Source organism: Tetrao urogallus, assembly GCF_951394365.1.
Source record: "Tetrao urogallus genome assembly, chromosome: 8".
NCBI classification, from domain to species: domain Eukaryota; kingdom Metazoa; phylum Chordata; class Aves; order Galliformes; family Phasianidae; genus Tetrao; species Tetrao urogallus.
In genome coordinates this window covers 22,229,999-22,518,356 of record NC_136821.1, presented here as the reverse complement: position 1 = coordinate 22,518,356, position 288,358 = coordinate 22,229,999, and the positions used below count along the sequence as shown (strand labels likewise).

Here is a 288,358-nt window from a genome sequence, read left to right as displayed (position 1 = left end):
TTGATGTTAATGGGGCTTCTTGAAATTCTTGCAAGAGGTAGATGAAGCTGATCCTCTGCCATTTCAGTAGAGAATCTGAAACTAATACAGCAGCTGCTGCTTTGACCTTGAGGCTTGTATCCCTTACAGGTTCTTGCCACACATGAGCTCAGTCCTGGACAGGTGCTAAATATCTCCCTGTATTTTGCAGCTAAATGCTTTTGTACTTTTTTCTTTGTCCATAACTGAAATAGCTGGGCGTTTTGGTTAACAAATCATAGATATAGTTCTAGTATCCACTTGAGTCTTTCTAATTCTTTTCTTTCCAAGTATATTTTTGAAGAAACAACGTCATTGTAAGTAATTTCATCAGTGACTAGGGATTCTCAAGCCATTCTCTGATTTCCAAAAATCATATTAAGTGTTGCCTCTTGTGTAATGAATAAGTGCTTATCTCTCCTGCCTCATATTCTTCCAAACCTGTGAACAGGCTCTGCTCTTTTGTCCCTTCTAATCTCAAGCTATCGAGAGAGCTTCTATTACTTCAAGGCTGATATCGCTTGAAGTACCTTGGCTTAATCCCACTTCCCTAAAGATTTAAAGGATTTTTTCTTCTTGGATCTGAAAAAATATCATTATTTAAAAATAATTTGGAATTAAAGCCCAGCTAAAAAGTCTGACCTATTTCTTTTCTTTAAAGCTGATGTGTAAGAAAGGCTCTCAGAGGAAAAAGGGGAAGAAAAAAAAAAAGCACAAAACCGTATGACCTAATTCACAATTTTATTAAGTTCATATCCCATTATTATTTTTATTAAATGTTAAGAAAGTTCAGAAGACTTATCAATAACTAGAAGAAAATTGCTGTATCTAGACCTATAATCCTTTCTGGTATTGGAAGCAGAGATTAATTAAAGACGCAAGACTGAAAAATCCATTGGCATCAACAAAATCCTGAAGGTCGAATAGGTCAATTCTAATAGATAATCAGAGATTGCTTTTATTAGCTATTACTATTAACTATTACATTATTAACTGAAAGGTCGTTTGCCATCTTTATGGAAGGAATTCCCTGTATGTGTAATTAGTCAATTTAGCTAGCTCTTGTTCCTGGTCAGTTTTTTCTGAAAAGTTTTTTCCTGCTCATAGAAGTTCCTTTTAAAATTTCGTGTGTGCATTTAAATAAGGTATCATTACTCTTCACCACTGAATAATATAACAAAAGCATTGTTTTTTATCAGTGGTTTTAAACACACTTTAACATCCTGTTCTGTGGTATAATTACCTATTAAATTCCACACGACAGCTGAGAACTACCATATGCTGTAAACTTTCCATGCAGGCCTCTCCACCTGCCCTATCTTTTCCTTTATTTCTAAGGAAGCAGACCCTAGACACACATCATAGGTTCATAGGATCATAGAATGGTTTGGGTTGGAAGGGAATTTAAAGCCCATTCAGTTTCAACTCCCTGCTGTGGACAGTGCTGCCCCCACCACCTCAGGCTGTCCAGGGCCCCATCCAACCTGGTCATGAGTTCCTCTAGGGATGGGGCACTCATAGCTTTATCCAAAAGGGCCCCCAAGCCCTTCTCTGCAGGGCTGCTCTTGAGGAGTTCTTCCCCCTAGTCTGTACATATATCTGAGATATTTCTTAGACTTAATAGGAGGCACATATTTTAACCTAGATCATATAGGATCTTTTTAAAGAGGAAGCAAACCAAGTGCACGATTCTTGTGATGTGCTCCATAGCCCAGTCAAAGTCAGTGAGATCTGGGTGAATTCTGTTTCTGATTAAAGCTGCAAACTTTGATACATACTAAATATAAATGGCACACACAGAGCACTTTGGAAGCAGCCAGCAGCTGCAGTGCCATGCTTCTGAAGAGCTGTATGACAGCAAAACAAGGCATGGATGCAGGAAAGGTGGCACGTCCATCACCCTGCAGACACTCAGCGTGTCATGGGCTTTGCTCACTCAAGCGGCTTCACTGAAGCTCTGTGAGGTTACTCGCATATTCATGTTTAATCACAGTTACCTTTTAGGCAGATGACTGACTGGGATTTCAAGTTTTCCAACACTAAAATGCTAGGGAAAAAAAAGCTGCTATCAAATCATTGTGACACTGTGGTGAAAGCTGAGTTTTTACGCTGCTTTTCTGGCCCTTAAGAATGGGTGTTGGGGAGAAAGTGCAGAATGGCCCTTCTGAAGCAGAGGCCTGTTTTTCTTGAAGATACTTTTCTATTTCAAAATTCTCAAAAATGAAGAAATGTACTGAAGAAGAATCTCCTAATAACAAGGATTTTGTTTGGCAAACTGAAATTTTGAAGTAAAATGTTTTCTCCTTTTCTGCAATCTACAGAGAGAAATTAAAAACAGGATTTTTATATGCCCAGAAAAAAAGCAGAATTAATTACTACTTCTGTGTCTGACAGTCATTTAGCAGCCTACATCTGAAGGCTTGTGATTTTGTTACAGGCCTGATATATACCCAAATACCTGGGAGAAAATGCATGTTTCCATAAGCAGAGTTTTAAAAGCAAAGAATAAAAATGCTCATGTTAACTTATCACTTCGTAAACAGCTATTTCCAATTTATGGTAACTGTATGGTCTCATTCAACGTTTTTAGCTGTTTTTGATCCAACACATAGGTGGACTTCTGAGGAGTCCATTCTATCAGGTTACTATGTACATCTCGATTATTTTGTAAATGCGTTTTATCTGTCCAGCAAGACCTTCCCATCAGCACAGCCACCAGTGTGTAAATTATTCTAGCTAAAAACAGCCTCCATGAAAGGTGCCTGCAGAGCTGAATGCCGTTACTCTGATGTTTAAGTCCTGCCTAGGAATGCTGCTGCCATTTCCCACCATTTCCGATGGTAGATAGTATCTGTTGTAGTTTTGTTGTTGTTTGTTTTGTTTTGTGGCTTGTTAGTTTTTTGGGGGGGGGGAGGGGTTGTGTTTTGTTTTGTTTTGTTTTTGTATATCTGGAGGAGAGCTACAGTTGGTGTTGAGAATGCATAAGGTTTTTGCTTTTGCTTTTTGGGTCTGTGATAGTGAATTCTCAGACAGTGGTGTGAACCAGTTATCATCTGAAGGAACCTGCTGGTATGTGAGTTCAATGTTCAAGTGAATCTATATTTTCTATACAACTCTTAGTTGCAGCAAAATGCTGCTAAGAGCACCACCAGCTGGCACTGGTGGCCAAGCACAGGGCATAGCTGAGCATCTCCAGCCACAAATCCAGGCCTGCTTCCAACTAGCTCATACAGCTCATTGACACAGCATGGCTTTATTCCCCATATTCAGACTTGGAAACTTTTCATTTCAGCCTTCTTCTGAGCACAGAAGGCATCTGGTATCATATCTCCATCCAGTGAGATGCAGAGCTCTTCAGCCAGTGGCTTAGACCTGTAAGTACTTTACTCTCACAAGTTCCATTGGGATCCATCACAGACGTTCTATCCCCTCCAGTCTTTCCAGGCACAAGCTGGCTTTGAACACAACTGCTTTCCCCTGTTACATAGATTTCTGTGCCTTAATGTTTCCTGGCAGCTGCTGTAACTCAGTCTCTCTTGGTGGCAACCAGAAGTGTCTGCAAAGAAATTGTTATTTGGCTAGAGAGCACAAGCAGGTGTCCTGCAGTATGAAGATACCCATATTCCTGCTGTCTTGTAGCCCTCCATGCACAGATAGAGCAGTGCTCTGCTAATCAGATCTGTTGTGATAGGACAAGGAGAAGAGATTCAGATTGGATACAGGGAAGAGGTTTTTACAATAAGGGTGGTGAGGCACTGGAACAAGTTAGTCAAAGAGATAGTGGTTGTTCTGTCCTTGTAGACATTCAAGGTTAGGCTGGAGGGGACTCTGAGCACCTGACTGAGCTGTACCGTGTCCCTGTTTACTGCAGGGATGTTGGATTAGATGGCCTTTAAGGGTCCTTCCAACTCAAATGATTCTATGCTTCTACAAAATGATCCTCAGATTGGGGAATAGGAATGCACAGGAGTTCAGGTAGTATTGCCAAGACTAGACAGCAAGTTTGGGAAATAACAAGAGATGATGCTTTATAGGTCTGGCTCACAAGGAGGCCTGCACTTCCTCAACTATAGTCAGGGAAGAGGCTACAGGAAATGTGAACAGAGCAGTTTTCCTATATGTGGTAGGGCAGTGCTGCATGAAACTCAGGACTGGCTCCCCTCCTCCTTTACAAGGCAGTGAACCTCCTTCAGGACTGAGTCCACACTTCTGGCTCTAGTTACAGTATTAGCTGCAGGGTGGCACAAGCAGGGAAATAGCAGGAAGGCCACAGATATGTCAATTTGTGATCCAGCTGGGGCATAATGCAGGTTGCATAAGCATCTGACAGTCAGGGCAGGAGATGATGATTCATATCTTGGAGGTATTCCTAGAATTATTGTGGGGAAGCTTAGTAGTATGGTCCTGTGACCCTCAGAACTCTAGAGAGGTCTTAGAACAAAGATCAGGAAATTTCATGGATGGGGAAAAAATAAAGTTGTTTTTGCAGGAAAGCATCTGTGTAAACAGGCAGGGCTCTAAAGGAAGTTTTTTCCTTTTTAATATTCTGTTTTGACAACATCCTATAAGAGATATTTAGTACCTTCACCTTAAACCAGATATGTGTTTTGGCAAGAGCTAATCCTGAGATTTCAGCAATGGAAACATTCCTGTGCGACCTCAGAATATGGGGTAGTAAGTCAGGAAAACATTCTGGTGCTCAACAGAAATATGTATTTACAACGCAAAACACCACAGGGACATTGAAGAAATACAGTTGTGGGAAAGTTAAAACAAGACTAAGAAAATCCTTGGTTATGTGTAATACTCAGTCTCTAGTAAATTGGAAGTGATAGGAAAAGAAAACATTGGGAAAGTTCAAAATGACTCTAAGTGTTTTCAGGGAATCACTGTATTGTCATCACAAATCCTGCATGGGTCCCACCTTAGACTGATGCTAAGAACACAGTCCAGAAGGATTAAACTTTATATGTGGCAAGAACATTAAAGACTGAAATATAAAATTTAGCAGAGATGACAAGTTATTGACAGAAAACCCTGGAGATCATTATTTGTTTAAGAACTACGATAGTTGGATTTCACTGCAGAACACCAGCAGCTAGATTCAATGCTGCAGACTAGACAAAAGCACTTGCAATCTGCCTTACTCTCTAAAATACAGGTGTCTCTGCATGTGCAGAGCATAATGTGGTTAATAGTTTCTGATGGGTACAACAGCATTAGAGGAAGAAACCAATGATTAGCAAGGTAATATTACCGTCATACCGGCCCCAATTAGAGCCATCATCTAGCCATGGGACAGCCAGCTCTGAGCAAGTGGTATTCTCATGCACCAGTGCTGGAGCTCCCCACGAGCACCTCCACACCAGCACACTGACCTTGCTGACACAAGGGCAGGCCCATGGGCTACCTGCAACCAGCTGCTGTTCTGCCTACAGCTCACTGCACAGATTGCTGCTGTGAGCACGTGGATAAAAGCTGGTATTTCTTAGCAAGAAGCAACAATTATTATGCTTTTTGATGTGTGTGTGTGTGTGTGTGTGTGTTCAAGAGCCTGCATCCACTGTCTAGCTTTTGCTGAGGATTAGAAATTAAGGGGAAAAAATTAAGCAGTCCCCTGTACTGTTTGCAGTATTTTATTTCCTCTCTGGCTGAAGTTGCAACACTGGTGCGTGAGCAGCACCTCCTGCAGATGCATGGCTACTCACAGGCTTTGTGAGTTGGTCCCTAACTCGTTACTGCCAGGCACCTGCACTCCTGGGCACAGGGCCAGCTGACTTCAGAGCAGGCACTGCTCCCTCCTGACAGATGGGGGGGGTTAATGGCCCTAGCCAAGAGACCATGCACTCTGTGCTATCAAGTATTCGGGACAGTGTTCCTAGCCAGTGTCATCCTAGCTGTGGTCTGTACTGAGTTTCTGCTGGTTCTTTTAGGACATTGTGCTGATCTGGTCCCAAACTGAATTCATTTCCAGAATACTGGGAGTTTCTGGACAAGCTTCTGATCTGAGGGTGGTCCTGTGGGCAGAGAAGTGTTACAACTAATGTGAGACACAGTGACAGAAATGCTGTGGCCAGTGGGAAAGGAAGGCATGTTGCAGTGTCCCCTCACAGAGGTCAAAGTTCTGGGGTTGCTTGGGGCATCCCCCTACCTGGTTGGCCTCAAGTTTACAAGATGGAATTAAGAAAAAAATCACTCCAGGAAATGCCATATACCAAATTAGCACTGGAATTCAGCGTGCTATTTTCAGTTTCAGCTGGCCTGCCCCAAGACAAAGGCTGCGCCACTGGTGTTTGCTGTGCACCTGAGCACCATTTTTGGGGAAGAAAAGAAAAAGAAAAAAAAAATTGTCATCTAGTATTATTTTCCTGAAAAAGATGCAGCCCAGTTCTTCAGTTTCATGCTCCTACAGGAGCAATAGCAGCTGTTTTTTCCTAACATCAATGCCTATACTGCAAGATCATCTCCAGTACTGGAACCGAAACTTCAGATTATTTGCTTGATTGTAAAATCTAATGCAGGCTTCTAGTTATCATGGGCATGCGTGCATGAATGCTACAGAAATATTGAAAGAGTTAAAGATTAAAAATTCTTGAAAGACTTTGGAGTGAAGTTATCACATCTCTTTTCTCTTGGATGCAGAGAGGAGAAAGGTATATGTTCTTCTGATGTAGCTCCTCAATCAATTGAATGTCACCAGGAAAAACAGAGAGACGCATTGTCCACACTGCACATGTTTATAGTTTGATAGCATTACAGGCATTCCTTCGTAATTTCAAAACAGTAATAAAATAAATTTAGGTCCACCTTTGAAAATGTCTGAAGCCAAATTTGATTTCTGCTAATACACGTCAGAATATCTGCATACTTATTCCCTGTAGAGCAACATCCATTTAGTAGTTTAAGATCCCACATTTTTCCTTTTTTCTTTTGCCAAATGAGGCATTTGTTTCCCTCATCAGTTTACACCAGTTATAAACTGTAAACATCAGACCCACAATTTTATCAAGAATGAAAATATAAGTATTCCCTCTCCAATGTGGATTTTGAACTGTTGACCCTAACAGTGGCATATTTCTCAAGTTGAAAACATATCCCTCCAAAAAATTTTAAGAGGAATTTTCAACATTCTTGACTCCAGTAGGGTTTTTCCAAGCAAAATAAGTGTTGGCTTGCTAACATTAGTAAATTGCCATTGATTTTCAAAAGGCAAGGATGGCTAGAGCACTGGCAGGGCACAGCTGGGACACAATTTCTTAGAGCAGGACCACACTAACAAGCAGTAGATAGCTTCTGACTCAGGAGTCAGGCCAATAGCACCCAGGCAGCTCCAGGCACAGTGGGCATGGCTAAAAGTGACATGTAAAAAAATCTTCCAACCACGTGATATTTTAATGGCAGGGACTGCTGAACTGAAGCAACCGATCTGCACTGCATCCTTGCCAGTTGGCTGTAGAAGCACAGCATGGCCCAGCAGGCTTATCATTCAGTGATCAATGTCAGAGCCCATGTGTGAGCAGCTCTCATGGAGCCTCCTTTTCCTTTCACTTTCCAACAGATGTTGATGTGCTGTATGGCAAGACCATGGCTCTTTGCAACACGATTTTGGAATGTGACTTGTGATAAGAAACTTTAGTTGCTGCCACATAGTTTTCAGAAAATTATTATTTTTTGTAATTGTTTTGTTTGCAGCTCCTTGGAAGGTTAAGGCTTTGCTGGAACAGGCACTCACTGAAAGGTGTTTTTGATGAAAGTTGGCTGCAGGAGTCTAAAAGGGCGTATTTTTCACCTTGATATTGAAAATGTATGAAGCTTACTTAGCAGTGAATACAGGTGATAAGAGCGCAGTTTTTGATATGATATGAGTATGGCTATAAAAAGATTTAAAACTGGTATTTGGCAGTGCTGCTTCCAGGAAATAAGAGGCTTGAAACCTAGCACTATTATTGCAGAACAGTTCTATGAATTTCTAAAATTTCTGTTTATCAACTCCCTCATTCTGAGAGAATAATGCATAACAGTTCCAAATTAAGAAAATTTAGATGCTAAGCAATCTAAGCGAATCTAATGCTAAGTGAGTTTATTTTTTTGTGTGTGTCTTTCTTTCAAGGAGATGAAATTGTATTTAATGTCTTGAAATGCTAAAGCATTGATGTTGAAATGAAAAAGTTAAGACATGCACTCATTGAATTTCCAAAAGCTACAGTTTCTCATTCTTTGTGTTCTATATTTTTATCACAACCAGCCTATTTTGATGGATATTCAATAAAATATAAATAGAAAATACATCTTTATATGTAGCACGAACAAAAAAAAAAGATGATAAGAATCTTAATATTGCCCTTTCATGAATTTCTTTGATATTGAGATTTGATTTAATGTTATTTCAAGGTTTTCTTCCACTCCATTAGAAAAGCTGAAGTTCTGTGAGGAGGAAAACTTAACACGGAAGTATGCGTGTGCTTCAGAGCACAAAGTGTCCTTGAAACGTTCCTGCTGTGTTTTGCTGATCCTGTAGTTCTATGCTGTATCTACCTAATTGGGATAAGGTCTCATTATCAATACTTTCCACCTAATTACACAGATTCCTACACTGGACACAGTGTCATGTTGTTGTTGCTAAAAATAGTAACTAATAGGAAGGAACAGTCAGTATGAGAAATAAAGCCTGTTTTGCAATGTTAGCATCTTTTAAAAACATGCTAGAGATCTTGTGGAGATTATAGAGTGGCTTTTATCCTCTTTTGTGGTCCTTTAGGAACATTTTAGTATATTGTAAAAGTTTGTTTCCTGAAGAAGTGGAAATGCTTCAGTATCTCAGAGGCTCATGCAGAGTCTTGCTATCTGGCTTCACCTTGAACAAAACTCAGAAGGCAAGTACAGGCTTGGCTTTATTCTTTTGAGTCCAGTCAGTAGTTTCTGTATTTGCAAATGGTGGCAAAAATCTTGGGTGAAAACCTAAACTGAATATACAGAAAAATATATTTACAGAGGTTGCTGCAAAGGAAGATCAATTCAGAACTGATATGAAATTCACTTTTTCCATAAGAGGGCTTTTTAAATATTAAGGAGTACTTTCCCATGGAAAAAGAAATGTTTAATTTTTGTTTTAATAATGCTTTAATACAATCTCAGTGCAAGATGCTATTGAAACACTAACAGTCACCAAAAAAACTAGATTTTGGCAAATAACTGAACACTGCATTACCATTTCAAAAAACGTAAGTGTCTGATGGCATTTTGGTTCTTGGGAGCCATGTCCAGAATTGAATAGAAGAGATGAGACTCCATCTTGAAGAGAATTTGATACCCTCTTATTGTCAGTATGTTCTTTATAGTTACATTCATCCTATAAAATTACTACCTTTGAGAAGAACCCAGCTATAGCTGGTATTTGCATTTTTTGTTCTTGTTGTTTCATGCTGCTATACTAATGATCAAATATACAAGTGATGCTCCAAAAGTAATGCTCCCTATGTTATTATGCTGGCCCGTGATGTCAGAGATGGATGTTGGTGGTACGGCAGTAGAGGTTGAACCCTCTCACCAATATTCCATTGCATGTTATTGCTGTGTGACAGATGGCAGCAGTGGGCAGTCTACAGAATGGTGTCTGAAGTGGAAGTGCAGATGAAGCAAAGTGTCACTGAATTCCTCCGTGCAGAAAAAAAGGCTCCTATTGATATTCATTGACACTTGCTGAATGTTTATGAAGACTAAACAGTGGATGTTTTTTTTAAACAGGTTTTTGCAGAAGCAGTAGATGTCAGGCTTTTGATAATAGAATGAAAAAACTAATTGATTAAAAAACATTGTGAATAGGTAATACTTACATCATCAAACAGTGTTTTGCTATGCCAAATTCCTAGACTATTAGCAAGGTTGTTACACTATTTGATTATCTTTCAAATTCAAAGATTATTAAGCAAATACGCTGCAAAGGTTACATCAGTCTGTCAGGACAGTGCTAATGCCCACAGAGTCTTATCAGTGCATGTTAAAAGTCTGTGAGAAATTTTCAGAAGGGACAAAGGTTTCCTGAGAAAATATAATGTTCCCTCTGTGAATATAGAAAACATGCAGTTAGTAAGAAAATGTCTTATAAAAAGAAACATGTTTACAATTTGCAGAAACACAATAGTGACATTAAGACTACTTCAATATGCTCCCTACGTCTTTGCAGCCTAATCAGAGTTGTCATTTAAAAAAAAGAAAAAAAAAGAAAAAAAAAGGAAAATTAAAAGCCCTCTTCTGCTGAGACCATATAAATAGATTTTACTGCAAGACTGTAATTCAAGATTTGTAGCCAAGTGAGAAAACCTTTGAAGGATTGAGATCAAAACGTCTTCTGTGGTCATACTGAATGCTTGTGGTCTTTAGTGGTAAAAGTAACCTATAGTAGAAAAGCATATGTAATTTATTATTCATGTATTTTTAATTTATTTTCTTTAGTGTAGGAAATGTGGGAAGAGGAAGCCTTAAAATTTCGTTCATCCTGGATCTTCTAATTAGAAATTACTTCCTTTAAAGTGTTTTATCACATCTTCCTTCAAGCAAAACATAAAACATCTTTGCTCGTGAGAGCTCTCCTGTGCAATGCTATTGAGAGACTGATCAAGCCAACATGGTTTTTGAAAACTAGGAGAGCTTGTAAGAGGGTGTACTTTATGGGACAGTGACCTCTGAATTTTTTATCAAGGATGTTTCTATAGTCCACGTAGGATTATTTTAGCTGAGATATCATGCTTGGCCCCCCAGTAATTATCTAATCCTGCGTCTAGATGGACAAATGGTGAATTAAAAAGTAAATTTGAAGGGTGCTACCACCATACTTCTGAACTAAGAGATTGAAAATAGTTCCTTTTTCATTTAAGCAAAGTGTTTGCAGATTGAAGACACCTCTTGAATACAGGTGGTCAAATGGTAACTGATGGCCTGAAAACAAAATAAGTGAGAATAGTGAAAAAAACAAGAACAGACTTTTGCCTGAGGGTATGGAGCTGGGGGCAGAAATGGTCAGCAGAGCAGAAGTGTCACTGTATTTTGATCTTAGCACTTTCCAGGGTCAGAAATCTCTGTATCTTCAAATTTGCCTCTGTCTCATATTTGCATGAATTACCAGACCGAATAAAGAGTAGACCAGAAAAAAATAAAAAAATAAAAAGGCATCAGTGATGACAGCAGATGTTAATCCCCTTTTCTTTGCAGCTGAACAGGCTGTTTCTAATGGAAGACAGGGTTCAGTGAAGTTTCTTTTAGTGACAGATTTGGCTCCCACATGCAAGGAGTTACACTTCCTTTTGTAAACCAGGAGACCAGTTAAAGTTCCCAAGATCACACTGTAATCTTCAAAATATATTTCTAATTGCAAGTTAAGCAAATTAACACAATACTGACTCATGAATATTCACTGGTTCTCAGGGGACTCTGAAGAAAGACTATCTACAGGCCAGTAGCAATGTATGTTTTTGTTAATTGAAAGAAAAAAATCATTCTATCTTTCTACTTCACTTGTGTTTCTTCTGAACAAGAGATTCAGGTCTATTTTCCTTTCTTTTCTGGAAAACAAAGACACAGTACAGTAATTTCAAAGTTCTACATAGTCAGGAATTTCTTTTTTTCTCTGAAGCCCATCTTGCACTGTAACTGCCTGATCAACATACCTACATTGAAAAAAGCAACAGAACAAAAACAGCAAAAAAAAAAAAAAAAAGGAGAAAATTTTATGTGTTAGCTTTTTAGGTTTTTTTTTTCTTTTATTTATTTTTGCAAATGCTTAAAAGTTCTAAAATACAGCTAATAACAGAAGTAACATTGTAGTCCTTAGGTGACGAGTAAAAAGCTGCTGCTTTTTATTGTTGTTAAAACTGGCATTCAAAACACTGCATAATCGCTTCTCTTCTTTGACTATTTTCCCCTTTCAGGAGTGTCTAGTTTTGCTTGAACTGAGTCAGTAGGAGGAGTAATAAAGCTTAAGTTAAGATGCACAGACAACTGTAATACTGAAGTAAACACCTGCCAAAACATGGAAAGATAATAACTATCTCTAGTGATATAACTAGTGATATTGTCAGCCAATACCAATTTAACTCACAAATGTGTGATTGATTAATTGATTGATTGATTTTAGGGGAAAGCAGGGAATAAAACAAGATGAATGGAAAAATCTAACATGAGTAGAGATGTTTTCACTGCCAGAGGTGTTTCTTCACTTTTTTTTGGTTGGAAGTTTAAGCAGTGTCCCAGAGTTTTGGAATCTCAGTAGCACTGTGCTAATGAATAGGAGCAAAAAATAAGGAAGAAAAGATTGGAAACAGAGGTGAAAAGGAAAAGTGGATGCTTCATGTTCAGTGCTCAAATTGAGTGCATGGAGGAAATGCTGAAAATGCAGAAATGCAAAACGCTTTCTGTTTCTCCTTGACAGTATCTCTTTTCTGTACACTAAAATTGTCTGAATTCTTGACTGAGTAGTTTCTAAAATGCATCACTCGACTGTTGAGAAAGTTTAATAAATTCAAGTATAAGCAAAGAACTGCAGAGTCTACCACAGAGAAGTTATGGATGATGCATTTTTCTGTCACTAATTCTTTACTCTCAGTGTTTCCTTACCGAATCTGCAGGAGGTATTTGTCTTACCATTCAAGAAAACTTGTTTTTATATCCATGAGAACCTGTATTTACAGACAGGTGTACAAGATTTCTTTGCCAATTTACCTTGCTCAAAACAAACATTCATAAATGTCACAATATCATAAATGTGAAAACTCCAAACTTGAAGTGTGAGGTTCACAATGCACTAGGATACATTTTAGTTCATAGAAGCACTAAGCAAATGATTACATGGAATAAATGCTTTTGATAATTGAATATAAGGAGAAAGCTAGTTGAAACTGTATATTTTCTTTTTATAGTTTTCTAAGCAGTGTCATCCTTAGCTGGTAGAAAATAGTACTTTAAAATCCCCATATCCTAACTGTTCCTGAGCCATGAGCATACTGCTGGCCTCTGTTACATTCTGTGCAGACCAATTGTCCTCAGCCAACAAGTGAAGAAATTAGGTCAGACTTTACCTAATTGAACTGATTGGTCGGCAGTGTTAGCAACAGTTTCAGAGCTAGCATGAACAAGTCTAGAATACAGCAATAAAGAGAGTCAATAAAGGATATAACTAGATCTATTCTTCCTTTTTTTCTTTTATATTCCTACAATTTTTCTTCCACTTCCCTTTTAAAATATCTAGATCTGCATGTGGTTCTATTTGTTCCTCCCTTCAGTGGATCAGAATGAAGCCCTGAGGTTTGGCTTGGTGATAGCTGTGTTTCAGTCAGTACAGGTTGGTTGGTAAGGAGTGCTAGTTGCTACTGTGAGGGGCAGAGCCTTAATTGGTAAAAAAAAAAAAAGCTCTGTTGGCTGCATTTTCAGTAGTCAGGACAACTCTGTGTTTCTAGGAATTGAACCTTGAGTGTGTCTGGGTGAAAGTATTAAAGAAGACATTTGGCAATTTTACTGGAATTATAAACTATGTATAAAACATTGATAACACTAATTGTTACTTGAGGGATTTATTAGCTAAAGTAGTTACACTTCTTGGGTATTCTGGATTAAAAACTTACTGACTTACTGACAAATGTTACTTGCACATAAACCTCAGGGGTTATGAAATCTTATTAATTGGGAAACTGTATGACACAGTTAAGCCATGAACATAACGAAGATGTTTCTAGCAAGACACTCCTGGGATACAGATCCCGTGCATTTCAATGAGTTGAAAACTTTCTCCAGCAAAGTCCTTTCTCTGAGCAATTACAGTTTAATTCATACTGTTGAACTTCTTCAATCAACAAATACAAGCATGATGAGATCATGGAGCAAATGAGTATATTAAAGATCAAGAAAAGACATAATTATTCAAATAACTGAATTTGAGAGAGATGGTGGAAAAGCTATTCCATATGTTAAGACTCAATGCATGAACCATTTTTTCAGCAGCTTAATGACTTAGTTTCAGAAATTTTCAAATATTCAAGTGGAACACCTGCCAACATACAGGTGTGATATTCTGCTATTTTGTAGTATAAGCTGTGATTCCCAGGTATAGCAATGCTGGCAGCCCTATCATCATTTCAATGTAATTGTGTGCTCTTCTCTGTTTGTGACAGATGAAGTCTGTGGTCACACTGAGACGCTACATATCTTGGCAGGTCTGCTGCTGGCTTTCTTCACACTGGGATTATTGTAGATTGGCTGCAATGAATGTGTTATTTTCCATTTGTTAACACATGGGGACTCCTAACTCAGACAACTGAGAAAAATACACTCATTTATGTGATGATTACTCTTGTTTTCTCAGATGTAATCTGAAAGCGCACTATCTTATCTTCACCTTCTCATGTGTGTTCATGCTTGGTCCTAAGATCAGCAACAACCTCAGTACTAATTATATAATGCTTTCTTTGGCAGCAAGCAGAAAAATTCACTGGGATTTTCTATTACAGTAAATTCCAGACATGAAAAATAAGATAATCCTTATTCCTTATAGTAACACAGAAAAAGAGCAGAATGACAGCAAAATATAGCACTTACAGTTTTTTCTTTGATCAGAAAACAATGATTTTCATAACTGTTTATGGCTTCAGTAGGTAGATCAAACAATTATGAGTAGGTAGGTTGATTTGTTACAATTGAGCCCTATCAGGATGGTGCTCATGAATGTAATGAGCTTCCCTAGAGAGCTGGTGCAGTGCCAGCTGAACTACTCAACTGAAAGTGAGTTTTACACATGTGATGATCTGTTACCTAATAAGTAACAGCCTCATGAGTAACAATAACAAAGTTCTGATAAAATGCAATTGTTTATTGGATCTGGCTCAACCAAAAGAGTGCAACAGATTTAAGATATTAAATGAAATTATAAAAAATGAACCCACATCTTAATCAATACCTCCTTGACTTCACAGTGCAATAACTCTGTTTAGTATCCCCAAGGCCACTTGATGGTGAGGTCATTAATAAGCTTTTTCTAAAGAGTTCCTAGGATTTTCCATCGGTTTATTTTGCTAGAGGTGGACCTGGTGACTATTACATATACCTTCATCACCGTGACATTCATCCAGTGCAAGGAGAGATCCAGCCCTAGCCTCAGCAGAGAAATGGCTGGCCACAGGACAATAATGGGAATGCAAGAGTGAATGTGTTACACCAGACAAGGGTGAATTGGAAAAATGAGGGTTACAGTCCCAGAGCTCTGTAATAGATTTGTTCCTGGCCTTCATTGTGCTTTTTTTCAGCAAACAATTTCAATCTGAATTTTCTGTTCTTGCAAGATGGGCTGGGTCAATTACAAGGCACATTACAGTGATGCCATTGAATATCTGGATGGAGCTGAAATTGCCTTTTCTGAGCTGCTAATGACTAAGTGTCTTGGGCTATGATTTCACTATAAAAGCTTTGCTTTCTATATGGCACCATAACAATTATAATCACTGCAGATATTCAGGCTAGTTCCTCTGATAAGAAGGGGGAGGGGAGAAAAGCCTTAATATGAGTGCCATAGTAGAGGCTTGCCTGGTTTTCCTTTAGTCTGAAAGCTTTAATTTGCTGACTCTTATCTCATGCTGAACTCTTCTTTTTGTCAGGCTCTGGGGGCAGGGGATGATGACAGTTCTGAGGGAGTTGCCTGAAGGCATCATTTCGCAGAGGTTCCTCTGGTTGCATTATTACCTGTTGTTTTAGTGCCTATAACCAGGAGTTAAAAGAAACCCATGCCTCTTTGAAAATGAAAAAAGTCTTGTCTCCCACCTCTTACAGGTTTTATTTTGCTTCTGTCTTCAGTGAGCCAAAAAGGTATCTGTGTGCACACTGGAGTCCCTGAGTACAGTTCCCTGACTGGTCTTACAGGTTTTCTTGGTGACTTCTACTGTAAATAGCCTCTGCAACCTCCACTTCAGTAGCTCTTCTATGCAGGCAAAATTGGATCCAATTATTTCAGGAGGTCTCCTGTTTTTCAGGTTTTTATGATCCCTTTAAGATTTGTGTTGTGCTGAGATATGGCATGTGCACCTCGAGAATCAGCTTGAAGTCACCAAACTTCAAGGGCAAGAACTGAGCATAAGTAGTGGAGAACCACTGAAGCTTTCTCACTCACCTTCTGTGTATTTAATTGAATTCCCTGTAAATCACACTTGATCATTACTCAGTAAGCCTCCAACAGCTACAATCTTTTGACTCATGTTGAACTTGCTGGGTTACTTGCATTGGCCCCTGGACTCAGTAGGCCTGGGAAAAGTTAATTTTAGTTGTGAAAGAAACAAATACATCACCTCATGATCACCCTTTCTTGTTGGTTTAAGAGATCAGTTCTCTGTCTGCTAGACTTCATAGGGAAAGGGTTCCTGTGGCTGTTTCTGAAAGGCCTTAAGTTCCTTTACTGCCTAGAAGACGACCTGACCCAGCTTGCCATCTCAGGGGTGGGGAAAGTAGGATAATTTTCTTAGCTCACTCTCATGTCATCAGTCATGTTAATTTTTCTTAGTATCTGCAGGGCTTCCTTTTTATTATAAACAGTTTTCTTTTCTCCTTCTTGTCTTTTCCCAGGATTTCAACTTATTCATACTCAATATTTGTACCTCATGTACACCATGAAACTAATGAACAAATACTGGAATAGGCTTCCTAGTGAGATGGTTCATGTGCCTGTCATTGTTCAAGAGCTATTTGGACAATGCTCTTATTAATATGCTTTACCTTTTGCTTAGCCCTAAAGTGATTGGGTGATTGGGCTTGATTTTTTTACACCTCTTCTAACTGAGTTATTCTATTCTAACTCACTGTGAAAACTTCACTGTCATTTTTTCTGAATAGTTACAGATCTGGAGTATGACATAGCAACTGAGTCTGATATGCTGTATTGCTCTCTAAGATAAACATGTGCGTCATAACCTACTGTAATTAGTTTGGAAGAGATTATGAGAAAATGAAATCTTTAGTATGATGCCTGTTAGAAATGTTGCAAAAGCTGCATGGTTCTGTGATTCCTGTGTTTGTAGTGAGATTTTTTTGTGCAGTCTGATGTGCTCATCTTCCTTCGCTTTAACGCATTTCATCCTTTTTCTTTTTTTTTTTTTTTTGCCTTGTATCTCTATGCCAAGACTCAGTGTTTGCTAAAGATCTGTATCTCACACTGAGCTCCAGGATTGATTTAAGGAGATTCAATTTGTTTCTTATCCTTGGAGTGGCTTGGATTTCCTTATGGTTTAAAAGCAAAGATTTTTTGTTACTATTCATTTTCCATCACAAGCTACACTTATCCTTGTAATCCATCCCTTGGCCAAAGTCTAATCAGTATACTTATACCATACTTGTTTTTATCTGGTATTGGAGAGTGTCCTCAGTAGGCCTCCAAATGCATCACTTCTTCCACCCCTGAGAGAGGTTTTCTCAAATACTAACTACAGTCATCCATGTTTCTAATTACTTCCACCATGCATCGAGACCTGATCATTTTCTTCTTTCCTTCAGCTAGCACTCATTGTCCACTGACTGTTATCACATCACTCTCCAGTACTCTCTCTGTCCCCAGCAGCTATGCTTGTTCTTTGCATTGTTCTTCTAGAGTTCAGGCAGTTAACTGTAACTGTAATTTTTCAGTCTATACTATTATGTTTCAGCATTAAACCTACACCAATGTATTTTCTAAGCAATTTTTCCTGGGTATAATATTAGAAGAAATGAGGCATTCTATTCAGAAGCACTGTTAACCACCTGTGGAGGGAAAATTGCTAGTGCACATGGATTAAGAGAAAATCTGAGACTATGCGATCAAACACCTGCTTCTTTCAAACGCATGTGTGGTCAGCAGCTCGGGTATCCCTGGAATAGAAAGTTTTTTTGTTCTTTTTTCCTCCCTCTTTTGAACAGTGTAACACAATCTGTACCAGGTCGAGTTTGAAAGCAGGCACTGAACCCATAAATAGGATCTTTGCAGCAGTGTTTGATGCTTGGGTAATTTAAGCAGAAGATAATAAGCACAGCCAATGCGATTTGGTTTCTTCATACATCTGCATCTCTGCTTCTGCAATACTGGAAAGTATGACTGTTTGGCTTTGGAGCTTTTTGTGTGCCCTCACCTCATCATCTGAATTTGATTCCATGCATGTTGATTTATCTGATATAAACTCTTGGTCTTTTTTTTTCATTTTGCAAGTTAAAACAACCACATCTTTATTTAATTGCACTCCACAGCTTTCACAAATAAGTGTAGCCATCTGTGGCTGTAGACCAAATACATGCCTTTTACGGATATTATCATCAATATTAACACAACTAGTCTTTAGCACAGCTTCATGCTCAATTCTAAATAAATTAAAGTAGTTGTTGTGAATAGCTATCAAAATCTTTTAGCAGTCCATTTAGTAAGAGAGGTCTTACTGTCCTGGAGAGAGGAGCACGAGAAGCCCCCCCCACACTAAGGTGTTAAGTAGATCCCCGCTGTAATCTGTTACATAATTCATACAGGCAATTGATAATAGCTTTCATTTCCATGGCAGAACAAGAGAGATGTCTTTAATAAAATTATTCTTGGATGATGCAGTCTAAACCTACGCTTATGTTAATCCATTGTGATCAGGGTAAATCACACTCTTCAGCGAAGTTGGAAGAATGCATTGGATCTGGTAAAATGGAACAGATTTTGAACATTGCTGTTGATGTTTGTTGATTCAGATAGGGCATTATTATAAGCAAATTCACCTTAACTGATATTTAATTAGGCAAGAGCTATTAATTTGCTGATGATATTTCTGGGCTTATTCTCATCCTTAAAATGTTTACCTATCTTAGAGGCTAAACCATTTCTTGCAGATGCTCAAACCCTGCTATGTATTTCTGGAAGAATATTAGGAATGCATTACATGAGATTTCTCCAGTTTTTCTCACCAGCATCCCAGAAATAGAACATAAAATGCAACTCCTCTGCCAGAAAGAGGTCTAAAGCTAACTCTGAAGGAGTACAACTAGCACTTAGAAACTCCCATAGTTTTGATCTTACCTGGTGTGTCTGCTTGTGTGACTTGTCACATCAAACAACAAGTTCTTGTCCAGAGCTCCATGGGACAAATAAGGTGAAGGTACCAGCTGTTGACTTGAAGTGAAATGGACTTTTGTACAGGAGAGTTTTAGTGCCCATTCTTTATAAGCACAGATCAGCAAAAATATGTTCAAGGCATTCATTTTGGCCAAGTGGTTCAGGCAAAATGAATGCACTGATTCAGAGATCAAAAATGGAGGGATAAAATATGGGCAGGACATTAGTATGCTTGTATCAAGAAAGTAGATACTATATATACAGTGGATGGGTATGTGATATTCCTGACTTGCAAGACCTGTAGGACCTAAAATGAGCTATCATATACTTAAAAGCAAGGAAACTGATGTGTAGAGGTGTTTCTGCTGAAATTTGAGAGTGCCACCATATATCACAGTCACAGCTCTAATAGGGAAAGACAGATAGATGACTTTCCTGTCATACAAAAGATAGCGTATGAATCTGCATGTTTGCAGCCTGAGAGCAGAAGTGTTTTATGAGGTTGTTCCCTTGTCTCCCTTTCAGCTATTTTCTGTTTCTGTCACTTTGTCCTTTAGTAAACTGTGAGTAAAGACTTTCCCTTGGTATCAGCTGGGCTGCTGCTGTGTTAACTGAGGATGTATCTAGCTGACCCTTCAGCAGGAATCTCTTTTCTCTCTTCCCTGGTACAGGTAAACAGAAGAGACCAGGAGAGCAAAGGGTAGAGGAGATTCCTGCTCTTCTCCAGGGCCTGACAACAAGCATGGCCCAGCTGAGAAGGCATCCTTAATGCATCCTTAATTAAGCAACTTACTGCATACCTGGAAAGTGCTGCAGCAATTCCAGATCTGATGGTGTGCATCAATAGCTTTTTGGCTATCTTAGAAAATTTGTGTATCACACATTGTACTGACCTACCAAATGGAAAGTCCCTTAGAGAAGCAGATAGCATTGTAACAGTCAAAATTTGGACAAACCAAATACCGACTGTTTCTTACTATAAAATGTAATTTAAAAGGGAAAAAAACAGCTATCTCCCATGAAATGCACTGAGGAACTTTTTAAAAACAGATTGCTTGCTTTTCCAAGGGCAACATATGACCTTCAGACTCTGTGTGAGAGTGGGAGCAATTTGATTTCCATCAAAGGGAATAGCAGGCATATATAATGGCTTTAAACAGTGTTTGGATGCAAGAAGCAATATCTAGGTCTTTTCTGAATTAAGTCTGTATGGATTGACTGACATTCAGAATTTGATGTCTGACAAGCTGATAGCTCTGAAGCTGCTCTCTCCATGTCAGCTGAAATGGGAGTGGAGACTGGAGTTTCAATCCAATAGCCTGCAAAAAGAGGTGCTGAATGCTGTTACCTCCCATCACCACACTGGCAATAAGTATATTAATAAAGGTAGAGTTTTGGATCAAAGCCTGTTGTGCAGATATTATGTCAGAGGTGATATTGTCTAGTATGAAATGAGCATTTTTGAGAAAATCAGTCTAAATGAGCTAAGTATTTCTTCAGCGTATAATTTTGAGCACTAGATTAGTGGTTGCTCTCACAAGTATTATCACAGTTAAATGCTGACCTGGTGTTATGATGACCATGGGATTCTCAGCACTTGAATGAATTCAGGTCTATAGTAGACAACTGTATCTTCCCTATATGAACACGCTGCTTTTATGTGGCATATCTGTACACAGCACACTGAAGTAGGTACTTCATCGATTAGTTTGGCTGGTTCTTAATTGAAAAAAGTTGAAAGTGATTTTTTTTTTTTTTTTAAATTTTATGAAGTTATGAGTGCATCTGGACCTAAGAGAGTTGCTCTGTGCGTTGCCAGGGAGGCTGTATTAAAGAAACACTAGTGAGAATATCTTCAGATGGTGAAACAGGATTGCAAGAGGTGTTAACAGGTGTTAACAATTTATCAGCACCACCTCTGATAATCTGGTAGCATCCAGCTGCACCACCTTTCTTTTGGTCTGTGTTAAGGGATATGAGGGATTTTATTTTCTTAGAGTTGGACTCCACTGGGCTGTTCTGCTGCCAAAAGCTGAAGGCTGTATTTGCAGAGGATATGTTAAGGTACGTATCTTTTGGAATAGATTTAGAATTGGAATTTGATGAACTGATCATTGTAATGTTTTTTGTTTTTAACGTCTGGACTGATACTAAGTTTGCAATTCAGTTCCTAAATACAAAACCTATTTCAGAGAGCTGCTGAAAGTCCGTAACTCCTGCTGATCTCAGTCTTTCACATTCTATCAGTTTCCTAAAATGTAACCTCTTTCATCTGGGAGCTTGACGCTTGGCTCTCAACTTTCCAGTGTCAGTCTGCACTTATTAGCATGTTAGAGTTTTTTATCAGTTCTTCCACTGACATGCAGTATTGTTTCCATAACTAGTAAGCAGAGTTTGGACACGTATTTTAAATCTGGGTATGCTTATAGTTGTTCTCTTTTTAGAGGCCAATGAATGCTTCCAAACATTCTCACCTGATGAAATCAAATCTTACTTGCAATGCACAGTCTATTGTAGACTACTGATTTTCTCACAATAATGGGAAAAAAAGCATGTTAACTTATTGAGAACCATTCAGCATGAGGAACTAGTGCAACTGGATACATGATATGATCTTCAATTTTTCTGGCACAAACAGTACCTTTTCCAGTTTTCAGCACCTGAGAAATCTTCCTGTTACCTGCCACCTTTCTTCTGACATAACTCTACACACTGTGCAGCAGCAGTTCTCTATGGAGGATGGAGATTGGATACCTTCCCCTTCTGCCTTGCAGTGAAAACACAGAGATCATTTCAAAGAGTTTCTTGAAGTGCTCTACTTTCAGCACAGCACAGCTGAGTCTGCACAGAATGGGCTGCTTCACTGACAAGGTGTGCTGTGATTTTACCTAAGTATTGCTCCGGAGAAATCAGATAGCTGCATTTGGAAAATCCATTTCTCCCCAGTCCTTGGCTTTGTGTTCCCTCAGGCAGTCCCAGTATAAACTTCTTACTCACTTCACCATTATGAAAACCATTTTTCAAAATATTCCCTTTTACTTACTGACTGAAAAAAGATTCGTGGTCTCCTTTTCATGAAGGACCATATGAGCTGACTTAAATCAGGCTTTGGTAGATCTCTGAACGGCATGAGTAATTAAATGCCTTTAGAGAAGTTTTGTAATAACCAGTAACATCAAAGGATAGTAATAAACCAGAAAATAAACTAATAATTAAACCAATAAATCTTTTAAACATCAGTGGATTAGAAACCCCTTTGAAATTAAGCATGTGCACTAGCCAACATCTTAATGGTGGACTTTGTCCAAGAAACTCTTATGATTCTGAACAGAAGATGTGCAAATGTCCATTGCACAGAGGGATTAGTCTTGGTGGTTTATGTGATAAGAAGTATATACTCAAGGAGGCAATAGCGCTGCTGAGCTGCTCTCAGAGGCTTCCTGATCAAACCCTTCCAGCAGCTGCACTGTGCATTGCTGATTTCTCCTTTGAAGCTGTCTTTACTTACAAGCAGCAACACGGTGGGTGCAGTGAGGGGGAGGCGCTGCAGCTCAGTGCGTGTGTTTGCCTGTCTCACACTGCTCTCTTTGGTCAGACCCAGAAGTTGACCTGGATTATGGTGGCCTACAGATATGAGCTTGATGAGAACAAAGTTAAGCCTGGATATATGACAGCATACTAAAATGTTTCAGAGACATATTCTCTAGAACTATAGTTACAGTGAATTTTACTGCCATTTGATGTGATGAGGGTGAAAGCCTGACAGAAGTTACCATACAGCGTTCAGCAAAAAATCTCAAACTCTGTAGTAGGACTTTCATTTGTTATACTTGATTTTTGCAGTGCATGTTTTATAGGTTTTATAAAAAGGATATTATGGTATTGGTATTTCAAAATTGACACTGTGTCTGAAAGTAAAATCTGTATGTTATGCAAGAATAGAAAGACAGGATAAATATTGCTAAGTGATGCTTAGAGAATGCAGTGCAGAACTGCAGTACACCCACGTGCAAATAAAAATATTATCTGCTGGGAGTTCTTTATTGTGTTGAGCAGAGAGCTATAAAGGCACATTTAAACAGCGATTTGTATCACTACTTTATCTTCTGTTTATACCTCAGAATGTAGTCAGAGCTTCACAAGCTCAGTTCTCTCTGATACTTGAATATACTGAAATAATTTTCCTGCAGTGTAATTTCAGAAATGAAATCAAAAGTCTTTTGACTTAGGATAACCCGTCAGGATTATGTAGTTTGTTGTTCATGAATGGCTGTAGATCTAAAAAAAAAAAAAAAAAGTGGTGCCAGATTAACAAGGTGTATGGGAACTGCTGAGTCACGGCCTGAACCTCTGATTAATCACCTGAGGCGAGCCATGAGTCAGCCAGAGGAGCACAGGTGAAGGCAATTCACCTGTGCTGCCGGAAGGGGTGGAGCCAGGCTCCACCCCTCCTAGACCTATTTAAGAGCTGGCTACCAGAGGGGAAGGATCTCTTCTGGAGATCCCTTCTCTTGGTGTCTTCTGGTGAGCTCAGCCGAAGGGTAAGCTCTTCCGCTTATTCTCTTTGTGATCATTGTCTACCTTGCTTGATTCTCTCGATTATATTGTGATTACAACATCTTGATATCTGTTGATTAAACAACTATATTGCAATTATAGCATCTTGATTATACACAAGGTATGCCACACTTGACACTTGCTGGAAGCCAGGAGTGATATTTTGGTATATTTTGTTGAAAGACATCTGGATAAATTCAGGACAAAATTTTTCCAATAAACGAGCTGTTCCAAGGTACAGATTTAGCATGTAGCCCGGCCAATTTGTTCTTGTGTCACTTATTATAGAGTTCCTCAAAGAGATTCTTTGGTTTCTTTATGAGCCAAATGTGCTTTCCAATCTCTTCTGTGGTATCTCTAGAGCTTGCAGGCTTTGAGAAGTAATTTTAGGATGGTCTAAGGAGTCTGGATGGAAATAAATCTGTCTGAAAACAATAAATGGAATTGTTCAGTTACATTTTCTGCTGTCTCTTTTTTGCTCCATCATTGAAAGACTGCAATCGCTTCCTATGTCTGTATTCTTTACACATCGTTTTGCAGTTTGTTGATTGTTTCTTCTCTTTGTGACTTCTCTATTTGCAGTATTTCTGCACCTTTTATGAAAGTCTGCAGGGTTTCGATATCAAGCTCAGGGAAGCAGCTTTTTGAACTGTAGGTTTTTCTCTCATTGTCTCCTTTCAAAATATGGCCAGAGCATCGAGATGAGTTTGCAGTTCTGGTTATCATTCTTTCAGTTCAAAGTTTAAAATTCTTTAAAATGTACGTGTTTACACTGACACTTGTCTTACAAAGTTTGTCTTTGATCAGCCAGTGCTAATATATTATGACAAAAATAATCATAATTTTATTCAGCAGCTAGAATTGGCAGTCTAGAGGAGAAAAGAGGGGGATTTATGCCTTGTAAAAATCTACATACTTATACTGCATTTTGAATTTCATAAAGTGAGTATACCTGTGGAACAATGAATGAAGAAAAATATTGATGACTGCTTGAAAGAATATAGCAAATCAAGCTGTAAAACATCTCAGAGGAAAATGTGCTAATACAAAATCGTCCTTTTTTAGCTATATCCATACTCTTGTGTGGTTTTGTGGCAGAAGGCTCAATTATCTTGTTCAGTTTTTGAAGGCTCAATTATCTTGTTCAGTTTTTGGTGGTTACATTCATGCAGGTTGAGGGTAGTGAATACAGATGATAACTAGAGCATAGTTATTAGAAAATATTACGAAACATACTTATAGAAAATATGTAATTTGTGACATACTCTTAATTTCATAAGTTATTTTAAAATAAGCTTCTGATAAATCTTTCAGATAAAAAGAGTAGATCCATTCACAATCCTTTCAAAAATTTAAAGCTCTTGAAAACTATGGAAAGTAGAACAAAGCTGTTGTCAAAACAGCAAAAGCCAATATCCTCTTATGGAATTTCTCAAGGAAGTGACTGGAAGCCAGAGTAGGAAAACAGTTCAGGGACAAAATGTCATTTGTGTGGTTGTATGAGGCCTTAAAACAGGAGAATGGTGAGCAGAAGGTTAGGTCCATAGCTGGGATGAGATCCCACTGCCACCAGCACTATGCAGCTCATCCTGCTAGGTGGGTGGCTGCTGCATATCGTCCCAGCTGGTTCCCAAATTGCTAACCTATGCTTCAGGCATGAGCAGCTTTCTAGAAAAATGATCATAGTTACACATGAGCAAAGTGTAATGTGCTCTCTGTACTTCTGCAGCTCCTAAAGGAGAGGAAAAGAATTGCATACCTGGCAGGGGAGGGATTTAAGTTGACAAGGTAAGCAGCTGTCTTTCAATATTTTTTGCAAGTTAAAATACATCTTCCATTAATTTTCCTATCCTGAGTCCTTCAGCACTGCTTTTAAGAAAATGTTTAATTTAGATTTGTTTTGCTAAAAAAAACCTGCTGTTTTCTTGATGTTTGCTGTCTTCCAATTGGGTGAGATGGGAGAGGCAGTGTGGCATGGCAGCTTGTGCAGCTTGTGCAGTAATCGTGTACTATCAGCTCTATCAGCAGTTTGTGCAGTAGTCGTGTACTATCAGCTCTATCAGCAGCTGCCTCAGTTTCTGTCAGTATTCAATGAAACATAACCTTTGCTCCTATAAAAGTTTGAAAACCCCGAAGTGCTAGAGTCAACAGCCGTAGTAATGGCAGATTGTATGTGGTTTGTCAACACAAATAAGTAGCAGATCCTGAAGGCTGTATTGCAAGTGTTGCCTGGGAAACCTATGTACAGCATAATGGGTTTCTAAACCCAGCACACAGGCAGGCTGTAGCATCTTAAATCTTAGATTTCATCCCAGTTCTCAGCCAAGGTAAGCAGAGGTGGCCATATACATCATCTTGACCTGGGAAACAGAGCTGCAGTGCATGTTCTGTGTATTTGCAGTGCCTCTTGAATTGCACACAGATTGTTAAATCCCTTTTATTACAGTCAATCACATATGGATTTTTTTCTTCATGAATACTTAATGCAACATATAATTAGACGTGGCAAGTGAGTGCCAGGTCTGGAATTAAGACTTGAGCTTTCCTGGCGCTGACTGCAGTGCTTCTATGAGCAGCACCACAGGAAGGTTTGCAGGAGCTCATGGAGCAGGCAGCTGATCTCCTTCAGCTGGAGGCTGGCCACAGAGGCAGGTCTTACTGGATACCCTGAGGTCAGTGTCCATGCTGGGATGGGAGCATTTGCTGCCAGAGTTCTACCCCTACTGTGTTACCACCAGGCAGGGCAGGTGTTAGTGATGTACCAGTGAAACTAAAGCTGTGATTTTAGGGCTTTCTTCATTTATTTTTTGCATCCATCATCCAGGCTATTCATTGCTCTGGAGAATTCCTGGGAAATCAAACTTCTAGTTGGAAGAAAGGAGAGTTGACTCTTGCTGGCGCTTCTACAGTGTTAGGAATTTTGTTTGCTAAGCAGTGAGAAGACCTCCTGCTCATGGCCAGCTGTCACACTCATCAGTTTGTACATAGCTGCAATTTCAGGTGTTTCAGCTTCAGGATGGCTGTATCTATCCTCAAATCCCTCAGAAGAAACATTGATGAGGAAAGCAAGAATACAAATCAGGAAAGGTTGGAGTGGGATTGTCCCCTACAAGATGGTGCTAATGCAATAATTTCTCCATTTTTATTTCTCTTTGGATACGTGAAGTTGTCACAAATACTAGAAACAAAGTCCATAGAAATATGCACATAATACAAGTCAAATTTTCTCAAGCAAATCTATGCTAAAACTAACTCAAGATATTGAGGTCTGTTTTTGTACTACCATTGCTGTAACTAGGGCACCCATTCACCCCACCAAAGCCAAGTCTACTGAGAACTGTGTTTCTGCACAATGCAGGTTGAGGTTTCCTTCTGCAGGAATATTATGCAGTTGTTCATCCATGTGTTTCTGAGTTTGTCGTGGGATAAAAGATGACTTCATTGTACTTAAATGCATAGAAATTTTTAAATAAATGCAGTTTTAGAATGGTAATTTACTTGACAAGCTATTTGAAAGGTATTGCTTAGTGGCCTAAAACATATTTTAAAAAATCAGGCTATTTAAATATTTCTTTAAAAAAATTATTATAGCAGTGCTTCCAAGGTTGTAACAAATAACAGTATTTCTGACCAATTTTATTCATCTAGCAAGCTGTAATTAATTGCTAGCCATACATTGCATTCAGTGGGAAGCACACTTTGACAGGAATCTTGGGCTTGTTAAAGAGAATGGAACTGGAGAAAGACATTCTTACAAATTACAGCTCCTTGCAAGTGGTGCTTCACTATGAAAAAATGCTTGTTAAATTCCAGCTGACTCAGAGTAACCTGTTTTGAGTCATGGCAATACATCATCAAGGTTTCAGGAGTGCTGAAATGGATTATTTAAACAATGAAAACAATAATGTTACAATGTGTTACTGTGCTCAAAATGTCATACTCTGCACACAGTTATGCTTAGAAGTACTTTCTGCAAGTGGGACATGTCAAAGCAAGGAAATTCCCAACCTTGTTTTTCTCTCTAAATTCAAGCCATTCTACACTTACAGAATGACCTGGAAAGTTAATCAGATTTATTAGCCATACACAATGCAGAAATACACAAAGAGTGGTTCTTCTGCAATTGCTTCTTCTCTAAAGGAAAAGATATTTTCACATTGCATTGTTGCTGTGACAATTTTGTTCTAATTATAACTGATCTGATTTGGATACCTGAATAGCTCTGCAACTACTAATTTTAATCAGATCTCTGCACACGGGGAATCGCAGACAAGATAGTCAGCCCTGCTTCTATGCACTGCTGCTCAGAGGAAAGAAGGGATGGTTAAATCAGGGGAATTACCCACAGGGCCAATTTGATCCACTGTTTTTACAGACAAAGCGAAGCACAGAATCAGTGCAGTAAATGCAGAGGTATACAGGCTGGCAACTGTCATAATTTGGGAGCCACAGCTGTTTAAAATTGTAGGTTTTCAGTAGTAAGCTTCAGACATCACTACAACTATTATTATTTTACTAAGCCTAATCCTAGGCTTAGGCTGATAAAATGCTTCTCTTTGTTTATTCATTGCACCTGTACAGCACCATGCATGCAGCTGAGTTAGGGTCCTTCTCTCTGCTTTTGAGTTTGAGCAAAAAAACAAAGGTGTTTGACAAAGAAAGGCAAGGGTCTTGGTTAGGAAAGCAGCATATCTTCAGGTCTAGCTGAAAGTGAGGCCATCTGAGCTCTGAGGGTCACTATGAAGTCACTATGGTGACTTCAAGGGGGGAAAAAACAATTTTACAATGTCTGAGCAAGATGTGGACAAAAGATCTGGAAGAGAATAATAATGGAGCTCATTACCACCTAGCATCAGGCCTTTTTCAAGGCTTGCCTTCTTTTGATAAAGGTCTCCTTAAAATTTTTGAGATTTTCCTTCTTAAACAATAAAAAAACCGAAATTGTTTTAACTATTTATTTTCCCCTGGTATTTGACAATGGTGATACTTTTATATGCAACATATCAGTGTGAAATTGCTACATACAGTTATTGTTCAATGAAGATAATGAGTAAAACCTGAGTATTTTAGTCATAGGTGGTTTATTTTTAAGCTGGAGAAAGAGTTGTGTTGTACAAATTTGTCAGCGTGAAAAAGCCAGTCAGACTGACTTGCTGGTTATACTGGAAGAAATAGTTGAGGTAGCTTCTTCTGAGCAAACACAGCTAAGGAGAGAGCCGGCTGGTCCTAAAACTTCTGCCATCTTTCCAAGTCTCTCTGCAGAGAAGATCAATGTGATGCAGGAATCTCATCCACCAAGGGATGCAAACCAGAAAAGAAAAACAAAAAAGTGTTTTTGCATTGTTACAGAATCTAGAACTGAAGAGGAATTGCTAGGTTGTCTTGCCCTTCTTTTCTAATATGGAACAATCTGTCTATTTTAAGAGAAATTTACCAGTCTCTGGTTCTTCCTTTAAGTACACTGTACTTAAATGACTTCCTATAAATAATGGAATTACAGGCATTGATTACTTTCACACTGCAGTAGCGTTGCGTGCCATGGCTGTGGCAGAGCGGCATGCTGAACCCCATCAGTGCTCCTGCCATCCAAGCAGATCTTTACAGGAGAAGTGGGCTTGCTAGAATGGAGATCTCACATACCTTGACCCTTTTGCAATTAGCTTATGGGAGATGTTTCTGCACCAGGCAAATTCAGAAGCGCTTTGATGCTGCAGGCTGGGAAGCATATAGGGGTGGCTGCATGGCCAAGGATAACATGCAGGACCTAGAAAGCAAGAGATGGAGGACTGAAGGACTGCTTTCACTAGCATATCCTTCCCTCAAAGTTACTTATAGGCTATTTGCAGTTCTTTGGTTTGGTTTGTTTTGGGTGGTGGTAAGTTGTTGTAATTTTTATTTATATTTTTTTGTTGTTTGTTTGTTGCCCAGATGAATCTCTGAATTTGAGCACAAGCCAGATTCACAATGTATCCATGAAAGAATTTTCTCCATGTACAGGAAAAAACTGCTTCTCCTTCTTTTCCAGAGTTTGAATGGAATTAATTCATTGCTAGAGGGATTTATTAGGCCATTAATTATCTCCTTACAAATATCATGGTTCATTTATATTTCTGATTATGACACTGCCCTGTGTGGCATTTGAACTTTAGTGGTTCTGTAATTGCTTGCCTAAGCAGTTCATGTTGAGAGCCCCATCACATGTTCCTTGTGAGTCCAAAACTCTCCTCACTATCAGACATAAGCACATAAGGCTAAAGAGCAAGCCTGTACATTGGAACTTTCCTTCCAAATACACATGGGTGAATGTTCCAATACGAAGAAGAAGTGGTCTTAGGTGTAGCAACTCTGCATTTTATTAAAAGGGAGGGAAGAAAAAAAAAAAAAAAAAGGGGGAAAAAAAAAAAAAAAGAGAGAGAAAATGAGTAAGAGGAAATAGAAGAGTAAATATGGCCACAAAATAATAAAGACACATCTATGCAACAACCTCTGAAAATACAAATCTGAGAATGCAATGCAGGAAACTTCTTTACTCATAGTGAGAGCAAACATTAAAAGTGAAACAAATGCATCAGACTGATTCAATGTTTAGTGATGATTCTTTTTCTGGAGAGACTAGATCTGAATTCTGCTCACAAATTAACACTTGTGTATCCCATGGCAGTGAAACTCTGAAGATGTGACATAAAAGTTGTACTTATGCTCAACTCTGAGCATGGTTTTCCTGTATTCACAGGCTTCCATCCCACCCTTTGCCTTTATTAAAGAGATGCTGAACGAGCTATTGTTAGGAAACAAAAATCCTGTGCTACAGAAGGATACAATGCACAGATTCAAAAATGCTCCTTTCTATCAAATCCATTCAGATTCTGTGGCATGTGCTGTCACCAATGGCAATCAGGGTTTTGATTACCCTATTAAGATGTCATGCTCTTCTCTCTGTGAGGGAAGAATGGGTAAAAAATGTTAGCTGTTCTTTCCATCAGACCGGACATTCTTTGTATTTCACAGATAGTTGCATTTGACAGGTCTTTAAATAAATGCAGTTGGTGTTCACTTCTAGTTATGAACTGCCAACTTGTGTTTCTGCAATTGTTTTTTGTGTCATTTTGTCACAACACCATACCAGTTTTCATACTATGGTTTACAGTCATTCCTTCTCTGTCTCCAAATACTTATTATTTTTAGGAGGGCATTCAAAAAATTTCTTCAGAAGCTATGCTTAGAGTCAGTAACTATCATCTTATTAACTGATGTGGTTATCAAAATTAGTATCATGAGTAATAGCAGCATAAGAAATATTCTGGAAAAAGTGTTTGATGTTTTTATGTATTCAGTGTAATTTATTGTAAATACAGAACTTCATAATATATTAATGAAAAACTTTCATGATGTCTATTAAGAAAAACAAGTTGGATGTATCTTGGGGAAAATAAAGGATGGATTACTGTACAGTGATTTTTTTTTTTTTTTTTTTTTTTTGGTTAAATATTCATGTCTTTGCTACCATCCTTGAGTGTCTGAGTGCATATGCACAGGATTTTTTTTTCACTTGCACGTAGGCAGTCGTGCTATAAAGCCGTATCAGAGTGATAGTCAAATAGCTGTGCTCTACCATTGCTTCATGGATGGGGTGCTAGGGCTGCTGAGGGACTGCTGTGCTGAGTGCAGCTCCCAGGCAACTGCTGGGATGCAGATGTGTACAGAGACTTGTGGTGTATCATGCTTGTAGCAAATCTGACACAGCTGTTTTGGGAGGAGGATGTAGTACTGCAGTGATTATTGGTTTAGCATTTTGTAGTGGTAAATGAACAGCACATATCTATCTTAAGGGTGTGGATGAAGGCATCGATTGGGACAGATAAAGTGTTTCCTTTCTATGGATCCAGCTATAGTAGTTAGTTCAATACAAGATATCTTGCCTAGTTGTTACAGGTATTCTTCATGTTCTAAGTGAGATATATTGCATCCTTGGTATTTGTTTCCATCATTAATATTTGTTCTAGATAAGGGTATTATTGACCTGCTACAGATTAGTCTCTATATTCCTTCTAATTATGATTTATGCAGTAGCAAACTTTTTTTTTTTTGTCATTTTTCTCTTTGAATATTGCTGTACACTGAGTTTTAAATTTTATTTTTTTAATATATGTATATTGAATTTTCTCCACCACACTTCCACCATCAAATCTGTTTTTAATCGGAAACACGTGTATACTGTACTGCTCAATGATGCTGGTGGTAGGTCTGAGGTCTTTCAAATAAGATTGGTAACCTTATTTCTGTTAGCAGTCTTAAAGGTTTGATTGAATGGGCAGTGATACCCAGAGCAAGACAAGTGCAGCACAGCCTGCCAGCAATTCAATGAGATCATTGGGTGATTTGAAAAAAAATCAATATGTCAGTTTATATGACTGAAAGTGTTAAGAAAAAGGCTGGATGCCACTGAATACTTTTAAAACACAATAACAGTAAAAATGTTAAAATCAAGATGGAGGTTTACCAAGTAAACTATCCTCAAGCCAACTATACTCAAGAATATTATTAGTACGTCTGACTGTCACAGCTTGATCTGCTAATGTTGGCTACTTTATGGGTGTATTTAGTATTAGTGTATAGGAAATTCTGCATAGCAACAATTTACTTGTATGTTCTATTGCTCACAACTAGAGCATTTTGCAGTCTTTGTTTAGGAGGTAGGGGGAATCAATGAAGGAGTTTATTAAGATGTGGAAGAGAGGTTAAATTCTTTCCTGAGATTTCCAAGACAATATTCTCCTAAGTTCAAAATCACTGCCACATGCCCAGCCCTCACCTCAGAGCTTTGCCACTCTGACACAGATGCTGTGCTAAAGGCCATAATTTGCCGACCAGCTGCAACTCTTGCTGAAGTCAATGGAGGCTGCAGTGGTTAGGCATCACTCAGATTCATAATCACTTGTGGCATTTAGAAAATAATGACCAGTGGAGAAATCATAAATTAGAAAACCTCCGCATTGTTGCTATTAATGGAGTTAATGATCCTTCAGATGAAATACTGTACAGTAAATATAGAATTGCTCTGCAACTGAGATAAAAGATGAGGATTGAATAAATGTTACTGTGGCCAGGAGACTGAATTCAATAAAATTAATATCCAGTGATTTGTTAAATGTAGATTCAAATGTGTTCCTTTTTATACAAAAGGCCAGCTTATGCTTTCAACAGTCTTCAAATATAGCTCTTAAGCTTCCCTCTTAGCAAATCAATTTGCAGATTTTGCAGTTCAAATTTACACTAAGAAGAAAAGGGCCAAATTGTGCTGTCATATATAGGTACAAATCTGTTTGATCCAAATCACTTCTCTTTGAATGGATTTCTTTGACTGAACAACTAACGCCGCAAATAATAAAGGAGTTTATAAATCTAGTTAATGATCATATTACCACCGTTTTACTTCCACATTGTGTTAGAGAGTTGCTGGCTCTGGCACACTGCAAGAAGAGTCCTGCTTTCTCAGATGTGCAGTTATCAGGCTAGAACTCAACCCTGCAGCTGACAACATCTTCAGCATGCATTCATTATTAATACAGGGAAACCAGTAATGATGTGAGCTTGCTGAATTAAAAGAAAAATCAAAGACATTTTACCTGTCAAGATGTTAGTTCTGAGCTCTCAGTTTATCTTGCAGTGGGTGACAATGAATCACTGACTTCTGACATAAGAGCATGAAGCTACCTTCATTATTCTTAACCAGTCTGACAGCATTAAATCTGTGCTCAGGGCAAATGGACCACTTCTTCAAACCCCATATGTGACTTCCTGTGATAGGCACACGGTTTTACACTGCTCTGTTGTGGAATTGTTCCTGCATTTATTAGCAGCATCTAGAAATGGTATAGGTATCCAATGGTCAGCATTAGGTGGAACACAAATAATGTTGCCCCCAAAGAATGAAAGGTCAGATATTGAGAGCCTTGCTGGCCAAACTTGTGTTGCAGTGGATGAGGCAGGGGCTGCCAGAACACTTCTGCTCCACCTGTATTGAGCCTCTTCCAGCAGCAAGGTACTGACTGTTGTTATTTTAAAATCACTTTGCTCATTGCAGTATCTAAGACGGACCAAAGCTTACTGAAAGCAGCATGAGCTTCTTCATAGCCCTTCAGGAAAATGTATCCATCTCTTCAATCGCCTTCCTTTCATATGTGCATAGAACATGAGAGGAGGTATCCTCTGCCTCAAAGGCTGAGAAATTGAGCTTCTGGCACACTGAGGAGATAGAATAGCCTTGTCCCACAGCAAGCTGATCTCTGCCTAATTTCCAGTGTTCTGACAGTTCTGAGCACTGTCTTTGGGAGACCTATGCTCGTCCTTCATCTTCATGCCAAGAGCTTCCTATAAGCTGGATGAAGGCTTCCAAAGATCTGTCTGACAGGGAGCACTGGGGGAAGGCACATTTTGGACTGAAGATGCTGAGACTGGTGCTGAGGAACTGGTCAGGTGATTATAGCCGGTGTATGTCCTGAATTCCAGTCCAGCCCTATGCATAAATTTAAAAATGCAGTTTTCTTGTCCCCAGTTCCCATAATTGCCTCTCATTTTATTTTGTTAGCTTCAATCAGGACTTGGAGGAAAAAAAAATAAAAGCTATTCAGGAGGGCTTCCAACTCTGCATGCATAATCTTCTGCTTTTCTATTCATCTGAGCTGTGCTTATACTATATTTCATCACAGAAGTGCGGGCAATTAAAAACACAATTAATTCCTTGCTAATTGAATATTTTCTGAGTAATTCACAAACCTGGATAAATACCAACAGCAAACAAATATTTAGAACTGTTAGCCAGCAACTAAATGCATCAGAAATAGTCATTTGAATTTGGCCCATCTGTGTAGAACAGCATGCCACTGTCTGCAGCCAGGGAGGTGTGAAGACCTGCACCTTCAGAGCAGTGTTACACATGTAGGATATGTTACCTAGACTTTTCTTTGATATCTTCTGTGACGGAGTTCTGTCCCAGATCTTCCTGTGAGGAGCTGCATGTGACACCCAGTGGATCAGCAGATCCCTCTCTGCACCATTGCTGGTGGGAAGCAAGGAAGGGAGCACAATGTTACACTGGTCTTTCTACTTAGAGAGCATCTGAGCAGCTTGGAAAAAATAAAGTGAAGTGTGGGTGCTGTTGGATGCTTGCCATCTGTACATCAGATACTAGGCTTGAAGAAGGGTCTGGATTCCTTGCGCTTTTTCACAAGGTTCAGGGTGAATCAAAGACAAGCACTGTCAGGAGAGTGGGAAATCTGGAAATGAACCTCAGAGTCTGGAAAGAGCTAGCCAAAAGCTGTTAGAAAATAGGGAAAACCTACCTGGACTATCTCCAAGGAGACTTGAGAGTAAGAAGAGCAAAGTTATCTCAGTACATTGCTGGAATGAACTTGCGGCCTGGCAGTATGCCCAGCTTAGAGATGGCATCAGAATACCACTATGATCCATCTGCAGTAAATTGAGTGTTCGCTCTGACACAAAAATATGATGTGTCCTCCAGAAGGAACCATTGTTCTTTACTTGAGGTCTGCATTGCACAGCGGATGCAGTAAAATGTCCTCACTGCATCAGTGTGCCCAAGCATGGGTCTCCTATGTGGCAGTACAAGACGGGAGATGTTTTCAGTTGCCCTGTCTGCTCTGAAACCAAGAGAAATATTGTGTGTTGACTGGTGATTTTTGTAGACAATGCTTTTTGTTACCTCCACATCTTGGTTAGCCCAGAAAAACAAGGTTCAGCTTAGTCCTTTGCCAAGAGCAAGAAAGGAGAAAATCCTTCTCTGCCTCTCTAGAAAAGCTAGCCTTTCCCATATCAATTGCTCAAGCCCTTATCTTCCTGACTGACAGCTCTAGCACAACCAGTCTTGCAAGACTTTTAGATGATAGCAAAACCTTCTGAGGAGGCCAGCAAGTAAAGCTTTCACCATTGCTTAAAAAGAAAATCTGTGTATGTCCCTGTGATGAAATTTGCCAGCATAGAGTCAAGAAGGAGAGCAAGAAGTTTATTGGAACATCCTATTTTATTTTGTATATAGTAAATGTTTAAGCAATTCAAAGAGCGTGTGATTTTAGGAATTGATCTCTATTGTATGCTTCAAATAAATCTCCAGCAGCATTGATAAAATCAGAAAATCATTTTTTTCCTTAAATTGTTTCAAAGCAAGGTAGTGGATTTTACTTTTGCCTATCGGTAACATGAAATTTCAATCATACTGCAGTGCTTGAAATCTAATATTCAGCTCTTTCACATCATTCGTTACCTCAGTGACCCTTACAAAACATTTTATGAAAAGACTTGCTTTTAAACCTTCCAAGGAGAAATATTTCTTTACTTGCATTTAATGAATTTAAAATATCCCAGAGAAAACACACTTGCTGGCTCTAGTAACTGCATTACTTCCTCTGGGACATTAAACAACCAATACCTCACAGTGGGTGGGATGGCAGATGTTTTCAGAAATTCTCCTTACTGTAAATATGACTTGCTCTGTCTCTTCTCTTTTGTTTTTATCCTTTGAGTGGCTGTAGCCTTTGTTACTCAAGTTTTGTATAGGGATTTGGGGTTGTTCTGAGACTTGGCCAGGAGGCCTGAGTATATAGTTAGCCTGAGGGACAATTCCTAATTACTCAGTGCCACTGCAAAAGAAGGAACAGATGGGAGATGCAATTCCCTGGTGCTGACACATCCAACAGTTTTGTCCTGCCCATCCCTACCTGTTTAACTTCTAATCCTCTCCCTTCCCTTCCCACCTTCTCTTTTCCCTATTTTCTATTCCCACAGGGGTATTTCATGTATAATTTTTTCCAACCATTTTCACTTACAACAAACTATCAGAAATCTTCAAGTTTTGTTTCCCAAAGGGATAAAATTCATGTGATGAATGCACATAGTACAATGTACATTCAATGTGTGGAGTAAATCTGCTACTTGAGGACCCCAGCTCCTGGCAGGGTTAGAACTGTTGCACATGTGATTTGTCCACAAGTTCCTACTGCATCCAAACCCATCCATGCGCACCCAAATGGGCAATGTCCTTCCTTTAAAACATCAGCATTGTGATAAATCATCACTGCCAAAAAAAGTAGTCATCAGAGATGTAAAGCAGGCTGCCTATAAGTATAGATCAGACTTTTTTCCCTCACAAGACTGGGATTTGACCTGGCAATATCTGAATCTGTGTGAGATTTGATAACTGAGTCAGATGGGCTATGTAGAAAGAAACTCTCTCACACTTATGCATGTCCAGACAATCTTCATTCTCAGAGGAGAAATAAATTTATGTTCACACTGACATTTTCCAGATGATCTAAGTCAATGTTTAGATGTAAAAATGATAAGAAGTTTCAGTGATTTTTTTTTTTTTTTTTTTTTTTTTTTTAAGAGGGTAAAGGGGTGGAGGAGAATATTTTCTAATATTTTCTTTCTCAACTCTTTAAACTCTACTGCTAGGAAAATCTCAGCGCTGCAAACTTGAATGGTTTTTTTTTTCTGTATTGAAAAAAAATGTTTTTCAGCAGTAGGCAAGACTTTTCTTGCTTATTCAGAGAGAAAAAACCCTTTGTAGGATCATCTGAAAACCACGTAACCATGTGTTAACCAAAATGAGTTAAACATTATACAGAGTATCAGCACCCCATTTCTCAGTTGAGATACCTATGCAAGGTCTTTTCCAGTCTTGCTCAACATCTTCATCAATGACCTGGAGGAAAGGGTAGACTACACCCTTAGCAAGTTTGCTGATGATGCAACACTGGGAAGAGTGTCTGACATACCAGAAGGCTGTGCTGCTATCTAGCAAGTCCTGGACGGATTGGAGAGTTGGGCAGAGAAGAACCTTTTTAGTTTCAATAAGGGCAAGTGCAGAGTCCTGTACCACATGCATCAGTGTAGATTAGGGGCTAACCTGGAAGAGAGACCTGCAGTGAAGAACCTCGCAGTTCTAGTGTACAGCAGGTTGGCCATGAGGCAGCAGTGTGCCTGGTGGATCAGAAAGCCAATTGTATCCTGGGGTGCATTAAAAAGTGTGTGCAGCGGGTTGAGGGCGAGGATCCTCCTCCTCTATTCTCCCCCAGTGAGGCCTCATCTGGAGTACTGTATCCAATTCTGGGCTCCTCAGTTGAAAAAAGATAGGGATCTCCCAGAAGGAGTCCAGTGGAGAGTCACAAAGATGATTGAGGGCTTGGAACATCTCTTGCACAAGGAAAAGCTGAGAAACTTGGAACCGTTCAGCCTGGGGAAAAGAAGATAGTTGGGGATATCTTACAAATGCTTATAAATATCTAACAGGCTGGAGTCAAGAGAATGGGGCCAGGCTTTATTCAGTGGTACTTAGTGACAGAGCAGGGATCAATGGTCACAAACTGGAACATGGGAAGTTTCATCCAAACATGAGGAAAAACTTGTTTACTTTGGGGGTGATGGAGCACTGGAACAGGCTGCCAAGAGAGGTTGTGGAGTCTCCTTCTCAGGAGACATTCAGAACCTGCCTGGACATTTTCCTATTTAACCTACTGTACAGAATCAGATGGACTAGGTAAAGTTCAGAGGTCACGTCCAACCCCTATGCTTGTGTGATTTTGTGAGATACTTAGTTATAAAAGAATAAATGGCATTCAAATACTGTGTTCAATAGTAACCTGTTTAAATTCACTCTAAATAATATATTGAAATCACTAGCTTGGAATTCCATTTGCCCAATTTTACAATCTAAAATTGCTCATCTTGCATCTAGTGCTGGAAATAGCTTTGCTTTTGAGATCATAGCTGCCACTTCTCCAACAGCTTTTACTGGATGTTCAAATTTTATTTCTTTAGTTAAATTTTCTGGTTGAACATTATGTATGGGCATACTTCATTTGATCAGTTATAGCCAAAGAGGTTAGCCAGTTTACGGCTAAATAACCCTCTCCTATCAAAGAAGAAATGAAATTTGCTGAATTAATATAAATTCCTTGAGGCACTGGCTGTATCTGAGAAATACTAAGAGGAACCGATCCTGTTATATTATGATAGTTCGGAGACCTACAAGTGTTACCCTTTTCAGTACAGGAAAATCTACATATGTACATTTTAAGGTAAATGGAATCTCTTTTTTTTTTTTTTTTTTTTTGATGGATAGATGATGGGAATTATTGATGTGTCTGCTTAACATGCTGTTCTCTTGGCAGACAGCCTAGCCTTTAGAAGGATAAATGAGAGCTCTCGTATGTTGTTAGTGTTTTTTGCAAGTGTTCTCAAATCACATACAAACAGACTGACTCTTGCTCTGCAAGATGCATGTAACAGCATTGATTTCAGTGGATGATGCTCATATCCAGCCAGGCGACCACCAGGCCCTTTGAACTCACTGCATGGTTAAGTAAGCTTTGCTCCTCAGAGGCTTTTTTCATCCGCAGTCTTGAAGGAGTGGCTTTTATAGAAGGCGTTTCTCTCTTGTTATGCTATTGGTTTTTGTGCTTAATTCTTAGATACTAAATATATATTCTTATGTCAAATGATGCATCTCTTCTACTAGACTCCTCTCCTTGCATCTTTTTTGACAAGATGTACCAGGATACAAAGGAATCTAGCATTTCAAGTAGATGTGGTCCTCGAATACACGCATCCTCCTTCTGGATAAAAGAAAAGTGTAATTTCAAATGCCATGGCTTGTGGAAAATAGAAAAGCCAAGGCTCCTGCTTCATCTGACCATGAATTTCTGCTATGAAAGGGAGGGAACACAGCTCCCCCTCAGCCTGTAAAAAGAAGTTGATTCCTTCTCTGTCCCTGAAAACAATGATTTGAGCTCCATTGCCCCAACCATCCTTCCTGGATGCCAAAGGCAACCCCTTTCAGATAAGTCAGTCTAAAATACTCATTGAAAATAATTTATCTTTTAAAAGTAGCCTTGCTTGGCATGGGATGGGGAAAAGACTAATTGTTGCGTGCTTTTGCTGTTTCTCTGCTCTTTGCCTGTAGACTAGAACCTCTAGCTCAGAGCTCTAAATTGTATTTTGACAACTCACAGCCTACTTCCCTCCAAAATGACATGTGGGTGATCAGATAGGCTCTGTGCTGCTGAAGGAAAACAGCAGGATGCTGATTGCTGGCAGCTCCAACAAAGCAGTGATTACTCAGAAAGGGGCAGGGGTGGAGGGGCATCCATATTGCAAGGAGAGCTGGAATGCTGTCTGTTTGGCTATGTAACATGACCGGTCACTACTTGGTACTAGAAGTACCCTTCAGAAGTGCACAGATTTTGTCTGAAGGTCAAACATAGATAAGACAACACACCAGGCAAGGGCTTTTGCAGGTTTGGGGTTTGTTTCTTCCTGGTATAGATGAGCATTCTTTTGCAGATTTTTGCTTTTCAGTGCTACCCTTCTCCTTTAATATTTTTGGGCTTTTTTTCATAATGAAATCTTCGCTTCAATTTCTGATTAACCAGTTAATTACCTAGCTGTAGTGCTTTGTTGGTTTAGACCATGTGCTGTAGGCGTTCATGGCAACTAAACTCTGCTGCTCAGTCTCATGTGTGGGTTTAATTAGAGATGCTTTGAGGGTTTTCTCAATGTTATTTGAGAACTCCGTGCATCATTTCCTACACAGCCTCCAGCATCATTTCTGGGCTCAGCAGGGCTGTAGGAGCAACAGTGCCCCATTTGCTTCTGTGGGAGGAAACTCGCATGCTCCGTATTCTGAAAATCATATTTAATGTTCTAGTACAGAAGTTAAGTAAAGCTATAGTTAATAAGAACCTCTCATGTATATATTAAGTTTTAAGGGGTATATTTTCCATTCATTTCACATGCGATTACTCCTCTTTGACATTAAATGGAATTTAATGTGAAGGCCAAAGAAATTGGTAAGTGGTGATGTAAATTGAAATAAATCTCTATTAAAATACTGCTTTTATAGAAAGAGTCATTCAAGCAGCACTATTGCAGCTTCCAACTATTCTGTGTCATTAAAGACTAAAGGATCCTCTGTACTGGTGTCACTATGTGTTAGAATAGTAGCATCTTCTGTTGCTACAAGAAGGCATGAAATAAATATCATCAGCTATGAGATTTACATATCAAATATCGAAATTGGCTACATAAAGTGGCCTGGGCCCTATCACAGAATTACAGCCCACTGTAACAAACTCAGACAAGGTAGCTTGAATGGAGTTGGCAGTACCTATGAAAGGTGATTGAAAAATTGATAGGAAAGATGTGCTAGCTCCTGCTTTGCAGTGAGCTGTGCTGGAAACAAGTTGTGAGAACAGCCAGGTCTGTCTGCTTCCTTACGCAACAGAAAAAAAAATCCCTTTCTATTGACAGACAGCTCAGTGCTCTGTCGCTGCAGCTCAGCTGGAGCAGGCAGAGACAAGGGATGCTGAAGCACAGCTCTCTCCTCTCTGTGACCACATCAAGCAGCCTCACCAGAACGTCCCATCTGTGAATCTGCAGGGCCACAGACAGCCTCAGCCCTCCCTCAAGGTAAGGCTTTGCAAGATCTGTCTCTGGGGAGAAAAGATATACTGTGTTTTATTATCTCCAAGTGATTCCTGCATTTACAAGGGTAGCTGTAGGATTTGTAGTTTATAAGAAATCTTCCTAAATAGGATTGGTGCTTCAGTTTCCTTTGCCATGCAGCCATCCCAGTGGTGGTTCAGCACCACAGAGGAATCAGAATGGGGTTAGAAAGTGCTCCAGCTGACCTCGATGCAGAGCCAAACACTGATTGCAGCTTCACTCATGCTCTCCTCTCTGAAAGTCCTGATTCTGCTCCTGCAAGACCTAAAGGGTCAGCCTTCTTTCATCTGCAGGATGCTGAAATAGAGGAAACCAGCAATGTCTGCCCTCAGAAGGGGCAACTAAGCAGCTGCTGCCTTTGGTGTGCCTTGCTCTGCCCTGGGGTAGTTCTCCAGGCAACTCTTTTCTTTCCTTCTGCCTCAGGAGTCACTTTCACAGAAGTTAATTTCAGGTTCTTCCTCCTGTCTTTGCTTATTCTAAGGTAAATCAGAGTGAGGTGCAAGCATTTGTGACTTGATGGAAATGAATGCAGCCTTGCATTTGTCATCATGTGAGAACTATTTCATGTTAAATAGCAACCAATTAAATAGATGTAGAGGAGTACCAAAACATCTGGCTTTCACTGAGCACTGGGAGAAATGTGTTTGAAGGAGAACAATTCCACATGTTGGAAAGCAACTGAGTAAGCATGAGGAGCTGGAGGAGGCAAAAGAAGGACTGTGGTATGCTATACTTTGAAATGTTTACAGCCATCAGATTGGGACTTCTTTTAACTGTTACAAGGTTTATGTTACTGCATAAAAGTAAGATACTGATTATTATCTAACTTTCTGAAGGAAAAAAAAAAAAAAAGGAAAGTGATCTGTTTCTTGGGATTATAATATGGCGTGGTTTGAGGTCTCTACAATACAGCTCATGCTCCGGTTATTGTCATGTTGTAGCATTCAGTACCTTTTTTTCTGGTATGGCTGAACAGCCACCCTCTGATAGAGGAAAAATTTGCACCTTGTCTTTGCAGTCAGTGTGGAACTGCACTGGGAGGCAGAAATAGGGGGAGCTGACTGTTTCCACTGCTCTGTGGGAAAGAGTAACTCATTAATCCACGAAAGCAGAGAAGAAATGTATTTTTATTTTCAGTGCAAGCGATTTCTGAAAGGACAAGTTATTTTTTGTTAGCTGTATGGAAAGGAGGAGAAGGGAAGTATAAGATCTCAGTGCAGCAGGACTGTGCCAGTCAGCTACAGCAGTGCTGATGTGAGGATCAGAGGAAGTAAATCTGGGGAAAGTAAAGAGATATCTTGGTTAAAAAAAATATTTTGGAAGAGAAATGTTCTGAATTGCCCTACAGACTCTTGAGGGTGAGTGAGAAGCAAGGAGGAAATGGTAAAATATTTTCCTGTTTGTCTGGTTTGTGTGGAGAGCAGCTGTGGCTCTGTATTCTTACTCCCTCACTTTGAATTTCCCAAAATAGAATAATATTTCCATTCTAAGTTCACACCTTTGCTGTGCTTCAGAAGTGCTGTGTATATTCTCATGTCATCAGTTACACCACTAACTGTTCCCATTTACTTCACCGGCTCCCCAGTAATATTTGCATTCACTTTACTTCATGGGCACCTCTACACAGGGCAATGTGTGCATCCTATGTGTTAAATCACAGTGCTGCAGAGCATGGTTTAGAGGGAAGTGTCCCTGCCTATAGCAGGGGGTTGGAATTAGATGATCTTAAAGCTCCCTTCCAACCCAAATTCTGTGTTTCTATGAAGAGCTCTGCGAAGCAGTGCCCACCGGCACAGAGCATCCCAGGATGAGGGGCTGAGCTCCAGCTGCCCATGAGCCTCAGCCCAGCATGGCCCCAGTGCCAGCAGCCTTCTGTCCCCAGGGAAAGGCACTGGAAAGCACTGAGCCCACAGAAAGAGATTTCCAGAGTCACTGAGGACTTTTTATCGCAAAAGCCAAGGGTAGTACAGATACATTGCTTGAAGAATAATAAGCTGACCTCTCCCAGGAAAGCAAATTTGTTATCTTACATGAATGTGGTAATTTATACAGTGTTTAAAAGACTGTAGCCTGGTGAATAATTCTTCAAATGAAGGATGAACTTTTTTCACCTGTTGTACTGGAGCTGAAGTCTTTCTGAGAATCCTGGTTCTTTATAATATGTATGTTTATTTTAAAAAAAGCTTACACTAGGACTCATTTTGACATACCTATTTTTCAACATTTACTGAGTAATTCCAAGCACGTGTCTCATTAAGGGTTCTTATGCAGTGCATGTATAGCTATGCATTGCTATTTCGTCAGTGCCATAGTATGCATGCAGAACACTACCTACTGGAAGCAGAAATGAAGTAAAATGCATTTTAGAAAACTTTCTGAAATTCAGATCTTTTATTTTTGCTTCCTGTAGCATTATCCATTCCATTCCTTGTGTTTAACTGATGCTTCTGCATTTCAGCTCAGTGGGATGATGCGGTGTTGCACACTGTTTCTTATTCAGCCATCACAAAGGATCAGGCAACTACAAAAGCACTTTCCATGGTTTTTTTCTGAGGTCGTTTTTTTGTTTGGTTGGTTGTTTTTTTGTGTGATTTTTGTTGTTGTTGTTGTTGTGGCAGCTTTGGAGTGCACAATGGTTCAGGTCTGGCAAGTCTTTCAGATAGAATTTAACTGTAGGTGAATCCAGGACTCCTCAACCTTGGTAGATCATGTTCTCATAATGTGATTTAGTGAATGTGCTCTAGGGTATGCATGCTCTGAGTGTGTATGTTTGCCTTCCTTCACTGCTATTTGTACAGCTTCTTTTACATTTTTTGCCAGGATGTCAGTGTTTGCATTTGGCCTACTTTGGTTATTATTAGATTCTTTCAGTGCCCAGTAATTGACTCTTTTCTGAGATGCTATGTAAGAGGCCTGGAGTCTTTTACATGTGTTATTTAAATATTTGATTTCTTTCATTGGTTTGTCTGCATGCCCTGTTTCCCTCTTCAGCAGCTTTTATAGAAATCCTCCAGTGTTTTCAAGCCCTGTGGCATTCTTGCTGACATGAAGCAGTAGGAGCTAGAGAGGAGATGACAAGGAAACACTGATGAGCTACTATGGTGCTAAAGTTGAAACAGAGAAGACAAGAAAAAAAAAAAAAGCATCTTTGATAGGGTTCAGACCTCCCAGCTCTTCAGTAACCTGGCAGGAAGGGGCAGGATGATGCACTGCAGCCGTGCTATCAGCTGGATGAAATGATGATGGATCAATATCTGAGCAGTGATGTCAGCTGAGTACTTGCATCTTACGCCAGTTACAGTCACTGGCGATCACAGGAATGCCTGTACTGATCCTAATAATGAATTTTGAAAGCTGTTCTCACGAAGTGAAGGGGCTTACACCAAGAAAGTAGATTAAGTGAAATGTCCTAAGTATTGTAGAAATGCTTGCATTTCATAATTGGGTTTGGAATACAACCTGAGTGTTATTTGAATATGAAGGTATTTTTGCCATTTGGAGGAAGGATAGCACTGGAGAAGAGAGAAGGAATCCAGAGTTATAGATTTCCTAATTACAAATAGGCATTGTCAGACACTGCAATCAATAAGATGCTCACTCACATTTCTGCATGACTGGAGCACAGTGTGAGTTATCATGGTGTATATTTTTATTTAAACAGCTGTGCAGATGACCTTACAGCAGGGTCAAAGCTGGTGAGTCAAAGCATGCTGCAAGTGAAATTTCAAGGGGATTCCTGACTAGCTAGTGAAATTATAGTTTCACGTGACTAAGCAACTCAAGATAAGTACTGTAGCTGAGAATCAAAATGGAATATTTTTCCCCCAAGTGATTAAGCACAAGTTCTTCACACTGTAAAAATATTTCTCTGGGTTCATTCAAGCATCTAATCATCTCACTGGATCGTAGCCAGAGGCTAACTGAACAAAGTTGTTCATGTGCAGGCTGGAAGCAATGGAAAAACTGTTGCTGGAATATTTTTTAGAACAGATTATTGGAGTAATTCTCTTTAAATTTTGGAACCAAACTCACATGGCAGCTCAACTACTGGGACACAAAACCATAAATACCCAGCGAGTACTTTAGGAAGCATTCTATGTGGGGGTGGGGGGAGAAATAAATTTTAAAAAATCTAGTTAGCAGGTTCTTGTACATTTATTAGGTGATGAAAAGACTAACACATGGCAATCAACCCCAGATTCTTCCTGGCCTGATTGGATACCATACAGGCACTGTGCTCACAGGGATACTGAAGTTCTCCCAGCTCCAGTGTACCCATCAGATGGCATGTGCTGAGAACCCAAAATTTCATTTTGGGGTGGATTTTGTTTAGTTTGATTTTGGAGGTATTTTTGACTTCTCATTAAAATCCTTGAGAATGTGAATGGGATGGGCACTAGCAATTCTGTGGAACAGGAATTGTATCATAGATCTGAAAAACTGAAGCTAAGATGATGATGCAAATATGAGTCAGCTGTTTTCAGTCCTCTAGATGTGTCCTACTCAGAAGTGATGCTGGTGATGATGGATAAACATCATCTTGGTCACTAGAAATAAAACCTTCTTCAGTTCACATGAAACTATTAGCATTAAAATGTTGCTGTACCTAGGCTAGTAGTAGATCCTACTTCAAAGGGTTTTTCTGATGAAGGGAAACATTTAAACCTATTCTGTTACATAGAACCTCAATACAGTGAACTCTCTGAAACACAGCAGTGCTGTGGGTTCTGTTCAGCCCAAAACTTTGCTTAACAAAAATAACTTGCTCTTTAACAAGTCTCCTAACTAAGGGAAGTGGTGAAAGCTAAGAAAAGAGCAGAGGGGAGAAAAAAAAAATAACAACAAAAAGCCACCGAGGATTTGTATGAAAGGGATAAGAATGCAAGATGTGAGTTGTTTCAAAAACCAAGCCTGCTATCCCCAAGTCAGCTAGCAGGGCACTTGTGATCATAGTGAGAATTCAGTTGGCTCCAGATTAATTTAAGTGGACAGCCAGTATGGAACTGAAGCACATCTGCCTCATTCACAGAGGAGAGCTGTTCAGGAAATTAACACTGTTGTGTAGTGTGTTTTAGGAATTAAGTAACTGTGATGGAGAAAACGTGGATGTAAAAAGACAATTGTAAAGTAGAGAGGTTGTGAGCTAAAAGGAAACAGGGTAGCTGGAACAAGCAGTTGCTGTTTGTTCTTTATGGTTTGATTTGCGTTATCTGACTGTCCAAGTTATTTTGTTCACCAGTTACATTGCTTGCAAATTTAGGAAAATAGAATTTAATTCTTCAAGGCACCAAGAACCATAGCTTGAATAAAAGATTTAACTCCTCTACTATTCTGTTGAGTTGGATACAGAACTGACAAATAACTGCACTGTGGCATGTGTCTGGAGGTTAGTTCTAGCTAGTCAGTGCCTGGGAGCCTTATTGCTGCCCCAGGTCTTGTAATGACCAAAAGGACCATGCTAAGAACTTAAACCCAGACATGTAAGGTAAAATTAGAGCCATCTTTCCATTCCCTTCAGTGATGTTGTCTAAATTATGACAGATTGTGTTGCTTTGAGATGCACAGCATTTGAGAGACTTGATCAAAGTTCATACTATTTAATTTTCAGATGTTTCATCTCAGCTATCACCAGTGGTTACAACCATCATATTATTCATATTTGAGATTTAAATGTTTTTAAAAGGATTACACTTATTTCACAATTTGTTGGTTGTTTTTTTTTTTTTCTCTCTTTTGAAGAAATATAAAATGAGCAAACATGATGATTAATAGAACTTCTGAACCATATGGGGAAGAAGAAAACAAAGAATCAAGAAGTGTGCTGTGCACTTGTTTACCAAGCTATTCAGCTGTTCGTTTTAACAGCTGAAAATGTAGTGTGTAATTTAATGCTGCTTACCTTCAGCTAATCCTCCTGCATACAAAGAATAACCAGAAAATAAGAATATTCTTCCTTCGAGATGTAGCTCGAGTGATACTTAGAAACAGTAGCTTAAGGTATATATCAGGCACTCCTAAGTTTTCTTTGCTCTGCTGTGCTAAAATCTTGTCTTCCAATTCAAGGTCTCAGTCTAAGATAGCATTAAAATTAACTTTGTTATTTATTGGCTGTTTTGTTTTAAAAATATTTCTTTAACAACTCTTCTAGCAATCTGAACATTTGATGCAAAAACTGGAGAAAAAGTTATGAAAGAGGTTATTCATTGAAGTTTCATTTTTAATAAAAAATAGAGATGGGATATAGGCGAAAAATAGTATTCACTAAAACACTGAATAGACACTGAAAATTCTGATGGTAAGGATGTAGGATGTCAGGGATGACAGGCACCCACAGCCTGGGCAGTGCAGCCTGGCACTGGCAGGAAGGTGGTTCACTCCTGAGGATGGATGGATCCCGTTTACAGCTACTCTTGATTTTCAAAAAGCATCACTAGCTGATGAAACTTGTGTCATGAATCAAGTGCCATCTCATCACATGTTTCATCAAAGACCAAAATGATTTTCTAAGAATTGCAGCATTTTTTGTGGTTATTAACCTGTAGAAGCTAGAATAGTGTTGCACCATGCTGTCCCTTCCCAAAAATTTGTAGGAAGGAAGCTGAAGCATTTAACATTTAGATTTTGGTCTGACAGTCTAAGATATCTGGAGGCATTTTAAATAATAATATGATTAAAATATTCATATTAATTGAATTACAATATGAAAATATTACTTCCATGTAGTGAGTTTTTGGTGCAGACATGCTGGAAAAACATCAGGGAATACATTGCTGTATGGTGACTATAGAATGGCACCTCCTAGCCTAGCATTAGCAGTACTCTCATCTCTATTTTTGTAGCTTTTATTCTGAAATTCTGAGGGAAGTTGTTCTCTGATGTTGCTGAATTGGAAGATGTTCAGACATCTAATGCTGGAGATAGACATCTGCTGTGTGGAGAGCCTGAGCAAGGAGATTTGCTCAGCAAAGCAGATCAGACAGTGGGCCAGAATCTCGGCCTTGATAAAGCTGTGGTTGTACTCATGACTGGCACCAAAGTGGTCATAAAACCAGCCTACAGCAGCCATGGAGAATGTGCAGTCTGGGTAAGCTGGATGGAGGCCAACCCCCCTTCTTTTTACGGTCTTCGTTCTTTCCACACCTCCTTTTATCCAGCTAATGGCTCTTGGTGAGAAGTTAGAAAGGGTGGGCACAGGGCCAGGATAATGTCCCTGTTTGCCCCAGCAACATTCAGGCTCCAAAGCAAGCCTCGGCATTGCATGCATAAATTGCAGAGACTTATCTGTAGCCAGGTCTGAGCAGAGCAGCTGGCCTCACGCTGCCCATTTGGCCTGTGCACACCAGTGTGCTTACAAACAAGGCCCAATGCTGGAGATTCTCTTGTGTTCTCAGTTCTTTTAACATTAAATTCACCAAGTTTTTGGTGTTTTTTGTTTTGTTTTGTTTTGTTTTGTTTGTTTGTTTGTTTTGTCAGACAACAGTTAAGGAAATATTTGCTGTTTCCTCCATGCAAAGTTTGCTCTGTCTCACCCTTCGTCTAGGCATAGTTATAATTTAAATCTGTCATGCTTCTGAGTCCCAGACTGTCTATTTAAAAAATGCTGAATGCATTCTTTAGCCAGGATTTCACAAACTGAAATTCCAAAAAAATAAATTCCATTTAGAAGCAAACAGAAAAAAAAAAAAACAACTTTTCCTAAAAGGTTATCTAATTGTTTTTCTACTTACTGTCTATTGATTATGCCTCTATATTTCAAGTAATTCTTCATCTCATTATCTCTAAGCACTGCAATTATGGCCAATTATAATAATACATATGTTGTATAATTACATTATGTCCACTGGTGACTGAAAATCTAAGCTGATATAACTGGATGCAGAGTCTGGATGAGGATATTTTGCTCTTCTGATGTAAGGCAGTCTCCCCAGTGTCATTGGAAAGAAAGTGGGCTTTTGCAGAACTGCTTTTCTTGTTGGAGATGAAAGATGTAGTGGGTAATACAGTAGCTAGAGCACTAGAGCAAACTTGAAAATCCTTGCTACCATCACAAAAGTAACTAAATGAATAAAGTTTTGTTGCTTGGCCATCAATAATGATATTAGATTGTACCACATTGAGACCTTATCCCTAAATGTAAGCCTTTTTGATAGTGGTTGAGAAAAGCTTAACTTCAGCTCCTTTGAGTGAGAATTCAGAGGATCTGCCTTCGCTGTCAGGAAGAGGATATTTGAGCTTTGTTAACCAGATGTCCCGGCAAAACTAGGTAACTGAATTAGAATGGAACCGACACTCTTTTTCTCTTCAGGATACAAAATTTCCTCAGGCAGGGCTTCCCTGAATTGAGGAGGCAATTGCTTCAATGACTTAAGTTTCTCTCTGTGGTGATTTTACCTAAACAAGATTCACTATGTTTCTACTTGTTCATGTGCAAGCATTACATTCTCTCACATTGCTATGTATCTGGACAGGTCCATAACTAACCTGCTTATGTCACTGTGTGTCCATCACAGGAAAAAAAAAAAAAAAAAAAAAAAAAGAGACTAATTTAGCAGAAAACTTCTGTTCAACTACCCTGTGACTGGAGAGGATTAATGTTATCTGCTTTGTAGAACAATTAATGGCACCCAATGCCATTTTAGATATTCAGGGTTTCCTATCAAGCCTTTGTCTGCAGCATGGGAGCATGATAGGTCTCCCCTGTGTGCTGCATCCCATTGCCAGTCCCCCATAGAAGTCACAAATACCCTTGGATGTCTCAAATGTCAGTGGACAAACACATTTGAGCATTTGAACATTACCTTCCCCTGTGTGAAATGTGAAATACTTTATTGCAACAATAAAAGCCGCTCCAAGGTACTGTCACTGATGTGTTCCATCCTTAAGAAAGTAACATCCAAGCCATTGTGAAGTCTGATGGTAACCTATAAGCAAATCTTATAAGCCATTTTGTGCAACCTGGAATTGGAAACTTGAATCCTTAGCAAATTTGCTCATTGCTCCAGGAAGCAAAGAAATGATATGGTTACAAAACAATACAATTTCTAAAGTAAAACTTTTTTTTTTATATATATATATAATTTAAAATAAGTAAAATCAAAAGCAGTTTCTTAGAAACCAAAATAATTTTGGTGCTGTTATGATGTGTTGTACTGTGCATCAAAGATTTTTGATGACACTGATAAAAATTAAGCTGAATCCTATGGAGCTGTGACAGTTTACAGCAAATGAGTTTCTGGTCAGCGATAAATTATCTTCAGGGGAATATTTTCTTATCTATAAAACTATCACATTCATGACTTCAGTAACGAAAGAGAATCTTTACATAAAATATCTCAAATTGAAAAGCAGAAGTTTTCAAGGTTAGCCAATGCAGTAAACTGAATTTGAGTATGCATAAAGAATAAGTTTTAAAAAAATTTGTGAAGTGCATATTTACAGCAGAAGAATAAGTAGCACACAGCATCCATATTTACACTTGTATCATTCATTTACAGTCATTTCAGTGGTACAGAACAAATTCAGTCAGCATCTGGCAAATTGTTGACAAGCTCAGAAGTCATGTTATTGTTGTTCAATAGGAAAGAGTGAGGGCAACTTTACAGTTAGTTACTTTACAATCAGCAGGTTTCAGCTGTTAATTTTCATGTTGGGTTCTGTTCTTTTTATATATAAAACACAACAAAATAGCTTTCTTCTCTCCAGAGGAGAGTAAGCTAGCTGTGTAATAATGCTCGTTAGATGTTTAGCTTTGAATATTTTAAAACGTTGACCTAGCACTGCCTGGAGAATGTGGTTGGAGTGTGAAAGTGAGGCTTCATGATAGAAAAGATGAGGATGTTTTTAGATAAAATTTTAAATTAAGAATGTCATAATCCGAAATCTTTAGAAGAAAAAAAATCTCCTGTAGAAGTTTTTGATTAATGAGTAAGGTTTCTACTTTTTTAATGGGAAATTTGCACTGATTTCTGTCTATGACACTCTGTTGTCTTAGCATCTCTGACACATTGCTCACACATCAATGCTTAGTTCTGTTGCAATCAGGTACAATAAATCATATTTGGAAAAGTATCTGCTAAGCAACTGTTCTTCCCAAGTAAAAAGTTGAACATCTAGCATTCATCTGCTAGTGGAGACATGTTTCTCATTACTTACTGCACCTGTAATGTAAACTGCAGGCTTCTTCAAAAGAAGCTCAGACCTGACACAGTGAAGGGTCTTTCACCCTTGTACTCTACTCTTTTAGAAATGTGGTCTCTAGAGAAGCGTTTATAGAATATACAAAAGATGTTAGAACTTTCTATGATAACTTGAATCACCAAAACCAAAATAAGCTGCTGTTTGAAGCAACAAGAGTTTTCTACTGCTCTCTATGAAGCCAGAACCAAGAGGCTGGGCTGAACTCAGCTGCCTCCTGCAAAGCGAGGCCTGGAGTTACTTTGCAGTTTGATCAGAATTGATTCTACAGCAAAATCTCTGGTTTGATGCATGTTATTGACAGGAAAATAGTATGAAACTTGAAGGACTAATTAAAAAAGCCCTAAAAAAAATATTTTAGAGAGGAGCTAGAATGTCAACAAGTCCATAATAAACATTTTTCCTATGGTGCTTGTTCTTTTCATATGACTTACTATGATGTTTCTGAGCTAACAGTTTAAAGCTTTTATAACTTTAAATGTATGTACCAAAGTTTTACAGTCTGCTTGGAATCTTTCTTCCTTTGGCATCCATTTTAAAAAGGAAACATCAATACAGAGACATGTAAAGTGTTTTTTAATCATTGTGAATATTCCTAGCCTAATCCAAAGGTTATTTTGCCTTGGTAAATGTCTGCTGCTGCTGCCAAGGGCCCTGAACCAGGTTCTGTTTCCCTACCTTGGCAAAACACTTAAACAAGTGGTTAACTTCAATCACAGAACTAGAGAACTGGCATCAAGGGGTTAACCCTGTTTGTAAATGATTTCTAAATTACCTACCAGCTCCTTAGAGAAGAGAAATTAGCTTCAAAATATACTTAAGCTTCTGTAGCTTCAGGGGCAGAAGTCACACAAATCGATAAGAATCAGTACTCAGTAGAAGAGAGGTCAAAGTTAAGATAAGAAAATAGAAATTTTGGAACAGAAAAGGTACAGTAGCTGTGACCTTGTACAACGTTATAAACAGAACAGATACTGTGGAAAATATTGCAAGTGTCAGATGCAATTACAGCAAGTAAATCCAGGTGGTAGTTGATATTTTTATTTCAGTTTAGATGTAGCATTTTTTTTTTCCCAGGAGTTGCAGTTTTTTTTTCTGAATCACATTATTTGAGTGAGCTGACATGTCTGAAGTCAGCCATGAGAGAACTGCTAAGACTACTTAGATCCTGCATTTTAGCAAGCAGCAGAGACAGGCTAAGCAAAGTTAAAATGCAACCAGGGAATAAGCCAGGAAGGTGCTGTGTTCTCTATAGCGAATACAACAGATAAATGGAGTATGTTTATACTCAGCAGCAGTTCATTGGTAAAAGTTGTTTTGAGAGCTATTGTTAGCCTGCAGAGGCAGGTGGTTAAAGTGTAATGCAGGCAGCTGGGAAGATTTGTGCCCAGAAGGCCTTGAAGCAAGAGATGACAGAATGTTAATGGAAATGGACAGATTTGATTCTTCTTGAGGTCATCTGCATCCTCAGCAATTCCACTTGTTTCCATTTTCCTTCACTAGGATTTAGCATCATCTTCTGGCAGCCTGAATTGACTTTCAGTCCAGTATTTGCAGCCTTGCAGAGCTTTAGCTGGATCTTGAACATCTTCATTCTATTGACTACAGCTCAACAAGATTTTATTTGGTGAGTTCTTGCACATTTGTATTTTTTTCTAGGAAAGCTATGTATATTTTCAACACTGTGGAAAATGTGTGTTTGTTAGATTTTACATGATTCTTTGGCATATCTATTTACTAAGCACAAACTCCATCCTAAAAAGATGGTGAATTCCTAATACAGTCAGAAAAATCAGTGTTGAAGAATGACAGCAGATAGACTCATAAGTAGTATGACTTTGCCATGTGCTCAAGTATTTTTGGAGCCCAGACAGTACATTAAGATGTGACAGATTCATGTAGTTTATCTGGTGATTTATAAAGTTTGCTGGCTGATTTAATAGACTGCTAGAAAGCGTTGTTGTTCGACCAAGTAAAGAGAATCATAAAATGGTAATGAATGTTATGAAAGTTCATGAATATTTCATTTGGGGTCTCTCTCAGATGCCTGCTAGTTTATCTCAAGATCTAGGAACGTATGGCATATAAATCTGATGGAGGGTAGAACTGCACAGTTCTCTGAGAGGCACATTTGGTGAGAGCAACATGTGTTTGAACAAGCATCTCAAAAACACTGTATCTTGGTTCTTCATAACCAGCCATGAATTCTAAAGTATATCTGGAATATTAAGCAACAGTCTTCTATTCATTCACTATTTGCACATTTAGAAACAGCAGTTAGTGTCTCTCAGCTTGTCATTTTTTCTAGCGACTTCTGAAAGTATTGGCTTCTTGTAGCCTTGGACCGTATTTGAAAAGGCCAGATGGATTCCCACCACATTGAATATTTCATCTCTGTACAGACCAGAGCAATATATAATGCAGACGGATAGTCATGGTAAAGAAATCTAGAACAAGGGCTTCATGTTTTCCGTCTTTAACATCCTCATGTGGGAGATGCATTCTCTATGCTACTTTAAATCCTTCTAGTTTATGTTCTAATCCAATATGTATTCTATTGTTTCTAGTAAACCCCGAACACTTTGGATTGAAATTGGTTTGTTTTGCCCATAGAAGCTGTATTTCACTGTCGTTCATTCACATCAGCAAAATGGATCTGCCTTTTCATAACAATGCTGTCCTCCATCAGATGGACACTCTTCTGTTTCCATTTTGTTGCTAGTTTGTTAGCAATAAAACCACTTAGAACAGCATGCTTATAGATTTATGGAGCCCAAAGAGTTGCACGGCACTAAGTAATGATATAACAGCTTCTTAGAGCAAGGTTAGCTGCAATAGCACCATACCAGAAGTTCTGTTTAATAGGAATTACTTGGAAAAGCTAAAAACAAATATGAAGGACTTGAGAGGGCTTACATAAGTAGTTCATAGGTTTTCTGACAGAGAAAGAATCTGTTAGGACATATTCTCTGCTGCTAACTGTATCATGGCACACATTCACCATCCGAGAAACAAGAACATGGGAGTGGTATTTCACAATAGCCACAGGGCCTCCGCAGGTTGTCACGCAGCTTGAATCATCATTTGTGAAGGAAGTCAATTAAATTAAAACCTTTGTAGTGTATATCCCCATTTTCAGTAAAATAAATGACAATAACCTACAAGTCTGTAAGCTACTCTGCTTTTATGAAATAAATTATTTGTGTAGTACAAAGAAAAATATATTTATCACAATTAGTTATAATCAGCACAGCTAAACTGAGGTACAGTTCTGTGTAGGTAAGCCCGAAAACTACTTTGGGGATTATCACATCTTGGAAAGTGATGCACTGAGTAAACAGCATTAGAAATTTTATAGTGAGTTCTGAGATGACTTGATCTATGTTTTCAAGATGGATGAGGAAGTCAGAAAATATTTCTAAATAATTGCTTGTTCAGTACTGGTTTGTGTCAAGAGCTGTTGTTTAAGCTAGAGGGAGAGGGATGCTGTCCTACAAGATTTGACTTATGTTTACAGTAATTTGTTTGGCCAGTACTTATTACTTAATAATCAATCTTTATTATTACATTAATTCTAATTGGGATATGTGAAACATGCAGTGCATTGACCACATGACATCAGTTTACTTGCTGAATAATTTAAGCTATTTCCTTCTAATACCTTAGGCTGCAATGTCATTACTCTCAGGCTGTCCTAATATTCTAGTTATACTGATGTTATTTCACTTGTTATTACTTTCTTGACGTGAAATTGTTTTTCAAATATGGAAATCATGCTCAGATATTTCTAGATGACAGAATTCGGCATTAGTTTATAATGTATAATAACAAAACAGTGTAACATAAAGCAAATGATTTGTTTTCTGCTGTGTACTAGCCTTCATAGAAAGGAGACGAAAGATGCCAGAAGGGGAATTTTGGTCTGTATATTTTTTGTATATTCTTATCTGTTTTCCCAGAATGTGGGGAATAATCTTTCTGATAATACAGTAGAAACAAATGCGCAACCATTAAATAGACAGTGTGATTTATCCGGCTTCACACTGCTTTAGAAGCAGTATGCATCACTCTTGTGAGTTTTCATCTGCTTAAAGAATTGTAAGAAATATGTCTTGCTATTACTTTTATTGATAAAACAGGCCAAACCACCTTAATTCATTTTTCATCCAGAGTCTTTTATCACAGCACGGTTGTGATTAGGATTCTGATCACCCAGTGTGCCACTCTGAGATTGAGAGGCTCTATCTGCTCATCTATTATTCTTCATGAAGCAAAGCTCTAGTGTACCATCTGTTTTCTTACTGAATCTTGCATGTAGCTGCAAAGAGCTGGTCACCAGAGATCGTGTCTGGCAAGCATGCTCTTGGTTCGCTTCAAGATAGCCAAGCATTCACTGCTATTGGCCTCTTTAAGTTCCAGCTTAAATTAAACTGCTGCTCTCTGGTGTATTTTAATTTACATATTTGAACTGGTAGCGTGATTGTGGGTTTTTTTGTTGCTTTTTTTTTGTTTTTCTAACAAAAAATCAAATGTGAAGAAACCCCAAAGCTACAAGGAAACATGCTGCAGAAATTTTGTTGAGGGTGGATTGATCTTGTTCTTTAAAGCTTGAATTACTAAAGGTTGTTAACATGTTGTTGATGCCTGCCCCTTATGATGCAAGAAGAGGTAGTTCCTGGTATGACCATGTGTAGGTAATTGGCATGGGCTAGCAGCAGTCAACAGAATGTGTCTGAATATTATCTCCATGCAATTGTTCTTGTTAACCAAGGCCATATAATCACCTTTATTTTTAGAAGAATGTAGGATTGGAAGGGGCCAGATGAATCCCCCAGACTGCACATTGTCATTGCAATATACAGTGTGGTGTGGCTGCCCATGGGGCAAGGTGCTGAGCCCCATCACCTGTCTGAGGTACCGCTGTCCCCTTCTGTACTGAGGTACAGCTCTACTCGCTACAACTGACTTTTCCCTGCCTTCCTCGAGGCTTTTCTTTCTTTTAACTTCGTGATACTATTGAAGCTTCACAACCTGCAGTATTTTATAATAGTCTTCGCTATTCCCCAAAGTACAATAAAAAGTAGCTTTTGAGGCTCCTCTTTTTGATCCATTATTTAGAGCCTGATTTGTGCTGTCTGCAATCCCCACATCAGTGCCAGTGGTCCTGCAGTTCTGCAAATTCCCTTCAGGACTAGACTAAAGTCATAAATCTTTTTTTAGGATGTATTTAGATATCATCATAGCACAATTTTTTACAATCTGCTCCTCTTACCTTGGATTTTGTTTCCATAGCAGAAAATGACTGTCCTAAGGAAACAACTTTATTTCTTACTGACTTTCAGTTTCCAGATTAAATTTTTGCTTGGCAACAAAACTTCCTTTCCCAAGATAATGGTTGCACAGCATTGGTCCTGGGCTCAGCTCAAGCAAACATTTGTGTTTGAACAAAACCTGGCTATTTTCCCCATATGTTCAGTAGGACTCTGGGAACAGAGCCCATACTGGGTCAGCAAGTCCTGAAGTCATTAGCTCTTTGCAGATTCCGCATCAAGGGTTGTAAGTTATTAGATAATGTCAGTAGTAAAAAGGGAGTTTATTTTCATTCCTGTAAATAACAGCTTTATAACATGTGCACACTAGTGCAAACAATCTTTTCTTTTTCCCCTTTCACAGCTGGGTGAGAAAACGCTTTTTACCTTAAATATGCCAAGGCCTTTTTTCACTTCCATTCAATTTATTTTGTGATGTAAAATGTTCTGCCCGACATGGTAGGTCAGTGATGTCACATGGCAATCTGCTCATGTAATTCATTCATAATGCCATTGCTGCACACATTAATTGATAACACAAGTCAATGACAGGGTCTTTGGTCTGGGCAACTTGCAGCCCAAGTGCCAATTATGTCATGTGATATGATGCAAATCCACGGAGTCACCTGTGTGCTGCTAGCTATTGGAGTGCAAAGAGGTTCTGCATGCTTTGTCTTTGCATCCCCAAGAAATCATGTTCTTCTTTAAAATATCCCAGAAGGGATATTCACTCAACTTTGCTGAGTGAGAGAGTGAAAATGCATGTGAGCATGCAAGTTACATAAGAGACAGTATAACTGCCCTTCCTGAAAACACTTTTCTGCAAGGCAGGTCTGGGTAGAAAGGGCATGAACATGAGCTTTCTGGGTGGCTGCTAACTTTCTGTTCACGAGGAGAATGGCATTACTGCATCCTTCTTTCCCCTCTTCAACTGCAGGTGCAGCTGCAACTGAGTCAGGAGCTCCATTCTCCCACTTGCATCTGTGAGCAGAGCCACAAGGCAGCCTCAGAGAGCACTGACTGCAAAGCCCTGCATCTCAATTAGCTGAGGGGTACTGGGGCTCATGTCTCTTCAAATTGCATTGATCTGAGGCACAAAAAGAAAAATTCTGGGTTCACATGCTTCCAGAGTATACGGGGGAGTGGATGTTTTTGCATGTGAGTGCTTCACTTCTTCCTAAATCCCTCTCGCTGAGTACGAAGTCCCTTGTTTTTAGCAAACACCTTCAACTTTCACAGCATTAGTTCCATCAGTTTATTTTGTTGATCACAAAATGTATATAACTGAAAGTTTTAGGGCCAGATTCAGAGAAGAGCTAAGCCTGTGCAAGCTCACTTGGGGATTTGGATGCAAGCAGTTCTAACAATAGGAAGCACCAGGTTTCTCCTAGAAACTCAAAGCCTTCAGGCAGGAGCCAGGAATCTGATTGCATAGCATACAAACTATGATGCAGAACAAAACCCTACAGGGGGCAAAGCCTGGACGCTAGAAATAGTGTGACAGAAATTAGTCAACAAAAAGTTGAGATTTATTCAGGTATTAAAACAGCCAGCTCCCTGGGAAATAAACCAGTGCAAGAGGGGCAGATGGAGCACAAGAAGCATGGTGATTGTCCCATCCAGTCATCTTCTACCCACAGCATTGTCCAGGGCCTTGCTGGAGTGAGGAAGTGTATGAAGGGAACCAAGTAACACTGCCTTACTGTCATGTCTGACTCTTGTCCCCGCTGTGAACTTGTAATCAAAGGAAGACATTTCAGCTTAAGATGAGAATTTGTTGCTGCATTTCAGAGGGACTGATAAGGCTATAGGAAGTGGCCACTTGCTCTGTCCTAAGGCCTATCAGTAAGCAAAAGTCTCAGAGGCATGAGCTGCTGTGTCTGCTTTTGCTGCTCTTCTCCTCTCTTTGTGGGTGTTTCTTTTTGTCATCACTCTAGCGGAACTGTTATCTTCCACACAGTATGAAAAAACTTAGCTTGATCTTATGTAACGGGCTATAACAATCGCTAGTGGAGGCTGTTTGCTTCGGAGATAGATAGACTGGTTTCTCTTTGCTCAGAACCTCAAATGTTGCTGAACTGCCTCATATCGCAGAACGACAGGACCATGCTAATACTTTGACTGTCTGAACCTATTTATGCCTCTGAAATTATCCACATTGCACTGCAGTAATTGAGTGGATTTTTCTGCTGGAGCTCTGGAAGCACGCTGAAACCCCTCAGGCTGCAAGATGCTGTAGGCAGGGAAGGTGGTACCTGTATTTCTGCACTCCCCCCCTTATCCTTACCCTAACCCCTACACACCAGTTCTGGCTCTTCCTACATTATTAATTGTTGGGTTTTATTTTTAAATTACTATTATTCAGATATCAGAATTGTCGTTTTGATAAGTAGCGACATATATTATCTAAATTGATAGAGCATGTTAGAAATAGTATGGGAGAAATCAATTGAAGCAGATACCTGCTGCTTTCAATTCAGATGCCAGAACTCATGTGTGACATAATGCCACTGGTCAGGGGAAGCAGACCGAGCTGCTAATGGCTATGTTATCTGTGAAGTACAGCTACTGCCTTTCTGAAGATTGCTTGGGGGAAAAGTAGAGAACAGTGAATTCTCACATTTCAGACTTTCTTTTGACAAAAATAAATATGTTTGATTATTCAAATATATGCTGATTGAAAAACAGAATTTAAAGTAGATATTAAAAATGAAATAGAAGGATATCTTCATGCTTGGAGCCTAGAGCATGAAAGGTTCAGATTCACGATCATTTCTGCACTAAAGACTTTGGCTATGAGGCTGGATAATTCTGTCAGGTCAGAGCCTTGAAGTGGCCAAGCTGCACTGCAATTGGCATGGCTGTATGAAGAGCTTTGAACAACTCTTCAGGATCTGGATTTGGTCTCTGAGGATCAGTTCCCTACCTCTAAAACAGCAAATAGCACTTTCCTGTTTCAAACCACATGCAACTGGTACATTGTCATCACAGTACTTCTGTGGTGAAGCCCACAGCAGAACAAAGCACCACTGTAGATTGGATGTGGTAGTTAGATTTCTAATGTTGCTGTGCTCAATATCTCTATTTCATTTGCAATGTCAGCATAAAGGAATAGAAATAGCATACAGGAAGTAGGAATTTCTTAATTTTCAAATTCAAAATAATTCGTACTCTAAATTGTATTCAACTTCTGTATGAATTTGAATTTGTTTATGGCTGTTTAATACCACAGGAAATACAAATATGCTGAGTTTATGCATGCTTCTTGCCTAATTTGAGCAACTGAGAGTGGCAGCAGCTTGAAGCTGTGTCTTTCCTCTCGAAGTAAAACAATAAGTCAGAAAAGCAAAGTTTTCCCCGGTTGCACCTCTGTGTACTGTGGTGGTGACAAATCAGCATCTCTTAACATCCAGCTTTTATCATTAAATGTGTATGAGAGGAATGAACGAATTTAAGGAAAATAATGCAGTGGGTGCATACTCCATTTTATTTATTTAATATCTTAAATTATTAAAAAGACAGGTGCTGCTTGGCAAGGTATCTACCTTGCATTATTGCATGAACTATCAACCAGCAAAAGGAGCAATGTGTTGACAGATATCTAGACCATGAATTGCAATTACAGAGACTGAACCATGAAGGATAGAAAAGAGTGAATTGTGTTGTACTTAGAGTTAGAGCAAGCAGAAGCCTGCAGATACATCATAGCAAATTAAACTGGCATTAATTATTTTAAAATTAATTCCTTTTTAGACAATAAATTTAGAAGATTACAAACTAGAGGACCTCTTTGCTAAATGGCACTTAACATTAGGGCAAACTACCCTGGTAGATGGTAATAGGCTGTAGTGCTTTTAATCCATAGGTCACTGACTTGATTCTGTCTCAAAATGCTAATGATTAGTGGAGGGCCAAGGATCTCTTCACTGATCTAGACACAAGTTCAGAAAATGGCAGGAAGAATGCAAGTGAAAAGCGAGAGACGAAAGAGGAAAACAAAGAAAATGTAGTGATTTTTTTTTAACACTGCACCAGAGAATATATTTAAGATACCTACAAAATCTTCCCTGAGCCAAGGAACTGTCCTTTCTTACACTGGTGCTTCTGCAAGAAATATGTTACACAGTTTTGTATTTGCTTTTCAAAGAATACATATGAATAGATTATTAAAAAAAAAAAAAAGCAAAAAAAAAAAAAGCATGATGTTGCATCTTATCCCTTAACTTATGAGCAAAGGACGATGATTTTAAGATCTATCTCAGTAGATTTAGGAACTGTGATTCAATTTTTTTCATCTAATGATGTTGTTATTTTTGTACATTTGTACATTTATTATTTTGCTGCTGTTGATTTTTTTTCCTGAGCATGGACTACTGAACTAGAACTAAGATGTGATTAAACAGCCTCTCTTCTAAGCTCCAGCTCTGACTGAATAGGATCAATTCCAACACAATTGCTTTGTGCAGACTTCCACAGCTGAAGAAAAGCAATCTTATTTCCTGCTGCTTCCTATTGTGCTCCACTTTCAAGTATTGACTATGAGGAGATGTTCATATGGGAATTTATGTGCGCTGTAAATTTCTACCATACATTTCTCTGCACGACATCCTCATGTAAATATTCCATGTGGAATCAGCCCTTTAAATCTCTCTATTGACAGGCTACTATTGCAAACCCTGGTGGCATCTCCCTACTAGCTGGTCACTGTGGCTATCAGTGCCACAGTCTTCTAACTCTTAGTAGAGAATCAAGACCAGTCACAGCCACAGAAGGGGTTTGTCACTTTTAGAGATGAGAACTGTCTCTGTTTTGTAATTCAACCTGTCACTAGCATCACCATTGCCCCATCTGGACTTTGAAAGCCTCATAGCTCTCATCAGACTCTCTTGTGAGCCATCTCTAAGTGTCTGTGTCACAGTCACCTGCACAGGGACTCCCTGCCTGCTTCTGCCCAGGGCCAGGCACTGATTCAGAAGAGCTTATCCTCTTTTCCCTGCTTGCAGCAAGCCAATTGAGCAGAGTTCCTATGTGAATGCTGCTTCTACAGAGCACACAGATGTTATCTTTTATCATAGAAAAAAAATATGGGGTTTTTTTTTCATTCTTCTACCTTTACAATGCTCTCTTTTCCCTACTCAGATTCTTCTGTTTCTGACAAAGAATGATTAAGAGTCAGTGTCATTATTTTTCTACAGCCCCTTTTCCTAACACATGGTTGGACCTGGTTCAGTTTTCCAGTTGCCTGTCCATTCCTGCTATAGAACTGATTTTGCTATCTATAGTGAATACTGCAGACTTAATAGCAGACAAATTGACATCCAGGCTCTGTCTACACCACCACAACTATGCTGTCAAATGTTATTCTGGCAGTTAAATTACCTACATGATACATTATTTTTCATTTTATTAACGGTGTTTTATGACATATAGAGTCCTGTGCAGCATGGTGGATTTGAGTATTGTCAAGAATCAAATTCCCACTGAAACTCCTGACTGTTTCATAAAATAAATTTCTCTTTAACAAGTTAAATACTGAGTACAAGTGTGGGAAGAGTCAAAGGTTTTCATTTAAATAGTATTTATTGATCTACTTGTGCTCCAACAAGTGAATCCAGCTGCACATAATGTTCAAAAATCCCATCTGCTTCTTTCTGCTAAGGTTTATAAACACTCTGTGCTTCTTTGTTACAATAGCTTAGAATGTCGTAGACCCACTAAAGGCTCAGCACTTTCAGATATGCTCTTGATTGACTGATCCTGACTTTCTTAATTAGTCTTAAATTCAGAATTTTTTGTTAATTAAGCACCTGGATGGGGGGCTCTTATTCAGCGAGGGGTTTCAGGACGCTGTTCTGTGCACCTCCTGGGACAATTAGATGATTATTGTACAGGAGAATATTGCTCGACCACTCTGCTTTCTAGCTCATCACCATTATCCCCCAGAGAATGGCACAGAGAACAAGAAAGGTTTTTTCTTACTCATTATATTCCAAACCAGCTAATTATTATAATAATTTATATATATATATATAATATAATAACCATATATTATATATATATGTATATATATATATATATGTATATATATATATATTATATAATATATAATATAATAATAACCAACTAATTATTATATTCCAAACTAGCTCCCTGGCAAGGATATCTGCAAATCCAAGTTGTTCATTGCAACTGCTAGATGAAACTGTGATCCAAAACCAGTGCCACACAAACAAAATAATAGATTTGGTTATAACAGTTACTGTTAGAGAGTGCTGAATTATTGAACTCCGTTAGTGAAAGTGATAAGGTCAGGGAAAGAGTTAGGCAAGTCACACAGTGAAAGGAATGAGAATGTACTAAAATTCTGTACATCTCATCTGAAAAAAAACCATTGGCTAGAAATCTCATTAGGCTGTATATTCTATTTTTAAAATAAGAGATATAACTTGAGTGTGCTGCTTTCAGACTATCATAAGACTAAATAAGCCATACCTAACTTTTTATGTTGCTATTCTGTTTAATACTGATATTGACAAAACCTTTCCTTATATACGGTAAGAACAGAAGGCACAGAATACCTTTTTCTGTGTAACATTGCACCTCAGTAGTGTGTGCTTGTAAAAGGAAAGCTGAAACAGGCAGGCTCAAAGTAAGTAATTCATGCCTCCTGTCTGAAGCACTTAATATTGGAAATCAGGAGCTGTCTGGGTCTATATGTCACAATACAAACGTCCACTTTGAGACTGAAGAGGCTAATCTGCACCCTCTAGTGATCCAAACTAGTTGAAACATTGGCAGCTACAAATTGCTGAATGACTTGGAGTGCTTCTCCCATAGTCAAGACCTTTATCGCTCTATTACTGTCTTAGGGCAAATAATCAAAAATGTCAGTAAAATTGAGAAGACTGTACTGCGTCTGGGTATATTGAAGCCTGCACAGACCAGTGGTGCTGACTGCTCCCAGCTGCAGCTGAGCAGTGAGCAGCTGGGTTGGGTGGAAGGCAGGTCTGTGCTGCTTGCTCTGTCTCTCCCCACCTGGAGCTCAGGTCGGAGGGACCCACACACCCTTTGGACACTGCTTTGCCCTGCAAGAGGGCTGTGCTGCCCAGGTTCCCTGTGGCTGTGCAGCAGAGCTGTAAGGATTAGCCCAGGGGAGCCTGGAGAGTGTGTTCCAAAAAAAAAGGCAGTAATCTGCTGTGGCAGGCATGCGTGTGTGTGATAGACATGTACTGCAAGGCTAGTGATTTAACAGGATTAAATTCTGATCAGCAGAGAGAAGTTTGATCATAGTAATGAGAAGATGGGTAGGATACATCTGGCTCTATGGCAAACCGGCTCGAGGAAGAAAGTGATACAGTTCAGTATGCATTATGAAGGAATCTTGTTGGACCTCGGGCTTATTCGCTGTATTAAGTGAGCAATACTGTAAGAAAATTGGATAGGCTAGCATCCCCTTTTTAGGTAAGCATCTAATGCTTTACTGTGATATTTTATTCCTTTTTCAGTACTAGGCATGAAATGAAGTGTTCAAAATAATATGGTCATAAAAGCAGATTTACAAACGGAGAGAAGAATCCCCAGCCCAGTAGCAAATGTTGTACCATGTAATGCAGCATTTGGTAAAGATTATCACGAAGCAATTTTCATGGCTGGATTCAAAATGTATGCTGTCAGTAGTCCTGCTCTCAATAGCAATGAACCTTATAGGGAAATCATCTGAGAAAGAATAGGCCCCCAGTCAAGCTACAGGGCAACTCTCCAAAAGGGACAGCTTGCAGCATATGGAGGGAGTAAAGGAAACTACAGGGGGTTGGACTCCTGCAAAGTATAGGATAGGTGCTCGTTACTTAGAATTAAAGCAAATGGAGAAAGTAAGCTCAAGTGGAGGGCTCTGGGGAATCGTGAGGGAGCATAATTAAATTTTAGAGGAATGTTAATGTGCCGAACTAAGAGAAAGAAAAAAATTAAAGATTGGGGAAAAAATAGGTCAAGGGAGTAGGGAAATTGGTGAGCCGGACTGCGCCAAAGTTCTTCCTGCCCTCTCGGCAGCTTTATGCTTGGTAAGGAGACATTGGTAGAAAGCAGGCAGCACAACCAGCTGCAGCTCACACACACTTCCAGTGAAAAACTTCAATTGGAAAATGGCATTTTCCAAACTACTTTTGTCAGTGTTCTTTTTTCTTTTCTTCTTCTTTTTCCTCTTCCTCCTCCTTTTTGTTTTACCTTTCCCTTTACCTCTTCATGTTTCTTTTCCTTTTCCTTCTTTTGCTGTGCTGTTCTGTATTTCTAGAACTTGACCATTCTGCTATGTTTGCACTGATGAACTTTAGTTTTGATTGGCTGCTGCTTTGACTGTATAATTATTATTATTTTTAACACAAAGAATGTGTACCTTTTAAACTTAGACAAAAATGCCATCAGGAAATCCATGCATGATTTCAGGAAGTCTGAAAAGTCATTTATTTAACAAAATGAAAGTTAGGATGTTCTTCAAAATTTGCAAACTTCTTCTCTCACTGTATTTTAGGTTTTGTCGTGTTTAGGAGCTATGCGGAGACCATCATTTTTTAGTTCAAGTCTTGAAACAGAAGCGGTAAGTAACAATTTATCTAATGTTCATTATCTGATTAAAGAAATTGAGTCATGTAACACTACAGAGGTTAAAAGATAGGGAGGATTAAAGGATGAGTGTAGCTAATTAAGGAACCAGCCCTGCAAGCAATTACATACATGGTTAACTTTAAGTACTTCAACATTAATAGGACTACTCACATGCTTAAGTTAAGCCCATGTGTTTGTGAGCTGGAGCCTGAAGACCATGTCCTGTGAGATGCTGAGGATGTGCTATATATTGAAAGGGGTTGCCCTGGTTCCAGTGGGAGCTGAGGATATTGTGCACTTTCCTATAGCAGAGTTCAGCACAGGATGGCACAAGCTACATGAGAAGAGGGTGTGGAAGGGGACAAAGATGCTTTTTACAGAGAACTTCCTAGATAGATAATCAACAGCATTTCTTTTCAGCAGAATTCAGAAGCAATCTATTCTTAATAAGCTTCACAAGACTCATTCTGAATTAATGTTTTTCACGCTGTCAGACAGTAATACAGGTAGAGTGACTACAAGCATGTGCCAAGAGCTGTTGCTTTGGGTCTGCCATACAGTCATTGCCTGTAGCCATGGCATGAGTGTTTTGACAGCTGAATAATTCGTGTCCCTAAGTATCTCATTAGAACAGGAAAAAAAAGCCCATAATAAAAAACTTCATACTTTCAAACTTACTTCAGGAAAAAAAAACTACAGTTTGTTTTTGCTTTGGTGCCCTAGCAAAATGAATTCCTGTTCAAAAATATATATTAAAAAAAAAAAAAAAAGGAGATGAGAGGGATTCAGTCCAGCAGGCCAGTGGAGTAAACTGTTACAGGGCATACCCACTTGTAACAAAAAGTGAAAGAGGAGATGAGACTTTACTTCCCAAGCTGCATTTGTGCAGCAGCATAAATTAAGCCATCTCATTCATACATGTGGTCCTTTTCAACCTAGGCCATTCTATAATTCTATGATTTGGCCTCATGTCAACACCACAGTACAGCCCTACACAACCACAGCAAACAGATCTTTCTGTGTATAAATGTGATCCAGACTCATTGCTTAAGTTAGTGAATTTATGAATTCCTGGGAGCTGTTAAAATCCTGGAAACACTAACAACTGCTTTTCAAATAAAAGTGCAGTGATAACATTTGTACTGACAAACATTTTTCATTTTTACATTTACATGTAAGAACTGCTACATGTTCTGTATCATTCTTCCTCCCTTACTAAAAGTAGGTTTAATTTGATTTCAGATTAAAGTTGTTACCCCTTGTCTCTCCTGTATTGGTGATGTATCTTGATTTGAGAAAAGTGCAGAATCATTCATCGAGTGGGATTTCTTGACTTGGCCAGTTCAATTTTAAAGCACTTCTATCTGTAGCTTCAACCAGCAGAGAGATCAAATGTAATTTGGTCACATTTTCTGACAGTCACAACTACCCACGCTAGCTGGGAAAATATCTCTCACATTGTGCTTGGTTTGCTGGTTCCTACAAAGGAGTGGCTGTGGAGATATTTTCTTCCCCTCTTTTTTTTTTTTTTTCTTCTTTTCTTGATGTGCCAAAAGAAAAGGGCTTGTTTGGCATAGTGCTCTACATCATTTATGGTCTTTCTGTATCATTTCCAGAGAAAGAAATAGCTGTTGACACTGATTTAGAAATTAGGATTAAACTGTCAGCATCATAAACTGCCAACCAGTTGAGCAGATAGTAAAATGATGGAAAGTGAGAAGACAGCCTTATCTTAGGCAGAGTATATCTCAGCATTGTATAGTTTCTTCAGATGGAATCCATTAAAATGATAGATTGTTGTGTTTGTGGGTTTGTTGAAAGAAAAAATTAAAGCTAAATTTTTTTAACTGAGTACTGTAAAAACTTCAGTACTTACATTTTCACAGCTGTTCTCTTCACCCGAGATGCTTCATTAGCAGTGGCAATTGTGATAATTTGTAAGACGTGGGAGAAAATGTATGGAGGAGAGACTGGCTTGACTGACTGGGCCAGTCAAGAAAATCCTCTCTGACATTTAAACAGCTAGTTACTGTCTGAGTCTCTGAAGAGACACTGGGAGCTACAGGAACAGCCCCTTCTGTTCTTCCACTCAGTGTTCCACACTGGGAGGATTCCATAGCCAACCAACTGGGAGAGCTGAGATGCCAGCAGCAGTGCATGGCTGCTCAGTGTAATTTCCTACTTACTTCTAAGGTCTGTCTTTTTCACAGAGAAGTTGTTCTCACATGAAGTAAGTGTTCCATATCCTGGCATGAGTAGACAGTCTTAGCTACAGAACTTCTCTAGGAAAATGTAAGGTGCCTTTCTCCTCAACTCTCATTAGCAAGATAACAGCTCGTTGTGGAAATGACTATTTTTCTTCCATTTTGAAGTGTTCATGAGTAAGTCCCAGCTCTCCCCATTGTGTTCTTCTGTCCCTTTCATGCACTCTCCTATAAAAGTTTTGACTGAAAAGTTTTCATAACAAGTAGAAACCAATTTCTTTTTTTTTTCAGCAGCACCTTTTTGTATTTAAAGCTGCTAGGGTCATCATCAGTATGAAAAGGGCCAACATACACCCTTCTTTTCTTCAGTCATCTTGTCATTGTACTTTCCTCTTCTCCAAGTAGCATAATAATGCACAATGTGTTCTGCAATTGTGAGTTCAATTTGAAAGAAAGTTAAGTTCAAAAGCACAATTTCAGTGTTCCTGAAAACAAGAAAGGATACTTTTTCCATTCCAAACTAAAGGTTGGTAAAAAGGATCATGTGTTTCCATATTTCATTCTTATATAATTCACTCTTAAACTTGAAAATGTCCATCTGTCATGGGGCTCCGTGAAAGGGTAATACCTCAGAGTCGATTTCCATGCATCTGAGAGGCCGTTGTGGCTTCCTTTATCTTTGTGGTCCATTTTGTTTAGACACCTGAGGATGGGTGAGTCCCAGAAACTGTGAGCATCCATGCAGAAATCTCTATCAGGCTCCTTTGGATCGGCCTCTACCAAAGCAATTTGCCAGCAATCTTGGGCTGTAAAGCAGAAAGAACAATTTGGCCCTCTCCCTGCCCCGGAGTTACCCCTCTGAATTTCCAATGACAACTTCTTCTGAAAGCCCTACATCTTCTTAAATGTCATATAATGAAACATCAAAGTTCATATCCAGCTGTGCTCACTATTTCTTTTTACACCCTTCAGATCCAAATCTGTTGCTAACTGCATTTTCAACTTTTCACAGTTCTTGGTGCTTTTGAAGTGCCACAATGCCTGTGCTCCCCACAGCCTATTCCCTAACCTGCTGGGCACTGACATCAGGGACTGAGAGCTTCTTTGTCCCAAATCCACAAAGGAATATATTGGTTCTTTCTTTATGCGTTTCTGAGAGAGCTCTGTCCCTTGGCCTGTGCATTTCTTAGTTTACTCTTAATATTCAGTGCATTTTTCTACAGGCACTTAAAATTCACTCTTAAGTTTCTTCATTGCAGTCAACATTCACACAGGGACATGTGCATGTGTCTTGAATTGTCATCTTATTAAAACCCTTTGCTCCTTCACCATTTCAATTACCATTTTGTATAGTATCATCTGCATTTGCATAGTACCTTCACCCCAAAAAAGGCAGAAGTTTTTATTTTCTTTTTATTAATGAGTAAAATAGAATCAGGGAGATTAGAAAGATATCTTTGCAGCTCAATGCAACAATATGGTGTCCAGGTCTTGAGCTTAATTTCATTGGGAAAAATGCTGTAAGCATGATGGATTGACATGTAAATCATAGTGATATAATTCACAGATCTGAATCATGGATTCTTGATTTGTATAACTGCTTTTAATCTTGTTTTGCATTTGTGCCTTTCATTGTTATTCTAAAAATGTTTGCTCTTGCTGGTGTGCATAATCAGTCAGACACATACATTCTCAACTGCACATGGCCTTTATTCCAGCTGGGTATTTCTTACTAAGTACTGGTCACATAAGTTTTTTAAGCACAAGATTTAATACCAAACTCTATGTTGGAAACTTACTTGCATTAGAAAATGATGAAGTACATTTTCAATTTTAGTAAGTGAGAGATTTTTTGTTTGAATTTGTAGCAAGCTGAATGTATACTTATATTGCAAAAATTGAGAATTAAAATTGTGAAACTGGTAAAACTTTTTATTTATGTATTTTTATTCATTTAGTTAAAACTTATTTATTTTTATTTTATGTCTCACAGTATAATGTATTAAAACCTAGAGAAGCATCGCATTAATATTAACTACACTTAGTGATTTGGAAGCTTGGTTCTTGTCACTACAAAATAGATTTTAGGATTTCAAATCTAGAGAAGAGGTTTAATGAGACTTTTCGAACAATCTGGTGCCTGCTTCCAAAGAAATCAATGGATGCAAGGTGACCTGCAGATTGTCTTGAAAATCCCCAGAGGCATCTGTTTACAAATATTCTTAAAAACTCAAGCTGGAGGCTTTCAAATTTCTGAAACGAGTTCATCCTCACTTGCTCTATTCGCAGATTTTGCAATACCAAAATAGGCTGTCCCTTTTAATTAAAAATTATTACTATAAATAAATATTATAAAATATTATTATATATTGATTATTCATTATTATGAATGAATTATTTGGAAAAGAAGCATGTGTTCTCTCTACTCTTGTCTAAATGCAACACAAAGTTAAATGGTCAAAAGTTTTTCTGCAGTCCTAAAAATACTTACAGCTAAAAAAAAAATCAGCTGTAGAAAATATCTTTTTTTTTCATTTTTTAATGAAAGTAAGTATACTGTTAGTACGCTTTTCATGGTGCTGGGACTTATCAATATGGTGCTGGGCCAGCAAGGAGAGAGGATATGGGTGGATACCCATATCCACTGCAGCTGGAAAAGGGAAAATGGATGTGATCCTCTGGAAGCCATGCCCAAAGTGACCATCTCCACTGTCATGTAGGCTCAGCATGTCTGTGTCCCCCAGTGTTTGTGCTGTAAGGCCTGGCTGCTGATCACAGCCAGTTGCAGCTTGCGTGCCGGTCCACGCGTGTGTCAGACCAGCACGCTGCTCCCACATACAGCAAGCCAGGGCCCTGACTTGGGGCTCAGCATGGAGTCAGTGCTACCTGTGTGCTTCTGATGAGTGATGGGGACATGCCAGTGGTGTGAGTGCCCTCTCACAAGTACTACTTTTGATAATTAGAAACGTGTTAAGTTAAAGCTGCATGGGATATTTATTTGCCCAACATCATGAGTTTTACCAGACTTCCTAACACATCCTTTTATGTACAGGAAGGTCACATTTCTGTGAAATGTTTCTCTTTTTGGGCTCTGTCTGGAGTTCTATAGTAAAAGAAAAGCGTGTTTAAACTGTATGCTATTTCTTCCATCAAAACAAAGGGCTGCAGGTCCTTGTAGCACTAATCTGTCTTTTTACAAATCAAAGTGAGTTTTCACCACAGCATGAGAAATTGTGTCTTCCTTCTAAGAGCTGCTAATTAGAGACCACTAGAGTGGCAAAGCCAAGCTCGGCCTCCTGCCTCCAGGCTCAGCTGCCTCCACAGAGCCTTGCTTCCAAAAAGATAGTTTTACCATGACAAGGAATGTCTCAAAAGCCCCATTCAACCCTTCATTGTACAGGTATTAGAAAGTGCTTGCTATTGAAGAACATTTTTATGATGCAAAAATTGTTATGTGATGTACAAAGAAAAGTTGACATTTCATGTTGACATACTAAGAATTATTATTTCAATTCTAACTGGTAATTTTCAATGACTTTCATTTTATTTTGAAGAATGATATTTTAAGCACTTTAAAATAATTCATTTTTAATCAAAAGAAATGTTTAATAATGTTCTTTTAGTATTTGGGTTTTTTTCCCACTCTACATTCTTCTCTTGTAGTGTTCTGCAAATGCAAACACTTGTTTTATTCCAGGTTAATCCATTACAACTTTTCATTTTGACAGATCTTTGGTCAAATCACAGTATCTGTTATTTATATAGCTTGTCTGTTAAAGCAGTAAGTGATATTCTCTGCTCATCACTCTAAGGACAAATTGAGGCCCTAATCCTGTAAAGACGTACCTATTTTTATGGGCAGAACTGCTTACTGAGCATAAAGTTAATCATTTTAAGCTTGTAAAGCACTAGAGATCTTTGAATGGAAAGCATTAGAGATGTGTAAAGTAGTATTTTGACATTCCAACATTTCTCCCCTGCTCTGCCTTTTCCTTCTGAAAAATGGAGGTCCATTCAAAATGATTTAAAAAAAAAAAAGAGTTAGAATCTTTACTCTGCTTTTTTCTTTTTTATTTTTTTTCATTTTATTGTAGCACTGTGTGTTTTTAATATTAGTTTTACTTCAGTTTGAAATAATGTCTGTCTGCACAATTCAATTCAATTATAAATACTTTATTCTAATCCTTAGTTTTAAAATACCAAATGCATAGAAAGGAGAAGAGCTGTGCAAACATGTAGAAAATTATTCCTTTAATTCAAAAGATACTCTGAGTAAGGCTCTTTCTATAGCTGTGATAATTCCAATTGCTCTCCTATCTGTTCTGTTCAGAACACAGCTCTGAGAATTACCAACCAAACTGAATGACACCATGCTCTTTGTTAGCTACTTCTTTGCACTCACCTGAAGTGACTAGGAGTGTGCTTCTGCTGTAGGCTTCGCTAAACATAGCTTAGGTGATGCTTTTCACTCACTTTGCATAAAGAAAAAGAAAATCATATACCACCCTGAGAGTTCTTTAAATTCAAACTAGTGAGATAGAATGAGGCTTTTGCTAAATCTCAGTTCTGCCTCAAACAGATCCTGAAAAAAATATATTTGAAATAAGAATGGGAAATGTTAGACTGAGCTTCCACAGTTCCATATAGCCGTACCCTTCATGTCTAGTTCTTTCTCTTTTGGCTCTATTTCTTTTGCTCTCCTTTGCCCACTCTATTTTGGCAGCACTTTCTCAGCATTCATTCAGGGAAAGATGCAGACATACCAGCACAGCGCTGCTTTGCTAGGAGCTGGCATGTGGCTTAAGGTGAGATAAAGCACGATACCTGATAGACGCATCATTGGTGGAGGTACAGAACAGTTGTTAACTAAATGTATTATTCCCATGCCGGACAAGGCAGAAATAGAAGTTAAGATAAAAAGCATTCATCCAATTGGGAATTCTGAGAGCCATCAGAAGCTGTGAGACAGCCAGCTCTAAATCCGTGTCATTGCGCTGTAAAATCAGCTGGACTTTGGCATAGGCAGAAATGGGCAGGTTCTGTAATCCCAGTGTTTCACTTGTGCAAAACAAATCTTGTAGGGAAGCTTTGGTACATCTCCGGGCAAAACTCTTCAATTTTGGCCACAAGGCAGGACTTTAGGTTTAAGTTTATGTTGGAATCGCTGAACGTTGTTGGGGCATTCAAAGGTTAAATTGAGCTCTATCAACTGAGATCCACAGCATGGCTCTGAAGGCTTGTCTTTATTTGCCTGTGCAGCTATGCCAGACTAGTGTGGCTGGCAGAAGCCCCAGTACAGATTCAAGACATGCTGACAGAAGGAATTTTTTGGCTAGAGCTGCACCACATTCCTGAATCGCATAAGCAAAGACAGTATTTTTCTGCTGACGTAGCTGAGCACGTAGAAGAGGTCTGCCAGCACAGCCAAGAGAATTAGAAATGAAAATTTATTTTTGTATTTAAAAAATAAGTACGTATCACAGTGATTCCAGAAATCTCAGAAATCTGAAGCCAAAAATGCTCTAGAACTATAAAATAAATCAAAAATTAAATATTGCAATTTAAATATCTCATTATTTGTAGTGATGGAGAAGCACAGGTCATGATTTATGATTTCTCACAGGTAGCAGCATTGCAATTTGATTCATGTGTGACCTTCCCTGTGCCCTGGAACCAATGAAGTCAGTATGGTTGTGTGGATACGTCTCCTTCCTTGGAATGGGTCAGGATGTGAACTGCATACGGTAGTCATATACAGGTACAAACAACTTACTCTTTTCTGGTAAATTTCAAGAACTAAAATAATTCAGAATTGTTTGTTAATCAACAAGGACTTTTTAAATTAAAAATTAATGGCATAAAAATTGCTTGTCATAGGCGAGCAAACAGAAAAAACATTTTTGTGTAAGTAAGTAACAAAACATCACTAGCAACTATACTATTAACATTATCTCATGTGAGAAGATCTGCTACTATTGGAGCTGTCATTGCCATTGCTACCTGATAAAGGTATATTCAGAGACTGATATAAATGTCTGCATGAAGTAATTTACCATAATTGACAAATTAAAATAAAAGTATCAATTAATAATCACATGCATTGAGGTTCTGCTGCAAATACCAGTCTTTCAGGTTAGGGCACACTTTAAATGTACTGTGTATGAATATGAAAATATCTATTTAAGCTAGTTTTGTCACTGATGTAAAACCAGGATATCTTCAAGTTAGTTAACACTGTGACTGAATTGTGTACCCACTTTAACCTCAAGGTTAAAAAATGTTTTTTTCCCACATAGATTGAATAGCATGCTTTGGTGCCAATAAGGCACTCAGAGTCAACTGTAGGTTAAAACAGTTGAGAGATTTTTAAGTCCAGCTTCACTTTCTCAGAATAGAAATGTTTTTATTTGAAACTTTGATTAAGAATTGTTTTATTTGTTTTGGATTTGTTGTTTTTTGCTCCATACTGTGTTTCAGCAGTAAGTATTTCTATCATTTTAAATGAGGAAAGATTGAAATACTGCTGCCATTTTATTAAGTAGTTCATATAAAATATAAACAATTGCAGCACTGATGTCATTGGATATAATAGATGCTGCAAACTTGAAATTCTCCTAGGCAGTTCCATATCTGTAACGTTGTTCTACATCTTGTATAAAGAATTGAACACAGAGGACACTTTATGAGGAAATTGTTGTCATAATGATAATTTTTCAATAGTACTTCACTATATTTTATATAAAGATATATTTGAGCAAAGTGTCAGGTGAATATAAAGATGTCTAATAGCCTATCTCTGTGGATTCCAGTTTGGAATGTCTGAGTGAATTTCTGAGTGTGTGTAATTGTATATAATACACGGTATATTTACCATCTAGGTAGATATTCAAATTAAGTTTCCTTACGGGAGTGGAGCGCAGTAGTTACTGGCATTTAGCATCATCATGCATCAGCTGCAAGCAAGTTTAAAACAAAAAAGCATTGTATCAGAAGAGAAAAAAGAAGCAGCAGAAGAGGCCCAAGCAGAGGGCAGTTTGCCCCAAGTTTTGCTTGCTGATGGTAGTTTTCAAGAAGTACCATCCATCTTTCCTAGCAGTATGTCAGGAAGCCCACTGTAACACATTGTGTCCCATGTGAACCAAACCATTAATACTTACATGATGCACTACAACTATAGGCATACTGGGGGAAACGTCGAGCCAACGAGTTTCAGAACTTTTGCCTAGTAAAACCACTTTTTTCTTTTTAATTTTACATAGGACTCTACATCTCCATATCATCAATATTGATGAATTCGTGAAAACTGTAAATTAATGAACATGTAATGTCTTCAAATAATTCAGACGTAAATTTATGAACATATTGAAATGTACTTAGAGCACCATCTACTGGGAAATCTGAATTAATGAATGTAGCTTTCCTATCTCCTAGAGCAAAAGTACACTTATGTAAAAAGAAAAATACTCTTGTGGAGATGGCTAATGTTAAGCAAAGCTTTCTTTGAAATTAAGTTCTGCATTGCTATCAAATGCAAAAGGCAAACTTAGACTGAAATTAAAATTGCGCCAACTTTTAGAAAATAATTACCCACAAATAGATATCATTAAATAAAGCAAATTCACATATCACATAATAAAACTTTACACTCACTGCTTTAAAACATTGTTAGCAATGTCATGGTAGCCCTAAGCTGGAAAAACTGTTATTCCCCAAGTGAAGGTCTAAATTTTATTCTTGACTGATGTTTGTACTACGTATAATGAAATAATATAGCAGCATTCTGACTTTTTTTGGGGGGGCAGCTTAGAGCTAGAATATGGCTTGGGACAAGAAAGCTTTTAGGAAAGGAATTCAATATGTCAGAAGATGGCAACATTCACAAAACATAAAATAAAATACTTTGGAACAGTAATATTATAATTCACAAAGAATAATTAGAAGGAGGTTACATGCTAATTGGTTTGGAGTTTATATCCCCTTGTTAATTGTGGGGTTTTTTTTGGTTGATTTTGATTTGTTTCGTTTTATTCTTTGCAGTTTCTGATTCCTAGTCTGCCATTCTCGTTCCAACAAAACACAGTGAACATCACAGCATACTTTGTTTAACTGAAGATCGTAGCCTGGCCTTTTCCAAATGGGTTATTTTAACACTTCTGATGTGGTGAAAAGGAACGTGGAATGATATTTATTTTTACTGTTGCATGCAACTAATTTTCCTTTACACAACCTTGTAACAAGAACATTCCTTGTAAAAGCAGGCATTTAAGCAAGAAAAGAGCCTGAATTTATATACAAGCTCCTAAACTGAGCAGGCCTATTTTTAACACAGACTAAGACCAGGTGCAGGTCAGTGCAAGCTGCAGATACATTTGAAAGCAAATCCAGTGTAAAATAATTGTGGATTTAGGCAGGCAAAGTTGTAAATTGTGGACTTCAGATTTCTTACCATGTATTACAATTAAAAATTGTCAAGGTACCAATGTTTTTAAAATAATCTTTGCATATGGAATGTAATATCTGCCTTCAGTATCCTGACGTGCTCTGGCACATAACAGATTCCCGCTGTAAAACAGCAGCACAGAAGTCAGAAGATGCCTACAGCCTACAACAAAATGAGCAAATCCTGCCATGTCTAACAATCAGTGTCAGATGTTACCATCCTCATCCTTCCTACACCCACCCAACTGAATTCAGGACGTCTGACACAGGCAGGAGCATTTGTATACTGGAAAATACGTTATAGGTCTCACAGCCATGAGCTTCAACAAATTGCCTCTCTCTGTGCTACTGGTGGTCTGCACAAAAGTATTTAACCAGCATGATGACACTGAAGGAGGGGGCACCAGACTAACAGTGTAGGCAGTTACTGGAAGAGAAGGAACAAATGAAACTACTGACATCCGAAGTTCTGTGACATCACAGAAATGTTTATTTTAAATTCAATGGGCTTTGGAGTAGATTCCTCAGATCAGGTTGGTTCTGAGTTGAAATACAGTAGATATTCTGGAGTTTGTTTTTTGAAGTAGTACCTACAAAATACCTGAACGTTGTGAGATGAATTTACTGCCTCTATGCCCAGCACTCCAGAAAACCAGAGAAGGGATGGGGGAAAAGGTAAGGAATTGAATCTATCATTGAGTTAATTCTGATCAGAAAGAAATGGAGGGGATGTAAAATATCTGACTTGGAAATACTTTCATGAATGACTGCACACTGTTTCCTGATTCAGGTTCTATGCAAACTTTCTCATGCTCCATACCAAAGATCACAAGTCTATTAATCAATGTTATCTTTGTAGAGGATGGGAGGAGGGTCAGTTGAATTTGAGACTGCAGTGGAAAACCCAGCACCAAGAATACTGGGAGGACTGCTACTGCCTGTGCACTTTGGGATGCAGAGATCAATTCTTCCTGTACCTGGAGGACTGCCTACAGGGAAAACTGTCCTATTGTATCTAAAATTAAAAGGTGTAGGAAGACATTAGGAAGGGAAGAGTTAGCAGGAGGTACAGAAACACAAACAAAAAGTTTGATAAATTGAATATATCATGAAAATTCATAAATAGACAGTGGGGGGGGGGAGGGGGGGGGGAGAAAGGAGTCTGTACAATGGGAGGACTGAGGAAAGTTCAAAGAAAACAGTAGCTTAACCTTGGTGACCCACTCACTTTGGAAGGGCAAAGAACATCATTTAACATTTCTTAGGTTTCAGAATTCATTGTACTTTGAAAGAATACTTGATAAATTATTTAGGCAGTTTCAACTGAGATTGGAAAAATCCCAGCCTGTCAGAAGCCAGGTTAAAAAAGGTTGGTGCTGTATAAATAATTTACTTCTTTGGGGAGGAAAATACCATACAAATGCTAGTGTCTAAAATAGAGAGGCACTAAACCTGCTGAAGCTCGCTAGCCAGACAGTGAATTTAAGCCAGTGCTACAAACTAAGTACTCTCATTTAAAAGCAGGGGCTTTGCCAAACCTATAGTTATCAAAAGAAGGTCAACATTAAAGAGTCTGCAACAATTGCTGCTTTTAAACATTCACCCTTTTAAAGCATTGAACATACCCAGTTCTAAAAAATATCTGGTGAAAGCTGCTTTTTATGATGATTTCTCATGGCAAATGACTAAAGCAAAGCAAGCTTGTCATATTAATGTTGGATGTTACTTAATTCATTGGCTTTATTTCTGTAAAGCGGGCACCTTCCAGCTTTGTCACTGCTCTCAGCAGATACTTTCTGTACCAGTCAGAATTACTTGACATTTCAAGGGAACTAGATTGTTTGGTTTTTTTTCCTTTATACAGTGAATAATTATTATTCAGCATGTTTATTATAGTACTTTCTCAGATTAATCACCGTAGTAACTGGAAAGTAATTTATATATAGTCTATTACATTTTTTATTTCTGTATGTACAAGTGCAGAATTTGGCAACAACAAAACCCTTCTGCATTGGCACACCTGCACTACGTAATTTGCTATGTAATTTCACTTGAGTAAAAGACATTGTTCGGTGAAGGGCTTCTGTCCCTATTCCTCGTGCATATCTACAGAAAGTGAGGTGACTGACAAGCTGGGAGGTCCCTAAATGCAACCTTTATTTTATTACTTATAGCTAGTACAAGAGCACTCAGACAAATTGCTTCTCTGCCTACCACTTAATTGTAGCTGATAAGGTCTTTGATAAAGCTAGCCAGATCTAGACTAGAAGTCAAAGACACCATGTTGGAAATCCAAAATAGGAATATATCAGTAATTTTCTGTGCAGTCAAAACTGTCAGCTGGAAAGGATAATGAGCAATAATCTGAGATGCCTGACTGACAGGTATCGAGCCCATCTCAGATTTGTGCCTAGCAGGAGAAAATAAATGCTGTAGATCTGCTGATGGAATAAAGGTGATGGAATAAAGTTTTGTGGAAGGGAGATTAGTTCACTCAAAATCTCCATAAAATTATTTATTGTGTCCCCATACATAACAGTGGAATTCCACTTGTTTGCCTCCAGTACAGTCCAATTAGCTCACTAGTCACAGCTTAATGCTATTTTCGGAAGGTGCTCCCAAGAATTTTCAGATATTTTTCCCTCGTGTACTGATTTGTGAAATCTGCTAGGATATTTGTATCTCAAAGCTGCTATGCAACATCTTACTTGATGCAAGTTGTTAGTTATTATGTGATCCCTATTAGAAATAGATGTCTTTGGACTTGATTTTCAAAGTATCACCACTGTGAGAGAGCATGCCAGAGCAGCACACTCCATGATTTGGCTGACCTGTGTGGGAGGCTGAGGGGGAGCAGAATCAAGAGTTTATTAATTCCTGAGAACTTGAAAGCAGATGGCCCACAGTGTGGCAACAACCCTTATGGGCATGGCTACGATGCAGCCTTTTGTATCCCAACACTAGAAACAATGATTTCTACTTACCTTCAGTGCCCTCGCAGACACTGTTCCACAGATTCACAGAGTTTCAGTTTGTAATATCGATGTGAAGAAATTTCCTCGGTTTTGACCCACGAGCCCCACTCATTCTTCAGAGGCTGTAGTAATGATCGTCCTTCTTGCAAACAGAGTTTATGACAGGAACATGGGCTAATCTCTTTTTAGCCATTGTCCAGTGACTCCTTTGGAATATTTCAGGGAATTCAGGTTATTGCAAAGGCAATCATTTGTTATCTTGATTCTTGTCAGCTATGAAATATTCAGCAAAGATACAAAATTATCACCTGAAATGAATGTCCCTGAAACATTGGCTTTGATTTGCTATCTTTATACTTCAAATCTATTAATTGGAAGAGTTTAATAAAGAGGTGATAAAGGAAATGGCAGCTTTCTCTTCAGCATTCAGAATTACAGTTTTAACATAACTAGTAAGTGGAACTTGTGTAACAGATACATTCTAGTTGTCACAGATGAAGAAAATCAGCAGTCTATTAGCAGCAGCATGATAATATGGCAGGCAGCATAACAGCCTGTAACGTCATACAGACTTTGTAGTAGGGAGTTAAACCAGTAAAAGGAAAGTTGTCCGGTTTGAGATATTCCACTCCCTCCCTGCCAAAAAAAAATAATAATGCAATTAAAAAAAAAAAAAAAAAACAGATAGAATTCGCCCATTTTCAAAGAATGGGCTGAGTTACTTCCAACATACTGCAAAGCTGAGCTGATACTTTGAAAACTTAGGAAAAAAACAACAAATAAAAGAAGTGAACTTCTGAAAAATAAACAAATTCTTAATATTTATTGTTGATCTCATCTGAATAAGCTTTTATTCTCAGCTTGTTGTAGATGAATGAGTTTATCAAGGTGCTTACAGCAGGGTAATAATTGATTTCAGGCTTGGGTAAGCCTATTGATCTCAACTAAGTTTTTCCAGATTTAGGCTGATTTAGCCAAGATCAGTCTGTGACCTGTGTGTAAGATGACACATAATTGTCTGAGTGTTCTTCCCTTTGCATTCAGGATCCAAAGGCACATTACTGACAGTCACATTCTAATAAGACAGGAGAATGAAAGGCAACCGAGGAAGGAAGAAATAATTTTGAGAACAAATCTTTCATAATTCTGGGATAAAAGTGAGTAGTATTTAGACAGAGATGGATCTGGCAGGCATACTCCATATAGACCTAAACTTTTATTCTCATGATTTCAATTCTTTTTTCAGAGTTAAAAAAAATGAGTTACCCAAATATCAATTCTTCTGTCTCCCATTGAACATTGCTTTTATGTAAATGTGCTCACCTTATTCAGAGTTATGCTTTGCTTTTTTTCTTTGAAAAACTTATTTGAAAAATGTTATTACAACCTTGAAAATGAATGGAAAATGTTTATATTTCTTGATTTGTTGCTATATGTTCTTTCGTAAACGTCTGAAATCTTTGAAATTTTATATAATCTCTTTGCAAACAAAAAATGCAGTTGCCACCTGCTGGCCAACCCTTACCTTGTGTGACATACAGATGATGGCAAGTGACTAACATGACCAATAAACACAGTGTGAAACAAGGGTAGACTATATATGCATAGCTGCTAAAGGGGTATCACGGAAGGAAGAACATTTCTTGGCGGAGTAAAATTAGAGAAAGCCCTACAGAGTTCAAGCCAATCCTACAAAGTTCTTCCTGCTGCCTTTCAATCCATTCCATCCTGTGTTCATTTGATTGTATTTTGCTTTGTCATAAAGCAGTAACATCATCACAGCAATCCCATCTCTCTGTGCACTAGTGACTAGGTGACGCCATGCATTTGATGTAAGGAGTGGGATCTGAATTACTTTATACTGTACTGAAGATTTTTTAAGGCACTGTAGTCTTTCTGCTTGTAAATAAATAGAGCTTTCTGTGCTTTTTAAAGTACAAATATTTTGCATACTCACAATGTTTCCTATTTGTTGACTGAAATATAATTGAGATAGCACTTGAGAAGACTTGACTTTCTGAAATCCCCACCATCCCTGCAGAAGGGCTTTGGTTTGATTTTAAGTAAATATTTCTGGTTTTGTTCAGTATTAGGATGCTACTCACTTTAATGCATCTTCTTTTACTAAAACTCAAAAAAAATGTTGCAAGTGTACAAGTCAATGCTGTTTGAAGAGAATGCATTGTAACATTAGCTCTGCATCCTTTGTATATTATAAAAGTGCTGACTGCACTTTGATGTGGAAAGAATTAGATACAGTAATCAGAGGGACTGCTATGAAAGGAGCATCGTAGTTTAAGCTGGAACTGTGCAGAGAAACACAGTGCAACGACAGCTTCACACAACATCTAATTTGATTTGTTCTTTGCACCATAGCAGAATCATTAAACTACAGCCATCTGTTAATAATCAGGCAGTCTTCTGAGCAGAGGTCACCTTTCTCCCGTATTTCATAAGATTCACTCCACACCAGTTATAAACCCAACCATTAACTCCTTTTCTTCCATAGCATTTTCTTTGGCAAGTTTACAGTCACACAGAAAAACAGGAGAAAAAGTATTGCCTTTTGCAATTGACCAGGAGAAATTTAATGGAGAAATTAGAATTATTCCCATGCACTATATACCTATACATCACAGATATCTCCCGTGTATAGAATACAGCTATGCATCAGAGAGTAATCTTCATTCCAGGAATGCTCCCAGGACTGAAAGCATGGTTCTACCCCTGAGAATCTGAAAGCACATGGGAATACTACGAGTCATTTATTGTATACATGTTTTATGGTACTTTCTCTGTCTTGTATTTATCTTCATTCACACTGATCTGTGTAATTCAGAAATAACCACGTCTGGCTGACTGCAGGCTCAATCCAAACAATATCATCTAGTTTACTGCTTTACTCCTTTGGCATAGATCTTGCAACAGAAACCTTTTATACTTATCTATCAATCTGTAGGGCTCTGTCTAGTGTCCTAATAGAGCTCCAAGCAGTGTTTCTGACCTCTGAAGCTCTCAGTGGTCTAGGACCTGGAAACAGCCCATAGTTTAAAAGGACAGGGAGAGTCTGTCTGGAAAACCAAGGAGTTCCTCCTTTCCATTTTATGGATTTTATTTTTTCACTGCTTTACAGGGTAGCTGCCGTGTAAGGCAGATGCTGCAATTCTCATTGTAAATTGAAATAGCTGACATTGGTCTGGAGCTCACTGATAGGAATTTTTTTATCTATTGTTTCTGTCCATGTATTTATATGTACTTGAAGTGATCTTTTGAGGTCAACCAGCCAATGTTTGGGGAACCAGAGATTTGCTTCTGCTACAGAAACAAATGTAGGTGTTGATGTCAAGTATTTGGTAATGCATTAAAATCAGCTCTTCACTGAAAAATTTGGATTTTTTTTTCAAGTGGCATAATCTGCTTTCGTGGTGTTAGCCACCTCCCCTTCCCCCCCTCCATACACACACCCCATGCTCTCTCTGAATGTAAAGGCTCAGTGACAAACTATCATTTTTTAATTTCCAAATTCTGCTTTAAAAACTCTGCCCTTGAGGATGTTGGATTTGTTAAATGCTATGAGGACAATTCCTCAATTTTTCAGCAGTTGTGGTGCCTTTCACAAATGTTTGTGTGTTATTTATAAAAAGCTGTGATAATTCACCAGGTTATAACTTCAAGTTATTACAATGATCTGACTCTGTAAGATTTTGAGGATATTCATGATTATTTCTATGTGTATTTCACGTATTTTAAGAAAGAGTGGCTAATAGGTTTGCTGTCTGTACTTTTACAATTTCACTGTAACTTAAGCTTTTCCTTGTTAATTCTTTTTGTTCTTCCCCTTTCACACCATCTTTCTTCTCTGATCATCCACAAACCAACAAACAAACATTGCTTCCTGCTGTATCCTGGACTGCTGCCAGCCATCCTGATGTCAACTGGCAAATGACAAAACCAGCCCAGCAATATGGAAACTTGCAAAGAAAAACAGCAAAGATGCAACCCTGGCAAACAGCGCACTCTTCGGTCCTCCAAAATGCCAGCAAAGCTGTTCTCATCACCAGAGATCTCCATATGGGAAATATTAGAAGAACTGTCATTTAGTAAACTCTCTATTATTGAACATAAAATAAGGAAAACAAAATAAACTGTGTTTCATCTGCCTTTCAAACCAACATCTCTAGAAACAATTCTATGAAGACTTTTTTACATTTAGAGATGATCAGTGAATAGCTAATTGACTTAATCATCTTAAATCGCCCTTCCCTCAATAAGAGCTCCTGGGGGCACTGTTTCCTCAAGAAAATAGGGAAGAAAAGCCAAGAAAAACCAGATGTTTCTGTTCTCAGAATTCAATTTCCAACAGTGATACGCAGTGATATGGTGGAGGATGACACACAAGTGATAGAAGGATTATCAGCAAGTTGTGAAGCTATGAAAACTACTCAGATTCAAAAATGAATGTTACCTAAAAAAAGCTGTTTGTAAGAGAAGCTGGGAAGCAGTGGAACAATGTATTTGGTAACTTATGAAAGGATTTCCAAAAGTAATCACTCATCATATCTGCTTGCACAAGGTGGAGAAAAAAATCCATCCTGTTGCTAACAAGTGCTGTGGTAGAAAATAACAGCTAGTCTGTTAGAGAGCACTAGGAAAAAAAGTGGGAATACATTTCAGTTCCTGAAGTGCCTGTGCCTAAAAGAAGGTTCTAACAAGAACTGCATAACAGGTCACCTATTAATTACTATGCAAGCGAATTAACTATGATCCAATGCTTCAAACAAACAAGCAAAAAACCATCCATGTACTATTGCATACTGACCAACAGAAGATCAAGTGGTTGTGTTTTTTTTTTTGGGGGGGGGGGTTTGGTGGGTTTTTTGTTTTTTGTTTGTTTTTTTTTTTAATGTCCATTTTCAAAGACAGACTACCTTCAAATTTTAGGATCATTTCAAGTGAGATTTTTTTTTTTCAATGACATCTGCAAAGTAAGCTCAACATAAAGCTGAGTGACAGCAGTCGTGTGCAGGACTCCTTCTCCAGGTAAGAATTAAAGAACATGTTTTCATAAAGCTGAATAATTTTATTCTTTTTGACCTATGCTCTTTTTCAGAACTGCTGAATTGTATGTGTGTTAAATGAAGTATTTGCATTTGTTTTCTGGGAGGCTAATTGAGGAGGCTGCCTGTCCTTGCTTTAACCTACTATCACTGTTGAAGTCATTTTGCCTCATAAACCCCATGGAGATATGAGACACAAGGCCAGTTTATTTCTACAGTGGCTCCACTTTGTTCAGAAATATTGCCAAGGCTTACTTGGAAGCCTTTATTAGAGGAAATATGAGCATTTGTACTCTGTGAAGATTGCAAGGACTCAATACAAAGTAGAAAGTATGGTTAATATAATGAATATGTTGTCTCCCTTCAAATTTAGATTGTTAGGAGAAATACCATTAGGATATCTATCTACATACATACATTAATCAGCTATTAAAATGTAGTGTGACTAGGCATTGATATAGTTATTGCTTAGTTGCTTCTTAGCTGTTCATTGTGACATTCCATTGAGTATTATGGGGTTCTGTCCATGTCTGTGCATATGTAGACACACAGCAAATCTGTTATGGTATTCCTATTCACAAATATTTTTGTTATTTGTATAAAGCCTTCATGAAAATAATAATGCTTTCAGTTTTGCATTACTCTCTGTCTTGTATATTTGCTCTGGTTCTCACAGACCTTCTAATCTGCAGGACACCGAGAGATGAAATCATGAAATAACAATGAAGAGCCATATGCCATAGGAATAGCAGTGCCCATGTTATGAACAAGCATTGCTGAAATACAAATCACATCACACAGAGCCTGAGTTAATTAAGTCAGGCACCCACTGTTTACCTATAGTTTCAATAGCTGTTAATTTGAAGGTCTGCTGGAGTGCTAAGAAAAGTTAATTAACAAACGTAACATTTTGTGACATGATGAAGATATTTCTAAGGGGGTTCCTATAGTGACTTTTTCTGAAGAACAGTTTTCTAAGTAAAATTTTAGAGCATCAACGTTTTGATGTTTGTTTACATTATTTTGAACACATAATTTTTCCATTTTCTGTGAAACAGTATTTCCAGATATGTTGCAATTTGCTTTACTATTTTAAATACTTTTTTTTTTTTTCTCTCTCTCAAAGAATTTGATTGCACTTTAATGAACCTTTGGTTAAAGGAAGCAGCTCACAATTCAACTGTATTAAATTTATAGTTGATATTTAATGGTAATAAGAACCTTACTTCTAAAAAGAATCTGAACAACTTAGTGGAGAACATATAGGACCTGTCTGGAAAATGTTTGTTCAAGTACATTACAAAGTGCTCTATGACAATAAAAATTCCTTAAAATAAATTTTCCTTCAGAATGTTTTTAAAATGGAACATATATTCTGATATTCAGAATACCCACAAGTACACTGTCCATAAAGATGTTGCCTCCTTCCAGGGAACTATGTTCTCTGTATAGGTGGTTATCTATTAAGCCTTTCCGACACTCTTCCTTCAAGGTCTACATTAACGTCTGCTGTCTTGTTGGGATTTCTTGGTTGTTTTGTTGTTGGGGCTTTTTTCTTTTCTGATGGTTTTTTGTTTGTTGTTTTTTGTTGGTTTTTTTGTGTGTTTTTTTTTGTTTGTTTGGTTTGGTTTGGTTTGGTTGGTTGTTTTCGCTTTCAGGGTTTTTTGTTTGTTTATTGGATTGGGTTTTTGTTGTTCTGTTGTTGCCATCTTCTTTTATTCTGAACACCCTGGGATCACTTCCACCCTGAACTGGTTGGTCTCTCATAGAGAAGAGCTACTTTTTATTGTAAATCAAATGTATCACTTCAAAGAAAAGATGTTGGCATCACATTTTGTACAGATCCTAGCACTTAATGCAACATTGGGTGGCTGTTAAGAGAAAAATTAAATACATTAACACAAAGACACCTCAGTTTAGAATGTCATTGCTTCTTTTCTTGTTACTGTACTTTTCCGGCTTCCTTTTTTTCTTTTCTTTTTTTCTTTTTTTTTTCCCCTCTTTTTTAGATTACTGCTCTTTATTTAACAAAGTTCTTTGTGAAATACTGCAGGTGGGCTTCCAGCATTGTTACTCTGTTTCAATTCAGAAAAGAATATCTTTCCAAACAACCTTCTAAAAGGAGCTCCTGTGGCTGGATGTGCTGCAAATCCCAGAGCTCCAAGGGGTGTGCAGTGTCCTGTCAAGATCTGACTGATCTGTCAGGACATCAGGACCAAAAAATTTATCAAAACAAGGAAGAAATTCTGAACTAATTAATGCACAGGTTTTTAATGCTTCAGGCCCACCAAACACAAGGTAAACTATATATTGCCAGGTCCTTCCCAGTGTATTATGATGATACTATCTGTGCTGAAGTATTTATGCTTCAGTATCACATGGGATTCCTTGCAAGCAGTCAGACAGTATCTCTCCTTCTCTATCACTGAGAAGATGAAAGATGAACACCACATTCAAATGTTCAGTAGCTGAGACATAGTTATGCTAACTTGTCTTTCACTGGCTTGAGTGGCTGCTGCATCTTGAAATAATCAGATAAAGTAGAGCAGGGAAGCAATAGAAGGGAGAATAACCTGCTTTCTTCTAGGTTTAATTTAACTGTTGAAAAAGATAAACTATGGGAAAATCATCTATTTCCATTTCAAGTTTGGAAAAGTTGAAGAAAGGTGTAGCTATCTAGCAAGTTTTAGGAGCATGCAGCAGATAGTTAATTTGTCCTTAACACAGGAAAATATTGCAACATACGTAGAATATTTTTGTTTTGGTATTTTTACATTCATATTCTATTTAAAGAGTAAAATTTGGATAAAGTTATACATCGAGAGCTAAGTCAAAGAAGCTTTGTATGCTTATTAGAGAACGTGGACAGAAAGCCCCAAAGCACTGAGCAGCAGGTTAAGTAACATAATGACCTAGTTAAGGAAGGGAGGGTAAAAGGAAGGTTTCATCGTGTCCTGTAGCTTTCAGGGCACAAATCCACCTCCGGGCACTGAGCCTGGTGTCCCCACGAGAGGGCTCTGCTGCCACAGCTCTGCGGAACAGCAGAGACTGCTTTCATTACAGGTCTGGAGATGGAAAAATACGTCAGAAGAGTTTAACTAAAGGAATCAAAACGTAACTGAATGAGTGTTGGGTACTAAAAATGGATTTTTGTTGCTAAAGAAGACAAAGTTGCCAAATGTTTACATACTTCAATTGATTGTATAGCCTCAACATTTTAAACAGATTTATTCCACCTGCAGGGGATTTGCTGTAATGTAACACCTTGGTTTGGTGAACACTCCTCACTGTGGAAAAGCACCGGTGTTCCTCTGAGGTATGTAAGTACCAAGTGAAAGTAAGGAAATGAAAACACCACACACCTGGGAGAGCTGTGCCTTCAGCACTCCTTCTGCCACCAGTCCACACCACTACATAGGAATGCACTTTTTTGACTAACATGAGAAACAGCTGAGAGAGCATCATTAAAAGTAACAGAAAACACATGTAACATATTTTCACACCATGGAAGCTGTGTGGAAGTTTGCGGTCTGCTCATCTCTTCCTGCTGAGACCATGGGAATAGCTGTGTTTTGGCAAGGATTCAAAACAAGCTGGGAATGTCTTGGTACCTTCATGGACAAAAGAGTATTTCTCTATGTTACCATTTTTATTACCAAAATGAGGTATCGTTCAGGAAATATTGTAAATCCATGACCCTAGAATGGCTGTGGATTGGAAGAGACCTTTAAGATCATCTAGTTGCAAACCCCCTGCTGTGGGCAGGATTATTAGCTAGTATGTATTGAAAAGTAATGGTGAGCAAAGACATTAGATCTCTCTGAAGCGGTTTTGTGGTGTCAGAGATTGTTTCTTTCTTTATCTTGCTCTTTCTCACATACAAATTTGTAACAACCAGCAATAATGCTGTCATCATCCCCTAACATCCCCTGCCAAAAAAAAAAAAAGAGAGAGAAAGAAAGGTAGCAGAAGGTCTTGCACAGCTACATCCTGCTCTGAACAAATTCATGTTTGCTTCTCATCCCCTCTTTATTGGCTTGGCTCAGTTAACTTATCTGACCTTGCGCTGAAACTGCAGAGGATGCAATTTCTTGTGTTACTGAGGTGTGAAGTAACAGTCTGGACCTGATGCATAGTAGCAGCTATCTGAAAGCACAGTCTGAGCCTTGCACAAAGTTGTAATTCTACAGCATGCTAAAGGTCACACTGATTATCTTTAATAGGAATTAGTTGTGTATAAATGTTGTATTCCAAATGAAGCTGGTAGGAAAGTCATTTTGTAATTAATTAATGAAGTACTATTAACTGCAAATAGTGTTTGTGCTAAAAATCAGATATTGGAGCTACTACAGTTGCTTTTTCAGTGAGCATCTACATGCAAACTTTTATTCCTTATGTGTAGAAGAGTAGGAACTGATAGAGTGCTCATCCCAGGTGAGGAGCCAACCCAGGGAGTGCAGCATGGGATAATTTTTAACTTGTATCATTTTGAGCACAATGACAAAAACTGCCGTGGGAAAACAACTTGACTATGTTTCCCGTGGCTTACTAAGGGAGTGTTCGTGCGCAACATTAAGCTGCTGAATATGAATTTGTTGGGTACATTATCCTTTTTCCCTTTGTGCAAGTTTCAAAGATACAATTATGTTTGGCTTAATTGCTATTAGTCTCAGTTGAATTATCACTGTTTTCTGTGTTTCTATATTTACCATATGTAGAAATTAATATTTTAACTTTGACTCATACAGTATTTAATTTTGTATTAATTGGGAGTTATTTTAAGGTCTGAGGTATTGTTTTGCTCAGATTTAAAAAATAAAAATAAAAAAGAGAGAGATGGACGGAGAGAGAGGGAGGAGCATTCTATATGTTCATTATAGCTGCCCCAAATATACATACAGCCACTTGACATCAGTTAATTCAGATATCAGAAGCAATACGGTATTGTTAGCCCATCCCCAGTGCTGCACTAGCTTGATGAAACAAGATAGCAGAACTAGCTAGTTTAGAACTAACTTCACCTTGTACATCTCTACTGCACTTGCACAAGGCAGTAGATACGTCTGAGATATCTCAGAAATGCATACTGTTTCTCTTGTGGTTTTGTTGTTCTTGTTGGGTTTTGCTTTGTTTTTTTTATTTGTTTGTTTGTTTACTTATTTATTTATTTTCTGAACGTGGGCAATCAGGGTTGTTATAGTTAGGTACGTGGTTTCATGCACCACAGTCATAGAGAACTGAGTGCTTTCCAAGCAATGAAGAGAACCACATGCAGAGTAAGGAGATGTGTAAGATACCAACAAAAAGCAGATGCCTAAAGCCTTACTCCTTTCCAGAACTCAGAAATATGAGTCTTGACTCTGCTTCAGACTCTGTGCATTTGGGATCCCAAGCACAGGAGCTTCAAAAAGACTGCCACACAGTGCCCAACCAGCACTGCTGTTTGCCCCTTCAAAACTTTCCTTGGAAACCGGAGGCTTTGGAAATAAATGTCTCTTCAGCTTCACGAAATTAATACCTACATCTTTTAAAATATGTCCCCAGATCAGAAATCTAGACACTCTATAAAACTGAAATTCTACATAACACATTGCAGAGAAGAGACTGCATGGTGAGGAGGCCAGAAAAGCAATGAACGGAAGAGGGCTCCACACTGTAATTCAAATGCAAAAGCCTTAATTTAGGAAAGGAAAAAGAGAAACATCACTTCACTGATTCTATTCAGAATTACACAGTCCTTTCCTTTCTTGTTCAATGAATCTCTCTCCTGGCCCTTACTCTGCATTCTGTGTTTAAGCAGAGAAGCTGGATAGTGTAATTCATGAGAGGATGTGGTCTCTCCATGTCACTCAGCTTTCAAACATAAGCTTATTCCTCAGGGGTAATCAGTTGTTTCCCGGTGGTTGCACCTCAAAGTAGACTGCTTATTTTCTGGTCTTGTCCTCAGACACCCTCTGAAGAGATGCTCAGCTCTCCCCATTTGCTCTCTCTCAGCACGTTCAGAGGGACAGCCAGAGTCGTGGTACATGTGCCATCAGCCACAGGAAACTCTTCTTGTGAGATGGTGCTGCCACATTGATGCCATATGCCTTTTTATTTGACGGCACCTGCTTACACAGCATGGGTCAGGAAAGAGATTGCCTTCCCAGCAGAATGGAAAACCATAGAGAGTTCATGGGCACAAGTCCCTGCCAGCAGGTGATGTTCTATTTGCAGTGGGTTCATGGTACATCTAGTGAGAACATTTAACAGTTCATATTGTCAGCATTGTTATAACATCCAGATAACATGCTGTTTTCAGTCTCCTGTGTAGGCACTGCCACTGCAAATTCAAAAGCTGAGGAAATAAAATTCTGTGATTAAAAGCTAGAGGTAAGCAGAAACATACTTCTGTACTTTTCCAATTATTTAAAACATCTTATCCCTGTGTTTGTTTTGATTAGGATTTTCTTAGATTGTTGATATCTTCTTAGGATCACAAAATGAGAGAGTTCACTTTTATGACTTTATAAGTAAAAACAGCTGTTCTCGCTGGAGGGCAGAGTATTTTTAACTGGCATGATGCACAATTTAAAGAAAGTACTCCTGACCTTTGGAAAAATGTGAGACCAAGCTTGTACTCACTTTGTAAATACTTCAAGTGTTTGAGAGCAAAGACTGCTGAATGCTGAATTATCTCAGGCATGGTCTGATACTCCCTTTCTTTGACTCTTCTGTGGGATCACAGTTTTTGGCAGGGCAGCTTAACTTTGAAACTGCTGCAGTAGATTAATCAAAATCGAACCACATCATGATGTTTGTATGTGTTTGTACATGTATATGTTACATATATATATTAACGTTTCCTATATATAAATGTATCCATATTATTGTACTCAGTGTGAGAATAAATACCAGGGAGGAATGGTTCTTCCAAATTAAAACCTTTTATATAGCATTTCAAATTGTTTAGTGATGTAATGTCCTAATACCACTGGAGATCATTTGACATGACAGAACCTGGTGGTAGAATTGAGCCCTATTTAAAGTGACACGTAATTATGGTTAATTAAGCTATAGAACTAAACATACTCTTCACTGTTAGAAAATATACAAGCAAAAAAGAAAAAAAGGCTATATGCAGTTAGGCAGCAAGGCCCCAGTCAAAGACATTGTGCTAAGTCCAGACTGTTCATAAGGTCACAGCTGTTAGGTTCCACCTCTGCAAACTCACCAGCTCCTCACTGCACTTCCAGCAGAACATTGCTGTCGGATGCAGAGCGTGTTGCAGTCATGATTTGTAAAGTGATCCTCAGGGCGCAATGAGTTCATTGTTTTCATCACCAGGATTTAGGAGGGGTTTTACTTTAGTACAAATAGCCCTGTCCCAAGAGAATTCTCACAAAATAAACACTGTATTTCCAGATTAATGAGAGTGAATAAAATGTGAAGTGTTCAACAAGTAAGCACAATTAATTTTTAATATTCTTCCTCACGAAGACTGCTTACTTCATCGCTGAGGGTCCTGAGACCCTCACTCAAAATGTGCAAGGAGGTGGGACCTTATGTTAACGATTTTGGGGGGATATTGAATATTCATGTACTGATCAGGGAAGCTTTTGCATACGTATCACAGGTAACGTATACAAGCTGAAGCTCTTTTGTTCCAGATACGCGCGGTTAGGATGGAGATACCCCCTCACAAATCTGACCTCGTAAATGCAGAATGCTTTTATTAAAGCGTTTATTCCCAAATTTCGGATGACAGCATCAACTTATTTCCTGTTGAAATAAGTGCTTGTGTTTGTTTGCTTGCTCAGTTTGTTTTTCCCGAACGCTCCGTACGACCACTTAAACCAAAACAGCTGACCGACGGGCACGGCACGGCACGGCACTCGCCCTCAGCCGCCCGCCACCGCCCGCCGCACAAGATGGCAGCCAAACACCGCCGCTACCGCACTGCGTTTCCCGTGGTGCAGCGCAGCCCGGCACCTCGCGCTGTGCGTTGCGCCGTCACTGTGCGGTGCCTGAGCGCGTCGCGTTCGTTGCGTATCGCGTTCCGCCGGAAGTGACGGCGTTGGCGGCGGTACAGTGGCGGCGGGCGGTAGGTGCGGAGCGGGGGTTGCGGCCGCTTGGTGAGGTCTAGGTGAGGCGGCGGGAGTTGTCCCTCCGTTCTCTGCCCTTTCTTTCCCCTGCGAGGAGGCGGAGCCGCTTCCCGAGCCCCGCGGGTCCGGCGTTCGCGGCCTGTGTGTCGGGCCGCGGCTCGGAGGGGGGGCGGGCGGAAGGGGCGGGAGCCGCGCGGCTGGGCCTGCGGCACGGCAATGTAACGTTTGTGTTGTGCAATGTAAAATCCTTGCTGTCTTCTCTGTATTGTAGATGAAACGTTCTGGGTGAACTGGTCACCGCTTTGGATTTTCTCGCTGCACGTTCAGAGTTTTGTATAAATAGCAGAAGTGGAGATGAAGAGCAGGGTGACACAAATAAACGTAAGTGCCCTGAAGCTTACGTCGTGTATTATTCTCTTCTTGCCAGTGGCTAGATTTCTGTTGATGTTGTATTAAATAGAACGCTTGTTGTAAGGCAGACAGTGGTGATGGCAGCCGTTGACAACAGAGGTGTTACTGTTAAGACAGTCAGTTATAGTGGCTGATGCATGCTGTCCTTGCAATGGAAGTTCTGAACATTATTGGCACTACATAATGGTAGTAAAACAAAAGTGGCTGAATGGTGGCTCAACTGAGAACATAAGGGCTGGGAAATGGGGAAAAAGGGTGCTGAAACTGTAATGATGATGTTAAGAAGAAAAGGAAGTATAAGTTACTGTGTCAGCTGCGTTTCTTAGCGTGGAAGTTGAACTTCAGCTTTAAAGGTTGTACAGCACAGTTCTGAGTGGCTGGGAGGGTGGGAGGGCTGATTTCTTGGCAAGCAATGAGAAAAAATGGGGTGTAGAAATACCACATTTGTTTTCACTAGAATTTTACTGAATTTGAGTGACATTTTCATCACTAGCTTTCTTGGGGTTTTTGTGTTCAACCCTGCCTGGGCTGTTTTGCTCTTAGTTACATTCCAGCCTTTCTTGCCAAAGTAGTTTTTGATAGGGATGCTCAAATATCCTTTGGTATTGAGCATGGGTATGTCCTCAAGTTTTCCTGACCAAGTGATTATAGTAGTGCTCTCTCACCTCTAGAAATGAGTGACTTAGTCAGGTAGGTTCTTTGGGTGCTTTGGGAATGGGCTGGGAGGGATACTGTAACCTGTGACAGGAAGCCTGGTCAGGAAAAGCTGAGGGAAATAAGTTATTCAGCAAAATAGTTGCTTTTGCAGGGATACCTGAGAACTCCCAGAGACAGACACATCAGTAACATTGTTTTACTCCTATGAACCCTTGTCTGTTAGTCTACTTGGGCCAAGGCAAATGCTGTGGAGCTCATGAGAACTCATTATCCCCCCAAAAAACCACCTTTTTCATGTTGTTACTATGCGTATTAAATTTACACATGTCAAATTTATGAAGCTAGGAATGATTCAGTGAGAAAACATACAATGGCTAGAAAAAAATGAGAGTTTTTTTAATTAAAAAGTAAAAAGAATCTTTAGAAGAGGGAAGATACACTTGCCGTTTGCTAAACAAGGACTGGTAGATGTCTGTAAACAGTGTTGCACATGATACAACAAAGTATAAAAGGATGTATGGATAAAGAAAACAGTAAAGGAACAAAGACTGAAGGTTGATTTTGCCTAGTCTCTGACTAATCCATAGCAAATGCCCTGTAGAAGCAGAGTAAACTGTGAAAATACTCAGTCTCATCCAGTTTGTAATTTCTTTTAGTAACCTGTATGATTTTTCATCTGTGTTCAGCCTCTTGAAATCATGGTAAAAACTTAGCATCTGGAGTATCCTGTAGCAGCTGCTTAAGTATGTGTTATTTAGAAGCAGCTCTCCTTGTGATAAGTCAGACTGCTATTAGCTTTATTTGATGAACATTGCTTCTTATAAATATGTAGCGGGCTAAAGCCATCATATGCCTTGATGTCTATACGTATATGTGTGCGTTCACACTAGTTGTTTTATGTCTTTGAAGTTGGATTTTTTTTCTCTTTTATTAAAGCATGGGTCCAGTCATGAAAAGAAAGAAAAATACAGTCCACGGCACAGAAGTTTGACTCCAGAGGACAGGTAGAAATGATTGATTTATGTTCCCTGTGATTGTGTGTGTGTGTGTGTGTATGTATGTATGTATGTATGTATGTATGTACACACCTTCTAGGGAGAGAAAAATTAAAACAAACAACAAAGGTGAAAACTGAATATAGTATGATTTTATACGCTACCATAACAGCTGTGAAAAATAATTGCAGGTTTAATAAAATACTTGCGTGTATAAAAAGCAGTAGTTAAATAGATTTGTAATTAAGACTAAATACTTTCAGTCTAAAATTCTCAGTTAAAATCTCAGGGATCTTGAAAATGGAAATTAGATAACACCTTCTTTTGTGGAACAGTACTGATGTTTATAGCAAGATTATGGAGTCCAGCAAGAGGTGTACAAGTATTGTTTGAAGCATAGTCTACTGATGCAGGAGATGAAGCACTAGCAGTTTACCTATATTTCATATTTGAATTGGAGTAAGGCATCTTGTACCAAAGGCAATCATTTTTAGTGGTGTCTGTTTCATGCACCACCTCAAAAGTAGCTGAAGTGAATACGTGAGTTTCAAGAAATGCGGTGTGGCACTTGCCTTTGGTGATTGATGTTACTGACATTTAGCGTTTATCCCACATGGTAGGAGGTGCTTCCTTTTAAGGTGATTCTATTGATTTCTTTCTTTTCTTTTTTTTTTTTTTTTTTTTTTTTTTTTTTTGCTGTCTGGCAACAATTTATAAAGGGAACATCTTGTTTTTGAGTGATGCACATACTAAGAGTGCAGTGCAGAATTGGAATTGTTGGTGTGTATGTAACAGATTGCATTGCAGGTAGTTATTAATAGTATAGTTTCTCTAATCCTTTTACTGAGAATTTTGTGTCTTGGTTTGTGAATAGGGATGTAGAGCGTGACAGGTCTCCATCTCCCAGAAGAAGAAGATATTCTGATGACAGCAGATACGATCAAGAATATTCAAGAAGGGAGTATTATGATGACAGATCTTCAGAAAGGTGAATACTAAGACCTGTTTTTCAATTCCTATGAAGGTACTCACTTTAAACAACAAAAGAGGAAAACAGCTTCTTTTTTTCTTTTTTTCTTTTTTTTTTTTTTTTTGTCTTTTTAGAAGGATGGAGAGAGGGAGAGACAGATACTATGAAAAGTGGGAAGAAAGAGATTATGATCGAAGGAGGAAGAGAAGACTCTCTTCCCCTGATCATAGGAGTCCAGAGAGGTCAACAGTTCAGGGCTCAAATACTCATGAAGAGGCTACTTCAAAGAAGAAGAAAGAAGAAGTGGATCCAATCCTTACTCGCACAGGTGGTGCATATATTCCACCTGCCAAGCTCAGGATGATGCAAGAACAAATTACTGATAAAAACAGGTGAGTTGAAGGTAACATTAGAATTCGTCCTGAAAAACAAAACTATGAAGGGTTTTAAGGAACGTTGATATAAGTGGGACACTTCTTGAGATACCTTTCTGATCAGAAAAAAAATGAGAGCCATTTTTCTTAAGTCATTTTCTCTTTCCAACCTGTCTCTGAGGAAAACAAAATGCTAGCCAAACAGACAACAACAAGAATAACAAATCAGACTATGACCCTCTCCACTTCTGCTCTTAATGGAAAAGTAGGATACAGAGCATAAACAGGCTTTTTTTTTCCTAATGCCGTTAAAAGACAAACATTCTGGGTTTTACCACATCTGTGGGGAATTACATTTTGGCATGCCATGTTGGTTTGGTGGGTTTGTAGTCATTTAATGTATAATTGTGAGCTAGTCTTTATATCTGTGAATATCTGGTGATATATCTTTATATCTGTGAATATTTTCTTAGTTTTTTTTATTTAATATATTGCATCTTCACATTTTTGTATATATAACAGCGCTGCCACAAATTTATGCTTTACTAATCTGTGATGCTTTTGAATAGCTTGGCATATCAGAGGATGAGTTGGGAAGCCTTGAAGAAGTCCATCAACGGTCTCGTCAATAAAGTAAACGTTTCTAATATAGAAAATATTATTCATGAGCTGCTTCAGGAGAATATTGTTCGAGGAAGGTAAATGTTGAAATATTTAAGTCAACTTTTTTTTTTTCTGTAAATATGTATATTGTACATTCTTGCATCACTGTATGTTTAGTGTATGGTGACTAATCTGACTTTAAAAGCTTATATTTTCCTATGGCTATATTTTCCTTTGCAGAGGACTACCCTGCTTGAGGAAAGGGGCTGGGAGCAGAGGGGTAGAGGAAGGAGTACGTGCTTGGAAGAATAAGACAGTAGAGCAGATAGCATGTTTCCTTTTTATTTTAGCTTATCTATTGATTTTACTTGAATGACTTGCAATTTACATGTGCCTGTCTATTTCTTTCTGTGTTCCTGGACTTTATCTGAAGTAAATATTTTTAGCCAAAACACTACTACAATTATCTGACTGATCTGTTTACCACCTTCATCTTTCCCATTGTAATGTGGAGAAAAGGCTATTTAGCTATTAGATATTTCTATGATTCTAGCAGTTATAAGTCATGGTGATTGTACAAGTAAATATGATCATAACCAGACTAATTTAATTTGCATTTGTAGCTAATAGTTTTAAAACCAAGTATTCCTTTATACACGTATCAAATGAGTTCTATTCCGTTTATTAACCCTGTAGTAAGTAGTACTTTAAAGAGTCACATTTTGAGGGTTTTTTTTTTTTTTTTTCCTCCTGGGCTTTGCAGTAAACAACTGTTAGAAAATGACCACATAGCACCTTTCTAACTATTCAAACAATGCAGTCCTATTTTGTGATACATAATGGGTGAAAACATTGTTTTATTATATGACAAATTTTATTCTTAAACTTGTGTATATTTGCAGGGGATTGCTGTCTAGATCCATTTTGCAAGCTCAGGGTGCCTCTCCAATTTTTACCCATGTTTATGCGGCTCTTGTGGCAATTATTAATTCAAAGTTTCCAAATATTGGTGAATTGATTCTCAAGAGGTTGATATTAAATTTTCGCAAAGGATATCGCAGAAATGATAAGGTATGTAAAAAATGTGAAGAAACAAAATGCTAAAACTTGCAACTCTGCTGAGTAATTTTGTACTGAGTGTATTCAAGTTAGGTATTTCAAAGGTGCACAGCCATGACCTGTGGTTTGTATTGTATCATTATGCTTCACCTACCATGAGTACATTAAATAAAGTAGCACTCGTGTATTGTGAAGGCTTGGCTACTGATTTCAGCTTGGAATTGTGATGCTATTTTTATATTTTACTTGGACGTATGCAGTCCTAATGGTAGAATAATTGCCAGTATACCAAAATAGTTATTTTCATGTCTTAATTTGACTGAGAAGCACAAATTGATAGTATAGAATGTCTCACTTGGAAGTGTTTCTTTCATGTAAGATGTTACAGTTTCCAGTCGTTTATTTCTTTTGCAGCAACTCTGTCTGACATCTTCAAAGTTTGTTGCGCATTTGATGAATCAGAATGTGGTATGTTACTTTGTTTTCACTTGCTCATTTTTTATATGGCTTTCTATTTATTTTAGCTTCAAGATAGTGGTAGCTCAAGTGAATTTACTTCTCCTTTTCCATAAATTATGGGAAAACTGAGTTCAGATTTCCTGTCAGTACTTGCTGTAAGTTGTTGGGACTTTCTAGAAAAGAGATTTAGTCTGATAATATGGCTGTGATGTTCTCATCTCTTGCCGCTGCACTTAATGTCTGAGAGCTTCCCAAAACTTTATGTATATGTTTGGGATACTGTTCTGATAGCTTGTGATAGAAAGCAAATGAATTCCTGCAGATACTAAATGGAATTTTCTTGCAGCACTGTAATCTCATACAAAGATGATTAAGTCTGTAGACAGGATCAGAATCAATTGAATCAAATTTGTATCTTTCCTTGTTTCACCATCTTCTGTGTTAGAAGTACCAGGGTTTCTATCCCTGGTGTATAAGATACTTCAGTTTGAAACATTACTTCTTGCGGTTATTTTGAAAGACTATGCAATACTAAAACTAGTTTTAGTAAGCTAAGTATTATTTTATTTGTTTGTATAAATGCATTCTGTTGGTTTTTTTTCAGTAATGGTGAAATGTTTATTAGAATGTACTCATATTTCAAAAGTATAGTCATGTTCACTGTGAAGATAGTGTAAATATAAATAGCTAAATTGTGTATGAAATGTTGACAACCTCTTAATTAGTTTTGTCCCGTGTTGCCTTCTTTGTGTGATTAAACAAATGGTGTGACATCCTCAAAGAAATATTGTAAATTCTGGTTCTTTACTGATATTCTTTCTAAAGGCTCATGAGGTTTTATGTTTGGAAATGCTCACCTTGCTTCTTGAAAGGCCTACTGATGACAGTATTGAAGTAGCAATTGGATTTCTTAAGGAGAGTGGGCTCAAGCTAACAGAAGTTTCTCCTAGAGGTATTAATGGTAAGTATAATGAGCCAATATATTAGCCTTTTCTTGTTTGTGTTATGTTCAGTCCTTGTCCATATTAAATATTTTGTTTTTTCCAAAGCAATCTTTGACCGTCTTCGACACATTCTCCACGAGTCTAAAATTGACATGCGTGTTCAGTACATGATAGAAGTTATGTTTGCTGTACGGAAGGATGGCTTCAAGGATCATCCAATCATTCCAGAGGGATTAGATCTAGTGGAAGAGGAAGATCAGTTTACTCATATGTTGCCTTTAGAAGATGAATACAACCCAGAGGATGTTCTTAGTAAGTTAGAAATAGAAATATTTTCCATGATTATATTTCACACAAAAACAGACTGAAGATTTGATATACAGCCTTATTTTCATTTCGTGTTTTAAAGACTCATTTTTATTTTAAAGATGTTTTCAAGATGGATCCCAACTTTATGGAAAATGAAGAGAAATACAAAGCGCTCAAGAAAGGTAGGTGTACATGTGTATGTGTACAGGTGTACATGTTTTATACATAATAGATGTATTCTATTATATGTGATATATGTGCATGCTATATGTAAAATATGTGTTGATGTACTTTGTGTATTTTGTATGCTATTTAGTTACCCAACTATCATTACAAGTCTTATTGTTTAACTTCAGGTGGCATTTGTTTTTCAGATAACTGCCTTTCAATTCATCGTACTCCTTTCTGACATACTCCTCTCCCTTTCCTCAGTATTGTCCCTACAGCTATGTTTTTAGCCAGTTGTGGCATACCTTCTTTGCCTGAGACATCCTTTCAATCTCAGATGTTAGATCAATTGTTTTGGTAACTGAATTATTATGTTCTGTACACCTTTAATCTGCTCTTTCAGAAATCCTTGATGAAGGTGACAGTGAGTCTGAACCAGATCAGGAGGCTGGAAGTAGTGATGAAGAGGAAGATGAAGATGAAGAGGAGGATGAAGATGGTAAGTGTGTGACTGGCAACTTACTGGTGATCGTTTTGGAGTTTTTTTTGTCTTATGTTTGATTGTTGGAATTGTTTTGTGTGCACGTTTTCTGTTTTTCTTTTTTGTAAGTTAAACTGTAAAGGAAAGCTTGAACTTCTGTTGCACATTTTATAAAATAAGAACACTGCTTTAATCTGCAATTATTTCCAGATCTAAGTGTTTAATACTAGCACATAGCATAAGAGTGAAAATTTAAAGGGAGGCTTTCTGTATCTCTGCTGTATCTCTAAATATTTACCTGTTAGTCATAGATAAAGTGAACATTGATTTTAAATTCTTTACTTTGGTAGAAATAAATATACAAACACAATACTGCCTAAATCTTAAGTATTTCTACAAAAGGTATTTTTACACAGATGTGTTGCAGACCTAATAAAAATAGATACGTTCTAAGAGATACATAGATATTAAGTCATATTTTTTATAATGTTTTGTTATTTCCAAACTGTGTTTCTTTCATAGGCCAGAAAGTTACTGTCCATGACAAAACAGAAATCAACCTGGTTTCCTTCCGTCGTACCATTTATCTTGCTATTCAGTCAAGGTAAACATGATATAATTTATACGCAATTGCATTTCTTTTGATGTGACCGAATTTGAATTCTCTTCTTTTTTTAAATCCTGCTTTAGCATCGTTTTTTTAAAAAATATCATATGGAACTTGATTTATAAGGTAGAAAATTAACTGTTATTTTGACAGTGGGTTCTTAAATCATCATTTCAAACAAAAATCTTTGTTCTACAATACAATAATACAAGTTACTGCACTAGGACTTTTCTATGAGTATTGCTGTAATCAAAATTTTCAAGTGAACAAAAGTCAGTGATTTTCAGGTGTTTTAGTACAGCTGTATATTGCTCAGATAAGAAGAATTTTTTTTTTTCTTATTGCAGCTTAGACTTTGAAGAATGTGCTCACAAATTGCTGAAGATGGATTTTCCTGAAAGTCAAACAGTAAGCTTATTTTGTGTTGTTGCTATTAATGTGAAGTAGTTGTGTGGTATTGAGAATCCTTACTTGTCCAGGGACCTAACTTGTGTGGCAAGTAAATGAATGACAGTGTCTCCTTATAGCTGTTTTTCCTCAATATGTCTTTAAACCTTTAGGGCATGTAGGCTGACATATTTCTTAACACGTTTCTTTTGTGTAATTGCTCCTTGCTGACAAGCAGTTTAAAATATTTGTTTAAAGCCTGAAAAGATTGGTTGGTAGGACTGTTGGAAAATGGTTATCCTATAACAAAAGTACCGTAACTTGGAAGACATTTTCAGAACTCTGACTCTGAAAGAGAATGGAGTTGGAGGTATTTTCGGGCAGCTGTGGAGTTTGTCAGTAGGACTTGAAATACAGATTGGTATTAAAAGAATGAATCATGTCATTGCTTTCAGTTTTTGGTGTTGTGTTGGTTTTTCTTCCTAGTAATATTGTGTATTGATTTAAAGCAATCTGTGTATGGATGCTTAGTTGCAGTCTTGGAGATCATCAGATGTGTTCTCAAGTAAGGGAAATTGTCCTTTAGCCAGCAAACAATTTACATAAAAGTAATTTAAAAGTTTCAGGTGACTGCTATGTTTTTGTCTTATTTGATTCTTTAATTTTGTGCATGAAATGATTCAACGCTGCCTAAATGCAATACAAAGCATTGATAGGATTCTGGGTTCCAGTGAAGCCATAACCTGAAGAATTCCTGAGTAGTTGGGGAAAAAATGCTGTGTTGCAGAAAATCAATTCAGCTATAAAGAGTAGAGAACAGTCAGGAATGCAGAAGCTATGTTATACAGTGTAGATATAACTTGAGCATCACTGCTTTAGTAATTGGTTTGATGACTGATTCTCAACTGCTGGTGTTTAATCCCACTGCTGTGTCTCAGCTATCATCTGTTCTATGGTCAAGAACTGCAAGGAAAAAATATATATTTAAAAGAAAAACCTGCATTAATCAGAATCTGAAGTGTGGAAAGAAATAGACTTTTCTACCACTTCAGTTCAGAAAACTAGGTATTTTGTGAGGTTTGACTCAGTATTGGGCATTAGGTTATTTTCTTCTGCTTTTGTGGGTTGCCTTACTCACAAATGAAAATAAGCAGATAAACAGAGATGAATTTAATGTGTTATTTCTCTCATACTTATGTGGTCCTTTTACCAAGTGTTAATCTTTTTTTATTACATAACCCTGTGAAGTGCTTTGTAGAAATATAAAAGTGTGAGCTTTGAGAAATTTTATATTTCTACTATCAATCACAATTTAAAAAATGTAAGAATATGACTGTATGCAAAAGAAATGGGTAAATACATGTTTTTCTGCTGCATTGCAAAAGCAGAAGTTATTATTCTTAATTTTGTAGGAAAGCTCTGAAAGGAACTTCCAGATCTAGTTTTGAGACTTATAAAATGATGGATAAATTAGATTTTCTAACAGTCTGTATATGGAACTACTAGTAATCAAACAAAATATAATGTTGACTACAGTATGGCAGCTTTTTACCATCAAGACTTAATCTCTGGAATGTTTCTACTTACTGATGTATTTTTAAAGAACAATTGATGGAGGGGTACAGAACATGATATCCTGTCAGCTGTCTGGTTATGTCTCTGGACAGCGCTACTCTGTTTTCCTAATGTTTCATTCCAGTATATTTTTTCCTGTCATTACTTAAGTGTTCAAATTTCTCTAATCGTCACAGATTTTAGTATCAACTTTTAACACTCTCTGTAAAGAATTACATGCAGACTAATACGAATTTTTGTATTTGAATATTAAAATTTGTGGTGCATAGATTATTGGCTGCAGTTAGCATAAGCATCCTATTAAAAAAAAAAAATGTTATGTGATCCATATAACTAGGGTTCTGTTCTAATTACTATTAATTAGATGCCTTTAGGTTAAATGCTGAAGAATTCTTGTTGGCGTTTTGTGTGTATGTACGCATTGTTTTATGAAAAGAGATAAACTGCTATCAACTGTATCAAACTGGTATCATTCATACTAGTTGCAGAAATTCCTGCAGTTCATGGCTGAGTACAACTGATGTAAATCTGCATCTTTTCATAAGATGCCACCTCCTCTTTGTGCTGTTTTCATTCCCTAATAGTAATCATTACTTTTTATTTTACCTTAATAAAAAATGTGAGAGCTTTGACTCGTATGGGCTTACAGCTCCTAAGCAGTGTTTTATAGTGGAGAAGGAAGATACAGTTTCCTGATCAGTGTGAGAGTGGAAAGGACAATCAGATGTAGATACTGAAGTTATAAAAGGATTTATGCACCTCAGATCTGTCCATGTGCTAAATGGATGGCAGGGCATTTCTGTCTGATTTGACCCTGTATTTCTAAACAAAAATTCTCTTATATCCCGTACCTTCTTAAATGAAGCCTTTTTGAAATTATTCTCACTACTTCCATAGTTGAAACAAGTCACAGGATGAATTTTTTTTAGCCATAAAGCTCCCTGTCCCTCTGCCCTTTCTTTTTTTTTGTTTGTTTGGTTTTCCCTTAAATGAAAGTTCCATGAACCTGTTTTTCAGGAAGATGCTGGATCTTGCCCAACATTTTTTTCACATCTTATGATTCGAAGCTTTAACCATTCTTGATACATTTCTGAAATGTTTGATAAACTCATGTTTGTTCATGTAAGGAAATTGCAGCTTCGTTTGCATGTAGGAGAGGTGGTGATGCCATGGTTAGTTGATTGCTCTTCCGTAAAACCTTTATGCTGGCCTCAGTTCTGATATAATGAAGACCCTGTAAAGCACATGCTCCGTGCCAGCCCCACTATGAGTGGCAATTATTACGAGATGGGCATATTAGAGTTAATTCTAATGTCATTCAGTATGGTTTTTACTTTTTAAAAATTGGAAAACTTAAAGTTTTCATTGCAAAATTTGTTTTCTAATTATGTTAAATGTCAATTTCTTCCTTCCAGAAGACTTTATCAAATAAAAACCAGCTTTCATTAATTTTGTCCGTAAGACTGTATTCCACAGTTTTGAGTAATGGATTGTGAAATGCTACCTAAAAACTACTAAGAGTATTTGAAACCTGAAGACAGACGTGAATGACAGTTTTGAGACTAATAAAGTCTTAATTAGTTTCAGGCATTTGTCTCAAATCTTTGTGTGCAGAGACTTCAGACATGATAGAGTAGGGCTGACTTCAGGTTTAAATTTAGCAGTTTTTGTCAGCGGTTGAATTACAGATTGTGTCACATCAACTGCTTTGTGACAGAAGTGCTTAATGCACTACCAGACCTGTCATGGGTCTACCACACTGATCTCACGTGCAGAAGAGCTTTAAGGTTCAAATGGATCATCTATGGAGCAGAACAACCTAATAAGGCCTTATGGCATTACAGTATAGGTGTGACTCGGTGTTGATGGGAATGCTGGCAATCTTATTTATTCTTTATTAAGTTGCTGTGCTGTGGCTTGAAATCAAGACGTTTTTCATTCTGCTATGAACTGAAATCCTTTTTCAGAAATAATGAATGCCTTTGAGCACAAACATCATCCATTTCTGTCTAATTTGCATAGTTAATTTTTAGTCTCCAGCTACATATCCCCTCTTCTAAGAATACTCATCTGCACCTTTTATTTCATGCCCTTTCTTTTCGACAGAGAAGTTTTTCTACCTCTGTGTTCTATTCTTCATTTAAAAATAACTGCACAGTTTTCTCTTGCAAGCTTACAAGCAGTTTTCTTGCCCAGCTTTCAACTTTTGATCTCGGGCCTCAGTTGGATTTACAAAAACGCTCAAGAAAAGCAGGCTTTTTTTTTTTTTTTTTTTTTTTTTTTTTTTTTACTGTAAATATATTTCAAATCTTCATTGTATTATTATTTTTTTTTTTACCTTAAAAGCAGAAAAATAATGAGAATAAAAGTTTGAATTTGATATTCCAAATAGTTAAGTACTACTTCTAATGCTAAGGATCAGAACAAACATACTGATGTGAGTCAAATCCACAGCAAAAAAAGCAATGAAAGCCATTGTTAAAGCTCAAGAAACCCTTTTATTTGAGTGCATTTTCTTGTTTTTCGGGGTTTTTTTGTTGTTGTTTTTTGCTTTTTTTTAGACCCAACTGAAGTGTGCAGATCAAAAGTTGAAGAGCTTTGTTGTAGTCTGTACTACAGCCTGTGACAAGCTGTTCTAAACAAGCTTTTCAGTTTCTGCTTTGGGCATATGTTTGATCTTGGCAGAGAGAACTACTTCTGTTCTTAAAGTGCTGTTATTATCTGTGTTAAAATGGTGTGAATCCAATGCACTGCCAAAGAAGAAAATTTAAGTTAAAACTGTAGTAGAGGAATGTGATATTACCAGTTCTTCTGGCTTCAAAACACTTACAGGAAAAAAAAGAAAAAGGGAAAAAAAAAAAACCAAGCCCAATGAAAAATGTCAGATATGGGCTTTTCACTTTTTTTCCCTTACCAGGTTTTGTTACCTCTGCTCTTGAAAGAGAGTGTGTTTCTGTTTCTGATGCTTTTAGTTGAAAGAAAATGATTTCTTCATGGTAGTTCAGATCTAGATAGGAGTGGCAAGTACTTACCTGGAGAATTGCTCCTTCTTTAGTGAAATGTGTATGTGGAATGAATCCATGTGTAATCCATGTGGAATGCATGAATGCATTTGGGGTTTGGATTCTCTTTTTTTTTTTTTTTTTTTTTTTTTTTTTTTTTTTTTTTTTTTTTTTTGAAAGATTTTACTGCTTACAGAATACTTAGTTAAAATGGACTGAAGCATCATTCAAGCTGAGCTCATAAAGGATTCTTACTTTATTCTTCAGTCTTTCTCAGGGAGAAAAAATATATTGTTCTTGCTCTTCAAGAATTTGGATAAAACAGAAAGGCTTGGTTTGTTCTTCCCAATGATTACGATGTAAATTGAATCTGTATACAGCAACACTTGGAACTTTGCTGAACTAAATTAGGGCCTCTTCTGTAACAATATCTGACCTTCAGTGTGGCTATACAAAAACAAAAATAATGGGTCATAGGATTTATTTCTTTTACTTGATATGAGAAGTTTTTTTAAGCACACCCTTGAAAGACTTATGCATGCATTTGACACATTTTCATTTTTACAGGATGGAGTCACACTTCCTCAAAGCAGTCCTACTTTGGGGTGGGGGGGGAGGGGGGGAGGGTGAGAGTGTCTTGCTTGTGCTATTTCTTAATTTAGTTTTGAAGAGAGCAGGAGTACTTATTTTGACTTGACATTCAGTGAAAACAGAGTCCAAGAAGCTGGTATGGAGAGGGATGATCTAAATCTGATAACTCCGTTCTGATCAAGTCAGTGATTTCAGAGATTCATTGGTTTACTTTTGTCAAATGTGGGGCATCCCAGCTGGTTGGTTTGGCAGCTGCACCTTGGTAATTCACAGCCTTGCTACTGTCTGTAATACATGATCATCCTTAAGTCTTTCCATGCCATTCCCTGTCTTTTGTAGCAGGACTATCATTTTATTTGTTTATTTCGTGGAGCCTTCAGTTTATTTCAGACTTGTGTTGAAATAGGACTTGGCTTGATGCAGTTTCCTTTGAGAGACAATAACTAATATAGGGCATAATGATGGGGGTTTTTTTGTTTGGCTGTCTTTTTACAATCTGTAGGATCCTAGGAATGCCTCTAACAGTCCTTTGATTTATAGTGTATTCTTTCAGTACGTAGGATGGATAGGTTAGGTTATGTGCCCTGTGAATTGATGTCTAGAGTATTCCATGGTGGGTAGATGATAAATTGTTTCTCGGATTCAGGTCTATTCCTTAGGCGACTTGAAAAGGTATTGAGGAGAGAAAGAACGATCAGTGTTACCAGTAGGCTTGTGTTTGTTTGAGATGGGTCCACACTTCCACTAGAAATTTGATTTTGTGATGTTTTTCAAGTAGAAGTTTTGATTTGAATGCTTGTTTATACTAGGTTACTATCTGACCATTTTACACTAATTTAAGTTCGTATGAGTTATGCTGTATTTTTGATCCGGTTTTTACACATGTAAGATCCTCAGAAGACTAAGTGCAAAAAAACCTGCTTCTAAACACTGTATTACATTTAAAATATAAAATTTTAATAGATGGGGTCTTGTTCTGTGGCTTTACTGTGTGCACCATGCAGTGCCATTGACATCAGTATAATCCCCCAAGTTACATCAGAAACGCACGTATAACTGCAGAATGTGGATCTTGAGATAAAATCTGAAAAATGCCCTTTATGGAACCAGTTTATCTACTTTCTTCCTTTCCCTCCAGTTAATATGTAGATTACATATTTAAAAATGCAAGCAGTTCCTAAACAGAGTTAAGTAGGTGGGAATGAACTAGGTGCTTTGTTTGACCTGAGGTTTCTGTCATGACCTGAACAGGGGTTACATGTTCAGGCTTCAGGATCATGGAGGAACTGAATTTGCAGAAGAAAATAACTAATTGTGTAGCTGGATTATTGAAAGTATCTCTTGGAAATAAATAGTAACAAATTAAGGGGAACTTCTAAGCCATGTATATTATGAATGAATTCCCAGAAACCTAACTTACATTTTAAAATGTGCTTTTTAAAATACATGAAATTTATTAGAAGGTGCCAGCATTTGACTCGTTTATCTTTTGAATGAGAAAATGCTAGCTTTTTTTAATTTTTTTTTGCAATTCTCTGAAGTGTCTAGACTTAAATTCTTTTTTTAATAGGATGCATGCATTTTGTAACTGTGGCAGGTGATGTTCTTATTAAAATGTTTCCAATAAATACAAAAAACATAGGTTTCCTCTAACTGCATATTTTTATCATTAATAAAAATGTTAATGATGTAAAAATAGCTGATTTCATTATCTAGGTGTGAAGCTCATTGCCCTTTCTGTGTTTATTTTGGTATACACGTCCATCTACAAAATAAAAATATAGAAGAGGAGGTGATATTCTGTATTACTAGTATCTGGTGCTAGCTAGAGTTCTGGCTAGGCTTTGATCTTGCAAACTTCTGTGTATGCATTTAAGCTGTGAAGATGGAATTGCCCACATCACCTCAGTGGCGTTACTTAATTTTTGCACGCGTACCTTTGAGGCTGAAAGGAAGCATATGCTGTGTGGCTTCAATGTATTGTTTTACTAGAGCCTTCCATGTGTGCTGCAGACTTGTAGCGGGAAGCAGATTTAAAGCAGCACAATTAAATACATGTGTGTCCTTATATGCAGTTTTTTCTTCCTACATAAAATCCTGTAGGTCTAATTGTCTTCTGATGAGTATGTTCAACTTTAATCATACAATTCTCCAATCATAAAACAAACTGAGGTTTTTTAAAAAAAAAAAAAAAAAAAAAAAGTAGGCAAAGGGATAATGGAAGTTGAAGAATAACTGTCAGCTGACCTAATAGAGGACAGACCTGGAACTGCCAAAAGCATTATGTGCAGTTTGCCAGACCACCTGCTACTGAAGCACCTTCTATCCCTTTGTCAGCCTTGGCTCTGTGCAATAATTCTGAGAACTGAGGGAAGGAAGAGAGAGATGCTGGAAAAAATAGGCATATGTAAGTTGCACTACATTTCCCTACCATTGTAGGGAAAACTTAAAGGTAGTAAAATAAACTTGAGCTGGAATAAAATAGAAAAGAATGAGGAACAGCATCTGTGAAAACACTGCAACAATGTACAAAAACAAGATGCTGATTTTAGGTAATTTCACACTGGTGTAAACCAGCCTATATCCCTTACTAATTTTGTTTCCAGCATATTGGTTCTTTTAGTTCATTACATGATCATAGAAACACATGTACTAGCATGGGAACTTGTATGTTTTAAAAAGAACTAGTAGTCTGTGGATAAGGGATATCTCACGGTTGCTTCAGATTGTATACAGCTTGTATAGTCAGTGCAGGAACAGAACTGCATGGCTGCAAGGAAGGAGAGGGGAAATGTCATCGCTTCCAGCTAGGGAAGGAGGAGCAAAGCGGCCTCCTTGGAGAACAGCTGTGGGTTAACTCTGAAATAGGAGGAGTGGCTCTTACAGAAAGAGATCACAGCAAGAAACAAAGGAGAATGAATGAAAGAAAAAAATATATAGTGTAAGAAGAAACACAGAATCAGAAAGGAGTGAGAAAACTGAGTTAACTTCTCTTTCTGAAGTTATTTAGCCCTTATGTGTGAAGCTAGTTTAATAGAGTAGAGTAGCAAGGGTATGCTTGTTCTTTAAAGCAGTAATGCTGGTTTAAAAAAGATAATCTCCCTGCAAGGCTGCACTTAAGTCCATCCAACCCATTATCCTGCTTGATCAGGAATTGTTCAAGTGAGAACTTGGGGAAATACAGTGTATGTAGAGAAGTCTTTCTCCTTATTTTCCATCTCAGCAGTTTTGGGAAGTGGCATTTTTCCATAATACAGTATTGAGGTAAAGATCTTCACAAAAGATATCGCTCGTTCTGTATTGGACATCAGGTATTTTTTTGAAGTATTTATTTACTTCATGACAAGATAGCTGTACTTAATATCTGACCAAATCTGGATGCTTGCTTGCTTGTCATTGTATGAAAGGCTTTGGACAGCACAGTACACAAAGTGTCTTCAAAACTGGGAAGCGCTTGTTACATTCTTTAAAGCAAATGCTGCAGTAAAACCCACAAGCTTTCCTCACCTTAATCATCTTTAGAAACGTTAGCACTGGAAGCAACAAAACAAGTTAACTAACCTTTTAAAGCTATAATTGAAGCTGGAATTGTTTTGTGAACTTGTTACATCTCTCAAAAAATAATTAAATCATTTTCAAGTTTGTTAATTTTTAATCTGAAAGACAGTTACTGTAGACCTAACCTTGAGTTGTTTTGATAACACTGGCAAGGATGTCTATGGGCAAAGCTATTTTCATGCATGTGGTTATTCAAGATACCCTCCTAGAAATCATTGTAATATTTAATTAAAATGTTAAAATATTTAATTACTGTAAACCACAGGGGATACCAGTATTGTAATTGCATTTAAGATGAGGAAAAGAAGTAATTTGTTTTTCAAATCTTGCTGACTTTATTAGCAATGGCATCAGCACTTTACCCCTTTTTATTGTTTAAAAACTGATTACCTGAAGCATTACTGTAAAGCAGGATAATATAAAAAGTTAATATGCATTTTAATATATCAAGCTAACCCAGTGTGACAGTGTTGAAAAGAATGCCTTTAAACAAACTTAGGTTTCTCTTTCATACGTTGCTGCCTCAGTATTTGGAAGGGATTATTTCTTCTTGTTAAATGTGGTTGGTTTGCTGTTTCTTCTGAGTACAGTTTGTGATGGGCAAAATGTTTCTTTTTGCATTGCAAGCTTAGTGGAAAGTTTAAAGTTTATTTTAAATAATCGTGAAAGATACATGACTGATACTCTAAAACCTATTTGGGAATGTCATAAATTGATTTACGCTGTGAAGTTGGTCATATGGAAAAGTATGCAATAATTGGGGGAAAACTGCAACACAGTATTTGATGGCTTTTAATGCATATATGAGAATATTTGATTTGGTTGTATTAGTGACTGTGCCATAAGCCATGCCACTGTCTGCTCAGTTTATGTAGTCAGGAAAACAACATTTATGTGTATCTATAGCTGGAGGGTGATACAATAATTAACTTGGAGTGATTATACTGGGAAATGAGCAGAAAGGAGGACAGATATCTTTTCTTCCAACAAGGCTGCCTTTTGTGGAGTGGGAGGGAACTGGTTGTTTTGGGTAGTTGGCAGCTAGTATCTTCTGCCATAGCTGATGTTTGCTTATGCTCACATGCATTCGGACTGGAGAGAGATGGAAGGCAGGCTGTCACTGGTGTGTGTGTGTTTAAAAAAAAAAAAAAAAAAAAAAAAAAAAAAAAGCTTTGGGAGACCAATCTGCCTCTACTTCCTGCGTTCTCTCCCAGCCAAGCTCACTTCCTTAGTAAGAAAAGAAGCCTACGTAGATCAGTTTGCCAAGGCTCAAGTTAGTCTTTTGAATTATTTTCGTTGCTTTTGAAAAAGGTTATTTAAAAATAAGATTTCAGAATGATAAAAGAGGTCTTCCTGGTTTTAAGCTTTTTTATGTTTATTTTGTGCAAAAACTCCTTAAAAAAAAAAAAAAGCAACTGCTTTTTTTGTTTATTTCATTCTTTCTAGCAGTAGGATTTAAAAATGTGTCTGAGCTTAAACTACTAGATGGTTATTTTGTGACTAAAAAAACCTGTAAAATTATACCCGCTACATAAAGAAATGTTACAGTTTAAAATTGAACTCATTATTTTAGGATCTTTGTAAAGATGTATACAGATTTCATTCATGAGTTGTCTGTTCCTACTCACAAAGGTAGGCATTTATGTGCATCTATCTAGTTTCCAAGTCTGGTGTTTTGTTATGAAGATAACCAGCACTTGCTAAGGTACCAGTTATTCTGGGGTCTCCTGTGATGTAATTAAATATGGATTTCTTTGTCTATGTTTTCTCCAGATGCAGGGATTTAGTGTTCTTTTCTGCTCTGTGGTAAAGACAGTTAATAAAGTAGTTTTGACTGTTGTTATTAAATTACACATTGAGTGAGCTCAGAATCATTAAAAGACATCAGCTTAAGCATAAGAGAAAATACAAATGCCAAAAGTGCAAATATAGACCCTGAGATAACTTCAGAAACACAAGAAATTTGGAAAACTACTGTTTTATCCAGTGAAGTTATGCAAATATCTTCACAGCTGGCATCCATGTGAGCGTTTCTTTAATATTTTGATACTTTGTGATGATGTTTGTACTGCTACAGCAAATTTACCTAGAGAAAATGTTGTTTTCTCTGAAATCAGAAAGAACTCTGCAACATGATACTTGACTGCTGCGCTCAGCAAAGAACATATGAGAAATTCTTTGGGTTACTGGCAGGGGTGAGTCCTGATTTCAGATTTTACACTCGATGGTAGATAATTTCTTTTGGTTTACTCTTGTCAAACCAATTTTAATAGAGAAGTAAAACTAATAGTCTTTATTATAGTGAAAATGATTATATTAATTGATTGAATTAGCATCTGGATTGTAATAAGCACAGTGAATGCCAAATGAGAACTCATTTTCTCCTTTTAATGCTTTTTGGCCTCCCATTTTTCCATTACAGTAGAGAAGTAAATGGGAGGCCAAGGCATTGATACTAAAAGAAGTTAAAAGTGTTGTGAGTTACTGGAAAGATCCTTTTCTTAATGCTAACAGTTTTGACTTTAGAGACTCTTCTTTCAGCTGCTTAGTAGATTTTATTTATAAGACAAAGCATTAGTTGCTGTCCTGGTTTTCCCTATTTGTTGTCTTTCAGTAAACATTTAGCATCTTGGGTCTTTGGTGTTGTTTTCATTTTTCTCAAAATAACTACAAATGTAGTCATGGTTAATTACCTAAGCTCTTCCTATCTCTTACATTGGCAGAGCTGACTCGCTAAGTCAAATAGAGTAAGCAGTTCTGATGAAAGGAAGTGTTTACTTCCATTTGTAGGTTTGTTTCTTTTTTAATTCAGTATTTGAGGAAATATTTCTGCTGATATTGTTATGAAGCACCAGCCATTTGAATGTGTATGTTAAAAAGCTGTAGGACATAACTGTTAATTTCTTTTTAATTTAATTTTTAATTAAAAAATAATAATAATTCTTAATTTAATTTTAAAAATTAATTTAATTTTTAAATTTTTTTAGTGTTCATTGCAGTGTTTATGTCCAAAGTGTCTTGCCTCTCACTGTGTTCCCTGCTGCCTCTCTGGTCTTAAATACCCTCTCAGTGACATCATGAAAAAAGTTGTATTTGAGGGGTTACGCCCAGTGAGAATACTGGATGTATAGAAGTAAAATAAATTGCTGAATCATTTGCTGTAGGTCAAAATTGTTAATTACTACTTTGCAATGCAGATGAGTTCCATGCTCTGACAAACTGCTGGAAGCAATCAATTGTGTCTGTTTGGAGATGTTTTCTATAAGTATTAGTTTTTAACAGAAGGTCTTGTGATAAATATTAGCAGCATTACATTTACATTGCGTAAGTCATTTATGCATATGTTATTTGCATGTTTAATATTTTGCTTAATCTGGTTGTTTAAATTGTAAAATACTGTTTCAGCGTTTCTGCATGTTAAAAAAAGAGTATATGGAATCCTTTGAAGCTATTTTCAAGGAACAGTATGATACCATTCATCGTTTGGAAACAAACAAATTAAGGAATGTTGCCAAGATGTTTGCTCATCTGCTGTACACTGATTCCATTCCCTGGAGTGTGAGTAGAACTGGCTATTGCCAAAGGTTTTTTATTTAATTATTAATCTGTAGTAATTCAGAAATAAGTAACAAATTGGTTTTAGTATTCATTCAACGTTTTGGAACTATTGGCACTTGTAGCAAACAGAATTATTTTAAATGTATTCTGAGATACACCATTGAACATCCTATCCTGTTTCTGTCTCCCACAGTTCTTCATTAGTGGCTCTGAGCTGTTATTTTACAGAGCTGAGCTGGAATTGGTTGATTAAAATATACACTTTTTTAGCTAATCAGCAGTGTAATTAGCTGTCTCTCAAAAAGTAAATGTAAAGAAATCATCTAAAATTAACTTCATACAGAAAATTTTCAAGCTTTTTATGTGAAACTTTAGAAGTAATTATAATTCTCTTTTCCTACAAATTAATACAAATATCTCACCTCTTTAGAACACCCTTTTCAAATCTTTAACTTTCCAGGAGTTCTCACACCTGTTTTTCTTCCACTGACTTTTCTTGGACAGGATAAACCCTGAAACAATTGCTAGTTTAAAAATGATCAGAAATTTCTTGTTAGAACGGACCTTTCAAGGAAGAAAAGGTCTTGACTGAGAATTAGTGTGCATTGGTGAACAAAAATAAATAAATAGTCTTTACTTGTTTTTTCAGGAGGCCAAAGGGTTTTAGGCTAAGTTTGAACATACTTTCTTTCATTTGTGTGTTTTTTTCCTAAACATTTTCAGGTTCTGGAGTGTATAATACTGAGTGAAGAAACAACCACGTCTTCCAGTAGGATTTTTGTCAAAATATTCTTTCAGGAGCTTAGTGAATATATGGGACTTCCAAATTTAAATGCAAGACTAAAGGACATGTAAGTTGAAGTTTTATTTTAAAAACAGTACGTTGAATTAATTCATCGGAAAGAGTACAGATAAAACCTCTGTTTTCAAATTCAACCACATCGATGGTTTTATAGCTGCAATTTTCAAGAATAAGTTAACGTATCACTTTACTCATTAGAGGCTTACAGTCCCTTTAAATTGAATGCTACCATTGACAAGTTCAGCTATGTGCAAGAGTATTTATTTGAAAGCTATATATTTTTTTTTTTTTCCAAAGACAGTACAACTTGTATAAGAATGTATGCTTGGCTGTTTGTTCTGACAAAGTTTAGAAGAAAAGGACCTGATTCTAGTTTTTCTAGGGTTAGTTGCTTGTCCTTGAGTACCGTGTCAATAACATTATTTTAAGCATTTCTGGTTTTTTAATACATTGCGTTCTGGCAGCGTTCATCTTGGTTGCTAGAGCTGCTTCCCATTAGTTGGGTTGACTGTTAAACAAACTTAACAGATGCTTTAGTTCATGTAAGCTTGAATTTAGACCATCTTAAGGCCCTGTTTAATTTGATCTTTGTCCTTCATGGTCATCAAGTAATATCCTTTACTTTCACTAGCTGCTGTGTTTTCACAAGTCTGCTCAGGGCTTTGCAAAATCAGGCTCCTCAAACTGTCAGGTTATGACAGTGCATTATTAGACTCTCAGAAGTATTTTGTTAATATACATCACAGATATAAACAAGGAAAGTGTTGAAAAATGCATGAAGAGAATTTTCACTGTGCTATGTAATGTAGTTCCTTTTTAAGTCTATTAATGTCAGTGAGAATTAGTGCTAAACTGGCATGCTGATTATTTTAGATGTTTGTTTTCAACAGAACACTGCAGCCTTTCTTTGAGGGATTACTGCCTCGGGATAACCCAAGAAACACTCGCTTTGCCATCAATTTCTTCACTTCTATTGGCCTTGGAGGACTTACGTGAGGAACATTTTTGTTTGATTTAATATTTGCTTTCCTTCCCTGCCTCTCTCACCCTTAGGAGGTGGGAGAGGGAAGCAGCTTTTTTTTTTTTTTTTTTTTTTTTTTTTTTGATGATATTGTCGTTGTTCCTTAGAGATGAATTACGGGAGCATCTGAAAAATGCACCAAAGATGATAATGACTCAGAAACAAGATGTTGAGTCATCAGATTCATCTTCATCTTCGGAAACAGACTCTTCTTCAGATTCTGATTCTGACAGCAGTAGCAGTAGCTCAGAGTCATCCAGCAGCAGTGACTCTTCATCTAGCAGTAGCGACAGCAGTGACTCAGGTATTCAAGCACTAGCTATAACTATTTATTTACCTTTTGTTTACTTCCATGCTTCTGCTTACTGTTATTGCTACAAACTAGCTCTAGACAGTGTTGCTGTGGTTTATAAATATATATTTTTTAAATTGCATGTTTTTAAAATACTTCTTTTTGCTCATATAAACTTCTTTCAGAAAATAGAAGATCTTAGTCCCGTTTTTAGAGATTTAAATACTTGAGGAACGCTGTTTTATAGAAGAGTTTCTTACACAGTTGATACTTGTTGCACAGAACTGTCTTTTCAGTCTAGTGGAGAACGGAGGGGCTAGTATTAATATCTCTGTGGGATGCTTAGTGGGTAACTGTGGTACTAACATCTGATTCTTTTTTCCACTGCTTAGTTGAGTGAGCTTGATGCTCCTAGTATCCTCTTCTGTAAATATGTACCCTGTTGTGGATCAGACACAACATTGGTCAGTTCTAGCAATGAGTTTTGTTTTATTCTATTTCTTATTCTTCGTTTCTAATTCTTCCTCTGGAAGACTTTCTGTGTTGATATAGTGAGGGTTCTTGCCTTAAGGGAAATCTTCAAGGATGAATCAGCTTTTGCTGATAACTTAGTATTATGTAGTTTCATGTTGTAATCATTATTTGTTGTAAACATTGCTTAATCTGTGAAGTACTTGCTAGTATGAATTACTGTGTACAGTCTCTCCTATAACATGAGCAGATGATAACACAGCATGACTTTCTGTAGTTCAGAACCTTGTTGATTCAAAATTAATTTGATTTATTATGTGACTCAGAAATGAAAATGCAGATTAATAAAATAAAAGCAGTGTGAACTGCTCGTGTCTGGAAATGCATTTCTGTCCTCTTGCAATGTTCCTCTACGAAATCTGATTTGCATTTCATCCTAAAGCTATCACATTAATGACAGCAAAGCGCTAGAGGAGGGCACAGTCAAATAGGGTCAAAGAAGGCGTTAGTTCAGCAAAGAGCCAGATGGTTCCTGCATAGACAGCTGCAGCTCTGCTGAGCTGCTTGATAGGAACCAGAGAGGTAAGTCCTTAGTGACAAACCAACCGAGTCTGCAGTCTGATAGTGTGAGCACTTGATTTTTGTAGTCTTAGGACCCTCTCTTTTACTATTTGTCCTTCCTTCATCAAGGCGTACAGTCATTAAACTTGTATTTTTATATCTTAGTAGCCCAGTTTCGCTTTTTCTCTGATTTTTGTGTACTTAAATGTCGTGTATGGGATACTAATTTGAGATAACTATGCACTTATGAATGTGGGTCAGGCTTGCTACAAAATGAAGGTATTTTACTGGTTATAGCTTGATTTTTAAAAAGCTGCAAACAGAGGGAAGGCTTCTTTACCTTGGTAGCGTTGGGGAAAAAAAAGAAAAGCTTACTGTTCTAAAATGTAGCCAAAGTGATCCGTCATTGCATGTAATCAGAGTGCCAGCAAGCCTTAGTTCAGACAGATTAGCCAGCTTCTGTAGGGCTCAGATATTTGATGTACTATTAAATCAATTTATGGCTACAGTATTTTCATAAGGTGGTTAGAAACAGTTAAATATGTGATACTGTAGCTCATATAATAAACATTGTTAACTGTAATTGACTGCAACTTTAGTGTTCACTGTTTGCTTATAATGCTTTGTCACATCTGCTGAGAGAAATCTGCAGATTGTTAATAAAGAGCAAACAGGAAGAGTAAAGTCTTCCTCTGAGATAAATACTGCTGCACATTCAGAAATACAGATATTGGTTCATATGGAGGCTGTTTCTGAGGTGGTTATACATTATTTTCAAAAGCCAAGTTTTATTAGACAAAAAAATATTTTCTGTAAATTAAAAGCAAATATTTACTGGTTTAAAGCAGCTACACTGCCTTTGCTTTGCTTTCACTCAGTACCTGTGGCATAACTAAAATATCTGTATATTTATGTATTTTGAAGGACCACTGGGCTTTTATCAAAACATCCTCTTAAACTTGTTAACTTTATATTGTTCTTTAGCATTCATGATGATTTCACTTTTCACTTGAAACAAGTATGTAGGCCCAGTTTAAACTGGGGACTTCTTAAAGCTCTGTAGATGTTAATGTAATGTTATTTCTTGTGGTTCCTAGAGTCAGTAGTCTATGGCCTTTCTTAGGGTTCTGAAGCTGATCTTAAATTGTTGACAAGCTAGCACTATCATTCCTGAAAACAAACCAGAGTCATTGTTATGTTGCTGCAGTACCACAAAGTTTCTGAAGCTATTTCATCTGGCTTTTCTTTCTTAGGATAGTGTTAAGAGTTTTTTCCCTCTCTGCTGTTTTTAAACTCCTTGCCTGATAAGCTCTTCCAGAAAGTAATTGGTGAAGTAAACAATTTGAAGATAATGGATGGTCTGGAAAAGATGACCTTTTGGAAAGAAATTTTCATAGTTTTGATGTATGGCTTTACATCCTGTGCCTGGTCCTTCTGTATCAAGTCAGTAAAAAGGTGATGATGTGTAGAGGCTCTCAGAATTCAGGCATTACTTCTGGATAGGTAAAGGATAAAAACCCTGCAGGTGTCAAAGCTACAAATGAGTAGAAGAGGGGGGAAGCTTGATTGTTGGAGTTTTGTCAGTATGTAGCACTTAAAATCTGAAGGCACGTCTTTCACGACCTACATGTTATGTCAGATTCCTGTTTAGCATGTTACTCTTTTGGTATGAGTTACTTCATTTATATGACTGGTTAGTAATGTTTTCCTTTTCAAGTGCAGGTTTGTTTGTATGTTCTGTAAGTTGAGGAAGAAGTTTGGTTTTGATGTTTGTTAGAGCTAAAGTGGAATGATGTCATGTTCTTGATAACTGTGTAGTCATGGTAAATAGGATGAAGTGTGGAAGATTATTCCATGAGGTCATATTTTCTTGTTTTTACTGTTTTGGATGTGGTGTAGCCTTGCCTGTTGTTCACGTGAGGTTTGTGGGTTTGTAACAGTGCAGATGCTGACAAATGCTGAAGCTTAGAGGAATAATGTAGCTCTGGGCTTCTTAGTCTGCTTGCTCTTCAAGGGAGAACTTTTCGTATTAAAATATGAGGCCTATAATACAGCCAGACACTTAAAAATAGTCGGAACCTGCTCAGTTAAAAGAATGGGTGGATTTTATCCCATTGCATGAAATCCTTGGTTGAGGGGAGGGATACAAGCAAAGCTGATATTTTTGTAACCTCTGGCCAGATACATAACAAAAGTTGGAATGTTTTTCCATAGAGGTATTTCTTTATAACTCTTGGTGTACCTTAATAGATCAAATAGTTGATTAAAATAGAACCTTATTCCCATAATTTGTTGTAATTTCAGATGCTTCCAAAGCTAAAAGAAGGAGAACACAAAAGAAAAACAGAGAATCTGAAAAAGCTTCCCGGAAAAAACAAGAAAGGAAAAGAAAATCGCTTGAGAAGAAAGTGGGAAGGAGGCGGCAAGAGGACAAAAGTGATAGTGAGAGCAAGTCAGAAAGGAATCACCGAAACATGAGAGAAGCACACAGGAGGGATGACACATCAAAATATCAGTACAGAGATGAGTCTAATGGCAGAGACGATTACGAAGCACATAGGAGAGATGACATATCAAAATACCATCACAGGGATGAGTCTAATGGCAGAGATGATTACCATAGTGGAAGAGATAGGAACTATGAGAGAAGTAAGGATCTAGAAAATAAACACAGCAATTCAAAACTGAAGAAAGCAGAAAGAAGAGCTTCTTTTTCTGATGATGAAAGTTATAGACATGGGAGCAGAGATAATGGACATCGGAGTAGAAAAAGAGAAAGATCTAGGTCTGGAGAGAGATCCTATAACAAGTCAAGTCCAAGGGAGGAAGAAGAAGACCACCGATATAGAAATGGCTCAGAAAGACTTAGAGAGAAGTACAACCATTCCTCTGACCAGTACAGGGAATCAAGAAAATATGAGGATAGACGAAGGGAGAATTCCCCACACAGACGAAAATAATACCTAAACAGTTTGAAATAAATGGGCGTTTCTGAGCTGTTGAAACTGTATTTTAAAAAATGACTAAACTTTCTTTAAAAAAGATTTTGTACAAAGTGGTAGTTTGCATTTGTAAATTTTATCAGACTTTTTCAAATTTTCAGTACTGCTTTTTTTATAACTGTTGCTTTAAGTCTTTCTGTTAAATTCATCCTCTGGGAAGATGAAGTTGTTTATTTTGTGAATAAAACAGTTAAGATCTCAGTGAAATGGGTGTTTCTGTCACTTACTTACAAGTATTCATAACTTTATAGTATAAAACCGTTGGATTTTAACTTTGGCTAATTACAGATCAAAGATACTGAAGCTAACGTAAGAATCTCAGATTATACTATAGATGATGCATGGGAAGGCTTTTTAAAAGGAATTACATCAGCATGAGCACTACATGCATTCTATAGTTACATATTCTTCCATCTTCGTAAATGTGGAAGTAAGTTTGACCAAAATTTTTCAGGAAAACCTTTGTTTATTTTTTTCAAGAGTTAAAAATTGGAAACGCAGTTTTGTTATTTTAAATGTCACTTTTGAAAGTGTGTCAACTTGTTCTGTGTTACTTTTCACAATGTTTTTTAATGTTATAACATCCTAAGCTTGTGATCTACGCTTGTGATCTTACAGAGAGGAAGAGATGTTTTTGACTGTGAATCTGATTTAAAGTCATGTGTAGACTTCAGGTGTAGTTCTGAGGGAAATGTTTAAGGAATGTCCTTACTGCTATACTTTAAAAAAAAGTGAAAGAAAAGATTTCAAATCTTCTTCGCTTTGAATTGTGTGGCTCGAAATGCTCAAGCTTACTGGAAGCAAAGTTTTACCAAAAACAAAAAAACCCCAGCAATTGAAGATATAGAAGTAGTTCTACCTAAGAGTAATTTGAAGCACTAGCTCAACATTCATTGTTTGACTTATAAATCAGAATCGTGGTTAAGATTAAATATCATCACTAAAAAAGACAAGTACAGAAAGTCTTTTGACATGAAATAGTAACGTGGCCATGGTCAGTAGAAAAGACAGGAATGACAGTAATGTATAATTCAACTCTTAGTGCCATAAAACCGTATGTTTTCACTTTGCAAAATGAGCATAATTTCTGGGCACATGAAAATATGCAGATTTCATTTATGCATTGTATTTCATTGCATGTAGAACGTTATAAAAATGCATTTGAGCTGTTTTGTAACAGAAAACAGAGCAATTCCTAAGGAACTAGACTAGTTTGGGGTAAATCTTGTCACAACATTTTTCTAAGAAAAATGATGCTTTGTATTTCTGTTCTGTGTTTAACAGAATTTATTTCTGCCAGTTTTCATGCACTTAAATGTTTTCAAAGATACTAACAGAGAAAATAAAGACACACTGCAGAGAAAGATGAAAGTTTAGTGGCACCATGAGGAATGTCTTATTTAAATTGTGATGTGGTTTTGTTTCTGTTCCCACTTCTCATTTTCCAAGGGAATCGTGCATTTTTGATAGCATTCTTTAATTCCTAGAAAAGTTAATTTGAAGTAATTCTTTTTAGAAAGATTAGTGCTAGTAATTATTGTCTGTTTCTTAGTTGTCTACTAACAGTATTAAAAATTACCTGTATTTCGTAATTGTTGTATTGTACAAGCTTAGCTAATTTATCAAGAGTAACCCTTTCTTTACTGTATTGTAGGTTTAATAGCATCAATTTTATGAAACTGTAGCTTTTGAGATATTCTGTACAAATTAAAAGGCTTGTTAATTACATCTGTAATAAATGGAGATGCCTTAAAACAAAGCATCGTTTGCTTAAAACAAACAAATTCATTTGATCTGAAACTGCTGGTCAAGAAATGCCAACGTAAACAGCACCTCCAAATTGTTGTGTCACTTTATACTAGCTAATAGAAATATTGTGCTCTCCAAGGGCAGGGAAAGGGAGAGAAGTGAGACTAGGACTTGAGCTGAGGTCTCGGCTGTGTGTACGGTTTCTTAGTGATTTTTATTCCCAGAAAGATTAACAGATGCTTAATAGAATTAACTATTAATAATAGACCTGATTTTTACGATTACTGCCGGCAGCCATTCAGCGTTAGCAAAGCAGTAACAGTCAGCAGTACTTGTAACACATGGCTGGAAGCAGGTGGGTGCCCAGATGCAGGGCTGCTCTGCAGCAGACCAGGAGTGTCCCCGGCCCTGACCTTGGTCAGCACATGGAGCAAGTTCCCAGTTACTAGCAGGCTCGCTGCTTCCTGAGCCGGAGGCTCTGTGTGCATCCCAACAAGGCCTCACCCCAATTTGGCCTCATTCTTTAATGCTTTTGCAGGGAGAACTGCAGCACCCTGTAACAGGAATTCCAGTATTTACCTGTACAGTATGTGTGAAAGTAGGTCTCTTTCATAGCTTCTGATTGATCACTTTTGTTTGATACCTTCTGATTTCTTCTATGAATAGCACTGTGCAATTGATTGCCATTTTGTTTGTGATTTTACAGACCTAATTCTGTATATTGTTCTTTCTTTTTCGGTAGTTTAAAATTTATCTGATTAATCTCTCTCCTTTTGAGAATGCTCCATAGTCACGATCATTTTTCCTGATATTTATTTTGTTTGTTTGTTTATTTATTTTAATTCTGTGTAGTATTCAAGATAAGGTGTTTTGGCAGTTGAGTAGTGATACAATAGCTTTGTTTTTTTGAGTGTAGGAGTGATCTCGTTTGATTTCAGTCTATCCTCTCAACTGCTGCAGAGTTGAATGATCCACTGTGGTGCTGGGGTTTCTTTAGCTAGCTGTAGCTATAGCATATGCACAGCAATGAATAAACTTGTGCCTGTAGCTGGTGCTGGAGCACTACATTGTGTTTTGAGCAGCAGTTCTGAAAAGACTGAAAGCTGAAAGACTTCAACAACAGATCCTGTTGTATTCTTAACTCTTGTGCTCAGTTATAATTTCTTGTTAGAAGCAGGATTGATTTAGTCTGTCCATAGCTTTCTGTGAGTGGGTCTGGTTATGGCTGTGCTATCAGCAGTCACCCAACGCCAGCACAGTGCCTGCTGGGCTGCCTGGGTAATGTGTGCAGAGCTGCTTCAGTCCTGCTGAGCTGCAGGGGAGGTCATAAGCACTCCTCACCCAGGGGAAGATGTTTTGTCAAAATATTTAGACAGTCTCATTATGTAAACTGCCACAGTACCATCTCTTAGTATGAGAGCAGTCAGATAAATTTAGGGCCAAAACCGTCTACTCATTTAGTTAATAGACATTTAAAAAATATTTTAACTGTAGTTACTGAAATGATTTTAATTGATATTTAAGAATATTGCATCTTCAAACTGTATATAGTTCATTGCAGGCCTGCATGGAAATGTGAATTTGACTTCAGAAACATTTGTCTTATGGCATTGCTCATGTTAAGTTCCCAAATAGATTGCATGCATATTGAGCGTTAGATTTAATTCTGAAAATTACTCATACTATTAATTAGATTTAGATGGTACATTATTTTTACTTATGAGTACGCTGTTAAATTACTGAAGCTTTAATGATGTGTCAACCTAACACAGTAAGTGAGCTAGAGTGGGTTGGTTTTTAAGCCCAATTTAAGAGCCTCTACATCTTAGAGTTTGCACCTTTTGATGACTATAAAGATGCTAGTTGATCTTCATTGATTGTTCTTAAACAGCTTTGAATTGGGAATGAATAAGGAAATGTGACCACCAGAAGGCACATTGTCTTGGATAATCTAAAAAAGCAAGAATCTATTATGTTAACAAAGAGAATTGACTCCAGGTACTTAAACAACACACACACAACGCAGACACTTGTCCTTCAATGTATTTTCAATTAGAGAAACTAGTATTTTTTTAAAAGGCTTTCTTAGTTAGTCAGCATGTATACATACATTTTAAAGAAATCATGAAATCAAAATGCAAAATCAGGGAGTATTTTAGTTGAGTGACACATGTATTTTCCAGGTTAAAAGTGGCATGGGCAAAATACTGCTTTATATATTGGAAAAACAAGGGCACTTGAGAGGTCCTTTGCTTTTTATATTTAGTTTTCTCTTGTGTGTTTTCCTACAGCCAGTCTATAATTTGGCTGTTAGTGGAGTCAGGGATTTTCTTTTCTTGTCTATTCCTTATGACTATCATCAAGCATTTTCTTCTTTAACAACAAAAAGGGGAGGAAGATGACAAATTAGAAACTTACAGTGTCCTGGTAAACTATTTCGTTAAGTCGTAAACACAGAAGTCCACTGAGGGGAAAAAAAAATATAACCTGCCACATACTGATGCTATTTTTAAAGTTTGTTCCTGGTATGCTCTCTTTTTTTCCATTATGGTGTATAACAATGCTTGCACTGACTCTGGTTTCGGATCCTGCAGACAGCCTGCTTGTTCTCAACCCAGTTGGATGTGGGATGTTCACCCCACCAGAGGCCCACAGGGGCCATGGCAGAGCATGAAGGCCACGGTCTGCCCAGTGTCACAGGGGGTCTTGACCACAGAGTGGATATATCCATGCAGCCTGCTCTCTGCCAGCTTGGGTGAGGACACAGTGGTGAGGACTTGGCTGGTGGGTGGTAACCTGCCTTCCAACTGGGAGCTTTCTGGATATTCTGCATCTTGTTTGGCAGGCGTGCAGACAAACTGAGGGGCTTCGTGGGAAGAAGGAGTGCTGAAGTAAGGACTACTTCAAGTGGGACCTGTGCTTTAATGACCGCTTCCTTCGTTCAAGCCAAAAGGCTGGATGTCAGATCTGCAGGCAAACGTGCTCTGAGGAGATTCACAGGGCATCTTCTGTTGCTGCACACGGTGCTGTGAGACACAGCAGTGCTTAAGAAATCGGAGTTGATCAGTAATTGGAATGAGAAACTGAAAGTTAACAACTATTCCCCCAACAACAGTTGGGGAAAAAATGCCACTTTGCAGCTTTGTTGCTTCCTGCAACAAAACCTTCTTCTCTTCCCCACACCAGAAAGACCTTTGTTCTACCTCTTTATGGAAGAGAGGTGGTGACCAGCCTGGTTTGATCCCTGTTCCATTTGAAATGGCAACTCTTTGAGATGCCATCCAGAAGCTCCACACAGCCCACTGTTTGCTCCTCCATTGGTGTGACTGTGGCTATGGAAGAAAGTGCAGTGATCGGTCAGAAGCTGTGCCTGCTGCAGGGAAGGCTGTGGTCATGGTATTCCTCGAGCTAAATCTAGCCCTGTGCACACCCAGTTGGTTTACTTCATTTTTGTAGAGCAATTCTTTCCTCTCAATTCATTTTTAGCGCTCTGTTTGCAGAGAGGCAGACACACTGGAAAACTGTTTTGGTTTTGTGCATATGCGTGAACGCACACACCTGCATACAAAGCCTTCTATTTTCATTCCCTCTACAAGAGACTAAGATTAGTTTCTTGTAAAGTTAAGACAGGTCAAAGCAATAAATTTCAGCTATTTATGCTCTGTGGAATAATCTTCACTACTCTATTGTCTGAATAGCTCCCAAATAGTTTGCTTTTTTTCCACCGATTCCCTGTTAAACAGTACAAAATATTGATATTCTTAATGTTACAAAGTCTAAAAAAGAAAAAGTATTAGTTGCATTTTGATGCATTAGTTAATGATTTGTAGTGATGTATGGTGCAGTGTAATGCTGCAAAAGTGGAAAATTGTGTGTTTTTATAATGATAGGCAATTTCAAAGGTGATACTACAGATATCAGCATTGTTGGTGTGTATTGTGGTGTCACATTCTGATATTTTATATACATACAATTATACTTTCCTTTCCAGGATTATTTAAGTCTCAGCTCAACCGGAGCAGCCAGGAGGAGGCCAGCGGGTGGTGGTCCTGTGGTCTGTGAGCTGGGGTAAAGCACCGCCTGCTCTCAGTGCTCAGAGCTCTAGGCATTTCTCACCGTGGGTGCGTGTATAATCAAAAGCTTTCTTCATTTCACAGCATTTATGGGAAGGCTTTATTTCCATAATTACAGTTTTACTGTAGTTTATGAAGAAAATGCAGCGTGAAGACCAATCATTTTGATGATCTGCAGATCAGTTGAAGGAGAGCAAGTTTCAAGGTTAGCTGCAGGGCAGCTGTCATCAGTCTGTGAAATTACCATTTTGAATGACAAGCTTAATTTGCACTTGAACCCTAGCGTTGGCTTTCACTCCATCTTCTTCCTAATGACTCCGGGCTCCTAGTTCTGTTAAAACCATTATACTTTTTGTTTTACAGAAAGGGATTAAAGGGGAAACGTAGGATGGCTCCCACTTCCAAAAGGCTCCTTCATTTTTTTATGGGGGTGTGCTACACACCAATATTATGAATTGGATGTGAAATCTTCAGTTCATTATCAGTTAACACTGATGCCACAAATCTTGCAGACTGTTATTATGGAATCATCTACATCATTAAGAGAAAAAAAAAGCTGCCCTCTATTTTAACTGTATTGTTTTCATTTTCTTGGAGGCTTGTTATGAGATAGGGTAAGAAGTGCTCGTTTTCTTCTCCATATAATATTCATTATTGCCAGTGTCCTGCGCTAAGTGCTGTTCTGTTATCTGTTCTGTAAACACTTTTTCATAGCTCCCCTTTGGAGGGACAGCCTTCACCACCTCCCACTGCTTTCATTCTTCTCTTTTTTTGCTGAGGCCTTTGTGATTCTGCAGACAACAACTGGGCATCTCACTTGTTGGGACCATACCACTTCCTTCCAAAACGGTGGTGTATTTTCAGTGTTACTTGTTGCTTTTCCTCGGAGCAACCTGCATGCTTGTTGTTGCTAGTCACTGTGCTGTTGGCGAGAGACATTCATTGTTCTGGGACTGTTTCACTGTTAATCTTTTGCCATACAGAATGCTGAGCACATCTTTATGTGTTTCACATTCTAGCAGCATGTTTGGAAGCCATGCTTCATCTCTTTCCTCCCAAATGATTAGTTTCTTCAAGAAGATTTTAGTTTTGTTAGGAATTGGTTAGTTCATCTGCTGCTGGGCTTGTTGAAGGCTTCTCTAAAGTCTAGATTAATGATATTATTATTTGCAGGTCCCCTCCTATATCTTCTGGAGATTCTTACAGCTTAATTACAGATGAAATAATGTTTCGTTTTTTTTTTAATTGTTAATGCATATTTATTGTGTTACTAAAAATTAGATTAATAATTCCTTTAAGATTTTTGGTACAATTTATACAACTGACAGCTTGAATTAGATGATTAAATAGTTTTGGAAAAGATGAAAACATTTATGAGGATTTGATTCAAGGATTTTAAACAAATTTTAGAAGACATTTAAAGGAAAAAGATTCTGCATGGAAGTTTTTTTGTCCTGGCTTCAGGTGGACGCACTGCTTTGTTTGGAACTGCTTCAGAAATAGCTGGAGTTTAATTTGTTTCATCCCAAAGATCAAAATAAGCAGTCAGAATATTTTATTTAATGATAATCTTCTTAAACCCTTGAGCTGACTAGTTCAATGGTGAGCAAACGTTTTAGAACCAATGTTCCTAAAGTAGGTGACAAAAGCAGGAGGAAGTGTGATCAATCCCTCTGAGTGTGTTAATTTGTTGCTATGCCTTGTGTTATTACACAAGCAGAGATGCAGTACAGGGAGCATATCACACCCAGAAGGACCAGAGCATGGCTAAAGGATAAATTTCTTCGGCTTGCTCACTACCTGCCTTTATTGGAAGGCACTTGATGGAGCCCTGCTCCATGCCCTCCAGCTGGATGGACAGACAGAAGGACAAGGCAAGAGGACAGGCAAACAGCTGAGGGAAGCAGGAAACACATTTAGAACCCCAAGATAAAGGTGTTCCCCTAAACTACAGCCTAATTTCAAGAGATAAGGGAGAAGATTAGCCAGAAGAGACTAGTTATTTCTTGCAGTAAGGCACAGAACAATGATTGATATCTTTCTCCAAACTTCTGCAGTTTAGGGAGGATGATGGGTGGGGAGATGTTAATAAATAGGAAGGGAGCACCTAGTGCTAGATTCACACACACACAGCCCACATGCTCATCAACTGGCAACAAGGGACAGACCCAGCCTCTGGCCACCCACCAGCCATGGCTGCCCATGGACGGGGCAAAGCAAGCAACCACAAAGGGCTCTTGAGAAAAATTATTTTTTCTTGCTCGTGTTAGCATTCATCATTCACTGCAAAGGCAGACAGAAGGCAGGCTTTTATGGCATGCTCTTCTCTGTACTGTCTGCTGTTGAGCAGATCTTAAGTTTCAAAAGGAATGAGTGAAGGTTCAGCAGTTTTGTGTCACGATAGGCTGTCAGTAGAGACAGCCATATCGTACATAGTCTCATTTGCTGACTTGAAACAGCCTGTCTGCTCTGTGCAGTTGCTAGATTGCCACGTGTTTCCAAAAGAGCCTATTTCCTGCACCTACTGGGAAAAGAAGTATGAAAAGTTGTCCCTAATGATCTAAAAATTGTAAGACAGAGGGACTTTGTGTAGGTGTAGCTCGGAGAACAGCATTTTATCTTCCTCTCAGTCTGAGCTGAGAATTCATTCATTTCTACAGTTTGTTTCAAATAGGAATTTGTTACAAGCAAATGAGTCTACCTTGTATATTGCTTCTTTCCTAGTTGCACATGCTGTACAAATGTCAGAAACCGTATGCTCTTCATATATCTGGACTGTTTGTACACAGAAGGTTGTTTTTCATTTCTGCTGAGCTCTGCTGCAACTTTGATTGCTGATGTCCTGATCAACTTAGTCATTCATTTCACTTTTACAATGAGAGGAAGAGGAGAAGTGCATGTGAACCATCTGATAAAATAGCCTGTGAGTTAATAGCTTGTTGACCTGGAGTCATTCACGTTCCATTCAATTTATTTCTTAGCATAATTATGAACGCTGATAAAATGTAATATATATTTGATAGTTGTGTAGGAAAAAAAACAATTGCCACTGTGCACTGAGGTATTCTCTTTACCTCATGGAAAGCAGAGTGTTAGTTTTCCCTTGGAGCTTCCTTCAAATGGGCAAGGCAGGAGCTCAGGGAAAATTATTCCCCCTTTCTGGGACAAGCAATAAATCCGGTACTAAAATCTGTAGATCCTCTGTAGTAGGTCTTGAAAAGCCACCAGAGATCCCTCTGCTCCATCACTGCTCCTGGGACTGCTGCTGTGGTTCCTTCCAGCCTGTCGCTGGCTCACACACCACCCAGGAGACAGATTTGTTCTGCAGCCCCAGAGGCTTCACGGCATAGAAACACCAGGATATTTTTTGCTGGCTGCGAGGCAGCGCAGTGCCTGGCACGTGCTACGTTCAATTCCCTGGGGCTGCCGTGTCCTGCAGAGATCCCTGGCCACGGAATGGCTCAGCCCTTAGGCTGGGGCAGCGATGGGAAATTTATATCCCCATGGGAAGTTTCCCGGAGCGCTCACTGCTCCAGCCGCTGTGCTGCACGGTGCTCAAGAGGCCCAGGACAAAACCAGGTGGAGCTTTTTTGCAACTGCAGTCCAAACGCTTCCTTTCTAAGAGCTTGGTGCCCATTCTGCTTTTTCTTCTGACAGTTCTGAAGCTATGCTTTTTTGGGACACGTGAAGCCTCCCTCTTAAAGAAAAGAGATCTCACAGTAGAGCAGATTGTGCTACACACATGAGGCTCAGGGTGCTCCTTTGAGGTTACAGCCGATGTCATTTGGTTTGGTGGATACTATTTTGGTGACTGCTCTTTTTTAGAACTGTGTAATCATATGGAGGCAGCTTTTGATCTTTTAGCATATAATTAAACTATCTATTGCTGTCTTTTTCTACAGAATGACTGAGTGAATGAATGAAAGAAAATATGCTGGGGAAAAAAAAAAAAAAGCCCACAAACAAAGAAAACCCTAACAACCCTATTTTCTCTGCTGGTTTACAAGCTCTGAGAAAATCAAATGTAGAACCAAATGTTGCTCGGATTTCAATTTTGTCAGAGTTAATCTCCTCCTAATGTCTTCATGTACAGGACCCATACAGACGTTCTAAGGAAAGATTCAGTATTTTAAAATTGTTATGGGACTTTCCAGGAAATAAAATATTGTAGGGGTATCATTTTATAAGTCTGTGTGGTTCTATGTTTAATAGGTAACTATTTAATTATACAGTGTATTTTTTAATGTACAATGTAATTACAAGGCTGTGTATTCAAATTAATTTTTAAAATGAAGAACTTGTCTGTTTTCCAAATTTATTGTATTGCAAAATTCAGCAATTGCAATATTAGTCTTTAATAAATAAGATAACGCAGTCTGAACACTGCATGAAATCCCTGTGCGTTTCCAAAATTCTATGTCCACATAATATCCATCCTTCCTACTGATTAATCAGAATTAACTTCCTGAGATTCAATTAAATACATGTACACAGACGGATAACCTATGAAAACGGTAAATCCAAATTATCTCTCCCTCCTTTTTAGCCATTTTCATGCTATTCTTATAGCACAGGCATTCTCTTGCAGGTGCTCAAGTACTGTGCCCTGCAGAGCGATCCGTGTGATTCATCCAGAGGCTCTGAAACATCCACTCCATTGATGCAATTTCCCATATTTCTGCTGAAATTAGCCAAGCACAGTTGCAGCTTGTCCTTTAAATGTTCTTATACCTGGTCTCCATTCACATTTTGTATAGATGAAACTATTTAACTTTTGGTCGAATACAATGAACTTATCTTTTGATAGAAAAAGCAGAAGTGAGAGGAGATGAAGAAACCATTTTAATATGGAAACAAATTTCCACATGAGAAAAAAGTCTCAATATGCACCCGCTTTGGTGGTGGGGGAGAAAAAAAGCAACTAACAAAACAGCCTTCAAATACAACTTTTCAGGCATAAGATAGTGGCAAACAGTGTCCGATAACGCAGGCAATGCTGGTTCAAATTTCTGATGTGGACCTTTGCATCATTAGATCTGATGGGTATGCATATAGGCTGGTATTGCAATATGTTGCACAGCCTTCCCATACTGTAGTAAAAATACCAGTGTAATGCACCAGATAGATATGTATTTTTCCATACACTGACTTTCATGGTGTGCTATACCAGTTTGGTTAGGTATTATTGCTGGTTAGTTATATCGTGTGTGCTGCCAAACGGGCACCTGTAGGGTTGCTTGAGATACAGATAGAACTGCAATTAGAGCCAAATCCTGTTTGTGACACTAGAGAAATTTTTCCCATGGCTTCATTAGGAGTATTTCTGGTCCTGATTGGCATACCAAGATTTCATATTGAATAATATTAGTTTAAATATTTGCAGTCAGAGATGCAAGGCATTCTCCTAATGCTTTCTTGTATTCTCATATTTCAGAGAATGGTCATCATAAAATCATAGAATGGCCTGGGTTGAAAAGGACCACAGTGATCATCTAGTTTCAACCCCCTGCTATGTGCAGGGTTGCCAACATCCAGACCAGGCTGTCCAGAGCCACATCCAGCTTAGCCTTGAATGTCTCCAGGGATGGGGCATCCCCAACCTCCTTGGTCAATCTGTTCCAGTGTGTCACCACCCCCTGTGTGAAAAACTTTCTCCTAATATCTAACTTAAACCTTTAAATCTCATTTTAAATCTCCCCTGTCTCAGTTTAAAAAATGGTTCTGAAGCTGTTGTACATAAGGATCCTGTCACTCACCACCACACTTATTTTATCCCAGACTAACTCTTCCAAAGAAAGCTCTGGCTATGTAGAGAATTAAAGATTACTCTTATCCTTGGTACGTATTTTTAATCCACAGCACAAGATAGAAGATAACTGGTTTCCCATGTGTTCTAAACCACCAGCATTTACAGCGGATTTTGTATCTCATAGTTTTCTATCCGGGGATAGTGACAAAATTATGCTACATGTGCTTGGCTTGTTGTCTGTCCTTGAAGAAGCAGATCTCTGAGAGATGAGACTGTACTTTAGCTGAAGAATGGTCTTTTCAGTTCAGTTCTTCTCAGAGTTATAGCTCACTGCATAATTTTTATATTAATAAAAAAATTCCAGAACATGACTATACGTGATGTATCCTCCTTGGTTGTGACAGTGACACCAAAGACAAACATAGTAACTCAAGTTCTTTTTCCACTATTATTCTCACAGTTCCTAATCTCCTACTTATATGCTGTGCAAATAGTATTCTTTTTAAAAACAGATGGGAGCTCAGGAGGTGTCTCCGATCTTTCACCTGTACTTCAAAAGAGAAAATGCAAAGCTCTTATTTGTAAATCCCTGGTGATTTTTAATGGAGGCTGCTTTAGGAACACTGAGGGAAAGAAATATTCTAATTGGTTTTGTTTTTCAGTTGAAGAACAGTTTGTTTCCATGTTAAATGAAGTAGTGAAAACAAATAGTATGCCATCTGGCTAGCCTACCTGGATACTTTACCAGGAGGTTTTCAGATGTTCCCTATGCTGGTTTTCAGCATCTTAAGTTCTATATTACTAATGTACTATATTATTAATGTACCTTCCTTATCTAGTTGTTCTTCCCCGTCTAGGAGTTAACTTATTCCCTGAACTGAATTACAATTTGAAGCATCTGAAACTCTTGAATATGTTTTTCCTGGGTATTGCTGGAGTTATTTATTTTCCAAATTACAAACTCCCCATTGTTTCCAGCATTCATAGTAAATTGCTTATGCAGAGGAATAGGCTTCCATGCTATCTGTGAAGCTGATATTCTCCAGGGATGGGATAACACTGAATAGTCTTTCTATGTATCAGTGAGACCTCATTCTCAGAACAGACTGTGACTGAAAGGAAGGCTTTAGCTGCTTTTACATTGCTATGGTAAGATGTCATATGCTTTTGTTTCGAACAGTTTTTTTTTCTGCTCCAGTTTCTCATAGGAAGCACACACTGGAAAAGGATTTAACATGGCTGGGAAAGTAATGAATTACAGATGTGAATATTTCATTAAAACAAAATATGTAATGCTGATTTGTGATTTTTATACTGTTTTTAACTTAGAAAAAAACACAAATACTTGTTCACAAGTTATTTTGAAAAGCACTGTGACTATGTAAATGAAACCAGAATGTTTTGTGAAGAAGTGTTTATGGTTATCCTGACAACAGTTTGTCATCTATTATTGATATGAATGTGCACAGCCAACCCTAAGGATAGCTCGCAGACGTGACTTCCAAGGCACTCTGTAGACAGATAACAAACAATTTCTGGTGCCAAAAACCTTATGGTCAAAATCAGTATAATTTTACTCAACTTGCAACCAGGAAATAAGAGCAATATCATGGGAATTAACCAACCTGTCACATAGTACTAATGGCACAGTTATGCATGACTGAATGGTTTGAAGGCAATTAATGGAGTAAAGTATAATCATATGCACAATTTCTCACATAAATTTAAATAATGCAGATAAGTTAGAATCACCTTCCCCAGGCTAAATTCATCAGCCACTGAGTACCCTAGTATAGAGGGAACAGACATGAGTTGGAAAAGAGAACATCTTTGAGCAGCTAAGTGGACAATTGGGACCCTTAAACACCAAGCATTTGGAAGTAGGTGGGGAAAATAAAGAGTTAATAGCAAGTTGCAGAAAGCATCTCAGGTAACAAGGGGTCCATCAGATTTAAATGCAAGGTAGAAAAGAACAACATTTATAATTACCTTACTTGAAAAATAAAAATAGATTGGTGAGGAAGTAGCAAGGTGGCTAACCAGCCATTTTATTTGTTTTCATAGGGGAGGCAGATGGAGATCTGACTAAATCTGGGATTGTATCCCCAGAGGCAGTAGCAGGGAAACTAGAAAATGTACAGGCATATAAGATATCTCATTATGAAACATCAGTGTCCCTTGGAGGAACCTAAACTCAATATATATACAACTGTGCTTTTTACAATTGAGTAAGAAAATCAATAAAGTTCCAAAAGTCTTAAATAAATACATACTTGATCAAGTGACTCAAAAGAGCTTCACTGAAAACCAAATGATAGGGAAGTAAAGAAGGACCTGCATGCCAATGGGAAAACTCTGTCTTTTGAAGCAAAGTTGTGAGAATTCAGTGGGGTCTTCCCAGGTACACAGAATCAGGTATTGCGGACTGTACTTCAGTTGTAAGAGGGGCTTTCTTGACCATATATTTTCCATGCAATGGTCATATTTTCACCTATGTTTTTATGAAACTTCAACTAAACATTACCTTTGAGGACCAAATAAATGAGGAAAATCTTCAGAAAAAAAATCAATTTTTTCACTATATGAAAGACATTGAGGCCCCAGAGATTATCCAGAGAAGGGCAGTGAAGCTGATGAGGGGTCTGCAGCACGAGTCTTATGGGGTGCATCTGAGGGAACTGGATTGTTTAGTCTGGAAGACACTCAGGAGAGACCCAATCACTCTTTACAATGACCTGAAAGGAACTTGTGGCGAGGTGGGTATTAGACTCTTCTTCCCAGGTAACTGGTGAAAAGACTAGAGGAAATGGCCTCCCTTGCATCAGGGGAGGTTCAGGTTGGATATTAGGAAAAACTTGTTTTCCAAAAGAGTGGTTAAGCATTGGAACAGACTGCCCATGGAGGTGGTTGAGTCACTGTCCCTGGAGGTGTTCAAGAAACATTCAGTGTGGTACTAAGGAACATGGTTTAATGGGGAACATCAGGGGTAGGTGGAGAGTTGGACTACATGATTTTAGAGATCTTTTCCAACCTTAATTCTATAATCTTAAGGTGAAAAGCAAACACTTTTCCTTTAAGTTTATAATCAGATCTATGTGGCAAGAATGCTACTGCTGCCTTTGAAGGGATAGAGCGCAAAGCAAATACCCACAGTCAGTTGCAGTCAGGACAGAATGAGTTTAGAGAGTCGAGGCCAATTACCCTGGGAAAGAAGACATGCTGAGGTAATCACTAAGAAACTTTTCCCATTATAAGAAGAGTTAGTAGTTAATGGAGGGGAAATACTGACCTGACTCTACCTGTGTTTCTCTGTTTCTACAGATGGTTTCCCAGTTTCTGAAGCCTCTTTAACTGAAATATTTCTCACATTGATAAGGTTATTGGAAGAGGCAGATAAAAGGAGCATTGGAAATGCTTGAATGTTTCTGCAGAAGAAGACCTATGGAATGTGCCTTGGAAGAATTTCTGCTTGATGTTTTTGCTCCTTTCACTTTATTATTATTTCCATGTTGGCCTTACGAGATGACCAAAGAGGCAAATCTCCATCTGCAGCATTAGGACACTAATTTCATATTTTGCAGAGACCATCAGTAATATAAAGTCTACATTCATACCTGTTGTGGTTAGATGCAGCTTTTCTTCTAAACAAATGAGAATAAAATTTTTTGCACCTTAATTCTCATAAAAAGTACAATGTTCAAGTGAAGGAAGGCTTTCTCACAAGGAAGGAAGGCTTCCTCACAATAAATAGGTTTTGACATATATAAAATAGATCAGTGTTTTGAGCTCACCTGTTGCCTTGTTTTTCCGGAAAAAAATTTCTTGGCCTATATCTCTTGCAGGGTAAGTCACACCACTGCACTATGAGGGTTGCTCTAAGTCTTCCAGTAGTGACCTGTCCCCATAATCTGACTCAGGACAGTGTTGGCCTTTAATATTGTTATCTAATATTTAATATAATAGTTAAGTTTGACAGGAGATTTTTCCCAGCTCTTGGGATTTCTCCACTGATTTTGGGTTGCAAGCCTCCCTCAGAGGTTTGCTTACATGCACCATCCTGCACGAATCTAGTCCTCTCAGTGACAAGCTCAAGTCAATTTGTTCTCAATAATTGATGTATTAAAAAAAAATAAATGGAGTAAAGAGCAATGGGTTGTACAGTGGAAGGCTTAGATGAAATACTCTGTAAAGGTCCTTACAATTATGGGTTAAACGTTGGTGTTTCTGACAAGAATAGTTCAAAGGCAGAGCCAAGATACACTTTCACACAAACCATTCCAAGCCATACACAATTATCTGTCTACTATTACATCTCCCTGTAGGAGGCTGATGGTTACCATTCATTGAAATGTCATTTAAAAAAAATCATAAGTCTACTAAATGGAAATGCATTTGCTCTGAAGAATGTTGCGGTATTCACACGGGTTCTTAAACATTTTCATCTTAACAGCTAGTATGATGGCCATTGTAGACCACCTTCCAATTTGAGATTGAATAACATCTCTATGGCAACCACCACCACTGCTTACATAGAAAAATAATATTTCATGAACATAATATTCCTTGTTCTTTACAATAGGACTTAACAGCTGGATACGAAGAGAAAAATTCTGATTTTTTTTTAAGCCTGATAGATTTGGAGCTTTTCAATTGTATTTTGGAAACTGTTACTCAAGACTACATCAAGTTTGTTTTGGAATGGACTAAAAGATAAACAAATATTGACATGCTGGATATTGCCAGTGTGCAGTCACACAGTACAGTCCTTTGGTGGATCATCCTTGATGGATACTTTGTGTCTGACTTACCTGCACCAGCCGGCCTTCATCATTTCCCTGAACAGAGTTACTGCAGGGGAGGGGTACACCAGCAGCTCCTCCACCAAAGTCCCAGTGTGACCAGTTTGAGCGCTGGGTTCTTCCCATTATGTCATCCATCCTTCCACGAGGGCCTCAGACAAACTCAGAATGTCTGGGCAAACACACAAACAAAAGAAGCTGTTCTCAGCTTCCCTTTCTCACTGTAGGATGCATCAGAAAATGTTTCAAGGCCACCAGCTGTTTCAGGTTAGAGTTCAGATCTCTGCTCTGCGAGGAGTTTGTGGGAGGTAACGGACCAGAGGAAGGGCTATTTACTTCAGATTTCATGTTCTAACAGGACGGCTACTTCAAACTCGGAAAAATTCTTGAATTATGAAAGAGCCCATTGAACACAGGAGCACAAACAAAGTATGAGGCAATTCGGAACGGTGTTAAGTGTTCTCCACGAGCTGAGAAAAGACCCAGCAAGCGGGTTTTCTCCAACCCACTCTCAACGTTTTTGTTTAGCAGAGGAATCAAGCACCGTGGATCCCCCCACCCTTTGGTCCGCCCGCACCTGAGCGGCTGAGGCGGGGCGGGCCGTCGGACGCATGCGCTGGGGCGGTGGCAGCGAGCGAACCGCCGGGGTCCGGCGGAGTTGGGACGCGTGCCCTCCCCTGAGGAAGAGCCGGACTGCCGCGCCCGCCGGCACCGCGCTGCTCGCCTAAAGCCGGCTGCTGAGGTAAGGGCTGGCGCGGCGGGGACCTTGCTCAATGTCACGGCGGGATGGGGACGGGGCTGCGCAGGTGAGGAGCGGCGGTGGGCCGGGCTTTCCCGCTCCTCCGCGGCGTCTCCCGCAACCGCGAGTCTGAGTGGGGAGAGCGCGAGGCGAGCCCTAAGTAGGTCAGCGCTGAGCGTGTGGCCGTTCCGCGTCTCGGGGTGCGGGCTGTGCCGTTCCCGGGGCGGGACGGAGATCCGCTATCCTCGCTCGCGTAGCTCAGCGGGCATCGCCCAGGTTTCGGGGCAGGTGGATTTCTTTAGGGAAGACGGAACTGACCTCTGTCAAGGAGCCGTCCCGGTGAGCTAGCGGCCGGCGCGGGCTCTGGGCAGCACAGGTGCCTCCGTCGCGAGCCCCGCGGTGCTGGTGGGCGCGCGCACAGCCGCGAGCGCCCTCGTGCCGGGGAAGCGGCAGAACTTTCCTGCCCACGCGGCAGTGCTGCGGGATGAGCGCCCCGCGGGGCTCGGTGTGGGCACGGGGTCTTCGCTTTGAGCACGAGCGGCGTGGGGAAGCTGGGATGGGAGGTGGGTCTAAAGCTCTGTGAAGTTGAAATACATCTTAAAAGTGAGCGTCTAACTGCAGCAAGCTGCTGCTTACTGGGAAAACTGTAGCAGAAATAGTATTGTTTGCATCCTCTTTGCTGCAGTATCAGTGATATCTTGCACAAGGTATAAAACCAGCCTTGTTACTGTCCAGAACCCGCACGTTCTCATGTCTGAATGCAACACGACACAGCAGTGCGGGAGCTGCATCTTAAGGCCACATGTAACGGTGCGAGCACGGACCTGAGGGCGGCTGGCACGCGGGGTGTGCGCTCCGTTGTGCGGGGCAGCGCCGTGCGCCTCAGCGGGCAGCAGCCCCACCAGCAGCCGGCCGGCCTGCCTGGTGCGCGGGGACCGGCGAGGGGAGAGCGCTGCCTGTGTGCAGAGCTCAGCCGGCCTGGGAGGGGTTTGCCTGGGTTATGTTGCTTCTCCTTTCTCAAATGAGTTCTGTTGCTGTTCTCTCCCACTCATCAGGTCAGTGCGCTGCTTAGAGGGAGGTGTTTTGGTTTTTTTTTCTGCTTTTTGAGTGCTAAGGTGTTTTTCCATGGCTGCAAATTCATTCTGAGCCCTTCTGGTGTTTGGGATCCTTACATGGCTTTTCCATAACTCATGCCTTCTACAGTGAGCAGGGTTTGGTGTGGTAGCTGCCAGGCAGACATGAAATGGAATTGTGAAATTGGTTACACAAACATTTTTTTTCCTATTATTTGTTTAAATAATCCATGAAGTGGTAAGAAATTAAAAAGGAAACGATCTTCTTACGTGGTATCTTCATAAAGGTACCAAATTCCTGTGCTTTTCCCTGATGAGTAATATGAAGGATGCTTGCTTAAACTCAGAAGTGTTAACTAAACTGAGGCAGTATCAGGGGATTCTGTGATCTCACCTCCTTATACCTCGGCTGGAGCCGTCCCAGCCCCTCTGTTCTGTGCTGGTCTCTGCCACCGGAGGCAATGGCTGTATCACACCAGCTCAGCCTGTCCTAAGTGACTTGTCTTAGCTGTTCCCATCTCATTCCCCTCTTGGATTTCTTCAGTGAAGTTTTAATTGAGAGGATGTCTTCCTACTTGACTACGTTTGTTCAGGGATAACATGGCATAAGAGCAGGAAAAAGCCCTGCAGAGGATAATAATATTTGAAAGGAGTGTATGCTTGTTAGCTAATTTGCTGGGAAGTCGTTAGATTTCAAACAGCAATGAGGGTTGCTGCATAAAACCTAACAGATGCTGAAGTGTCACTGCCGTCCTTGCTCTTCAGGTTATCACAAGGGACTGTGGTTCGTGAGTATTTGCTCTATGAATTTGAAAATCAATGAGATGAGGTGGTAGTATTGATTTAAAAATGAACATATGGAACAGCTGTGGCTGTCTCAAACCTTAAAACGTCTGTCAGGCTGTGCTGGGCTGTAACAAAAGTTGAGTGCAGTGTTTCTTCTAGTGTGCTGAGATATGCTGCAAAGCTTAAATCATTTGTAGTTAATAGGAAGAAAAGACAATCACAGTTTGGATAGCTTACATTCTGAAGTTCTGTTATCAGTTTGTTTTAAAACCATCAGCATTTCTTCAGTGTTAACTTGTAGCAGACCAGAAGTTACAGAACTGAAATGTTTCATTTCATTCAGAAAATGGTAGTACTTAATGTCTGTCAGCCATCGTGGTACAAAGAGGAAGCTCTTACCAGATGTGAGCCTGTATTGCCTCTGACACAGTGAAGGCAGAGGTAGGTGCCTAAATGCTACGATATCTCTGTGGTTTTAAGGGAAATACACCCAAATCCAGACCACACAGGCATTGTGTTCCCTCAGGTTGGCGAATTTGCAGCAAGCTGAAGGAATTACAGGAACTTCACTCCTGTGTGATCCTAACATCCCACTAGCTGCATAGCTTGGTGGGTTTGCCCCAGGAACTCTGCTTGCCTAGCTCTACAGAGGCACTGCAGGAATTAGTCAAAGGACTATTTTCTATTCCAGTTTTGCTCACAAGTGTAAAATGCACAGATTCTCTTCAGAGATAAAACTCCTCTTTGTACTGCAGCTCCAGAAAGTGCATTTAATCTTTCTATGGGAAGTTGGCTTTTGTATTTTCTTAACAAATGAAAATGTTTTTTAAAGCAAAATGCTTTTATATGCCTTCTTTTAAACACTTTGAAAAATTCTGTTGTAAAGATTTTAATTAATGTTTTTCATAAAACAATCTGTTTTCACTTTTTATGCAATGCGCAGGGCGAGTCAGGGAATTAAGTCAAAAATGAAGTCTGCATAGTGCAGTCATTTGACTGCATTCTACCTTGTTGGAGAAAGTGCTGAAAAACAGTATCTGGTGTTCCAGTACAATTCTTGGCATCAGTGGCATGTTGGTAAACTGCTGGATAACAGAGCACCAAGTGTTTTGTTTCAGTATAATGTGTTTTTAATGACAGGAGGTCAGGGTCTTACTGTGCCTCTCCCAATCCTTCCAAAACCACTAAGAAAAAACCCAACCCTTTTTTGTTTTGCAATTCATCTCATTTGTTGAAGATAAGCTGATGTATTTCCATAGTGATGATTCGTTCCCATTAACCTCCACAGCTTTATTGTGTTTCCTTTACAGATGAGTGTTCTCATCAGATTGTCTGCAGTAATTCTTTTGAATATCTCTACATTGTGAAGTGTAGAATCGTCACATATATGTTGTGCATTCTACATGCAACTGTGATTTTTCTCACATGTGAGCTAAAGCTGACATTGCTTTCTATAAACATATTAATTGATGTGTTAAAAATTCATTAGAGAACTTGATCTGCCAAGGCTTGTAAAAATAGAAGCCTTGTAAACCAATCTAATTGTATCAGTGCAGTTCCAATCCTTTTCTTATCGATACTGGCACCTTACTATTTTGCTACTGTTGCACTGCCAGGCAGATCTTTAAAGGGCAGGTGGTGCTACTGCACATCTAGTTCAATTACACTGTTTATGTTATTGATGATTGCTTGGGTATGAGTATGTTGGGCTGTAGGGGAACATCAGAAATGCCTAATTCCTTGGGATTGCTCTCTATCACTTTGTTTATTGGCAACAATGTTTTTAGTGTTAAAAATCTATAATGTGAGAATTTAAGGGGGAGAAGTAGCAAAAAACAAAAAACAAAACAAAAAAAACAAAAAACAAAAAAAACTTTTTCTTCCGCTTGTACACTCATTTAGACACCTGAAGTCCTTTTTGTCTTGTGTTTGTCTTTTCATTTACATAGCTTTCTTTGTTTAGGACTCATTTTATAGGCTTTAAAGTCGGTCTCAAACAGAGAGACTGCATAAGTAGTTTTCAATTTACAAATTGACATTGAATGCACATTCTTCTGTGGCAGAATGCAGGATATGCATAATTGCATCTCTTCATTCATGGCTCTCCAGACCTTTTCCAGGCTGTTTTGCTTGATGACAAGTGATGGGTTGTTGTGTTGGTGAAGATTTATTCTGGAGTACATTGGACAGTGTTTCATTACTCTTAGTTTCCTATTGGAGATTTACCTATTCGCTGCAGAGATGCCAAAATGAGAGGGCTTGGGGCATCCCGTTTGGATATAGTAGACTATCAGGTCTCTTTAGTTCTACTACAATTTGATAGAACTTCAAAGATTAATTAGTTTTTTTTCTTCTCCCCTCATTTTGAATCACGCTGTACTAATGCTGTTTGTCATACCGTTGATCCTTAAACTATAATGTGATTTTTATGCAACTTGGCTTGCTTTTTCAGTGTTTGTTTCTATTACAACTATCAGGTCTGAAAATGACTTTATTTTTCCAAGTCAGGGAAAGAAAATAACTTTGAGCATAGAAATTCATTACCAGGACTTATCCCTGAGAAGATGAGTTTGGTTAGGGTATAAAGTAAACGCTCTCAAACTGTGTGTACTCTGCCCTGGTCAGCAAGGCTTCTAAAGAAAGTATTAGAACCTCCTAATGGGATTTTATAATGGAAATGCTAATAGAAGTCAGCAGAAGAGTACCTGGTCTCTATCTTTGCATGACTGCATATGACAAAGAAAAAAATTGCTTAATCTTGCTTCCTTTGGCTACCAGCTAATAATTGGATGGTGAATCTTTGACTTGGAATTGCAAATGTGTGTGCCTACATGCATGTCATCTGTCTTCTAAAATGAAGTTATTTAATACATGTTACTAATTAAGAAAACCCCTTATAAATCAGTGTCAAAGCTTTACAGGTGAAGATTCTGCCTTTGTCTGTTTTTGCAGTCTCTTCTGCAGCGTGGGAGCACTCTGTGTCAGAGCTGGGTTTTGCTGAGGCTGGGGGCCTCTGCATTGTCAATGCCTTCTGATGTTTCACCTGCTTCCTTGCTAATCAGCAAAACAAGCATACCTTTATTGTACCTATAACAGACATCACTGGTGCAGCATAGAACTTGTAAAGTTAACTACTGGAAAATTAGGAAGCATGAGAAATGTTGTCTGTGTGCCTGTTGCATACAACCGTGAATCATTTTTGCTTTCTTTCTGTGGGACTTCCACCAGGCTGTGTTAACAGGATAAGTAATGCAGGATTAGTGATATTAAAAAATAAAAAATAAAAAAATTTGCAATGCTTCTGTGAGGGGGGCTTTCTCCCCGAGTAGATGAGAAGCTAACACAGGAAGGTCAGCAGCAGTGTCAGATGCTCAGCTGGGGAGTTATGAGAGCTGCTATGCCAATGCTCAGAGTGATGCAGTGTGTTTGTGGCAGTGCTTGTGTTGCCTTGCATTATAGTGTGAGTGCTCAGCATGTCTGTAAACTAGAGCTCTGTTATCAAGCTGGGCTCCCAGGAAAGGCATGCACAATTAGTGATAGAGGAAGGCTTGACTTCAGTGACTTGCTTAGCGTTGCTAGCAGCTCTGTGAAAGAGGTCTCTGTGTAAGAGAGTCTTGATTCCTCTCCAGTTTGTGAGAAGAGGAAATATGATGTTGTAACTTAAAGAGCTCAGTATTCTTTATGAAGATGTATTCTTTATTTTATTTTTCAAAAGTGAACTTTAAAACCTCTAAATTCAATTCTAAGGAATAATTTTGGTAAGTCTTGTGTCATTTCTAAGCACTTTCCAAATGTTTAGATACAGAGCATAGCTTCTGAAGGTTATGAAATGGCTGGAGCAAGGGAGAAATGAACTTCATACTACTGCATTAGAACATAAGAGGTGAGGCTTGATGAGCTTTATCTGATTCTTGGATTCTTGTATTTTTTTTTGCTGGTATTTACTCGGATGTGATCAGATCCTATTCTAGAGAACTTCAGCATGTTCTTATGTTCTTTTAGACACTATGTACCTTTCAAAAGCAATAGAATCATATTATAGATATAAGGTTTGGGGCAGCTGAAGTGGAATGATGGCCCTCCCAGTCCTATAAGTAATGCAGAAGAATATGAATTGCTTTAGTATGAGTAGGGATGTTTGGTGCTATTGTCCTGTTCTATATTGTACTCAGCTGCTCCAAATTAATGCTTTTGGAAACACATGATTTTTTTTTTTTTTTTCTTTTTTTTTTAGATAGAAATCTCTTCTCACAGAAGTACCTGAGACTACCATAGCTTTACTAGTCTGGCTGGAGCAAATCTGATGTGAGACCTCTTCACTGCAGGCAGGCGGCAGATTCTTTTGAGAAAGTGATATTCTTAAAAGGCTGTACAACAGCCACCCCCACTGGAAATTTCTTCCTCTTTCAACAAGATTTGAGGAAACATTTCAAATCAAATTCTGCTGTCTCTCCTCAGCATGTAGGTTAGTCTCTCCAAGCCAAGAGTAGTGCAAAAATAGCTTAAGAAACCAGAAAATGGAGCTTTAGGAACTTCAGCAAACATCAAAGACAGTTGTGCTGATGATCAGAAATAACAAACGTTGACAGAACTAATGTCATAATTTGATTATATTGTCAACGCTGTTGTAATACCATATGTTAACTCTGTAAATGTGATGGCTCCCAACTCTTTTGTAATTACAATTTATTGCCTAAGTCATACAGGATTGGGAGGAAGAGCAAGGCATGCAAAGCAGGAATGCTGTAATGCTTCTTTTAACCCTTTCAGTTCACACTTGCCAAAATTTCTGCACGTGACTTAGCGGAGCTTTGTTTTTGTAGCATAAAAGCATGAAAAACCTTTGCCCTTAGAGGAACCCTGTGGGTCTCTTCTGTTATTTCTAGTTCTTAATGGCTTTTCACCTTTCTTTCCTAACTCTAAATCAGAATATTGATCAAGTTTCTGTGCAGTAGTTCTGTGAGAAAAGATTTGAATTTCTTTACAATTCATATGGGCATCTAAGTCTTGACAAGGACAAGAAAACTTCCCCCTTGTTCAGAGGAAGAGCTTTATCCTAATCTGATTTAGTGAACGTTTTAAAAAAAAAAAAAAAAAAAAAAAAAAAAAGCCCATGCTTGTTTTAAGCACCAGATGACACAGAGGGCAGCAAGGAGTCTGTGGCCAACAGGAGCGCGTGGGGTTTGTAATCTCTGCGTGCAGCTCCTCAGTCTCTTCCCGCTCAGAGGCTTATTTAACCATGTGGTCATGATAACTGTAGGATCTGTAAAGGGGAATTTGGAGTCAACAGCTTGTTTCATGCTGAGTGTTGGGGGTCATGGCAAACTTGCTTTCATGCTGTATAAATACATTTATGACAATAACGTGGTTTTGTATGGAATTACTGTTTTTGTAGAGGTGGAGAGCACGTTCTGTGTGATGCTGCATCCAAGTTTTTGAATGCTTTTGATAATATATGTTCAACTATTCTAAGTGCCAAATCCACGGCTGTCACTGATTTTTGTGTTGCTCTTGTCATTCTTCCTCTTCCTTCTTGGCAGATTGTAAGAATCCTCAAATTATTTTCAAGTTGGTGACGTACTGTAATAAACAAATATACTTTTAATTTTCTATAAAGTTGCTGGCGTTGAACCTGAGGATTATCTTGTGCTGTTTAAACTGACGGTTTCAGCTTGCACTTGAGTGGAATCAAAGGAGCCTGCAAAGCAAGTTGGGCTTCATAGGTCTCTGCAAAGCTTCTGTCACTTGTTGCTACTGCTCCTGACCCTGGCATGTCTCCTGTCCTCCCATCAGGCAACCTGATGCCTTGGGCTCTGCCCTTTCCTTCAGGTAGTGGCACTTCTTGACTTTTCTAATTTCCTGCCCCTGCAGTGCCTTGCCTGCCCTTAGCATTTGACCATATCCCTCTCCCTCATTGCAGCCCATCTCTAAAAGTTAGAGTAGGCACGGACTCACTGGAATATCTGAGTAAAATATGAATACTTTGATGGATGCTTGCCATATCTTTAATAAAAATGTCTTTGAGCCCTTCTTCCATTCACTCAATCCTGAATTAAAACTATTTTAAGAACACTTTCCATACCCTTTTATTAAATTCAGCAGAATAATAATAATTTTTATAAAGCACTTTATTTTTAAGGTTTAGTTGTGAAATCTGTGTATGCTTCAGGATGGAAGAACATTTGATCTTTCTTATTTTAAGGTGCTGGTGGGAAACCAAATTCTTGAAAATAAGTTGTAAGTCTGCTATAGAAGCACTTGAATATGTCTTGCAGGAAGGCGTTAGTGTGATTGATGAATGTAATTATTTTAAAAAACTCCTAAATGAGTTTCTTTTGTAGCTTCAATCATTACATCATTAAAAAAAAAATGGAGAAGGAATAAAAGTAAAATGCATATCCATACCTACATATAAAAATCCCTTGGAGAAAATGCTTTTTGATTTAGAGGATCATCCTCATGCTCTATTTTTATGTGATCATGGGATAATAGGTTTCTTACTCCCTAACAGAGGCTCTAGGTACTACAGTAATATTACGTGTGCTTAAAAGGGCTGTAATCTTCTTTTATTTCAGTTAATATGTCTGTAACAGATTTCCCTCTAACCTTCAAAGAAAATGTTGTACCACGTAATTGCACCGAATGAGAGATCTGGTGCAAGGAATTTGTTTTTCTGAGGAAACCATAGCTTGTTGGCAAAGGAATCCTGTGAACACTCTGAAGGGTCCACAGGTAAAGTTAACTGCTAGATTTAGGTGTGTTTTTTAATGCTTTGCATTAGTGTATGTTTAGATTTCTTGGATTGTGTATTTTTTTAAAAAGCATAGGAGCTTGGTCTTATAGGAAAAAATGGACTACGCTCAAAGGCTGTAAACAAAGCTGCACCTCAACTGGTGTGCAAGACAGAGTTAAGTGTTATTAAAAAAGAAACAAAAGCCTTACTCAGAGTTTCATGGGGTTTCTATGCTAAGAAATTAAGTATTTTTCACATGGTAATGGCCATCTCTTAGGGGAGGGAACCCTATCAGCTTGAAGTGTCTTTCAATATTTGAGAATATTTTACAGAAAATATGGCTGGTTTTAAAGCTCTCTAATGTGCAACAATGCAAAATTATTTGCTTAGGTGATCTGTTAATTAGTTCTCATTCTGTCTCATATGATCATAGCTCTCTGACTCCTAGGTAAAAATGATGTATGACTTAATGGGGTGGGAATCTAGACTGGGTTCACACCTTCAGTTGTTTAATGCTTTCTCTAGCTGGGTGACTAGTGTGATGGGAGGAGAAGAAGGCAGCTGTAAGCATCTTCTCATTTATTATGACAAGGACAGAAAAGCCCATGTTCCTGTGACTTATGATTGTTTGCTTCCTTGTCACATATCCGATTCACTGGAGCGAGGAGGGAATGTGGCTCTTCCATAAAGCACAAACATAGCAGCTAAGAACAGAAATACATGTGATCTTTCATGTTCAAACTTACTTTAATGCAGCTATCCCATACATTCTCAATGTAGCTCTAACTTTTTCCTAGTATGAGAGAATTAGTATTCCAGTGATAAGGAGGAAAACCCTCTACAAGCCAGCAATTTTTGTTAGCTTAGGGGTTTTGAAGAAGCTTTTATTTATTGATTTCCCATTCCCAAATGGCTTTTTTTTTTTTTGTCTACTTCGGTATATTTTGTGTGCAAAGCAGTTATTGTGCATTATGTTACTCTTAGGCCTGAAGTTTCTCTAATGATGTTAATTTTTGAATATTTGTCTTTTCAACATCTTCTGTACTGTGAATGTGATTTTTTTAAGCGCAATACTGTAAATTCAGAATGGTTAATTCTGAATTTTTACTAGATTTGATGGTTGTGATAAGTCTAAAAATGAATACAGCCTTTTCCAGCACTTTTGAAGTTTGTTACTTCTCCTGGAATATTTCCAACAAGCTGTAATTTCTACTAGGCTTTTCTGGAGGTGTGTTGTGCCCAGGATAAGGAGTGTACGTGCTGTTCACAATGTAACCCTACCCGTGCTTGCTGTTAGCATAGAGAGTTTTTCAGTGCAATGCCTCTTATGATCTGTCTTGCTGAACTAGATGATCTGCATCACTTCTTTTAAAATCATTGGGGGTTTTTTAGAAAGTTATTGCATCAGGCTTGCTTCTTAACTGTAAAGTTTTGGCAGTAGTGGTGGTTCATAGGTCCCTTTGTGGGTGTTCATTCATTTGTCACTGCAAGGTAGGCTAAGGTCACAGCTGAGAGCTGCTCTGTGTGTGTGAGACACTGGGGGGGAAAAAAAAGGACTTTCTCTTTCTAGTTTAGTCCAGCAACTAGAAAAGAGGCTTTGCTGTTACGAAATACAGGCACTTGAGCTAATGTATTGTAAGTAAACATATTTAGATTTACGTAAGGTACTAGCTATGATGCTGCTAACATCTTCTAAATTAAAATCTTATTTTAAATTTTTCCTTAGGAATGATTTATCCAATTCTCAAGTATATTTCTCTCTCCTTAACTTGACATACAATCAATTATCTTTTTGAAGGGGATGTCTTATAGGAAATTGGAATGTTAGTTACCCGTTTTTCTAGGTAAAAAAATATATCACTTTTTTTGTGTATGTGAATACAATACACAGGGTTACACAGATAATACTCCTATGTAGTTAGATGTTTGTGTACCTGCTCTCACCCATTGATTATTACTGAACTTTGGGATTCTTCTTCCCAGCACTGGTGTTTGCAAGGTACAGACACTGATGTACCTGTAGTCATGCAGATGTTCTTGTGTCTGTGGGTCCCTCCTTTCTGAGGGAGTTTGTCACATGGGCACTGATCCACCTGTGTGAGATCAGAGCCTAAGCGTATTACTGGCAAATGTAATTGGATGTTGGACTTGTGTTGCAGTGCAATTTCTTTCAAGTGTCACCCAAGATTAACTGAAGAACACGAATGATAGAGGGCATTTTAACTGCTCAATCCTTGGAAAATTGTTCCAGAGAGAAGGGTGTTTTCAACCATGAGCTTGGGACAGTAGGCCATTACCACATGTAATACCTTGCTCAACATAAAGATCTAAAATATTCCTCATTGCTTAGTTTACTTTAAATATTATTTCCTGTGAAATAATTTGATTAAAAAGTAGTATATACACATTGATATGTTTACTAGCTGCTGGTTTTATCTGAGTAGTGTGTTTTTTTGCTGATGAATCTTGTCTACGTAACAATGTTAGAACAAGCATTTAAAAGGCAGGGTCTGAGTGATGAAATATTTCCCAGTTTGAATGAAATACTTCCATTAAAACTGCAGACACTGAATGCTGTACTAGCAGTGTTTAGGCTTACAGTGTTTTAGGAACCTTGGGATTAGTGTTTATCTGTCCCATAAAGGATACGAATCATTTAGATTAGAAGTAATCTGATTGTATTGAAGTACAAATTATAGCACAAATGCCATTCAAGTGGGTTAAGTGACCAGGGTTGGTAAACACCATATGACTGCTGATTGGTCAGTGAAAGAGTATTAACTGAAAGATAATGATGGATTTTAATCCAAATCTCTAAAGCACAACAGCTGTAGTTCCCAAATGAGTTCTCTCTCCGACAGAGTTTTAGGACACTGGTTTATTTGTTCCCAACTATATCTCTTGCACAAGAATTAATTTGGAATATAATTTGTTATTCCATTAGAGAATATAGCTATTCCATATGGCTTTCTTTGATTAAATTTCTATCCCATTTTCCGTTAGCAAGATCACTGTGATTTCTTCAATGTCCATAAAAACCGTAATATTTTTCTTTCCCTGTACTGCAGTACACTAGTCTGAATTAGCTAAGGAAAATCAGCTAGTGTTCTTCCTTGTTTATGTTTTTTATTAGTAAGAAGTTAAATGATTGCACAGTTTCAGGTTCTTTGTTAGATCTTCCTCTACAATTTGTGCATACCCTGAAATAAGCATGTTCATGAAAGGAATCGGATGATTGACTGAAAAAAGGAAAGTAATCTAGCTTTGCAATTCTCTGATCCATCTGTCTGGATTGGGAAAGTCAGCAGCAGAAAAGATCAAATGGTCCTAAATTACTGTTTACAGTCCAAGCATTCAGACATTGGAAGCATTAAGATCCTTTAGAATGACTGTTACAGGTTATCAATGCTTGTATCTGGACAATGCAGGTGGCTAGTTTCTCTCCTCCTATTCAGGATTCCTTCAGATCATCTGGGTAGTGTACTCTTGAGAGCTGTGTTTTGTCCTTTCTGTGTAGCCTCAAGTCCAGAAGCTCATGTAATGTTGCAGGCATAAGTAGATATGGGCCCTGTCCTCTGGATTCGCAGCATAACTCAAAAGGAAGCTTGGGAGCCTCTTCCTGGTAAGAAGTTATTGGTGGACTTAGCAGAACTGAGGAGATGTTCAATGCACATTTACAGGAGCCCTTGATCATCTTTGCTATAACAGTCTGAAATGCCCTTAGAAAACCATGTCAAAGAACTGTGGCCTGCCTCTTCTTGGGTTTGGATTCTGTGAAGTCTCTTATCTTAGTTTGTTCTCGTATTGATGCAGTAGACACTGCTTAGAGTTCGGCATGTAGTAATGTTCTCACTAAAAGCTGAATATAACAGGCTTATAGTGAATGGAAACCAAATTGCAGATAGATATATATATATCTATATCTATATATCTATCTATATATATATATATATATGGTTTGTTTTTTTTTTTTTTTTTTTTTTTTTTTTTAAGGAATAAAGCTGAAGGTTTTTTTGTGCATCCAGGTAACAGAATGTCTATTATAGCGCTGTTTCATGGAGAGGGTAATGTGAGACAAAGTGACAAGATACCATATATATTTTATATGTTTGTGCTTACTATTGTTGGGCCAAGCATATGGAATTTTGTGTTGTACCTGCTCAGGGAGATGTGCACAAACTTGGGTCTGTGCTGAGGCAGGGTGGACAAATCTGTTAAATTTTGTTTCTGGTGTTGAAAGAGTATGTCTTACAAATGCTGACACTTCGTATGTGATTAATCCACAGGTGATCAGCTGTGTAAATTTTTTGGCCATTGGCATTTATGAAGCTGAGGAAACTCAAGGGTAGGCATAGGCTTGCTGCTGTTCTTCACATACTCCAATTGTTTCTGGGAATCTTTGCAGTATGAGGAATGTAAGGGTGGACCACAAGTGTGCGGTGAAAAACTAAATAAAATGCAAATGGTGTCCAACCCATAACTCTCGTGTTGAATCAAGACAAATTTGCAGTAGAATCTTGAGTATCTTCAGAAGCCAAGGCGTTGAGGTTGATCAGTATTAGGTTACAGTCATACTGCAGTTGAAGGTTCTGCAGTACTTGTGTTGAGTTTGCTCTTATTATGCTTCTTTCTCTTTACTGCTTGATGTTTGCTTTTGTGGTTGCTTTATTTATTTTTAAGGCTGTTTGTTTTCCCTCTTCTCACTTTTTCTTTTTAAAAATCTTTTGATTTTTTCATATATCAAAGAAGAGAGGGTGAAGTTGAGGGTACAGCCCAAAATATTTGTTGATCTTCGCTAGCTCAGTTAGAACTGCTATCTGAGCCAAAGCCCCAGTTAAATCATTAGCAGGATTGAGGAGACATGGGCAATATTAGTGTAGTTCAAGAACAGCCTCTGAATGGTAGACATCGTTGGTTTAAAGGGCTCAGAATCCAAAACTGTCACCTTACTCCTTAGTATCAAGTTTGATTCTTATTTTAAATTTAGGGGAAATGTGAAACTTGGAAGTTGCTTCTATAATATTTAGAGTTGTAAAATTTTCCATATTTTCATTTGTGATGCTTGTCTGAAAGTACTCAAGCAGTATATAAGGATGCTATTCAGTGGTTATGCAATTTCTGAACAATAAGAATGGCAACTGAATAGATTCATTTGTAGTAAAAACTCTGTCTACTAAACAGGATTTTCTAGTGGGGGATACTTTTTTTGAAACTCTATCTGTAATGTTCTTTACGGGTGTATTTTGTCATGTCTCTGAACTCTCTGAGTTGCTTTCCCATGTGATTTCCTGTGGAAAAATGACAATCTGTTTCCATTGATGATGAAACTGGGCTTTGTCTGTGTATCATCAGTAAAAGGCCAATAAATATTTAAAAACAACAAGTGTCATTTAATTAGTGGTTTGTTTACTGGCTGAATCAGCCATTTAGCATAAGTGGAATGAATTATGATAACTGAGGATTCTTGCTGTTTCTTTCCAGTTATTTAATTGCTGCACCTAATGAATTGTGATTAAAAAAATCAAAAATTGATTTCTGTATTGTTTATAAGTGTGTCAATAAGTGAATGGTGATGCCTGAACTTCCTGATTTTTAGGGATATGGAATTACAAAAGTGATGTGTAGTTGTCTAGAATTTAGGGAGCTGCTTTAATTGCTGCCCTTGTAAGTTCATATGGGGATGGCTGCAGAGAGTTATTCTGGTAAGGGAAAGGGAGATCCTAGTTTTTACGGACAGTCTTCCTTAATCATAGTATAAAGGATAATGGAAGGGGGAGGTTGAACATGGGGGAAGAGGACACGCTTTAAATGCGCTTTTGCTGTATTTAAAAAAAAAAAAAAAAAGTAAATGTTATTTGTTTCCCTGCACGCATTGAAGAACTTTAAACCCAAAGTTAGCACTGTCCCAGAGCAAGTGTCAGGATATCACCCATGAGCAGTTCATATGACCAAGGACAGATGTGACTGTTGGAGACTTGCAACTTTGGAGCATCTTACTAGCATGAATGGTGGAAGCTAAAGTCCCGGTATAGGAGAAGTAGCATTAGACATGGTGTTAAATGATAAAGACTAGGGTATAAGAGGACTAGATTTGAGGGTCTTTTTAAAGCTCTGTGTTTACAGCAGTAAACACAGCGGCAGTACAGGATTTATCAAGTGCCTGACTAAGGGAGCTGCAACACTCCTGGCTAGCTGCCAGAAATAATGCCAGCTCCCAACATTCAAAAATCCTTTGTCAGGTCCTAGAAGAAAAATGAAATAGGTTTCTCTTTAATTCCCATCTAGTTTTTGACTAGTTTTTGAGTCTTCAGAGTTCATGTTTCCAGTCTTCTCTGCAAGGATTAGAGGGATATTAAAAAAAAAAAAAAAAAAAAAAAAAGCAAAACCACAAACAAAAAAACCCTACATTTCCCGGAGGGTTTTTATAACTGCATGAACCAGGCTTAAGAGAAATGCTTAAAGCTTCAAGAAAAGAATTTTGAGAGCTAGCAGCTATGGACTGGTTAGTGGAGTGTCATAAGAAAGGGAGACCTCAAATTGATAAATTAGTTTTTCTTAAGTGAAACTTTCCAAGTGTTTGGTGTTGTCACGTTGATGTCAGCATAGAAGGCGTATTCAGCCAGCTGGATTTTTTTTAAGGCAATAATGCTGTATTTAAAACTAATAGCAGAAATTGTATTTGATTCCCTAGCATCAGTTCTTTAGCAAAGCACAGATGGACTAGATAAACTGCTATGAGCGAATAAGGTCCTCATCAGTCGGGTGATCTACCAGAGCAATTGTTTATCACAAGGATGTATTGCATTATGAAGTCTACTGTTCCATACATTTCTTAATAAGTGTTCATGAAGTTGAGAAAACACCAAACATCTCCAAGGAATGAGACTGGATGAGGGAGAGATTTACTGAAACAGGATATAAGAGTCAGTTTTACTGCAATCTTGAAGTTGCAGAAGGCTTTGAAAAGTGAATGACTGGAGGGAAGTAACTTATGAGACTAAATTGGTCTTTTGAAAGGGTAACTTCAGCTGTAAGCTCTAAAGTGAAAGCTGCTTGTTCTGCACCTCAGCATTTTCAAGTGCAAAAAAATAAATATTCTGCTCATGCTTCCATCTTTCTAGGGGTTATATTTATTCAGAGGAGATTAACAGACAATTTTCAGTGTGACTGCCTTCATCAGAAATTTATCCCTTTTCAAAATGACGTTTTTATGGGAGCAGAATTTCTGTGAAGAGTTCAGATTCCAATGTGATAGAAGAATGTTTGTATCCTTAAAGAGATTCCAGAACTTTGTTCTTGGCAGGATGGCAGTATAAGACTAAGAGCAGGCTGTGTAACTTTGTCACATCTTTTTATGTTAAGTAACTTTGTTGTGGTATTGCATTTTAATTACTCAGTGGTTATGTGGGCAACTTTTAATCTGGGTGCTTTACAGGTAGATGCAGCAGTTACGCATAGATTGGTATTTGTGGTCCCTGCAGTAGAGGAAACAGTATAGTATGATTTAAACTGGTGCAGGGCTGATGATTGTGCAAACAGTAATTTTAGGTCTAAGGTCTAAGGAAACTTTGGCTGAGAGCATGGAGAAACTCTACCTTGTGCCCCTTGTTGCATTTGGTTGCTCAGTACATCCTAGAATGGAGAGAAATGACAAAGACTTCTCTTTGCATGTACTTGTCCAGATTTTCTATCTTTAGTTGTCCTCCATCTTTTCTAAAGAGCTAATCTACAGCTTGGAGGAAACTGTTCTGTGGATTTTGCACTTCTGCCTCTGTCCCAAGGATGCAGGAAGTGCCGTGCTTGTGCTGGCTGGAGCTGTCTGCCTTCAGTCTTTGCTGCCAGGCTCCCAGGAGCGTGCCAGTGGGCACAGCTGAGGTGGTGTGGTCTGTGGCACCAAAGGGCTCTGACTGCCCAGGCCCCAGCAGAGACAGCTGCACCCCTGATCTCATTACTGTGCAGTACTGGACCTTAGTGCTCCTTCTCCACTGTTCTTCTGGTGTCCTGTTCTTCTGGTGTTAACTCACAGGCAGTTTGGATGTGTTTTGAAATCCCAGTTCCTAAGGAGTGAGCTGAAGCAGTAATTGTTTCTCCATCATTGTGAATAAGTGGTGTAACTTTTTTGCAAGGATTAATTCCTTCGGGTGAGAGGTTTTCAGGCTGTTGGCTTAGGTATGTTGGGGAAAACAAACAAACAACAACAACCCCCTCCTCCCCTCCCCCCCCCCCCCCCCCCCAAAACAAAAAAACCAACAAAAAAAAAACAAGCTGATGGCTGTGTTTATTTGCTCCACTTCTTTAGATTTTTATTTATTAACATAGAAAAAGAGATTTAATGAGGTGATTGAAGAAGGTGTGGCATTATTTTATGTAATTTGAGAGCTTAATGGTCCCTGACTGGGGAGATTACTGTATTCTGTTAACCATCCATAAATAGATGTGACAGGTGAAGGGAGTAAGAGGAACTACATGTGATTTGTAAAGCAGGCAGAAGAGGTCACACTGGTTCTTCTTTTTAATTGTCCTTACTTTCTCATATGTGTATATAGTGTGACAGCATATGAACAGGAGAATGAGAGGAATCTACAGATATATGGGAACAGGGAAAGAGCAGGAAAGAAATCCTAAGGTGGAGAAAACCTGTCCGAATAGAAGAGTATAGAAGAGAATAGAAGAATAGAAGAGTAATAGAAGAGTTCTCAGTAGAGAAATACAAGGAAAGGAGTCAGAAAAAACATCCAGTCAGCAAGAGGAAAATGTCTGAAATGAAATAAAATAAAATTCTTCAGGCCAAAGAAGTCTTTAAGTTCTGCAGAGCTTAATCGTGTTTTCTGGTCTCAATTTCCCTCCAGTTTGCTCAGTGCCTGTGGGCTGCATGAGCCTTTTGCCACTGACGACAGTGAAAATCCTTTGCTGTGCTCAGGGTGTAAGGGGTGGGCCCAGCAATGCCTCGCAACTCGTTCTTGAGATTTACTGTGTGTCTGTTATAGCACAACTTACCCTTCTTCTGCTGAGCATTTTGAGAGCTACAGCCTCCTGACCTGTCTGATCTAAAATAAACTTAAACTAACCTAGCAGGTCTCAAAAACTTGACAGCAGATTGCACATGCTTTTGTTTAGCCCTGCATATAAAATCTTGGTGGGTGGTAACTGCTTTAGGACAAAATCAGCATCCCACCAGTCACCATCTGGGATGGCAGATGATATGTGGGACTGTCATGAATAAGCATTCTGATGTTTGTAAATGTCCGAAGGAAGACACAGCTTGTTAGCACTTGCAGTTGGTATGTAGTCAGCACTGCAAAAACCTCACGTTATGCAGTGTTCAGCACAAAGAGACTTTGTGTATCTTGGATCCATCTCCATCATATGGGTGAGTATAAGGTGATGATTCTTCCATAGTTTTAGCTTTGATGGTGAACTTGCATGGAACTTCTGGCAGACCTTTAGTCATTGTTGGTGCTTCTGTGATAAGAATAGCTCTTCTGATTCTTAGAGACAGTGTCAGGGGTAATGTTTAGATGACTCATATTGGGTCATACTTGATGTTGATAATGAGCATAAATTTGTGGTATAAAACATGTCCTTGTTCTGGCAGTATAGGTTTTGTTAATAGGTGAAGGAAGGGGACAATTTGGACCCAAAGTTATAAAATGACTTTGAAAGAGCACAGATTTTTCTGTTGTAGATGTGCATATGCTTGTGTCTGTGCATCATCCATCTGTGAGAAGGGGAAAATGGGAGTAAATAAGGGTGATCCACAAGAATACACACGTGCAGCTTCCCTCATTGAGCCTTTCTGTGGCTCTATGCACTGAACTAGTTTGTTCTCATCTGCGTATTTTGAGAAATACTATTTAGATCAGTTGTCTTTAGACCACTTGTTATTTATGTGACAAAATCTTTATGTAGGTTATTTTAGATGGTAAAGCCAATCGAGTATGAAGCTCTAGGATGAACTGAGTATAAACATGTTGGAGAGAAGGAAATCTGTGCATCTGCCATGTAACCACTGTGGTTAAGGCATCTGGTTTTTAAGTGTTAAAGCATGTTTTATTTGCACTTGGTCTGTGTATCTGCTGAAAGTTTAACAAAACAGTATTCTCTTTACAGATTCAAACAGCTGACCTGACTGTTCTTTTTGCAGCGCTTCCAGTTCCTTGATGCAGAGTACTAAAATGGTGTGGGGTTTGAAATGTTGTACAGTTTAATGCTGTTGGAATTGCCAGTCATTCTTTGATATACAGCTTTTGGGGGATGAGAGCAATATATTATCTGAGTCTCTTCAGATGCTCTCACTTAAGTGCAATATCCAAATAATATACTGATGAACAATTAAAAAAAAAAAAAAAAAAAAAAACCAAACAAAAACAAAAACATGTGAATCTTAATTCAAGGTGTACTTTTCAGCTTGAAAGTAAGATGTGAACGTTACATGAAAGGTATGTCCAAAAGTTTTCAATCCCACTTAATGCAACAGTATGATCACATTTGCTGGAATTTAAAGGAATGAGGAGGATTTATCTTTCAAATTTGTATAAGCAAGTGCACTCAAACAGGTTCTTTGAAGAATTGAGGGGAGAGTGGTGTGGATTATCTGCAGCCTGGAAGCATATGCATACACTATTTCTAGATAGAGGTGAGAAATACCAGTGAAAACAGCAGAAAGCTGCCTCACTCTTTATGAATTGAAGTGCTCATTTTAGTGTGGAATAGGGTAGGTAGAATAGATTTTCTGCAAGCAACGATCACTAAAAGCTGGTGGTGACCAACAGTTTGAGGTGAGCAGACATCTGTGCAAGCCTAAGTGGAATTTGAGCAGTCTCATATCTTTAGCAATGCCAGGGATCTCTGTGCTTTGTGTCAGCACAAGATATGATTGTTTGTGGCTCTTTTAAACAAGGAAAATGGAAAGTGAAACAATATGTTCAAAACAGAGCCAACTTGAACCTTTTCCATTCCTGCAGATGACTTCAAGCTAGGTGATCCCTTCAGGGCTGTCACTTCACTAGCTGGGTGGTTCTCTTAACTATAAATCTGAACTTGTTAATAATAGTGTCTTTACCTTTATACTTAATAAGTAAATAATAATAAAGACACATAAATGTGTCTTTACCTTTATACTTAAAGGATGCGTAGCTTTCAATATATTTTCAGTTCCAAACAAGAATCAGTATTTTACCTGGCAGTTGACAGTCTATTTAGGATGACTCACCTGGGACCACCTCTTGAGGAGCATCTTAGGACTGGTCTTCATGGCCATAGGCCATGCTTGCTGTTTTGAGCAGGGTTTTCTCTCCTTCATATTTTTAGTTCAGTCAAGCAAGCTGATGTGTCTGTCTCATGCTATTTTTTTCATGTTGTTTGGTCTTTGTTCATGCTTAGATATTAATTCCACATAGACCTCAAAGTCCTTGTTCTTGTGTTCAAGAGCTTTTTCACAATATTATCATGCTGTATCCTGAATTACTGATTTTTCATTACAAATTATACTCAGCTTCTAGTATTGTCAGACTTGTGCTATATGAATATGAAGGCTGTCCACTCTGCCTGCCTTTCTTTTAAGGCTTCCTTTTAGGACAGGTGCATTCTTGGTATTTTTGAGAAAGGTAGGAAATTATTTTTGCTCTCTGTGACCAAAGCTTTACATGCTCCTCAAATGTGATAATGCTCAGGCAAGATAAAGTAACCAGCAAGATAAAGCGAGATAAAGCCAGATACAAGCACGCTGTGGGAATCTCCCATTATGTCAGTGGATTTTAATCTTTATTCCCCCAAGTTCATGCCTAAAACTTTTTTTTTTTTTTTGTAATAAAAATAGATGCTTCAGTGAAAATGCTTCTATTTTGTAACAACTTTCTAGTTACTTAAAAGTGATTTACTTTACATGGAGGTATTAATTTTTGCTTAAAAACATAATCTAAAACATCCTAGATGAATTTGTACTTAAAAAAAAAAAAAAAGCAGTTATTTGAACATGATTGAAATATTCAGATTAAAGACAGATTCAAATTAAACATTCTTTATTTTTCATTCATATATTTGTTTTCTGATCTTTCGAGTTGTAAAATATGGTTAATTAGCATTTTGTGTTGTTTGATTTAGATGTTTTTCTGTGGATGAATACAATAAGAATCCTTTTACTTAGGTGAAATATTTGGAAAGATGCAAGAATACAGCAATAAAACTTTGTAGAATTCATAAGATATACAAAATGATCTTTGAAAATTCTTAGACAATATAATACAATATATTTTGTTAAATTGGTAATTGATAAAATGTTCCCACATTTTAATTAAGTAAAAGAACAGGCAAAATAGGGAATACATTCAGGAAAATGCTTGAACACCTCATTTTTAACTTGACAAAATTCAGCAGTTTTTTTTTTTTTTTTTTTTTTTTTCCTGGCTGCCTTACTTACTTGGCATTTTGGCATCTGAGATATTTTAATCCTGGTTTAGTTTGACAAGGAAGTAATTCAAGATCTCAGGTCTATTTTATTTTTTTTCCTTTCTTCCTGAGCATTGCTTTAGAATTTCAGAATATTTGTGGTTTAGGGCTTTGATAAAAGGTTAGAGTTCCTGAATGAAATAAGATCTAAATGTGAACTGATAATGACCATCAGTGATGCTGGGTTAAAGGAAACTGAATAGCTGCTTTCCTGGCAGATCTACTCTCTCGTAGACTTACAAACGTGGAGGGAGAGAGCGAGCAAAAGCCCTGTGCAACTATAGGTTGGATGTTTGAGTATATACGTGTTCGTCCACAACCGGATAAAAATTCTTAATAAATCACATATTAATCTAATGTAATATGTGATTGTATAATGACAGATTCCCAAGAAGTAGGTAACAACTTATTTAAATGGTTCATCAAGCAAAATTGGGTTATAAGAAAACCATTTACTCTTGTGAAGCACAATCCAAGATTGCTGCTTAGACTCCACATTTGATTAGCCTTCTTGGCAGTAGTCAGATATATTAATTCAGGGCAGGATGCCTCTCTTTGGCAAATAAGATGTATAAATCTATTATTGCTAATATTAAGAAAGACAGAAAATCTGCAAGTAAAGATTTCCTAAAGAGGAAAGCTTGTAATTAGAAGATGCTACAATCATGGACAGATGCAAATGCAGTCAGTCTAGTATAATCTAAATCCAGAGTGATTTTCTTTATTCCAGTTCAGCTGAGCTCTCAGTCCAGTACAGTAGGTCTAATTTCAGGTTTCCTTGAAGTGGACAGTTTCGGGGCTGGTAGAACAAAGCAAAATACTAGCTACTTGAACATTTTCCATTTTATGAATTACCTTGTACTGAACAGCTAATGTTTGTGTTGAGAAACAACCATCTGTTTTTGTAGTTGAAAGAGAATCTTGTTCAAATGTTAAATATTCTGAAATGTGTTAGTGTAGGGGCTGTCAGCCATTTGTCATGCTACACCATTCAAAACTTCGCTTGTATGGGAATAGCAAACCGAGTTCTTATTGCCACTTATTAAACCAGTATAAAAAAAACCTTGCTGGCTAACACTGTATTTAACTGTTTGGTTGATGTGCATGATTTACTGGTTATTCTTTAAGTGATGCAAGGAATAAAAATGAATTAACTCTTCTGAACCATCCAGTTTTTACTGTAGTTTTGAAACAAAACATTGTGTACTTTGTGAGCAGTTGAAAGAAGTAAAGAAGAGTTGGTGGGTCGTAGAATTTGGGATAGTAAATAGCTTGACAGGTGGGGACGCTGCAGAATGTGATGCCTTCTTGAGGAATTTCAGAACAAGACAAAGAATAAACATGGCAGTTCTATGTTTTGATTTGTACCAGAAGAAAGAGGAACACACTTTAAGAAAGGAAATTGGTTCCTTACACATATGGGCGATTTTTCAAGGTTGGCTTCAAAATAGTCTCTAGTGCTTTTTTAACACTGTAGGAGACTGAGCACAAGGCACTACGCATATGCTGTTCACCGCAGTATCCCAATAGAACTTGTTGCCCAGATGGTGCAAACCATATGCCTCTCCATAGTTTATCTATGTTTGGGAAATACTGTCTGAAAATCTAAGAAAGGTCATAAGACTTCTCCAAAATCATTCTAGTGAGTTCCTTTTAGACAGTGCTCCGGATATATTTGAACTGGTTGGGGTTTTTGTTGTTTGTTTCTTTTGAGTGTTTTATGGCAGTATTGAGGATCTATGCTCCAGTGCGAGACCCCAGCTTAGGCACAGAGACTTGGCTCTTCCATCTGCATGCATAGCTTTTCCTCATGAGAGGTACTTATGAAGTGTACAGCTCAAGGCTGTCTTGATTCTCACATTTGTTTTTTCTCCTCACTTGTCTGAATGAACGTTATTGAAAATGTAACAATGTAGAAAGCCAGTTAATTTTTATATTTCTTCCATAACTCATTTGACTGTTTCCAAAGGCTAACAAAGAAAACTATCTTTGCTCTATGTGAGTTGTTAAGGTAAGTTTTCTGTTTTGCTTACCTGGCAGAGATCCACGCAGGGCTGGTATTCTAATCACATTTCCAGCATGGTGGTTCTTTGAAGTATGAACTAATTAGGAATGGGCATTGCAAAAGTTTAGACCAGTGCTTAGGAAAAGAATGCTTCGTGTAACCATTACTAATTCATTAGGATAACCAAAAGCTTATTTCCTTTGAGTAAAGATTTGCACATTCTCACCTACAGCAGTATGCTATATATAATACTTCTTTGTAGCTCCTCAGAAAGCACAACTCTGCTTAAAAGTAAATTAGCTAAATTGAAAGGCTAATTGCTTTGGGCTTCAAGTATAAAGAAGGTTCATGCTTAGATTTCTTTCCCAGCTGAAAGAGGCCGAGAAGATGTGGTTTCAGAAATCCAAACAGGGTATCTCATGACAACTAAGAATTTTAATGTGGTGTCATAAATCACTAATTTATTCTTGCTGTGGTATTGCTTGCAGAATCTATTCGGACAGATCTCTGTACACAGGATGAAGCGTGATGGGGAAAAGTGTTTAGTCTGGTAACAGCTTAGTCAAATATCTAAAAGCTGTCATGTGAGGAAGCAGTTTGAGAATGACTTTGATCAGAGTAAAATGGAGTATATCTGGTTTGAAATAGAAGAACTTAATGTCATAGAATATCCTGAGTTGGAGGGAGCCCAAAAACTTGGTAATGCAAGAGAAAGGAGCGGAATTATAAGTACACATGAAAGATGAAAGTGTTGTATGGTCCCTTTATGAACCTAGAATTTCTGGATCAATCAGATGTTTTCTAACGTATACAGATGTTCTTCATTTCCTGCTTTTTTCTTGTCTTTAAGTTCTCACTTTTCAATTTTTAATTGGGTCTAGTTCTCTAAGTAATTGAGTAAATACTGCTACAATGATATGGCGCTATCTTTGTAACGTGTGAGTCACTTCAGGGTGATTCATGGTATTGTGCTCCCTGATGGAGTATTTTAATTTGTGGTTGGCATCTATTGACTGCTGTCGAGACTTAAGAAATAGCAGACTGTATCCAGGCTATACGAAAGTGGGAAACAAATTACACCTGCTAGTCTTAAATGAAATCATTGAGTTATACGCTAAATAATAAAGTTTAAAATATATGTTGGCTTTTGAACTATAGGTAGTTGCTTTTAAAGTGAAGCTCCTCTGTTGCCTTACACAGGCAGAGAATTTAAGACCCAGATTCAGATGAAAGGAGGACAGTGTCAGTACGGTGCTGATGCAATTTGTAGAACTTGTAATGATAACTGAACAAAGGTGAATTAAACTGTTTTTAGGACCCAATCCCTGTGATCAGCTTTGTCTAGGAAAGGTGCAAAAAATGTTGCTCTGTTGAAAGATAAAAATGAAATAGCTCTCTGGAATGACAGTCCTGTACATAATTATGTGTTCTTATTATTTCTGGGGGAAGGGGCATGAGGGCTGAACATGGTGCAGGTTTAAAAGCTCACCATTCTGGTTTTCTTTTATATTGGTGCCTGAGTTATAGAGCTTGTGGAGATTTGATTTATGTGTTTGGAACAACAATTTTTATGTCTTTTATGTGAAGATTACTCATATATAGGTGCTGCTCTGGAAGCGATTTCATTATGTTGGCCCATGACTACAGAGGTGAATATTGGAGATACGGCAGTAGAGGCTGGACCTTCTCACCAGTATTCCATTACACTTTGTTGCCATGTGACAGATGGCAGCAGTCTGACAAAATGGCATCTGACATGGAAATGCGTATGAAGCAATGGTGTGTCACTGAATTCCTCCATGTGGAAAAATTGGCACCCACTGACATTCATTGACTCTTCCTGAGCATTTATGGAGACCAAATAGTGGAAGTGAGTGCAGTGAGGCGGTGGGTGGTGCGTTTCAGCAGTGGTGACAGTGAGATGAAAGGCAAGACATGTTCTGGACAGCCATGCAGATATTTATGAGCACAGCATGCAGGCTTCTGTTCATCGCTGGCAAAAATGCATAGCTGATGGTGATGATTATACTGAAAAATACTGTTTTGTAGCTGAAAATTTGCTCTATCAAACAGTGTTATTGTGTTATTTGTATCTGTTCTACTTGCCATGGAAACAAATAGGAAGCATTACTTTTGGAGCAACCTATGTAGATTGGCAGTATTGTGCATATGGTATGGAAAGCATATTTGCATTATAGAAAAGTTTTGCTCATTTAAATTAATGTTTAAAGCTGAGCTAAATGATTAGCTTTCATGAAACTCATTAGGAGACGCTGTATGTAAACATGTATAGATACATTTTCTAACCATGGACTCAATCATTTTGTTTGAAAATAATGCATTCTTTAAGGTTCCATAAAATGTTTTCTATAGAACTCTTATTTTCAAGTCAATATTTATGTAGAGTTAAATGTGAACATAAGCAGCTGGTAAATCTGACCAGACTATCACAGATGTACTGATATATTGTATTTTACCCGTATGATAATTCCCATTATTTCTCACTTGTAATGAAGTTGTATTTTTTTTATTTAGTCTTAAACCTAATTCTAAATACTTCAAAATCCCGTAGATAACAATTATTTTAAATGGACTTTCTTGATTTTGCAAAGTACAACGATTGTATAACTTCTCTTAATTCTCAGCTCACTGACTGTAGTCTCAAGTAGCTGCCTCTGTTACATGATAATGTTAGTGAGCTGTGCAAAAGCTTGAGGAGCTAAACGGCCCCATTTCCTATCTGACTCCTGGTGAGTGAGAATAAATACCATCCAGAACTCAGAATCTCTGCAGTGAAAGGCTGCGTTTTTCTTAATGGGGTAAGAAAGACTTCCTAGTCACTTGAATATATGCAAGTATATGGCAAATGTAGAGATTAGGAAGAATGTCTAAGTTAAGTTTATGAAGTTGGTTTTGTGTAAGTTCTTGTACAAGTTTGTTTCATAAAAGCACAAAGCATTCAAGTAACTTTTCTTTAGAAGTCAGTCTCCTGGGACATTCAAGTTAAGATTTTTTTTTTTTTTTTTTTAATAGATATATATACCACAGAAACTGATCAGTTATGGTAGAGGATACATTGTTGTATTAAAGGCACTTCTGCTATAAATTCTTAGTGGATATTTGCCACCATTGCTTTCGCTTCAGAGGAGACTGGGAAAGGGTATTGAAAAGGCATTTTAAAGATGTCAATTACTTCACAGGACCTACAGAAATGGCTGAGAGTTGAGCAGTTTTCTCTGAGAGTAATTTAAGAGAGGAAAGGAAAGTGTTTTGTGACTGTGCCTTCATGTTTGCCGTGTGTTGAATCATTCTTGGCTGCAGGACAGGTAGGGAAGGTGCCTGCATCGGTTTCTAGAGGTGGTGCAGTTCCCCAGCCAGCCCCAGAAGCCACCTCTGCTTGTTCAGTGCATGCATAGGATCTTCTTGGCTCTTCGCAGCAGGCAGGAGCATGGCTTTGCATCTGATTATGTCACACCTTATTTAAGTGCTTTGCTGTACCAAATGTTCAGGTCTCACATTCCAGGAAGAGGAAGGCTGGGATTGCTGCATGGGAACAGACTTCTGAGGGCTGGTTTGCTCTGCTCTCTGGCTGCACGTACAGGTCCTCTCCAGCATCAGAGCATGTAGGTATGAGTGTTCCTACAGCCAAGCTGAAGGTGCTTGTTGAAGGTACTGGTTCTGAATTAGTCTGCAAACACTGCTCCCTGCTGCTGTGGGGAGGTTATCAAGTCGCTTTTAATTTAGACAACTTTAAGCAGTTATTTTAAAATTTCAGGTTGTGATTTTTAATTCTTAAGTGGTAACAAGATATTGCTTTCTGTATTTCACACTTGTTCTTTACTAATGTAGCCAAGATGGTGTTTTGTACTAAAAGCAAGTTTGAAACTGTTCTGTTTACGTTGTGTTTTTTTGTTTGTTTGTTTGTTTGTTTTTTTAGTTCTCTTTTTTGTGTGTGAAGATGGATTTTCTTGCTGGGCTGGCTGCTGGGATGCTGCGTTAGGGTCTAGATGCAGTGTTCAAGTCCTTGCTATTGCTCTTGCTCTTTCTGGGTGTGTCTACATGAAAAAACGTCTGGGTCACCTTGGAAATGCATTTTTGAGGAATTCTTCTCATTTTTTCCCCACTCACTTTGCTTTGGTGCATCTTGCATAGCTGTCTGACTTGGCCAAATGAAAGGCTTCACTGTTTTGGCTGAAATTAAACTGGACGGTGCAGGCTGGGACTGTATGCATCCCATGTTCCAGTGACAGCAGCCTAATTCAGTACTATTCTGCTGTTTCCCAAAGTACCCCTTTGCAGATTGCAGTGCTGTTGGAGGAACTCCACTCTCTCTGTCTGCCACGAGCATCTGTCCCTCTGATCCCTGTCACTTCTCAATGCAGATATGAGCCTCTGCCACTTTTAAATGCATTCACACTAATGGAGTTTTGTAAAGAGCTTAAAGTTTACTGAATTATTGAAATAATTATTGAATTACATATTGAATCAGTACTTGCTTTCTGCCATCACAGTTATGAACAAGCTGAGTTTTTTTGTTACCTGTTTCATTATTAAATCTTTTTTTCTAATGTTAGTAGAACTTAAAAACAAAACAAAACAAAACAACAGCATAATATAATTTATTTTTTTCCCACAGCCTCTTACTTCAGGGAATAAAAACCAGAGCAGCAGTGTAAAAATAAAATAATAGAAATCAGAGAACAAAAGGCACAGGGGGAAATTATTTATGGTTTAAAAATGCACTGAAAAGTAACAAATACCAAAGCTCTGAGCAGATTAAATTTTCAGATGAAAATGTCATCTAAGCTCAGCGGAGTGGAGGATCTTGGTTGCTTGCCTTGAAATATGATACTTATGCTTAAATGATTTAGTGTGACAGCCTAGGTTTTCAGGATCCACTCCTGAAATGTCTTTTAAAAAGAAATTAGGTACCTGGAATCCGCAGTAATGTTTTTTTGTTTTAATATTTGACGTACATCTTAATGAATGTCCTGCTTGTATTTTTTTGTTTACTTGATGACAGAGCTGGGAGCTGTGTGAAACGGATACATGACTACAACTACTCTGTTGACTTAGAATACTGGAAGAATGACTCATGACTGGGGAGGAGTTTGTACAAATACTAGGATTTTAAGCATGGGCTAGAGTAAGGAATGTGATGAAGTACTCCTTCCCTCCGTATAAACAATCCTTTAAATAACCTTAAACAAACCACTTGTGTACCTACAGACTCACACATCTATATATTTATATATATTTTATATTTCTATCTTGTGGGAACAAAACAAATAACGGATTCTTTGTTCAATGTAGTTCATTTACTGTAATGAGGTCTTATTCTCTAGGGACAAATGCATGTTTCAGACTCTTGAGTTTTTGTCCAGGGACTGCCGTTTGCTATGCATTTGCTTAGCTCCCACAAGATGAACTTTGAGCTGGAGTTTTTCTGCATAATAGTTGTAATAGTGAAAGAGTTGAGAGTCAGTTATAGACCTCTACATAGATTTATCTATCATAGGAGTCTTAATGCTTGTATGAAGTTTTGGGTGCAAATAACAGTAGAAAGTATTCATTATTCTTATTCACACATTTTACTGTCTTCTAAATAATGATGAAAGAAAATCATTAGTTGAATAATTCTACCTGGGGCAGCAGTTAATACTATGGGCACAGGAAAGTCAAAAGCTCTGGAACCGGTTTGTAATGAGATAGAGGAAATGTATTTGTAGTGTGCCCAGAGAAGGGCAACAAAGATGGTAAAAGGTCTGGAGCACGAGTCTTGTGATGAGCAGCTGAGGGAACTGGAATTCTTCAGTCTGGAGAAGAAGAGGCTCAGGGAGCTCTTACTGCTCTCTATTATGACCTGAAAGGAGGTTGTGGTGAAGTAGAAGCCAGCCTTTTCTCCTGGTAACTAATGATAAGATGAGGGAGATTGACTTCAGGTTATACCAGGGAGGTTCAGACTGGATATTAGGAAAACTTCTCAGAAAGACTGGTCAGGCACTGGAATGGAATGCCCAGGGAGGTGATGGAGTCACTGTCCCTGGAGATGTCCAAGAGATGTGTGGATGTGGTACCCAGGGATATGGTTCAATGGACAATATTGGTGGTATGTAGGCTGTCAGGCTAGATGATTTTTTTTTTTTTTTTTTTTTTTGTGATCTTTTCCAACCCTAGTGATTCTATACGAAGGTCTAAACCTCTGCTGGGGTTGTAAGTATGAACCTGCTTTAAATCAGAGAGCTTGAAGAACAGAGCAATGAGTTGTGAGTTGTCACTGGGTGTGGACTCACCTTCTTATTTCTTGCCTCTGAGGTGTGTCACGAATGCACATATTTCTCCATAAAGAGATGCTTCTACAATGTGGAACCTTATGCATTGGAATTGGTGGCTTGTTTTACTGCATTTTGAAAACAAAAATACTGATTTGGTATTAAGCATTACTAGTTGACTTCCAGTAACACTTTTCTTTTTGTTTTGTAGGTATGAAGCGTCCATTAAGTCCTGACCGTGTCTTTGAAGATGGGATTATGAATCAGCCAGCTGTTCTACGGAGTTCTGAAGAAAAAGGATTGAAAAATGACAGACAGGACTATCAACTAGGCAAAGAAAAAAAGAAGATACTATTTTCATTCTGCGAAGTGTGCAATATACAGCTGAACTCTGCAGCACAAGCTCAAGTTCATTACAATGGCAAGTCTCACCTGAAAAGAGTGAAGCAGCTAAATAATGGAAAGCTCCCTACAAGTACAGCTCCTGGCACCTTATTTGCAAGTACAAGCACAGGTACCTAATCAGTAAGAAATGTTGCATTTTGGACAAGAAATTTAAGGAAGGTTTTTAAGCTCTACCTTCCCCAGCCAGCATAACCATTAAAAATAATTGCTACTTTTAATCTATATTCATATATTTTGTTAGATTGAGAATTGTTGGTGTATTTCTTCTCCTGTGAAGATTATTTTATTTAAACAGTATTATGTCAGTGCATGATTAATGACTGGGTTGGGCCTTACGTAGTTGAGATTATGGCATATTTAAAAGTAGTTGTTCTGGCTTCAAAGAGCAATGCATTTGTCATCTATGTTTTTCCCAAAGAAACAAGTTCTGGAAGGATGTTGTATGTGCAGGAGAAACTTCTAAAGAAATATACTGGTAGGAAAGGAGAGCTGCAACTTTCAACAGCCTGGTCCTTTAATTGTTTCTGCTTTTATAGGTCTGAGTTTTTAATTACTCTTATTCAAGTAAAGTAATTTGAAGCAATACTTTTTATTAACAGGACAAAACAGAAGTCCTTTGTTCCTATAAGTATTTTGCCCAAGCAATATGAAAAGTTGCAATGTTACATTAAAAAAAAAAAAACCCACAAACTTTTTTTCTTTTCTCTTTGCTAAACTTCACTCATATATACTATGAAAAAAATGTCTTATTTCTCTACTTCTCTAAGCGTATAGGAGGTTGAACTCATTGAACAATTTGAACTTCTGCAGTTGTAAGGAAAAGGATATTGTGACTTTCCTTCCGTTTTTGTAAGGGATCCTGGTATGCCAGATGGTCTATTGCTTTGATGTTCAGTGTGCAAGGATTTTGCTGCAGGATTATCCTTTTTCTGTGATGTTCCAAAAACACTGAAGAAAATTTGTTAGAGCACTTCAAGGATGCTTTTCTTACTCATAGTTGAAATAGATACTTTTTTCCCCTTCCATTTATTTTGTTAAACAACATTTGGGTGGTTGGGTGTTGGTTTTTTTTGTTTTAAATTCTGTAGCATGCAAAAAGTTTGAGGTTGATCTTAAAGAGCTCGTTTACATACACGTTAATAGAGGTAGAGCAAATCATACTTCTGATTCTGAGACAAGTAAATATGAATATACTGCAGTGAATTTTAAGTTTGGTGGAACACAGGCTTTGAGGCTACCATATGGCACAGGAGTTAAAACTCCTGTTTTGTTGTCTTTGTTTGTTGTGGGTTTTTTTTAGCAATATGCTTTGTTCATTTATCACTGTATTAGACCACATGCTACTTATTTAGTACCTTACACTAGTCTATGAAATAGGTATGCTTACTACTAGCCTATGAAATAGGTATGCTTTTTTCATAGCTGAAGGATGCTGGTGTCATAAGCATTTAGAAGAAAAAAATGTCTTGTGTAGACAGCTTAATGTAATGCTTAAGAGACACTAGAGGAACAGCGTTTACCAAAATGTCATTCTCAAAGAACACCTTTCAAAAATAAGTAGAAATTAATTTTCTTATAAATTGATATTATCCAGGCTCGGTTTTAATCCATGTCCTCTGGAGTGTTATTATCCCTTGTAATGGGAGTCTGCCTTTCCCATTTCTTTGGCTAACACTGTAAACAATTAATTGTGCAGATGGTAAGAGAACAATTCTGTTCATCTCACCTCACCAATGAACAGACTTGATTCCACGTGCAAAGAAAGCAAATAGCCCTTCTTACACTTCGCTGTTACAACTACATACCCTTCTGCTGAACCAGTTAATGAGCATTTGAAGCTTTCTACAAAGGTTCCTGCTAATTGCAGTGAGGCTTTTCCTCTGCATTCGTAAGATGAATATAGAATAAATAAATATAAATAAATATAAATAAGTATAATATTAAAAAGGTGATTGGGAATACACATGCCTATAAATGTATGTTCAGAATACAGAGATCAAGATTACAGACTTGTCTGTTTTGAGCCTATGCAACAGAACTGATCCATCCAAGCGCCATCTCCAGCCTCACTGGCTGTTGGTGGGCTTTCTTCCAAACGCAAATAGACACAAAGGAGTCATGAGGTGTATTTTCATATTCTTTCTTTTGAGGTCCCTTTTGTGACAAGTGGTCTCAGGATGTTGTAATGCATCCTCTTAATTTTAAGCCTCCAATGTATTATACGTATATAACCTCAAATTGTTGCTCGTAACTTCAAGTTCTGTAATGGTCCTTCATGGAAAAATTTCCTAAGTCTAGGGGCCTGGAATTCTTCGGCAATTATTGCCAATTCTTGGCAATAATACTAGATCTATGGTATCCAGATGATGGGATTTATGTATTTGGACATTATAATATTTCATAACTTAAAAGCTAATTCTTAAAGGCAAATTTGTCATAGAATTTCAAAAGATATTATCCACCGTTACTGGAGTTTACACACAATTTTACTAGTTGTGCTCTACCTGCACGTCAGTCTCTCCACAGCAATTTCAAATTAAAAATTAAAACTAAAAGCAAAGATCAAAAGCTGCTTTTGCACAAATTGCAGAATTGATTGAATCAAGAAACGAACTGACCGAGAAGGCCTTGGTGATTTGATGCATTTACCTGACGACACCCTCTCTTTAGCTTGAAGTTAAAAGTTGGGTGCTTGAAGAGAGGCGCGTGCTGACTGCTCTCTGTTCGCCTTCTGCCAGCAGCCGGCCGCCGAGGGCACGGGCCGGGGCGTGCAGCGGTGCCCGCGCCCAGCAGGTGGGGCTGCAGCCTGCGCCGTGCTCGGCAGCAATGCGTGCTGCCGCTGCCTTCGGCCTGGCCGTGGAACCGGCGTGCCGAGCGATCATCAGCCGTTTGTGAAGGTGTGCTGCGGCGGGGTTTTAAACGGTATCGTTCTGTTCGTCTCAGTTCTCCTCAGATGGACGCCGGTTTTGCTTCACGCACTCCGGTCCACACTCGTGCCCCATCTGAGCACTGGAGGAGAGCAAAAGGCAGCATGGAGAAGTCAGGTTTTCTATTATATTTTATTTTTTTTCCACTTTTGGCAACAGAAATTAGCGCTGCTTTGCCATCTTGTGTGATGCTGCGTTATGTGGGAAGTCTGGGCATCCTTTCAAGGCAATGGAGGCTGCGAGGCTTACAGCTAAAGCACTCTGAATCGTGTCAAGCCTTTTGGCTTGCCTGAGTGGCTTTGAGTGAAGGGGAGCTGTCTTGGGTTGCAGATGAAATATACAATATAGTTTAAGTAACACAACTTTTTCTTACATTTTTTTAAAATAAAACATAAAAATAAATAAATTAGGGCAACAAAAACATAAAACTAGCAGGTTGGATGCACACGCTTTACAGGATCTATGGCCTAGATAGGTAACTCGAATACTGGGTTCCCAAACCAAATGTCTTGAGTGCGATAGGGTCTTCAGCTGTGCCAAATGACACGGGCCTTCTTCGAGATCTTGCTTAAACTAGTAATTGATTTTCTAAATATCTTACTTAGGGGGAAAAATAAAAAGACTACTGGTAAACTTCAGGAAATGGTTCTGAGACTATTTCAGGTAGACTTACATGCACGAGCATATACTTATTCTAGTAAATGTGTGTGCAGAGGACTCTTTTACAGAACGGTGAAGGAAATCACCTTGACAGGGCATGAGTTCAGTGCAACTTCACAAGATCAGTGATGAGAATCAGAAATCATGGGTTGAGTGATGGTCTGTTACAATCAAAGGAAACTGCAGTGCATTACTCTTATTTCAGTGGAGTTTTTCCCTGTTTTTCTGATTGCCAGCAGACCCAGATCCTGAATGGACAGCTTTGTACGTAGGTTTGAATCCTGAGCAGGACCCAGACTTACTTACTGCCATGTAGATTTGTTGCCATCTGAACTGCTTTGTGCCAGCTCAATGGTGAATAGAATTTTTGCTTGCTTTAAGCTTCTTGAACTGGACCCTAAAATACCTTCTCTGCATGTATCTGACATTTTTCTGGAAGAAAAAATAAGCAAACAGGGATAATCTAAGTTTATTACAGAATATGTTTATTACTCATTCTAGTGAATAGTCAGAGAAATGCTAAGCAGCAACCAACAGTATCTTGAAAAATTTGGTGAGCTATGTCTTCCTCAGCTCTTGCATATGAAGCTATGGAAGTAGTGTGCAAATCTACAGAGGGTAATGGGAATGCATTATGGGTTTATTTGTTGTTGTGTTGTGCCCAAACCTTTTCTAGACTTGAGTAAGGCCAGCTCTTGTTCTGCCTTCTCTCTCTGCTGCCTGCAGCCCTCTTGGGAAGCCAAGGAAAGATGCTGCTGTGAGACACAAAGTGAAGTGATGTCAGGGGACTGTTTTTCTGCTGTCCCTGTGAGAAAGGGAGATGCCCTGCCTCTTTGCTGTCCTCCTCTGGGCAAAATTTGTCTATTTGGCAGAACCAAAGAGTAGAGTCTCACAAGAAAAAGAAATTTTTTAAAAATTGTACTAGAAGAAGGTAATAAAGAGGTTATACTCTTGTAATATAACTTAAATTTGTGAGCTGTTGAGAAACCTAGTATTTCGCTTCTTACTGCAGTGTAAATTGACTTCCTTATTCAGTGTTCTTCTGAACAAGGCTGTATTTGATATACTGCTACGTTGTTTCTGTCACTTGAATATCTCCCACAATTTACTTAGGAATTATATGCTATTAAGTTAGCATTCTTCTTGCAAATGAAACACATTTATGTGGAATGGCTGCTATTTTTCTTACGGTTAGTGTAATTAGTTGCTCTGAAATTAAGGGGAGTTCAGGTTGTTTTTATGCTCTTAGTACTCTTTACAAAATATTGATGATGAGCGTGAATATCAAGGGACAGAGCTGATGTTAAAAAATGGTCTCATTTGCTAGTAGCTGCAAACTGTATTCATAATATTTTGTTCTGTCTTTGAGTAGTTGCATTGTGAAAGTACAGGTAATGATTAAAAAAAATAAAGTCAGGAGTCTTCAAGAAAATAGTGGGAATTTTTTTTTCATTGAAGCGGGCTCTTTTTTTCTGTTATTTGTTTAAGTGATGATATAAAATTAAGGAAAAAACATGCTTTTTGGAAGTGATCAATGGGTATCAGAACAATTATCCACCTGTAGTCCCCACGTCATCCTCTTGGAGGCAGGGAGTACATGAATGACACTTGTAAGCAAATTTGGTATGTGACTAGTCTGGTGGAAAAAATGCTTATGGGGGGGGATTTGTTGCAGGCGGAGTGGGGAAGGGTTTCAAAATGGAATTGGTTACAACCATTGCCACTTGTTGCATTAGCTCCTAGCACATGAGTGTGCGCAAGTATAGTCCTGTTGCAAAAATCTCTGCTGAAGACTCATCTTTGATGGTTTATAATCTCTCTTGGGGGCAATTCTGTTGTGGTAAAGAACTGACATTCGAGACGTCCAAGAATCAGATGTTGTAGCATTCAAAAAAAAAAAAAAAAAAGTGGTTTCTCTAAATACGGATTTATCAGTTTTATTCAGTGTGTCTTTCCAACAGTGATTGAGTACAGAAATGAATGAAATAAAATATAAGCTAACTTTTTTTTTCCTACTATTTTTATCTTTCAAAAGTAAATCAGATATTCTTTATAGTAAGTATCTTCATCTGGGAACAGAGCCAGCCAAAATTTTTTTCATAGCTGTCTCATGACACAGTAGTATGTTTGGATAACTGCACAGGTATTATAATAAAAACCCCTGTGTCCTTCTATTTCATTTTAAACTTGATTCATGATTACATCTGATTCTTATTACACTTTGTATTTAAAATCTTTGAGGGTGTGAGTGTGCACAGTGGCACGTGCCCTCTTACCTTTTCTGGGAAAGAAAACATATGAAGTACCTGAAAAGACAAAAAGGATTTACACAGTGGAAAGGCTCTGTGGGAGTAGGAAGAGCATGAATTTAATAAGCCATGGAGATTTCTCATAGTAAGTAATGAAAAATTATTATTGTTTTTGAAAGGCAAAGGCATTGGTTGTGTAATGTCATGTTTTTAGTACTCTTTTTTTTTTTTTTTTTAAGGGGGACAAATGCTTAATCTGTCAGTCTGTACAGATGGGTCAGTATTCTGAAATTCCTCTAGACATTTATGCTTCTCTTTAGCAGATACTGTATTTGTATAAATCTGATAGGCTTTGTCAGTTATGTGGTTAAAGAGTACTTATTTGTTCATCTGCATAATTGTAAATTGATCTTATTTAGAAAAACTGTAAGGAATCATTAATTTTTATTGCCAGATTTTTCCCAGTAGCAATCCACCACAATACAGGCTACAGCTTCTCCTCTGTCTCGTGCTCATTGTAGAAGAGACAGAGCTATTTTTAACATTTACACAGGCTAGATAAATGATTCTTCGTTCTGTGTGGTTTAGAGCTGGATCTGTGGAGCGTTTCATAATCATACCCTTTTTATGGTTTGCTTGAATTTGATCACTGGCTGATTTCATGCATTGATAATGACTGCTTAGGTTGCCTGTTTCTCAGCGTAAATTCACCTCAGACTTCTACTTTGACAGTGCTCTGTGTTTCCGTCCGCATGAAGATACAGAACTGAAATTGCTTTGCTTTCTTTACAAATGACTCAGAGTGTGCTTGTCCTTCCCTAAAATGTTGCCAGCGTGTGAAGGATTTTCAATGAGCAATGCTATAAGGCAGCATCTGGGAAGGTTTGGAGCTGCACTGGTGTGCCAGTGCACTGTGACAGAGGAGCAGGGCTGAAGCCAAGGCTCTGTAGCACTGTAGATCATATTGGTTGCATACTGGAAGTTTTGTTTATGTCACTTAGTTCCATTTGAGCTCGTTAAATACTACTGCCACAATGTGGAGTGGACTTCCCAGTAGAGGTGAGTATGATTATTTTTTTTTAATTAAACTTCACTGAACTGCTTTGTGATGCGATATTAGTAGCGAATGCTTACGTGTTCAGCAGTATTTCTGTACTCATGTCGTTTGTATTTTAGTTACTCCAGAGGAAATGTTAAGAAAAATGACAATGTATATCATACATAAATTCTTCTCTTATTTCAATATTCAGAGTAACACTAAATGTGTGGCAAGCTCCCATTTCTTGCTTGCTGCTTGCAGAGGGCATCTTTTCACTAGGTGACTTCCTATGTGTTCTAAGTGTTTTTGAAACATGTTAGTGGTGCTGTATTATTGTTATAGGAAGGAGCTAATTAACAGTGTGACTAAATACCCCTTGCAAGAGCTTGCTTTTTGGCTTGTTACATCTCAAATTATAGTTATAATTAAATATAAAGCACAAGAGCTGTTGGATTCTTCAGATAAGCTATGAAAATGAAGAAGGAAATAAATTGTATACTGGATTTGACATGTTGTCTATGTCTGTCATTGTTAATATTAAAAGTTATGACCTGTCATGCCCAGGATAGCATCCGATAATTCATTTGCACTGACAGCTTGCTTGAGAAGGGTATAAAATGACTGTCGCTTCTCCCTAATCAGTTAAATTTGAGATTTAGTGCAGTAACTTTTATTTAAGGGAACAGATACTGTGCTGAAGGTAGCCTGCAAAGTTGTAGTAGTAAATCTTTAAGCTTGACAGAAGCGTTATTGAAAACGAAATGAACTTTGTACCTGTTTAAAAAAAAAAAAAAAAAAGTTTGAGAATTTATCTATTGCAAAACACTTAAAAAATTAAACTCATTAAGCACTACTGTTCTGCTAGTATGTTGCATTCTGAGACCTGCTATGATTTTATTTTGATCTTCTGATAATAAGTATTTTAATTAAAGAAGGGAAGAAGCTGAAAAATACTTATTAAAATGTTTTTCTTGCTTGCTAAAAACGTCTGTGCTTTCTGTGTAAAGACTGCTGTGTTTTTTGTTGGATTTTTTTTTTTTTTTTACAAGGAACTAGGACAGCTCATGCATTTTCCTGCTAAACATATTTATGAGGCAGCTGTTTTATAGCTTTCAGCTCTAAAGTTATAGATAAGTGTGTATTTGTTTGACAGAAGATTCGAGAATTTCCATTTACTGCCAGTACATGTAAAGCTTGGCTAAGCAGACTGCATCAGGAGCACACACCATTTGTATTAGCCAATCTGTCTTTGCAAGTCCCAGGGCCACTATCTTGCTAGAAGCCACTGTGTGCTTTTGAAAGCATGAAATTAGTTTTATACTGAGCACATGGTTTCTCATTTAGCACTTCTTTTTATGGTAATGGTCAATTTCTGGTTCAGTGCCAGAATTTTGGTGTTCTGTCAAAGCTGATAGCTTTTGCTAAGGTGTTCTTTGGAGATAACCTGCCCTCTCCCCTCCCTCCCCCACTCCCCCTCAATAAGAAAGAAAAACATACACACAGAAAACCAGCAGACAAAACCAACAACAAAAGCAGGTTGGGGGAGGGGGAGGAAAGGAATCTAGGGAGATCCTAATAAAGGCAAATTGGCCCAGTGACTATTCATGTTTCAGTTAGCATTTTGGAGTTGTTTTCTAGTTTTTCACATAACATTCCTAAGCATATTATTATTTGTGAAGTAAAAATATTAAACTGATTGTCACTTTCTTAAGATTCATATAGAATTTTTAAATCACTTTGCAATAAGCTTTTATTGTGACATGGAAAATTACTATCCCCTGATGATATCTTACTCTGTGTGTTTATTCAGTGATCAAAGACAAAGTGCACTTGACGCATGTCTATGAGGCACCCTAAACATCCAGGAGAGTCATTCTAGAATGCAACTGTAGAATGTGTTATAGACTCTATCTGGAAACTTTTAGAAGTTGCTGTAAGTTGTTAGTAAATACTTTTCTTTTTTTTTTTAACCCTTCTGTAAAGCATATGATCTGTAAATCGATTAGGCAGCTGTTTTTTAACCTGTATTTCATTCTTGAAATCATACAATAATTTGAGTTGGAAGAGACCCTAAAAGGTCACCTAGTCTAATTCCCCTGCAATAAGCAGGGTCACCTGCAGCTAGATCAGGTTGCTTAGAGCCCTGTCCCGCCTGACCTTGAGAGTCTCCAGGTACAGGGCATGCACAGCTTCTGTGGACAACCTGCGCTAGTGCCTCACTACCATTAGCACAAAAAGCTTTTTATATCCAGTCTGAACCTTCTCTTGTCCTGTCACCATAGACCCTGCGAAAATGCCTATCACCTTTCTTAGTCACCTTTCTTACAGCCTCCCTTTAGATAGTGAAAGACTGCCCTCAGGTCTCCCCAGCGTCTTCTCTATGCTGAGCAGCCCCAGCGCTCTCAACCTGTCTTCATAGGGGAGTCATTCCTTGGATTGTTTTTGTGGCCTTCCTCTGGATGTTCTCTAACAGGTCTATGTTGTTCCTTACTGAGAACTCCAGGTGAGCTCTGGCCGGTGCAGAGAGGGGCAGGGTCATCTTCTTCCACCTGCTGGCCACGTTTCTTGTGATGCAGTCCTGGATAGGATTGGCTTTCTGGCCTACAGCAGTACGTTTCTGGTTCATGTCCAACTTCCCATCCACCACTACTCCCAAGTCCTTTTCAGCGGGGTTGTGCTCAATTTTTTTTCAACTTGCATTGATAGTGATGATTGCAATAACCTAGTTGGCTTTGCTGAATGTCTCGAGGTTTTGCTGGGCCCACTGCTAGAGCCTATCTAGGCTTCCATAAGTTGTTTCACCTGCACCATGCAGCTTTGTGTCATCTGCAGCTTGGCGAGGGTGCTCTCAATCCCACTGTTCACATCATTGATAGAGATACTCCTGAGGGACATGACTCATTGCTGATCTCCATAGGGACATGGAGCTATTGACCAGTGGTCTCTGAGTACAGTCTTGCAACCAGTTCCTTGTCCATCAAACAGTTCAACTAATCAAATCCATAGATTTCCAATTTGGAGAGAAGGATGTTGTGGGGGATAGTGCCAAAGGCCTTACTGAAGTCCAGAACAGTGACATCAATGGCTCTTCTTTCTGATGCAGTTATGCCATTCTTGAAAGCCACTAGGCTGATCAGGAAGGACTTGCCCTTGGTGAAGCCATGCTGATTGTCTCTTATCACTTCTTTCTCTTCCGCATACCTTAGCTAGCTTCCAGGAGGATCTATTCTGTTATCTTCTTCAGCACAGATGTGAGACTGAATCACGGAAGAACATTCTACCTCTGCCAGATTAAAAATTGTTCCTTTAACAGCAGCTACTCGTAGTGAAAAATGAAGGTGATTAATATTATACTGTGTTAGGCTTCACTTGTATTACTTTACCCAGTTTACATTAATTTCTGTTGTATACTAGGAAACTTTAAACTGTGCTACTTTTAGTATGAGTTTCCATAACTTTTATTTGATCCTGCAATGAGCAATTTTTATGATGTAACTTTTTTTCTTGCCAAGTTGTGTCAACTGGGGACAAAATCTAACTCTGTTTTTGTGTGGAAGACCTGGTGAGCTCCAGAACTGATGGGTGTCATCTCTACGTACTGAGAAAAAATATCAATGTACCTTTTTTGGGAAAGAAGCTGGAGATCCACTTCAGTTTACCTCTTAGCAGTTTGATGTAGCAGTTTTTGGTAATTCATCATCGTGGAGAAAGAAGTGGAATCTCTGGAACTTGCTGCTAAAAGTCTCATTGGAACGCAGAATATCAGTTCAGTAGAGCCCCTTTCTCAAAGTCATGGTTTCTGGAGCATCCTGTAGTCATGAAGTTGATGCAAACTGACAGCTTGTTTTTTAGACAGCTTGAAAAAAGATGGTTGCTGTCATTTTAGGACCTTTGAATAAATATATGCTTGCTGTCGTTTTAGGACTTCTGAATAAATTTGCTTGCTATCCTCCAGCACATGTTTAAAGGCTGCCAGGCAGAAAACATCATTACAAACATTTGGAAAATGACGTGTGACATGTCACTACCGTAACATATAAAACTTGTTTTATTTCTTTAAGTACTTTAGCTAGAATGCCTTTCCTTATCCTTTTATTCTTTGTGGGACTCTTTTATATGTGCTTTTTATAGCTATAAATATGCTTGTCGCATTTCAAGCTGGCTAGTTCTTTGTTCCAAGATTTTGTTGCATGTAAGGTACTTTTAGCTCCAGAGATCTTGCATCTTTTCCCATGTGTCTTTACTGCTGCATATTTCTCTTCCTGTCATTTCACATTGGTATGTAATGAGGGAAGCGAGATCCAGAATGCTAGTTAAATTGGACAGAGCTTCCTGGTAGGGAACTCTACATCTTCAAGAGCGTTTCTGTTTCAGATTGATGATTTTCACATGGCACCGTAATTTCAATTTCTTCTTCTTTAGAAGATCTTTTAGAAGGCATAAACGTTAATGCATGGGTCTTTTATTATTTCAGTGTTCTGGGGATAGCAGCTTCATTAGTGCATGTTTACTTACAAGAAGATCCTGAAAAAGAGGATACTGTAAGCTAAAAGGAAAAAATAACTGGGGAAGTCGTTTAGAGTTGTAAGCCATTCTATGTTGATGACTTGACTTTGTGATTTGAGGCTAGTCAGACTCTGTGTGGAAATCTTGAATTTGTCTTTTTCAGTGAAGGTCATTAATGATTCCTGCCAAGAGAGCAGAGTAAGCTGACACTGTGGCAATCCTGTCGAAGCCTACAGCTGAAGCTGGAGTTTCGGCGTGTTGTTCCCTGCCGATAAGCTAGAGAGCCAGGCAGGAGTTGAGATGTTCTGGAAGCCTCACCCAGAATGTTCAGCCAAGAAACTGTGCTTTTTTCTATATGCTTTCTGTTTTGCTGGATTCTGAGCAGTGCTCATAATGTGCCTTTCAAGAGAAAATGAACCGAGTAACTTTCCTTTCATGTAGGTTTTTTGTTCCTGTTTTCTTTTCTGATGGGAGGAAAGCAGAGTACTTTTTGATCTGTAAGGATGTAAGAAGGTTGCTTTTGTATTGACCAGCAGCTGGGCAGATGAAAGGCTAAATTCATTAGCCTTGGGTAGCTCTTGGACCTACCCTGAGTAGAGCTTTTTTTGTGCATGATCAGTGCAGTCCTTCAAATTAATGATCAGTGCTTTAGTGCTTTTTCAAATTAAAAACTGGTACTCATTGAATTCTTAGAGCATGTTGTAGGAGCTGAGTGAAAAGATACCGCTGTGAAAGCTTGATGGGCAAACATTTCTTGCTAGGCAATGTGAAAATGTCAAACTTCTGGCTAGATGCGAGTTCTTGGAGTGATGCGTTTTGTGATGTCACGTAGTAGTTTCTGCAGTATCTCTGAACAGCATATGAGACCTACGCTCTGATCAGTACATGAGCTTGAATCCCTACTCTTGAAGGATTGGAGGTTAACAGCTGTTTACACGTGCAGGGAGTTCTGAGTTCTTTGTGGTTTTCTGTTTGTGTGTCATTTGGGTTTGTTTCTCTCTTGTGTTAAAGTTGTTCAGTTGGATGCTATTTATATTCTTACTGAGCTAGAGGAAGAGACAGAGAACAGGTCCCTAATGTGCTGGTCAGAACCTTTTCTTGAGCTGAGAACCTGTGTAGAAGCTCTTCCATGCTTTTTAAAAAATAAATTAAAAAAGCAAACATAGAAATTAGAAGCCTATGTGGTTTTCTGTCAAATAATTTAATGCAGGACAATGTTACTATTGTTTCCATTGTGTTCTCTTCAAGCTCTCATTAATAACATAATTCAGAATTCAGAATTTATCAGCTGGGATCTTGTGAATTTTACTGAGACAACTCCATTTCCTTTCATTCTTTAGAAGAAACCCATGAAGGGTGTTCCTAAAATTGTTTTTCATTTTGCTCAACCTGGATTTAAAATTTTTGTATATGGGCATTCAACTTCTCACTCAGCATAGAGCGTTCACAATGATGGCATCCCGAATTATTGTGTTTCATAGGAGGTAGAATGAAATCATGGTCCTGGGAGTCAGTAGAGAAGGAGTTCGTTTTTTTTAATCAGCAGAACAGACTGAAGTAGACCATGGGGAAAATAAAGAGGTGAGGAAGATTTCTAGGCTCTAGAGTGGCACATCTGGATAAAGAGTCACAGAAATCACTTCATCAAGAAAATGCAGACTAGTTGGAAAGAACTGAAGTTTATTGTTAGGAATTGCAATTAGTGTATTGTGGCCAAGTTTGTTAGCGGCAAGACTGGAGCCTGGTGTCTCTGGATAGAAACAATCCCTATTGCATTAAACAGTCACTGTAACAGCCTCTTTTTTATTTATTTTTGTAAAGAAACATAAATAGCACTTATCACCTGGCATGCCCAGACTGCTGGGATTAAGATACAAGTTGCTGTGGCTAGTAAGCAGGGCACAGGCTTCAGATATTCCAAAGCTAAAACACCAGGAACTTATTTGCTTAGGATTAAATCATCATGGAAGCATTCTGGGCTTCTTTTTTTTTTTGTTGTTGCGATATGTTTAACAGGAATGTTTATCTGAAACTTGTGACATCAGATTTTTTGTTAAGAACTATTGACAGAAACAAGATTTGACAGAAACAACTAAAAATATTTTTGTTGCTGCTTCATTTTGTTTATCATTTGCTAGCACTTGCTCACTTTAATGATTTTTCCTTTCTAGCAAGTATTTCTCTTTGCAAGAAAGATTTTTGCTCTTCTTTATTTCCTCCTTCCTCAGGAGAAACAAGTGAAAACACTTTGTTGTAGAGATTACTTAATATTACTTGAATGGGGTAAAATATTCTGGTTGACATTGTTCTCTCTATTACATGGCAGACCTCTGTGTTACTGCATGGTACCTATGCAGTTGGTATCATTTTGTGGGAAATGTTTTTGGATTAGATAATCAGTGAAGCTTAAAATCCAAATTAATAAAGTAATAATTCAGCAACTCTATGAATTGCCTGTAATCTAGTTATGATTTGTAAGGGAATATTTACTCATGAATACTTGAGTGGAAAAGCTATAGATCTTAAATGCTTTATAAATTCCTAAATTCTAGAAAATGTGCCTTTCAACTAGGCAGTGTTTGATACTTGCAGTGTTTCACATTGTTCACCATCAGTTACTCAGTAGAGGCAGAAACATTCTTCTGCTTTCATCTATATCGAGATACCCAGTAGCAAAGCAGAATGAGAAAAACTAGAAAATAATGAACCTTTTAAAGTATGTTGTGTTGCTTTGTATTTGAATAGCAAGAGATTAGTATCTGTGTTTATCTGTGTTTAGAAACAAAATTTAATGTACAGCTCTATCTTTAGAAGTCCATTTTATGCCTAATAGGCATGTTATTAAATTGAACAGCATTCAAAAGCTGTTAAGAATGGCTTTCTAAATAATAATTTTATCAGATAATTTAACCTTTATTATTATTTTTTTCAAGTAAAAATTCTAGCTGCCTTCACTGAAAGAAGAACAAAAAGATTTGTGTAGTTCTTTGATTGCTAGCTTAGGTATGCCTGCATAGTGGTCTTTTATGTACAAGAAATACACTTGAAGGACTGTTAATTTATTGAAGACAGTGTTTTCACATCACTGTGAAATTTACAGACTCATTTGAAATTAAGGCTATAGATTTCAGTCACACTTTATGTCACGATTCCAATGCAGAAGGAAAAAGCAGATTTTAGTAAAGCTCCTGTCTGTTGTGTTTAATTGCTCTGGACTTCTACCTTGGCAAATATAGGCCTTGTTTATAATCATAACTTGTTTTTTTCTTTTTTTTTTTCTTTTTTTCTTTTTTTTTTTTTTTTGCTTAAATACTTAAGAGGTTACGGAATGACAGATTTTTTTTTTAGACTCAATGTAGTAATTTTTCCCTTTTTACAATTTTCCTATAGAAATGTTTATTTGCCCAAATCATCCACTCGCACTATATATAGTGCGATGATTTGGGCAAATAAAACCCAATTCTACTATTTTTACTTCTCTCCTCATTTTAAAACCTGGAGTTACTTGATAGTGAGCAGACTACTCTGGTAGCTCCAGTTCTTCCCTTTTCGTTGTGGATGCAACTTACCCAAGTTACTTTAGGTGTTTAAAATAGCTAAGATAGAAATGCAAATGACAATAGTTGTCATGAATTAATTGAATAACTAAGGAGTGGAGAGCAAGAGTGCGTTCTTTCTGCTGGTTGCTGATTAGCAGCCAGTTCAGCTACTCTGAGTCTGATTTCTGCTGCAGCAGAGGTTTTCATTCTCAAGACTGACAGCTGCATACTGCATAGAAGGGAGCTGATCCAGCCCTTCTGAAACAGGACATGCCTCATTTGTTCAACACTGATCTCTCTGTGGCGAAGGAGAAATGTCAGGGATTTGGAAAGATTGGGTGAGGTGTCTGTGTACAAGACACTTAGAGCATGCACTGAACTTGGGTGAAAAAATAGGAATTTTTGGTGTCCTTAATGGTCACAAAACAGGTAGCTAGAAATGTGTTGTAAAATGCACCACAGTAGCAACTCTTAATGAGTGGTGCTAAACTGTAAGAAACCGATGACGTATCGTTAATACACTACCTTGTCTGAAACTGAAATTTTTTTACTCATATTATTTTAGACCACCTGTTGAATGAACATGTAGTTTATTGCTTGCTGCGAGAGTTCTAGTACTCATTGTTTTGCAAATTCAAGATTTCAGGCGTTAAATACGTGTGAGAATGATATCAGTAACGGTGTAGAGAGACAGTAGTGGACTACTTGAAGAACCACTAATGTTTTTCTTTCCTTTTTTTTCTTTTTTCTCCTCTTTGTCCTTGCTGCTGAATGCTCAAGGAACATGCTTATGCCATTGTGATGGAGAACAATTTGCTGCCAGAGTGAAGTAAAGTCTGAAGGGACATCTACTAATTAACTGAAGATAATGAGAACAATCTTTCTGTTACACAGATCAAAGTGAACTTGTTACCAGGAAGTTTGGAAGCCAAAGATTTTGTAAGCTACATATGGTTTAGCCTCATTCTTTTGCTATAAACAAAATCAGAATCAAACTCATATCCACTGAGTTTGGAAGATTCTGAGGACCAAATAATCACAGAGTCTTAATCTCCTTAATTCTTTGAATTTCTTCTTTAGAAAAAATTTCTTTCTCTAGTATGCAACTCTGTGGTGTTAAGTCCAATAACTGCAATTGAACTAGAACATGTTATTTAGGGAAACATCCAATTTCAATTTAAGGACGTCAGGACTTGATAAATTTAGTCGTTATACTGTTGAACTGTTTAAATTATCCATTAACTGCTGAGAATTGCATTTTAATACTAAACTGAATTTTCTGTATTACAAACCTGGTGTTGTCTTTTACTATTAAATACATCTCCTTTTTTGCCCAGGTAGCTTGGGCATGTCCATCGCGGTTTGTATTAAGTGTGCTATTGCAAACACAAATTGTAACATCTGGAAGAAGTATCTCTTACCTTTTGTTTCAAAAACTTGATTCATACCAGTGATCTCAGGAACACCCCAGTGAATCAGAATTACAACTTTGCCTCCTCATAGCAGAATGGTGGGTCCTGGTTTTTTAAGTCTTCACAATGTACTCTTACCAGTGGTAGATACTCTTTCATCTAGAATTGAATGCATAAAGCTCTCTTTCTTAGTATCAGGTAAGGAGTGCGCTACCTGTACTTCTCAAGATTTTTCTGGACTTCCACTTTCCTTGCTCTACTGCAGTGGTTTTTCAGCTGGCAAGGTCAAACTTTTCTCAGAGAGCACTTGTGAAGGGACAGTTGTTCTCCACGTTGAATCAACTGCATGTGATATAGCTGGCTCTCTTAGTTCTTCCATAGAAATTAGCCCCAGTTTCTAACACTGTATGTTAAATATAGAAAAACAGTTATGCAGCTTAATATTGTCCAGGATAGCATTTACATATGATTGTGCAGTGATTTCTAGCGCTTAAACATGTTACAAATATTGGTTGTGGGGTTGTTTTGTTTTTTTTTTTTTTCTTTTGTGGATCTTAATATCAAAAAGGGACTTTAGTTGGAGTTCCTTTTATCTCAGGTAACATTTCACATTAGTTTCTCAGTATTAGTTCCAAAGACTTTCATTTATCTAAAGTGTATTTTCAATAAACACAAAAAACAGGGAATATAATATCTTCTACCTATTTTCTTAGTTTTTATAAAGACGTTTTGGAACTGTCTGCCCGCAATCCAATTATGTAAACAATTTCATGGAATCTTTTTCATTTCATCACTTCTAGTACCTGGAGTGCTTGCCAGATACTCCTTGGTGTTTTCCCATTTCATCTGGATTTTTAGGGGAAATATCACACCGTGTGATATTCAGGCTATTATCCTTGGGATGTCTTCAGCTCATTTGGAACACGTTTGTAGCACCCACATCCATCCATCGATCCACACACAAAGCCTTCTTTCTTTAGTTTGTGGGAGGAGTGGAAGCACAGCATAAGCATATTAATTTATTTGGGTGACTAATTCCTTCCTGTTTTACTTAAAATAGTGCTTAGAATTTAGTTGCGTAGAACCTCCTGGACAACATGTTCCTGTCAACAGGCTTATTCTTAAGCCTGTGACTGTAAAGCATGATGCTAATCTTTCTAAGCTTTGTGAATTGATGTTCAGGATTTCTGACTCTAATGAAATTACTGCCAGAATATGGCATTTTTCTGTTAGCAAACTTTCTCCCAAAGAAATAGAAGTGAAAAAGCTCTACACATTTAGATTTTGTTTGAATTTATTTATATGATTTCTGTATCGCTTGCAAACTTGACCTTTTAGTGTAATAAGCTGCTGATTATCTTCAGAGTGTCAGGGTGATCCCTGGTCTGTATGTGTCTGCATGTGTGCCTCTATTCAGAGCAGAAGGCATTTGAGTGTGCAGGCCATTGATAAATCCAAAAAATGTTTCAGTTGAGTGTTTTAAGAAGGGGAAATCACAGCTATGGTTGTATTAGAAAAGGAAGTTATTTTGCAGCAGTTTCTACTATAGGGACACTCAAACTAAAATAGAAACAGACTTCTCTCTTCTGTATGCCATTCAGTGTCTGGTATAAATTGCTCACTTCTGAATTGCCAATGTTTTTCCTGTTATGTGAGCCCTACCTCTAGTTCCCTGTACTGTAGTTACACCAGGCCAGTTACTTTTCTTCCAGAACAATGTCTTACATTCTTGTAGTCCAAACTGAAAACAGTGTGTCTTCTTCTCATGTGATCACATGGAAGTAACTCCTCCTCTTTTCTTATGTTTGTCTTTGTGTCAAATTTTAGAGCTGATTTTTTTCTCAACTGTGAAATCAAAATATGGAGTGCTTCCATGTGATTTATGTTCCTTTAGCTCTAGAATTAACTTAAGTTTAACATGTATGAAGTTTTTTACAAGTAACTGCTCTGATTTGTTTTTAATGACAAACCTAATGTTGCCTGTTACACTTCGTGTTTCAGCTCTGAAAGTATGAGTACTTTGAAATACATACTGTTGAATTGCTAGTAACTGCTGAACAAAAAAAATTCTTTTTTTTTTTTTTTTTTTTTTCTTTTTTTTTGGTAAATAAAACATAGCAAGTGAGGATTTGGAAGGAAAGTATTTTCATCTCAGGTAATGAGATTGGCTTAGTTTCCTTAAAAATGACAACGAGCAGAACTGTTTTTCCTCTTCTTTGTCATCCATCATCCACAAGTACATCTGAGGTTTCTGGTCTTTGGCTTTAACTGCTGTTAAGTTTTCATTAAAAATGTGCCACCCACTAGAGCAAAAGGCCCGTCAGCAAATATTTATTAATGTTATCTTCTCCCAGACACATTTGCATAGTAATTTCTTGCTAGATTTCCAAGCTTCTGGTTGTCAAATCTATTCTGTTTCTTGTCAGCTTCACCATAGGGTTTGAAAATGGTAATAAGAACTGGTGGGGATGCGAAGCATGGAGGCCTAATAAAATGTCTTTAGAAACAGAAGTCAGAATTGACACTGTGAGTAATAATGAAGAATACCTGTCAGTGAATATAAAAAAAAGGGGAATGTCCATGTGGAGGTACTATTTATCTTGATTTCGAAGATGTATAATTGTTCTTATAGCCTTGTAAAGGGAAAGAGTCACCCCTACTTCCCCCTCCGCCACTCCCTCTCCCCTCCAAAAAAAAAAAAAAAAAAAACCTACGTGACAACTACAAAATATTCTACGTTACTTTCTGATATGTTTTTTTTTTTTTTTTTAATATCTTCAGAATTGTCTTGGCAGAGGACCTGCTGCTATCATCTCTATAAAGGAGAAGCATTTCAATTCAGAGCTGCTTGTCTTCTATGCCATAACAATCGAGTGTTCTTTGTATTGCAGGCACATCTTAAAATCCACGATTGTGTTATGCTAGACTTGCGTAAAATTATGGGAAAAAACATTTGCTATCCAAATTTTAAGATCTACTTTGAAACAATGCGTGAAGGCATTGGATAAAAAATCTAGAAGCAATCACTCTTCACCACAAGAAAATAATTTGAATTATGATGCAATCTCTTCCTACCTTGGGCTGTGATGCCTAGGGAATATTGCTCTCATCTAGGTTTTCAGCATCCTAATTCCAGGTCCTCAGTTATACATGCAGAGTCCAGATTTCATACTTACTGTATCTTAAACTTCTGTAATTCTTCAGGAGAAATAGAAACCTACAATTGCATAAGTTTGGAGGTTTTTTTAAATGCGTGTTGCAAACTAGTTATCACAATCTGTGTGTGTATACTGCCTGCCTGATTCTTCTAATCTGTCAAGTGTTTCTCAAACTGCTTTTTGATCGTGAGATGCTGGGATGGTGTTAAACATCTGGTCCAAATATCTCAGTGTAAGGATCTATGAGAGACTCAGAGTTGGAGTGGCTGCTTATAGGTCTGCACAGTCTGTTTGAGACGCCACAGTAATCCGAAGGATCTTGTAGTGCGATGATTTCCTTCAAGTTTGCAGCCTCTTTCTCAGTGCTCAAGGGAGGAATCGCTGAATGGCCAATTTCAGGCTGCTGGGTGAATGAAATTTAATTTGCGAAGGTTATTTTCTGAACCGTTTTCAAAATTTACATTTTTAATATATATTTTCTTGGCTTTAAAGCATGTCAGATTTGTGAGCAAAACTTGTATGTTGATTTGTTTTTTTTTTCCAGTGCTACTTGAACAAAGAAAAGGCATGTTGATAGGGTAAGTGAAATAATATCTTTAAATAGGTTGGAGATCTTTAAATGAAACACTTTACAGAAATATCATGATTGTTATTTTTTATTTTCCCATTAGTGATCTATCCCTGCCTTCAGTTACTTTCTTGGAAAGATTAAACTTTTTTTTTCCTTCTCATACCTCACCTGGTTTTAAGCTGAGTAATCCTGCTTATGAAAAACATAAATGACTACTCTTCCTTGTTAGATGGCTGTGTGATCTTCTACAGATTTGTGAAATAGGCTAGAATATATACTTGGTATTGCTCCAGGCAGTAAGCACTTGGAGTATGCTGGGACAGTTTTTCACGAAACACGCTTCTTGCAGGAACAGGGCTCACGTTTCCATTGGCTGGAAAAGTAGAAACATCAGCTGGAGTCATTAACATCATTGTCTTTAGGGGTGCCTGTAGCTGATCTGCCTATTTTCCCAGAAGGAGCCACTGAAGCCAGTAAATAAGGCAATAAAATATTCCATAGGTAGTAAATCTTACACACCAGGAGAAAGTAAGATCTAAATGATTCTGAGAAGGACACAGGTCTTTCAAATGTTAGGAGATTGAGTTGTGTGGAAAGGGTATGGATAAAGAAAATCTGTGCTGTTTTTATGGGAGATTGTAAAGATTGTATCTCAGCAAACTTTCTTAAATGCTTTTAAACACTTCAGTAATGAGTAAAACAGAAAACGGAAGCAAGTCCTAAGCAGTGTCTTTATGTGTTTTCACTTTCAGTACGTGAACGTGACTAAAGGAAATACCTGAGTGCAAGAACATATCCCAAGGAGATATTGGAAATAAGCAGAGTTTACAGTATTGCAGAGCTTAAAAATAAGAAATCAAGTTCTGCAAGCAGTTCTGTGGGCATATGGAATTGATTCAAGGCATATTTCTTCATAAATGGGCTTTCAAGGGCAAAGACATGACCTAATATATTATTGAAGCCGTTGTTCAAAGCATGATTTGATTTTCAGAATGATTTGATTTTTAGTGTTTTATCCAGTAGGTTAAAATAGCAGTGTTTCAATTTATATTTTTATAAGGATAGATATGCTTATGTGCAACATACACACATGTGAAATCCAAAAATAGTTAAAGATAATTCCTGAGCACAGAACTGAGGCAGGCAGAGAAGTACTGTGCTGGTAATCTAAGCAGTGATAGATGATTACATTGAATTGCAATTAGTTCAGAGCTGCAAATATTCATAATCAGGGCATAAACTGTTTGTTTCTCTTCTCAGTGTATTTTCTTTTATGCTTCAGCATAGCATATACAGGGGAATTCAGGACTGCAGTGTCTTGCAAGAGCAGAAAATATGTACCAGTTCAAATCACTGAGGTATATGTCTGCCTTACATGTCTTTCATAAAATAATTGCAAAATTTGATTACTGCAGTTCAAAAATATGGCAAGTTTTTTTTCAGGAGGAACATGTGGAAGTATGTATTTATATCTTATCCCTAGTGTTCAAGGTCAGGTTGCATGGAGTCCTGGGCAGCATGAGCTACTGGGTGTAAACCCTGTCCACAGTAGGGAAGCTGGTGACTGTTAAGGTTCCTTCCAGCCCAAACCATCTTTGATTCTGTTTTGAAAGTCAATAATTTGTGTCTTCGACTCTAATTTTATTGCATTCCTATGGTATCCTCAGAATATTTTTTTCTTCCTTGTGTGTGTTGCAAGTATTAATAAGATTAAAATTTTATGTCTGCCAACACAGAATTGTTTGCTAGTTACCTATGAGTTGTTGATATGGAAGCTAAAGAAATGTGTAAAATTTTGTTCTGTTCATTTTAGTACGCACTCCTGAGCACTTATTATAATGAATGGGCATCGAGTATGACATCTCAAAATTACTTTGAGAAGTAGTGAGCACTTGTGTGTAATTCTTACTTAAACAGGAGGAAACTGCAAGGAAGGAAAATTTTATGAAGTAAATATATAATGATATATGATGTATTTTGGGATGTGTGTGGGGAGGAGGATTTAGGTACAACAAATCTGAGCACTGTTATCTTGTGCTTGCAACACAAGGGGTTGAGTTGTTGAGTGGTTTTTTGTTTTTTTTTTTTTTAAATTTGTTGTTGTTGTTTTTAACTCTATGAATCTGTGGCCTTTGTCAACCACTACGTTTGCTCTAATTTTTGTCAGCTGAGAATAATGATGTGACTGTGGCTGTTGACAGCTTGGACATACTGTTAGGAAGATTTCTTCCAGAGTGTATTCCCTGTGAATGAAGGTGTCTTTTACTGAGGGAGCAGATATTTGCTGACAGTTCTTGGGTTCTACTTATGCTCTGAAGGACTAAGCTGGTCTTTACTTGCAACTGGAAAGGCAGTGACTGCCTTCATTGTTTATTATATTAAAGATTTGTCTGCTTCTCCAAGTGTAAGAGATTGCAGAGCAGAGAGCTAAGGAGACACAACATACATCCTTGAAATGACCTGGGTCTGCCTGATCACCCTTCTTTTCTCATGCTGATGATTAAACCTGTATCTCTTTCCAGCGCAGTGAGTTGAACTTCCTGTCTAGATTACTTGTTTTGAATTGGAATTTTAACATGGCATATTTCACATGGCTGATTTTTTTTTTTTTTTTTCCTTCTTTTCCATGTGTTGAAAACACAATCTTGGTAAGCTAATTTGACATTAGGTAGGTGTTACTGTCTACTCCTTTCATGCTTTTTATATTAAGTTTAGCCTGACAATGGCTGTGGAAGGGAATGCAAAATTAGCATTGGCACTGTGGTGGCATTGTCCCTAGTGTTGGGGGACACTGTTTGTAGGGAATCCTGCTATTCTCAGTTTTTTAAAGATGTTGGGTTGGTCTTGTTTATATAGCTTGTTTGTATCTTTAACATGTCCTGTATAGTTGCCTTCAGATATTCTGTGTTGTTCTATTATCTTCTCAACTTAGCAACTGATCAAAGTAGAATTACCACTTGCTAAATTAGATCTGTGAAGAAATGTTCCATTGTAGCTTCATGAAACTCAAGCTGAATCACAGTGTCATATGAAAGTATTGTGCACAGTTTAGCTGTTGCACAAGAATAAACTCTAGGTTATGCCAACTGCTAATATTAATTAGTTTTTAAATTCCGTCTCTGAGGCAGAGTTACAACTCATGTGCCATAGAAATCCGTAGAATTTTGCCTTTGAACCTTTGAGACCTGAGAGTTTTTTGAAGTTTTCTGTTTGCCAAGCTGCTTTGTACTGAGTGCTCTTCAGGGAATGTGTTTTTGGCTCACTTGTTTTCTGCTCCAGAAATGTGTTCCTGATTTCCTTCTTTGAGATGGTCATGTACAAAGAATTGAGGAGCTTGATGTTTTTGCTTTTGGCCGGACTGGACTGTCTTTACACACATGTGGAAAGCATTAATCTATCATGGTATATGAATATTATATTTGCAAAAGCCTGTATAATATTGTAAAATTATGCTTTGTGAATGAATTAAGTCTTGACTTTAAAATCAGTAGCTGCTTTTATTTGTGATAGACTATAGGAATGACTAATGATAATTTTAAAAGAAAAACTTGACTCTGCAGGGCAAGTTGGTTTGCAATCTGTGTTTAAAAAAAAAAAAAAAAAAAGACGCAACCCAACTCCCCCTCCCCCCAAAAAAAAAAATTTAAAAATCCCTGTTTTTCTTGTGTAATAGTATGAGTCTCAATTCATCTGCTAACATGGAGTGTGCTTTTTTCATTAAGTTACAGCTTTATGTTATTGTTGGGGGAAGGGGGGGAACTGGTATTAATTGAAAACTTCTTGAGTGTTTATATCGGCAGTGTGAATATTAAAATTAGTACAGCCAGGAATACTCAAGTTCATCCTGTGTATATCAGCTTAATGGTTAAGCTAAGCGGCATACATCTTTCAGCAAGGATTAGCATGGCAAGGTTTGCAGTGCAGCAGAGAGCACTTTGTACGTATGTTTAAGTTTATGAGTAACTGTCTTGAATCTTTCTAGTTAAAACATGGGTTTCTCTGCAGTTACTCAAAGGCAGTAAAAAACACTGCAGCCTCTGATATCCTGGAGCCTTACCACTGGTACTGGCACTATTGGGATTATAGATTTCAGTAAGATCAAATGCTGAGGCACATTTCATGAGATGAGTCAGGTTCTCCATCTGTTTTTGCCAAATCCTGAATAAGATGTAAAAAATTTCATGTTCAACGTGTCAGAGTTAAAGACTTCTTGGAACAGGTGCCACTTTATTTGAATTCAGATTATATCACCTTTTTTAATTTTTTTTCTATGTTTGTGACTTTGGTAGATAAACTTGCATTTATAAGTAATGCCACAACGCGATTTTGTTGAAACATGCTGTACTCAACAACTATATGAGAGGTATTGATGTGATAAAGCTCTACGCAATTGATGGAGAATGGCTTCTAATGTGTTTCTAGGTTCTATTTTCATTTCCCAAAGTTGATTAAATAAATAAAGGCTAAAGTAGATGAATTTCTATGATAGAGTGGATTTGAGGCTTTTAAGATCTAACAAAACTTACTCTAACTATATCAGCAGTGCTACTCAAATTCAGGCAGTATGTTCTATTATTTAGCTTAATTCAAGGTTTCAATTTAGCTGATAAACCTCTCAGTTTTTACCTAGTTTTATTCTTTAGTGCCAGACTCTTAGTTGTACACAATTTTGTCTTGAATAATTTCAATAGAAAAAAAAGAACTTCTGTGCTGAAGTTCTCATTTTATGTTGAAATAACAAATCTCAAATCAGCTCTGAGTCGATGTGATAGAGGTATGCAGCATTGCTGCATGCTTTTGTTTATTGTTGCACACATATCGATGTATACTAAAATTACAAAGTGTAAGAAACTGCACGCTTCCTAGAGTATCTCCTAGTAATCTTTTTTCCATTAATGCCATTCACATTTATCATAGTAAGTATACATTTTTTTTTAGATTTACAGCATTTTGAGTTTTATTTATTTGTATTTAAACAAAGTACATTCAAAACCTTCAAATCTTTACAACATTAGGTTTGTGATTATTTTGGAAATTTCGTTTTGTTTGAGAACATTTGCAGGTCTTGTGATTACAGTACCGAAATTTAAGTCAGTATCTCGGTAAGATTTATGCATTCAGTGAATGTGTGGCTTATCAGAATTTCTTAAGACCAAAGAATTTCTGAACGTTATCCTTAAAATAAATAAGTAAGCAACACTTCCATCCAGGTTAATCAAAGGAGAGTGGGGAGTGTAAGAGGCTCTGTATTTTGCTAATCTACTTAATTATCATCTGTGTTTGAGGTACAAAAATGAGTAGGGTTTTTTCATTCATTTCCTGTAATTATAACTAAGGCTCAAGAATAATAGGTTTGTCATTTTTTTCCCAGCCAGCGCATAACATGTACATGTGTCTGAATCAGAACAAATAGCTGTATTTCTTCTGAAATAAAAAGAAAATGCATATGCGAGATTTATATCACTTCAGTGGTATCCAAATAACTATTTTGTTATTGCAACTCTTGCAGTTGTTGCTATTGAAAACCAATTTAATCCTGGATAATGCAGTATTGGTATTTTTCACGCTATATACTTTCCTATATAAATTAAATGTCAGTCAATTCATATGTGTTATGCTTTGTTTTTATTTGAAATTCCAGAGCTTATTAGTACATGCATAGAATAACTGTGGGCCACCAAGCTTTACTGGGATGTGCACTGAGCACAGTTGCACAACAGTGCAGTCCTCCTCGATGTGTGAAATGGTGCTCTGGACAAAACCAGAGCACTGACAAATTACAAAGCAAACTACAGGTTAAACTGCAACCAGAGTAAATATTTGAATAGAAAACGTGGAGAAGAAGGTGCTGTAGGGACATCATAGCAATATCTGAGAAGAGCCCGGAAGTACAATCCCATTGATTTTATTCTTATCGTGATGACCTTGTAGTTTGCATTAATGACTCTTGGCTGAAGAGTTTGTGGGTTAGTTCTGTTTGTCTCCATTCAAAGAGAAGGAAAAGTACTGTAAAGCTGGAAAAAAAAAAAAAAAAAAAAAAAAAAAAAAAAAAAAAAAAAGGCAGACTAATATTTAGTTTGTTCTCCAGATCTTTAATATATATTTTGAATTTGCATAGGAGTAGGAACAATGAATACGTATTTCTGTAATTTGGACAAGACTGAAATGTAGTTCATCTGTGTTAAGTTATATATTTTTTGAATGATCTCAAAGTCATCTGGAACTATAATAAGCCTAATGACTCTTACTGAACAGAAATTCTTGATGAAGCTGCATTTTGAGGAGGAGGAGGGGAGGAGTGAGTGGGCTCAGATTGATCTAAAAGCCAGGCTACTTCTCACCGAGTCATTCATGGTGTGGCTTCTGTGGCAGAATATGTTTATGCAGATCTGCAGATACATTTATCTAGCAAGGAACCTGTTCCACTCTGGGAAAGTAGGGCTGCAGAATCATCTGAGGGACTGATCTTTGTGACAGGTCGTTAATTGATTTTAAAATTGTCACAGTTTCTGTAACTTCAGAGATAAAAATGAGCATGCTGTATATCTTGTAGCTGACAGTAAGATACATTTAAATTTTCAGTTCCCACGTGGCACACCAAACTTCACTTCCATACATAATGCTAATTCCTTACGTAATTTTTAATAGAAAGTTGGTCAGTGGGCATTTTATTGCTGATAAGGTTGTAGCTCTCTCATAAGTGTTAACAATCAAAGCAGTCTGCATAAAATCAAAAAACGCCAAATGATAACGTGATTTCCCAAACAATTTTATTTAAAATTCATGATAAGGAAAAATAAAATAGATCTCATACTTTCAGCATAATTATGGACTTTGCCTATGACTATAATATGAAAATTTTCTTAAATTTTACACTTATCAAAAGAATTGATGTTAGTTGAGCAGAACTTTCATTTGGCTACTCCTTTATTAAGCAAAAGTAACTCTAATTCTCAAGCATATAACTGAGAAAAGAGCAGGATTTACCCGATTTGAGGATGTTCCCTGAAGGAATGCTCTTTGTGACAAGGGAGAATAAAGCACAAAATGTTAAAGCCAAAATATTGGGGGGCGGGGAGGGTTGGGGGGGAACAACTAAACAACAACAACAGAAACTACCTAATAGATAATTACAGAAATTTAATAAGGTTTTGATGAGGTTTGTGTTTTGAATATAAATTATGCAAATATGTCTGCTCTTGGGAATTGAGTGCTAGTATCCTCTTCAGTGAGGTGGCTAAACATGCTTAGGCATGTTCTCTCTTGCACAGGCATGGAATAGAAATAATAATAATAAAGAAAGCAATACAAAACAAAACTCACACAAACAAAAAAACAACCCCAAAGCAACAAAACTAATCAATCAAAATGAACAAACAAAACCTTTATGGAAGGCATTAATGGGGGAAAAAGCCATAATCGCTTCTTCATGAAAGTGCCATCTATTACAAGCAGTGTTAAGACTCTGTTTTAATAATTATCAGAAAACACTTGATCTCTCGCATGCTATTGCAACAGAGATGTTTGAAAGGATCTGATCAACCTTTAACTGGTTTATTTCTTGAAGATGTCTGAGCAGCTGACTGTGTCTAAATTTTAAGCTAATTTCTTCTGTTGATGGGCAAACCTGTTATATCCTGAACTAATATTTAGCAGAATTTATTTCTGTTATTTTTTCACTTAAGTGTTAATGACGTTAAACAGAACCGAAGTGGCAGATGTGATTATAGCAAATACCCAACATCATAAACAGTTTTTTTGTCGTCCTCCCCCCCCCCCCCCCAACATTCTGCATCTAAGGATTACAAAGTTGGTGTGCATTTCTGCTGTCCTTAATGAATCCAATGCTTTGCTTATGAACATTTAACATTATTCACTAACAATTATACAGTGTCTCCAGTTTGTCTTTCAGTAAATTGTTCAGATGAAGAGAAATAATTTGGCATTATTGTACAGGTGGTTTTTTTTTTCTGTTCCTTCTCTTGTGATACTGTAGTTGCTTAAACCTCTCCTAGGTATCTTGGTCAGATACTCCAGGAAGGACATTTTCTTTGAACTACATTTCATTAAGTTCTGCTGGACTTCGACTGTTTATTCTGTGCTTGATTTTTATTTTTTTAGGTCGTATGGCTATTAATCAAAAAATTGACACAGTAAAAACACCTCGGAGCAATTTTGTTGCTGCAAATTGGCCAAAAAACTTTGCAATGACTTCATTAAGTATGATAGCAGTTATTTGGGCACATCCTGTTCTACATTACATGCTAGTGATGTATGTGTGATGTGTGTTATAGCACCCTGTGTGTCTACGGCTCCCAGCTGCATGGGATCATGACTAGTTTGGAGTACAATAAAGTGACACTGCATTAAGCAAGAGTAAGTCAGAGATGTTTTTCTTGAAGTTGAGCTCATCTCAAGCTAGTGCAATCCATCAGCTTGCTTGTTCTAGTTCCTTCTCTGTTCACAATTTTGTCATCTCCTTATTCTGTTAGTAACAATATATAGTAATTCATCCTCTGATTTGTTCAAAATTTCAGCAACAGAGATTGTTAGAGTACTTATCTGTTTTTCAGACATTTTGGTTGGGAGGAGGAATGGTTTTCTCTACATAGGAAGAGTTAAAAACCAGTTATGAAGATTTTGAGGTACAGCTGCCATCTTATTGCAATCTGTCTTATTATGATACTGCTTTATCTGAATGCATATCGGAGAGGAAATCATTTATGAAAGAAGTTTAATAGTGAAGTAATAAAGTTCATACAAGTATGGTAGGGAAGAGGAAAGAAACTGACAATTTATTATACTGAAAATTGATACAGCTTTTTTTCCTGAAGAATTACATTTTTGCTGGGTGACACAGAAGTGGGACATACAAGATGAATGAAAGATCTATCCCTTTACTTGTGTTGGGTTTTTTGTTCATTTCTCCTCCTATTTCAGTATCTGAAACTGAAACCTAGAAAGTTGTTTCCTATTTGCTTTTCCAAACCTTGATTTTTTTGCATGTTTTATTTCTATAATTTGAATATATAAGTGGAGTTCCAATATTATGTTTGCAGGGTATTTTCAGAAAATACATGGAACAACAAATATCTTGAAGAAAAACAAACAAACAACAACAAAAAAAAAACAACAAAAAACTCTTAACTGGATCATTCTTGGACTTTTAAAATTTTATTTTCAAATTTGTAAATCACAGTATTTCACGAGGTGCTCATTTAGTCATAAGAACAGTATTTTTTTTCTCAGGCATCTGTATCAGAAGTAGACTCTTGAAAAGTTTGTTATTGCCTGCAGGGATGTTTACAGAATCAGTTAGCATGGATGGGAATTTTCCCTTCCATTGTGAGATATCTTGATGGTTCCATACTATTGAATTGTATGCCTAGGTGTCCTATCTATTACCAGCCAAAATTGCTCATCTCCTATGGACTGTGCTATATATAGTGACTGTGACGTGGAACTTAAACAAGAAACTCTGTACATGCAGAACTGTGGAAGTCATTGGAGAGATGCCATGGCGGTTTTGAATAAGGGCAAAGAGGAGCTAAGTTCTCTAATAATGGTTTATATTAGTTTACTTTTTTAGTACATTTTTTGGCATCAACAGCAGATGTATTTATATTATAAACTTTATTGTGACACATTGCAAAACTGGTTGAAGATTAAGCACGCTTTTGGGTTTTTGTTGTTGTTGTTGTTTTTTACATACTGAGATCTCAAGAAGTGGTTGGAATGACCAGGGCTAGTTATACTGCTCTTCAGTCTTTCTGTTTGGAGTCACAGGAATTATTTTCAGATATGAATGTTCTTTTATTCCTTTATTTATACATTGGATTTTACTGATATAATCTGTCCTCAAAATAGAGATATGAGGCTGCAAGTTATTTTGATGCCAATCTTCATTTAAGAGTATAATTGGTCAGTTTTCCCCCTGAAAATAAAAGGTTACATGAAGGATTGAGACAAAGCTGCTCTGGCATTTCTTTGCATCTCAAATTTCCACCCAGATCTAAATCTGGCTCTGGTACAGAAGCAACACTTGTCTCGTTAGTCAGTTTTCCTCTTGTCAGGAGCCAGTCATGCTGACTGATACAAATGGGTGTGAACTATCAGGAAGGGGCAGACGTGTGACTGTTCAAAGTTTAAAAATAAAATAATGAGTTACTGTTTAGCTGATGCCTTATTGTGGAACTATGAATATTTTGCAGTTCTGTTATTATTATTTGATGTTTATTTACATTGACAGGAAATGGTTTCTTGGCTGCAGGTCCAATTTATTCCTGAAAAGTACAAAGATATTCTGTAAGGACTATTTTCACATTTCAGGAAGGACCCTTCTGTTTTTTGTGATGTATTTGAGAATGACTTCCCTGTACTGGTCAACCCCCTGGAGAGTGAATATGCTTTGTGACAAGACTGATGTTAGTCTATCATCTTCCCTCTGTTTTTGAAGGAGTTAAAAAATATTTAAAATTCCTGTCCTTCTTTCTGAAGTAGTTATTTTCTTTTAAACAAATATACCTACTTTTAATGATGACTTATCAGCTGAAATGCTAATTTACCTAGGTGTCCTTCTTTAGCCTTTCTCTAGAGATCATATTTTTTAAAATAAGAAACCAAAGTCAATTTTTGTTAATGAATTTCTCTCTAGCACTGAATTTTTGGAAGAATCCTGAGAAGAGGAAATCTTAGTGAGTTATCCCAAGGTCAACCATTTTTGCTCATCTTCCCTTAAGTGTCTGCTTAACTTTTGGGTGCAAGTTAAATTGTCTTTTGAAACTGTTAAGGTGAAAGAAGATATGACATGCTCACCAGAGTAAAAAACAAGGGGAAAATGCAAGAACAGTGAATATTTTATTCTAAAATAAGTGCATGTAGATTGGGAGTGGGAGAGCTCCTTTCTCCTGCTGCCCTTCTCTAAGATTAGGTACTTAGATTGTAGTGCAGTCAGCAGCCTCAGTTAATCCGTTCCCAGACAAAACAGACACTTTTGTTTTTTGCAAAAGGAAGTGAAAGAGATTTTAAAATAAATAAATAAATAAATAAATAAAAAATATACAGTCCAGCATTATTCATACCTCTGAAAAGAGGTAGTGTGACCTAGCCTTGCAGGCTGCTCTGTGCAGCCCTATTTCTGAATGCTTGTGTCTCCCTTGTGCCCAGGGGGAGTATCCTGTGTAAGTACAGAACCACCTGAATAGTGACCTGAACTTGCAGTAAAGCAGAGCAGAACCCAGAAGAGCAGGGCTGATCTACAGGAAGTCACTACATGAATCAGATTGTTCCGGGAGAGGAGAAGCTTGTGAGTTTTCACACCCAAATTTGTATGCTGAACTGCTCTTAACTCCTAGGGCAAATTGTAGGGCAAATTTAATGACAAGTGAAAATAAGGCTTAAATGTTCCTCTGCCATGCTTGTAGGTAGGTGCTAGCTCCATCTTCTGCCCAGTATTGCATTTAACAGATAAGTAAAATAGGAAAATATTAGTCAGTTTTGCTCTTCTGATATTTGTATTTAGGTAGCAACAGTACTGAAATAATTGAATGAGATTCAGATGGGGGAAAAAAAATGAATATGCATGTCTAGTATTTAAAGAAGAAAAGTGATACTTATGTGCTTTCCATATAACAATTAAAAGCTCAATTATGTTTTTATGGGCATAAATCTGTCCTGTCATGCATTGCAATGTATTGGATATGTGCCAATGAGGTGGCAGACTGCAGTGCTAATCCGGTGAAGTACATACAAATTTCTGTTAAGAAAATCACTGAAAGTGTATGCCATTCTGGTGGGGCAAACTCTGATGTCTAATTAGGTTGCTTAAATTTATAACAGGTGTCTGGAATGACCTTACTTACTGCTGCCAGTACTTTAAGCGGCAGAGCTTAGATTAGCTGAGTGAATACTTCTGGTAAAGGAAGAGGATCCGATGTGAGCAGGTTGTCCCAAAGGGATAAAACTGGTATGTCTCTGACTCACTGGTAGAAATATCATAGCTAAATGCCTGTGGTAAGAGGTAGCTAAGGTATCAATAAGAAGCTTAGAGGTTAACACTGTGAGATTAGTGCTTTATCAAGACTGGAAGGAGAGGTTGTCATCTATATACTGAGAATAACCTTCTAGGCAAAAAACATGATGTGATTCAGAGATAGTATTTCAGAATGAAGTAATCACTCTAAGATGCCCCCGCAGTTTTGGCTGTTAGCATCATACCTTACACAAAAACCATGTGATGTTTTAGAAGGATGTTTTAGATGGCTTTGAATGCTACGGAGCGTGGAATGGGTTTTTTCCATCAAAAGTATAGGGACAGAGGTCTATCTGTGTGAGCCCAGGGCTGTGGTGCTGTTCATGGAAGTAGAAGGGAGGCAGGGTTTTTTCTGCTCCCATCCTGGAAATGCAGCCTGGAAATTTTTAGCCAACCTTCTGTACATCCTACACTTATTCATACACAGCTTTAGGAGCATATGCTTGTATTCATAGTAGATATAAATACTTAGGAGTCTTGCAAACTTCCAAACAACGGTGCGCATCTGTGAACGTGCAAACCTTTTGGGATGGATTTTAACAGGTACAAATCTGCTTCTTGTTCTGATGCATTGGTACAGATGCCATCTCTGCAAAGCCCGTTCATAATTTCATGGCTCTGTAGAAAGAGAAGATTGGCTGCCAAGAGAAATTAACTCTGTCTTGTTTCAGTTATGCAGTTTAATTGGCTTTCGCACCTAAAGCTGAAATAAAAAGGAGCTATTATTTGTCACCATGCTCAGGGAGAGACTGGTCTCCTTGCAGAGTAGCATGCGCCTGCCTGTTTCAGAGGGAATTCTTTACAACAGACCCTGTCCTAATGTCCAGGCATTTAGCTTCCCTTAGTGCAGAAAGAATCTCCCCTGCAGTGCATAGCTGTGGATCTGCTTATCAGGCACGTTTTCCACTTCCAAAATACCCTATTGTGGATTCTGCTGTCCTGATGACTCTTCCTTGCAGCTTTCCCCCATTCTGTCATCTGCAGAGTGGCTGTGCTGATGCAGTAGTGTGCATTCACTCCAGCTAGCCTTGCAGTGGGTGTTATTGCTCTGCAGAAATACTTTGGGGTTCTAGTGTGAGACATAGTGCAAACACAAAAAACAACAACAACAAAAAAAAAAAAAAAACAAAAAAAAAAAACACAACATTGTGAACAAGTAAAAGGATTCTGTGTACAAGAAGAATGAACAAAGAGGCCAGTACTGTACCTGCCCAGAGAAAATGATTAATGCAAAGACCAAGAGAAGGAAAATTGAGAAAGTAGCAAATAAAGAGAAAGGACTGAAGGGAAGGGGCTTTGGGGAATGTGCCTTTCTAATTTGAAGAGGCTGTGTGAGAGAAGACCAGATCCAATGCGCAGTCACAGAACAGACATTTCCCTTCACATTTAAAGAGGAGAGTTGGAAATTGTATTTCTCAGCTTGTGCCAGTGAAGCAACTCAGCTGCTGGAAGCAGGAGGTGTTTCTCTGCATCTGTTTTACAGTTACAGCTTAACACAAGTGCTCAGTGAGTTGCGCTGTGTCACAGTTAAACCATGCCAGAAAGCCCAAATTATGATGAGACCGTTCAGCCTTTTCACACTGTATTTTGTCGGAGGTGTTTTCATCTGCGGGAGTTTCCTGTTGTGCCCTGCCATTAAATGAAGATGTCCATTTGGAGAAAAAAGGAAGTTGAGCAGAAGCTGACATTGATGTCTCATAAGTTTGCCAATGAGTTCCCTAATGAGTGTGCCTGTGAATCAGGTATGGTAGTTCTTTGCACAGTTCCATTTCTTTTCTTATTCTTCTTGCATCAGGATGTTGTTGTTCTCATGCCACAGCACTCAACATCAGAAGGTGACCATGGGCCGTGGCTAGCACAGATTCAAGCGAGGCTCTGTGTTATTGTTTACTCTGACTATTGCATTTTAAAAAAATAATACATTTTTCTGGCCAAAAATATGAACTTTAATCAATATGATTTTAAAAAAGTTTATATGAAACAAATCTGTGCATCAGCTGGAAATAGTCATTTAAGTAGGATTAATAGGGTTTAAACTATCAGTCCTTATTATAATATACCCAGATGTGTTATTCATTCTTTTGGTTTGATTCTCTCACTAGAACTGCCTTTATACTTCCTGACTATGTCGAACTTTTTAGCATATTAGTCCTTGCAAACAGTATGCATGTTTCTCTCTTTTTTCTTTTTTTTTTTTTTTAATTCCGAAGCCTCTTACAGTCATTCACAGGATTTGAATGTATTTTCAATGTAAATGTTCAAAGCAACTCTCCTAAACTTCCTTTTTTGTGTCAGTACAAATGTCCTCATTTTTTATCATCAATCTGACGTTTTTGAGTACAACCTTCTCTGACACCTTTGGTGATTGGTTTACTGAAGTTTGTTTTCCCTTAACAATAGAGAGAAGCATGCTGATTGACTCTCATTTATTTTATTTATGTATTTGTTTTTAACAGCATGCTCCTCTCCCAGAACCTCTACAGTATTTTCTGTTTTCTGGTGTCAAAAAGGCAATGTCTTTCAAAGTACTTACAGAGTTCCTTTCCAATGCATTCACAATAGCAGTCAAATACCTCCAGTAGCAAGATAAGGTTTCTTAGTGGTATCATCACATACCACTGTGAGCTTCCCCCTGTAGCATTGTTGAAAGTTCTTTTAGTAGCCCAAATCCATGTCCACTGCTCTCTTTTCTTCTCTGAAAGCATTCATGCCTTTTTTTTTTTTTTTTTTTCCAAGTGCCATTTCCCAGCCTGAATTGCACCACAATCAAGAGGGCACTTGTTCCTCTGTGACAAAGCGCTTTGTCAATGGCATAGCACTGTTACACCTTTTGTTTCATTTGTTGTTCTGATTTGTTGTCTTTTTTTTTTCCTTTAATGTTGTCATCACTTTATAAAAACGCTGTTTCAGGAGCAATGTCACTGACATTTATCTGTTGTGATGGGATAACTATTTTCCAGCCCTAATAAAGATGTCTGAATAGGTCTTTTTTTATTTTATTTTTTTTTTTAAAGCAACAGAAAAGAATGTGCCTAGTAGAGATGATTTGCTATTGTATAGCAGAAAATATCACAGGCATTTTTGGACAAAGTCACAGATGCTTTAATTCAGTGCATAAGAATCGAGATGTACTCGTCTTCTGTATCCTTTTTGGTTCTGCTTACATTGTAATCTCTTAGGTCAGGATTTTTTTCTTAGCTTGTGCATGCAGCACTCAGTACTGCAGAGCTTAATGTCACTTAGCACCTCAGCATTAATGTAATACATAATCATCAAGAGATGTTTTACAGAACTTTTTAGGTTAGCTTGCAGCTAGTTAAGCTCTGTGATTATCCTTTATTCACATTGTTTATGAACTCTTTATCATTAGCATTAAGATGAGTGTATATCTGAATTTTGGAAGCAAAAGCTGGAGTAGATAAACACATGATTAAAAACTTTGTTTTCAAATATAATTTCTTATGTTCTAAACTTTTTCTGAAGGTTACACAAATCTAATGCAAACAAACTTGGAGAACTAGAAGGTGATGCATCTATCAGAATCAGTGATCACTGCGAAAAGGAGTGGTTAAGGATCTGATGTTTTACATGGGGAAGTTTCTGTTGTCCAGTGTTTGATAACAAAAGATCCAAAGCAGAAAGTAAATCTGTCACTTTCATTTTTCTGACTGCAGTGAAGTAATTACTTGTTGGGGTGATCCCAAAGCATCTGCTCTCTTCTGAACCTTATAATAATGAACTTTCACCTCAGGTCAGATTCTCATCTGTGCTTGACAGTGTCTCCCGCCTGTTCCTATGTGTCTGTATGGTAGGATAACGCTATTAAATCACTTTTCTGACTTCTGTTTTTCTTATTTAAACCAAGATGACTCTTAGGCATTGCATAAAATGCATTGGATTAAAACACTGCTCAAGCGCAGCCAGCAGAAAGCCCAGCTTGTGGGACAAGGCTGCAGTGTTGCCTACTGACACTAGCTTCACTTTCAGTCCTGTATTGAGTTTTCAAAACAAATCATGGGTGATTTGGCACTTCTTAGACGTAGCAGAATTTGGATTATTGGTGTGAATCCATTATTATTAGAGGCAGAATATTTGTGGAATTTTTCACTGAAAATAGGTCTTTTTTTCTTATACTAGCCTCTGGTTTAAGTCAGCTTCTCTGGAGAGTGCATGTACTTCATTAGTGTGTGTTGCAGTATTCCATCTATCTATTCATCGTGCATTCACTGAGATATTCATTATATTCATTTTAGTTGAGATATTAACAGTAACACTTCTGTACAACATATGAAAAATGTTTGATAGACAGAGGTGAGGATTAAAAATCATGATGAGTAGTACATAGTAGTATAGTCAAAACTGTACTGAATTTTGTCTTCAGTTAATACTACATATAGTAACTATAGACCATTTTTCTCTTTTGTGAAAATCTGCTGCAATGCTTCTGTATGCAGGTAGTAGACGTACAGAAGATACAGCCTTGAGAACGAGTATAACAAGCCCGAAGAGTTGTTCATGCACAAAAGGAAAGAACTAAGCCTAAAGGATCCAAACATGGTCACACAGAGAAGCCTCTTATGGGTTGGACAGTAGGATGCCGTTATCACAGTTTGATGTTAATTTCTGTGGAAGTCGTAAGCACTAAATTTTGAACATCTGGAAGGCTGTGTAGCTCAGTGCTTGAGCTGAAAATAAAGGATGCTTGCATATACTGTTCATTTTCCTTCAGTTGCATCCTGACAGGACAATTCTTGGAGTCCCTAGGCATCAGTCAGAATAGAAGCCTGTTATGCTGTTGCCTGCTAGGGAGACTTCTCTGCACCAAAGCAATCTGAAAGTTGAGAGGTAGGAAGAATGGGAGTCTAATACCAGTTCTGTGTAGGTATTGATGGATTCTAAGACACTTTTTTTTTTTTTTTTTAATTAAAACTTATTAGTGAGCTATAGTAGAGAACCTATTGCAAATGTTAAAACTCCCATTTCTTCAGCAGTGACATGAAAGAGATGCCAGGAAAGCATCGGATATGTGTGGAAATATTAACTTCAGTAAAAAGATGATACTGGAGGAGTTTATCAGATGAACTGTCTGTCATCTCCTCATCCTTGGGTTCTGGGAGCTGCTTATGAGCAAGGCCTGAGTGCACTTACCCTCAGCTCCTCAAGAGCTGCTTGTCTGCTTGCTTTTCAGCAGCCTCAGTGTGCGTGCTCTTGCCAACCCCTTTACCTTAAGGAGGTTTGTGGTAGCAGGTACCAGGTTGCTGTGAATGTTGTACCACGTTATCTTCTGGAAGGTCATCACCTGGTAGCTAGATGGAGAAAAAAATGTGTTCATTTTTATTGTGTTTCATTTATCTTTGTTCTTTGCCTTTTATATTTCATTGGTCCCTAATGGTTTTGCTGTACTTTCAGCTCTGCCCCTCTGCCTTTCACTAACCTATAACAACATTTTACCCTGCCTTTCATCCCATTCTTCTCTCACATAATATGCTGTGGTTTTTTATGTCCTTTTTTCCCCCTAACTTATCTCCTCTGAATTCTCCTGTTAATCTCTTTTTCTTTCAGCATCTTTTCTAGCTTTTGTTGATTCTTCAGCTCTTTAGCACTATCTATAATGCAACAGCTGCCTGACTGCTCTAAGCTGCTACTTGAAAGGTTGGTGTTCTCTGGCCTTCCTCATCACCTCATCCTCTCTGCTGGGCTCACGCTAGCACTTTGCATGCCCTCAGCCATGAGGCTGTCATGCTGGGAATATGGGGGAGCTGTGGCTGGACCAACACTGATTGCATACTATTGAAGGGGCTCAGGCATGAAAATAATCCAGGGACCTCCACAGTCTTGGGACAGTGGACTTGCTAGGAGTAGAAGGGTATTAACATTTGTTTTAAATGAAAAGAAGACTTGGAGTTAAAACTCTGATCATCTGTGTTCTGGAAATTGCTTGGTTAATGTGAGCTGGAAAGCAGACTAAAATCCTAAAACTGTGGTTAGTGAGTCACAAGAACATCATCTGCAGCTAAAGACTGGTCTTGTGTGGGGCAAGCTGTGGTTAGCTGCTGATGGAAACAAACCTACAGTGTCCCAAACAACTACGTGGTCAAACCTGAGAGTACTAGTGGATTGTGATGGTGTTCACAAGAAACTATCAAGCATTGTCAAGAGAGAGACATTACAGACACTGAACAAGTGGAGGGAGTGGAGGAAGCATGCGTGCTGGTTCGGGGCCATGTAGCCCTTGCCATTTTGTCTTACTGTAATGCACAGATATACTGTGTGCTTATGGAACATATGAAACACTTCTGTGGTTTAAAGTGTAAGTTTTTCTTTTTTTTCTTTTTTTTCTTTTTTTTTTTTTTTCAAAGTCACCATATCTCACAGAAAATACAAGTAGTAGTATTATTGTCAGTGTGAGAGAAATGTAGTATTTACTTGGAAATACTGGTCATCTTGCTAAGTCATTTGAGTCTATATAAAATCCACATAAAATTTCATAGAGGTTTGGTGCTGCCAATCCCAAGTGCGCAATGAGAATGAGTCACATCTTCCAAGATCACAAGATTTGCTTAAAAATCAGAGGGGGTTTATTTTTAATTGGGTTTCATTTTTATTTGTCTTTTTTATGTCAGGATTGATTCATTTTTTTCCACTGTTTTTCTGTGATCATTACTGCTAGTAATGCCCCTCCCCTTGGTTAAAAAATAAAAATAAAAAATAGGAAAGGACTCTTAACAAGGTTACCAAATAATCCAGGATATGTAACAAAATTGAGTAGTTCCTGCCAAGTCATGTTGGCAGGTTATTATCAAAGTAATGTCCTTTTTAGAAGAGAGGATACGGAGTGGGAGAACATAGAAAATACTAAGAAGTTTAGGCTGAAGTTTCATGTGTGCTACTTTGAGTGACCAATAATCCCACCCTAGAGAAGGCCCTTGTCACTGGAATGTTTTATGGACTGCATCCAAATCAATCTGCTTAGAAAGGTTTTCTTCAGTATTTCTAGGTTTGAGGAAATTTCTTCCAAGTGGTGGCATGCTTTTAAAAATCCTATTCTTCCTCTCCTTCCATCCTTCGACTTTTCTAAAACCAAATGAGGAAATCAAGAAAATCTTCCCTCTCTCTGCATCTAAGGTAAAACACTGTGGTAGAAGAGCTCCACATAGATCTTGTTTCATTATTCTCCATTTGTCCATGAGGAGTTGTCAGATATTATGTGATATAAATTTGAGCAGTTGGAGTAAATATCTTATCCTAATGCTCTTTGGTTTCTTGGTGAGATGTGTGTTTGTTTTGATAAGATTCTTTTTATCTAGCGTGTTTACTAGGATGGTCTTGGTAAAATTGTTTTGAAGCATCAGAAGTTCTACACAAACCTCAATTATATTGAGTGTACTGGCACACCCTGGGGTGAGGAGATCCAGAACAGAGACACCTCTTTCCATTAGGAATTTATGATTCGGGTCTCAGATTTCAGATGACTCAAAAGTCTTTGGCTTTTGCAGTGAGAAGAAACTTCTCTTTACAGCAGAAGCTGATTGTGACTGTGCAGAACCGGTCTGTTATGGGTGTCAGTGCACAGTAAGTACTTACTGTGGTAGCTGTAGCATTCTAAGCATTTATATTTCATGTTCAAATTAGCATTGGAGGTGATTTTTTGAGGTATTCCATTCCAGATTTTAAAAAGTCTCAAACCTGCTCGCTGCTGGTATTTCTTTAAAGGAAGTATTTTCACAGAATTTTATATCTAATGAGGCAAATTCAGGTAATGTAATCAGACACAGTGGAAAGAAATATCAGTCTTTCACTTCTGTAGAACCTAAATGTAGTCTACCATTTATATACTTAGTTGTGTGGAACAGAACACCCTGTGTAATACAGGAGTTCTGTAGAGAATTTTTGCCTTCCTCAAAGATAGGCAATGAGCTAAAACCAATTTCAGGACAGCTGTACAAAAATACCTCACTTTTTTACTTCATTGTAAGAACTACTTGCTTTTTTTTTTTCCTGTGGTTTTGTTACCTCACATCAAGGTGGCACCAGCAGGAGATGCCTCTGCTTCACTTTGGTGTAGTCTGAAGAGGTGTCATTCACCAATGAGAGTGAAGTAAAATATTCCAGTAGCTTTATGGGGCAAAGCGCATTTCTCAGCAACTCAAATTCAAGCCCTACTCAGAACTCGAGCAGAGTCAAATAGGAGTTTGCAGGAACATTCCCTTTGCTAGATCTATTGTGCAGAGCTTTCTATTCTGCAGAACTAACTGTAGATGAGAAACATGCTCCTGGGTAAGTAATTCCATGCGGAGGTTGAAATCTGTCTCTCACCTAGCTACATAACAGAACGCTGTATGCTTACTCCAGCCGTACGGAAGGGGAAACACATGTAGTGTTTTGCTGATTTGTTTTTAACAGCAGTGCATTAGTGAAAGATGTAATTGTTTTCTGTAGTTTAGAAGCTGAGCATCTGAATTAGGAAATACTAGCTTGTGAGTACCTGTGATCTGTTTTTCTAGATACCTTTCTAATCTTTAGGTAAACTTCATCAAAAAGTTACAAATGCCAAAATCAGCATTTGAACTTTCTTTCTTTTTTTCCCCCCTGTTCAGATGGTAATCCTGACATTTTCTGAAGGAAAGCTGTAAATGAAAATTCTTGTTAGTAAGCCCAATGGAAGAATGTATTGCTTAAATATTGAAATGAGTCTGTTTTTTTCCTTGTGAGCATGCTGATAGTTGACTCTAAAAAATTTAATGCTTGATTTTTGAATGTCTTTAATTTCCTTTAAGCATTATGCTGCTAAATCCTGTTGATGGGTGCTGTGTTATTTGTGGTTGTTGAAACTATTGTATAGTAATAACATTTGAAAATAGGGAACGCATTCTTGTGTACTTGAAAGAGCAATTGTTGAGCTTATGAAGTGTTAATGCATCACAGGTTTCACTGTACTGCTTAGCAGCGATGTTAAAAATGTGCATGGTGCTTTCGGAAAGTTCTTCTCAGGATGTCTTATTAAGGTCAAAAGCAGATAAATGCTCTCCTTCTCAAAGTCCTGCTTGTAGTTAGGAGATTAGCTTGTAAAAAACACTTTTATTTTGTATAAGGCAACCTTGTCTGGAGGAATGTCATTGGTATTTTTTTTTTTTTCAGACGTCAAAATAAATACTGACAAAATGCTCATTTGCTGTGAATTGAATGTTATAAAACAGCCACTGCTCTGTGTCTGACTGTCCTTTGGCTGTGACAAATTCAATTTCATCAGCTTTCGTTGTTTTTAGAAGAATATAGTTTATTTCTTTCTGTACCAAAAAGACACATCATCCATTTACCATCATTTTTGGTTGTCACTGCATTTAACATTTTGAGGACAAACAAATGTCCTCTGGAAATATTTTTAAGGGTTTATGACTGGTGTAGTATTTAGCTTAGTCCAGTTAAATTGTATGGATTTCAAAAAAATTAGTTGCATATTTGAAGGTGCTTTAGGCTGCAAATACAGAGTGGAAAACTCCTGTACTTGGAAACTCCTGTACTGTAAATAATCTGAATTTTGGCAAGGGTTGAGCAAGATGAATGTTGTCAGATAAGGGAATACTTCTAACCCTTGCTAGTAGCAGAGATGCTCTGACCCAGCTTCCTGAAAACGGCATGGGGTTCAGAGCCATGGGGGCAAGAAGCAGTGGTGGGAGCAAAAAAGAGCATTCTGAACAGGACTCTGAGCATCTGATGGGTGTCTGGATAGTGAGTGCTATCCAGAAGTACAGAGATACTCCACTATCACTTTCCCTCCTACAAATAATTTAAATAGCTCTCTCTGTGTGATAAAACCAGCATTACTACTAAGGAAGTTGTTCAGTGTGGGCACTGGTGGTGGGCAGCATGGACATAAAATTTGCATCATAAGTTTGTATTTAGATAGGTGAATATCCCAGATGTATGAACTGATTTCTACAAGCAGATACTTAGTTCTGTTCAGTACTTGAAAATTTCTCCCCTTTGGGGAAAGTTGCTTTTATGTGCCGTAATGTTGAAGTGCTTCCAGCAAACTTTAAAATCATTGCATTCTGTAGTTGTAGAGAACATTGAGATCTTTTGGAGCGACTTATTCAAATATCCTTATATCTGATGGTGTACTCTTTTTTGAATAAATTCTGGATTCATCCTAAGCTGTTTCTATCCAGTACTGCTTTAAAGAAACAGGAAAATATAATAATTTCATCACTTAAAGCAGCTTAAATCTTCAGGGAAAAAAGGGTTACTGCTTAAATTTCAGATGAAAGGAGCGTTTTGTGAATTCATCTGTGTCATGTATTCATACCTGAATTAAAATGAGCCATGATGTACTGCAGTTTCTCTGGAACGTTACATAAACTTCCCTGTTCTGAACCATGCAGAGGTTTGAAATGTGCAAATAGAACTGAAAGACGCTTTGCAGTAGTTTCTCCACAAGCAGGAAGCCTGATATTTACACTACAATCAATGCAGTAGTGGACACAAAGACAAGCAGTCCTCTCTCCTACAAAACTTGGTTTAACTGGTGAAAAGGTAGGATCCATGAGAACAACAACTTTCTTTTTAGTTAAAGATGGTTACGGTTAGGGATAAGTTTGGATTGAATTCTGCAGAACCTTGTTTGCTGAGATTTGAAGTTGTGCAACTAAAACAGCGGATTGTTTGGAAGTATATTTGGAACAGATTCCTTCTGCTTAATTCCTGAGATTTTGATCAGATCTTTCATTCTCACTTTTGTGAGACTCTGTAGATTAGCCAAGAAAAAAGCTGGTCCTGGAATGGCTTTCCTTGGCACAGTTTGTTTTTTTCTATGTGTTACATTTAAAGCTCCCTATAATCCTTTGTTGTGATGTTTATTTCTGTTGGTCTGGCTGCCTCTGGGGGCACATTCTGCCTTAGTGCTGGCAGGTGGGCAAGAGGAAGCAGGAAAACAGCTGATCTCAGAGCAGCCAGAAAGGAACAAGAAGGGACAGGAATCAGTATATTGTTTCTATATTATAGTCTGAGCTGCAGGACAAATAATATTACCTGACAAAATCAGCTAAAAATTTCCTCTTGAATTGGAAAGTTACTGAATCCAGGAGCTCTTATGAGGAAGCTGGACCTGTCTTGGTTCCTCTTTTTTCCAACATCCCTGTTGTGAAGACTGAAAAAATTTGTACTCTAAATTCTCTATGTAGGAATGATTGCCAGCAGCATTGTGCTATGTGTGAAGAATGAGTGCAAGAGAGAAGTTGTGGCAGTATATTAAAGATCAAGTGGACAATCTGAGGAGATTCTTCCAAATCTTGATTGTCAGCAGAAGTATGAAAAGTCCTCCCAAAAGTTGTAAGAATCCTTCACAATGGACATCATCAGGTAATCTTAACTTGGTGATGTCTACCAATTTTTCTTCATATATGCCATCTGGCGTATTTATAATAGTTGTTTTTGAACAACTGTTTAATTCTGAAGAAAATTAAACCAATGGACCGACTGTAGAGTACTGAAAAATGTGATCTTATGATAAAAATTACCCTCTGACCCCCTAGTTACTCTGAATGTGTTGCGTACTGTAATAATACAAGCCAGCGAGTGAAGTTCGGCTTATACTATGAAACCCAATTTAATTTTCTAGTCTTTACAATTGAAATATTGCTTTATTAAGTGGTTTTATTAATAGTTATTACAGATGAGAAATGAAGCTCTGACTTGCACTTTTCAAAGGGCAGTGCTACCCAGAGAACTCTCTGGGCACAGATCCAATTCAGTGTCCGATGTTCCCTGATAAAGCAGATTCTTTCACTTGAAGAGGCAGTAATTGATGTAACAGTGACAAATGCAGTTATCTGTAAGATATGATACATCTCACCAGCATTTATGAGGTACTTTTTGTTATTTTCAAAAACTGCCAATTATCCAATTCAGGTCTTCATATCTATGTAGAGCTCTGTTTGGTATTGCTTTCTTGTCTAGCATTACATTTGTACGGATGTGCTTGTGTGGTACTAGACAAAAAGAGAAAGTATATTGGAATTTTCATGTTTAGTTAAATTATTTTCTAAGTATTTTTTATTTTTTTCCTCTCCTTGTGGTGCTTTATTATAAACTGAAGGCGATAACTAAAAAAAATCAGATTATTCTTTCTAAATTTTATTGGAAACTTGAAGAAAGAGAGCTTTCGGAATGTAGAAATAAGATTTCTTTTTGAATTCTTCCTCCTTGTGATTCTACAACAATACTTGTATTGTTAAAAGTCAAGGCACTTGTTCTACATGAAAGAATGCCTCAGCTCATTTCATTGTATTTTGCTCCTCATTACCTGTATTTCTTGTTCTTGTCCATGAAAACATATGGTTGTACATTTTGATATTACAGAAAACCACAATATTCCTTACCAACTTGGATAGTGCCGGACTTACAGTCCTCTATAGTGCTTATAGAGTATGTTAATTGAAAAAAGGCTAAGCAGCATACCAAAGTAACATGCCCTGCTCTTCTCCCCATCAAAAAAAAAACCAACCCAACAACTTCTATAGTATCACTCATTTTAGAATGCATTGGAATTCATTCATTGTTGTAAATAATAAAAAAGAAATACAATAAATCTTCATATGTAACACATTATTGCTAAAGTAGGATTACGAATATTTTAGACTTTAGGCACTTTAGCCTCTTTGCTTCGATGACATTGGAAGAGACTGTAACTGTAACTGCTGTAGCTTATTCAAGGGACTGGCAGTCTGGAAAAGCTCAGTGGGATGTACTTATTTTTGCATTGAGCCAATATGGTTTTTTGATTGGGATTGTGAAATGTAATGAAGATTGAGAATTTTTCTCATTTCCAGTATGTAGAAGATATTCCTGCAAGGCTTGGCTACCTTGGCTAATACAATAAACAATATTACATGTTAGTAAATTCAAAGTAGACTACTGCTGATATCAAATGTTGCTCATCAGTAATATTTACAGATCTGGATCTTAGAAATCGTAGGAGCATAGAATGAGTTGGAAGGGATCTTAAAGATAAACTAGTTCTGACTCCCTGGCATAGGAGGGCTGCCAACCACCAGATTAAGACCCATCCAACTGGGCCTTGAACGCCTCCAGGGATGGGGTACCCACAGCTTCTCTGGGCAGCCTGTGCTAGGGCCTCGCCACCCTCAGTGAAAAAACTTCTTCCTAACGTCTAATCTAAATCTCTCCTCTTTTAGTTTAAAGCCACTACCCCCTTATCCTGTTACTGCGCTCCCCAGCAGAGTCCCTCTCCAGCTCTCTTGTAAACCTCCTTTAGGTACTGGAAATCCATGATAAGGCCTCCACAATAATAAGGCTTCCACAATAAAGACCTGGATGGGTAGTGATCTAACATTAAGTCCTGAGCCTCTATATCTTCATGTTAAGAATGAACAGCAACAACAAAAAAACGGGCTCTGCCAGTACAGTGCCAGTACAGGTTTACTTTTTAAGCTATTTTTTTCTACTCTGCTTTTCTTACTGACCAAATTCCAGTTTAGACTTGTCATCGTAATCAGATTGGTTGCTTACATGGAGTTCTACAGTAATATTCAACAGGTATTATAATTAAGTTGTTCTAAACCATGCGTGGTAAGGTTGTGGCCCTTTTCAAATGTCTTATGTATTGTATAAAAGACTATCAGTTTGTTGATATCAACAGCTGCTCTTTAGTGACTTGAGTTACCATATATTATTGTTTGTCATCATGTCGTGGTGGCACAGCTGAAACTTAGGTAGAGATGTCAGTAATAGGTCTAAAAATAGCTCTGAAAAGTTCTTTGAAAGGCTACTGCCAACCTCCTGACATTAGTAGCAAAGCAGCCCTACAGTCTACGTGAGTTACGTCCTGATGCAGAGCCAAAGTATTGCATGTATGAGTAAATCATAGAAAAATTGGGGCTGACAGCAAAGATTAATTTGTCCCATTTAATGGACAAATGTTAGTTTAGCTATAAGACATTAATGTAGGAACTACAAAGATTTAATCACTTACAAAAAGAAGGCTGTGAGTCCAAAAGAAATAAAACAAACAACAACAACCTCATAATAATTCATGAATTTATCATGGAAGAAAATGTCCAGAGATAAAGGTTTTCATATATTTATTGTTGTCTCCTTTCCCATGTTCTTGCACAAGAAAGAAGCTTCATTTACTTTAATCCAAGTGGTAGGCTGTTTTCTTTCAGGTAGTCCCAGAATTCTATAGGACTAAAGGGGAAAAAGTGTTTATTTATAAATAGAGGATTTGTTAGGGATATGTACTTTGCAATTTAGCTATTAATCTTTGGGTAGGAGTGAATCAATACCAGGGGCTAACAAGAAAATCTACTTGACTAAATATATATTTTGAGAGAATCATCTCTTTGCAGAGAATTTTTTTTTTTTTTAAACTGTGCTGCCTGAAGCTGAGGAAGGGCAAAGATGTCAGAACCTGTAGGGAGAACATTATGGGAGCAGTGGGGCTGCTGGGGGGAAAAAAAAAAGGACAAGATAAAGTCAAGAGTGGAATAGGGATGCCACTGAAGGTGCAAAGAGAGACTTGACTTCAAGCATGCTTAGGGCTATAAGAAACTAAGGACACTACAGACATAAAGGGAGACTAATTCAAAGTGTTCAAAGCTTTTAAAAAGATTGAAGAATAAGGCTAGATATTCAATCTTATGGTTTTACTGAAAAAAAGTAATTTCTATGCCTGTGGGACTTTGATGTCACTGACAGAGTATCTGTTCAAACAGTAAAAGATACAGAAAATATTTGGAGATGAAGAGCGCAGTATCCCTCTCTTTTTACCAGTGCCCTTATAGTTTAAACCGTGTGACAGGATATGATAAGTTAAGCTACTGAGTTCTACAAGATGTTTATTCAATATAATTCATTACCATTAAACTGTTAGCTTCTAATTCTGGTTTTGTTGGGAAATTCTGCCACTCGCTACAGTGGAATGAAGAGTTGGTCTCTGAAGTTATGTACTGCATTTCTGATGTGCTTAAAAACATGAGGCTAATCAGCTCCTCTATAGTGTATCAGGTGCCTGTACTGCAGAACAGTCTGCTGTGGGACACTGGCTTCATCTGGAATGATCTTCTGAGTGGTGCATTCAAATTTTTGCTGTTTTGTTTGTTTCACTGGAGGAAATCCTGTGATGCTAGTGAAAATCTCATGGATGTGAGCATTTGTGAGAATAGAAGTAGGCTCAGAAATCCACAAGATATGATTTTTGTCAGATTTAAATGTAAAGTTTAAAAATAAATATATATATATATATAAGGGAGGTGGCTTTCTGTTTGTTTCTGTAGCTTGAGTGCCAAGAAGGCCTCCAGGAGTGATGAGTGGTTTCTTATTAAGTACAACTCTAGCTGTAAAAGGAAATTGATCAGATTTCACTGAATGCAATCTGTAGTAAATGATATACTTTAAATTCAGCAATTGTGAAGACTACAAGGTCACTTCATGGCTCCATGCTCTTTAAATTTTAAAATTATGGTAACTATCACATTAAAAATACATTTGATAGCTTAATACTAGACATAATACTGAAACACAAATGAAACTGGTCTCAAAACAGCTGAAAACAGGCTCCCCTCACCATCTTCATTATTTTCTGATCTTTTTGTGGAAGTCCTAAGCTTATCTTTCCTACCATTCTCCTTTTTCTTTATTGGTCAGGTTGTCTTGCTGGTTTTCCCAATATTCATTCTTAGGAATACCATTCATTTCTTCCATCTCATCACCCATAATTATGCCGCAGAGTAACAAACTAAGGAACATTCTTTGCTTACAGAATTTCCTTTTCAAATGTTTGTGCTGCAAGTACACTACACTACCTACATATGCTAATTTTCTTCTAAATCAATCCTAGAAATAGCAGTAGAAACAGTGCTCTGTTGTTGTTATTAGTGGTCATACTAACATAAATAAAATTTTGAATTTCCAAGTTGGTCTGAGATTCCAGACATTTTAGAATATCTAGGAAACTCATAAATACCTCTTGAATGCTGCTTTCCCTGTGATTGATTTAGGTGATTGTTCCTGCCCTAGTTGCTGGACTCATAAACATGACACATGGTGTTCTGTCACTTGGTTATTCATGGTTTTCTGTATACAATAACCTTGCAATTACTTCTAGTGGTATATTCTGTGCATGCTTGGTGCTTTGAATACTTCTTAGATTACATGAAAGTTCTTTAAGCCAAATGCTTGCTTGGAGCAGCTGTAAAGGGGTGTCAGCTTCCTCTTTTAGCTGCTGGTGGGATACTAATAACAGTGTCATTTTACTTTTTGAATTCTTGTTCAAGTTCGAACATTGATATATGGTATAAGATAATGAAAGGAGTAGGATCCTATTACAACTTAATAACAGTGAAACAAACAAGCAAACAAAAATGACAGACTAGCAGGTTTGTTTGGTTGGTTTTTTTTTCATATCCCAGAATCCAATTAAATTGAAAATGAAGACTTCTTCAAAATCACTATAGTAGTAGCCCTAGTATTTCAGAGGCATGTTATAAAGTCTAAGTAGTTCTTTGAGTTAAAAGAAGCAATCAGGTTTTGGGGAATGGAAGAGTTTGCTAAATACATTAAAAAAAAAAAAAAAAGTGCAAACAAACTTTCTAATAGGTCTACATAGAAATTGTTCATCCACGTTTAACATGCTGAGTCTGTAAGCATAGGGATTTATTTTGCCTCTTAGTTGAAGGGCTAGTTGTAAGATTTGGAAAATCCTTCTGTTACAGCTATTTGAGGAGTGCTTTGAGAGGTAGTTATGCAACTCTAACAAAAATGATCTTAGCACTGTCTTTGCTTTTTGAAATTAAACAAAGGAAAGACTTCTACATGAAAGAGAGGAATTCCTACTTTTAAATCCAAACATCGGGGATTGAAATCCTAAGCCCTTAGAGCAATGAAAGTGTAACAAATATTAAGAAGCATAAAAAAGTTTTTATAAAGTCAGTATTGTATATGCAATTGTGAGTCATCCAGTACTTAAAAATTATATAATACTGCCAATTACACATAGAAATCCAGGGAGAATTTTAAGACCTTTCGTAAGAATTTTAAAAACCCTCTTGATACTGTCATACCCTAAGAAACCAGGAACCATTGCTTGATGTTGACCTCTGAGGAAAAAAAAAGTGCTAATAAATTGCATCTGGAATACTTACCACCACCATGAGAAATAGAAGAATGAGAAATGGACTTAGTTGAAGGCAGCGGGGTTTCTTAAGGTGTGGTGTGGCAAGGCCAATGCATGGATGCTCTAACAGCTGTACCAAGCTCTGCACAAACCCATGGCTCTGAGCAGCAGTATGGCTCCTTGATGCCAGACCCCACAGGGGAAAGGCTTTCCAGGTCTGTGTACCTTCATACCATGGAGAAATTCTTTCTCACTGTGCCTTACTCAGTGAAATGTGCTAACTCAGCAAGATACAGGTGAGGTCTGTCCTTACTGTTTTTATTGCTGGAAATTTCTCAATTATCTGTGTGTGTGTTTGCCATTTTCTGCATTGTTCTTCATTTTCTTGACTTGCTTGGATCCTTTCTGATACTTTCTACTTTTGAACTTCACTTGTGTTGCCATAAATGCTTTTCTTTTTCTGTACTTGAGTAGTCTGAGTATTCTTCTCCCACTACCCAAGTTAGCTCAGTTATTGGTCTTCTTTTTAAATATATTTAATAAAGAGGTATAGGAGCTGAAATCTTAAACAAACTCTTTCACTGAAAGACAGCTGTCTATTTCAGAGCATTAATTTTCTGTTTTGTTTTGTTGGTTTTTTTTTTTCAAATTTAGTTGTCATTACTGATTTGAAAGCAAAACTCACATTTCGTCTGAGAAAGCAGTCTTTTTTTCTTTTCTCACTTTTGAATTTTACCTTGTTTCATAATAAGTGAACTTCTTTGCTTTTCATTCAGACTTGGATTAAGGTGTACAAGGACCAGAAACTACATCATTTTGTTGGTGAATTTATCCCCTATGTGCATCGCTAACCTAAGAAATGTGGAGCTGGGCTTGGCAACTTATCAGGAACAGTGTGATGGACTCTTATTTTTCTGCTTGGAGCCTTAAGCCAGCATGTTGGTTTTGGGTTGGTTATGTCTCTAAACAAGTTGTTATGAAGGTTGTTTCTTTCTTGCCCAGTATCTGCCAAGATGACTTGTCTGAGCTGTGCAATCTCTCTCTAACTGGAACAGGACCTGCTTAGGCAAAACCAAGGTTGTACAGTGCAACCCCTGAGAGTGGGCCAGCAGTATGTGGAAAGTTCAGTCTCACCATCTTTTTGATGAAGTCACTCATGTTTTCATTTTTCTTCGTAGTTGTGATCATTTGCATTGTATCCTTCAGATCTTAGGATTGCAGACAGGTGTCTGAGATGAAGTTAAACAACTGTAATAACAATTTATTTCCCCGTTGTCTTTCTTCTTCTCCCTCAAGTAATAGAAAAGTATTTGCTTTAAAGAACTAAAAAGCAATGGTATTTCAGAATTTTATTTCCACATTGAACATCATTGCTGTAGATCAGAGAATTTGTAAAACTAGGATCAATGTTTCTAATTTGGTTTGTCAAATTAGAAACTCAGCTGTAAACTCCCAAGCTAGAGAAACAAGCCTCTGCTGTCAGAACATGCATGTTCTTTCATATATTAACATTAAATTCTCTGAGCTCCAAAGTCAACTCAAGGCATCTTAACAAAAGCAGATTTTGTCTAACGCAAATAAAGGATGATAATCCCCAGTTTGAAGTGTTGTTCCTGATGTCAGCAGCATATGTCCTGGCATAGGGGCAGGGCTGATGAAAGCTGTGGGTTTGCAGGAGGCTCTGAAAGCTGGGGGAGCAAGGAGTGGTGTCAGGGCTGTGGGGAGCAAGGCATGGAGGACAGAGACGGAACAATTACAGGAAAGGCTATACAGGTGTCTTTCAGTGAGGATATCTGGTAAAGAAAGAGAAAGAAATGTCTTTTTCCCAGTCTTTCTCCTCATTATCTCCTACCACCTACTCTCTTTCTAAAATACTTCCTCCTGACTGCTATCTTTGCACATCATGGGAAGGGGCAAATCAGTCCTCAAACTTCATGAAGCGGATGATTGAGGAGCCAGTGCTGCTCCTGTTGTTGGAAAAGGATCGGGCTGCAGTCCCAGGGAGCAGGGTTTGTGTTCCTGCTGCCTTTGGGGTGTCGGGAAAGGGGACGCATTGCCAAGTACTGGCTGTCAGGCGGGTGGGAGGGAAACTTCTTGTATAGGAAAATATTCATTCAGCTGTCAGTGACAGCTGCATGTTTGGCTACTGATTGCCGCTGATATGCTGTATGAAACCAGCAATATTCTTCTGCTTATAAGATCTACAAAAGTTTTCAGACTAACTAGCAACAAGACTTTAGGTCAAAGAGGCTTCAGGTGATGCTCATTTTGATCCCTTGTACTCAGTCTGCTCAGGAGCTGCAGGGAGTAGGAGGAATTGTATGTCTAGGACAGGAATCTGAAAGGAGCCAAGTATCCAACGGCTAGGCATGCACAGTTCACATCAGTTGTACAGTTATGTGCGTTTAGGGATTATGGGCAGAGAGCAGCAGGACTCAGCTGTTTGTCTGAGCTTCTAGATGTGCTCTGTTTAGGAAGGGATGTGCTAGACGAAAAACAGGACTGTGTGACTAGGGGAATTAATTCAAAGAGGATCCTTGATTTGTGTTTTTTTTGTGGCTTGTGTTGTGTCTCTTAATGGAACAGCAATTTAATTGAGTTTGTGAGGAAGATGAAATATAGGACTCCCTTATTCCTTCCCATTTTGAGATTACTTGCAGCACAGAGGAAACTGGAGAGAAAGTAAGGCAAGCTCTGTACAGCTACTATCCTACTCTTGAGGATACTGGGCAGGAGGCAAGTTTTCCCGTGAGATTCCTCTTGCCACAGCAAGGAAGTAATTTCCTCAATATCGGTTCATTGACAGTAGAATTGGGGTAGGTAGGAAGAAATGCAACTCTTCTTTTGTCTTGTCCCTTTTCATTTTAAGCAAGGCTTTGATTCAAAATTTACTGTTTATTACAGCTTCCATCAAACCCTGAGACTCCATGTTGGCAAGTAGAATTTTGTTCCTGAAGAATAAATATTTCTTAAGCTTTTGCTATTCAGTTGTTCTTTTGTCTCCATGGCAACTTTAAAAGTAACAACAAAGCAGTAGGTGATGTTGTCAGCCAAAAAATCTGTAATGCTCAAGTGATTGTTGATAGCAACAAAATGGATGCCAATGTGGGGTCACATGCAGCAGTAATAGATATGCCACCTATGGCAGAAGTATTGCATATGACATTTTAAATCATTTTAAAGCGTACCAGAAAGTAAGTTTGATGCAACTTGCAGATTTTATACATTATGCATAAGGTATTGTTTCAAAGTTCAACGGGGAACTGTGGTTTACCTTCTGTAATAGCATGAGTTGCGTGCTCGTTGTATACACAACGTGTGCCATCTCGAGATGTGATCTCAAGGTTTCTGCTCAGTTTGTTGCTGGAATAGAGAATAAGGCTCCTAAAGAAGGTAGAAGTTAAGTTATTGTTCTCATCAGGCTTCAGTGCTGATCTGAAAAATGAAGCATATAGAAAAAAGGCAATGGTTTTCTTTCAAGTAAAATAAAAAGAAATGATTATCAGTTTTTGAACTTAACCCTGTGATTCCAGAAGCTTGGGTATTTTACTGATATATAGAAGAGAAAATCATTTCTGGAGAAAGAACCATGAGAAAATTGGACTGCGACTAGTGCTGGAAACCAGCTCAGAAGGGAATGATTGTAAGAAAGGTGCTTGATGTTAGAGCTGAGAGAACTGGAATTAGTTTCCATGTAGTTGAGAGATACTGAATGAGCAAATCTGTTCTCAAACAAATGTTGTGACAGACGAATTAGTGAAAAGGAAATCATATCCTTTAAAGTAGTTTGTGTCCAGCACTTGACAAGTCTCTTTGAAGTATTGGTGGTGGGTTGTACTGTGAAAATTCTGCCCTTTAATATATATGAACTCTGTCAATATAGTACGTAACAAAATACCTTCTGGACTCTTAAATTATCTGGATTTGAATGCTGCTTTCTCCAGGTTGGTGTATCATGTTAAAGCTCTGCATTTTGTGAAGATGTCGCCTCAGTTCTTCAATGTAGGGTTTCCTGATTGTTTGAGCTGTCTAATATAAAAGCAGGCCTTTCTGCTCTACGGGAAAGGTGGAAGGTGGAGACTGCACCCAGCTGTTTCTTGGAGCTGTTTCTTTTTGACTTGATGGCATCAATAAGCCCTCTCTGCACATGGATAAACAGAACAGCTTCAGTCAGTGACACTGTGAAATACCATCTGTTTTAAACTGCAGATAAGTGGGCAGGTATACATGTTGTCCTTAATTGCTCATGACTGCAGATACATCTTTCTTTCCCTGAAACAACAACATGAATATATTTTAAAATGTGTTTTATTCAAATAATTTTGCATGTTCACAGTATGAAACACATCCAGCTCTCAGCCTCTCCTTTCCGTATGAGGGAAAGTATGTTTCTTGCATGTTTTCTTTCTTGTTGATGTGGGGGATTTCGTTGTTGTTATTGCTGTTTTGTGGTATGTTGAGATGGAATGCTCATAAAAGAAAAAATTCAGGGCTGTCAGTGTCTCATTTTCTGCTCAACAAGCTCAGTTTCTTTATTTGTTTTCATTTGTCTCAGTTGCAAAATCTTTCTGAGCAGCTTTTGGTTTTGAAAGTCTGTGGGTGCATCTGAAGCATGTATGTAATTCAAATGAAATAACCAGTATTTTAAAGTTACCAGTTATGTTAGACTTTCTTAAAACTCTAATTAAAGTGTAACTCTAAGCCATGTAGTCCATGACTGTCAGCTGAAGGGCACTGCAAGGAAGTTCAGAAGTGGCAAGATTTCTGCATTTTTACTTTCAGCCTATGGAAGTTGGACATCAGGGTAAAGAACTGCCACCTACTTGTTCCTCTGGCAGGTGTGTTCAGCTGTCTGAGAGCAATAAGAGAGAGGAGACAGAATGGGGGAATCCAAATGAGATTGGAATGAACGTAGACAAACCTGCTCCCCTGCTTTTGATGAGATTAATTGAGATGAGCTGATGGAAGTATGAGACTATTTTTGCCAGGATGCTTAATAAAATTACTTTTATTTCCATGAGAGATGGGAAAACAACTGCACCTGAGATTGGCAGGCTCCATTTGCAGACAGATAATAACCAAAGTAGTAGCAGCTTCTCTGTACCTATTTTGCTTCCTAAACAAGACAAGTAGATATGTATTAGTGCCAGGAATGCCTGCACATCTGTCGTGTGTGTGCCTGGAGCAACTGAGGGCCTCTGGCTGCAGGCTGGCCCCAAGCCGAGCTGCACTGGCTTTAAATCACTATCACTTCAGGCTCAGTACTATGCTTGGTCTCACAGTGACATTTTACACCCCACTGCAGTGCTATCCTCTTTGTTTGAATCTTCCAGGGAGCATTTCCATTCTGACATGTTCTTTGTTAAATCTGATTCCCTAACAAATTTGCTCAGCCTATAAACAAAGCTTTCTTTTTCCTAAATCCAGTCTTCTTCTGAAATTGAAGGAAGCAAACGATTCATTTTCCTATGATGTGTCACCAATGAACCTTTTTTTTCTTTGCAAGTCAAATATGTGTTTATACTTTTGTCACTAACTTTATCAGTGTGAGCAAGACTTTGAGAAGTGGGTTTCCAGACTTTCAGTGAAGACAGACCACATGTCTGTATTGCTTTCACCAGAGTTAGAGCAGATCTCTCATTATCTAGTTGCTATTGAAGGGTGAACTTTGAAATCCCAAAACAGTATTTGTAACTCCATCAATTAATCTGTATAGTTAGTAAATATAACCAATTGTATTATTTTCCTGTGGTTTTTTTCATGTAATTGAAGTTCCAGGCTGTAAGCAAGATCTTGATACTTATCCCTATGTAATATTTGCAGGGTAAATAGCAAGCCTACCTAGTCTGGCTGACCCTTCTTTTAAAGTAGAGACGCATTATGGATTTTTGTTGTTTATAATGGTTGCCTCTTTATAGTTCACCATGACCTTTCAAACATCTGATTTATTTTATTTTTTTGTTCTTTTATTTTTGAGCTACTCGCATGCAATGAAAATGCACTAAATCCTATGGAGTCACTAGCAGACTCTCTTCTGCTGGTTTTTAACTTCAATTATTTTCCCTGTGTCCTGAGTGCTTTTTATAGTGGTGTACAGCTTGACTGATGCCATAGGTTTAAGGTAGAATTCTTACAAATTATTAGAAGGTTTCATTTTATGTATGTAGATTGGCTGAACTCTTGACATTCTGTCTAGTGTCTAGTGATGGGGTTTTAATCAAAATGCTTTGACATATCCAGAGGTAATGTGCTGAAAGTTGTTAGTCACCCTGGAAAAAATATAAATTCTTGGACGGATATCTTCCTTTGTTGCAACTAACACAAATCACAGAATCACAGAATCACAGAATCACAGAATCACCCGGGTTGGAAGGGACCTCAAGGATCATGTAGTTCCAACCCCCCTGCCTAGCAGGGCCACCAAACATACACATTTAGATCAGGTTGCCCAGGACCCCGTCCAATCTGGCCTTGAACACGTCCAGGGACGGGGCATCCACAACCTCCCTGGGCAGCCCGTTCCAGGGCCTAACCACTCTCCTCGTAAAGAACTTCCCCCTAACATCCAACCTGAATCTTCCCTCCTTCATCAAGGAAATCAAATCTTAATGTTCCTAAATGAAAGCTCTCTCTGCTTTCACTGATGTAGCTCTCAACATTTTGTATGGAAGCAGATCGTTATGGTAGATGTCAGGGGTATGACAACTAGCAGCTGTCATGGTGTGTTATCATGAACTTAGATAGAAGTGCACTGTGGAAAATTAAAATTTGAAATGAGACAGAACTTATGCTTGGGAATAAACTTGTGATTTTTTTTATTTACTGCTCAGATAAGAAGTCCTGCTCATGACTATGGTGCTTGTTTGTTCTTGATATGAAAATAAATGTCCCATGAACAAAAGTTCCCAGTTCCATTACTTTGTGGAACTTTCCATTTCATGGATAGTGGCAGCAGGACTCTTACAAATTTGACAAAAATAGTATTTATACAAAGTGGAAAATTCCACCTTCAGTATGAGAGGGAAGCTTAGCAACCTTCTTTTCCCAGAATTTGCAATGACTATTGAGCACTATTAAAACGTTCAGTTGTCAACAACAAGATCAGGCAGAAAAGTAAATACGGAAAACTTTTCTGCTTTAATTGTTTGCAGGAGTTGGTACATAATTCTTAGAATGATTCTTATATAGTGTTTATACTGTTCTCTGCATGTAAACTGAAGAAAAATGCAAATACCACAGAAAAACATGAAAATTTCAGGCAGAAATAAGTGCTCCTATTTCCCATTGAACTGAAAACTTTTTCTCTGTGAAAAGAAAAAAGACATGGTTTCGTATTTTGCCAAGCTTTTAGCAATCTTGTTTCAGCAGAAAGGGCCCAGTTTTTTGCTGTGGACTGAACAGAATAAAATCCACTGCATAACAGTGCTCATAGCATATGTTTGTGCTTTAGTTTGCTTTTGTTAAATTTCTTTGTGTTGATTTCTCATTGAGAAATTTGATAAAACTGTCTGAAGGAGCAGCCCCCTTAAAATCAATTAAGACCATGTTTATACTTAAAGACAAAAAAAAGTATATTACACTAGCTGTAAATATCTTTGTTGCAACTTGTCTTTAATGGATGCAATCACTGTACTCATTGCTGGTCATCTAACCTCGTCCATAAGATGTTGCTTCTGCTATACATACAACGTTGTTTTATTCAGTCTGGATACCATCTTGTGTGCTGTTGAGATTCCTAGGTTCTTTGGGGAGGTTATTTTCACAGTCTGCTTCAGCTCAAAAGGAGTGCCATGGTGAGCACTAAGTATGACTCAGAACAATGTTGGTGTTAAGAAAACTTCCCCCGATGTTCAAACCTGGTGAGTTTCATTGGCTTCTTTTCCAGTTATATCCTTTTCCTTCAGTTCTCTCTAATCTCCAAACTTTCACAACTCTTTGCTAGTCTTTCAGATAGCCTGCATTGCCCTTTGCCTCTCTTAGTTGTGCATTGTTACTATCTCACTGTTTATATTTGCTAGAATTTCTGGAGCTTGATTCTTATATCCGTCATTTCAATTTGTAAATCCTTTTTATGTGAAGAGGCGCTTGCTACTTAACATAATAAGCATCTTCATCAAGTGAGTGATAATGCTTTCCTTCATGGAACGTATATTTTGCTACTCTGAGCTTTGTCCCTTAAGTTGTTGTTGCCAGGTCATGAGGATTCATGCATAATGGTTTTGTGCAGAGGAGGAAGTTGGGTTTCTTCCTCCTAATCTTTCATTGCCATTCTAACAGGTCAGTACTTCACTCTTGAAACTCAAGTATTATTTGGAAGCATGTACAATTGTTTCTACTATATTTTTTCATAATTCTCATTATGTGCCAAAAATTGTCATCATAAAAACCTTTTCGATGTCCAGGATATTTTTATTTTCTGCACTTTTTGTGTTATTTTGTCTTATTTGTGTTCTGAAATGCTGCCTGCTGGATTAATTCATTGATCTATAATCTATCCCAGCACACGAAGAGCAGTTGGTTTTAAATTGATTTACAGATTTCTTCTATTGTTATGCTTGAATATGCACATACAGGAATAGAAGTATTGAACAAAGCTCATCGTACCCAAACCCCTGTTGTTATAGGCATGAAGATTTACAGTCACAAAATTAGTTGAAATTTTTCTGTTCTGACTATGCTGGAATCCAGGTGCTCTTATGATTTCTTCGTATTCCCTGCTTAAGTTCATTCTTCCTTTCCCTTGTCATGGGTGCCCAGATTTAAACACAGTGCTGCATGTGGGACCCCACCCCATAAGATGAGCACTTCTCAGTTGACATTGGGAATGAATTTAGAATGGATCATTAGATGTATTTCCTCATTTTTTGTTGTAGAATCTTGATCTTTCTTCATTGTTGCAATCAGTGCTATTAAATTTGGGGGGGGAAGGGAAATAATGTTTTTCTTTCTATTCTTGCAGCAGTGCTGTCTAAAGACAAAAGTTTTTGTTTGTTTTTAATTCAGTTGTTGGTCACTGACTTCTATTCAAATGTACTCTCCATAAGGGTTTTAAAATATGCTACATACATTTCTGCTTTCAGTAATAGAAAAGACGTCTGAGGATTAAATTTCACCTTGCATGACTCATTTTTGTCTTGTGTAACTTTCTGAAGTGTTCAATAGAACATGTTTGAAATTCATGTGCTGGGAAAAAGTGGTGTAGAAATAGGCATTTCTGCATAAGGTATAAATTGTCTTTGCAAAATCTGTAGTTAAGTAGTTTCTCACTTAAAACAAAGCAAAGTAACAACAAAAAAAATTAATACATGCTGCTTCTTTAGGGGGTAGGCGTAGAATACTTCTCTGTATTGTAAACATTCTGTTACTGAAAAATAGATTTGTTCTTTCCTGTTCTCTTCCGCACTCTGACTACATTTTCTTAAATACTTAAGGATTTTTACTTAGTTTTATTTTTGAAGCTTTTAGCAGAAATGCTAAATCAAGGCTTGAACCAGTGATTGAGCACGTGGTGGGAAGGCAGGGACAACCCAGGGGAGCTCAGTTGTATGCAATGCACTCAGTGACCAGAAGGGATGGAACCAGGATCCACCTCTTCCCAGACCTCATTTAAGGGTTGGCAGTGGAAGCAAGGGTATCTCACTGGAGATTCCTGTCTACTCTGCAGCCTTTTGAAGATAAGCTGCTCCTTTCCTTTTGTTTTGTGCCTGTTGTATTTGAGTAAATCCTTGCTTACAGCCTATGATGTTGCTGCTTTGCTGTCACTTCTGTGCTTTCTATTGGGTTACAAAGCTACTTGAGCTATTATGATTTTTCTAATTAGAGCACATAAAAGCATGTTAATGGCAAATTCATTTCCCTGATTTCCTCCTGTGCTGGATGGCATATACTATAGTTAAAAACAATTTTTACAGAAACTTGTATATCAAATCTATCCAAAGAACAGCTTTGAAAATTCTGGAGAGCAATGCAAACTCCCAAGGGGGTACGGTACATACCATCAGTGGAGGTGGAGAAGGGTTGTTTATGCTAACTGTTTGAGGATGTCCATGCTGAAAGTATGGGCTCCAGTGAGTACTTCTAAAAAGGCCTGTTCAGAGCCTACTTATTAATCATCCCTCACTCCTGGATTAGCCTCTTGGATTGGATTCTGCTGATGGAGTGTATTCTGCAGCATGGCTTCACTCAGATTGACTGTTCTGCTGCAGAAACATATGGCATATTTTCAACCCATTGTGGAATGTGGGCAGCTGTGAAGCCATGACTGCCATATTCACAGGAATGTTTGAAACTGGACCTTTGCTAAGGAGCCAGTCTGTCATCCCTGTCTTTGCAAACTTCTCTTGCCCAATTGAGCATGCTTCTGTGACAGTTATGTGCGAGATGGGTGCAGTGTTTCGTGCAGAATGTGTGGTGATAGGAGGGTGGGCTGTGATCCTTTCTGCAGGCTGTTGGCTATTCTGGCCCCCTCACTGCAGATGCTACGGCCTGTGTGGTGTGATAATTATTTGCCTCTTTCCATTTGCTGTTCCACATATTTACTGGGTTTCTTTGTGTAGCAACTTAAGGAGAACATTAGTCTATGAAGGGCGTGTAGAAGTTTTTAATGTAGTATCAGTCTGATAACAAATACCTTGGTCACTCCTTCTATTACTCCTTTGCGCTGTGAAAGTTTGTAGCATCTGACCTGGCAGTTGTTGTGTCTACGCAGCGCCCCTCCTGGCGATGTTAATCGGCCAGATCTCACACTTGCACTGCTGCTAATCCCAGTGAGGCTGTGCTCTTAAAAGGAACGATAATGGATTCACACCAGGGTGACAGATGCAAGCTTGGACCATTTGCTGGAGTTCTGTGCATTGCACATTGTACCTCTAGGGCTATAAGTTTTTCCAGCAATTTTGTTTCCCCCCCCCCCTTTTTTTTTTTTCTTCACAATAGCAAATACCTGCATTAAAAGGGAAAAGCACAGAGGTATGATTTTTGGGTTTCTCAGTATCTAATGTGTATTGCCTTCAATACACAAGTTTTCTGTTATTTCAGTCTAACCAATAAATAAGTACGAAGCAAGGGTAAATCTGCATGGCAGTCAAGAGAATTGAGGAAAAAGGTATATATGTGAATTCAAAGCTCAGTGATTGGGAACACAGTCACATTCTTAAAACAGAAGAGGTATAGTTCAGGATGGAGGAGAAACAATGTAAAGATGTAGATTGCTCCAATCTTCTCAGAATTATAGGCTTGATATTTACCTTACTACGTAGCCTGAGGTTAGGAAAGAAATGGACAAGAGAAATACTTCTACCTTTTCCTGGAGGTAGGCTGAAGCTTGTATACTGCAACATCTGCCTAGTTCATTAGAATTGAGGAAACAAAAAATTAAGGATTATAACTTTTAAAGTCAGAGTGAAATATTATGCTTTAAGATAGCGAAAACCTGTTATAGAAATGAGATGAGGTCATATTCTTTATATGCTTAAAAACAGAATAGTCATCTTGCTTGACTTTCCTTCATGCTAATCATGCAGCTTTTATCACACATACTGAAAAAGTTTGGAACTTCTTTTGAAGACTCCTTAGTATAAGTGCCAGTGCAAACTATCAGGAAGTGTAGCCGGGAAAGCTGGACTAAACCTAAGCTCTTTCTGCTGTGAAGCACTAGGAGCCTATGTGGAGATAGGAAAGGGGAGGTAGTTCAAATTATAGAGGGTGAAAGAAGAAAAGTAATGTGAATGTAAAGTACAAAATAAAAAAAAAAAAAAAAAAAAAATTTAAAAGCAAGAAATGAGAAGCATCAAACTTTAAGAAATCGTTCTGTAACTGCACTCGCAATACTTACAGAATAGCAAGGAGAAGGATGGATTGTTATTCTGTAAATGCTGGAAGAAGCAAAGAAGATGGAATTATGTGGTGTTTTTGCACTGCTGGTGTTAAAAAGAGTGATTCTGTTAACATGGCTTACTACAAGTGATGAAAGGGTGAGATTGCTATGTAGGAACAAGTTAGTGTTTTGATGAACTGAGATCTTAAATGTTCTGACAAATGCTGCATAAGGATACTTGCATTAATGGAAATCTCAGAGATTTTACTGTTGTGAAGACACTGAGAAGTCCCAGAACACTAAAAAAGACCTCATGGTTTCACAGTGTTTTTGAAAGAGGAGAAGGGCCAAACATGAGTTTAAGAACCAATCTATTATCTTCTCTTTGAAGAAGCAGGCAAGTAAGTTTATGCCAAAGCAAACAAAGGGGAGCAGGAGCTGAACAATAACTAGAAAGGCAGGTGAGCAGGGCTCATTGCTCTGTGAATTCAGGTGAGGATTGCTGTGTAGCACAAGCTGAAAGTGATATAACACTGCCCTGTTAGATGGATGCTATCCTGAGAGAGAGAACCAGAAACACAGTGTGACAGGCATGAAATTTGTCTGCTACACTTCCAGGAAGCTGAGGGTCAGTTTGGTTGAGTCTGGGCATGGATGAGAGGCATCAGTGCTCACAACATTCTTCATTTTTCTTTTTGTCCACCCCGGTCTCACTGCTTTCTTTGGATGGCTTTGGTTCGGTTTGACCAGCTCAAAGGTCTGGCTGAAAGCATATTTCTCTTTTCTTGGTTTGTTGCTGGTTTGTTTATAGATGCTGGGACTCTCTGTGCCAGCTTAAGGGAGGAGCTGGGAGTGGGAGCAGGTGGGGCTGCCCAGCCTGCTCAAGTGTGGTCATGAGTAGAGCTGCAAGCTGCATGGCAGTCTTCATAAATCTGCTTTCATGCTTTTTTGACATTGACTTCCACCTTCCCACCAAACAAGTTTTTTTCTTTGGTCCAATCTAATTAATTTTACTGAAACGTTTTCTTAAATACAGCTTTTTTATGTTATTCCTTGGGTCTCTGAATGTAACTGAGGGGAGAGTTCCCAAGTTCGTATCATACAGTCTTTGAAAATATAACAGCATTGAAACTCTACGACCCAGCCCAGGCAAGCCTGGTGCAGTGCTGCTTTCCTACTCAAATGGCAGTTACTAATTACACTAATTAATATTCAGTAAGGCCACTGATGTGATGATTTGTGCTACCAAATCTGTTAGTTATAAATCTGTTGCCTTTATTTCTCCTCAGGCTAGGTACTGTGTACTGTAGTTTAATGATTTTTTGGATTTTTTTACTTATTCTCTAAGTCAGGACTGATGAATAAGTATAGTAGTGTACCTTAATACAGCAGGGTCAGGATTTGAGGGCTCTGATCTTCTGAATCTCGTGACTCTTCAGTGTCTCCGTAACCCTGCTCTCCAAGGTCCTCTTTTATGAACTTTTTCAAACACTCGAGCAAGACACCATCTCTTTTAAAAACAATAATATAAAAGAAGAATTTATTTAAAAGATACAGCTCTGCAGCAGACAGCTAGCCTTCTAAAGCTGTAATCCCCAAGCTTAGTTTTAAGAACAATAATAGGAAATGAGCTGCTGAAATGCCTCTTGTCAGTCTTTTAGGTTATATTTGATCTGGTGATGTCAACAGTAGGCTGCCTTTCCTCTGGAGTCAAGTTGCAAACAGTGTCCTCGAGGGTAATTAAAGCTAAGCATACAATTACAGCAGCCCTGATTTGTTTGGACTTGTTGGTTGCCCAGTGTCTCGCAGCACCTAGCATTACCAATGCACCGTGCCTAACTGCAAGGATTATTTATCTCTGAATCTCATGCTGGGTGTGTTTAAATGCTGCTGTGGAGGTGGGCTGTAGCCTTAGGCACTGAGGTAAGAATCGTGACACCAATTAGCAGCGGGAAGCCTTTGTGGGACAACTCGGTCTGTTTTATGCCTTTGTTTTGCTGAAATAATTCATGGTTGAGTGGTCTCAGTGAAAGCTCTGCAGCTTCTGAATACTGTAAGTCTCTGGTGATCTGTAGCATTTTTCTTCCATTTAAAAATGGCATAAACTTTGGTCAGCAATGCAACTCTTGTCCTCGTTTCACATTCTAAAGCACCGTTGTTGTCTTTTTAGGTGTGAGAAGTAGAAATGTGTCTGGCTTCTGGTTTCTTGAGTAGGATGAAATCTGGGCTTTTTGTTTCTATTTACAGTATAACAGGATGCTGGTAATTCCTAGAGCTCAAGAAGCAGTTTTGACATGCCCGTTGCTTTGGCTTGTAGAAGCATGGGCTCTGAGCAGAGGGCGGTACAGCAGGGCATCTGATGAAGAGAGAAGCAAAGTCCTTCAGGAAATCCTCTGAGACTTTCTTGTTTCTTTAGTTAGAGCACCAAGGAGAGCTGGACAAGTTCAGGAGAGAGAAACGTTTTCCCTTCTGTAGTGTTAACTAGGAAATTATGAAGTTGTTTTTTGTTTTCTTTAAACTACTTTTAAGAAGGGATTTTCTTCAGTTTTGTAAAAAGGATTATTATATCACTTATACTCATGCACAGTTTAATTTAAGTCTAGTAAATCTTCCTAGTAGTGTTACCAAGTTGACCTTTTTTGGACAGATGCTTTTATGCAGCATGCCCTGTGCTTTGGCAGAGCAGTTAAAATTGTGTTTATTGTAGGCTACATGGACAATATTATGAAAGCTTTAAATTCCACTTTTGTTCCCTGTCTCATTGCCTCATAGTCTTTCTCACTTGGATTATGGTTCCTCTAAAAGTAACTGCCGTAGTATGAAAATGATAGCAAATAAAAGGGAGAGCATGACTGAAATTGTGACTCTCTGGGTCGATGGGAGATGCTTTGAATGTTCAAATTCCTTTTGAATTTTCTGAAACACTGAATACCTTTATTTAAAGCAACAAACACACCTTAATTTCGTTCAGTGAGCCTGGTTTCCACAGCAAACAGTTTAAAGAGCCCAAATGACCTGTTTGTAGTCTTGTATCTGAAGGACGTTTAGGGAGCTGTGTCAATAGAAGTACTTAGAGAAGGAAAACAAGAAACAATTCAGGTAGCTGAATGTTCTAGAGGTGATTGTGTAATAGGTGGGAAAAGCAAATGAAGCGTTAAATTCTCTGAGCTAAGAGCTCTTTTAAGAGAGTTAGAAATTGTCTAAAGGGGTTAAATGATTAGACACAGCTGTGACAATGCATATGGATCTGGATCCCCTATTATATTTTTTGCTGAGCTGCTTTGTTGGAGTACTAAAGTGGAATAAGGAGAAAGAAGCCAACTGCAGACATAAAATGATTTCATATAGAACTGCAGACATTACCCCAACTGTAGAAGATAAGCTGTGATGGCTTTGAGCAATAACAAAACCGTCACCCAGCAGCACTCCCTCTGATTGCCATGTTTGTTGCCAATGGATAGCAACTCAGGGCCTCCAGAAGAAAAGACTACACTGAGGCTGAGTGTATTGGTGTTGGAATTCAGGATTTTAAAAAATGTTGGATTTTGGGAAATCAGATGATATGAGAAGTGCAGAGGAGGGAACTCGCTCTTTAGTAAGCTAACTGCAACTAGTTTTTATCCCAATGCAAGGGAATTTATAATGTAAACTGGGTCATTTTTGTAGCTGTTTCTTGATAGAGACACTTCATTTTGTAAAGAAAGGTGTTAAGTCAAAAGACACTTCTGTATTCTTTCCTGATACTTTTCATAGTCTAGGTAAAGGTAATTGTCTTTAATGGGTTGCTTGTCATCAAATCTCAGTCCCTACAGACTCCTGAAGAGGAAAAAGCAGTTGCTTTTTTGTATTGATATGGCAGTAAGCTGATGGTACATGTTGGTTGCTGTGCCTGTGTGTTAATCAGAGAGGGAATGGAGTGCACTGCTTCATCCTGGGGCACGTGCAGGCCTGATGCATCAAGAATATGCATTTTAAAAAAAAGAAGTCAGCACAGAGGCTGAAATGGAAGTTGTCTCATGGTCCAGGCAAGATTGTGGCTTCAGTAGGCTTGTGGTGATTTTATATTTTTTATTGAGGATAGCAGCAGAAAAGCAAAAAAATTCTTTCTGATTTATTTTGCGTTGGGGGAGTGGAAAAGGCAAGGGGAGGCATCTGATGTGAACAAATGGAGAGGAAAAAAAAAAAAAAGTGATCTTCAGGTTTTCAGAAAGATATGTTAATATGGATGGCAAGCGAATGGAGAGCTGAAAAAGATGCAGCTGTTTTTTTATCATACTTGGACAACTTCATAAGAGCAAGCCACTCTAAAGCAGCACTTCCCAGAACCAAGTAGTAGCAGAGGAAGCACAGAGCTGATCCAGCTGTGGGCACCCGAGGAAGAGGGATGAGCAACACAGGGGTTCCCAGGACAAATAAACTGGAGTAGATTGTGAAGCTCCAGCTAACTTCAGTGCATGCAAAAGTACTGTGTTTATTTATAGCTGTCACTGTTTGTTTAGAATAAAATCTGACTTGCTAAACGAAACAATGTGAAGTGGTAATGTGCCACTCTGCTTTCTAGTTGAAAAATTCACCTTGATTGGTTTAGAAGTTTATAAGAAGAGACTTAGCTCTTTTAAAAACTAATGACAAATATTTCTATAGTATCTATAAATAATAAGATTGTTGTTCTACGGCAGCCAGAATACTTCTTCTGAATATAGTAAAGGATATTCCTTAATTTGTCTAATTCTTAGGCTTTGCAAGAAGCCAGAACCAACAATCACGCTTTGATACCAGTCTAATGCTTCTAGAATTCGTTTCTGTACTGCAAAATGTGTGTGGAATAAGGTAGCACAGGTGCTGTAAAATTTAAGCTGGGCATTGCACAAGCTTTTCTTTTCTCAGCTTGCAAGTGTACAGGGAAGAGGGGTGGCTAAAGGAGAAAGAGGGCAGTGGTGTGAGTCACACATTCTGCCAACCTGAGGAAGAACAGGGCTCTTCCAAATGTTAGGAGCTGATAATTGCAACAGTTATTTAAGGAAAATGCAGGGTAGTCTGTTCTGTTTCTAATAATTGGACTTACCTGCTCATTCCATCTGTTCTGCTGTCTTTTGCACAAAACCCACAGGGATTCCAGTTGTAATTTCAAACTGTTATAAATGCAGTATGACTGCAAGGAGAGTAAGATTTTCTTGATCTATTTTGATCTACTTGTCTTTAAAATAGTGTGTGAAATTACACTTTTCGGTTTTTTCTATGCCCTCGCTGTGTGTAAACATCGATATTTGTTCTCTATGATTCTGATGTACTAACTGTAGAGATTAGAGGAATAAATATTTATTTCTATTGAAAATTAACATTATTATAATAGAGGTTTCAAATATCAGCTTTTCTATTATTTCCTTCGTATCAAGTACATGCATAGACTACAATATGTAGTCTACATTGTCATTATTGAAATGAACATCCTTTAATCATAAAGCACTGGAAATGGAGAGCAATTAGAGAAATATTAAAAATTCATAAACATTAAAGTGATTCAAGGTCAGTCCCTAGTATTTTATTGAGGAGGGGTCTGGTCTAATGAGGATTTTCTTGCTTTGCATGTTTGTTTTTATTTTTACAATCCTTTTGAAAAAATACTTGCAATACATAGCTATACTTTTCTGACTGCAAACGGAGTATGTATAGTTATCAACGCTAGATAAGTAAATAATAGCTGACTTTTTGGGTTTATGAAGTGGCAGAAAATCCATTCATTTCAGCAGCATCAGGTTTCAATTAATTTTTGGTACTGATCTAACTGGTGGAATCCTACATGTATTTGAAAAGTAGAAATATTTTATTTCACACTGTCTGATTTTTTCAAAAGGATCACACTGAATTGCCAGCATGTCTTGATAATACAGTTATTTTGAAATAATAATGGAAATACTAACTTATAGCATACTGGAAATCACAATTTGTAGGGGGAGAGTTATTTCTATAATCTGACTTGGTTTAGATAAGTAATACTTAAGCATGAAGAGCTTGAACTGTACAATATACAGGCAATTTTGTATGTTGCAGTGAAGTTGCATTAAATGCCTTTGGGTTTTTTGAAGCAACCACTGAAAAAATAAACTCAGACTGGAATGAAAATATTTGGTGTGTCATTTTGTATCCAGATGTTGCTCTGTGAGATTAGACTCGGGCTACTGCTTTCTCATAACTTGTGTTAAGATGCTTGTGCAGAGTGGCTCTTCCTTAATGCTGTTGAATAGCCATCAGCCCTACACCAGCTCTTGCTGCCTTTCCTTGTAGTTTCTAAAAAAATAAAAAATAAAAACAAAACAAACAAACAAACAAAAAAACAAAACAGAAAACCCAACCATCAACAACAAAAAAAACAGATTTGAGAATTGTACCTGTTGTTAGCTGCCAGACATGTATGACTTATGCTGTTTAAGGTGGGTAATGAGTCCATGCAAGGTCTGACTGGTCCCTCAGTTTCTGAATAACATCTAAGTATGAATTCAGTGCACTCCCCAAGCTTTAAAAGATTCATGAGTAGCTAGCTCTTGTGATCACCATTTCAACCCCAAAGGACCTGCATCCTCATTCATTAATGAGCTAGTTTATGTGTTGCCCTGGGGATGCAGAAGTTCTTAGCATTTTTCTTATTGTCAAAGGAGGGCTTTGCCTTTATCTCATACATACCGGGGTTCTACTTCAGTGTATTTTTAAAAAATAAGTTGCATTGTCTGGGTAGTGAATATTTCATATAATTGTGTTAATTTGCCAATTAGGAAACTATTGAATGAGCAGCCTTATCTCTCCTTTACTGCTTTACTTTCAACAGACTAAAACCCCTATCAGAAGTCTCAGTTATCATAATTTCACATTGCAAGAAAGCAATATTTGTTCTACTGAATTCTGGAAAAAAAAAAAATTACTGATGTGCTATGTTTATTTACCTTGTTTTGTATTTAAGAGGAGAGTTTGTTTTAATGTTCATAACTATTATTAATGATATTATAGGATAGCTTTTACTTAAAACATTTTTATATCACCCGTTTTTCAGAAAATCAAAATTACTTCACACAGGCTTAATGTTGTTTTAGCAGTTTATTTTAAGAATGAGCAGGAACACATGGCACTCTGTAATGCTCACGCATATCTTGTCTAAAATAACGAAAAAGAAAGTTCCTGAATCCTTTGAACCAATAACGTTGGGTAGCAAAAAAGATTAATATTTATATTGTTCAGTGTAGGGAGATATCTGTAATCACAGCACCTAACATGTCATGTACATACCTAAACTAGAAGATGTGATTACTTGCAATCAACCAGTCTTACCTGTCATTTACGGTGAAATAGTCCCAGTGAACGTGCCTGGAGAAGATGGAATGGGGGCATCAGATCCTAAGCAATATTTCTGATGATGTTTTTTTATGGGGTTCGTTTCTCTAGCTAGGCGTTGCTTCTATTTTTTTTTAAACATATAATCCCATTGTGCACATATTCCCATAAAACTGCATAAAAGCATGTGTTGGGTTTGTTTGTTTTGTGTTTTTTGCAAAGCACAGGCAATAGAGCTGAAGAGAGTTTTATTTGATATGAAAGCCTAGGTACTACCTCTAGGCTCTAAGCTGCTTATAAAACTGTTTTTGAGTCTCATGTTGAATAAGTATTTCTGACAATATTCAAAACTTGCACTGACAAAATTAATAAACTGTACTGAAAGCTGTGGGTATCCAGAAAAAGATTATGCATGCAAAATTCTCCCAGAACTGTTCCCTGAAATGTTTCAAACATGCCCTGTCTGGTCTTAAGTCTTCTGGAATGTTGAAGGAAAAGGCTGTAAATTGAGATGACAGTGTGAAGTCTAAAAGCGCAGTGACTGTGCTTAGTGTGGTAGCAGTAGGTAATGAATTCAGCCAGTATGTGCAAAACCAAAGGGACAAGTTGCCACCCCTCTTGAAAGGATACCTTTGGCTCAAAGTGGTGCCTGCAAAATGCTACTTTAAAAAGGTCAAGGGAGGAGAGAGCTCAGAACTCACCCATTCCCTTAGTTGTTCTTAGATTCTGTCTGGGTGAGACTACTATGCATTGATCTAGGAGGTCATAGCTCCGCATAGCCAAAAAAGGTCAGGTGATTCAAGCCTGCATGGTCTGCCTCTATACTGACGCTTCTTAACTTTAACTGTTGTAGGTAGTGGTGGATGTTAAGAGATGAGATCCTGTTGATCTCCTAATACTGTGTTGGGTCATATGTTAAAGGTGACCATGTGCAATCTGAAATGGATGCAGATTGTCAACGGGATACTATCATTCAGTCTCAATTGCACATTAGTTACTCTCCCATTGTTCCTGTCTTGAGTTTGGACTACTTGGATCCAAGGACTAAAGAAATGTAGAAACGTCTCGAGGTGATAAAAGAGAAGAGGGAATTGACTATGGCTTTGGATTTCTCTGTAGTGGCCTGTAGTGAATGCTTTTCAAGAATATGCTTTCAAGTTTGAGCAGTTGTGCTCTTGTGTTTTGCTGAAATCAACACCTCACCTGCTTGGAAAGGATGAGCAATGACTACAAGCCATGATGATGTGTGCCTCTGACACTACTGTCCTCCTGCACAAAATGAGACATTTTGAGTCATCTGCTCACATGAAAGCCTGCTTTTCCCCCTCTTATGCAACACTAAAAAAGAACAATTGAGGATTTGGTAGTCTGCTGCTTGCATGCCCTGTGCAGAGGTAACTCCTGCAGTGGCACTCAGAGTTGAAGGTAGTTTCTTTTATTTATTTATTTTTTTAAAAAAAGAGATAAAATAATGTTTATAAATTTCAAACTTGAAATGAATAAATGAATTTACAAGAAATATCAGTTATTTATGCCAAAGATTCACAAGTATTTAAAACAACCTGTGTTTGACATGGTAAATTGTCTTTATCATTAAAATGCTAATGAAATGGTAAACATCTGTTAAATTTATGATTATAATGAAGCTTGTCAGCTCCATCTTTCTTGTGCCAGCATTCCAGCTTAGCTCAGGTCTCCATACAGATCTGGTGGAGTGATGGTAAGAATCTATTTGGCATTTGGATGTAATACCAGTGGAACGTGGGTTCTGTTCTGTTTAATAGGATGATTGCCATGAAGTGCTCCCTCCTGTAGTTTGAGTCGTCTTTACCTAGTCATTCTTCCAGAGGCTTCCAAATGTGGTTCTGAAAATACAACTTCAGTCCAATTGGACCACTGGTATTTGTTTGGCAGTAGTAGCAGTAGCAAACTGCAAAACGGAAGTGAACGAATTTCTTGTTATCAGTGCCTCCACTAATCAGTCCAGTAGGTGTGTACATTTTCTATTTCATATGGACTCTGAATGTATCCTAGTTTGAACTTGTATTGTTCTGGCAGCAGAAGCACCATGATCTGCAAAGCTGAGGGCAGATTTCAGAAGTGTCTGTAGTGGTCTCTGCCCAGATGAGGAATACAAAGAGGATTGCTATCTTATTGGATGCTGACTGTTTTCTAATTTTAAAAATTTTTATGGCAACATTTTTCTATACCTCAGTTAAAGACAGCATCAGAAACTCAGCTTAACTCTAATTTTAAACTTCAGTGACAAGTTAACTATGTTGTTGCTGTTTGTTGTTTGTTCGTTTTGTTTGTTGGTTTTTTTTTTGTAAAATATAGTGAAAATAACCATAGCTTCATATGCAAAGAGAGGACAGGTCTTTCATTAACTCTGTGGATCTTAATTGCTTCTGAACTTTAAAAAGAAATTTGTAGAAGTTTGACTGTACTCTGTGGACTTTAGGTAATTGAATACAGTATAGCTGCTGTTTGAGTACAGCTCAAACCTAAATTATGTAAAGCTACTGTTTCAGAACAAGCTAGTGGAAATAATCATCATTTTTGCAGTTGAAGATATTTTCTATGGCTAAATCCTTGGAGACACTGCTTTCCTGTTGATGCATTTCTATTTTCATTTTTTTCTTTATGGATATGAAGTAGGAACTATGGGCATCTTAGGCAGCCTTAAGCTTTTTGACATTTGTGACTCTACTTGAATAAGCTTTGACTTAATTAACTGAGCCCGAGTCATCAAGTTGCAGAGGCTCATGCAGGGTCAGAACACAGAGTTTAACTCACCTAAGGACTTTTAAAGCTTACGTTTATGAAAGTATTGAGATAACAGAAGAAAGAAAATATTTTCCAATAGTGTATCTCGAACATATTTTTCCTTTCTTGCCTAGCTCAGCTGGGAGGGTGTCCAGTTCTCTCTTCACAGTTGTCAATGACCCACCCTTCTGCTTTCCTCACCCTTTGTAGAAGAAACAGAAAATAGATGATAGCCTGTTCCTCATCTGCTAGACTAGAATATTGCATTTATTATGCTACAGCTGTGATCAAATTGTCTGTGTTTCCAGCACCTACAGAATTTGAGCTCAGGGCTAGTTCTAAGTGTCTGGCTATCCAGTAAATTCATGCAGACCCATCTGGCTTCTGTGCTCTGCTTCTCTCTCAGATACCAGAGAATGGATTTGAAATCATGTCCATGGAGGCAGGATGATGAGATGAAGAAAGAGGAAAATTTCTCTGCCTCGAATTTTTCCTATCCTTAACAGAGAGAAAGGGAGATGTTAATGGAAGACTGGTTCTTCAGCAGCCCACACGGATTGCCTGGCATCTTGCAAACAGATACAAACAATTTGATTTTGTGGGAGAAGAGAGGGAAAACTGTTTGGTTTGCTTTTCCTCCTCCCTCCCCCTCCTGACTGTGTTTAAAAAGCTCAGGCAACTTCTGTGAGAAAAAGCTTAGTTACTGTGTCGGCTCTGCTTGAGACCAAAGAAGCTCCCCCGAGGACTGTTATGCTGCTGGCTGATGTGCTGGCCACTGTGAGCAGGAGAGGGAGGTAATGATGGAGAAATTCTGTCGGGGGGGGCCTGGGGGAAAGGCAGAGAATGACTCAACCTCCTGTAAAGACCAGGGAGACTTGTGTTCCAGTCTCTGCTCCAGTCTGTGTTGAATTATTTATTTGACCCAGGAAGAAGAATCTGAATTTTTTTTTTCTCGTTTTCTATTTCAGGAGGAAGATATTGTTTGAAATCTATTTTGCATGATTTCAGGGAAAATAAAACACTCCATAGGCAGAGCTGGAAGCAGTGTGCTAGGCACACCATTGTGTGGATAGGGCAGATAGCTAGTTGTAAACGAATGTTTGGACATCTGTGCCTTTGTGTTCCTTTGGGGCCTTGTTGAGGGGGTGATGCTCAAGTGTAACAACTCCAGCAAGTACATTCCTGCAAAGCCCATATTTGGAGGGAAAGTGCTATGCTCCAATTAGAAAAATGTTGTTTTTCTTTTTTCATTACATGTAAAGAATTGATTTTGTGTGTGTTGACTGCTGTTTATTTGTTTGTTTTCTAATATTTGTATTGCCACCTAATACAAAAGGCATTATTTTAAATCTTAAGTGAAATGATGTTTGTGCAGTACCTGATAGCTACAGAAGCCATCAGAAGGAAAAACAAACTTGCTATTTGGAAACAGACTTCTGGATTTCAGCTCTCATGTACTGCCTGCACTAGCTGATCTAATAGGCAACCAGGAATTGCAAAAGCATCTGACTTCCATGGGCTCCCATCCTGGTCTTTTTGGCACGGAAGAATTGTTCAGCTTTAGGAGGGATTTATTCTACCTGCCAGGGTGATTTATACACCATATGTCTCCTCTTCAGCGTCCGAGCATCCATGGCCATAGGAGAGCACTCTGCCTCATCTGTAGAATGTGGAAATAGGTTTCTTTTAATGATATTAACTCCTGCAGAGCTACTTTATTACCTCCATGCGCTATTTATTCGTGGAGGTTGTGTCAGCAAGAGATAGCTATGCTGTGTGTAATGTGGAAAGGAGAATACTATGAATTGCTGGTTTTGTTTGCTCTTGGCAGGCACTACTGCACTTCCCACCCTTGTGCGTGCACCTACCTTGATGATGCAGCCTTCCCTGGATATCAAACCCTTTATGTCCTTCCCTGTGGACAGCAGCTCTGCTGTTGGATTCTTCCCAAATTTTAACACAGTAAGTAAAGGTATTCCACACTTAGTTTCAGTGTAATGCTTTCCAAGTCAGTTCTAACATCCAGTATTGAAGTTGACATACAGAACTCTGTGCTGTGCTGGTTACTGCTCCCTTGTGTGACGATCTCATGCTGTTCGCAACCTTTTTGCTGTACGTGGGCCACAGACCTGGCCTGTGGGATTGTTGTTTGCACACTGAAAAAGCCCCATGGTTGAGTTTTAATGAGTGATGGAATCATTTTGAGCTTTTGCCGGAGTGTATGCTTTTCCATGAAATGTAAAAAAAAAAAAAAAAAAAAAAAAAAAAAAAAAAAAAAGCTGATGTTAAAGGGAAAAAACAGTGACAGGTAAGGCTCAGGTGCTCCATTGACTTAAACACATCAAATGCACCAAAGCCACCATTTTGCATGCTGCCAGTCCTGTTTCTGTGTGTGGAGATAAGTCAGTGTGGAATGAGTTGGCAACCAGTTAGTTAACATCGACAGGAAAAAAATTGCTGTAAGTCATTTCTGCTGAGTCAGTGAATGTGATTTGTTGATCCATGACTGGCCCCTGAACCATAGAGCACTGTGACTGTCACTGTTGTGGGGAAGGGGGGTATTGCCACCACCCACAGGCTGTGGTCAGCTGAACCACCACTACTCTCTTCCTTTGCTAACTGGCCTTCTGCTTCAAGTTAGTACAGCAAGAGGATTTATTTTTCTTCCTCACTTGCAAGTAAGTCTTGTGCTACAGCTCATGGTTCTGTGCAATACTTGTGAGGTAATGTATCAGCCAGCTTCTGTCAAATGTCAGCAGCCTAACATGATGTTGTACATGCGTACTGATGTGGGTGGTACAGGCACATGCACGCGTCCAAAGAGAGGAAAGATACAAATCCAACTACGTTAAAAGACCAGAAGCCAAAACTCAATACAATTCTAGAATTCTAAAATAGGAGTGTCTCATCTCCTGGGCATGATGCAATTCACATTCATTATCCCTCATCTATACATTTGAGAATTTGGTTATTGATTTGCCTGTTTTCTAGTTGCACTGGTATTATAGCTGTGCATTTTCACAGAACTGTATGTAATGTCTCACAGAACCTTTCCTTTGAGGAAGCTGTAGTTGTAGTCAACCATTATTTGGTTTTGGTGGTATTATTGAATTTCTGACTTGCGGTAGCCTCTAGAGGCAGATTAATTTTGATATTTTGGCTGTTTTTGTTTATAAACGCTACCTTACATTTATCTAGATTACATTCCACTTGCCTGTTTTCTAGAATCTTTATCTTTCACACCTGTCACTTTTCTCCAAACTTCTGTGGGTTTTAAAAGAGAACCCTGTGGCCAGTGGCAAATATTTTCTACTTCCTCCCTTGAAATTCTTGGCAATTATTCAAAATCACACTGTTATGCACCCCAGACACCACATTTTTAAATTCTCCTTTTGGAGGAACAGTATTTAAGTACTGTCCTATTTCTGATTCATGGACTTTGCCATTTATCTTGTAGGTATTGATTTTCCTTAATAGTCTTTTATGATGGACTTTAAAGCTCATTGGAAAAAACTAAATTATTAATGGTTATCTTCTGACAGGCACAGTGAACACCAGCTGTCACACACATCTTTTCTTTTTAACTTAGCACAACCTTTGGAAATAGGTTTCAATGCTCGTGGTTTTTTTTTCACTGTGAATACAAATAGGTGTGTGGAGATAATGTAAAAATTGTCAAAATCACTTTTCCAAATTAAATTCAAACAGAATCAAAACCTACCTGACCCCTCATTTGTATATCTTCAGAAGTGCCTTCTTATTTCTTCCTGTGCAAAAGCAGAGCATTAGAATAACACCTCTGCCCTTCTGCCTGCCCCCAAAACCATTAGTTGCCCTACAGATTAATCTTTCATGAGAGACCTTGTCAGGGACTATAGATGGTGACACCTATGGTGCACAACGCCAAGTCTCTTCCCCTTTGGTAGGGCTGAGAAGAATGCTAGCGCATGTAAATGTTCATCTTTGTGTGTATTCATTGAGACATTTCTTTTTCTCATCTTCAATGTCTTCTTTGCATCAGAGATGTTTATTTAAGCTCTATCAGAAGGTGGTTTCTGATGAAATCTTAAGAGTTTTGCATGATAATTAACAGTAGGAAAACTGAGGTAAATTATATGAACTAGAAACCTATTTAAAGGAGCACCCCTACCATGTTTCCAAAATCAGTTCTCTTCTAGATGGAAACATAAATCTCAGGTAAGCCCTTTTTTATGTTATTAACAGTTTTCAATTCTGAAAACACCTGTGGCAATATGGATGAAACGTTTGTGTCCCCATTTTGTTTGTGAACGTATTCTGATTGCTTGATTCTCTCTGCATGGCATGCTTTCAGACAAAAGCTGAGAAGTCTTATTCTTTTTGAAAGGAAAGACTACCCCAGGTGTAACTTACTTTCTTGATGCAATTGTGAGATTTACTTTAAGATGCCTCTACTTTGTTTCTCATGAAAACAATAGTATTATCTATTTGTATTCCAAGTAAATTTTTGTTTGTTCTTTGGGACTTGCTTATTATATAGGACAAATTAGGGAGGGAATGTTTGTACTGATTCTTTTGGATACATTCCGTTATTCCTTAGTAAGGAGGCCTTTTTGTTTGAATGGTTCAGTTTCTGAGTGCAGAACAAAGGACTCCAAGCAGTGAGGTTTTGCAGAACAGGTGCTCTGTTCTTTCTGGCCTTCTCAGAGCACCCGCAAATTGTTTTTATCAGAGCAGAACAGGTGTGACCAGACTGTCACTGCCTGAACATGAGTTGCTGCACAAAAGAACACTCTCAGAAGCATTGCAGCAGCAGATACAAAGGGGACGGAATGCTAGTTCTGGCACCAAGTTTTGTAAGCTTTACTCATACCTCTCTGCCTAAAATGCAGAATTTGAATCAAATTTTGAACTGGTATTACTTAAAATAGTTTTGTTTGTTGCAGAAGTTGATCCAACTTCGTAGGAAGTTCCCAGACTTGTACCTCCAATTTGGAAAGCATGTATTGCAAAAGGGTATTGATAAATACACTTATTTAGCATGCAAAAATGACTTCAGTGGTTCCTTACCATGTAACTTCTTGTTTGTTGATTACATTTTAAGATCTGTGACTCTTCAAAGTCAAATACATACAGTTAGTGAAAATCAAAGCTAACGTTACTGAGCAGTTTTAATTAGGTCCCTCTACTGTGCATCTGTTATAGTGTAATCTTGAATTTTATGCACCCTGGCTTTCACCACATGGCTTCATCCTTTGTATTCTTCTTCTTCCTGATTCATTTTCTAATGTCATTCATCTTGTGGACCGAATGAGGAAAAATGTGTTGTGGTTACAACACAGACAATTATCACTGTACATGTGCTAAAGTGGTTGAAAGCAAGAAATTATCTCACAAAGCAAACTAAATGATTGTTGCCTGCATCTCCCTTTAAGGGATATATAGACCTCAGAAAAAAAAATCTGAAAGCTATACATTCTACCTTGTCCTGAAATGAGACCAGCACTGCATGATTCAAATTCAGTCAAAACAGTACAGCCAGGGACCTGTCAGTCTGCACAAAAGCGATATCAGCAACTTCTGAGATTCTATCATCACCGAAAATAATCAGCAATTCTTATGCTTCCTTCTAAGTTTGTTATGGCCCCAGGGGTAATCAAAGATTATACTATCTCTTGTAGCATTCACATTAGCAAGATATGTCCCATCTAGCTAGACCAGGATTGGTTTTTAAATGCCCATTTGTACTCTCATCATGGTTAACGTGACCCTGTTGCTGCTTCAGTGCCTGTTCTTCAAGCAGAGGGCTCTGCTGAGTCTTTGCATTAGACTTCAGGTCTCCACTGCAAAGTGAACGAGAAGTATATCACATCTGCCAGGGAAAGTGAGCCAGCTGGAATGGGCTAGGAAAAGAAGGAGGAGCTGACTGGTAATGTGGTCAGATATCTCTGTCTTTTCTCCATCATTAACCTCGCCTGGACTAACTATCCCTGGCCTGTCCCCAAGAGTACCAGCAGAGACTAATTTGCTCTTTCCTCTCCTGCATTTTCAATTATGTTCCTCATTTTCAGTTTCTACCTCTTTAGTTCTCATTTGCTCTCCCTGAAATTTGAAGGACCCCCTATCAAGCAAATCAGAACACAGTGCCTTATATTGATGGCTCCTTGCCCCACACCAGGAGCCTCTCCTGCTTCTGGTCTGCACTGAAGTGCGGCATCTTTCAGTTTCCCTTGTGGGATCTGAATATCAGCCCTTTAGTGCTTTACTGCCATGCCAGAGCATGCTCCAGAGCTCAGTCTTTTGCACAGGAGGAGTGGATTAGAGGTGCAGTCAGATGACAGAGATGCCAGCTCATTGCCTGCTGTCCCCTGTTCCCATGCAGCCTGTCCATGGGCCCTCAATTCCCCTTCTCCCCTCTGTACAGTGCTAAGGGAGCAGGGCCTGCTCTGTTTATCTCCCTAAGAAATGTTCCAGAGAACATATGAAATTTCATAACAGCAATACCTTTCTGGTTGGATATTAGGAAAAATTTCTTCTCAGGAAGGAGTGGTGAGGCACTGGAACAGGCTACCCAGAGAAGTGCTGGGGTGACCATCCTTGGAGGTGTCCAAGAAAAGGGATGTGGCACAGAGAGCTATGGGTTAAGGTGCATGGTGGTGATAAGTTGATGGTTGGAGTTGGTAATCCCAGTGGTCTTTTCCAACCTTAATGATTCTATGATTATGTGATTCTTATTCTCATTGACTGACAACACAGAAAAGAAATTTAAGCAATGAACTTGAAAGTTGTGGAGTAGCTGAATGTTTTGTTTTAAACCAAGAGATGACTATTTTTCTTACTAACATTTTATTAGCCTCATAGTGCAGGAACACAGAGCACTTCAGATTTTCGTCTGCTCCTTTGTGGAGTACTTTGAAATTCTCCTCCTTCACTTTTAGTTATTCTGGAATCTGCACAGTTTATGTTTTCCAGATCTTAGTCAGAATCACTGAACTGCAACATGAAGAATTAGCCTGGTACGTGTTACTAAGAGGAAGGAAAAAGAGACCATGTTTTCTGAGGTATTTACTGGTGAAGAGGGCAGAGGCTCTGAAATTCCATAATAAAGCCTGAACAATGGAGACTTGTGCATATGCATAATTAGTTCAGCAGTCTTATTCCTTACAGAACTGCAATTTCTGCAGAGGAGTCCTAGCAGTTTCTGCATTCAGATCCCAGATCCTCCAGAATATCTAGTGCTTGGCTGCATGTTTCATCTGCCTTCCTAGAAAGCTGGGAATTAGTCTCCCTGAGACCTCTGCCATTATTTCTTCCTTCTCCCAGTCAGCACAGGGAATGACTAAAAAGCCTTGGTCATCATTGAATTCCTTACTTAAGTTAAAAGTGTCTTTATAGCATGAGGAAGTCCTATTTAAAGGGACAGGATTGTTAGCCTTACATATTTTAGGTGTTAGACTACTGAAGGATACTTTGCAAGTAAGCTGTGACTAAAACATCTATTGTCATAGCACACAGTCACAAAATTGCAAAATAAGACATACATATTGCACCATGTATTTATAAAGATCTTGGTAGTTTCTAATTGCAAGGTCTCTTATCCTAAGAAAAACTCTAGAGCAGCTTAATAAAAATCTGAATTCCTGAAGTGTCAGATGAATGCAGAAGCACCTACTCATGTGGCTTGCTGGCTGCTCAGTGTTTCTGCCCTCGCTCACAGCTGCCTCAAAATCTCCTGGAGAAAGAAAAGATTACTGAATTCATTATTAGCTAATAAATGATAAGAATTTAGCTGGGAGTTAATGCCTGCTGCACTCTCTGAATGTGGGTATAGCTGCTGGCCGTTCAATTTAGATACGCTCTTTTTTACAACAATTTAGAAATAGCACATTGCAATTTCAAGTCATAGCATGAGGCCTGTCTTCTGTTAACGTGCCTGACTGCTGCTGGTGCCCAGGTCTGAGGCAGTGACCAGCCCATTTCAGCTGCCAGAGTGAGGCTGATTCCAAGAGCTGGGCTTTCAGCCCAGTCTGCTCTGATCACAGCATGTCTGGTCCCACAGCGGAGACATTCAAAGCTCAGATGCTTCCCCAAGTGAAGGGTATGGAAAGAGAATGGCCTTTCTTGTTCATGTATTAGAAAAGACTGGTTTGTCCTTCAGTCTGCTTTGCATCTCATTCACCTAGATTTAAAAATAAAAACAAGCACATTATGATTCTGTGTTGTTTCAGGGCAGGTTTGATGAGAAATATAATGTTCTTTTAGAGACTTAACCAAATGTTGAGGTTTTTTTTAATCAAGAGAATTGTAAAGGCTTGTTATGTCGTTTCTGGTACTGATCAAAACACCCTGAAGCCAGAAACATCATTATTGATTTTTATGTGAAGAAAGCCTATTATTTGTTACTGTGGAGAGCAGATGACAGTTGTCAGCTAACATTAAGAAATTTTCAGTTTGTCTCGTTTCTCATTTATATTCATCTATTTTATACACTTACTCAAATGCATATGTACATATAACTTACCCCCTTTTTAAATATGCATTTTTAATGTGTGAAAGGTAACATCTACTATTTCATTTTGGAAGACCAGGCTTCCTGTGTCCTTATTCTCTCCTGTTCACAGTATTGATTGAGGCTACGTACTTGCTTCTAAACTCTTAGCAGGGTTCAGATGGTTGGAGGAAATTAAGATCTACCTAACATGATACTTCTCAGTTTCAAGTGATATCGCTATTCTGGAACAAGCGGGAAGCAGGCAAACTGCTAGCGAAACTTAAAGCAGATCTCCAAGAAGAAAAGAGTGAGGTCTAAGGGCATCCTCAAAGAAGAAAGCAAAAATCAGAAATCTTGCTAACCTCACACACTATCTAAGCTTTTCTGATTGCTACATCTTAAGCTTGAGTCTTTTGGCATGATTCTATTGGAAGGTAATGTTTCCTATTGTTTTACCAATTCAGATTATTTTATTGTCAGGTGGTAATAGTGTAAAAAGAATAGCTTTGCTCTCAGGGTATGTTACTAGTTTTACTGCATCTGAAGGCAATATGTATTTCTGGTGGTGTTTTTCATTTAACTTAACACAGCCAAGTGTTCTGAATGATAGCAGCAGCCTTAATAATAAGTAGCAGTTATAGAGCATCTTCCATCAGAGGATTTTGAATAGCTGTAAACATGTTATTTAGACCTTTCAGCTTTCTTTGTGAGGTTCAAAATATTTTTATCCCTGTTTTACAGATGAATAATAAAAGTACAGTTAAAACTGGAAGCCAGCAGAGTCACAAAGGGATGGGAAATTGTCATATTGCTAAAGTATTTATTTAGCCATTGGGTTCATACTTCATTCTTTTTCTCAGATTTCGTCTGTCACTATTTTAAGAGTTATATCTATTATAAACAGAAACTTCCTGAATACTTCATTGTCCAATAGCATATTTGGAAACTCAGTTCTTTTATGTATCTGTATCATCATTGTGATAAGACCAGATTCAGAAGTTTTTACCTGTGTAATTAATTGTGCCTCACCAATTTATTCTGTGAGTTAAGCCTTTCCATAGGCATCAAATATTTTAATTTTTTTTTCAGAGTAATTTCTAAAACAGCAGTGGCATTTCATTTTTGGAGAAGTGTTTTTAAGGCTTTCCTAATTATGCTTTTCTCAACCAGAGTTTATTTTTACAGTGCAGTATATATATCCATGGCTGAAGAGAAGGAAGAGCAGAGGGGATAGTCATAGCAGCGGAAAAAAAAGAATGAAAAGATATTTTCTCAGTTCCCTTTTGATCTCTATGCATATGCATGTTATGTGGGGAGAAGGGGAAGGGGGAAATTAGAGTATTTGTGTTACTTTTTTTTTTTAATTTTGAATTTCTTGATTTAAACTAGAAAATGGAGAGATGGAGTGAACAGAAAAGCAGAAGATCAGAAGGAACCTGGTTTTAAGTCAGACAGTATAAATGTTTTTATTTTTGTTTATGTTGGTCTAAGCCACTATTTTGCACTGGTTTAGGAGAAATAAAAATCTACCAATAAGGCCAGACTTCATCCTTGGCCTCATGAACTTGTTCAGATGAGTTCTTGCGAGTTAAATTTTCTAAGTGAAAACCTGACTGAAAGCAGTCTCTGCTTCAGCACAGGGCTCCCGGGTGTGGAGCTTCAACTGGCTGCTTCTCTTCGACTAGGTTAAAGTACAGCAGAATTGTTTGTGTTAGCTCACCAGATGAATAAATGAGCCTGTCAGTGAAGATGTAGAGCTGTGCTTCCCAAACTGATGCTGAAGCAAGAAGATTAATGCATTTCTTGGTTTTAAAAGAAAAAAAAAGATGTAATTAAGTAGGTAAAGAGAGAGTATATTTGACCATACTGTTGTCACTTCTAGTGCCCCTACTTCAGTGACTTATTGAAAATCTGAAGAGGAGTCAGAGGAAAAACTAACAAATGAATCAAGGCTTTTATAATGAGAGGCTTAAGGAATTCAGCTTACTTGGTTTATCAAAGAGAAGGTTAAATGCTGATCTGATTGCAGTGTACAAGTACCTATGCATGCAGGCATTAGGGTGCCCTTTAGTCTAATTGAGTGAGACACAACTAGATGGAGTGGTTTGTGACAGGCAAAGCAAGGTGTGGATATTAGCTGTGGGAATACTCCATCATTATCATCATTTCCTCTGTGATGTTATAGATTCATCTTAGTTGGAAACTCTTTAATCAAGTGTGGTATGTTTGTTCCTTCTGCCCCCCTCTAAAATTTAAGCTCTGGCTGACCACAAATTATCAGACTTCATCACAGGAAAGGCTGAAGCTCTCTAGTCTATAAAATTGTCGTGCTTTTTTTTTTTTTTTTTTAAAAAAAAAAAAAAGAAATCAGATGTAATGGCTTCTTCTAAGCTAAAACAAGTCTTTAAGTAACTGTAGACAGTGCTTTCAGTATTCTTTGTGATTGCAGATACAAGCACAGAGAGAATCAAGAGTTGTTCCTTTTTCATTTTCCTGTCTGAGCTAGACTTTAAAGGAGGACATACAAGAAGGTAGTACTCCAGGGGACTCTGCATTATGCCATGGGATTGGGCATAAGGAAGAGGAACCCAACTGCTGCTGTCAGGAGACAGAAAATCAATGTCCCAAGTCCTGGGTTCCAGCCCTGCACGTCTGTTGGCAGAAATAATGTAGAATTTTCAAAAATAAAATTATTTCAACAGTAGCCTCTAAAAGGAAATTGATGAAAGTGAATTTATTAATATTTCATCTCTTTTAAGACGTAAAAGGCTGTTCCCAGCTCTGGGTGCCCTTTTAATCGTCTTGTACTAAAAATGATGTTGAAATGTAAACTCCAAAGGTTTCTCTTTCCTTTTTTTTTTTTTTTTTTTTTTTTTTTTTTTAAATTTAAATACCAGCTGTTATTTCATCAACTCTTCATGGGTATCTGCAGTGTCTGACATGTTAGCAAGTGAATTACAGCAGAATTTTTGTTTTGCTTTAAAATGCCTTCAGGCTGATTTCTTTGACTAGTGATAGTGTGCAGAGGTCACAGCTCTCACAACCACCGTTTTCCTTGGGGAAGCTGGAGCTTGCTGCCAAATTGATCAAGATGTGGAGAGACAAACAGTGTGAGTTGTATTCAGAGAGGTTTGTGTTCAGGGTACAGTGTTCCTGTGTTTTGGAAACCATGTGGGAGGGAGGGGTGATTAGTCCCTGAGGTCAGACTTGTCTCAGTGGATACAAGAAGTACAAGCTTATGTATTTCTGCACTTGGGGAAAGGCATCTACTCAGAACTTTTTTTTTTTCCATTTTAAAGAGAGAGAGAGAGAGAGAGAGTAGACATTCTTGATAAAGTCGTGGACTCATTCCAACCTGTGTAAGTTTGGGTTTGACTTGAGTAAGATCCAAATTTTATACTGTATGCAAATACCTAATGTGCAAGAACAGTAACAGAGACTGTAGTTTGTTAATCAGCAGAAAGTGTTAAAAGTAACCCTTGCTTAGACCACAAGATTACAGCAAAAGAATATTATGTTGTATTCTAATATTATGTGTTCTAATTACACATTTGTCTCTGAATCAGCTGTGGACAATCTGCAAAGTGCTCTCCCCTGTCTAAGTTATTATTTTGTGATAGGACAAGGAGAAATGGGTTTCAAAGAGTCCAGGTCGGGCTGGGCAAGGCTCTGAGCAGCGATCTAGCTGTAGGTGTTCCTGTTCATTGCAGGGGAGTGGGACCAGATGGCCTTTAAGGATCCCTTCCAACTCAAATGATTCTATGATCATTTACATCTCCCTGATTTTTTTGACTCTCCAAATATTGCAGTGAGTGAGGTGGTGTTTGCATGCTTGCCGTATAGAGGTACATCTCTGGGATGCACTCTGCGCTAGGTGAGCAGGGCTGAAATGCAGTTGGCAGGGTTCCTGTAAGAAGAATCAGTGGTATGCATCAGCAGAGCTGCCTTGAGTGTTCCTAGTAATACAAAAAAGCAAGGAGATGTGAAACAGCATAGTGGTCACTTGAACAGTATATTGCCATGAGCATTAGCCCAATGAGAAATATTGTCTGTTGTGATGAAAATAGCACAAGCATGGAAAGAACAGACTTCTACCAGTCTGGGTTTGCCAAGCATGTCTAAAGTTGCACTACACCATTTTTGGTTTTACAGAGGGCATTTTATATATGTGCTCTGTTGAGTATGGCTGTTTACTTCCGTAACTGCATTAATCATCATGATGTGCACCATTGTGGTAGAAGGCTGTGTGTATATGGCAGATTTTATGGTGAGCTTCAGTGAATCACCATTCTGTATGATGGCAAGCTGCTCAGCTTTCCTGACATCTGGAGCACAAACACAGAATGTCTGCACATGGCCTTCTGACTAAGAAGGACATCAGGAAGGCCTAATCTGCAGAATGTTTACTGATGTTTGCCTAGGTGCTTGCTTATAATAATCATTTTTAGAAAGACACACACATGAGTAGATTGTCAAGCAGTTTGGAAAAATCCCAGAACTTTAGTTGCTGTCTTGCATTGGTAATTTATATTCGCCACTATTTGCTTGCCTTGATTGCCAGAGGGAAGCACTGGATTATAATGTCAGGTTTTTTTCCACATACGGTTGAAAATTTTGTTTTATGAGAGCAGAACAGCATAGTATGCCTTAAGGCTGCTCTCAGTGTTTGTACAGAAGTTTCTTAATGACCAGTGGTTAAGTGATACTCCATTAAATCTCTTACAGCCACCCTTTGATATTCTGTTACAAATGCTTCTCAACACACAACCCTCGGTTTGACCTGAGAGTTGTTACGATAAGAGGTAAATGAACATAGGCCATAAATTCCCGGTCACAACGTTAAACTTCACTGTGATTTGGAGATCCCAAGGTTCCACTGCCATAAAACAGGGGCTTTATTGCTGCTGTTATGATAGCTGTTATGATGCTGTTATTGATAGCTGTAGCATGAAGATTTTTGTTGGAGTGGTTGCAGTAGCATGTATGATGCTTGTTTAGTGTGAATTAATGGCTAAGTGGACCAGGAGTAGAATGAAAGCATAGGAGTCATGAGGTAGAAAAGGCAATTTAGCCATGCTGCTTTATCATTAGGCTGCCTGTAACCTCCTGGATACTAGGCAAGCACCAAAAGCTTCAGCTCAGATAAATTGGCATTTATTCAATCTTTTAAACTGGAGATTGCACTTGAATAAAAATTAGTGAAAATATTCAGGATTTGCAATACCATAAAAACCATCTTTTCTTGCAAAGTAATGTGAACTTTTTTTTTTTTTTTTTAAAAAAAAAAAAGGCCTAGAAATAATACCTAGCTTGTCTGTTGGTTTTTTGTTTGTTTTTCTCATTAAGACTTGAGAGTGTGATTGTGATAGGTAATTCCATGAAAAACTCATCTTAGAGTTCATTACTGATCCACCCTGAATATGGTACATGGTTCTTATCCATCTCTTCAAAATGCTTCATGGAATCTGTACTAATACAGTAGAATTAAGAAGTACAGCAAAGATATTCCAAAGTATGGGACAGCTTCCATGTGTAGAATGATCAAGTAATGCATAGTTAACTTGATATGTGGTACAGGTCATAGAAAATTGAGTTGCATGGAACTAGGCTTAATGAAGAATAACTGTTCCTTGGCACAGCAGGTTGTAGGAAATGGAGCTCAGTGCAAAGTGTGGAGTTTTTCCTGATATTCAGGAGATGACGGTGAAAGCATATGGAAGAGAAGGTCATTGGGATTTGCCAAATACATGGAAAAGCATTCCTGGTTCTGCAAAACTTATTTTGGGAAGAAAATGTATGAATTGTATGAAAATAGGTGCGGGAAAGGCATATATGTTCATGTTCTTGTTCTCTTGCTAACTAAATATGGCTGTTTAGAGGAGAAGAGGGTAGGCTAGGGGGAAGTGCAGTGGAGTTTAGTGTTTCTATCATTTTGGATTGTGTGTTACTGCACCAGCTTTTCTGAAGTGCCCTGAAAGTCGCTACCACCAGCCTCAGTGGATGTAGACATCTCTCACATTTGCATGTTGTGAAATTGGAAAACAGAAGAAGAAAGAGAAGATTACTGCTGAAACCTGTCCAGATTCTGTTAATCTTTGTTCACTGTAATGGTTCAGGTGGCTTTATAAGGAGACTCATTGCAAAATAGTAAGATATCTAATTTTGTTGGAAAGATGTCTTAAATTTAACTTTTTGTTAAATGAACTGTAGTAGGAAAACAAGACTAAAAAGTTGTTAAACTTGGTTATGGCTACTAGAACCATTTATTTATTGATTGTTTATTACACCGTAACAGAAATAGCATAGTGCAAAATTTTATTATTTGTGTTGGCTGTTTAGTTGCAGTTATTATTTCTAGAATAAACCCATTTTACAGAATTGCTTTTTAAATACTGTTGCTCCCAACTGCGCCAAGTGTGCTGCGTCATTTCCTAATATATACCTCAATAAATAATTTGCTCCCTCTCTCCCTGCAGTGAAGAGGATAATTTTGTTTAGAGATCTGAGATCAGCTTACCCTGCAGCGTTAATCATCTAACATAGATACTTTTTAATTTTTCCAGCATCCTGTAATCCACCCTAGTTTCAGATATATTTAAAAGCTATTAATTGTTAATGTTGTGCTTCTTGAATTCTAATTGTGACCAGGCAACGTGCAGGGCTCAGGTTTGGGCAGGATCAGTAACTGATCCCAGGGGAGCCAGAGTGGCACTGTCTGGAGGAAGCGTGAGCCAAGCTATTTGGGAGCTTGTCCTTGTGCTGTGCATCTGTTTGAAACTAGGACTTTGTGCATAGTCTGCCTTGTGTGCTTTTGAACTGATGACTGCTAATGCTAGCGCTGTGGATTGCTATCTGGTACGCACAGAGGACTCATTGAGTATTGCTGATTTTCTTTTAAATGGGACTGCAGATGCTAGTGGGTATTTTGGCTATTTCTTCTCACTGATCTCAGACACTTCAAATGGTTGAGGTACTTTTCAGCATTACTGTCTTGTTCTAGTTGTTTTGATCTACCAATTGCTAGTTAAGTTGAAAAGCAATGCATGTACTCTATTTAAAGAAAGAAATTCTATTCTCTAATGACACAGCAATATTTTAATATATGAATTTTATAATCTTGACTGGCAGATCTATAATAAAATTAATGCTGAAAAACTTTTAATCTGCATGTGTAATTGTGCAATATTATGCAGGAGAATGCAATAAGTGGTACTTGTGAGAAACTGATTTTTTTGTTATGATAAACTTAAACGTGGGACTGTTACTTTATTCTAGAAGAAGCTGAAATGAGGAATAAGGATATTTATTTTAGTTTTTGTTTTAGACTTTATCATGTTAATTGCAACAACATGTTTTCATTTATAAATCAGTAGTTCATTCAAAATGGCCTTTTTGCATTTGTAATTACTTCTTTTAATATTTTACCTTGATGGCGATGGCAAGGAAATCCAGAATTAAAGACAGAAGCTGATAAGAAATTATATCCAGAAAATTTGTTAGTAATAACATTTACAAAATCATGCGTTTGGCTTAAGAAGAATCTGGCAATAAATCTGTTTAGCTTCAGTAAAAAAAGACAAAAAAGGGTTGAATGTTAGATAACAAATTATTAGAGATATAGTGCTATAAAGTAGTTTCTTAAATTTGTGAGCTTCTACATGTGCATGCATGTACAGGAAGTCTTCATCAGTGCAGGTTTCTCTGGAAGCATGATATTATACCAAGGGAAAATTACAATCTTGATCCTCAGGTTTGGAAACTCTGGAAGCAGCAGCTAACTTTCAATTATTATTCTTTAATAAAGCATTATCTTCAACTTTTCTTTCTTTCTTTTGTAAGTGAGCTTAGTATCAAATAGGTGGTGTGTATCATCCAGAATTATACAGACAGGTTTTCTTAAGACAGTGCTGTAAAGGAAAAATCATGACTGTGGCTGCAAGACAGGCTTCAGAAAAATACGTATTTATAGCGAATTGAACTATTATCTCTTGTGGTTTAAAAGCAAGGTTGGGAAATGAGCATTTATCTTTTCTTGTGGATTGCCATTTTCTCTCTCTTGTTTTCAGAATCCATTTCACATGTTAAATAAGTGTAGAAGACTGTGCACAGAGGCTTGTTGGATGATGGAGGTTGGAGGGAACCTCAGAAGTCACCTGCTCCAGCCTCCTGCTCTAAGCAGTTCAGCTAGATCAGTCCAGTTATACTTTATGTGAATTGAAACAGTGTTTCAGTCAATAAATTTGACTTAATAAGTTCATTTTATTTTTTTTATCCATACTGCATCATGAATATTAGGCTTAATCGAGGCCTCAGTGCAGTAGCAGTTATAACTTCCAGTGCTGTTCCCATCTTCCCATGTTAACAGAGTTCTCTGTCCTTGAGGATATTTTAAACTGATTACTAGCAGCAGTCCTGACATTTAGATATAATCATTTCCAGTTTGTGAAAATGTTCAGGCAAATTTACAACTAATATATTCAGTGCTTCATTTATCTCAATTTTTCCAATATCAAAATGTTTTCTGAACTGTGGTGACTGGTACCCTTTCCTGGGGCCAACACACTCTGCTTACTCCTCTGGATTTGTCTTTTTATGGGGTCTGCCATCAGTTCTGTATATGGAAGTGTTGGAGAATTGTGATCATTTTCCTGGCAGGCAGAATTCCTAATGGAGCCTCCAAAGGACCTCATCTCATGAAGACGTCTCCAAGAGGAGAGAAATGAATGACCCTGACTTTTTTAGGGGGCAAAAGTGGTTTTTCATTATGTCTGTTGAATCACCAGGTGATACAGGCAGGCTTTCAGGAGGCTCTCTGCAATTCAGATGTGATTGAAGCCTGCATGGAGGATGTGCAGGATTTGGGAAGGGAATTTTTGGTATCCTGAGAGTGGCAGCAACAATGGAGCTGCATTTTTTTTTTTTTTCCATTGGATCTTCATAAGGCTACCAATTCCTGAACCTGTTAAATCTCTTCTTATTTATATCCAAAATTAAAGAATAGGCTTCCAGCATTATGTTGGTGTGTTTTTTTCTTTTACTATATACTGTGAGAAGTTGTAAATGGATTCTTGTTTGTTCTCTAGATGGATCCTGTGCAAAAAGCAGTCATAAACCATACGTTCGGAGTGTCCATTCCCCCAAAGAAGAAGCAAGTCATTTCCTGTAATGTCTGCCAGCTTCGCTTTAACTCTGATGTGAGTACTGGCTATTTTCTTTTTCTTTTATTATTTAAAATAGGTTTAATTAATCCAAGCTTCTTTTCTCCAAGTTGGCAGTTATTGTTCTGCATACATTCTGCCCAAACTTCTGGGCTGATATTTTGCCCACTTAGAGATAGAAGTCTGGCACTGACTGTTGCCATACACCTTTGTCCTTGTACCTGAGGAGCAGGCTGCACTTTTTCTCAAGTTCTAGATGCTAACTTCTTAAACATATCAACCATATACTGAAATGCTATTCCAGCAGCATGTCTGTGTTTTCAGATATAGATTGCCATGATAGCCCACGTCACATCCACTGGTGGTGGCCTATCGTACAGTCCAGTAAAATTCAAGAGGGAGCAGACAAAAAAACTATGTTCTCTTCATGTTATACCCACTTTTTTTTTTCAAAAGACATCTTTTTCCTCTTGTTCTTATGTTCTTTCTGATAATGCCTTTGGATTTTTTTTAATAAAGTCAGCTTTCCAGTAACTTTCAGTTGTAACCATTTTGAGTATTTACTTCTAGCTGTCCTTTGAGAATGATAAAGTTCAAAGAAGCTGCTTTCTGACATGTAATTCAAAAGGAAAAAAAGAAAAAAAGCAGTGCAAAAGAACACATTGGCCAATATACCTAAACTGTATATCCAACTAGTTTTTGCCCAAGCTGTGTGAAAAATAAATAAAATCAAGAATATTGACAAGTAAAAAAAAAAAAAAAAAAAAAAAGTTTGATTTGGAAAACTATGAACTTTGACACAACATATGTGTTCTCTGAGACTTTACAAATGTTGTTAGGCTAATAGAAATTTAAAGACTCAGATATTTTATTGTTGTTAAGTGTAAGAAGTACTTAAGTGATGCTTGATTAGATATTTTGCTATTGTAAGAAATAGTTTGAAGGAAGCTCCTCGAGGCTGTTGAGGTCTTGGTGCTGCTAAACATTCTCAGTAAAGGCCTATAAAGTCAGTATCTATTGCTCTGGTTTTCTCTTGCCTCTACCATTGCCTTTTGAAGTGGTCTGTAATGTTATTTCCCTTTTTGACTTTCTTGTCTAGCCTGGCATGGATTTTGAAGGATTGCTGTCTTACCTTCAAATTGACTTCTGAATCAAAAATCTATCATCTTCTAACAAGCTTATTAAACTTTCTTTGAAGTGGCAATATCTACTTAGTTAACAGATTTCAAAGTCATTTTTTTATTTAATTCATTTATGTTTCTTTTTAAGGTTAAGGTTTAGGCTTAAAAAAATCTTTCTGCTCTGATTCCTGATCAAAATACTCACTTTTACTGATTAAAACAAGGAACCAGTACAGTTTCTAAAAATATGTAGGCCCTGTGGATCTGAATCTTGCTTCTGAGTAGGATCTTATTTCCTCTCTGAGAGGATGGCTCAGCTTGTTCCTGCTCTTCCCTCTCCTTCTAAGGAGTCCCTCTTGATGGCAGGTCCTGTCACTAGAGGATTTTGCACTGACATTCAGATGGTCAAACAGTACTTCAAGGCAGACAGATTGAATCACAACTTAGTGGCAGAAGAAAAAGGAGCTGAAATATTATATCATTTTGTACATCTGCCAACTGAGTAATTTTTCCGAACTTACTTGCTTACAAGGTAGAATAAAAAGTACGTATCATATTCTGCTTCCAACAGTGGCATCACTGTAGCGTGTCAGATTATAGTCTTGTTTCCCCTTTTGGAGTGGCTGTATTCACAGTGTTGTGCTCCTTTCTTTTTAAACATGTCTAATACACACAATTCTAGCTGTTAGAAGATATCATAACTCTTTTATAATGGATGGTTTTATGAATGCATGAAGCATCATGACCATGCCAGTGGTAGTGATAAAAAGCAGTTCCTTTCTAGAGCAGTTTTTCCATAACAGTACATTCATAAACAATGTGGAAACTTGATTTTAAAATGTACTTAAACTCTAGTGGAATTTTAATACTAGAAAATACTTGAATATAAAATAAAGCTTCACAAACATTTCATCACCAGAACATACAAGAATATTTGGAGAACAAGTTTTACAATTGAAACACTGTTCTATTCAAAGCTGTCCAGTCTTTCAGTAGATTATTCAGTTTCTCATGTTAAGCTTACATGAGATTTTAAATCTTTCCTCCAGTTCAGTGTACTAACCTTGAGTTATTTGTTTACACGTGTTATCTTTTCAACCCTCTGCCCATCCCCGAAGTGTGAGAATTTGTTTTTCGTATATATCACTTCTCCCCTGCCCCTGTAAAAATCTGCAGTCACAGTGTTTGGTAATGTTAGTGTCTTTTCAGTTCAGATCTTCAGACTCTTTTGTAATTCCTTGACAAAGTTTTTTGTGTCTTTTTTTATATGCAGAAATGCAAGTGATTTCTTGTAGCTGTTAGTCCTTGAAAGGATGATGCAATTTCTTATCTTTATGGGAAAGGCAATCAGATATTTTTTGACCATCATATCTACTGAATCTTTCAGTGGATCAATTCCACTCTGCAACTTGCTAAGAATGTTTTGAAATCCTTCCTGGTGGCAAAAAAATATATGATTACTTGCATCAAATCTTTGAGCATAGCAGAGTATAGATAGATTTGCAGTTCATCCACTTCAGTTTTTCAGTTTCTTTCTCTGTCTCCACAGAGCTGATGTGCTCCTTGTACACGATGGGCATGTTGTTTCTTTGAACTTCCTTTGACCTAAATTGTGCAAGCAAATAAAACAAAACCAACCAAAAAGTAGTTGTTTGTTTTATTTTATTAAATGAATTTCATTTTCATGGTGTTTGAAGTTCCTGACCTGATCCTAGTATTGATTTGTCTATTACATGAATAATGTACAAACCAATGGAAATTTGTCTGTGAGAAGAATGTTGGTTTCCTTGCCTGTAATCTTGTATTCACACTGTTGGTTCTCACTGTTCTGGATCAATAGAACAAAATAATTCTGACTTAGTCAATTTATATTTGTCAAACCTTCCGTTAAGTTTGCGTAGTTAATTGCAAAGGTTTCAGATTTCTTCTGCTACTGTGTCTGCAGTGAGAGTGTTCTGCCATCAGATCCGGAGGAGGGATCTGCAGCTTTCCTTGGCAGGAGGTAAAGTCTAACATCAGGGTTGGAAAATATTTTAAAATAAGTTGTCTTCGTTCTGGGAGTAAATATATCTAATTTTGAGGTGACGCCACCTTTATCTTGAGAAATAAAATTTGCTAAGATAGTTACTTTTCTCCTAACATATTATAATATGAAGAGAAGTTATGAGTTGTGCATTACTGGCCCCTCATCTGCTTTCTTCTTCACAATCAGATTGGATAACTTTTGTTCTTAATCAAGTGTTGTTTGTGTTTGTGTTTCAAAGAAGTAAAACCTAAACAGCAAAAACAGACCCCTGCAAGGCTATGGTCAGCTTTTTCTTTGTTTCTTTGCATAAAAGAGAATTAATTATTCGGAAACAGTCCTGTGTATATGCAAATAGAGATGGCTGAAACAAGGCATATGGTAAATAGTTGAAGTACTTACAAAATGATTGAGGTGAGTCCAAACTGTGAACTGTTTACCTTAAGGGGTGAAAACCAAAGAGTTTATTTTCAATGTCTTACAAAAAGAGTAACTGACAGCTTTTAAACTTACAGAGGCTACAGAAGGAGACATTACGTGGTAGGGGCTGGTTTAGTAAAAGCAGAATAAGACTAGGTCTTTGATCGTTTGTTACTTAAGCTATTTTACTTGTGTGAGGGTATAAAGAAAATGTGAACTAGCAACTTCTAATGTTATGGAAATACTTTTTTAATGTGCATTTTATTAATGTGTATTTGTGTAGAAAATATGAAAAAGAAAATGTAGTCAATCTTCTAGAATGTAAGTTGGCATATATATAGTTATAGGAAGGTTCTATGCATTGTGGATAATTGTCAGTGTGACTCAGTGTCCCCCTTGTTCTTTTTTCCATTGTCTCTGCTGTACACCATTAAAAGGCAGAGGCTGCATGCTTTACTTGTACAACATTTATGCAAATTCACTTGTGCATTTGGGAAATGTTCATGATTAGCACCTTTAGAAATTAATACTGTTAACATTGCCAGTGGGCAGACAATTGAATTAAGGAACATCTTACCTTTAGGAACGTCTTTCTCATTTAAGGGAGATCAAATTTACATACCTGAGCTTCTGTTTGCATACATTCAAGCACTCCGTATTATTATTTCATAAAACCGAACAAGTTATTTTCAGCTACAATTTTTGTAGAAGGATACCCAAGTATTTGTCACATGGTATAGGAGTATGTAGAAGTACTTACTTTGGTAAAATCTGGCAGTTAAACCATGTCACAGCACTCTTGGGATCGTCATGTGGCATAGTGGACCTACTGTTTCTGGTAGTCCAGATTTACACTAATATATTTCAAAGGAAATTGACAAGGGTGAAATACAGAAGCCCATCAAAATTTCTGTATATTGATATATAGAAATATTTCAAGAAGTGTTTTGAGCTACTTTAATTGAGGACTGTAGCCTAATGCATTTGGTTTTGTTTTGAGTTTTTAGAAAGGTAAAAACAAGTAAATTAAAGTGTCGTGGAATAGCATGTTACTAAAATCAAGCATTTTGCTTTGAATAATTTTGATTTAGTATTTTTAAAAACAGAATTGGTTTGGAGATACTTTGAGGGAGAAAAATTACTTGAGAGGGACAGCAGACTGACAAACTTCGACTGTGGAATGTATAAAACTGTTATTGTGGAAAGCAATTCTGAATTCCATTCTGAAATAAGAATTTTTTTTCCCAGGAAAATACAGTTTTGGAATGTCTTCAGATGTCCTGTTGGATCAGGAATAGTAACCTTCTACAAAGGAGCTGAAGCCTCCTCTTGTTGAAAGAGGCATTCAATGTGATGCCATCCCTTCCATGAATTCATTGACCACAGCTTGGAAGCTCATTGTGGTTTAACTTAGCAGGTGGCTCAGCACAGTCATTCACTCAGCCCCAACCCCTGAGTGAAGTGGGGGACGGGATAGAAAAAAAAAACAAAGTAGAACTTGTAGGTTCTGTTTACTAAGACAGATTTAAACTGTTTACCGAGATGGAAAAGGGAGAGAGCAGGGAAAAAAGAATGTTAATAGTAATGATAATTATATATATACAAAACAACTGATGCACAGTGCAATTGCTCACTGCCCACTGACTGATGCCCAGGGAGTCCTTGAGATGTAGCTGCCTACCCAACCAACTCTCCACAGTTTTCAAGGTTTTTGTGCATGGTATAATATGAAATGGCCTTTGCCCAGTTTTAGCCGGCTGTTCTGCTTCTGTCCTCTCCTAAGTCCTTGTGCCACTCAGCCCTTCGCTTGCTGGCAGGACAGTATGAGAAGTTCCTGCATTTTGAGGTCAGGGGACTTGGAATTTATTTGTAAGATTAACACTGAGCTGATATCAGTGAGGCTGCTTCAACAAAACTTGTCCCATGACCTACTTAAGGTGCTCTGGCTGGTACTTAAGAGTGCCTAAAACTAAGTGTCTTGTGTCATTTGGGTAACTTGGATATCCACACCTGAATAGTGGACCTGACAGAGGGTGCTCAGTCCATGGTCAGGCAGGACACCTGTGGACATCATCAACTGTACTGAACAGCTGTTATTGGACACAGAAATTCCAACCCATTTATCTTGCTTTCTGTTTTGTTTTTCCACTCTTTCTTTTTTCCTTCCATTCCTCCAGGTCGAGTCTGGAAGCAGAATATCATTAAAAGAGAGAAATATTTAAAAAAATAGGAAGTTAGTAAGGTTCTCAACAGTGAAGGGAAGTGAAATGGCAAAAATATGAGTACAAATTAAAGCAAGGAAAATTGTTCTGAGCTAACTTTTATGGTAACTGGTAACAGAAATCAAAAAATGTTGAATTAGGTTGGAAATGTCAATTTATGAAGGATAGCATTGCAAGGATTGGTAGCTGATGAGTTTGATTAATCATAGTAGCAAGAACCGAGATATGTTTCAAAATGTATAAACTTTATTCTGTTGTGAAGTGGAACATGCTTCTATAGAAAACTGTTTAAAAATGTGTATTAGCCATTAATAGTTGTGGTCAGATTTGCTCCAGTATATTAGAACAAACATAGATGTTTGTATCTCTGCATCGAAATGTTGGTTAACGACATTTTTATTGTTCAATTTCTACATGATGATGAAACAGCGTGTGTTCCAGGGCTGTAAATTCTAGTGTTTCAGTAGAATTCAAGCTCTGGTTTGGTGTTTTGTCCAGCTCAGAAAAATTGGGAAATATCTCCGTTATATTCACTGCCACCAGAGACCAACTAGCAGAAGGGAGAGAATCCTCTTTGTGGAGCAGATTGTGGTAGTGAGTCAGACCTTGCTCTTGCATAAAGGCCATCAGAGCGAGGGATGCAGCTGCAATCCATGAAAAGGAAATGAGATGTGCTGAAAAAGATCTAGCCTAGCTTTTCAAAAATAGGTTTTTCTTCTTATGAATCCTGGGACTCCTTTCAAACCCGTGGTTATATCTATATGGACTATGGATAAGCTTTGCTAAGCAGGTTTTCATATTAACTGTGTAGGTATGATTTATTGAGTTAATTATTTATGCTGCAGACATTCTAGCAGAAACTAAAAGCAACTTGAGTAAGGTTTGCCCTATCTGTATGGAACTCATAACGGGATCCAAGTAGCAATGGGGCATGGAGAAGATGGCTGTTGCTGTCTCCCAGAGATTTCTTCTCTACTTACTCTTGGCTTGCTCTTCTACTTCTCTTTGGCACATCTCCCACAGCTGTTATGTGGCACTGAGTCACTCCAGCAGCTGTGGAACTTAGGCCAGGCTGTGCTGAGCTGTCTGTTCTTCTCTGCTTTAGCAACTGGCACTGTCACCTGCAAGAGAAGCATCAGTCAAGTTGCAAGGATACCTGTTAGGCTTTGGCAAAACTTTTTCTCCATGCTTACAAAATCAGTAAAATTCTTTCTGCTATTCCCTCCATTGTTTGTTTCAGTAGTCCACATTTTTTGGAGCTTGGGCACTAGCTATTATTGTTGGTGCTAATCTAGTCACCTTCCTCTCCAACTGTACTCCAAACTCAAATATGTTACACCAGCAGTCTGTGTGATTTGTTTGTTTGCTGGTGTTTGTTATTTTTGTTGTGTGTGTTTTTTTTTAAAGTCATCTGTTGATTGCTTCTAAATGAAATATCCGTTTCCCTCAGTGTCCACTGTCCTTATCTGTAGGAAGCCAGTGGGTACCATCTTGTTGATACAGTATCTTTTCATTAACATAAGTGTGTGTCTGCGCAGCTTATTGCGCTCTGCGATTGATGGCTCTAAGTTGGCGTTGCCTTTTGACATGGTATGCAAAGACTCAGAAATGAAGTCAAAATGCTTTGCAGGAAGATGCAACAGTTGGGTATTAAAAGATGCTGACAGTCAACTTATTATTGCATATATTTAGCTAATAAAAATGATGCAATAATAGTGATCATCTTTTTAGAAAAAGCCAGAAGGCAACTTTATAAAGTTGAGGCTAGTGTTGCCAAATCTTATCTTTGCAAATTTGAATGAATGTCAAAAAGCTAACATGCAAAATAATCAATAGCATCAATTGAAAATCTACAGAACTGTCACCAGCTTTTGGCAAATGTTCTACGTTTTTTCTTATACATAAAACTATTGGAGCTGATGCTGAGGGTTTGGAGCATAGCAGAGCAGGTAAGGGGTAATTAAAAGCATAAATCTCAGGATCTTGTGAAGGCAATTTTCTGTTTTGAAGACAGATCTGACAAAATGATGAAAGTTGTTAGCTTCATCATGACAGAAATACTGTGTGATTACAGGGTGCAGAGTTATAACATGCTGAAAGTTCTGTTCCAAACCAACTATTTAATAAAGCAGCTAAGTTTGACTAGTTGCTTTCTTATGATGTGACCGATTTTCACCACTTTTCCATTTTTTCCATTTCATATTAATCTACCTTAATATTTGGAGCAATTTAGTTTCACAAAGCTACTGAGAGCTGAATTTCAAAAATAACACACAGCTTTGGTGTAACAAAAGTATGGCTACTTCAGTTTTACAGATTACTTCAATTACATCCATTCTTAACATCAATTGCATCTACACTTAATATCAGACTACAGTTAAAATTATTCAGCACAGGTGCATCATGTTGTCACTGAAGAGATCTGATAGGTTCATATTTCTTCTCTACGCTGTAATAAATTCAGTTAATTAGCCATTCGTACACCAGATAGGTTCTCAAACTGAGTCAGTTGTCAAAATGAATAGTGCTGATTTCAAATATTCTGTCACTCCCTGCTCCTGACAGGGGCAATTTCTGTCATTTTTTTGTACTGTAGCCGTAACTGAATTTTAAAGGTTTCTTGAAGGTAATATGGCAATCAATGACCGTATGATCTACATGTTTCCTAGTTTTCTTTCTCTCTGTATATATCTGTAAACATATATATATGTAACTTTTAGCAAAGCTACTGATGGCATTATATGCTAATCATGTTCACACGTTCCAAGAAAGCATGCTTACATGTAAAGATGAAGATTTGCATTGCTGATGTTTTGTTAGATGGAATCTCATATATAAGGCAGTGCATTATGGCTTTGTATTGCACGTAGACTTACAGACGAACATGCTGATGCTTAGCTTTAAGACTTAGTTGATAATCAAAAGCAGAAATTCACAACAAATTTTAGTTTTTTAATAAAATCTGACATTGTGTGTCTCAATGGAAAATGTGTTTAAGAGAGGAAAGGCTTCAACCAAGTCATTAATCTTACAGCATTCTAAGTTTGCTAAAAATGTCATAATATCCCAGAATCATAGTTTCCTTAGAGTTGAAAGGGACCTCTGAAGTTTATGTAAGCCAACTGCCCTACAATGAACAGGGATACCACAGCTAGGTTCTCAGCAACTTAGAAAGCGTTTGGTTAAACAACAGTCATACTAATGAGAGTTTAAAATTTTAGTCTATGAGATGTTTAGTTTTTAGAATATAAGAAATAAATGTAACAATTTATTTGAAATAAAGCATTAATTATGTAAGTACTATTGAATTGCGACAATGACATCAACAACATTATTTCACTTCTTTGGCCTATTCTACTGTAAATATACACTGGAATAAATCACTGTGCAACTAAAAGGCATCATGAGTCTGAGTATTGTGACATCACTTAAGGTTATTTATTTTGGCTTTTAGAGCTCTTGTTTTCTTTTCTCATTTTTAATTTTATTTGTTATTTTACTGGAGTTTATGTTAAAACTGGTAAGTTCCCTTTTATGTAACATGCGTCTTTTAAACCTTATGCGTGCATAACTTCTGGATTGTCAGAGCAAATGGAAATGAACATTCAGTTTCTTTCTTAAGCTGAAAAAAATGAAAGAAATCGTGTTGTGGCTTTTTCCAAAGATATGTTTAATATTTCAGTCACACATATTTCAGAAGCCCATAACTTGTAATGTATTGCTGTATTGTGCCAGAAACAGGTTTCTAATGGGAGTTGGAGAAAATAGGCTTGCATATAATGTGGTGCAAATATCTTATAAAAGTAGGGTTAGTTATGCCCGGGACATTAATAATCAGAATAATTGGTACCGGGAATAATCATAACACGCTTTCTAATTTCAGATTGCCATGGATGCCCTTTTCTTTCGTTTAGCATTATTCCAGGAAATTATAGAAAGTAATCATTTTTTGTAAGAATCAGAGGAAATTCTATTCCATGTTGTTTCCACATTTTCGTTACCAAAAGCAATGGAATCAAATGATTTATTTCATAGTGGGTAATAAGCAAGCTCCAATTTGCAGATACCTTTGAAAACATTACTTCAGCACCCCGAGGGATGCTCCTCTGACTTTATGTTTGAAAAGAGTTTTTATATTGTCATGCACAGAACATGTGTTGAAAGAGCCTGAGAACCAAAGGTTTAATGAAAGCCAGGGGCTAGAAGCTGAGGCTAGACAAATTCAGTGTAAAAATTAATAGAATATGCTTGAAAAATTTTACAAAATGTAGTTTTTCTGCCCACCACTCAAAAAAGAAAGGCTGGTTCGAGCAGCCTGAGGAAGACTGACATTTTTGGACACTACGCTTAAGTGGTCACCACAGCACTTTTGGGCCATATAATGTACAATCATGGATTTGTTAGTGCAAAGATAGTAATTATGCAATTTAAATAAAAGGTGAGGCCATGTGGCACAATCCAGGGGGCTTTGTTTTGTGTTTATGGAAGTCTTAATTTTAATTCTGCTTGGGCTTGTTTGTTTTCAACAGGTCTCATGTACACTATGTGAGGATTGAATGAAGGGAATCAAAGACTATCGTAGGTTCTGACTGATATTGCTGACACTATTATTGCAAATATCAGTAGAAAGGCTTATTATCAAGGATTTGACTGACTAAGCCTTTCTCTTGAGTGCACCTATGTCTCCTGTGTCGTAGCTTTGGCCCCAGACAGTACATGGTCCTACCAACAGCACAGTGCACATGGAGCAAAGTTCAGTTATTTAAAGGGACATCATCAACTTGTCATCAACTTTAGAGTGCTCCAGTGGATACCTTTGTCCTTGCTTTTATTGGAAATTGAAAGTATCATAATGGAAAGGGTATACACACCCCTTAATTTTGAGCTTTGACTTCTGTACATATGTACAAGCCTGTGAATAGTTGATTTAACTTTTTTTTATGCTTGATGCTCCTTCTAGCTCATCATGTAGCAACAGCAAAGTGCAGAGAAATGGACAAAGCTTGGCAAAAGTGGAGAGAGGCAGGGTGATGGCACTTTGCTCCTGTTCTTACTTAAGATGCATCGCGCTAACAGGGTGCAAACAATCTGCACTCCTCTACTTGCTCAGAGCTGAGGAGCTCCAACCCAGAAGTTGACAAGTGTCCCTTTAAGTAGTGCATGTAGTAGTAGTGGTTTAGCTGTGTAGCTTTTCTTTATAATCCTTAAATTGCATTTGTATCATGTCTTAAATTCCAAAGATTTTGAAATCATCATATAACTTAATAGCAAGTGATGAATAGAGTCTCTACTGTTTTTATAATGAAGATTGAAAATAGTCTCAATTTCAAAGGAATTCAAAGTGAAGTTTATCTAGGAGCTTTTCTTACTGAATGCTTGCTTACTGCAATCTGTTTTAAAAATATATAGTCACAACATATCACTATACACGCTGTCCTTTTGAGGTAGAAAGCACTGTATCACAAGGTATATAATCACAAAGCTTCAGTGTGTAAGAACTTCATCCTCTGTTTTATCTGCAGTTCTTCACCAGTTTTAAGGTACATATAGTTTTTGTGAAGGTTCCACCAAACTGTCTATTCTGTTGTCTAGTCCAGCTGTTTCTACTGCTCACTTATGCTCTTCCATACAGTAAAATGTTTATTACGTGCTGTCCCATGGTGATTGTACTGCAATGCCTATTTCTACTGATCTTATGACAATTTCCTCGTTATGGCAGCACTCTTTCTAACATCTGAGATGTTTGGATCCCATAATTGCTTTTTTAAAGCATGTAATTTGTTTCATTTAACACAATGAGCTAAATAACATAAAAAGTGTTTTTTGCATGATCTAGCAAAAGTTTCCTTGCACTGATGTTGTTATATGCTAGGTGCCAAGGTGTGGTCATCTTGCTACATGAAGCATGCTTTCTCCAAGCATTTTACTTTGAAATGTACTACAATATTAACTTGTATAGTTAATATGTAACCTTCAATAGAGGCACCTAGCACTACCTCTCAAATCATTAAAAAAAACATAATGTTTGAAAATGGGAAAAATGCAGTGCTGAATAGTATGATGGAAAATGTTATGAAAATAGATTGTGTTTTGTATGAAACTGTGTCCAGAAATGCATTGAAGGACATTAGTGGAAATGTCCAGACACTTGGGTTGGATTAAGTTTGTAATGTCTAGACTTTGCAGCTAATGAAGTGGCCTGACTTGTCAAGGTAGTTATAGACTGTCAGGAAGAATAATGGGGTCTTAAAATCAGTGAACAAGCATTTGTTTATGTGTCTTTAGTGGTGCAATTTCAAAAACACTAAGCTAGTCTCTGTAGATAGTTTTAGGACAAAGGTGAGGTAAACATTGCATCTTGGTATCTATTTCTGTGGTTCTATCTGGGCAGACCAAGAAGAGTACATACATTCAGTGCTTCAATGCAGGAAAAGAAAAGAAGGAAAAAGAGCTTCTCTACTTCCTGTCCATTGTGTTCCCCTTTTCTTAGTCTTGCAGGGGGAAGGGGGGTGTGGAAGAAAAAAAATATATATATATACACACACACATATGCGCGAGGCAATTTGTAGAACAATCAAGAATGATAAATATTTTCAATTCCTGTGTTTGAAGCTATTGAAGCTTATAGGTATGGTGTTTCTTGTTTTTATCCCTTTCTGCTTGATCTAATAGTGAATTTATAATGCTGTTAATGCTTGTTTCAATTGGAGTTAGTGTAACAATGGAAATGCTTGGACTTCTTTGCTAGATCAAACAGAAAGAAATGGATTTTTTTAATCATGTTACAGGGTGATACATGTTTCTAACTACAAGCAATAAAGACTAGGGAACAGTTCATAAAAATTGAGTAGCATCTTCCTCAACTGGGCATGTTTACATTTGTATAGCTCTTTAAATCTTTAAGCAGCAAGGAAGCAAAGAATTAGATTAGAAGTAGCAGAGCTGTATCTAATCCTGATGCCTTTTTTTCCAAGTTCACAAAAGCATGTGCTGTTCATTAAAATCCTGTTGTATGAACATACGAGAAATTACATATAGGAGAACTGTTACTATAAAGCTACTATAATTTTTCAGCTGGAACAGTATGGTGCCTCCTATTGAAAGTGTCACTTTTCTGCCTTATCATCCATTGTGTTATACAGAAGTACAGATAAAAGTGAGCCTGATTTGTTCTCCTTTGTAGAGCCAGGCCGAGGCCCACTACAAAGGAAGTAAGCATGCCAAGAAGGTGAAAGCACTAGAGGCAACGAAAAATAAACCAAAAGTTGGGTCTTCCAAGGACAGCGCAAAGGCTAACCCAAGCTGCTCCACGCCAGTCACAACCAACATCTCTGACAAATCAGGTCAATTAAAGCTTTTTGTTCTATCCATTCTTTTTCTCCTTTTGTAGATGTGTATATGAAAGAGTCTTATTGCATGATGCTGATCCATACCTTGTCTTTTCCAAACTGTTTGTTATATTTTCTTGTATGGAATTGATTAGTTTTGATGTTATAAAGGCTTTTTTCCCCCTCTCCCATATGAATGCTGACATTGGTGAGTTAATGTTCTCTTAGCAAATTTACTCATATAAACTGTTATTCATGTGGCAGTAGTAATGGATGTGGGTGGGTGTCAAGTCTGAGATGTGTGTATTTAGCTGAGGCACAAGAAATTTCTCTAAAAAATTTTTCCCTTCTGAATAAAATAATACTGCTCCTGTAAGAAGCACACCCACAGAAAGGTAGTGAAGCCTCATGACACAGCTATTTCCTGATTTACACAGCTCGTTAGTGTTTTAACATCATTTTTTTTTCCCCCTCATGTCAGTAATCTGAGGAAGATCAGTAACACTAATTGCAGTGCAGTTGTTTGAGCTACTTTCAGCTCTGTCAGTGTTGTGTTACCAGGTGAAATAAGAGAATTTCCTGAACTGGCTGAGAGTCTGAAATATTGCACTAGTCATCAAGGAGAGAACACCTAATGTGGGTTAACCAACTGTTGGTCTGATCAGCTGGTTGTGTGTGATAAGCTCGCTGCTGCTTTGATAGCCACTTATCCATTTATCTTTGGCAGAGCTGAACGTGACTCAGATTCCATAGAATAATTGGCAGAAATAGTTCTCTATCAAAACTAAAGAAATGGGGGGAAAAACACCCAAATTTCCATAACATGGCTGTTTCCTTGTTTTGTCCATACCAGCAAAACCGTCTTTGGGTCCTTAGCAGTGCTAATGGGTGCCAAATTTTGGGATGATTCACCTAGAAAATCACACTTTAGATTTGAGTGAGTTAACATGAATCCAGTAATATGTCCAAGGAAACAAGCCAAGTTACTGTAAAACAGTAGCAAGCTACTGTCAGCTTTAAATAAAATGTGCATTATCGAATGGGAAGTGATTTAAAATATTTGTTAAATATTTTACTGTCTGTACCACTATAAATAGCTTCAGTTAGAACAGTTTACTATTCCAGGTGTAAACTGTAAAATCTAAGGCAACTCTTTAGCAAGATTGCCATTAAAACTTCAGAGGAATTAACATGTTGCAATATATGCTGTGAGCACATAGCTCTGCAATGTGCTGCCCTACTTGTGTCAAGTAGCACAATTTGCATCCTTGTTACCAACCCCCTTGTCTTCCTTTCCAGATATTTTCTTTAAGTCTAGCACTGTCTTACGTGTCTCTTAGGCCAGACTGCAAGGTCTGTCCCTGACTTAATTTTCTTCTCTGTGGAATGTATCTAAAGTCTTTCACATCTTTGTGTTCACTTTTTGAGAGGAGTTAAAATAATCTAGCCAACAATAAGGGAAATCTGTTCCTGATATTGCAGTATTTTCCCGGTTTTGACATTGTGTTGTTAAATGATATTAATTACTTGACAAAAATCAAACAGATTGCCATGTGTTGGATTATACAACTGCAAGTGTTTCTACATTCAAAATAAATCATAGTGGCCGTTCAGTGTAATGCTGTCTTCCAGCCTGGGGAAGGGCAGAATGATTGAAGGAACTATATCCCATCACTGCTGAAACTGTTGGTTAACCACTGTAAGGATTGTTAGGTTCCAGAGAAGTATTCCTAAAAAAAAAAAATAAAAAAATAAATAAATAAATAAAAAAAGAAAAAAAAAACCATTCTTGGTGTCCTTTCCTTGAGTATGGAAGAACAGGATGAGAAACTAAAAAGGGAAGAGAGTTTTAAGTTTGTGTTCCTTTGTTACGTGTTGCACTTGCGCTGGTATTTATGAGGAATGGGTAGGGAGTAGCATAGTGCATTGACAAGCTCAGTTTACTATTATGTTATGTATGTCTGCTAATAAAAGGACACAACAGGCATGACTCACAGCTTTTCTGATGTGCTGTCATTTTGAGTGACATGTCGATGTCTGCCCTGGAGCTCTCTAGACAGAACAGTTGCTGTATGTTGAGCTGAAATGTCAAATTTGCTGCAAAGCCACATCTTTTGAGGGTCAGACACAACTGTTTTGGATGTCATGCTATTTTTCAGAAGTAGTAGATCCAGAAAAATAACTTCACCATTAGCTCGGTTTGTGTGATGAATCTATCAGCTGTTCCTTTCAATGTGGGAAGTGTGGCTGGTGGTAGAGCTACAGCAGTTAAATTAATATTTAAGGTGTTTTGAGGGGTTCTGAGGAGGATGTGGCTTCCTGCAGATAGAACTTGCCTCAGCTGGGTGTAGTTTGGAACCTGGTCTGAGTATGATGCCCATTTGTATGAGAGTGGTGGTCTCTGCTGCTCTTAACAACACAACATGATTTAAATAACTTTCGTAAATTGATCATCAGCAACCATGTAATGACAAAGCTGTAGTACACTGATGCTGAGTTTACTGCATCCTCAGGTAAGTGTGTATGTTTATGGTTTGGACTGCACTGCTTGTGACATTGCCAACTTTTTTGTTGGTGCTTTGAAGTATAGCTACAAGGCAGCAGCATTAATAGGACTGGGGGCTGCTCTTTCATGTTGGGCAAAGATTACTTTTCTTCCCTGTGGAACCCCAGGATTTCAGGATGGCTTCACACAGAAGTGTGCATGTATGAGGAAGACCCCATTAAGTGATTAGTGAAGTCCTTTAGACTGAAAGATATTTATTGTATTACTGTGTTGTACACAGACACATGAAATTTATATATGCATGTATATGTATTTCCAGAATGCACAGCTTTAGAAAAGGACACAGGCAGCAACAAATACATAGCAGAGTTTAGAATATGCTGAGTACATTTTAAATGTGGCTCTGAGGATGTAGCAGGAGCTGGGGTCCATGATCCCAGCGTAGCATCATCTGCTGTGAGCAGATATGCTCACAGTGAAACGTCCGTCAGGAATATATATGGTAATAAATGGACTGAAATGTCACTATTTACTTATCAAACAAATACAAAGTCTTTGATCATACTTCTAAATCAAAATAAATTTTTCAAAGTGAAGCAGACAGATGATGCATTATTACTTCCTTTGCATTTTGCTTTGATATAAAACTCAGAAAATAAATACAACTGTTTTAACCTTCTCAAAAGTCAAAACCAGGATAGAAAAATAAGACCTTTTTCTGTCTTTCAGCCATTCTAGATATAATCTCTTTCCCATGCGTCAGTGAGAGCTGTTTTAGAAATGATATAGATGCACATTTCAAGTTCAGTTCTCATTCAAGTAAGATCTTCAGGCTCTGCTACCTGGGTTGTGTTAGAATTGATTCCTTTGGATGGTCTTTGAAAAATCCTTTTTGTTCAGCTTGTATATCTGCAGTATTAGGCATGCAACCAGGCTGAATTCTGGACCTGTTTCAAATTCTGGCTTCTCTCGCTATAGCTTTGTTCTGTAAGTGCATCTCAGAGCAGCTCAGTGTCAAGTTCATGGTGTTGTGACAAAGCATGAGCAGTCCTGTGCTGATGTGCAGTGTATGGTGAGGACAGCAGTGATGTCGTGTAACTGGAATGCTGCTGTTTGATCCAGCTGGGGCTCTTAGGAATTACCCTAGTTATTTCCGCTTGCTGGAGTTGCCCGGTGAGTTAGCTTAAGTTTTGAAAACAGCCTAGATCTGTTGATCAACAGAAGTGCTACTTTGTCTTGTAGACATATAGTAATAAGTTGGCTTATATTAGATAGGACTGGCAGCTCCAAGCTTTATTAAAACAGTTGACCTTGAGGGCTTGTCTAAGGTTTATAATTCATTGAGGGCTTCTCTGTGGGAGCTTTGACAATAAAACTGATTTTTTTTTCCCTTTTATTCCTAGTAGAAGAGTGCAACATATTAAATCGCATTTACTCAGGCATATTACAATGGATTGGATTTCCCCAGTGTTCCAATTACCAGTGCTGTTTATTCATCAGCTGCAAATGAGGTGTAATGTCCCAAGGGAGGCTTTAGTTCATATTTTACAAGTCCACCATCAGGACACCCCCTTAGTCATGTTGCTTGAGTTGCTTATTTTAAAATTCTTCCTGCCAATGCTCAAATTCTTAACTTTTCTGTGTGCTTCTCTGTGCTTTAAGTAGTCATTCTGCAATTTGATGTTGGTTAACTCCTGAGAGCTCCTGGAGGACTCAAGGTCTTTCTTCACTCAGCCTGTCATAATGTTAACTCATCCAGATCTAAATCCCCACCTCAACTGAAAATGACTACAGGTGCCATTAACAGAAAAAATAAGCTCTGTGACTGACACAACTGATGAGTTGTTGCAATGCCTGTTCAAATTGAAAGAAGTCAATTTTTTCTTTCTTCAGCCATTATATCACTCAGGATGCGTAAGCTGGAGATTGCTTTGTGGAAACTGTAAGCCTTTTCTCCTGCCATAATGTAAAAGCAGAAGTTCTGCATTAAAAAATACATTGTAAGATTAAATAAGACTTTTTTGGAGTACTTGGATGTGTACTAGAACATTCACGTGTCCTTTATCAGTAATGCAATGTACTGTTATTACTTCTTTCAGTTATAAAAATTGGAATTTTGTTGAATAGTTTGTTAATTGGCATTCTTAAAATCATACATGTTTTCCTTACTTTGGGTAGAGAAAAAGACAGACATTAGGCTAAATGAAACTGATTCTGCTAATGTATCTGGACTTTGAGGCACAGACTCTTGGCTACTGTTTTTTTAGTAATATATCTACAGTCACTTAAGGAATTCATTTATATATATTGAATCCCTCAGCAGCTCTTTTCTTCTTACATCAGACATCTGTTTTTCTTGTTTGTTCTGTTAATGATGCCTGATGAATATCCAAAGATTATTTTGAATGGTAATGCAATGATAAATGAATATAGAATGTCACAACTTACTAGCTTATGATAGAACAAATTTGTATATTTCCACAGAGAACATAATGCCATAGAGATGGCACAATGACCTCAACTATTTTGTGTGACATCATTCTTTGTAGTGGTTGTTTTTGCAACGTATTACAAGACATCTTGAGTCGTCAGGTGAGAAAGTGGAAGAAGGAGAAAAGTGAGACTAAAAAGTAGCAGTTAGTAAAAAGCAGGTGTAGGACTGAAACACCAATGTCACTCATGTCCTTTGCTGTGTTCTGCTAGGAAGAATGATATTCCTGAGGTATCTGTAAAGATGAGAGTTATAGATTGGGATTTTGTAAAATTTCCCAAAGAAAGAAATGATACATCCATTTCGGTTTCCTCAAGATGGGGTTGTTCTGTTGGTAAATGACAACTGTTTGCTTAGGAAACATTTCATTTTTGAACCAAGCACAAGGTTTGTTCTTGGATGACGAAGGAATTCAAATCAGGGGAAGTTCTCTTAATCAGAGATGGACTGAAATTAGGCCTTTAAATTTGTTAGGAAGGAAAACTCCAAATAAAGACAGCTCCTGGTTGTGATTTTTTAAACACACCTGGGAGGGAGTAGCTTTATTTGTACTTAATATTTCCTTATTAAAGAAATATATTGCTGAAGAATTAAGGCCATGCTTCTGATGCCAGACACGGAGCTCCTTCGCATAATCAGGGAATAAATAGTGGAATGCTGGTGATTACTCATGCAGTTAGGAGTGGAATTTGTCTGGGTCTGGTTTGCCAGAGTAAGAGGTTTTGTTGTCTCTAAAATCTGAGAATGAAAGGTCTTTCAGTGACTTTAGTTTCCAAATATAAACTAATACGTTGGACTCAAGGCTGTCACTTCAGGATATTTTCGTTTAGCATCTAAACCAGATAAATGTTCTATTTCAGAACCATTTTTTTTCTGGAAAACATGTACATAAACATAAGTGAGGGAACAGTCTCATCAGTGGCTTTTTCCTGTATTTCTCACTAACTATTCTTAAATAGTTAAAGGAAAAGATTTCTAAGTGTACTCTAGTAGCAATTTTCACACATCTAGATTTTTTTTTTTGTAAACATTTTTACTTATATTTATCTTCATTTTTGTAACATGTAAGCAGCATTTAGAAAATAATGTCCAAATCCTTGTTCAGAAATTCAGAATCAAAACCAAAGCAAAGATGCCTGTGGCTGACACATAAGACAGTAAAATAGGTCTTTTGAAAATCCTCCCTATTACACTTCTGGCTGTAATTATACAGCCATTGCATTACTGAATTGGTGTGAGAAAGACGCTACACTTCCTGTAGCATAAAAATGCTTACGTGGTCAATAGGTTGTGTTTTATTTCCTTATTCCTTATTTTCAAGGAGAGTGAAAATACTCCTGTGTCTGATAAGCAAATTATATACAATTTATTGGATAAATCTTGAAAGCATGACTGAATACTCGCAGTCCTCAGGCAGACCTGCCACTGAAATCAGTGAGAATGCACAATTATAAATGTAATTTAACTAAAATGAAGATGAGTGTTTCATAGTTGGCTTCAGTGGCAGTTCTGTCCAGGCAAGTACTGAATCAGTTGTTCAGACACAGGCCCGTGAGAAAGCACTTGGATGTAGAGTGTCAGTTCTTCTTGATTCATTTATTTAGACACCCATAAATTTTATATTGAATTCCAAAGCACTTTAGCAGCTGTGGGTAGAATTTCAAGAGTATTTAAGCACAAAATGCATGTGAAATGTATTTCTAATAATGTATTTTCAGTTCACAGGTAGAGAACATAACATTAGTTTTATAGTTAAAGAGATGATCCAAAGCATTTTTAGGATGTGAGGGATACCTAGGTAGAATATGCTAAGTTTGTTATAATCCTTGAGTATTATTTTTCTAAACATGCTTACACTGTTAAAAGACTGTGGAAAAGCTTACATTGCTGTACCAGTAAAACAAACGTGTCGGTTTGTAATGGGAATATAAAATATTTACTGAACAGTAGATGTCTGATGTCAGAGAAAGGTACGTTCTATCAGCTAGAAGATTTATTGTAGCATGGACAAGAGTAACATTTTGTAATAACAGACCATATACTATATTTCCAACTTTGCCCAAACTGTGTAAAACTTTTCCAAGTTCGTTTTAAATTTTTCCATCCCAGCCAATACAGACTGGCATGGCTTAAAAAGATGAAAGCTTAAAATAATTTTGAAATAAATTTGGCTTGGCAAAGAGCGACATTACCCAGGAATGCAAAGCTGCAAGACGTTCTCACTTTAAGGATACTTCCTGAACAGAGGGATTTTTGTAAAGTGAGCTCTCCTTGTTGAGATGTAACTTTTACATAGTTACTTTGATTTATGGTTTTTTTTATGTATGTACCAGCATACCTGGAAAAATAGCCACAAATATGCAAAGAATTGACGAAAAACTGTAGGTGATACAGTAGGATCATTTCAGAGGCACCCAGTAGTTGAAACACTGGCTTCCCTCTGTTCAAGAAGATACATAAATAGAAACAAATTTTGCAAGGCAAGGTTTTGCACTTTCAGACACACATGGGCTTTTGAATATTTTCTTATTCTCAGTCTCTTTCCATAAGAATTATGCCCATCTCAAATTTCAAAACCAAAACTTGATAATGTTGCATTTTTAATCCAATTAGTTGCAAATATTTCTGTTACCTTAAAAAGGGACAAGTTCCTTTGTAAGTGTCTTTACTAGGCCAATTCAGAAACAAAATATCCAAGAAATTAAGTATCAACATCACTGTTGTATCATAGCCAAGCAAGCAACACTTCTGAAATGAAAATGATACTTCAGTTCAGCCAGTTGGAGAGTAGTGATGCAGTTAATCAAATAATCAGTCTAGCTACAGACCTCACTCAATATTGCAGAGACATCCAGACATTTCCTGATGTAGCTTCAGTATCTCGACAAAATATGTTGTAGCTTATTTCAGTGCACATTTGTGCCTGAAATGAAAAGCTTTATATTTATAGCTTCCATTTGTTTCTCATCTTTGTATAGAAACAAAATTGGTTTTCTTTAGAATGTGTCAAACAGATTTATTTCATATAACAACCTTTCGTTATGTGAAACCTAGTCATTTTTCAGATGGGCCTCAGGTACAAGGAAGAACATTTTACGAGAACTAAAGGTAATCAGTGAGTTAACAAATTCATTGTGCCATCTGATTTGCATGTAGGTTTGCAGTGGAATTTTTCTAGAACAGAGCCCTACGGGTTTTTCTGCCTCATTTCTCAGTAGGCTACACAACTGGTGAAATAGTAGATATTTTCTCTGGCAGCCATTAAAGTCTCATTATTCAGCAAGTGTGGAGATAAAACAGAAAGATTTCAAAATCCTTTATCAAAGTTAGCTAACTCTCTTAATGAGTGGCAAGAAATAATCTAATGCTCTTTGTTGTGGGTTTGTTTTTTGTTTTTTGTTTTGGTTTGGTTTGGTTTTTTTGAGCAATGAGTGGTGAGGTGCAGGACAAAATGCCTGCAAATGCTGTGAAGGTTATGACCTCTAGTAACTTAATTGCTTTCCTGCTATTGCTTTCATGGCATATATTACTCATAGTGCCCATATTTTTCCTCATAAAAAGGATAATTAATTGTTTAAACGCATGCTTTATTCCTTTATAACAGTGTGAGTCAGCAGATGATAAGACCTTCTGTGAAGAACAATGGTTTGATCCTTGCTTTTTTCACTGGAGCTATTATCTGCCTTTCCATTCAGTAGAGTTTTTCTGCCGATGTACTGAGGAAGCCCTTCTTGTCCTTCTATTAATTCTGTCATTGATCTTCTTCTCCCTCTGTGTCTTATTTCAAGTCAAACAGGACTACAGCAACTATTGTTTCTAGTGTGTTGACATATGGATCGTCTTCCTTTGCACATACCTATATCCCAGGGTGAATCCTAGAGTTTGTTTATCCTTCGTGTACAACATGAATAAATAAGCTTTTCTCACCTTCAGGGTGGCTTTGAATTTTGTTGCAGTATTTCTGTGGTACAGTTTCTAGTGTCCAGTCCTTTCTTCCTTTAACTGCTTCTTGCTAATATTTTTCATGATTTTCCATTTTCACAATGGCATAATTTTCCGTGTCTTTAACAAATGCAGCTGAGTTAAAGTCGAGTATGCTCAGAACCAGTGCTTCAGGATTCTCCTGGGCTCTCAAAGGGAAGAATGCAGTAGATCTTCCGTGTTATTTCACTTTTTTCTCCCCAAGTTAAAGCTACTGATTTTCTCTCTCCGATCTCTTTATGTCCTTCTCTTTTAGAGTTCTACATAAGACTGGGTTCTTGCTGTAGTGTGCTTTCAAGATGCTGACTTTTACCTACCACCCCTTAGCTGCTGCAAGCAGCTTTGCACCTTTTCTGGTCCTTCTGTATGTGAAAATCATCCTACCAGCAGCTGCCAAACTTATTTTTGCTATAGTTACCTCTGATTTATATATATATATGTGTGTGTGTGTGTGTGTGTACATTAAATATATATATATAAATATATATATATGTATGTGTCTGTGGACAGAAAAGCAGAAGAAAGCTTGTGAGAAGTTAGGCTGCCACACAGTGATACCTCTGTTGATGACCTGTTGCTTTTTCACTTGTATCTGTCTGTCTTTAGCTGTGATCACTGCCCTTAAGCTGCAAATAATTTGGTCTGGGGACTGTCTTATTGTTGTGTGTGCAGAAAGCTTAGAACAGCAGGGTCAAATAAGAGGTTCCAGTAATATCAACTCTTTTCAGCATTACCAATGGCTGTATTTAATACAGTCTAGGAAGAAACTCAGTGTCACTTCTTATTTTTTTCCATCATACGTGCCCAGCATCCAAAATACTAAGTTTTAACTGAGTTATAATTGTATTTTTAAATTGATACATTTTTACTCTGTCTTTATGGATGCCAATTTAACTACAGTGATGAGCTTTTCAACAGAGTTCCTTGTATTATATATGGCTGTAATTAATGTAACTGATTTTACCTTTGGTACACACTTGATCAGGAAGAGAATGTTTATACAAGCTTGACAATATGATTGATTTCCTCTTCCCATTTTGCAATCACTGAATGCTTCATAGGTTGTTTAATGCAACCCAATACTCTGTCATATTCGGAGATATTGACATTACAGGCAGAACTCGAGAATTGGTTTCCCTCCATACAGCTCCGCTGGCTTGGGAGATATGCCTGCTTTACCTCAGAGTCCTAATTAGTCTCAGAAATCAGCACTTTGGATCAGTACCAGTGCCCAGAAAAATAGCACAAGTGAACTCAGGGCTGTTATAAGACAATATTTGTGCCACACTTCTAGTGACAGCATAAAGCTACTAAGGATCAGTGCTGTGAAACCCATAAATAAAACACAAACATCCTCTCAAAAAATTACTTTTGGTTTTAGGTACCGTAACAAATGATGTAGTCAGAAATTAATTTAAGGTGTTAGACTCATCAAACTGCCTGCGTTTTTAACAGTTGTTCTTTTGGTAGAGATGCAAAGCACCGCAAACACGCCTGATAGCACCAAAGGTATTGCAACTAACTATGCATCATCTCCTGTCTGGTAGCATGACATTGACAACCATAAAGTGATCAAGTTGTACTTTATTTTCTTCATGCACAACTTGCTACTTAAGCTGTTGTCAAACAGAAGTTTATTGGAAATATACATTTTGTGTATCTTCAGTAATAAAAACCATGCAGGTGAGCATGTTGTAGGATGTAAGTAGCAATTACAAATAGTGATGCAGAAAACCTGTATGCTACAGAAAAGCTATTTGAATTTCTTAGTTTATACATGGAATATAGAATTGTGCTCTCTCAATTGTTGTTACAAATCTGAATTTAAAATCTGAAGTTTGAGTTACTTTTTCATTTTTAAGAACACCTTCATTTTCATTACAAAGTCCAAATTGGAACTTCTCTGAATGTGCACAGAAATCATCACTCTTATACAAGAAGTGGTTTCTGAACAGTAAAAAGCAAGATCTACTGGCACATTTTAGTATGACAAGAGATGATTTTAAGATACAAATTGATACTGTACAAATACATATGTTATAATATTATAAACTCTTGACATGAACAATGAACACAATGAACTCTCTTAAAAAATACCTTGTAAATCAAGGTGCTAAATGTTGAAAGGAAAATGCGTGGCATTCATCAATGGTTGATCTCTGCGTGGGGCAGAGCATTCACACACTGTTGCCTGGAACCAGGAGAGGAAACTGCTGCACAAAGGTAAAGCAGGCTGTATCACAGGGAAGAAAGGTGTATGGCAGTGGTTTTACCCCTTCACACACTTAGTTGGAGCAGGATTTCAGCTTTAACAGGTGGGTCATAAACTATGCAATAGCAACAGCAGGGAGAGCAGCATGATCTACAAAGGAGGAGGGTGCATCACTTGGGCTGATCATGAACTGGGAGGGAGCTGGCACCTGTAAGGTGTGAGCCTGTCAGATGTTATCCTATGCGATTGTCTGACTTGGATGAAAAAAGCTGAAATGAGGCGCTGCTAATGAGATAAATAAGCCTTGAATTCTAGCTGATGCTGATGCAGATGCGAGGAAAACAACCACAAATACATGAAAACAACTTCAAAGTGGAATTGAAACAATGTAAGTAGGCAACAAGAGCATTGATATTATTGAGCCCAAAGCAATACTTAATTAGCTGCTTTACTTTTTCCTTGGGCTCTCTTTCAAAATAAATGCAGGCTTCAGTAAGAGCTCAAAATGAGTCACTGATTTACTTCTCTTGAGTCCTGAGGAAAAGGGAGACTTAATTTAAAGAGAGGCATTTAGCACAGATGAAATATGATCCTTCTGTGCGGAAAACAAGCGTAGTCCAATACAGTGCAGCAGCACGGGTTAGAAGTTCAATAGCCCCTTGCATGTTTGTTGGGCAGGATGTGCCCATTCATGTGCTGGTTTGGCCTCCGCCCAGCTCTGCTGAGCTCAGTGGGGTTGGCCCAGGTGGAAATTGGTGCAAGTTTGGGCCCTTGCTCACTAATACTGGCCTTCAGAAGTAGCAAAAATACTCTGATTCTACAGCGATGTTGAACCAGCCCCATGTATTTTGTACAGTGAGCACAGTCTGGAAGCATGTGTATGTGTGCAGGCATAAACTGCCTTTCCTCTGATTTCTGCTTGAAGATGTAATTTAATATAAGTACAATAAGAATGGACTTCTTCCTGCTTTGTATTTACATCTGATCTGCATTTCCTGTGCTTTGCAATTTGAATACTTGGTAGGCATTTCTGTCCCAAACAAAACTGTAGGTAATGGTGTTTTGAATGCTGTAGACTGAAAACAGTAAGCTATTATCCAAAGCCCATCTGGGGAAGTGCAATTTTCTGATTTAGAAAGCAGAAAAAAGAAACAATTCTGATCCCAGCACAGAGATAAATATGCACTTAGTGTACCTTCTATAGGAGTTAAACTGCCTAATAACATCACTGTTATGATTTTTGAAGATATTCTGCATTAAGCACTCAATGGTGGAAGGAAACATCAATTCATAAAGGGGCATGTGTCTCCCCATGTACAGGTATAGTCACATGGATGAGGAGCTGATGGTGTCAGGAAGCTCTCCCAGTGACGCTATTACATGAGCTGTGGTTCTTTTCCAAAGCTGAGATGCTGACAGCATTTTGCATAGCTGGACGCTGGTAATTCCCCTCCACTTCTCCAGAATTTTTCTTGACAGGAGATTATGCATTATATAATCTAGAATTGTTCCGTATTATCGAGAGTGAAAACACTGTAAATCTTGGGAATATTTCAATCAGCTGTCAGCTTTGGCAATGGGAAGCTGTCACTGACAGTGATCAGTGGCCTCTGTGAACTCGGTCTTATTCTCACTGTTTAGGATCGTACTCCACAGGTGCCTGATGTCAAAATCCAGAGGTATATTCTCTTATTCCAAATCCTGTCTTACTCATTTATGGCCTGAAAGGCAAAATACTAAGGACCTTCCTTTGCTGGAATCAGGCCCCCACACCTCTGGATGTGATGCCACTTGCAGTCTGGCAGAGTATTGTGTAGAACAACAAGTCTGTTTTTCTGTAATGTGAGCTCACAAATGGCAGCAGTTCAGTATGTTTCCGTAGTAGATAATTCCCATGATTGGGAACTTTCCATACTGAAATTGTTTAATTTAGAATGTCAGTGGATGTGATTTATCAAAATTCTGTTTTATGAATACTCTCAGGTCACACTATGTTTGAGGGTTTTGCAGATGTAACTGATTAGTATAGTGATGTTAAAACTAAATAGTCTATGAGCGGTGATTTAACATCACTTTCTTCTGTCATACTTTATCAATCACAATACTTCCAGAATCTCTTTATCATAAGTTCAATCTACTAATAGTAGACTTCATACTTGATCATTTTGTATGTCTTATATAGTTCATACTGTGTAATTTCAAAGTATTTTTATAGCTACTTAAAAATATATTCAATCCTGTTATAAGAATTTCCTTTCTCCCAGTTTTTAACAATTTAAAATTGATGCACTTCAATGCACTTCTGGGAAAACTGCCAAAATCTGTGGGCTTGAGTATCAAAATGCCTGTTCGTAGTTGTTATGCACTTTCAAGTGTTTGTTGCAGGGATTTTTTTTTTTTTTTTTTTTTTTTTTTCAGAAGTCTTGGTTGCACAGTCTTGGCCAGATGCTTGGAGTGATGTTACTTACTGAGTCCAGTGTCTGTATGCATAAATTGCAAGGGCCCATATTTTACAATGACGGAGTGTGCAAAATAATGTCTGTTTTTTAAATTGGCTCAACACTTCTAAAACTGTGCTTTAGGTTTCATGTAGGATCAGAGTAGTTTTTAATAGTTTGCTGTTATGTAGGTGTTGTACTTCCCTTATAAAAGTTGGTTCCTGTTGCAGATACTGAATACGTAAAAGTATTCTTTTGAATCTGAAGGATGCTGAAAGTGTCATGGCTTAATGAGGAGAAAATGTGGTGTAAGTCAAGGCAGAGTCTAGCAGTGGTCATAAAGACAGATTAAGGACATTACTTCAGCTCACCAAAACTATTTAAATATTAATTGCTGTGGGTAAATGAGTAAGGAATGCTCTTCTCATCCCTTTCCAGATTTTTTTTTCTCTGAAGTAGAGGAAACAATCATCATATGGACTTGCAGAAGTGATAGTAATGTCAAGTTTGTGGTGTTTCTCACAAGAGATAGGTATTTTTAGATATAAATATAAACAATGAGTAAGGAAAAAAAAAGACAATGGAAGTGGAGCTATATGAGTTTCTAATTTGTTCTGACGAAACAGGAAATCTTAATTTTGGGAAGATGCTCATCTGCATCATCACTTTCTATGCTTTGCCCCATTTTTAATTGTGCCTACTTTTTGCTTCTGCTGCAAGTGATCAAGCTATGAGTAATCCTAAATGTAGAGCTGGCTCTTGGTACTGCGTTAATCTCAGATACACTGAGATGTCGGGGCTGATCTTGGTTGGTCTCTAGCAAAATTAGATCTCTAGTACCCTTCCACATACTATAAAAAAAAAAATCTTAAAAATTCAGGTCATCCGGTGCCAGTGTTATTTACTAAAGTTGGAAGTTTGTGATCTTTTGTTCTGCTGATGTAGCAGTTTGCTCAGACTACAACAGGTTGCAGTCTAAGACAGTCATTTCATGAGTCCATTTTGTCAGTACTGCCCATACCAGAGGTGTTGTTTTTTCCCACTTCCATTCCCTGTTCATTATTAGTGAGCTTATACAGGTACAGCCTGTGGTCACAAGGACTTCAGCTGAATAGAGTTCAATGAGCTCTTGTAAGACATCACATAGGCAAGGATCATTTGAATATTGGCTCCGGCACAAAGTGCTTCTTCAGGCACAGTTGAGACATTTAATCTCTCTGTCTTGCAATCACCATCTGCAGAATGAAGTAATACTTGCCTACCTGTCTCACAGGAACATGAGTTATTGATTCATGGTTGTGAAGTGATACAGGAATACGATAAATGCACATTGGAGCTATCATATCTCTGGACGTATGGGGAATTGTTTGAAAAATCTGAAAATATTTAACAGCTGTGTATAGTGTCGTACCATACTGAACTCCTCTAGCTCAGAGGAGGGATATCACATGTCAAGACAGAGCTGGAGTCTTTCAGTGTCCTCCCAGTGACTTTGAGAAATTTGAGCTATTCCAAAGGCAATATATTGCTTTTCAGGAGCATTTTTGCAATCTCTGGTACAAAGCCTTGCATGTTTCTGTGTACTCTCCAGTCTTTAACCCAGGCTGCCTTGGAGTTTCCTCGGGTTGTTTGCAGCTGGCCAAACCTGGAGCACAACAGCAGCTGCTGTGAATTTGCTTAAGTCACTATGTTCACTGGTAGCCTTAAAATCAAGAAAGTCAGCCCTTCCATCAAATGACATAAATTCTGTGGTTGAATTTTAACAAGGTTTCAAGGATGCTGCTGGCCTGTCTAGAGTTAGATGAATTAGGCCCCTGTTGGGATAGGTTCACTAAAACCACGGGATTATTATTGCATGATTGCATAATTATTGCACAGCATATTTTTGACATAGTTATTTTCCTTCTTTTAGAAGATAAAGGAAAAGTGAAATCCAATGGTGCAAGTCAGCATTCCAGTACAGAAGTGGGTGCTTTTCTTTCCAAAACTGGAGTGTCAGCAGTGGCACCTGTAACACCTGCAGCATCCTCCAACAGCACTAATGGGGCTCCCAGCACAGCCTCTGAGTCAGAAGAGGAAAAAGCCAAAAAACTACTTTACTGTTCATTATGCAAAGTAGCTGTGAATTCCCTGTCACAACTAGAAGCACACAATACAGGTGAGTGTGTACAGAGTGTGAGTTGTGTGCTGTTTTTGAAAAGGTCAACATAAAAAGCTATTTTTCTGTCACTGTGGTAGCCTCAGTTTACTGGAATCTTTAGTTAAAACTTACAGTGCCAAGTTACAAAAACTTTTCTGGTCAGGGCAATTTGATGTATTTTATATTTCATTAAAGCTCTCTATACATTTTTAGAGCACTTCTTCATGTACTCTGTAAGCTTTTTAAATCCTTACAGTTCATGTTACCTAGTCATATTCCATCATACCTCTGTAGCACGAGGGTTTCTAAAATGTGAGCAACATATCTCTTTCATATTTCAGCTACCTATGCTGTCTTTTCCTGGCACTATATTCAGTAACTTTTGTTATTTGATATTTTCCCTATTTTTAGGATGGATTCCTTAGATTTCCTAGGTATCCTGGAATCTTTGGATTGTTAAGTATTAACTATGCTGTCTTCATTCCTTGGATAAATCTTTTTAAAGGCCACCAGCAACAACTCTTAATGTACTCTGGCTGCTCTGTGATGTGCTGGTGATGTAAAGCTTGTTATCAAACCATTTAAACCAATTTTACAGCTGTAATCCCTTCTTGAAATGGCCAAAGCAGCCACTTCTTCCAAATCCAAGGATACTTATTGCAATCTCCAGCACCTCCTCTGCTGAAAAGCTGTGGAAATAACTGTGTGCCTAGACACTCTCATTTTATGCTTTTCTGGATGGCCTTACAGTCACTGTTCTATTTTAATTATTAAAATTATTTTAAGTATGTGCTGCTCTTAAATACAGCAGAAGTCAGTATAGATTTATTTTCTTTAAAACGCCTCTACTAGAGAAATTGTCATGATGGCCTAAAAGATGGATCCAGAAAGCTCATGTCTCTGTTTGGTATAGAATTCCTCTACATTGCAAATCTCTGGGTGATCCAGACCTCCAGAATCACATAGATTCAGGGGAATTCTTTCAAGATCAGCTTTTTCTTGTTGACCATTTGTCAATTCCCACAGTTCAAGCCAAGGATTGAATTTTAGCTCCCAGTCAAGAGAAAATTAGTTAACAAAGACAAGGCTTTGTACAGTGTCTTTTCTTGAACGCATAAGCAGTAATGTGGCTGCTGGCTTAGTCATGGATTCTTGTTCCAAGGCAGTTTTTGAGTGATCACTCCTGGATCATGCCCTTTTCCTGCTGTGCTCCATTAGCTCCTGGGTTTTGTTAGAATAAGCACAAACACATGGGCTGCGTGGCTGCACACTGACCTCAAATGGAGACTCAGTGGTCCAGCTCCCTTTCTGTACAAACCGTTCTTTTGTTGCTGGATTTCCGTTTGGATTGATGAAGTGGGAGCTATGCTGACCAAAAGTAACACCATTATTATACTGATCTGTGGTGGTTATGAGTATTCTGTCTTGAAGATAAATGTGGGACAAAAAGTGCCATGGCTAATAGACACTGTTATGTGATGCTGATCTAACTTACCTATATCTGCTTGCCCACTAGGCTCAAAACACAAGACAATGGTCGAGGCTCGGAATGGCGCTGGTCCCATCAAGTCTTACCCTAGACCTGGCTCACGGCTGAAGGTGCAGAATGGCAGTAAAGGCTCAGGACTGCAGAACAAGACATTTCACTGTGAAATCTGCGATGTCCACGTTAACTCAGAAATTCAGCTTAAACAGGTAGCTTGCATGTGCCCGAGGCTTCTTCATGAATTTTAGTTCCATTCCAGTATTATAGGTGGGATATAGGTCTGTGTTTTCCCATAAAATGAACTTGCTTTTCATGAGCCCACAGCTATTTCTAAAAGTCCCTCACGTAACTGTTTCAGCTGGAGAAAAAATGAGTTTGTGAGTCATAAAGCAGAAAGCAGAGGTGGAAAAATTGTTGGTAGCTCTGGACAGCATAGTAGATCTAGTTTAAAAGTTTGCTGAAGCTCCATAGAGGATGTTAACTTTACTCTCCCAATAGGAAGAAATTCGGGGTTGGGGTTCCTGAATTCCTATTATGGTACTGCTTTAATCAGTTGGGAATTTATTTATTCATTTATTTATTTTTACATCTTTGAGTCCAAGAAGGAGAATGGGGCGTGAATCTGTTGGCTTAGGACAGCCAGTGAGACAGTAATACCATAGATAAGCCTGAACTGTGTGGTGATGTTAACATTAGCACTGGAATATCAGAACAACTGCATGAATACACAGCTCTGTTCCAACCAAGCCAATTAGCCCTGGGTTCAGAGCAATGCAATACAAATTTGTTGTTTCTGATAGCCAGACTGAAATTTCCAATTGGATGCTGCTTTGCAGTGTAGACATGTCCTTTCATCCATGGTTATTTCAGTTATCTCTAAGGCAGTATTAAATTGCGTGGTGTAGAACTATCCCTAGGAACCGGTTCTTCCTTCAGTTAATATTGAATTATTTACGCAAACGGACAGCATCAAAGACACTGAAGTTCACCTGATTCTGAATATCCCTATGACCGAGTGATTACAGCTCTGCCTGATTCAAAGCTTATCAAGTAGAAAAAGGAAGTACTAACCAAAATATCAATAATTTGCAGAGCCTGTCTTGCATCACAGAATTTGCTGTATTTGATTCGTTTCTGATGCTCTGTTTGATGTGCTCCAAACTGTTTTGTTTAATTTAGCAAAACTCATATTCGCTCTCTCTAAAGAACCTACTTTATCTTACAAACAGGGGGCTAGATGTACCCTGCTGATAAATCAGTTTCAAACTCAAAACTGAGAAATGTTTAAACAGCTAATTAAATGTGGGGATGTTCATTTCAGCACATTTCCAGCCGAAGGCATAAGGACAGAGTTGCAGGAAAGCCTATGAAACCTAAATACAGTCCTTACAACAAACTGCAGCGCAGCCCAAGTATTTTAGCAGTAAGTATTTTTATTTCTCATCACTATGTGAATTTGTGACCTTGGGGACTCCCACCACACAGAGATGGGAACATGACAGACCTGACAGTAGCGCAGACTTTCTGCCCTTGCAGGAAGATTCTGTGCTGGGATCAGATTTGAAGATACTTATGTATGCTGTCTGCCCTGTCTGAGGCACACAGACAACACTGGGAGTATTATTTACTGCTAGGAAGGAGGGAATAATCAGTGGAATGCAGAATGAACTGTGTGCCCCATGGAAAGGTATCAGCTCTGCAGTGTTGGTGCACTTCTTGAAGTCTGAAACACATATACTCTGTCATTCTCAGCACCAGAGATAACCCTTAGTTATGATGGATGCAGTCAGTGAAAAGGACATATGATGTTAAGCTATAAAAATACTAATGCTCATTCTCTCCATGCTGCAAAACAGAGTGCTCTGCGGATGTATTATGGTGCTGAAAATGAGTTATCAGTTGTTTAGGAGAATTGATTGCCTATCTGTATCTGTGTGCTCGAGCAGTGTCTTTCACTGGTTATCAAAACAGATCTCCCACCTCTATGCCCCCAGCTGTCCCCATCTTGCACCCACCTGCATTTCCAAGGATTCCCCAGGTTGGTTCTGCCAGTCTGATGCATCCCAAGTTCAGTCTGGCTGTGGCACAGAGCACAGACTGTGTGTTTATTTGCTCATGACTCAGCCTGTATTGTATTCATTGGGGAAAAGTGCATGCCATCTATGATGCAAAAACAATTTATAGGCTGGAAAGGAGACATGCAAATGTGAGTGTGCATGAGTAAAAACATGTGAAAAGTCTTTAAAAGCTGAGCTGTGAGTGGGTTTTTGTAATTGTACAGAAGCAAGTGAAAATGCTGAAAGCTTTTTCCAAGTCTCCCCGTTCAGCAGTATTTCCCACTATTGTAGGTCATAAGAAATTTTTTATGGTATTGATCTTTAAAATGTATGGATGTAGATAAGAACAGCTCTGCATCAGCAGACAAAAAAAGCTGAATTAATATTAGTTTCCCACCTTGGCCACTGTACTTTTCTACAGTTCATTTTTGCAAGTGAAAAGCTTGACTTTTTAAATTGAAGTCTTAAGTCTGGTTTTTTAAACATCTCTCACACAGGAATGACCTATACAATTTATTGTTGCTCGCTTGAAATTATGCTTCCTTCTAAACACCAGCCTGACTGCTCTACAGTAGAGATTTGTGCACCATGAGTACGTAGTAGTTGCCTTGGTTGGCTTGGCAGTGAGGGGCTGTCAGGTTGATGCTCCTGAACAGCCGACAACAGGCTCTGTGTGCTGGGGTTCATTCTTCCCCTGTGAAAATGGACATGTGGAGAACTGGACTGACCCTGCCTTTTGTTTGCTTTACTCTAGGCAAAGCTTGCATTCCAGAAAGACATGATCAAGCCACTGGCCCCTGCGTTTCTCTCCTCACCACTGGCTGCTGCAGTGTCATCGGCACTGTCACTCCCAGCCCGCCCTGCGGCCTCCCTCTTCCAGGCACCTGCCATCCCCCCAGCCCTCCTCAGGCCTGGCCACGGGCCCATTCGTGCTACACCCGCCTCCATCCTTTTTGCACCATACTGAGTCTGGTGTTAAAGGGAGATAGCTATGGCCAGTAGGAAGGGTGAAAGAATAGCGAGCAAAGGGTCTTTCGAAACGCCACCCGGCGTGACGTCTCAACCATCTTCACTGTAAAGCGCATCGCTGACGGGTACTGCGTTTTGAAATCTAGACAACTCTCTTTCTTGGTCTCTCTCTCTCCCTCTTAATCCAAATAGAGAGTGATTTACTAAAAACTTAATTGCTCATAAAATTGTATCATTAGAGATAAATGCATCTATTATTATTTTTTGCAATGTGTATGACGCACCTTGGAAACAAGGAACATAAAATATTTTCCTGACAGACTTGAAAACTAGGGTCTTCCTCGCTCACACCTACGTACATAGCTCTCTGAAAACCGCAGGGGTGTAATCTGGTGTGGAAAAAGGTAAGTGAGCCAAGTGCTTGATTGGGGGTAACATCTCCAAATGAACTGCGTCCTTTTCTTTTCAATGTGCTCTCTTGTT

At 38.0% G+C, this 288,358-nt stretch overlaps 2 protein-coding genes across 3 annotated transcripts; both read left to right on the top strand.

Annotated features, from left to right (window-relative positions):
* Window positions 1-92,393: 92,393 nt before the first annotated feature.
* Window positions 92,394-118,854, top strand: CWC22 (CWC22 spliceosome associated protein homolog; the record flags this gene model as incomplete). The annotated part of the gene is made up of 19 exons (XM_079539420.1): window positions 92,394-92,420; window positions 94,044-94,111; window positions 94,977-95,090; window positions 95,207-95,464; window positions 96,016-96,144; window positions 96,952-97,120; window positions 97,523-97,576; window positions 98,393-98,528; window positions 98,617-98,823; window positions 98,940-99,002; window positions 99,392-99,487; window positions 99,992-100,073; window positions 100,424-100,484; window positions 111,307-111,384; window positions 112,595-112,747; window positions 113,471-113,598; window positions 114,440-114,541; window positions 114,678-114,874; window positions 118,199-118,854. The coding sequence occupies 19 exons, from the start codon at window positions 92,394-92,396 to the stop codon at window positions 118,852-118,854; spliced, it is 2,778 nt and encodes a 925-aa protein (XP_079395546.1).
* A 34,974-nt stretch (window positions 118,855-153,828) lies between these two features.
* ZNF385B (zinc finger protein 385B) lies at window positions 153,829-287,873 on the top strand (the record flags this gene model as incomplete). 2 transcript variants are annotated; one of them, XM_079539000.1, is made up of 9 exons in its annotated part: window positions 153,829-153,967; window positions 165,533-165,835; window positions 238,685-238,815; window positions 254,407-254,517; window positions 267,451-267,610; window positions 283,136-283,381; window positions 284,880-285,058; window positions 286,171-286,272; window positions 287,661-287,873. In XM_079539000.1, the coding sequence occupies 9 exons, from the start codon at window positions 153,829-153,831 to the stop codon at window positions 287,871-287,873; spliced, it is 1,584 nt and encodes a 527-aa protein (XP_079395126.1). The 2 variants fall into 2 exon arrangements, with proteins under 2 accessions (XP_079395126.1, XP_079395127.1); XM_079539001.1 differs by lacking the exon at window positions 153,829-153,967 and having other exon boundaries at window positions 165,535-165,835; window positions 238,685-238,845.
* Window positions 287,874-288,358: the final 485 nt, after the last annotated feature.